Source organism: Mus musculus, chromosome X (assembly GCF_000001635.26).
Source record: "Mus musculus strain C57BL/6J chromosome X, GRCm38.p6 C57BL/6J".
Taxonomy (NCBI): domain Eukaryota; kingdom Metazoa; phylum Chordata; class Mammalia; order Rodentia; family Muridae; genus Mus; species Mus musculus.
In genome coordinates, this window is record NC_000086.7 from 35,843,349 (window position 1) to 36,101,986 (window position 258,638).

At 39.9% G+C, this 258,638-nt stretch overlaps 1 protein-coding gene and 1 long non-coding RNA gene across 5 annotated transcripts; one reads left to right on the plus strand and one right to left on the minus strand.

The window, feature by feature from the left end:
- Positions 1-43,922: 43,922 nt before the first annotated feature.
- On the plus strand, positions 43,923-233,222 carry Dock11 (dedicator of cytokinesis 11). 4 transcript variants are annotated; one of them, XM_006541408.4, is made up of 55 exons: positions 43,923-45,684; positions 101,063-101,179; positions 101,264-101,353; positions 102,368-102,450; positions 103,537-103,606; positions 103,959-104,054; positions 117,254-117,388; positions 119,891-120,068; positions 120,434-120,513; positions 121,698-121,781; positions 125,342-125,482; positions 126,689-126,901; positions 132,699-132,821; positions 134,139-134,221; positions 136,959-137,081; positions 137,267-137,343; positions 139,087-139,271; positions 139,359-139,424; positions 141,452-141,544; positions 144,145-144,268; positions 149,685-149,806; positions 150,250-150,336; positions 151,076-151,165; positions 156,740-156,858; positions 159,162-159,231; positions 159,318-159,443; positions 160,653-160,724; positions 163,252-163,398; positions 164,726-164,809; positions 165,991-166,102; positions 166,595-166,633; positions 168,284-168,462; positions 170,562-170,678; positions 172,866-172,941; positions 173,450-173,559; positions 176,644-176,755; positions 184,952-185,018; positions 186,633-186,680; positions 188,933-189,075; positions 190,955-191,070; positions 194,191-194,328; positions 197,764-197,946; positions 201,518-201,631; positions 203,706-203,921; positions 204,010-204,067; positions 209,133-209,239; positions 216,200-216,322; positions 217,846-217,959; positions 218,933-219,079; positions 223,522-223,732; positions 224,312-224,502; positions 224,982-225,082; positions 226,500-226,638; positions 232,569-232,586; positions 232,751-233,222. In XM_006541408.4, exons 1-54 carry the CDS (start codon positions 45,583-45,585, stop codon positions 232,572-232,574), a joined length of 6,147 nt encoding a protein of 2,048 aa, XP_006541471.1. In that variant the 5' UTR covers positions 43,923-45,582; the 3' UTR covers positions 232,575-232,586; positions 232,751-233,222. The 4 variants fall into 4 exon arrangements, with proteins under 4 accessions (XP_006541471.1, XP_006541469.1, XP_006541470.1 ...); XM_006541406.4 differs by lacking the exon at positions 232,569-232,586; XM_006541407.4 differs by lacking the exon at positions 232,569-232,586 and having other exon boundaries at positions 166,631-166,633.
- Positions 177,039-183,785, minus strand: Gm32904. The gene is made up of 2 exons (XR_391663.3): positions 182,308-183,785; positions 177,039-177,365 (listed from the first exon to the last, which is right to left on the minus strand). It is a non-coding gene; the product is annotated as a predicted gene, 32904 (long non-coding RNA).
- Positions 233,223-258,638: the final 25,416 nt, after the last annotated feature.

Below are 258,638 nucleotides of genomic sequence, written 5' to 3' on the forward strand. Positions count from 1 at the left end.
CAATGCTTAGCACACTGTTAAAATGATATTTTGACCAAATAAAGTCAATGTAAATAATCTTAATATAGCATAATAACATAATTAGAATGTGATGAGTGTTGCCTTTATATTTTGTTGCTATATAAAAATGTAATTATGGGAGCCAGCCAGATAACCCAGTGGGTAAAAGTACCTGCCACCAAGTTTGATCAAGTCTTGAGTACCACACCTTACATGGTAGAAGGAGAGAACCAACTCCTGGAAGCTGTCCACTGACCTCTTATGTGCAGATCATGGCACATGACGCACGCTTACATATGTGCACGCATACATACGCAAGCAACTAAATATAATAAAAATATATAATAATCATTAAATTTTCAACTATGGCTATTTTGCAGTTTTGAAGTGTCATCAGGCAGCAAGCACACCACTGAACACAGTCATTCTTCAAAGCTGCACAGTACTCTTGGCCTACCTATGGACCAATCATCCCACATGAGCAATCATGGAGAACATTTCTTCTGCCAGGCAAGAAGAGAAAAGTGTGGTAATGATGAAAGAAGAAATTGTTAAGGGGTATGTTAGGTCAGTAACTAACATGAAAGAATATCAGTGTGACATTGGCCCATCTAGCCAGCCACTTTAGTCTTGTTCTGAGGCCTGTCATGAGACCTGAGCTAAGAACATGGACCCCGTGTAGTTGGGACTGTGTGCATGCTTTGACCCTGCAGGCAAACTGGCCCCTGCATTTTATATGTGAATTTAAGCTATCACAGTGCACAGGCAACCTGTAGAAGATAGAGGAAGAAAGGGATTGCTCTGAATGGAGAGTCTTGGGCCTAACAACGGAGCTATAAACACAGCATGACTGGGAACAGGGTCTGGAATGTATATATTTAGCCTTTACAAGAAAATTTGATAAACACTGAAATCCAAGAATCCCAGCTAAGAACATTGAGTACATATTTCTCTGAGGAGGCATATATCTTTAGAAACAAATAGCTGTGAAGGAATCAGTTCCCAGCCCATTCTTCTATGGCCTCAGATCTCCCAAAATCTATCTGCTCAAGAAAGCAAAGAATATGCAGAATCTCACTGTCCCCTCCCCTTTTATGATTGACAAGAGAAAAGCATAGTCAGCAGCCATCCCCACAACTTAGTATGGCACATGTTATCATTTCTATGTAACTATTTCTATGTATATTTATTTCAAAGAAATAAATGCCATTGCTATAACAAGATTTCTATTTCCATCTACCTAAGTTTACAAATACAATCCTCCAGGTTTATGTCTATCAAAGAAAACTGGAATAAAACTGATGTTCAACTCTTTATTCTTCCAGTGAGAGATAGGGGTCCAGAGAAATGTGAACTAACTAAAAATGGCCCATGTCATTTAAAGCTAAATTTCCAATGAGAATTGATATCTGTTGCCAATAATTGTTAAATTATTCACATTCATTTCAAAGGTATAATATCACTTGTAAAACTAATTCAATTCAGGAGGAAAAATAGAGTATTATAGTCTCAGGGGATTATAAATTATTTCAAGTGTAACATACACTTCTTCAAAGAAACCTTACTGGATGGATGGTCAATAAGAACATTTTCAAAAATGAAAATAATTTGCATTAGGGTAAAGAGGAATGGGACTCTATGTTCAAAGTAAATGGATATCCATTTTTCAACTGTTGCAAAGGCACTTATCAGGGTTTTTTGAGAGGAATGGTGGTAGTGGTGAAATTGCTATACTATCTTGTATGAGAAATATGTCTTAATAAAGCTATTTAAGAAGTGAAAAAGCATTGTGCTGCTATTAAGATTCTACTAAAGATAACGCAATGTTTCTTCTATGATACTTACAAAATTCTGGATGACATGGGCCATTTTGGTATTTTCATTCATGCTATAAACATGTGGATGTTTATTTTTAAATTTATCAGAAAAGACTGAGAATATAGCTCAATGGTAGAGTATTTTCCTAGAAGATATAAAGACCTAGGTTCAGTACTAAAAAGTTCCTTTTTAAAAAAAATGGTGTTAAAAATTATTTTGAACAACATATCTTGAAGCAGAACTTTAAAAAGTAAGGAGGGCTGGGGAAGGATAAACGAGTTCTGAGTCACACACACACACTTCAAAATAATAAAAACAATCTTTTTATAAAGAAGTTTAAGAGGAAAAACTGAGAAAGCAGTTAGAACATTGCATTAATCTGGGCAAGAAATGGCAGTGGCCTGGACCAGGCATGTAACTGTTAGCTAGTGATTCCCTCACAGGATTAATTTGACGATGAAACAATGATCAGGAGAAGGACAGATTGTGGCACAGTGGAGACTACCCCTACTGTTGCTAAATACAGACCTCATAAAGAAATCTGATGTCTTCTACTGCCAATTCAAATTGTAAATCACCAAGGAAGACAAAGCATTTATATACCAACAGCTCGATACTATGTGTCTTGATTAGGGTTTTTCTGCTGTGAATTATTCACCATGACCAAGGCAACTCTAATAAGGACAAGATGTAATTGGGGCTGGCTTACAGGTTCAGAGGTTTAGTCCATTATCATCAAGGCAGGAGCATGGCAGTGTTCAGGCACTCATGGGGCTGGAGGAGCTGAGAGTTTTACATTTTCTTCTGCAGGTGGCCAGGTGAAGACTGGCTTCCAGGCAGCTAGGAGGAGGCTGGCTTCCAGGCAGCTAGGACAAGGGTCTTAAAGCACATGCCCAAAATGACACATTTCCTCCAAAAAGGCCACACATACTTCAATAAGGCCACTCTTCCTGATAGTGCCACTCCCTGGGCCAAGCATATTCAAACAACAGTTCACTCAATGACCCCTATAGGCTTGTTCAAACACAATCTGGGTGACTCTTTTACATTACCAAGTCAGCTACACTCAAGGTACAGCCTTGGCTGTCTCTGGAATACAGCTTCTTTGTGTTCTCAGAATAGCTCCAGCTAACCAGTGCCAATTGTCCCAGTAGTCCTTTCTATTTTTTACTCTAACACCAGAGCCACATGGCCAAAGTTGCAGCGTTCTGGTGCTTGCTGGGGCTGGACTCTGCACCCCCCCAAATACACACACACACACACACACACACACACACACACACACACACACACACACATTACCAGCTTTCTGTTTCCCAACTCCCGCACTGCCAAGGCTTGGCTGTCCTGGAACTTGCTCTGTAGATTGACCTTGATCTGCCTGGCACTGTCTCTTGGATTAAAGGCATGTATCACCACACCTAGATTAAAGCAAGTGGCTTCGATAAGATATTATCAAACAGAGTGGACTCTATGCAAGACATTATCAGAGCAGGCTCCCCTGAAAGACATTAACAAAAAAAAAAATGGCTCCATTGCTACATGTCATCAAAGGAGAGAGGGCCCATCTTTCAGAAGACAGCAAAGTTCAGTGTCTGGGTCTGCTGTAAGATATCATCAAACAGTGCAGCCCCTCTGCGAGATGTCTTCAGATGCCCATGGCAAGACTTCAAAGGATAGCCAGCCATGCAACAAATGTTCAACAAAGGAGACTGGCCCAACTGCAGACTTCATGTAAAGAGGACGGGAATCTGAAGTCATAAAAGCAAACAAACAAACAAACAAACAAACAAAACTAAGCAGAAAAATTTCAGGCATGTTTTTTTGAGACAAGGTCTGACCTGTAATTTATTGTGAAGCAGATGCTGACTTTGAACGTCTGATTCGTCTGTCTCCTCCTCCCACATGATTGGCTCAAGAGTGTCTTCAAAATGATGGTACTTATATGTGGCTCTACTATTAGCTTTCTTCATTGGGGCAAGTAGCTTCTCCCTTTACTGGGCTTCAGCAAAATGTGAAATTCAACATAGAAACATTTCAAGTTTTTCCATCTCTAATTAATGAGCTCCCTGTCTGATTCTCCTAATTCAGTGGTTCCCAACCTTCCTAATGCTGCAACCCTTTAACACAGTTGTGACCTCCCAACCACAAAATTATTTCCGTTATCTACTTCATAACTGTAATTTTGCTACTGCTTTAAATCCCAATGTAAATGTCTGTTTTCCAATGGTCTTTTGGGACTTGCAATCAACAGACTGAGGACCTAATTACAACTTTTCCCTGCTGTTAGGAGCCTATGCCTAATTTCTCTCACTTCCACTAGAGGGTGACCAGGGAAAGAAGATGAGGCTCAAACCAAATTGTTTTGTGTGTGTGGGGGGGGGGGGTTGTTTTGTTTTGTTTGTTTTATTTTGTATTTTTGTTTGTTTTGTTTGTTTTGTTTGTTTGTTTGTTTGTTTGCTTGAAGTCAGTCTTGGAAAGGATAAAAACAAGTAGGCCAAAGAAATTGATGTTACATGGAGGACAAAGTGAAGTTAAGATTTCTGATTGCTGTTGGTTTTGATTTGTATTATGCTGTGACCATGTATTAACCAAAGAAAATATGAGAGGTGTTTTACATAATTTCTTCTTAATAAAATATAAAAAGTGTACACACACATTTGGAGTATATTAAAACAATAAATTTATAAATCCAGTCTTTACTAAGCCTTGATATCCACGTGGATGTCCCATTTTCTTTATAAAAAATTGATAATTAAGAATTCCTGCCAGGCAGTGGTGGCGCACGCCTTTAATTTCAGCACTTGGGAGGCAGAGGCAGGTGGATTTCTGAGTTCGAGGCCAGCCTGGTCTACAAAATGAGGACAGCCAGGACTATACAGAGAAACCCTGTCTTGAAAAAAAAAAAGAATTCCTATGAAAGAAAGAGAGAGAGAGAGAGAGAGAGAGAGAGAGAGAGAAGAAGGAGGGAGGGAGGGAGGGGGGAGGAGGGAAGGAAGGAAGGAAGGGAGGAAGGAAGGAAGGAAGGGAGGAAGGAAGGAAGAGAAAGAAGAAAGAAACAAACTAACTAAGAGCTGGAGTCAAAAAAAAAGTATGGCTCCAGTGGTAATTAGCTGATTACAGTGCATGGTGAGGTAGGCATAGAGATAATATATTATAGGTTCAGAAATTACAAGATGCATAAAATAAGCAATGGTGGTATATTACAAAAACAGGGATCAGCTTATAAGGGTCATAGGCTAAAACATGGAACAAACAAAACCAAATGAGGTGCAGTAATACACTGGAAAGTAGATCCCATATAAATACAGTCCCATAGGGCTAGACAGATGGCTTAGTAGCTAAGAATACTTGCTGTTCTGGCAGACAACCTGGTTCAATTCCAAACACTCACAGGCTGCTCACAAACACCTGTAATCCCAGTTCTAGGGATCTGCTGCCCCCATCTAGCCTTCCCAGGAACCAAGCATGCACATGGTATCCTACAGCAAAATGGCAGGCAGAGACAAGCATCCCCAGAAGCCCGCAGACCAGCTAGTCTGGCACATACAACAGATTCTCACTCAAACAAATGGCAAGGACTGAAGTCCCAAGGGTGTCCTCTGACCCTGACATTTACTCTCATGCACACACACACACACACACACACACACACACACACACACAAACACACACTCACACACACACAAAGATATAAAAATTAAATTACGGGCTGGTGAGATGGCTCTCAGTGGGTAAAAGCACCCGACTGCTCTTCTGAAGGTCAGGAGTTCAAATCCCAGCAACCACATGGTGGCTCACAACCATCCATAACGAGATCTGACTCCCTCTTCTGGAGTGTCTGAGGACAGCTACAGTGTACTTACATATAATAAATAAATAAATTGAAAAAAATTAAATTACATTAAAATTTTAAGATTGCATAATAATCCTACTCTGTAAGAATCAATATTTATGCCGGGCGTGGTGGCACACGCCTTTAATCCCAGCACTCAAGAGGCAGAGGCAGGTGGATTTCTGAGTTCGAGACCAGCGTGGTCTACAAAGTGAGTTCCAGGACAGCCAGGGCTATACAGAGAAACCCTGTCTTGAAAAAAACAAAAACAAAACAAAACAAAAAAAAAGAGAGAGAGAAAAAGAAAAAGAAAAAAAGAAATAATATTTATTATTCTAATTACATAGTAAACAGTAAGTAGTGACAGTAAGGAATGAGCACAAATGTCATCTGACCAAATAATTTAAATAACCTCACCAATAAGGAACAGACAACTTGTCTTTCAGTTTGGAAACCTGAGACAGACCTAACATCATTTGTTTAATACATTAAGTAGCCACGTATGATGGTGCATGCCTGTAATCCCAACACCTGAGAAGTTGAGACAGGAGGATCACAAGTTTGAGTCTGTGTCTCAAGAAATCCCATAATATAAAATGCTGGAATGTAGCCAATGGCAGAGCACATGAATACTGTCAACTCACCTAAATCTAATTATCATGAGATGTTAAAAAAAAAAAGATCTGAAGCAAAGAACATTCTATTGGAAAAGAAGAGGGGGTGGGAAGTGTATTAATCAAAAATGTAAATGTCATAAAAGACAAAATCTGCAGAAATAAGTGCAGATTAAAGAAGATTAAAGCAACATAACAATTACAGGCCTCCCTCATCCTAGACTGGATCCTGTAAAGGATGAGTTAGGGAATGATATTAAAGACACTGATTGAGCAACTTGACAATTTGGGATATGGAGATTCGATTGGATTAAATCATTATATCAACGTTTAGTTGAAGTTGATCGTTACTGTGGTTTTGTATAAGAACATCCTTCTTGAAAAATATTCAGTAAGGCATTGAGGGCTCATAAATAATAGAAAATGAAGTGGTTCAGAAAAATATGGATATCTATAAAGGCTGAGAAAGAACACACAGGGATGGATGAGTTGTGATAACAACATGTGGGTCTTGTCAAAGGATGTATGGTGCATTCTGTAATATTCTTGAAGTTTCTGGGTTCATTTGACTTTGTGAGTGACAAGGTCTCACAAGTTAGCCCAGGTTGGCTCTGACCCCTTAGATTCTCGTTTTGTTTCTCTAAGAGTGCTACCTCCACCCCTCTGTCCTTAAGTCCAGTGTTTTGCAGTTCTATAAGGAATTCCCTGAAATAATTTTGTAGAGCAGGGGTCAATGTGGAAGTTAGGAAAAAATATTACAAAAGGGCCAAAGCTTGTTCGAGAGATTCTGAAAGGAGAACCTACAAGCCGGAGTTTAGGTCTAACTCTGTGATCACAGACTGTATCTGGAGAGCCTCGCTGCAAAGGAGCTTGATGCCAACACTCAACTTCTGCCATCACTAAGTCAAGTAGAAACATGTTGTCCAGTATTTCACAAAAACCCCAGGACACCAACCAAGTAGGCAAAAGCGAAAAATCATTATACAAGTTTTGACAGGGAAAAAGAAAGCATTGCTGCTCGTTTCCTTGGTTACACTGAATGAATCTTAGGTTGATAAATAAAATGGCCCCCATTCTCAGCCAGCCTCTCAGGGACAGGGGTTACAATGAAGAAGCTGATTGTTCCGATCCTGGAAGAAAATGAATGGCTGCTTATGAATTCCCACAGAAGTATCCTCAAAACAGATGTACAAGTACTGCTGCAAGCACAGTTTGATTTATTTATTTGGAGTTTCAGGCTTTATTTACAAAATCTATGCAATGTTTGCTTTCTGTTCCATAGTATAACCAGGTTTTGGTGGGATTTTGTTGGTTTGTATTTGTGATGCTGAAGATTAAACCCAGAGCATGACTTGTATTATAGACACGTATTCTATCATTGAGCTACACCCCCCAACTTCCAAGTTTATTATAAAAATACTATTTAAAATTAATTGCTGTCAAAAAACCCAAAATGACAAAAAAAAATTAATTGCTGTCTCTAATAAAACCAACAGTACTGAAGGATGTCTCTCCCTCCTATACTGTCCAGCCCTATGCTGGAGTCATTTATTTTAATTGGTAAAGCATGCTTTATTTAAAATCATGTTCATGATATCAACCAGATTAATGGATTTATATTTTATGGGTACACCGTATCTAAGAGGGATTCCCAAAAGAGAAACCACAAATGAATTGAAGGGCCCTTTAGCAAGTGGAAAGCAAACACTCATAGTCAATAAGAGTCTTGGAGTACTCCTTCTAAAAGTCTTTTCCTTCTATGTTTATTCATTTGTCTTATGCCACGGACCAAGTTCAGTCAGTCCCCCTCAATCCATGGGAATCAAGGTCTGGGACAGATGGGCATAGAATCGGTGAGAATTGACAGACAGACACAGACAGGAGAGAGTGTGTTGGATCTGAATGTAATTTCACAAAGCAAACACCAGTCTTATATAATACAGAAAACAAAGGGGTAGGATGTCACAGCAGGCAAAGCACATTGAAGTTACCTGACACAAAACAAAGGAATAACTTCAAAAGGACTTACAGGAACCAGGTAATGTTTACAGTAAAGATAGAACAGCCCTGCTTAGGGTCAGCTAATGACAGGTAAGGATTTCACACCCTAGTCTCAATTTGTGCTACTCCTTTGAACCTTGTGAAAGCTAGCACCAGGGGTTCTGCTCTAGCAGACCTTATGATGAATAATGCAATACCACAACCCCCCTATTTCCTAGATCTTGGTAAATTCTTGCATATGAAGGTAACTTGACTGTTCTTTTAAGTATCTGTAGGGAGTGGATGTAGCAGTCTTATATGGGGCACACGTGCTCTGCTATGCATGCAAAAGGCAGAGGGAGAACTTTTAGAAGTCAGTACTTTGCTTCCACTACCTGGGTCCTGAGGATTGGACTAGGGCTGTCATGCTTGGCAACAGGTGTCTTTACTGCTGAGCTGTATCACAAGCCAAAGACATTTGTTTATGAACGACACAGAAAGGAGAGAGGGTTTGCTATTGTGCTCCCTGCCCTAATTTGAGAAATCTCTAAAATCCTGTTGTGCTTCTGTAATCCCTATCCCTGGAGAAGTCACCAGGGTTTGCACAATGGAAAAGTCTGGTGGGGTATAAGTCATTCAATATGACTAGAGCAAAGGCTGCATGGGTTTTGTTGTTGTTGTTGTTGTTGTTGTTGTTGTTGTAGTGGTGGTGGGGTGTTTGCTTTAGGAGGCTATGAGAGCAATTCTTATTCACTAACAAACATATTGGGAGAAAAAAACAAGAAAGTATAAGCATTACCTATTTTTTCATATTTTCTTCCAGATTTTTCTCTGACTTCATCAACGAAATCATCACAACACACAGTTTTATCTCAGTCCTGTCACTTACCATTATAGCATATTTCCCTATGTCCTTAAAGAATCCTCTAAGGATTCTGATTAATAAGTACATTAGTATCCCAATATGTAAATGTGCCCAAATTTATTCAACATTCTGGTTCATGTCAGAGGTTTTAATTGCTGCTAATTGTTCAGTTTCCTAAATTAAAACTTAGGTGAACATCTTGCATGCAAAATATTGCCTATGTTATGAAGTATATATTGCCATGTGTCTTATCACAGGAATTCAAAGACTCACATATTTTAAGGAGTCGGAGTCAGGGCTCTTAGTCACAACTAACAAAGCTGATTGTGGAAGATTGAGCAGAGTAGTTTCTCAAAGGAGCTTGAGCTTTTTACAGATTTATGGGGAGGACTAAGCTACCAGAAAGGATACCCCAACCAACTGACAGAACGAACATCATGGAAAAGCTGTCAAAGCCTGCTGGGCCTGCTGGGCCTGCTGGCAAATACCTGTAATTCCAGCAGCACTCAGGAAACACTGGCAGGAGGATTGTCACGAGTTCATGGTCATCCTTGTGCATATAGCGAGTTCCAGGCCAGCCAGGGCTACAAGGCTACATAATGAAACCTTTCAGGTCAAAGTAAAGCAGGAGGGAGGGAGGGGGATCTATCAACATCTACATAAATGACATTCTGTAGACTTGTACTAACAGTGGTCTTAAACCTGGCTATAAAAGAGCCTTTCCCCGGCAGTGCTGCCAGTGCCCACTTTAGAGCAGCTAGATGAGCACAAATGGAAGTCCATGGTGAATCTGGTTTAACCATGTGTGCCACGCAAGGAAGACTCCTGAAAGTAAAACGAAATTCACATGCTTGTAGGCTAGCTGCAATGGACATTGAGAGTCTTAGAGGATGTCCACAAAGCTAGAAAGTAAGTTTGCCAGATAAGGCAGGCCAGTTATGATGGCACAGACCTTTAATTCCCGCACTCCGGAGGCAGAAACCAAACTCTGTGAATGCTAGGCTAGCCTAATCTATAGGTAGTTAGCTGCAGGCCAGTCAGAGCTACATATTGAGACCTTGTCTCAAAGAGAAAGAAAGAAAAAACATACAGGAAGCTTGGTTCATTGCACGCACGTGCACACGCACACGCACACGCACACGCGCACACGCACACACACACACACACACACACACACACACACAGACACCATTTTTGTTCTTTGCTCTTCTAGAGAATCCTGCCTAACACATTTACCACAAACAAGGCCCTGGTTTTGATTCTCAGCACTAAAAACAAAGAGGGTGCTTAGTTAGGTTTCAATTTTAGATAAAAATAAAGTCATTTTACATATAAGTAGACCGAAAATATTTGGAAGCAATTTTAATTGCATCTATCATTTATTTGTGAGTTTTGGTGTATTGGGGACGGGGCATACCTGTTAGATTTGAATTCAGAGAATCAGGATTTGTAGCAAGTGTCTTTTTGCTGGCCCATCATTTGTTTTGTTTGTTTGTTTGTTTGTTTGTTTGTTTGGGTTTCCTTGTGAGTCTCTCTCCCCCTCTCCCTTCTGTGTGTGTGTGTGTGTGTGTGTGTGTGTGTGTGTGTGTCTGTGTGTGTGTGTGTGTCTGTGTGTGTTTTGTTCTCCCCCCCCCATTTGTTTTTCGATACTTGTTTTTGTTTGGTTGGTTACAAATCTTTACCCAGAGGCTTTGTATGACCAAGTCTTTCATTCCTGCCCTATACATACAACAGATTTCTCCTGTCTAGAGATGATATTCACCCACATTTCCTTCTAGATTATTATGTTTGATTTTTTTTCTGCTTAATGTATGTGGAGAAGGATGATGAAGAAAAAGACTTTTTCCACCTAAACTGTTAACCAATTATCCTGATAGGATTAATTGAACAACCCAAAGGATTTCTTTTCTCAAATTATTTCTCCATGTGATTGCTTTCTCTCTTCTATTACCCAATAGCACAATAGCACAGAGTCCTTTCAATCCCTTCTTTGAGCATTTGTCTGTTTTACTTAAAACCAATATGTGCCAATAAGAACAGGAGTCTTATTCCATATCCTTGAATTTATAAGTCAATAAAGTAAAAAAAAAAAAAAAAAAAAAAAGATTCTTGCTAGGCGTGGTGGTGCACGCCTTTAATCCCAGCACTTGGGAGGCAGAGGCAGGCGAATTTCTGAGTTCAAGGCCAGCCTGGTCTACAGAGTGAGTTCCAGGACAGCCAGGGCTACACAGAGAAACCCTGTCTCGAAAAGCAAAACAAAAACAAAAAAATTTCTCTCTTCAGGGCATGGGTAAGCATGTAAGCATGCATGGCTGTTATCTTAACATTCGGAAACCTGAGACAGAATTGTTTCAAGTTTAAAAGTCACCCTGTGTTTGGGACTGATTAAATAAACAAAAAAGCAATAATAAAAACAAGCCTTCTCTGTACACCCAAAAGAATCATACCTGATATTTAAGTACCCCAAAGAATGATTAAGTTGTACTTTTGGTACCAAATGGCCTTCCTGATTGGTAGTCAGTATTTGAATGGAGTTTCCAGGCTCTTATTCAAGAATGAAAAGCCCACACAAATTGCAAACTAATGAGGAAACTAGTAACAATAAAGAAAGTTGAAGATTTAAAAGATTTTTAACAGGTGGGATATGCTGCAAGAGAGTAGCAGGAAAAACCAACACAGGAGAAAAGATACTCAAAGTTGTTTGTGGTTCCTTCTATGGAGTTCAGAGAGAGCAGTTTGGTTGCCAAAGGGTGTAGTGTGGGTGGTTCTCTATTTTGGTTAATAGATTTTGACTATGTAAGACTTTGTTCACTACACATGTCCCTCACCATCGAGCATCAAATTTTAATAATATGCATGCCTTATTATGCATGGGCATAAGATGGCAAATAGGGGATTCTCCCTAAAAGTTCACCCAGAGGACACAGTTTGCCTTATTGTGCATATAAGAAAAACTAGTTCAGGCCAGATTGACCCTCTGACACTTGCATGCCCTTATATGAGTAATAAATTTGCATAGAAAGTACAGTCCTCAGCTGTTAAATGGGTGGAGTAACTTGTTCCATTGTTTAAAGTAGGTTTACACAGTCTGATTGTCTTAGTTAGGGCTACTAGTGCTGTGTTAAAACATCATGACTTAAAAGAGAGGAAAGGATTTATTTAACTTACTGTTCATCATCAAAGGAAGCTGGGGCAGGAACTGAAACAGGGCAGGAATTTGGAGACAGGAGTTAATGCAGAAACCATGAAAGAATGCTGCTTATTAACTTGCTTATCATGGCTTGCTCACTCTGCTTTCTTATAGAACCCAGAACCACCTGTTCAGGGATTGCACCAACCACAATGGACTGCCTACCTTCACCCACATCAGAAAATTAAGAAAATATTCCATAGGCTTGTTTACAGGCCAATTAAATGGAGGCATTTTCTCAATTGAGATTCCTTCTTTCCAAATGACTTTAGCTTGTGTCAAGTTGACATACAACTAGACAGCACACTCCATATGGTAAATTCATAAATCCTATTTAAATATTTGTGAAAGGATAAAAATATTTTCTCACTGTGTGTGATGGCATATAATTATAATCTCATCACTGACAAAGCTGAGACAGGAAGAATTGAGGCTATCCTAGATCACATAGTTATAAGCCAGTCTAGGCTACATAGCTAAGCTTTGCCTCAAAGAAATATACATTACTTTCTCACCATGAGGTAATTTTTTAACCTACATTCTTCTGATAAAAGATTTAGGACCACTCCCCTGTCAACCTCTCATCTTAACAAACTACAAATCTTTAATTTGGGTCCTTGTCAACAAGGGGGTTATTTTATGATCGCTCCTTTCTTCTGCTACTAAAAATATTTTATTTCAGGAAAAAAAAACTGTTGATAATATTAATTATCAACACTCATGTCAGGCAAAGACTATTAACACAAGCCAATTAATCTGTTGTCACCTGGTATGTGAATTGATTACATAAGTGCCTGCCTTTGACCTATCAGTAGCTACCATAAAGAAGTCACTAAGGGCCACATGTTTCAGCGGGGAATTGTGGGAAGAAATGAGAAAAGTAGCCATAACTTCTGATGAGGTTTATATGTCTAATAAAAGGGGTTATAAATGTATTTTCTCTGTTATTTGACACTCTACAGCAGAACTTCTTAATTTTTTTTCTAGGTGCAACCAATTTCTGCCTTAGAAAATGTTTATGCAACCATAAATATTTGCTGATAATAAATTGTAAAGAAAACTTAATATAGAAGAATTGGATTCTAAGAAAGAAAATTAAAATTTATAAAACACATTTTAAGATAAAAATAAAAAATAAATTGTAAAGAAGTTTATCTTAAAACAATATTGGCACATGTAGAATTTGACCACTTATTAAAGCTAAAAGTGGATTTACATACTAAGATAAATGTAGTTATTTATTATTAGATAATAAACAATGAAGCTATTTTTAGATAAATGATTTGATTCTGTGGGAATGTTCCTCGGAATTCATTGATAGCTTGATTTTAGAATTGCCAATACTGAGGACAGTACTTCACCTGAATATTTAGTGTAAAATGGAAGAAGTATGTTTAGGGACCGTGGTGGTTTGATAGGAATGGCCCTCATAGACTCATGCTTTTTTAAAGTTTAGCCATAGGAAGTGGCACTATTAAGAGGTGTGACCTTGCTGGAGTAATTGTGGCCTTGTTGGAGTAAGTGTATCCCTGGGGGTGGATTTTGAGGTCTCATGTGCTCAAACTATGCCCAGTGTGGCACACAGTCTCCTGCTACCTTCTGATCAAAAATGTAGAACTCTATCTCCAGTATCATGCCTGCCAGCATGCTGCCATGCTTCCTGCCATGATGACAGCGGACTTAGACTTCCGAAAGTATCAGGCAACCCTGATTAAAAGTTTTTTCTTTATAAGAGTGGTTGCCATCATGGTCTTCACAACAACAGAAACCCTAACTAAGATGAGGATATTTAGAAATTATTGGAGATTCTGTCCTAAAACCAAGCCAAAATTAAGGATGATGGTTTTTTTTATGAGATTCAAGTCAGCAACTTAACCAGCAACATATAAAATTAAATATTCTAACACAATACAATACAAAGATGCACTGGTTTTACATTTACATAATAAGGAATGGTGGTAGGAAAATATTGGAAGTCTTTGTTTTGTATAATATTGAAAGTCTTTGTTTTGTATAATAAAACTATACTGGGCAGTTGTAGCACATACCTTTAATTCCAGCACTCAGGAAACAGAGGCAAGTGGATCTCTGAGTTTTAAGGCAGCCTAGTCTACAGAGCAAGTTCCAAGACAGCCAGGGCTATACGGAGAAACTCTGTCTTGAAAACAATAACAGAAACAAAACCCTAACTATGATATTAGTTTAAGAACAGGAAACTTTATGTGCACAGTAAAACATCATATGCTGTAGTCCACAGCATACTATATTCACACATCCAAACTGAGGGATTCTATGCTGGGTTCCCTGGTGTTTGTGTCTTGACAGCACATACAGTGCAAAACGCATGAACCTTGTGTTCAAAAACAAAAATGAAGTCACCAAGGGTGACATGGCTGAGTGCTGCCCAAACCACCTTGGATTCATTTCAAATTAATCATAGGCATTGCATCTCAGAAACCTTTTCTTATTGACATTTTTTCTTTGCAACACCCACATCCAGATGTGTGACTCCATATAGTTCACAACCCACAGTTCAAGAAGCTGTGGCGTTAGCTGGGCATGGTGGTGCACGCCTTTAATCCCAGCACTCCGGAGGCAGAAGCAGGTGGATTTCTGAGTTTGAGGCCAGCCTGGTCTACAAAGTGAGTTCCAGGATAGCCAGGGCTATACAGAGAAACCCTGTCTCGAAAAAAACAAACAAACAAACAAACAAAAAACAAACAAACAAAAAAAGAAGCTGTGCTGTTCAGGAAATCTATATAGAGGTGTGACTGTATGAACTTCATAGGCAGGAGTAAAGAAGTCCATCTGCTCTTGCCAATTTTAACGTTACATTGAATGTATTCATTGTACAATGAATTTTGATACAAGTATGTATTAAGCATATCTCCCCTCAACCTTCTGCCCCTTATTTTCTCCCTGCCAGCTCCTGTTAGTCTCCATTCATCCCCTAGAATCTAGGGCCTAGACAGTTTCAGTTCTACATATCCAGGCCATTTTAAAAGCCCCATGCCTGGGAGTTGTCCTCAGTTCTTCTTTCCTGGTCCTGACATTCATTCTTTTATTATTATTTTTTATTAGATATTTTCTTTATTTACATTTCAAATGTTATCCCCTTTCCTAGTTTTCCCTCTAAAAATCCCCTATCCCCTCCCAACTCCCCCTGCTCACCAACCCACACACTCCCACTTCCTGGCCCTTGCATTCCCCTATACTGGGGCATAAAACCTTCACAGGACCAAGGGCCTCTCCTCCCATTGATTACCCAACTAGGCCATCCTCTGCTGCATATGTAGCTAGACTGACATTCATTTTTTTTTAAAGATTTATTTATTATTATATGTAAGTACACTGTAGCTGTCTTCAGACACACCAGAAGAGGGAGTCAGATCTTGTTACGGATGGTTGTGAGCCACCATGTGGTTGCTGGGATTTGAACTCTGGACCTTCGGAAGAGCAGTCGGGTGCTCTTACCCACTGAGACATCTCACCAGCCCCCGACATTCATTCTTAAAGCAACAAGTGTTGGCTGCAGAGATGGCTCAGTGACTAAGAGCACTTGTTGCTCTTCAAGAGGACCTGGGTTCAAATCCAGAACCCATATGGTATCTCAAAACCATCTGTAACACCAGTTCCAAGGGATCATGTGTCCTCTTCTGACCTCCTTGGGATTCAGGCATGAACTTAGTGCATACATGTATGCATATGTATATGTGTGTATATGTAAAGTGTATGTATATGTGGATAGATTATAGATATAGATATTATATATGTACACACACACATCCCTATCCTGTGTAAATATTTTCATCTTTACAACTACCACTCTAGTCCATGTTTCCATATCTTTTATTTGGGCTATTGTAATTGCTACTTAACTAATTTTTCCACTTTTAATTTTTATAGATTTAGTGCATGTATGCACGTGTGCACGCAGGCGTGTGTGTGTGTGTGTGTGTGTGTGTGTGTGTGTGTGTGTGTGAGACACAGCATGGGTTTGGGAGTCAGAGGACAACTATCAGGAGTAATTTCTCTCCTTTCACCATGTGAGTTCCAGGGATCAAACTCAGGTTGTCCAGCTTAGCAGCAAGCACCTTTACTCACTGAGCCATCTCACTAACCTTGATCTTCCATTCCTGGCTTCCTTAAATTCATTCCTCACAAAGAAGTTATGGTAGTCATAGAATAACATGTGCATGTACAATATTAATATTTGCCTACGACTCTTCAATGACTAATTACTTTTCAAAAAATTAAATGAGTTAAACTAATATATATGTGTGTGTGTGTGTGTGTGTGTGTGTATGTGTAGTGTCTCCTCTGGATGAAAAGTGTGCTCTCTGTGAGAAAAAGCATAGCTATAGAAACAGGAAAGGCAAATGGGTTAGGGGAGGATAGTGAGTAAATGATTCCAGATGGAATGAAGTTTACAAATGATACAGATTATTTGAAAAAAAATTCTGGGCGGAACTTGAGACTGCGGTACATAGGGAAGCAGGCTACCCGGGCCTGATCTGGGGCACAAGTCCCTTCCGCTCAACTCGAGACTCGAACCCCGGGCTACCTTGCCAGCAGAGTCTTGCCCAACACCCGCAAGGGTCCACACGGGACTCCCCACGGGACCCTAAGACCTCTGGTGAGTGGACCACAGTGCCTGCCCCAATCCAATCGCGCGGAACTTGAGACTGCGGTACATAGGGAAGCAGGCTACCCGGGCCTGATCTGGGGCACAAGTCCCTTCCGCTCAACTCGAGACTCGAGCCCCGGGCTACCTTGCCAGCAGAGTCTTGCCCAACACCCGCAAGGGTCCACACGGGACTCCCCACGGGACCCTAAGACCTCTGGTGAGTGGACCACAGTGCCTGCCCCAATCCAATCGCGCGGAACTTGAGACTGCGGTACATAGGGAAGCAGGCTACCCGGGCCTGATCTGGGGCACAAGTCTCTTCCGCTCGACTCGAGACTCGAGCCCCGGGCTACCTTGCCAGCAGAGTCTTGCCCAACACCCGCAAGGGCCCACACGGGACTCCCCACGGGACCCTAAGACCTCTGGTGAGTGGACCACAGTGCCTGCCCCAATCCAATCGCGCGGAACTTGAGACTGCAGTACATAGGGAAGCAGGCTACCCGGGCCTGATCTGGGGCACAAGTCCCTTCCGCTCGACTCGAGACTCGAGCCCCGGGCTACCTTGCCAGCAGAGTCTTGCCCAACACCCGCAAGGGTCCACACGGGACTCCCCACAGGACCCTAAGACCTCTGGTGAGTGGATCACAGTGCCTGCCCCAATCCAATCGCGCGGAACTTGAGACTGCGGTACATAGGGAAGCAGGCTACCCGGGCCTGATCTGGGGCACAAGTCCCTTCCGCTCAACTCGAGACTCGAGCCCCGGGCTACCTTGCCAGCAGAGTCTTGCCCAACACCCGCAAGGGTCCACACGGGACTCCCCACGGGACCCTAAGACCTCTGGTGAGTGGACCACAGTGCCTGCCCCAATCCAATCGCGCGGAACTTGAGACTGCGGTACATAGGGAAGCAGGCTACCCGGGCCTGATCTGGGGCACAAGTCCCTTCCGCTCGACTCGAGACTCGAGCCCCGGGCTACCTTGCCAGCAGAGTCTTGCCCAACACCCGCAAGGGTCCACACGGGACTCCCCACAGGACCCTAAGACCTCTGGTGAGTGGATCACAGTGCCTGCCCCAATCCAATCGCGTGGAACTTGAGACTGCGGTACATAGGGAAGCAGGCTACCCGGGCCTGATCTGGGGCACAAGTCCCTTCCGCTCAACTCGAGACTCGAGCCCCGGGCTACCTTGCCAGCAGAGTCTTGCCCAACACCCGCAAGGGCCCACACAGGATTCCACACGTGATCCTAAGACCTCTAGTGAGTGGAACACAACTTCTGCCAGGAGTCTGGTTCGAACACCAGATATCTGGGTACCTGCCTTGCAAGAAGAGAGCTTGCCTGCAGAGAATACTCTGCCCACTGAAACTAAGGAGAGTGCTACCCTCCAGGTCTGCTCATAGAGGCTAACAGAGTCACCTGAAGAACAAGCTCTTAACAGTGACAACTAAAACAGCTAGCTTCAGAGATTACCAGATGGCGAAAGGCAAACGTAAGAATCCTACTAACAGAAATCAAGACCACTCACCATCATCAGAACGCAGCACTCCCACCCCACCTAGTCCTGGGCACCCCAACACAACCGAAAATCTAGACCCAGATTTAAAAACATTTCTCATGATGATGATAGAGGACATCAAGAAGGACTTTCATAAGTCACTTAAAGATTTACAGGAGAGCACTGCTAAAGAGTTACAGGCTCTTAAAGAAAAGCAGGAAAACACAGCCAAACAGGTGATGGAAATGAACAAAACCATACTAGAACTAAAAGGGGAAGTAGACACAATAAAGAAAACCCAAAGCGAGGCAACGCTGGAGATAGAAACCCTAGGAAAGAGATCTGGAACCATAGATGCGAGCATCAGCAACAGAATACAAGAAATGGAAGAGAGAATCTCAGGTGCAGAAGATTCCATAGAGAACATCGACACAACAGTCAAAGAAAATACAAAATGCAAAAGGATCCTAACTCAAAACATCCAGGTAATCCAGGACACAATGAGAAGACCAAACCTACGGATAATAGGAATTGATGAGAATGAAGATTTTCAACTTAAAGGGCCAGCTAATATCTTCAACAAAATAATAGAAGAAAACTTCCCAAACATAAAAAAAGAGATGCCCATGATCATACAAGAAGCATACAGAACTCCAAATAGACTGGACCAGAAAAGAAATTCCTCCCGACACATAATAATCAGAACAACAAATGCACTAAATAAAGATAGAATATTAAAAGCAGTAAGGGAGAAAGGTCAAGTAACATATAAAGGAAGGCCTATCAGAATTACACCAGACTTTTCACCAGAGACTATGAAAGCCAGAAGAGCCTGGACAGATGTTATACAGACACTAAGAGAACACAAATGCCAGCCCAGGCTACTATACCCGGCCAAACTCTCAATTACCATAGATGGAGAAACCAAAGTATTCCACGACAAAACCAAGTTCACACAATATCTTTCCACGAATCCAGCCCTTCAAAGGATAATAACAGAAAAGAAGCAATACAAGGACGGAAATCACGCCCTAGAACAACCAAGAAAGTAATCATTCAACAAACCAAAAAGAAGACAGCCACAAGAACAGAATGCCAACTCTAACAACAAAAATAAAAGGGAGCAACAATTACTTTTCCTTAATATCTCTTAATATCAATGGACTCAATTCCCCAATAAAAAGACATAGACTAACAGACTGGCTACACAAACAGGACCCAACATTCTGCTGCTTACAGGAAACCCATCTCAGGGAAAAAGACAGACACTACCTCAGAGTGAAAGGCTGGAAAACAATTTTCCAAGCAAATGGACTGAAGAAACAAGCTGGAGTAGCCATTTTAATATCGGATAAAATCGACTTCCAACCCAAAGTTATCAAAAAAGACAAGGAGGGACACTTCATACTCATCAAAGGTAAAATCCTCCAAGAGGAACTCTCAATTCTGAATATCTACGCACCAAATGCCAGGGCAGCCACATTCATTAGAGACACTTTAGTAAAGCTCAAAGCATACATTGCACCTCACACAATAATAGTGGGAGACTTCAACACACCACTTTCTTCAAAGGACAGATCGTGGAAACAGAAACTAAACAGGGACACAGTGAAACTAACAGAAGTTATGAAACAAATGGACCTGACAGATATCTACAGAACATTTTATCCTAAAACAAAAGGATATACCTTCTTCTCAGCACCTCACGGGACCTTCTCCAAAATTGACCATATAATTGGTCACAAAACAGGCCTCAATAGATACAAAAATATTGAAATTGTCCCATGTATCCTATCAGACCACCATGGCCTAAGACTGATCTTCAATAACAACATAAATAATGGAAAGCCAACATTCACGTGGAAACTGAATAACACTCTTCTCAATGATACCTTGGTCAAGGAAGGAATAAAGAAAGAAATTAAAGACTTTTTAGAGTTTAATGAAAATGAAGCCACAACGTACCCAAACCTATGGGACACAATGAAAGCATTTCTAAGAGGGAAACTCATAGCGCTGAGTGCCTCCAAGAAGAAACGGGAGACAGCACATACTAGCAGCTTGACAACACATCTAAAAGCCCTAGAAAAAAAGGAAGCAAATTCACCCAAGAGGAGTAGACGGCAGGAAATAATCAAACTCAGGGGTGAAATCAACCAAGTGGAAACAAGAAGAACTATTCAAAGAATTAACCAAACGAGGAGTTGGTTCTTTGAGAAAATCAACAAGATAGATAAACCCTTAGCTAGACTCACTAAAGGGCACAGGGACAAAATCCTAATTAACAAAATCAGAAATGAAAAGGGAGACATAACAACAGATCCTGAAGAAATCCAAAACACCATCAGATCCTTCTACAAAAGGCTATACTCAACAAAACTGGAAAACCTGGACGAAATGGACAAATTTCTGGACAGATACCAGGTACCAAAGTTGAATCAGGATCAAGTTGACCATCTAAACAGTCCCATATCACCTAAAGAAATAGAAGCAGTTATTAATAGTCTCCCAACCAAAAAAAGCCCAGGACCAGATGGGTTTAGTGCAGAGTTCTATCAGACCTTCAAAGAAGATCTAATTCCAATTCTGCACAAACTATTTCACAAAATAGAAGTAGAAGGTACTCTACCCAACTCATTTTATGAAGCCACTATTACTCTGATACCTAAACCACAGAAAGATCCAACAAAGATAGAGAACTTCAGACCAATTTCTCTTATGAATATCGATGCAAAAATCCTCAATAAAATTCTCGCTAACCGAATCCAAGAACACATTAAAGCAATCATCCATCCTGACCAAGTAGGTTTTATTCCAGGGATGCAGGGATGGTTTAATATACGAAAATCCATCAATGTAATCCATTATATAAACAAACTCAAAGACAAAAACCACATGATCATCTCGTTAGATGCAGAAAAAGCATTTGATAAGATCCAACACCCATTCATGATAAAAGTTTTGGAAAGATCAGGAATTCAAGGCCCATACCTAAACATGATAAAAGCAATCTACAGCAAACCAGTAGCCAACATCAAAGTAAATGGAGAGAAGCTGGAAGCAATCCCACTAAAATCAGGGACTAGACAAGGCTGCCCACTTTCTCCCTACCTTTTCAACATAGTACTTGAAGTATTAGCCAGAGCAATTCGACAACAAAAGGAGATCAAGGGGATACAAATTGGAAAAGAGGAAGTCAAAATATCACTTTTTGCAGATGATATGATAGTATATATAAGTGACCCTAAAAATTCTACCAGAGAACTCCTAAACCTGATAAACAGCTTCGGTGAAGTAGCTGGATATAAAATAAACTCAAACAAGTCAATGGCCTTTCTCTATACAAAGAATAAACAGGCTGAGAAAGAAATTAGGGAAACAACACCCTTCTCAATAGTCACAAATAATATAAAATATCTTGGCGTGACTCTAACTAAGGAGGTGAAAGATCTGTATGATAAAAACTTCAAATCTCTGAAGAAAGAAATTAAAGAAGATCTCAGAAGATGGAAAGATCTCCCATGCTCATGGATTGGCAGGATCAACATTGTAAAAATGGCTATCTTGCCAAAAGCAATCTACAGATTCAATGCAATCCCCATCAAAATTCCAACTCAATTCTTCAACGAATTGGAAGGAGCAATTTGCAAATTTGTCTGGAATAACAAAAAACCTAGGATAGCAAAAAGTCTTCTCAAGGATAAAAGAACTTCTGGCGGAATCACCATGCCAGACCTAAAGCTTTACTACAGAGCAATTGTAATAAAAACTGCATGGTACTGGTATAGAGACAGACAAGTAGACCAATGGAATAGAATTGAAGATCCAGAAATGAACCCACACACCTATGGTCACTTGATCTTCGACAAGGGAGCTAAAACCATCCAGTGGAAGAAAGACAGCATTTTCAACAATTGGTGCTGGCACAACTGGTTGTTATCGTGTAGAAGAATGCGAATCGATCCATACTTATCTCCTTGTACTAAGGTCAAATCTAAGTGGATCAAGGAACTTCACATAAAACCAGAGACACTGAAACTTATAGAGGAGAAAGTGGGGAAAAGCCTTGAAGATATGGGCACAGGGGAAAAATTCCTGAACAGAACAGCAATGGCTTGTGCTGTAAGATCGAGAATCGACAAATGGGACCTAATGAAACTCCAAAGTTTCTGCAAGGCAAAAGACACCGTCAATAAGACAAAAAGACCACCAACAGATTGGGAAAGGATCTTTACCTATCCTAAATCAGATAGGGGACTAATATCCAACATATATAAAGAACTCAAGAAGGTGGACTTCAGAAAATCAAATAACCCCATTAAGAAATGGGGCTCAGAACTGAACAAAGAATTCTCACCTGAGGAATACCGAATGGCAGAGAAGCACTTGAAAAAATGTTCAACATCCTTAATCATCAGGGAAATGCAAATCAAAACAACCCTGAGATTCCACCTCACACCAGTCAGAATGGCTAAGATCAAAAATTCAGGTGACAGCAGATGCTGGCGAGGATGTGGAGAAAGAGGAACACTCCTCCATTGTTGGTGGGAGTGCAGGCTTGTACAACCACTCTGGAAATCAGTCTGGCGGTTCCTCAGAAAACTGGACATAGTACTACCGGAGGATCCAGCAATACCTCTCCTGGGCATATATCCAGAAGATGCCCCAACAGGTAAGAAGGACACATGCTCCACTATGTTCATAGCAGCCTTATTTATAATAGCCAGAAGCTGGAAAGAACCTAGATGCCCCTCAACAGAGGAATGGATACAGAAAATGTGGTACATCTACACAATGGAGTACTACTCAGCTATTAAAAAGAATGAATTTATGAAATTCCTAGCCAAATGGATGGACCTGGAGGGCATCATCCTGAGTGAGGTAACACATTCACAAAGAAACTCACACAATATGTATTCACTGATAAGTGGATATTAGCCCCAAACCTAGGATACCCAAGATATAAGATATAATTTGCTAAACACATGAAACTCAAGGAGAATGAAGACTGAAGTGTGGACACTATGCCCCTCCTTAGATTTGGGAACAAAACACCCATGGAAGGAGTTACAGAGACGGAGTTTGGAGCTGAGATGAAAGGATGGACCATGTAGAGACTGCCATAGCCAGGGATCCACCCCATAATCAGCATCCAAACGCTGACACCATTGCATTCACTAGCAAGATTTTATTGAAAGGACGCAGATGTAGCTGTCTCTTGTGAGACTATGCCGGGGCCCAGCAAACACAGAAGTGGATGCTCACAGTCAGCTAATGGATGGATCATAGGGCTCCCAATGGAGGAGCTAGAGAAAGTAGCCAAGGAGCTAAAGGGATCTGCAACCCTATAGGTGGAACAACATTATGAGCTAACCAGTACCCCGGAGCTCTTGACTCTAGCTGCATATATATCAAAAGATGGCCTAGTCGGCCATCACTGGAAAGAGAGGCCCATTGGACTTGCAAACTTTATATGCCCCAGTACAGGGGAATACCAGGGCCAAAAAGGGGGAGTGGGTGGGCAGGGGAGTGGGGGTGGGTGGATATGGGGGACTTTTGGTATAGCATTGGAAATGTAAATGAGTTAAATACCTAATAAAAAATGGAAAAAAAAAAAAAAAAAAAAGAAAAAAAATTCTGAAATTTGGCTAAAGGTGTTTTGACTTTTTTTCTAGACAATGGAAAACTTATGAGTGTTTAGAAGCACAAAAATAGTCATGACGAAAATTAAACTGATGGCAATGTGTAGCCTGTTGGAATCAGCTAAAGTCAAGAAACAGATCTGTGAGAATAGGAATGGAAAAAATGAAGTAGACACAGCACATTGTACAGAAAGAACCAGATGACTCCAGAGTTTCAACAAGAGTTCAACTTCATAAAGTCATTTAAAGTAGTGGGGCAGAGTGGCACAAGCCACCTGAGTTCAGATACTCAAGAGGTTAAGAAAGGTTAATTACAACCTCAAAACTACCCTCTTTCAAAATAAAAAGTGAAAAAAATAGCTGGGGAAGTAGGGGCTCAGGGATAGAGCCCTTAAGTAGCAGGTGTGAAGAGTGAGATTCTGTTTGGTTCCAGGTAGTAGTAGTAGAGAAAGGGAAAACAAAATCATTTCATATGAATTACCAGTCAGTGAATAAGGAACAGAAATATGTAACCATATCAACACATCCAAGAAGATTATACCCAATAAAATTCATCATCCATTTATGGTAAACAAGCTTGAAATAATAAGGAGCACCGTCAAATCGACAAAGAGCACTTACCAAAACCCTATCCAAATGTAATGTTTAACGTTTACAATACTTTTTAATAGTTTTCTTACTCAGGACTTGTCCTTAAATTTTAGTGCTGTACTTGCTGATCTAGGCAGTGTAGTAAGAGATGAGCAAAAGAAATATAAGAATTGAAAGAAAGGAATAAAATCTACTTAGAAAAAATTCTACTTAGAAAACTCAAACTTTATATGCCCCAGTACAGGGGAACGCCAGGGCCAAAAAGGGGGAGTGGGTGGGTAGGGGAGTGGGGGTGGGTGGGTATGGGGGACTTTCGGTATAGCATTGGAAATGTAAATGAGCTAAATACCTAATAAAAAATGGAAAAAAAAACTCAATACACTCAGATAATATACAAACTATAAAGTACAAGAATTCAGCAAGATTGTTAGGCATATGGTAAATGTTAAATTGGTGGCAGAGGTAGATGGATCTCTGTGAGTTCAAGTCCAGCCCAGTCTACAAAGTGAGTTCCAGGACAGCCAGAGCTGCACAGAGAAACCCTATCTTACAAAGCCAAACAAACAAAAATTCAGCAGATGGAGAAGTTATATGACTTATTGAATAAAAGTGCCTGCCACAAAGCCAGAGAATCATAGTTCAATTCCAGAGACCCACATGGTAGCAGGAGAGAATCAATTCTGATAAAGTGTCCTCTAGTCCCACCCTACATACAAACTCACACACTCACACATACACATAGAGACATACACTTACACACACAAATAAATGCTTACTTAAAAAATGGAAGCCGGGCGTGGTGGCGCACGCCTTTAATCCCAGCACTCGGGAGGTAGAGGCAGGTGGATTTCTGAGTTCGAGGCCAGCCTGGTCTACAAAGTGAGCTCCAGGACAGCCAGGGCTATACAGAGAAACTCTGTCTCGAAAAAACAAACAAACAAAAAGACAAAAAAAAATGGAATAAGGAGTTATATATCTACAGTAAGTTAAAGCAATGAAAAAGTATATTCATAGTAGAACAGAAGTTATTAAATTATGAGCTTTTGATAAATCTAAGAAAAGATTTGTAAAACTTTTGTGGTGTGTTTTATTATAAAATAATACTTCTAAAAAAATCCCAAGTACTGTATGTTTAGTGATAAAAGAGCATAATAGAAAGATGATGTTACTTATAACTGATATATAAACTCTGATAACCCAACCAAAATATCTACAGTTCTTTTGTGAAATTTATTATATTAATCGTCTCATATATATATATATATATGTATATATATATATATATACACATATATATATGTAAGAGATAGGGTGCCAATAATGATACATTTTAAAGAACAATGAGGACATTTTCCTTATTATAAATGTATAGCAATAAAGACATGGAGCCACTGGCACAGGAGAACATCACAGAAGCAAGAATAGACCTACCCCAAGGCGGAAACTTGCTATATGATAGAAGTGACGTCAAAAATAAGAAAAGAAAAGAAGAGAAGAGAAGAGAAGAGAAGAGAAGAGAAGAGAAAAGAAAAGAAAAGAAAAGAAAAGAAAAGAAAAGAAAAGAAAAGAAAAGAAAAGAAAAGAAAAGAAAAGAAAAGAAAAGAAAAGACATGGACTGGGGAGATAGCTCACTAGTAAAGTTCTTACCTCACATGAGAACCTCAGTTCAAGAGTCTCATAACCCATGTGAGGAAAGGTCTGCTGTTGTGGCACACTTTGGTAACCCTGGTGGTGGAGAGGTGAAGAAAGGGAATCCCTGGGGCTCAATGGCCAATGTACCTACCCTAAAAGAGGGGAAGACATGCTGTTTCAAAAGGGGACAGGCAACACTTGAGGAATGACAACCAAGATTGTCCTCTGAATTTCCATATGTACCTGCACACTTGTGAACACACAAAGACAGACAGACAGACAGACAGACAGACAGACACACACACACACACACACACACACACAAATATGAAATGATAGACTGAAATGATGCCAGAACAATTGGTTTTCAGAGGAGATAGATATGTGATCATGAGCATGTGCTGTGCATACAAATATACCCAGGTAAATTAAACACTTGGATACTTTAAAAAGACTTGTTCTGGAAATTTGATGATAGCACTCAGGAGAATGAGGATAGAGAGAAATGGAAATGGAAAGTTTTAAAAATTATACAGTATACTGCCACATTGAAGAACAATTTGACAACAGATGAGAAATAAAAGGAAAGAAAATTAAAAAAAAAAAAAAAAAACAGACTCTGGATGGCCTTTCCTTCAGTCTTTACTCCACACTTTGTCTGCATATTTCCTCCAGTGAGTATTTTGTTCACCCTTCTAAGGAGGACTGAAGCATCCACACTCTGGTCTTCCTTCTTTTTGAGCTTCATGTGGTCTCCAGAGACTGCCCCACCTGGGATCCATCCCATATACAGTCATCAAACCCAGACACTATTGTGGATGGCAAGAAAGGCTTGCTGACAGGAGCCTGTTATAGCTGTCTCTTGAGAGGCTCTGCCAGAGCCTGACAAATACAGAGGTGGATGCTCACAGCCAACCATTGGACTGAGCATGGGAACCCAAAGGGAGGAGTTAGAGAAAGGACTGAAGGAACTGAAGAGGTTTGCAACCCCATAGGAAGAACAACAACATCAACCAACCAGACCACCCAGAGCTCCCAGGGACGAAACCACCAACCAAAGGGTACACATGGTGGGACCCATGGCTCCAGCTGCATATGTAGCAGAGGATGGCCTTGTTGGACATCAATGGGAGGAGAGGCCCTTGATCCTGTGACGTCTTGATGCCCCAGTGTAGGGGAATAGCAGGGCGGGTAGGTAGGAGTGGGTGGGTGGGTAAGATAACACCCTCACAGAAGCAGGGGGAGGGGATTGGGTGCTTCTGGTGGGCGGGCCAGGAAAGCAGATAACATTTGAAATGTAACTAAAGAAAATACCCAAGAAAAAAAAGTAATAAAAAAGTATTTCCAGGATTTTAATTGGCTATTTTTTAAAATACTCTAAATTTATTTTTTTAAATTGCACCTTGCAGAATGTCCTAAATCTGTATTTTTGCATTAGATTTTAAATAAATTAGATTTTTATTTATAACACATGTTTAGAAGAACTACATATTATATCCTCCAAGATGGAATTTCCACATGGAATCTTGGGAAATCTCCAAGAGAGTTTATCTGATATCACTCAAGCATTTAAAATTTATTTGTTTGAAACATATAGTTTCTGGATATTTGCTTCTATACTTTTGAATGTAAACCAGTATTTCCTTTTGTTCTAACTTGGAAGTTCCAAATTTTGACAATAAAAACTTCTTTTCTTTTGCTAAAAAGAATAACTCAGAATGTATAATCTTAAGATCATTGTTGGACTATTAAACAATAAATAATAAAAATATTTAATTACTCAAAACAAAACAAACCCAGAGAGACTCTCAGATATGTGCACAAGTAATGCAGAATTCCAGTAAGTATAGTGTATTTGTGGAATAATAAAAATGGCCTAGTTATCTTTGACTGTTGATTTGACACGGTCTTTAGTCATTGAGAGAGATTGCATAGATCAGATTGGCCTGTGGTCATGTTTGGCTGGGTAGGTCTTGATTGATAATTGCTGTAGGAGGGCCTGGTCCACTATGGTTAGCACCATTCTCTGTGCAGGTGGCCCTGGGCTATATAAATCTTACGCGCGTTCGCGACCGGCCAGGAAAGATGCAACAAGCCAGAATCTTCTGCGGCAAAGCTTTATTGCTCACTCGGGAGCAAGAGAGGAAGAGCGCGGCAGAGAGAGGCAGAGAGAGGCAGAGAGGAAGAGAGAGAGAGGCAGAGAGAGAGAGAGGCAGAGAGCAGAGGAAGAGAGCAGAGGAAAAGACGAAGAGAAAGAGACGAAGAGCCGAAGAGGGGGAGTGCCAGAACCCCGTCCCTTTTAAGGAGAATTATCCTCCGCCTAGGACGTGTCACTCCCTGATTGGCTGCAGCCCATCGGCCCAGTTGTCATCACGAGAAAGGCAGAGCACATGGCGGGAAAACTGCCCCTGCACATGTGCAGATTATTTACTACTTAGAACACAGCTGTCAGCGCCATCTTGTAATGGTAAATGTGAGTGCGGCTCCCCACATATAAGGAAGCTAGCAAGCATGATTTGGAATGAGCCAGCAAGTAGCATTCCACAATGGTTTCTATTGCAAGTTCCTGTTTGAGTTCCTGACCTGACTTCCCTCAGGGATGAACTGTGGCCAGTAAGCTCAAATAAACTCTTTCCTTTCCCTTAGTCACATTTGGCCATGTTCTCTTATCACAGCAGAAAAGTAACCAGAATGAAATGAAGTTCAAAATAACAAACTAGATTTAATGTATTAATTAACTGATTAAGGTATTTCTTCTGAAATAAAATATTTCCTTCTGCAAATGGAGGACTAGAGGCTCACAAGCCAGGAAGTGTATGAAACTTAGGAATCTTAGAAAGTTGTCTGACTCACAAGGCCATTCTCCAAGGTTATAAAAAGCAGTAAAGAGTCACTCCCAGACCAGAGGCTCTGGAGGGTTTGCCTGTAGGTTGTGAAGCTGCTTTTGAGTAATGAGCATAACCCGAATAAATAACCCCAATAAATTTACCTATTCACCAACCCAAACTTAGATAAACTGATTTCTTTGTTCTGTCCTTAGTGCCATATTTGTTACAAAAAGACATTTGTTTCTCTCTCCCCAGGTCAAGTCACACAACTTTATGTGAAACTTAAAATCCTTTTGTGAGACTAAAAATCCTAATGAAGAGTATGGAGATAGTTCAGTGGTAAAGTACCTGCACAGCAAGCACACGGTCATTCTTTGCACTGCCCAAACAAATTATTATGCTAAACCACAAGCACAGATTACAGAATGGTATTCCCAATAAGCTATGCAAAAAAGGAAATACACAGAGAGTGTCTGAAGAGGACAACTGTTGCATTTACAGAGGACTATTTCAGCTATTAAGAATGAGGACATCATGGATTTTGCAGGGTAATGGATGGAACTTGAAAATATTATTCTAGCCAGGCATGGTGGCACACACCTTCAATCCCAGCACTCAGGAGGCAGAGGCAGGTGGATTTCTGAGTTCGAGGCCAGCCTGGTCTACAGCGTGAGTTCCAGGACAGCCAGGGCCATACAGAGAAACCCTGTCGCGAAAAACCAAAAAGAAAAAGAAAATATCATTCTGAGTGAGGTAATCCAGACTCAAAAGCACATACATGGTATATACTCACTGATAAGTGTATATTAGCCAAAAATTACAGAATACCCATGATACACCACACAGGCCACAAGATGTTTAACAAAAAGGAAGGACTAAGTAAGGATGCTTCAATACCACTTAGAAGGGGGAACAAAAATAATCACAGGAGGCAGAGGGAGGGAAGGATCTGGGTGGGAGAGGGGAAGAGGTGGTCAGGATCAGGTATGGAGGGAGAAAGGAGAGAAGCCTAAAGGCCAAGAGAATGAATGGAAATATGAGGCTGCCAGGGGTGGGTGTGGGAGTGGGAGGAATCTCTAGAAAGCCCCAGAGACCTGGGATGTGAGAGGCTCCCAGGACTCAAAAATGGTGACCTTAGCCGAAATGCCCAACAGTGGGGAGATAGTACCTGAAGAGACTACCCCCAGTAGATAGACAGGGCCAGTAGATAGATAGGGCCCCCAGTGGAGGAATGGGATCAGCAACCCACCTTCAAAATTTTGACTCAGAATTGTTCCTGTCTAAAAGAAATGCAGGGACAAAATTGGAGCAGGGACTGAAGAAAAGGCTGTCAGGGTCAGGACACCAGCCCAACTTGGAATCCATCCCATGGGCAGGCATCAATCCCTGAAACCATTACTTGATGCCCCAGGGATGGGGTATATCTGGGGGCAACAAGGGAAGCACCCTCTCAGAGGAGAAGGGGAGGAGGATAGGGTGAAGAATACTGGGAGGAGGGACTAGGAGGGGGCAGCATTTGGGATATAAATAAACAAAGTAGTTAATTTTTTTAAAAAAGGAAATGCATGGTAAGGGTCTGGAGAGATGGCTTAATGATTAAGAGTATCTGTTGCTCTTGTAGTTGACCCAGGTTTGATTTCAGCCCCCACACTGTGGCTCATAACCATATGGTAACTCGAGCTCCAAGGAATCTGATACCTTCTTCTGACTTCTGTGGACACCAGGCATGGATGTGGTACACATACATACATGCAGGTGAAACACTCACACACATTAAATAAATCCTGAACCTTTTAAAATGTGAACTATGTATACTATATGGACAAATGCATATGTAGTAAATGTATAAAATCTTGCTCAAAAAATATATACACAGACGTTAGATAGTGGTATCTTCTGAGGTAAGGAAAATGGCATAAGCCTGTAATCCCAGCACTAGGAAGGTTGAAGTCAGAAAATCAAGTTTAGAACTAGCCTAGGCTGTGTTATGTCTCCTATAAATAAACAAACAAACAAACAAACAAACAAATAAATGGCAGAAGGAAGAGGGAGGGAGGAAGGGAGGAAAGGAAGAAGGGAAGCAGGGAAGGAAGAAAGGAAGTGGGGGAGGCAAGAAAGAAGGGAAAAGAGAAAGAGAAAAATAAAGGAAAGGAGAGAGAGAAAGAAGATAGAGATTCCTTCCAAGACAGTGGAGAAGTGAAGGGGACTCAAAGAAGGCAGAGCATAGACTTCACATGCATTGATAATAGTTGTTATCAAGCCTGAGTGGTAGCATAACTGGGATCTATTCTGTCCTCCATGTGTTTGAAATATTTCATCAATTCAAACCATTTTTTAAAAGAATCAACAAGGGGGATGGGATGATTAACAGACTGTGGGTGTGCTGTCAGGAAGGGAGTCAGGGATGAGTCAGGTTGTGTATGTGGTGCTGATGTCAGTGACACAGAGCAAAGATCAAAAGCCCGTTTTCTGAGGATGCTGGGTTGGAAGTCAGACATGATAAACTTCAAGGAATAATAGAGCAGAGATGCACAAATGTGTTGTGCTGGAGGTCAGAATAGGAAATGGGCTTGCAAAAGTGAGTGACAAATCAGGTCATTCCCTGTGAGCACTGATATCTCATGTGTCCAAAGGGCCAGGCCAGAAAAGCATTTAGCAGCAAAGAGACTCCAGAAGGAGAAGGGAGGACCAATGATTGAGCTCAGACAATGAGAACTGAGAGGAAAGGTTGCTGATTAACAGTTCTAACAAGCCAGGGGACAGAGAGCTCCAGGGCTGAGTGACACCATGGGGAAAGTGTTAATGACCATTCATTTTAGACCATGGGCAATGAAAAGGAGGGCAATGTTACATATTACTTACAGATATCTATGTATCTGGTAAAAGTGTAAAAACGATTATACTGAAGGGAAGTATAGACCATGTACAAGAAAACACATGTATGTAAATATGTGTAAATTGTATATATGCTTATATGTTCATATATGTGTAAATTGTGAAATATGTTTTCCTCACTCACAATACGAATTACTATGCCCTCCACAGTCTCTCACAGTGAACAAATAAATACATTTCCTTACATATGGGTGACTGTGAAATATACATAATGATATATGTTGCTGTAGATGTTTTGCATTTGGGATGATCTCAGGTCCTATGATTTCATGATACAGTCAGTCTTAGAAAGCTATTCATTAGGACTGTCCTCACTATTGAGAAGGAACAAGGTAAACATCAACTGTGAGACAGTCAGCCCTTTCAAAAGAAATATGAAACTGAAGTCAATAGCCATTAAGAATCAGATTCAAAGCAACACATCCTCCAATAGGGAAGACTTGAGAATTGCACCCTAACTACTAATGGAAAAGCAACATCTGAAGAGAGGTGGGTACCAAGAACATGTGGTTAAATGAAGTTCCCTGAGCTGGAGGGAGACAGACAACACAGGAAAGAAGTCAGGAGATGGAGAAGTGTTTTCACAGAATAACAGACTTAGCAACAATTCTCACAGGTATATGGCCAAGGGATACTCCTTCCCCTCCCCTCTTAAAATATTAATTTATTTAATTATATATATTATATATATTTTAATTATATATATATATATATTATATATATGTTTGTGACTGGATGTATATACACCAAGTATATATAGCCCTTGGATGTTAGAAGAGACATCAGATCCCCTGCTTGTAAGCCACCATATGGGTGCTGGGAACAAAACTGTAAAAGCAGTAAGCATTCTTAAATACAGAGCCAGATGTGCAGCCCATTCATCCCCCTTTGGCAGTGCTGGAGTGGAATCCAAACACTTTACCACTAAACCACTTCCCCAGCACCAAGGGGCACTCATTTATTTTATTAAAACATTCGCCACCTGTTTATTTCTTCGAAGTGTGGTTGAATGAATGGCACAGCATGCATGTGGACATCAGAGGACAACTTACAGGAGTCTCTTTTCTCCATTTGCAAGTCCAAGAGAATGAACTTGGATCATCAGCCTTTGCAGGCAAGCATACTTATCCAATGAGTCATCGTTTCAGACCTTGTCAGTCCACTTTTTTGATTTTCAGAAACAGGGTCTTACTCCCTACTAAAATCGGGTTTGCCCAGAACTTGGGATCCTCCTACTTCAGCCTCTGAAGTACTATGATTCCATACATGACTTTTTACAGCTGGCTAGGGGCAGCCTTGCAATTAATACATACAGCTAAAATAACCCCTCAAGACACAATGTTCACTTTAATTACAGTAGACTGGCAAGCAGCAAAAAATGGTTTATAGGCAAATGAATTATTCCTCAAAACTATTAGTTACTACTCTGTGTTATAAGTTTTCTGAGATGTCAAAACACCTAAGGTAACATATGTAAAAAAATTGAAGGATTTTTTTCTTTCTCATTTATTTTTCAAGGGAACGTCAAAACAATAATTATATACCCATAATTATAAATTTAAAATACATTATATAATGCAAATGCCTTCTAATATGTAAAGGTATATCTTAAGTTACAGTATTTAAAGTTTGAATACAGAGTAAACACTCCAAGATTAAATGACAAGCTTAAGTGTCTAATTCTGCAGCCTTTTATACCTGTCATATGCTGAGACTTCCCTAATGATAGATATTCATTTGTTTTTTTAGCTACTAACATGTCTTTCTCTGTAGGTTAGCCTCTATATTTTTTATTGGATATTTTCTTTATTTACATTTCAAATGCTATCCCCCTTCCTGGTTTTCCCTCTACAAACCTCCCATCCCCTCCCCTCCCCCTGCTTCTATGTGGGTGTTCCCACCCACCCACCCACTCCCACTTCCTGGCCCTGGCATTCCTCTACACTGGGGCATCAAGACTTCAGAGGACCAAGGGCCTCTCCTCTCACTGATGCCTGACAAGGCCATCTTCTGCTACATATGCAGCTGAGCCATGGGTCCCTCTATGTGTACCCTTTGGTTGGTGGTTTAGACCCTGGGAGCTCTGGGGTGGGGGGTCCTGCTTGGTTAATATTGTTGTTCTCCCTATGGGGTTGCAAACCCCTTTAGCTTCTTTATTTAAAATGTATTAACTTCAGCCATGTTGAGTTTTAGAGGATATGTATATGTATATAATTATAGACAAGAAGCAGGTTTACAAAGGCAAGCAGTGCCCTTGTGTTTTCTCAGTTCAAGTTTTCTGAACATTAGGGACAACTGTTATGAGTAGGAATTTTCAGTCACCCATATCATCCAACACATATTCATGGAGCACCTGCCGTGGGCCTAGCATTATGCTAAGCACAGTGCTAGGTGCTGGCGCTATCTAAATGAAACAGGAAAAAAAGGCTCTGCTCACCCAGAGCTTCTACTCAGCTGGGAAAAAGAAATCAGTCAGTAAAAAAATGTAAGTGGTATGTGCTGTGGGGAGCAAGCACCTTAGACCAGCAAGCCTCAGGGGGAAGGGGCGGGTTGCAATTTTAAAGAAGGTGAGAAGGGCAAGCCTGGCTGAGAAAGTGCATTTGGGTAAAGGAGAGGAGTCAAGGTAGCCTTGCAGCTATCTGAGGTGACTGCATTCCAGACAGAGGGAACAATCAGTGTAAAGGCCTGAGGCTAGAGCATGCATGACAGATTGAAGAGAGAGCAAGGAAGCTAGTAGGCCTGATGGAATTGTGCTAAGGAGAGACTCCTGGGGCAGGAGAGCACAGAGGTCACAGGAGGTGAGAGTATAGAGTCGTTCAAAGGACCCGGGGTTTTGCCTAGTGAAATGAGAAGCATGGCAGTTTCTGAGCTGACTTCTATGAGACAATGGGGCTTTGGTCCCTAGCATTAGTGGCAGTGTGAGAACTGGTGTTTTGGTTAAAAGGTAGAGCTGCCAGAGTGTTTGTTTGTTTGCTTGTTTGCTTGCTTGCTTGCTTGCTTGCTTGCTTGCTTGCTTGCTTGCTTGCTTGCTTTTATGGATTGAATGAAACCTGTGGAAGAAGAATTAAGAGTAGCATAAAAGGTTTAAGCCTAGTAGGTAGAAAAAGTTTCTGAGCATTAACTGATGTGAAGTAGGCATGGTGCCATCCACTTGCAATCCTAGCACTCAGTAGGCTGCAACAGGAAGATTCCTGTGGTTTCATGCCCTGCCTGGACTACATAGTGAGGTGCCCTGTCTTGTAAACAAAAATATGGACACCTCATTAGGAATTTATATACACATCACACTTGATTTGCATTGAGCTATCATTATAAACAAAGTTTGTTCTATATGTCCATGTACATATAACCAGCAGTCTACTATGTTTATATTTTATCAAATTATTTACATTCATCTTAACTATTCTATTTATTATTCAGATACAATTTGAGTACAACAAATTCTGGCATATATATATATATATATATATAATTTTTTTGCAGTCAACTATCCTGGAGAATGAGAATAAGGCAAGCCATTTAGAAAACACAGGACCATTTGCATATGGATTGACAGACTATGAATATCCATGAGGTTCCATTTACATGGCTGTAGTGTGACTGTCCTTCTCTTGTCCCCTGTGACAACTCTAGAAGCATACAATATAGTCCAGCATTCTGAAAAATGTACCTCCGAAACCGCAGTTGTTGGGGAGGGCAATCCGTTTCAGTACAAAGCTGAGCTGGGAAGGGGTTCCTGGTGAGCAGGTATCCATCCATGCCCCTGCTGATCTCTCATGGACTTCCAAGAGCTCTAGGGAGCAACACAGCATCTTGTGAGCCAGGTGACTACATAATAAGAACTATACAAATGTGGTCCCTTCTACCATGTTGCTTCAAACACTCTGGATTCCTTGGCAGTGTCGTGTCTTCATCCTCCAGCCCCCAAAAAGTTTGTCAGGACACACTGAAAAGGAATTTGTAAAAACAGACAAGAGCTGTCATATGGCTACAGTTTTACAAGCAATTTTTGTCTTTCTACCATGGAAATTTTTATACAATCTAAAAAGAGGAAAGGTAGTTGTGTTACTTCTCATGCACCCAGCTTCAACAGCATGTGGCTTCTAAAAATTTTATTATGTGTGTTTAAATGTTTTGTCTGCATGCATGGACCTGTGTCTGGTGCACACTGAGTTCAGTAGAGGACTCAGAACCCCTGGAGATGAACTGATAGGTGGTTTTGAGCTACCACGTGGCTACTAGGAATGAAACTTGGGTCCTCTGCAAGAGCAATACATGCTTTTAGCTGCTGAGGCAAATCTCTAGCTACCTCCTTTTGGCTTTTTAAATATAGTACTTTGAGAATTGCACACAAGTTCAGAATATAGTTTGATCATATACACACCCTACTCTAACTTCTTTCAGACCCACCTCCCAACATGTCCCCTTCCCAACATCTAGTGGTCTCCCTTAATTTTTAAAAATATTATTTACACAAGTGATTTGTCTGAATGTCTGTGTACCATGTGTGTGCCTGGTTTCTGTGGAGGCCAGAAGAGGGTGCCAGATCCTCAATTGTGGACCACTAAGTGGCTGCTGTTACACTGAAAACACATTGATTCCAGGCTCTCTAGAAGAGCGCCCAAATCTCTTAGACACTAATCCATCTCTCCAGGCAGTACTTTAAGAAAGAAAGAAAGAAAGAAAGAAAGAAAGAGAGAGAGAGAGAGAGAGAGAGAGAGAGAGAGAGAGAGAGGAAGGAAGGAAGGAAGGAAGGAAGGAAGAAAGAAAGAAAGAAAGAAAGAAAGAAAGGAAGGAAGGAAGGAAGGAAGGAAGGAAGGAAGGAAGGAAGGAAGAAAAGAAAAGATAAACTGCTGAGTCAAATTAGTGCTGCCTTCACATTCATGGATGTGAGTCCTTCCGCTGCCACATGGACAACCTACCAGTGACCACAATCACAAAGGTAAGTGAAACCCTCACAGCAGCCATCAACTGCCAGTATCTCCTCAAGTAGGGGTAAGGCCTTGGGAGCCCCTCCCCCACCCATGCTGGAATTTTGACTGCCTTGATCTTGGGCAGGTACTTTGACCACTTATGAGCCTCTGTATTAACTGCTGCCCACTGCAAAAAGAACCTTCCTGAGCAAGGTTGAGCGCAGCACTTAACTATAGGTATAAACATCAATGTTTAGAAGGAGGATTGGCAACATGACCACTTAGCAAAATGACAATGGCTGGTTCCTCTAGAGCCTATGATGTCCCTTGTAATGGGCTTTGACTGAGTTTGCAATGCCAGACATGAAATTCCTCCTGTTGAGTGGGCCTCACATATAATCAAGAGATCAACTGGTTGCCTCCACAAACAGGCTTAGCACTATTTGATATTGTAGCATGCAGCTGCAGCTTCTAGCTCTGTGTAAGGCCTTTGCTGTCTCTCCCCAGACCTGCATTCCACATAGCACCTTTCAGCACTATGGAAGCTAGCCAGCAGAGATGGGTTCCCAATCAGTTCCCAATTAATTTTTCTCTTCCTTGCAGCCCAAGTGTGTGTTGCCTTACCATCTGCTTACAGTGACCAAACAATCCTTAAGCCTAATAAAGTAATATGCAAAACAAAACTCCACAAAACATATACAAATAAAAGAAATGAAATAATATAAAATAAGCAGTAAACAAAAACACTTAATGAATTGATGGCCCAGCCATGCTGATTGAAAAATGAATTTTTCAACTCCCTCTGGCTCTAGCAGGCCGTGGTAGGTTGCTGTGTCCAGGAGAGGGGGGCTGGTTACTGTAGCATCACAGATCCCACTGGCAAGATGGTGATTGGAACTGGAATTGAACAGTTGCTGACGCTGCTGAGTTTGCATTGTCTTCACCTCACTTCACCAGGGATTACCACAAAGGTAGTTTATACTTCTGCATGGTAGACTCAGGGTGGCTAGCTAGGCTGCTTATATGGCAGACTGACAGCTCCAATAAAGAGCACATCACTCTTTCTGTCTGTATCAGAAGTTATGCCGTGTCAAGTCCAACTTAGTTACAAGTCCATCCAGACTCAAACAGGGACAGGAAGACTCTTCCATCTGGAAGCAGGACTGTTATGGGTATGCCACATGTGTAGTCCCATGGGGCTTCTTACTCATAAGGTCTCTGCACTTGGCTTTAATGCTCTTGAAATTTGTAATAAATTGTGAACATGAGCTCCTGCGTTTTCACTTTCCCTGATCCTGATTTTATAGCCAGTTTTGCCTTGAAAGGAGAAATGCCAGAGCCACACTGTGAGAAGGGCCCATGAGATGGGAGGTATTGTTCCAGGTGCCTTTGGGGAACACAACCTACCACAATTAATCCTTAACTATGTAGTGTGGACTAGGGCATTTTATCTCATTAGGTTTCCCTAATCTGTAAACCAAGTACTTACCCAGTAAGTACATTGTCACTCTGGCACCTACTCCTTACTCCAGCACTTACGACATTATCAACTACCTATTCATGTTGGCTAGCCACCTCAGTTGGTCCTAGACATTGGATCTTGTCCATTTTTGGTCTCTAGAGTGGCTAGACAACATAACTTATTGTACTGTGTGTTTCATAATAGAGGTTCAGTAAGCTTTCACCTCCTCCCTTTCCCTTGCTATAACCTTCCACTTCAGGGGTATGAGTAAAGGGTTTTTGTCTTCACTAATGAAGGCTATATAACTACTAAGCAGGTTTCCATCCTTGTCTCTTGGTTTGTAAGATGGCCCCACTTGCTAAGTAGTTTGTGTTCCCTTATCTAGAAGAAACTCAGCCTTGGCTTCTGTACAAAAACACTCACTTTGCCCTCCCAACTAGTCACAATAGAATGTCTAGGGACTGTTCCACGTTTTACATATTTACCTTTCTTGTCCTCTTCTTGTTATCATCCTAGAACAATGTGCCTCTTCCACACAGGCTCCTGAAAGTCCTTTGCTCTTTTCAACTCTGCCCCAGGATTAGTGTCTCGGTTTGTTTTCTGTTGCTGTGATAACCATCATGACTAAAAGCAATTTTGGAAGGAGAGGGTTCATTTTCCTTAGAGTTCCATGCCATAGTCCATCCTTGAGGGAAGCCAGGGCAGAAACTCAAGTAGGGCAGGAAGCTGGAGGGAGGAACTGGAGCAGAGGACATGGAGGAGTGCTGCTTACTGGTTTGCCCTCCATGGCTTGGACAGTCATTCAGGAGTTTGCATTTACACTGGAAAAAGCAATCTCTGATGCTTTCTGTAACATTTGAAATATTTAATAAGCACACATTGGCATTTTCATAGACCTACTAGTGCATTCCTAGAAGATAAGAAGTCATCTTTAAATCCAGAAAGTGCTGTGTATAGAGAGTATTTTTCCAGACATCCCTGCTGGTCTTAAACCTTCCTGCTGACTCGTGCCAATTCAACTGAGGCTGTTCTTGCTAGTTCTTGCCACTGCTACTGCTAACCCGGACATTACTGAACTGGACTGCTAATATATCTTTAAACTGTAAATTGTTTACGAGTGGATCAAGCTGCCGCTACTGACCTATAAACTGAACTACTGATTTCCTGACAACACAAATAAGATTTGCTCCAAAGAACCATTTCTAAACAGGTCTACTTCCCCCACATCATAATAACTTCTTTTCTACTACCTCTGGTGAGTGGTAGGCTAGAAGCCAAGCTAAAACATTTTAAAAACCATCATTAAAAATAGGTCTTTGGAAATTAAAACATTAGCGGTCATCTTCAAATCCCCAAAGTGCTATGTGTAGAGAACATTTTCCTTTTTTTTTTAATATTTTGTGTGTGTGTGTGTGTGTGTGTGTGTGTGTGTGTAGGAGCATGAGAATGCATACATGCATACATGTCAGTGTGCATGAAGCATTTTTCTCATAAAGAGTATTAGCCATTATTCTTTTAAGATGGGATTTTGCTTTGAAGCTGAGGGCAGTTCACCAGCCTCAGCCTCTGAGTGGTGAGATAAGTGTGCATCACCATGGTCCACTGAAGTGTATCCTTATAGTACTCTTTGAAGAAAGTGACTTTAGAAAATATCGAAATATTTGTGGCTTTGTCTAGGAAAACAAGAAATCTCCCATTATACCAAATGGTGCAAACATTCCAATAATAAATTCTCTCAAAAATGTTTCTATTATTTAAAATGTCTTACAATTGCAACAAGCCTTTCCATATATGCCTTCCTATACTGTACCTACTATTACATCCAATCTGACACTGTCAGTATAAATTAGTGGTAATGTGTTCACAATGTATAACGTATGATGGAATTTTTCTCCAGAACAATTGGGTTTCTGGACATTATATGGCATATAATATAATATATAATATAAAATGGGAAAAATGACCTTAAATCTGTCTATCTCTCAAACTTGTTCCAAGGACTGAAAGAGATATGGACATGGAGCAGGGAGATTGCTTAGTGGTTAAGGGGATTTGTTGCTCTTGAAAGAGGAGTGAGGTTCGATTCCCAGAATTCATATGGTGGCTCAAAATCATTCATCATTCAACTTCCATGGGATCCAATGCCCTCCTCTGACCTGTGTAGGCATCAGCCATGCATATAGTACACACACATACATGTGAACAGAGTGCACATATTCATTAAATAAACAAATACATAAATCTAAAGCGATGAAAAAGAAAGAGATATGGATATGAGTGTGTAGACACTATTCAGCTCCCTGCAATGACCATTCAAGCGTTATAAAGATGTCAACAATGCTCAAAAGGTGGGCACAGTATTACAATTGTTTATGCTGTTTTATTTTTATCAATTCTCATTGGAAAAGGCTCACATAATTTGTCCCAAATAGCTTTTAAGTGCTGAACCTTCTCCTAAGCCTACCCTGCATTTGACTGTTGTGCATGTGAAATGTGGCTCACATGATGGAGGAATGGCATTTATGTTTCTTAATTAACATATTTTTAAACATACAAACAAGCAGGGTTTAAGTGCACGCAGTTGCAGTTCCAGTTAGATAATAAAATGTAAAGACCCCCTGTTTCTATTTTCCACTCATGAGACACTTCCACACCCTCTTAATTTACAATAAGGATATAATTATAGGCATTGTTTTTCTTAAGTAATATAATTTTACAGCTTCTTCTCCTTCTACAACACCACCTCCATCTCCTCCTCTCGTTTCTTTGAGACTAGTTCTTTTTGACAGTCTGAGCTGGTCTCAAACTCTACATTCTTCAGGGTAGCTTCAATCTTTGAAGTCACAATCCTCCTGCCTCATTCTTCTGACTTTTGGGATTGCAGGCCTGCACCACCATGCCTGGCTAAGATGATGTTAATGTGACAGGTGAATTTATGAGAAACATCCAAGCTATTTTAACAAATGTAGATAAGAAATGACCTAATGAAATGTCCTTTTGGAGGCTGAAGAGGCTGCCACTACAATTTCTCTTTACCATGGGAGCACAGTATCTGCATCCCACTCATTCTTCAATATCCAGCTCTAATAGCCTCTCCTTCAGAAGTGCTCCATAGATGTGCTCTCTATCGCTTTTTTAAAACTTGGAATAAGCTCCTATCCCAGACTACCCTGAACCACAAACACATTCTCATTAAACTTCCACTTTTTTTCATTAAGGAAACAGACAATGCCATTAATTTATCACCTGCCCAGTAGAGAGGACCACTTTTGATGTGTAAGTAATTAAAGAGAAGTGCTAAAGCAGAAAATGTAAAACCTATGCTCTCATGAATGGGCATGGAGTCCACACAATGGCCAATGGCTGGATGGTGTTTGCACACCATCAACATGACATACACTTCCCATGGCTCACAAGCCTGAAGAAACTGCTACTTTCCTGGCTCCATCTCTTACCTTTCACTTCAATCCTTTAACCTCTGGGGGGTCGTTAAAAATTCTGATCTTTGAATACATTACCTCTGCCTCCATCTTCAGAATATTCCTTGCATTCTTGCTCTACCTGCAGCGCCCCCCCCAAGAGGCTTTTCTTTTTTCTTTTTTTTTAAAAGATTTTATTTATTTATTTTATATATATATGACGAGTACACTGTAGCTGTCTTCAGAGACACCAGAAGACGGCATCAGATCCCATTACAGATGGTTGTGAGCCACCATGTGGTTGCTGGGAATTGAACTCAGGACCTCTGGAAGAGCAGTCAATGCTCTTACCGCTGAGCCATCTCGTCAGCCCCAAAGAGGCTTTTCTTGACCACACTGTCCACATTAGGACCCCAGGTCCATTGACTCTATCGCATTACTTTAACTCTCTGTATGGAATTTATTTTGCTGAAATAAACATGCTCATTTGTTTACCATGGAATCCCAGCTCCATGGGAAGAGGGACTTCTGTCATGTTCAAAGCTGAGTACCTTCTGTGGCTCAGAAGAACCTTCTAAGGATGCTTTTGACTAAAGGAAACACAACACTTGACTACCTAAAAGTGACATAAAGGGTTAGAGATATAATTCAGTTAGTAGAGTACTTGTCTGGCATGCACAAAGTCCTTGGTGTGATTCCCAGCACTGCAGCTACCAGATGTGAGTTCAAGTCAAGCTTTAGTTACAATGGAGAGTGTCAAAGCAGCCTGGCAGAGTGAGACTGATTGACTCAAGTATTAAGTTTCTGTCCATGAAAGAAATCCAGAGCTAAGTAGTATAAAAGTAGATTTGATGGATCAACACTGCTGAATTCTGGTTTGGCTTCTTTGAAGTTGTTTACAATACAGCTACCCAGGGTTGATTCTTCACATACAAAAATACATCACTCTAGAGAAGAACGAAGAACACAGGTCTCTCTCTCTCTCTCCTCTCCTCTCCTCTCCTCTCCTCTCCTCTCCTCTCCTCTCCTCTCCTCTCCTCTCCTCTCCTCTCCTCTCCTCTCCTCTCCTCTCCTCTCTCTCTCCTCTCCCCCCTCTCTGTATTTACATATTATGTATTTCATGTGTGTTGTATAGGACTACCCTTCAAGCCAAACTGTAAGATGTAAAGGCCCCTTGCTTGTTTGTTTGTTTGTTCATTCTGTTTTGTTTGTTTGTTTGCTTGTTTTTTGAGACAGGGTTTCTCTGTGTAGCCCTGGCTGTCCTGGAACTCACTTTGTAGACCAGGCTGGCCTCGAACTCAGAAATCCACCTGCCTCTGCCTCCCAAGTGCTGGGATTAAAGGCTTGCACCACCACTGCCCTTGCTTCTTGCTTCTACTTTCCACTCATGAGACACCTCCCCACCCCCTTAATTCACATATAAGGACAACTGTATCCTAATTTTACATGGCCTTGGGAGCTCTCAGAAGAGGTATAGGATATAAGTAAGGAAGGGGATTCATCTACTTTGCTGCCTTGTGTTAAGCTATCATCCCTGAAGGGTGCAGACCTTTCAATGTTACTGCTTTCATGTCAGCCATTAACATCTCATGTATTGCTTTGTAAGTAAGTCTAATAAGGTCCTTGTTCCCCCAGGTGAATTTTGGAGGAACTGTACCTTTGAGGGTCATTGGGACTTTAGCAGGAGGGATAGATGTTGTTTACATCTTGCCCAAGGAAGGAATTTTAGCAATAGTGTGTAAATGTTTTGCCTGAATGTGTGTATGTGTACCACATGTGTGCCTTGCGCCTGAAGAGGTTAGAAACACTGGAGTGATCTCCCTGTAACTGTACTTTGGGGTCGTTGTGAGCCACAATACAGGTGCTGGGAACTGAACCCATGGCTTCTGCAAGAGCAATGAGTGCTCTTGACCTCTAAGCCATCTCTTTATTCTCAGAGGGGACTGGACTCTGCTCCATGATCTGAACATTGAACCTATAGACTGGGAAATAAACACCTTCTCTTTCTGTCAAGGTGGAGAACTTACCCAGGAGTCCTCTTGGTCTGCTGTCTTACACCTATTGCCCCAAACTGAGTAGGATTCTATGCCATCGTACAGTAGAGAGTTGAACATGGGTTAATATTCACCAATTATGATTCATCAGTACCTAGAGCACTACCTTTCTTTCCTAAGCCCTGTGCCTCTGCCTTGTACCTGAAGCAGTGAATCTGGAGTTAGCAAGGGAAAACATGCTAGAGTATTCTGGAGGTCAACAACTAGGAGCCAGACACACAAATATTCACCATTCATTGAACACATAGCATGAATTTGTGCTGATCCACCTGCAGGTAACAGTTTCCACCCCGACCCCCAACACACACACACACACACACACACACACACACACACACACACAGAGTGAGGTCAACATGCAGGATAATGCCTGTCCCTTAGAGCCCTTCCATGTCCCAGGTCCTGGAGGAACCCTCCATCTGTGCCTTATCAGGATCAATGAGAAGGTGGCCAAATGGGCTTGCTGCTAGGAGACTTGGTCTTTTCTGGGTTCCTGGAGTCCATTCCCATGCTCTTGTTTCCATAACAAAGTCCTTGTGTAGGTGTGTGACTGTGTGCTCTTTGAAGGCCTGAGAAGTGTGGAAAGTGCCATTTGGGCACCGGTAGAAATCCTCAAAAAGGATTAGACCCCTGGTGATGGGCCATTTCAAACTTAAAACAAAACAAAAAAAAATGAAGTGGGGCCTTTCATTTCAGAATTAAGGCCTTGTTTGTGTCTAAGCATGCATGCTTTACACCTAGTCAGATGTTCTGGGGAAATTAAGGAAAGGGTGAGATGGTTGCAGAGCACAGGTAAAAGCTAGAGGATTGATAGGTCCTCCAAAAGCCTTCCCAGTGAGCACTAGGGCCACTCCTTCTGGAATCACTGCAGAACCACACAATTCATCAAAGGCTCTGGGGTCTCTCACCACCCAGCTATCCCTGCCTGGGTAAGACTCACTTCTAGAAGCCTGTCCCCTGGTTGCCCTATGAAGTGGATGCCTGGGTGGGGAAATGAAGGGGGTTGGGTACAGACCCAGACAAGTCTTTCCTGCAGCAAACCCGCTCTTCCTTCCTTTGACATAGGGCAGACCCAACCAGGCTGAGTACACAATAGGAGCATGCTGCTTCCATGTTGTTTCCCAGCCTCTAGCCGCCTGGGACCCAGGGGCTTGCAGGTTGGGGGCAAGTGAGATTTTTCCCACCGCCTCACTGCTCCTGAAGTCTTAAGGGAGGCAGAGGTCTCTGGAGGCCCCAGCACACCCTAGTCTTGGAGACATTTCATCACCCACCTCTGACCCCCTCCCGCGCCATACACTCGGAAAAAGAAGCAGCCTCATCTCGCCTCCCGGATGCGGCTGCACCAGCAACATCAGCTGCGGGCGGAGCCCGGGTGCTTGCCACTTCCCCCTCTTCCCGCGTGACCCTCGCCCCCACCTCCAGCACTCCCTCCCCCTCCAGGAGACACACCCTCCTTCTTAGGCCACTCAGGTCGGGGCCCTTGGTGAGAGGGAGCAGCCGCCGCCGCCCGGCAGGACCCAGAGCCTGCAAAAGCTAGAGCAAAAAGGAGGGAAAGAGGGAGGAGCGGCGCGCGGGAGGAGGAGCCGCGGGAGCTGGGCGCGGGGCGGCGAGCTGAGATGTGGCCGGCCCGTCGGCGTGTAAACACAGGCAGCAGCAGCAGCAGCGGCCGCCCGGGCCCGGGGCACTGAGCGCTCCCGCCGAGACCTGCCCGCCACCTCTGCCATGGCCGAAGTGCGCAAATTCACCAAGCGGCTGAGCAAGCCAGGCACGGCAGCCGAGCTCCGCCAGAGCGTGTCGGAGGCCGTGCGGGGCTCCGTGGTGCTGGTGAGTGGTCGAGCGACGGGGAGTCCCGGGGGGGGGGGGGTTCGCTCACACCGGGAGCAGCGCGGTGGCTTCCCGCGCGCGCGCTGGAGACCACGGGCAGGATGGGCGCAGCTGCGGTCGAGCGCTAGGAGCTCTCTTTTTCCTCTGTTCTACTTAAGTTTTCGCTCTGGCAACCGGCTGCCTGGGGGTGGGAGTCTCAGGCGCCACGGGACAGCGCTCTGGCTACCCCACCAGCTTGCGCTGGGCTGGAAGCTGAATGGCACAGCGGGTTTCACAGAGCTGCGGCCGGAGAGTGGGTCTCCACCCCAGCGGGGGCGGCTGAAAGCTTCAGATCGCACCTCCCGCTCCCCCGGACCCCCGCACAAAGAGCTGGAGATTAGGGCACGAGGAGATCCGGATCCCTTTAAGAGGGCACCTGGGGCAGCCTAGGCGGAAGGATGCGATGAGCACAGATATACTTGAGTGCGGATACACATCGGGTACACGCGCGCACACACACACACTCACTTACACACACAAAAAACCCCACCCAAAAGCCCAGGGCGCCCAAGCTCTGGCGGGCGATGTGGACAGAGGAAGCATAGCGACTTCCTCCTGCTACTGGGGAGAGGGAGGGTGGTGATGGGTGTTGAGGGGTACTGCCAACTAAGACAGAGGGAGAGGATTGGAAACAACGGGGGTGGGTCTGCGCCTGAGTGGGTTTTGAGTCTGTATCCTCTGGGAGAGGATGGTTCTTAAGACTTGTGAGCGATTGGAGGCAAGAGGATGTGGGAAGGACTGGATGTTGCTGTGTAAGGATGAAGACCCTAGAACCAGACGCCTACGTAGACTATTGGGGATGTCTTGGCGGCGGGTAGAGCTGGGGGATGGGGATTGGAGAGTGTTCTGACACCCCCCTCGGGGAACCACCCCTCCCCCGCACGCCAGCGCACCCTCATCAGTCCTGTTCAGATGGTCTAAATCTGGAGGGAAGCCTTGGATGGTAAGGGGCACTTGCTCCTTTGCTTTTAAAGGCTCCCATTGCCAATTTTTTGGACTAGGGACCAAACCTTAAATAAGCAGTGGGACTAAATCATTAGCGTGCTTTTTTGTTACTTTGTTTTGCAGGAGATTTGCTGGCTTTTGTCTCTTTCCACTCCTATATTATTTCATGTCATTCGCTGTGTTTAAATCTCCGCACTTAAGAGAGAGCTTTTTGTTAGCACAACTTATCCTGGGAAGGGAACCTCGCAGCTTTTCCCTGTAATTTTTATGTTGATCTTGTAGAATCGGCAATAAAACCAACATTAAAGCAAGGCAAGGGGCCTGATCCTAACAGTGGGGAAAGTTGACATTAGTGGGAATTCTGGAAGAGGATCAAAGGTAAAATATGTACCTTTGAGATAAAAATCGGATTTCTAATAGCTGCAACTGTGCAGAGCCAAGGGACTTTAAAGAAATGTCTTTATCATGGCTGGACCCTTGAAGTTTAATCCTGCTGCTTGGTGAGGCTAAACCCAGACCTTTAATGTTGTCTTAATGGATTTGGCTTATTGTATATTTCACCCAGATTTGGAGCCAGAACCTGTTGAGGTCAGATCAGAACCTCACTTGTCATCAGGGCCATTTGAGAGAGGACCACAAGCTGTGTGCAAGGCATTTTATACCAGGTTGTCATCTTCAGTGGTTATTAGCAAGTGATCCAGACAGCCTAGCACAAGGATGGCTTTTCTAAAATCATAAAGCAAACCTTCTCTGAGGAGTGGCTGGCCACCTACCATAGCATGTGAAGAGAGAGGGAAGATGGACAGATGGTATCAAGAAAATATATGAGGCACAGACAACCTCTGCTGGGATTTGACCAGCATTTGACCTGCCTCCCTCAACAGTAAAAAGTTATTATTCTTTCTGAAGTTTTAGGCTTTGAAAAGATCAGTTTTGAGACATGGTCTCACTCTGTAGCCCAGGCTAGAACTTTGGTTTTGTACTTGGTGTTAGTCCTCCTGCTTCAGCTTACTGGATGCTAGGACTACAGACATGTGCCACCTATAATTTTTGTGCAGCACAGGTGCAGTGGCTTCTTTCTACCTCTTCATTCTTGGCAGTGCTGGAAAAAAAAAATCTATTAATAGAGAAAGACTCTTGGAGCTACAGCCCGTGGCCGGGGTTTCCTGGTTAGCTGACCTTACTTAGGTTCTTTTTTTTTTTTTTTTTTTTTTTTTTTTTTTAGCTTTTATGCAAGGGAATGTAGAGGAGTGAAATCTACTCATTTCTGTGGTATGTGATGTGTATTAAGACTTGAGGGGAGGGCGAGTTGAATGAGAAGTTTCTTGTGCTCTAAATCAATCCATTGAGCCCTTACACTGTGTAAGACATGATGTTAGGTGCTTTAGGACCTTTTATTCATTTATTTAGTTCCAATCTAAGGGGTGTGTGTGTGTGTGTGTGTGTGTGTGTGAGAGAGAGAGAGAGAGAGAGAGAGAGAAACTAATCGATATCAGGGTCTTCAATAATGCTATTTGTCAATTAAGAGATAAATAACTCTAAACAGTATATTCACTCTCATATATTACTTTCCCTCCTGTTTGTTGTTGTTGTTGTTTGGTTGGTTGGTTGTTGTTGTTTACTTCATAGGCCTGTTAACCAGAGGTAGGAAAGCAGGGGGTGACTGGAGAGCAAAACAACCACGCTGCAGCTGCTGTCAGCTTCTGGTTCAGTTCTGATGTAAGCCCCAAGTGTTTATTGAGGGACAGCTGAGGTGGGATTTACACTTGCTGCCATAAACCCAAGATAGTATTAGAGTTTCAGCATAAGTTGGAGTCATTAGCACAGCAGGGCACACTTTTCTTCCCATGTAATTCTTGACAGAACTTGGAAACCCTACCAAGCTGAACAAATATACACTATTTCCGGTTTAGTTTTTTTTTTCTTTTTTACAGTTACACCCTTATTGGCATGCCCATAACGTCATTCAGTTTTGCTCACTGTTCAAAAAAATGCACAAGGCTTGGGCCCTGGCTATATATAGCATGTCATTATTAGTATTTCCATGAATCTATTAACTATGTAATGAAACGAGCAGAGAAAGAGAGGCTGCTTCACGGCTGCATGTTCTAGTGAGTTCAGCATTTTTATGAAGATCAGTTTTAAACCAGGGAAAGGAATAATTATCAAATCGCCATTGACTAGGATACCTTAAGAGAGCCTTGGGAAGTGGCAAGATAAGCCACCAGTGAGCACAGAGGCTAATGGAAAATGTTCACATACATGCATTTTTAAAGTGCAGAGTTATGTGGTTTTTGTTATACTTCAGGTTATAGTTCTTGGTGCCTGGTGCGGATCAAAAACATGTGAGAAACCTGCTGTATCTCCTAGTAGGGGTTTAAGTAGTGCTTGCTACGTATGATCACCAAAAAGTTGTTAGATATTATTACTTGAGGCAAGGTAATTTGGATACGTCCTTTGGCTGGTGTCAAGGGATTTCAAATTAGAGTAGCTAGCTCTCTAGAATTGAGAAAGGCTGACAAGGGTCAGCAGCTGTTCACTTCCTCCATCCGCCATTCACAACTCCTTTGAGCAGAGTGGCTGTCTTGCTTGCCTTTAGGCGAGAGCTGGAAAACTCAGCAGCTAGCTTCTGTTCCTTCTTCCCAGGGGGGTTGTGGAAAGTACTTAATGTAGGACAAAATCTACAGCTTCATTTGGAAGGACGTGACATTTCCACTGTGGAATAAAGTGAGATTCAACTTGGACTTTCCCCTCTCTGATGTTGGGGACAGAACTCATGGCTCTGAAGTGTGCTAGATGTTAATCTACTACTTAGCCACACTCTTAGCAACTTGGCTGTGCTTGTTTACTTACTTGACTCATAATGTTCCTAACTCAGCCTCCTGAATGCTAGGGGCTTACAGGTATGTACCTCCATACCTGGCTTCAATTTTGGCTTCTTGAGCATGCCTTTCCAGTTCAAAGATTTAGTTGGGTTCTTATTGAGCTGAGAGTGAGATAGTTAGCCACAGCCTTGGCACCTGAACATAAGAATCCCTTATTATTCCTTTTGGTAGCTTCTCTTGTTAGAAGGCTTTGGGGTGACACACTCCTCTAAAGTTTGTCCAAAGGACCAACTCAGTTTTTTAGGAAACCAAAGACCATTTCACTGAGCCTTCACTGAAGCAGCAAATAGAATCTTTATACTCTCTTTTTGGTGCAAGTGTGTGTGTGTGTGTGTGTGTGTACACATGCAGAAATCAGAGAACACTGGTGTCCTGTTCTGTCACTTGACAACTAATTCCCTTGAATCAAGGCCTCTCAGTCACCAGAACTAGCCATTCTTTGGCTAGACTGATCTATCTTCTTGTCTCTGGACCCATTTCCACTATGCCCACAGCCACACCTAGCTTTTAAACGAGGTGTTGGGGACATAAATTTAAATACTCATACTGGAACAGCAAGTATTCTTATACACTTTTCTTTCTTCCCAGTCCTAGAATTTGTTTTCTAAGTTTAGCATGTTAAGGCCATCCTCCAGATTGAGACTTTCCATATTCTGATTACCAGTGATCTTTCTTTAAACATTTATTGCTTTGCCACTTAAAAATACTTATTCATTAAAGAAATCTTAGAAGAGAAAAAATGAAAGTGTCACTATGTCAGAAGGAACTCAATATTCTAATGTATGTATTTTGACTTTTATATATAAATATTTAAATGTTTTTATATTGTGGTCATGCAAAACCTCTAGCCAGCCCTTAAGTAACTTTTCTCTTATCTATATCTCATTTATATTTGCTCATAGTAGCCAACCTACTCTTGCATAAGCATATTTAATAGAATTGTCAACAATCTTATTAGGAGTTTTTATAGATAAAGCATCCTTCATTGGTTTATTCTTTATAGTTTTTAGATATATTTTGTGTGTGTGTGTGTGTGTGTGTGTGTGTGTGTGTGTGTGTGTGTGCATGCATGTATTGTTTGTGTGTATACGTGCCCATGTGTGCATCTAGGCATTTTCATCACAGTGCCTATGTGGAGGTCAGAGGACACTTTTCAGGAGTTGCTTCTCTGCTGCTTTGTTAAGGCGGGGCCTCTCTTGGTTTTGGTGAGCTGTATACTCCAGGCTAGTTGGCCCAGAAGCTCCTAGGCAATTCTCTTGTCTCAACCTCACATCTCTCAGCGGGAGGGGGCCTGGAAGGACAGGCCCCTACACCTGAAGGACAGGCCCCTACACCTGGCTTTTTATGTGTGTTCCAGGGACTAAACTCAGGTCATCAGGCTTGCTTTGCTAGCCCTTTTACCTGAGCTGTCTCCCTGGCCCAGTAGTTTCTAGTTTCATGCTGCTGTAAACAGGAGTTGTGTAGTGTCATGGATACGTAGATTTTCACTTTATTTTGTATATTGACATAGTGTCTTTCTCTGTAGCCAAAGCTGACTTTGAATTTGTAATCCTTGTGCCTCAGCCTCCTGGAATCTCAGGCATTCCTATTGTGCCTGACACTTTAAAGGAATTAAAATCACTTCCTAAATTGCCCTTGCCTTACTTCAGCTTCTTAGTAGCCATATGTGGTTGGTGACTAGCTTATTAGATGCTGCTGAAATACTCCATTCCACCATTGCAGTTCTGTTAACACTGAGTCAAACAGCTTTGAGAGGGTGTTTTCAGATTTGCTAGAGTTTGCCCGTAGAATAAATTTTTGGCTATGGAATTCCCTGTTCAAAGCCCATATGCATTTTTAGGATTGAAAATGTCTCTTAGGGGTAGAGATGTAACTCATTATGCCAGGCCTTGAGCTCCATCTTCAGCACCACAAACAATTCCCTATTAAAAATCCAAGCCAAACCAAACCAAACCAATTCTGTTAAATTGTTCTGCAGAAAGTTGTTCCAATGTACTCCACCAATAGAGCACGAGAGCATACATTTCTCCTCTCCTGTCCTGACACTGGTTAAGAGTCTTCATCTTTGTAATCTGGTAAATTATAAAGAGTACAACGATGTTGTAATGCATATTTCTTTGATTATTGTTGAAATTGAATAATGTTTCCTTTGTTGATGGCCCATACATATAACTTAAGGACTGGGATCCTTGACTCAGACTTGTTTCCTTGTTTTGGATTCTTGGAATACTCATCTCAACCCTTCACAATTCTGTTTGGCTAAGTCAAGGGTGGGGCCACACATCCATGTTCTTTAAAGTCACCCCCAGGCTGATCTGGGCCACTCATACTCCAGGCGAAAATATCCCCTAGATACATCTGAAAAAGGATTCGTTTAGATTCTCCTTAAAGCCCTCTTCAGGTTAGGAGGCTCTGTTGGGAAACTTGGGTTGAAATTTACTATGCTAAGTTCTGTGCTGATCTGCAACAAACCCTCCTGACTGGAACCACATGGAATGCTTGCTTCCTCTTTCATCTGACAACCCTTGAAACATGTGGAGATCACCACCAGGCCATTTAAATTTTCATTCTTCACCAGGTCAGAGAGCCTTTGTTTCATTCCTTCATTTTACACATGACTTGGTTTTAAGAGTCTCCACACCATGATCATTGTGTTTGACTTGTGTTCAGTTTCCTACGGAACAGAAGAGGCAGAGCCTGGGCCTGGAGTGAGCCCTGGTGTGAAGTCCAACTTCTGCTGCTACTTGCACTGTGAACAAAGGCAGGTAACCTTGTCTGTGGAATGGGGACAGACATAAGTAGCACCCTCGTGAGGAGTAAAGTATGAAGACTGGTGGACAGGTAGTTCGTATAGTATTAAAATGAAGGTCCAGAGAGAGACAGTTTTCCTGGTACTACATTGACCATGCTGCAGTGCAAGACCACAGATTCAAGAACATTTGGGCAACACGAAGTGGTCTTAATTGGTTTAAAATGCAAAAGACACAAAGTTGAGTGTGCTGGGAAGATTGTGGTGGACATGATCAGAACACCAAAATACGTTGTGAGAGAGAGAGAGAGAGAGAGAGAGAGAGAGAGAGAGAGAGAGAGAAAATTTGAAAAAAATCAGTAGAGTGTTAAACAACAGCAATGAAACAAAACACCTCAGTATTATTCCCTAGTCCTTGGAGGTATGAGCACATCATAGGGTGCCTGGAATGCAGTAGGTGCACAGTTTGCATTTTGTACATAGCTGTGGGATAGTCTTACGTCTTGGGAGAAGAGCCTAAAGGCAGGAATCTAGTGAAAATATATAGTCCAGGAGAATGATAACAGAGGCCTTAACTGAAAAAGTGAGAATGGAGATAAGAGCCAGTTCCGTGATTAAATCTAAAGCACGTGGTGAATGTTGAAGGGGTAGTGGGAACATGGGGAAGAGAAACAACAGGGAGGAAGAGGGAGGTGGAGTCAAGCTAATTTTGAGTTTTTACAGCTTAGGTGAATCGGAGGAAGGTGATAGAGAAAGGAGGAGAAAATGAGCATGCTCTATTTGAAAGAATTGTGAGGGTCAGGCCAGGTTTCAATGAGAACCTTCTAAAAGGAGGCCGGGCATGTAGGGTTGTATTTTGGCAGATGCCTGAGGTTCTTGAGGGCAGAGAGGAAAGTGTTCCAAGTGGAATCAGGAAAGGGAGGAAGGACCAGGAGAAGAGCAGGGCTGAGCTGAACTGACAAAGATAAGATTGTAGGGGGTGATTAGCTGATGGAGGAGGCTTGCACCTTTTGGGGGAAGATTAGGAAGGAGGAGTCAGGGTAGGGAAGAATAATCTAGAGGCTAGCCCTAGACTACCCATTAGAATGATAGTAGAAGTTATCACACAATAGACACACACACTCACATACTCATATACATACTCATGGGTGCGGGTGGGGAGCTCTTGCTCTGGCAGTTGGCTTTAGTAGATCTTGGGAATGAGAAGCTAGTGAGATTCCTTTGGGTGCCCAGAAAGAATAATATAATAGTTTCTACCCTTAAGGGACTCCTGATTCAGACATGAAGATGGGATGCACAGTAATAACTGATGTAGAGAAGATGGAAAATAGATATGAGGGTATAATTTTGTCTTCTGTCTTCAGTTGGTTAATCCTGTTACCCTTGTCCCAGATCCCTGACACTTTCTGAGGTTTTTTTATTTTATTTTATATTTGTTTAGACTTTAATCTCTTCTGGCCTTAACAAGACTGAATAGGCCTTCACTAAGGAACACTGGGAATCTGTGTGACTTTTCCTATGGAGTTCCCCTCCCCCATGTTTTATAGGAATGGTGAGAGCTAGCAGTGACATGGAATGGTGAGAAATTTGTAGTATATGTGTGTTGCTCACGTTGTCATTCCCTTTCTTGACCTCTGTGGACTCTAATCAGTGGTTGTTACCTTCCAAAATTCCACACACACACACACACACACACACACACACACACAAGTATGGCACAATGTGCTTGTGAAGGTCTCCTTTCACCATGTAGGTGTCTGGGATTGAACTCAGGTCAGGAAGCTTTGGTGATTTATCTTAACCTGGTGAGCCATCTTACTAGTCCCACCCTTGCTTTAAAAAAATCTGTGGTTTTTAAATGTTTTGAGAACTTCATACTTGAGCAGTGCATTACCATAACTCTTACCTCCTCTCACTTTCGAAGTCCTCCCTCCCATCTCCTCCAAAATTCTTGACCTCTTCTTTAATTATTACACACACACACACACACACACACACACACACACACACACACACTTGCACAGGCATGCACACACGGAGATGCTCAACCTACTGACTCCATTTAGTGTTACAACTCAGTTCAGAAGATTAATTCACCCAACTGACGTTTTTCTATTTTTCTCCTAAGATACAGTCATTGAGAAGATGTGTTGAAAACTGTATTTTTTTTTTTTTTTTTTTTTTACCACTGAACCGGAAGCCGCGGGAGGGAGTGGGAGCTCAAGCAGTTCCTCCTTTCTTATGGTTTTTGTTTGCTTCTGTTTTGTTTTACAATGTACAAACCAAACGAGGACTTTTAGAATACATTTCTTCTTGGGATTGTGATTTCCTGATTTCCTATAGATTTTTGCCAGCAAGGCGCAAGAATTCCTGGCTAACATTGGTCTGCCATTTGTATCAGTCTGGAGCCAGATGCCTTTTTGATTCTTTGCACAGCCCCACCCTAGAGGCTTCCTGAGCAGAAACTGGAGTGGGGCAAGGGGGCAGTCTCACCAAGCTGCTGTTGCCCCTAAGCTCATGCTTGCTAGAGCAATGGGTAAGAAAAGCCAACTGCTTTCGAGCAGGATGACACCAGGCCAGTACATCAAGAAACACATTAGAACATATGATCCACATGAGTGTTGTGCTAGGGGAGACAGATTGGTTGGTAAAACGCTTCGATGAAGACAAGTGTGGTCTTGAGCTCCAGAACACATGGGAGATATGCCAGGTGTGGTGGTACACCCTTGTAATCCCAGTTCAGAGGAGGTGGAGCCCAGTGGAGCCCTGGGCTCAATGCTCAGCCAGTCTAGCGTACTCTGTGAGAGATAGTTGGTTGGGGTGAGGAGAGAGAGAGAGAGAGAGAGAGAGAGAGAGAGAGAGAGAGAGAGAGAGACTATGAAACTGAAAATGAACCTGAGAAAGCACACAGCACACACTTGTTCTCTGGCCTCCATTTGCATGCGCACGCATACCTTCCTGAGTATACCTGTGCTCTCAAGTGCATGGTAACACACACTCACTCACACACACACACACACACACACACACACAAATACAAACAATGCCTTGTTGCTTCTCAGTATCATTCCAAGGCTTTATGTCCTTTCTTTGTGTTATTGGGATAAAACCCCAGGGCCTCACAGATGCTAACCATGCATGCTACTACTGAGCTACACCCATAGTCCCAGTGTCCTTTTGTATTCTGCCATTCAGGTTTTGTAATAACAAGCTAGATTCTGTTAAGGGTGGCGTATCCAGCTCCCCAGTCAAGTCTGTCGGGAAACACTGCTACACGTGGTTTCTCTATTGTTCATGCAAAACCTTGCACAATCACACCTAAATTTTGCTCTTAATGATTTCCTGTGATTCTTTGCCACTTTATTTTTATTGCCTACAGAGTTTATCATCCACAGGAAGGCTCTTCCTGCTTTCTTGACAGCTTGTGTTGGACTGCCTATATTTCAAGTTGCTGGGAAGCATTAGAAGGTGTTCAGAGTTTTTTAGTTCCCCCACCCCACCCCCACCCCATGGTGCTTTCTCTAATGACAGAGGTATTTTACCAAGTGAGATACAACTGGAGATACTTTGCCAGTGTGCTTTGATGTCCTTGAGACACAATATCTTTATTTGAAGCTTTTTGGTGCATTGTGATGGAAGGCCAGCTAGTTTATTTGTGTGGAATATTTTTCAGATGATGCCAAGTCCTTATATTTCCATAACCCCAATTTTTGTTTTTGGGATTTTCTTTATGTTACTATATGCATATAGATATTTCATTTGCATTCATATACATATCTCCTAGAATTGGAGTTACAGACAATTGTGAGCTGCTAGGTTGGTGCTGGGGAATAGAACCCAGGTCCTCTAAAGGAGTAGCCAGTTCTTTTAACTGCGGAACCATCTCTCCACTCCTGTTATAGCCAGGATTTGAAGGAGAGTTAAAAGGGCTGCTAGGTCTCTGATGTCATATGGCTGTGGGTCAGTGTTAAACATATATTACATTGCTATCACTCCTATGCTATAAATGGAGAAACAGAGGTGTGGGTTCTAGTGAGGCAGGCCATAGGTCATCCATCACTTTCAAATGATAGGACCGGTAATGAACTCCAGCTGTCTCTTCTCCTTCAGAGTAGACATGTGAAAAAACAACACTGGTGTGCCTCCCAGGATCCACAAGTAATCAGGGGAAGGAACTTCCTGTGTAGCTTGGTGATGTATATAGGAAGCCATGTCTACTTCTAAACAAGCTTGGTTTCTATAGTGGGAAAGTAGAAGTTACGGACAAGATTATTATTTTATGATTTGAGAACTGGTTACTGTCAGCTGGTCTTCCTTTCTTTACTATTTGAATAAATATACAGAAAAAGAACATTTCAGAACTTTAGCTCTGCAGAGGTACCTAGGATCATTTTCCTGGAACTTCTTTTAGGATTTTTATTTTTTCTTTTTCAAGTTGGTTAGTTCTCTCCAAAAACAACATTTATATTTCTTTCCATGCCTTTTATATTAGTAGTTAAGTTTTCTCAATTGAAATTTGGCTGACTTTCTGACTTATAGGGCCTCTTGTCACAGTGCTCATGAGTACATGGAACAGTGCTGTTGGCGCAGCCAGTTTATTTTCACAGGCTAACAAGTTCTGAGTGCTTCAGTGCACCATATGGCTTCAGAGAGACCTGAAGGAAGGAATATCACCATCCACGGTGTCTACTTACCACCAAGAAATGACTGATGTCCAAAGAGACTTGGCATCAACTCTTGCATAAACTAAACAGAATCATTATTTAGTGTGTGTGTGTGGGGGGGCTGTGGCTCTCATTTGTGTCCGTCGGAGTGTTTATGGCATGCTCTATTGCTCCGGAAGCAAAGAATGCTCTCCTTTCAAACATGTTCCACAGTGACTTGTTCCTTCACTTCTAGTGACTTCTAGTGAACCTGACTGCTCACAGAGAAAATTGGTGTCTATCTGTCCCTACCAAATAGTCTGTCAGAATTCAAGACGCCACTGTAAATTACATAATTGGTTCTGGAGAAATTAGGGTCTGGATGTATATTAGATGACAATATTGTAAAATTGTAACAATCATGATGTGTTTGTATAGAATGTTCCTGTCCTTCGGGACACACACTGAAGTAAAATGTAGTGATGTCTATGGCCAATTTTTAAATGGTTCAATTGAAAAAAAAATCAGTATATGTATATATGTACACGAATAGAATGCATGTGTGTGTATTTCTGTATCTATATACAGAGAGCATACCACTGATGAGTCTAGATGAAATGTAAATGGACATTTATTTTCCTATTTGTGAACATTTTATATAGATTTGAGTTTTCATATTAAAACATTAATAAAACAAAAAACAAAAACAAAAACAAAAAGAGCGCCAAAGTGATGCCAAAAAGAATTCGATAAGGCTCCTTGCTTCAATTTTCTAATAACTCACTAGCTTTCTCCTTGCCTCCCACCCTCTTTACTTTCTCTACTTAGAGTGCAGTCCTGCTCCAGTTTAGGAAGCATCAAGAGCTTCTTACATTCAGTGTATAAACTGTTGGTTGTACCCTGTATGCTTATATTTATTTACTTGCTTATATTTATTCATTCATTCATTCACTTACATCGAGATGCAGTCTTATACAGCCAGGCTGTCTTCAAACTTAACATATATAAAGATTTTATATTGTATATGATATATTTATACTTTAATATAAATTCTATATATTATGTCATAAATCACATATCATTTCATGTTATATGCTATATGTTATATTAAATATTTATGATGTATATTGTTGCCTGATGTGGTGGCACGTGCGTTTATTCCCAGTACTCATGAGGCTGAGATAGATAGATCTCTATAAGTTCAAGGCCAGCCTTGTCTATATAGTGAGTTCCAGGTCAGGTAGGACTGCACAATGTGACCTTGTCTGAAAAACAATACAAAAATATGTGTTTGTGTCTGTGTGTGTGTGTGTGTGTGTGTTAGATGGAACCAATAGACTCCCATACACTGAGCAGGTAATATACCATGTATTACATTTCCAGCTCCTATGTCCCTAATCTGATCTCTTGCCTATCCATATCTGAGCCCCTACTTGGTTTCCTGGCAGGATACCAGCTCCTCTGCAAGTGACTTCTTGTCATACTGTTAGTTCTCCTGAGCAGGGATGCTGTGCCTTTACCATGACTCTACAGCTGCTCAGCTTAGCCTCTATTCAGCTGAACAGTATACTGAGAGAGGGAGGGGCTGCTTAGCAAACTCATAGGAGACTGAGTGCCCAGGTAAGAAGGTCTAGCAGGTAGACAGCATGGAAAGTTGGACTAGCGAGACATATGGTGCATCAGTTTCCCACTCCTTACTTAACACAAACTTAGTGTCTTCAAAGGACACAGACTTTTATTTATTTACTTATTTTATTGAAAATGATTTTTTTCATGCAATATATTCTGATTATGGTTCCCTCCCCCAAATCCTTTCTTTTTCTCTTGCTCATTAGAAAACAAATAGGCATAAAGTAATAATAATAATAATAATAATAATCCCTAAAATAAAAGTAAACAAACCAGAATAATAAGACAATATAACTAGTAAGAAAAAATTGCCACAGAAAAAGCACCCATGAAACATAAAGATGCAGAGACACGTTCATTCACATACATAGAAATTCTATAAAAACAAACAACCCAAAATCCAGTAAGCAAAGGACCTGTAAGGTTAAACCAACAAACAACACCCAGACAAATTATTAGGAGACAAAAAATCCTCCAAAAATACTCTTGAGTTCATTTTGTATTGGGCATCTACTGTTTAGTATGGTACCTACCTGTATACTCCCTGTTTGGAAAAAACGGATTTTTTTCCTTTGCAAGTGATTGTCAATTAGAGATAACTTCTGGGTTGGGGATGCTGGCTTGTATCCACTCCCTGTCTCAGTGCTGACTTCCCATCTGGCTTACACCTGTGCAGGTCCTGTGCATGCTGCCACTGTCTCTGTGAGTTCACATGTTTGTCAGTCATGTGTTTAGAAGTAGAAAGCCTTGATTTCTTGGTGTCTTCCATCTCCTCTGGCTGAGCCTGAGGGGAGGGATTTGTTGGAGAGATCCAAGTTAGGATTGAGTGTCCCAGATCTTTCACTCTCCGTACATTGTCTGGCTCTAGGTCTCTAATTTTGTTCGAATCTACTGTAGGGGGAAGTGTCCTGATGGTTGCTGAGCAGGGCACTGATCTATGAGTATAGCAGAATGTCATTAGGAATCATTTTATTGCTGCATCCCTTTAGCATAGTGGTTCTCAACCTTCCTAATGGTGTGACCCTTTAATACAGTTCCTCATGTTGTGTTGACCTCAAACCATAAAATTATTTTCATTGCTATTTCATAATTGTAATTTTGTTACTGTTATGAATTATAATGTAAATATCTACTTTGTAGGATATCTGAAATGTGACCCCCATGGGGGTCACCAACCACAAGTTAAGAACTGCTGCTTTAACAGGACAATAGTATCTGCTTTTCCCCTGGATGGATAGCCTAGCCAGTCCCAGAAAGGACAAAGAAAGTTTTGGTTCTAGAGGTTATAAGTCTGACACAGGTTTCACTGGGATGAAACCAAGGTTTGGCAAACCTATACTCCCTTCAGGAGCTCTAGAGGAGAATCCTCTGTGTTGCCATCTTCTCCAGTTTCCAGAGGGTTCCTACATTCTTTGGTACCTCTATCTCCATCTTCAACCCAGCAGTGGCTGGCCATGTTCCACATCATAGCATACTGCCTCTGCTTCTGGCCTCAATACTCAATACTCAATACTCAATACTCAATACTCAATACTCAATACTGCCTCTGATTAGCCTGCCTCCTTCCATCTCTCAATTATAAGATCCCTTGTTTTGTTTTGTTTTGTTTTGTTTTGTTTTTGTGGTATTTGTGATTGAAATCATGGCCCTGCACATGTTGGACAACTGCTCCATCACTATGCTATGCTCCCAGCCACATATAAGAACTTTTGTGATGACTTTGGTCCCACCTGCATAATGCAGTGTGGTCTTCCCATCTCAAAAACAAAACAAAACAAAACAAAACAAAACAAAACAAAAGAACCAAAAACCTTTTTAAAAAAAAGCCTTAATTTAATCACATTTGTGATTTCCTGTAATGAGTAAAGTAAATTCTTAGGGACTGAGCTGAAGCCATGTTTGGGAAACCTTTTTTGTACGTAAAATCCATGAAGAGTGGCTAAAGGTCCATGAGTTGGTGGGCAGGTCCCGAGGTTAGATGGGTTCCTGACTTTATAATGAAATAGAAGAGGAACGGGATCTCCCAGCATTGTAGTAAAGAAGCATGGCCCCTTTTGAGGACTTCAGCTTCAAGAAAGCAACGCAGGCTTGTCATCTGTGATGTTCATTCGCTTGTTTTCTGAAATGCTTTATAATTAATTATTTTCCCCAACAGAGGACTCCGTTGGTCTGGATTTCTTATAGAGAGGGTGCTGCTTTCAGACTTAAGGTGTTTGAGGATACAAGTTGGCCAGACACATGCAGGCACCTAGCCAGTCCAGGCCTATGGAATTTTCCACTCTCAGCTAAGGAAAAGGGGAAAACAGTAAGTGTATGCAGGTGTATGTTGTGGGGCACTGTAGATAGATGTAGATAAAGGGAAAGGGATGATTTCACATTGCCGAAGAACTCTGGCTCACAAGTCCCAAGATGCCTCTCACATGTCCTTTGTAATAGATACTTCACCTAGGCTGAAGGTCAAGTTAGATGGGGCAGCGCCCTTCAGAACTTTCAAGGAAATTGCAGGACCCCTTGCCAGGTAAAGTGTCCAAAACACACGGTTGTAGAAGGCAGAGGAAAAGACAGGGAACTTTCTGAGTTCCTTTTTGACGTCATGATGATTTTAACTGAGAGATAAATCGAAACTTCCTCTCTCCGTAGAAGGCAGTCCCTGACATTTTAGAGAGCCACACCATCGACACTTTTCTTTCTGGCTGCTTTTGTTTCAACCTCCTCATGCTGACCAGTATAATACCCACGGTGGTCTGATGGCAAAGCTCCTTGCAACACTGAAGAAGCACTCTATCATAGTGGACTGTGTTTGCTATTTTTAAGCAGTTCCAATTGGCCGCAGCTACGCTTCTCCCTGGCTTAACCTATCCTTTTACAGGTCCTCGGGTAACTGATCTGGCTGTGCATTGAAAATCCTTATGAAAAGGTCCAGGAAAATCACAGATTTTGTTTCAAAATCTGGAGCTACAAAATGTCCAGCAACTCTCTTCACTTTCTTCTATTTCATGTTCTTTTCTTTTACTCTCCAATTGGGAAAATAATTTCCTTTCTTTTGCTAAGCTAACTTAAGATAAATCTTCTGATATTTTCAGTTGGGTTGTATTAAGTGTTCTGCTGTTATATACACTAATTTTTAATTATGCAAGTTTATTAACTATAGTCCTGTTCGAGATTTCTTTAGAGAGACTTCTAAGATGGCATTTATTTTCTCCAAGTTATGGGTTCTTTTCCTTCATACTGGCGGCCTTTAATTTTTAGTTTGTTTTCCCAATTTGCTGATCTCTGCTTTGGGGCCTCCTCCTTTCTGCTTGCCTTCCACTGAGCTCCATGACTTACTGGTAGTGTACACTACATTGATAAATTTCGGGACAGACATGATGCCTTAGATGCCTGGAATGTCTTGGCCTGTTGTAGATAGCAGAAGAAAGTAGAAAGTAATGTATTGTTGGAGAGGGTGCTAACTGGTGAGAAAGGTATGTTGTGATGTGGTTGATAGCTGCTTTGGCTGATGATCAATACAGATACTTTCATTCAGTTGATGCTAAAATCCCAAGGGACATGCTTTTAGAACTGTTGCTTGAACTGAGCAGAAGCAGAGGCTCATTTTCTGCTGATTTCCTTATAATGGATTAAGTCTATTTAGAGCAAACTTGTAAGCATAAGAGAAGGCAATAGGATATAATCTGAGAGAATTGAAGGGTGTGTGTGTGTGTGTGTGTGTGTGTGTGTGTGGTTACAATAGTCGAAAAGACCAGAGGTTAAAATACTAACAGTATTCAAAATCAGTGTGGGGGCAGGGAGGTTAGCAGCCTATATTTAGAGAACTAGAGAGGAAGAAATCAAAAGCTTTAAATCTTGTGCTAGGTAAGTAGAATGGCTTTGTGAGCAGACAAATGCCTGAAGACAGTGAAAGAGTCAAGACCCCAAATCAAGTAGCTGAGGAATTTCAAATGGAAAACCAACTGTCCAAATCCAATTGAGGTCCCCGTTTACTGACCACCTGACACCAACAGGTGTTTTGGGACCCCAGGGTAGAGGGGGGATTTGGGTACCAGACATGCCTACCCTGTTTTCCTTTCATCCTAGCTTTTCTTAGCCCTGAATAGCAATACCTCACACCTGTTCCAAACCTGTATTTCTTGAGGCAGCAAACCCGGCTGGACAGGAATGGCAGCAAATGAAGACTGCCTCCGAACCACTGTAACTCTGCAAGAGCAGCTCCCACCAGGTCTGGCTTCCTCTTACTATTTCCTTTCTTTTCTCAGCACTTTTTTTTCTTTTTCTCTTTTCTAACTTCTACTCAACACTAACTGATCTCTCCTCAGAGCTCCTCTTGCTCGGCAGGCACTCTACCACTGAGTTATACTCCCAGCCCTTTCTCTGCATGCATACTCCCCATGATTTCTGTTCCTAGTATTTATATCCCTGCACTGCCACATTTTAGGCAAATCCATGACCCTAGATCCTCCGTGCTCCACTTCATGGCCTCCCTACTTCACTTTCCACCATGCTAACTAACATCCCAGTGTGGACACATGCCTACTTTATTTCCTTTCTTCCTTCTCTCTCTGTCTCTCTGTCTCTGTCTCTGTCTGTCTCTCTCTGTGTCTCTCTGTGTCTCTCTCTCCATCTTCTCTCCTTTCCTAATGCTAGAATGGCAGGTGGGCACCATCACATCCAGTTCCCACTTCTCTCTGCTCATCTTTTCTCCCCGAGTCTTTTCTCCTATTTGACTACAAAGTGCTCACCATGGGGCAGAGACATTACTTTGTTTATTTTTTTAACCTTTTTTTAAAGCCAAGGGTGGAAAATTCCAAAGGCCTGAGTTAGTGATGGCTAGGTGCCTTTTCTGGAAACCTAGTAACTGGACTGCCAAGGGAATGTCATGGGACAGCACATCTGGAAAAGCCGTTCCCCAAAATGTCCTGGTTTTGAATTTAGGTCCATGTGAAAGAAGAGGAGGTTTTTAGCCTTGATGAAATCAATCATTACAACTGAACATCCGAGTTTACATCACTTTCTTTTTCTGTGCTGCTGGGCTTCATTGGGAAATCATAGCCTTTGGCTTTTTAGGACCTTCTAGAGTCCAACCTTTTGCATAAGAAACAAATACATCTCTCACAGCTCAGCTTAATTGATGATTTCACTTTGTTGGAGTCATTGTTTGGCAGAGGCCAGCTCCATTTCAGAGCAACTGGAGTGGGTCTCCTGGGGCAGGGGAGCATCCTCCCAGATGTTACTAGGTGGAGCTGAGTAGATGAACCCCACCCTCATGTGTCTTGCTTCGTCCCTGAAGAAATAACCTGGGCAGGGTTTTGCTTGCATATCCCTGAGGGCTGTAACAAATTAAAGGTGACTATCTTGACAATTCGCCAAAAAGCAATCTTCTTTTTTTTTTTTAAAATATTTATTTATTTATTTATTTATTATATGTAAGTACACTGTAGCTGTCCTGAGACACTCCAGAAGAGAGAGTCAGATCTCGTTATGGATGGTTGTGAGCCACCATGTGGTTGCTGGGATTTGAACTCCTGACCTTCGGAAGAGCAGTCGGGTGCTCTTACCCGCTGAGCCATCTCACCAGCCCAAAAGCAATCTTCTTGAAATGCATAGAAAGTAGTTCATCATTCTGCTGCTTCTCAGGAAGGTAAGGGGAAACAAAATCCCTAAGACCAGAAAAATGCCAACTCCATTTGCATTGGTTTCATAAGGAAGCACTTAGAATTTCTTCAAGTCACCCAGTATATAGGCTTACCTTTGTCCCATCTTCCCCCACCACAGCCTCACCTATAGATTGAACCCCAGCCTCTCTGAGCTATCACTGCTTCCAAAAAAGACACTATCTGTTCTCCCCTTCCAGCCTTTCTAAACCTCCCTCTTAAACTGAAATGACCCTCCACCCTTCTCTTATCAAAGGGAAACCTGTCCATCCTACAGGGCTCATACCAAATGGCCATCTTCAACACTACCACTTCACTGAGTAGCATATTTTTTGTTTTGTTTTGTTTTGTTTTTGTTTTGTTTTTGTTTTGTTTTGTTTTTTTCTCTCTGAAGGTATGTAGCATCCATCCAAAAACATGCTGTAGACTAAGTGGAATGAAACAATACATTTATTCCTTCATAGTTTTGGAGGTCAGAGGTCCAAAAATCAGAATGACAGGGCCACCTTCCATCAGAAGACTTCAGAAAGGTGTCTGTTGCTTTCCCTACCAGCTTTGTTAGCTCCCAGCTTCCTGGGTCCAAGGCTGGATGACTCTGGTCTTTGCCTCTGAAGGTCTGCTACACATTATCTTTGAATCAAGACAAATTACCTCTGCTCTTTTCTTATATTAAAGAACACTTGAAATAGCATTTAGAGCCTGGCCTTATAAACCACAGTGATCTCCTCATTTCAAAATCTTTAACTCAACCACATCTCTATGTGCCTTTTTGCCATAATGTCACATTAGAAGGTTCCAAGCTTTAGACAGGGGTACGTGTTTCAGAGGCCATTCTTCAGATCATCTTACTAGTGTTAGGTTTTAGAGTGTATTGATTTCATTCTGTCTCATCAGTGTAAACTGTTGATAACTTTTTCTTCCATTAGAATATTGATGCCTTAAGGGACTGCAGGAGAGTAGCAAAAGCTAATGTGCAGTAAGTAGTCCATGTGCCAGAGGACTCAGCATAGCACTTTTAGTTTGTATTAACACTGGGGACTTCCATGCAGTCATTTGTAAAAGGGAAAGAATAACATTGTCTTTGGGACTTGGCAGAACTGTTAAGACCAAAAGAAACACAAATTCAAGTGTTCAAAAATAAGGGGTAGGGACTTGAGAGATGGCTCGGTGGTTAATAATGAATGCTACACTTGCAAAGGATCCATGCAGGAAGACTTAAAACCACCTGAAACTCCAGCTCCTGGGGAATCCAGTGCCTCTGGTCTCTGCATATACACCCTCACGCGCGCACACACACACACACACACACACACACACACACGCTCAAATATAATAATGAACCTTTTAAAGTAAGGGGCTAGGCAAATTAACACCCATACACAAGAAAACAATGCAGGCATTGACATGACTTCTCACTATATGATTCACATTAAGGAAAAGTTTCACTTATTGAACTGCATATTAAGTATCATCCTATCTCTGTAGACTAATACACATCTGGTAGGTGTAAATTTAGCTATTTAACTACTCCCCAACTTTGTTTCCTCATTTGCAATATGGGTATAATGCTGGTGTAGACTACAACAGGAATGTTGTGACACTTAATTAAAACAGTAAAATTCTTATAACTGCATAGCACAGAAGAAGTACTGAATTAATATAGACATTGGATTTACTGATATTCTCAAAGAAAGTGTCTGTGGGACATTTGTGTGTTTGTAAGCAGCATCTCCCTTTCCCTCTGCACTTGTGTGCCATTTTCCTTACTAGCGTGCACATCTTTGAATGTGTTTCTTTCTTCTTGTCTTTGTCTAGCTTCTTTCCACTGCACTGCCCATCCCAGCCTTTTCAAGTAATACACTCATTATGTATAAGATGGACATGTAAAAATATATTTGTATTTATATTGAGTTTTGAATACTTCCCCATAACTTAAAAATAAAGAGGGATAAGGTAATAGTCAGAACATAGGATGTTTAGTCTAGAGACTAATGGTTGTTCTATAGTAGAGGTAGTACAGGTTTGTACTCATAGAATATTTAATATGAAGAGTAATCTCTAATATACACTGTAGACTTTGGTTGTCACATCAGTTTGGCTTTATTTCTTTCTTGTTGTTCTTTTGTTTTGTATTTTCAGACAGAGTTCAACTAGGTAGTCTAACTCTTACTCCTTACTATGTAGACCAGGCAGGTGTTCACTTTGTGGTGATCCTCCTGGCTCTGCCTTCTGAGAGCTAAGATAACAGGCATGAACCAACACTCATGGCATGCTTTCTGTTTTTAAAACCTTTATTTTTTTACATTAATCACAGTAATTTTTAAAAGCAGAAAAGTAGATTTCAGGACAAGAACTGTACCTTTGAATGATTATGTTTATATGACAGACACTTATATAGCACTATCTGTAATTTACTATATGTTTAATATTTTTAGACAGGGTTTTCCTATGTACCTCTCTACCTAACCTGGTACTGGCTATGTAACCTGATCTGGCCTAGAACTCCTGGCAATTCTCCTGTACCAGGCTTCCACATGCAGGAATTATAGGCATACTCTACCATCTCCAATTTACTATTTATTTAGTTGTACATACATGTGTGTTTGTGTGTGGTGTGTGTCTATGTGTGTGAATGTCTGCCATGTTTGTACATGAGAGTGTTCATGGAGGCTGTAAAGAGGGTGTTCGATCCTCTGGAGCCTACGTTACAGGCAGTTGTAAGTTGCTGGGCATCGGAGCCAGGAAACTGAACTCAGGGCCTTTAGAAGACCAGTAAGTTCTCTAAATCACTGAGCCATTTCCAGTCCCATTTATTATTATTATTATTATTATTATTATTATTATTATTATTTTCTTATGTAGCTCTGTCTGTTCTAGAACACTATATATAGACCAGCTGTCCTCAACTCACAGACATTCACCTAGCTCTTGAGTGCTGGGATTAAAGGCATGTGATATCACATCCAGCTTCAAGTATTATTATTAAGACAATTTCTTCTACAGACCTTCAGACCCTTGCCCAGTGATTTGTACATCTCAAGTTCTCTGTTCAATGAAGACAATTTTCCGTGGTCTGGAAGTTACAGACTTTGGTTCCTATTCCCTTTCAGTCCTGCTTGCTCAGTTTTTTCAAGCTTTCATCATAATATGCTTTACTTCCTTTGCCTCCTTCTTCCCATTCTGTGTCTCAAAAGCAGAGTGTCTCAACTTTCCTAGTGCTGCGACCCTTTAATACAGTTCTTCATATTGTGGTGGTCTCCAGCCATAACGTTATTTTCACAAATACTTCGTAACTGTAATTTTGCTACTGTCATGAATTGTAATGTAAATATCTGTGTTTTCTGACGGTCTTAGGCGACCCCTGTGAAAGACTTGGTCAACCCCCAAAGGGGTCTTGACCCACAGGTTAAGAACTAGAGTCTGCCTTTCTTGGCAAATCTCACTATGTAGTTCAGGCTGGCCTTGGACTTGTGACCCTCCAGTCTCAGTCTTACATTTGCAGAGATTACAGGTTGTGTCAGCACATCTCATTTTATAATGTGGGTTTGTTGTTGTTTTTTTTTTTTTTTTTTTTTTTTCAGAGAGAGACAGGATTTTATTCTGTAGCACAGGTTAGCCAGGCACTCATATAGACCAGGCTGGCCTTTAATTTGAAATCTTCCTGTCTCTTCCTTTCAGGCACTCATATCTGTGAGCCACCATATATGGTGGGGGCTTAAAATTCAAATAAAATTCATTAGTAGTTTACAGGCATTATGGTTAGAAGGACTTAAGGCAGAGATTTTTCTTTTCTTTTCTTTTCTTTTTTTTAACTAGGCTTGTGTCTTGGTTCTTTTATTTAAAAACTTTTTTTTTTTGATCTTTTGACATAGGATTGTCCTGTGTTAGAAATTACATGTGACTTTGCAAAGCATGTCAATAGAGTTTATTTAAAACAAAAAGAATAAGTGTATGCTTAAATGATATAATTTCCCTCAAATTTAACTTCACTACAGTCTGCATTGTGCAAACACAGCTGTACCAAAGCTGGAACAGTGATTGGCAGCTATCTATGTGCTATGACTCTGGGCTGTTCACAAACCCATTTTATGGACACACTACCACCCAGGTCACACAGGGAAGAGTATAAGTTATAATTTCTAATACATAATCCCTCACATTAATAATAAAATTGCTTGGCTTTTACCTATTAGCTTTCATTCAAAACCTTCAAAGTGTTCAATCCACATTTGCTTCCCTAAAATTCTACCAAATGAGTCAGCAAGAGAACTAGGAAAGCAACCTTCCAAACTATCAGCAACAGAAGAAACTAGTTCTCTGCTATGTCCTCTGACAACAGGAAATACAGCAGAAATTCATAACAGTTGGTTTATCTTCAGAGAGATAAATATAATATTTTATGTATATTTTAGGAACTATTTTTAGAGTAAGTGTAAAGTCTGAGGCAAAGCAGAACAGCAAGCATGGAGTTCACTTCTCATGCACTACACAGCCTCTGTTCATTAGCACCCTGCACCAAAGTGGTGTGTTACAACAAGAACAACAAAACCTACATTGAGTGGTGAAGTGTGCTGACACAGGCCTGCTGTAATCCCACACTTGGTAGGTTGAGATCTGAGGATAGTGAATTTGAGGGCAATCTGGGCTATACATTGAGAGAGCTTGTCTTAAAAATAGATATCTATAGCAGACTAGAGAGTTGGCTCAGTGGTTAAAGGACTGCTGTGTAAACATGAGGGTCTGAGTTCAGATCCTCCACACTAAGTGAAAGCCAGGCATGTTTATGCACTGGCCTGTAACCTCAACTCGTGGGGGCAGAGACAAGCAGATCTTTAGTTCCTGTACTAGGCACAGTGAGAGGTTTGTCTCAAAATCAAGGTGGAAATGGATAGAGGAAGACAGCCAAAGTCAACCTTTAGTCTCTACACATGTACACACAATTGAGTGCACCCACAAAAATACATGAGTACACATACAGGCACCACACACACACACACACACTCACAAAAACACAAAGTTTTATGCTTACTAAATGGACTCAGATGTCAGATTTATATATTTATGCATATATATGTATATTAAAAGAAGCCATCAATTTGAGAGGGAATGGGAGGAGAAGAGAGGTTGGAAGGAGGAAAAGAAAGATGATGTGCTGTAATATTAAAAGACTTTAATTTTAAAAATGGCTAGGTATAATCCCAGCATTTGGGAGACTTTGGCAGAAAGATGACTAGTTCAAGGCCATGCTATGCTACAAATGAATGTTAACTCCAAAAAGAACAAGAAAGAAATAAAGCCAAACTGATGTGACAACCAAAGTCTACAGTGTATATTAGAGATTACTCTTCATATTAAATATTCTATGAGTACAAACCTGTACTACCTTTACTATAGAACAACCATTAGTCTCTAGACTAAACATCCTATGATCTGACTATTACCTTATCCCTCTTTATTTTTAAGATATGGGGAAGTATTCAAAACTCAATATAAATACAAATATATTTTTATATATCCATCTTATATCATAATGGGTGTATTGCTTGAAAAGGCTGGGATGGGCAGTGCAGTGTAAAGAAGCTAGACAAAGACAAGAAGAAAGAAACACATTCAAAGATGTGCACGCTAGTAAGGAAAATGGCACACAAAAGCAGAGGGAAAAGGAGATGCTGCTTACAGAGGCAAGCGCCACCATGATCCAAGTGTCCTAAATGTCAGAGACAAGCCTTTCCAAAGCTCCCACTTCAGCAGTCCACCTTTCCATTCCTGTTGTGTTGCGATTGTTTTTGAGGTTCTCACTACATAACCATGCCAGGAAGAGAATTCACTGTGTAGACTATACTGGCTTCAAACTCACAGACATCCTCCTGTACCTCCTTCCTGAATGCTGGGATTAAAGGCTCCCATACATTCACTTTTCAGTTCTTGAGAATTATAAGAATTTTTCTTCTTTCTTTTATTTTTGAGACTATAATATAATTACACCACTACCCCATTCTTTTCCTCCCTCTAAGTCCTCCCATAAGCCCCCTTGTTCTCTTTCACATCAATGGCCTCTTTTTCATTAACTATTGTTATATACATATATGTATGTGTATACACAGACACACATGTATGCTATACGTTTTATTGTTATTAAATAACTGATTGGTGTGCTCTTCCCCGGGGAAGGCTATTCCTCCCACTCTTGGAATTCATTAGTTGTCTGTGGTTCTTTGTGTAGGGTTGAGGCCTTGTTGGCATTTCCCTGTCCATTTTATCATGTCTATTGTTGTTTTTCTAGTTCAGTTCATGTCTAGGCAGTCATGTTGCTAAAACTTTATGGGTGTAGCTTCTGACATTCCTAGGAGTCATAATCTCACAGCAAACTCCCCAGTTCTTTGTCTCTTACACTCGTTCCACCCCATCTCCCAAAATGTCCTTTGAGCTTTAGGTGTAGGAATTGTTTTGTGGGTATTATCAGTTGTACAATACTGCACAATTCTGCATTTTGATTGGTTGTAGGGTTTGTAGTTATCTCTGCCTCTTGCAACACAAAGGTTCCTTGATGAGGAGTAAGGACTACACTTACCCGTTGGTACTAGTACACATGTTTAGAGGGTAGGTAGGGATTATGCTGATTTAGGTAAGATGTGTTTCTAGGTTCTCCTAAAATGAGATTTGGTGTTAAGGAAATATAATCAATTGTCATTTGTGGTTTCTTCTGAGAATTAAGTAATGTAGCCCCTCCTTTTTTTCTTTTATTTCTTTCATTGAAAATAAATTCTCCTCTCGTTCAATATATCCGTGCCAGAGTTTCCCCGCCCTCCACTCCTCCCAGGTCCTTCCACCTCTCCTCTATACAAGGTTGGCATTGAATCCTTATCCTCCTGCCTTCAACCTCCCAAGTGGTGAAATTACAAGGTATGCACCACCATACCTGACTCCTAACTGCCTGCCAGTCCTACGAGCACATGATTTATTCCTTCATTGAAACCTGAAAGAAATCCAGGGACAAGAAGACACCATAGAAAGGATTTACATTTTGCTTCTAAATATAAATGCTGGAAGTCTTAAATAGTAGGAAGCTCATGTGATATGGGTAAAAACTAAGTGGTTGGAGCCACTATATTAATGATGTGGCTGAAAAGAGCTAGGGGTGTACTGGCAGCCATTTGCAGATTGTTCCTTTGGGGGATTCTTTCTGGCAGCCTCATGGATCTTGAGCCCTAGTGAGATTGTGTACTGGGCCCTGCTTTCCTCTTTTGTGTATGGAGCCCAACCTATCCTGGACCGCATGCATTTTGGAGTGTCCTTGTGTTTCCATGCCCCCATAGTGAGATTCTGCTAGCTTTGTGTCTGCATAATTGTTTTCTCTCTCAAGAAGTCTTTTGATGCAACTTTTGTGTGTGACTAGTGTAAAGGAAGTAGGAGTATCAGTGTGTCTTGCATTAGGGCCTGAAGTGTTATTAGACACGTTCTCACGACCGGCCAGGAAAGACGCAACAAACCAGAATCTTCTGCGGCAAAGCTTTATTGCTTACATCTTCAGGAGCCAGAGTGCAAGAGAGCAAGCCAACAAATGGCGAAACCCCATCCCTTTTTAAGGAGAATTATCCTCCACCTAGGACGTATTACTCCCTGATTAGCTGCAGCCCATCGGCCCAGTTGTCATCACGGGAAAGGCAGAACACATGGTGGGAAAACTGCCCCTGCATGTGTGCAGACTATGTTTACCACTTAGAACACAGCTGTCAGTGCCATCTTATAATGGCAAATGTGAGGGCGGCTCCTCACAGATCCCCCTTTTCTTTTAATAAGAGCAATAGGCCACCCATATTAATGAGAGTGGAGATAGAGGTCAAATCCCCAGTGTGCAGGTAAAGGAGCCGTACACATAACCTCCTCCCAGGCTCATCACCCAGAGGGGTCCTGGTCTGGTCCCGTGTTGTTTTTCCTGGGGGAAGGACACTTGAACACTCAACCTTCTTGAAAGATGACATGTCTCCCTAGAATAGGCTCATATGTGCCGCAGAGCCTTTCTACTGCAGTGCTTAGCCTTGCAACTCTCTCGGGCTGCTGAAGCACACTCACTCTATCCCGTGCAATGAGACTAGCCTCATGGGAATATAAGAGCTGAGTGGCCAGCGACCTATTGCCTAAGCATAGATATATCAGGGGGAGCACCATGTTCTAGAGCTGCAAGCGCCTGGGCAATAACCACCTTGTCTCTCCTAGTTTGGGCCTTAAGCTTACAGACCAACCAAAGAAGCAACACTAATCCACAGCAAAGTGTATCTCCACATAATCCCACCCCCATCCATTCTTTAAAGAAGGAAAATGCTGAGGAGATCCAATTGGGTAATCCTTTGATCAGGGACAGGTCCAAGCGCTTGGAGTTGACCTGAATGATGGCAAGTCTCAATTCCCGAAGGGTCTATTCAAATTCAGCCATCCAATTCTGTAACATATACTGAAAAAGACTTTTTGACAAATTAGCTGCCCTAGTAAATTTAACATACTGAATGGAAATAACACACAATCCCGGAAACTTTTGTTCACATCCCTGCTGAGTTATTTGTCATAATACATCTAGTTGTATCTGGACAAGATCTATGAGTTGATTAACCAGCATGAGACCTCTCTGTACTGGGCCAAATAAGTTCATTTGCTCATTAATGGCTCTGAGGTCATGGAGCAGTCTCCACTTTCCTGACTTTTTCTTAATTACAAAAATTGGAGTATTCCAAGGTGAGGTAGAGGGTTCAATATGGCCTAATTTTAATTGTTCCTCTACCAGTTGAATCACAGCTTCTAGTTTTTCAGAGGATAGGTGCCATTGAGGAACCCACACTGGGTCCCCTGTTTTCCATGGTATGGGTCGTGCTGCCCCAATGGCCACTAAGGAAAAACCCAGACCCTGTCTGTCTTGGTTTCCATTAGGTAAGATAGGCTCTATCCTTCCCTGTTCTTGATGTCCTAACCCTTTTCCTTCTTTATAACCCATCTTTGCCATGATATTTTTTGCTTTAGTTGAATACCCTCCTGATGGGGCGTTTTCATTGGACAAAATAAGGCCCAAATGCTGCATAATATCCCTTCCCCAGAGGTTAACCGGGAGTGGGAGCACATAAGGTATGAATTTCCCTTGCTGTCCTTCAGAGGATTCCCACGTCAAGGCAACGGAGCTTATAGTGGGACATGATTGATAACCTAGGCCCTGTAATGAATGAGATGACTCTGTGGTGGGCCATGCTTTGGGCCACCAATGTGTAGAAATTATACTTTTATCTGCTCCGGTATCAAGGATGCCTTCAAACTCTTTTCCGTTGATCTTAAGGCGGAGCTTAGGTCTATCATTTAAAGATACAACCAAATAGGCAGAATCATTTCCTGAGGAGCCCATTTTCTTTATCTCAGGTCCTGCAGATTTCTCCCTGGTATTATCAGGGAGGAGCAGCAGCTGAGCTATCCTATCTCCTTTACTAATAGAAAAAACGCCTTTGGGGCTTGAGCACAGGACCTGTATTTCAGGGGAATGTTGACAATCCATAACTCCAGGGTGGACTACTAAGCCCTGCAAGGTGAGTGAACCCCGGCCGAGAATAAGGCCCATGGTTCCCGGGGGCAAGGATGGTATAGGCTCCACTGGCACCGGCTGAATACTCATTTGAGGCATTAATAGGAAATCGGAGGCGGCACGCAGGTCCACCCTTGTGGGTCTTCCTGGGTCGCCTCTCTGACTGCTTCCTGGGTCCTGACAAACCGGTTCCCATATCTTTGAGGGCCCTGGGACCGAGGGCCCGATGACCCGTTTTTTGGCACATAAGCTGATTGACTATCAGGTGGGGGAAGGACTCTGCCCTTTATATCCCTCACAGAGCGACACTGGTCAGCTCTATGATAACCCTTGCCACACTTAGAGCAAAGAGTGAGGGTCCCCCCCTGTTTACCTGGAGCTCTGCAATCTTTCTTAAGATGCCCAGGCTTCCTGCAGTTAAAACATGTCCTCCGATTATTTCTGCCCATGGAGCGGTTTTGGGATTGAAGGATGGCAGCCGCTAAACCTGCATTGCTGAGAGGTCCCCCAAGCTCTCGACAGACCCTGAGCCAGTCTTGTAAGCCTTTGTTCTTTCTTGGGGCTATGGCCGCTCGGCACTCCTTTGTGGCTTGCTCATAGATTAGCTGTTTTATCAGAGGCGCAGCTTGCTCTGACTCTCCAAAAATACGCTCTGCTGCCTCTGTCATTCTGGCCACAAAATCTGAGAAGGATTCCTGAGGTCCCTGGACAACTTTTGTTAATTGACCAGTGGTTTCACCTGCTCGGGAGAGCGCCTTCCAGGCCCTAATAGCCGTGGAAGAAATCTGGGCATAAGCTCCCCAATGGTAGTTTGTCTGATCAGCAGAATAAGCTCCCTGACCCGTTAACAAGTCAAAAGTCCAATCTCTCTGCTCTGGAGTCAAAGCAGCTGCGTTTGCTCGGGCCTGCGCTTGTGCAGTTTCGTGCCAAAGCGCTCTCCATTCCATATATTTGCCCATACTAGGGAGAGCGGCTTTTACAACCGTTTGCCAATCACCAGGAGTCATAGCGTGATTCGCAAGCCTTTCCACTTGTGCTATAGTGAAATTAGCACTGACTCCATAGTTACGGACCGACTCGGCAAGCTCTTTAATCTGTATATACGCTACCGGAGCGTGGACACGCCCACCCTCGGCTCCTTCAAAGACCGGAAATGCCTGTTGTATTTTCCTTTGTTCCTCCTTTGGAATGAACGAGTCTGTGCATTGCCTCTCTGTCCATTGCCTCTCTGCGCAGGGCTGATGCACTACGCAGGGCGGGGGCTCAGCATAGGGTGGAGGTGCACTATGACCTTGAAGCCGACTGCCAAGAGGCCAAGCAGCAAGCTGGCCTTTGCCAGCCGCTTTTGGCTTTTTCCTTAACTGATTAGCTAGCACTTTACCTGGCTGGTACCCTTTTTTCTCATAATGAGCTGCTTCTTCCTCCCAGTCTGTTTCTTCAGAGGAGAATTCTTCATCTGCTTCAGAACTACTAAGAGCTGGCTCCCCGAGCCCATCCAGCGATGAGCACAGGCTCCTTTTCCTAGAGACCTCCGCTAATTGATCTTTCTTCTTTTCCCTTTTTCCTCTTTTTCTTCTAATCTCTCTCCAGGTATTCCTACCTAACCTTAACTTTTCCTCGGGTTCAAGACCCGTGGAAAGGCCTGTACGCTTATTTTGTGCACCATGTTTCCTCTTTGCTCCTACTCTCTCTCCCCGCTTTACTTCTGATAGATTGTCCTGAATTTCCTCTAGAATCCGCCCTGCCTTAACCACTTGATAACATGTGAAAAGGAACAAAAGGGCTTTTAACACTAGAAAAAATTCAAGGCCAAACATTTTCCACTTTACTTCTGATAGACTGTCTTGAATTTCCTTAGAAAGTTCAAGGCCAGGCTTACCTCGTAAAGCTATACTCACTGGTACTCTCGTTCCCCAGCTGAAAAGTTCTGAATTCATACAGTTGAATCCTTCTCAACAGTCTGTTTTACGGGAACCTTCATTACCGTGACCCGCAGTTCTGGTTCTGGAATGAGGGATCTTCCTTGCGCCAGTCCCGAGTTTTTTCTCGTCCCGGAATTCGGCACCAATTGTTATTAGACGCGTTCTCACGACCGGCCAGGAAAGACGCAACAAACCAGAATCTTCTGCGGCAAAGCTTTATTGCTTACATCTTCAGGAGCCAGAGTGCAAGAAGCAAGAGAGCAAATGGCGAAACCCCATCCCTTTTTAAGGAGAATTATCCTCCACCTAGGACGTATTACTCCCTGATTAGCTGCAGCCCATCGGCCCAGTTGTCATCACGGGAAAGGCAGAACACATGGTGGGAAAACTGCCCCTGCATGTGTGCAGACTATGTTTACCACTTAGAACACAGCTGTCAGTGCCATCTTATAATGGCAAATGTGAGGGCGGCTCCTCACACTGAAGAAAGATGCTGTACCTCTAACACACATGTTTTTGACAGTCGAGGATAGGACTGTTGAAGGTAAGCTTCTCCAAGACTGGGTCAGACTGTCTTTCCTTGACCTCACTGAATGCTACTTAATGGAAAAATATGATAAGGGTTCACCCTATGGAATCGTTGCTTAATATTGCAGATGACTCATTGGAATTAGTGAGTTAGAAAATCATTTCCAGATGTGTAGCAGAAACTTTTCCAAAAGGAACAAATCAACTCTGGAAACTGGGTTAGTTTTCTTTCTTTAAATGATCTTAGAGCCAGAGTTAGTCAGTTCTTCTCACTTGTGGTTAGTCAACATTTATTTGGGGTTCTCCATGGTAAGATCCTATTCATCTACTTTTAGAATGACAAGCACAAAATAGGTCCTGTCCCCAGGCTATCCCGTTATCCGATGTTGCCTTCTCCACTCTTCAAGAGTCCTGATGTATTCATAATGATGAATGACCTTGAGTGACCCCTACTCCCTTGGGCACTGGCCTTGTTCTTTATCAGTGTGCATTCCTGTGGGAAGGCTTCTTTCTAGGTACTTTGAAGGATGGCAGAAAACCTTAGTGGCAGAGTAGGAGCAGAATGTGTAACCCAGAAGTGACTGAGAACGGCTGCTCTGGAGTCTGGGTTGGGAAACTACTTTCTATCTATAGCATATGAGAAAGTTAACTTTAGCATCCCTGTTTCTTTATTTCTACAACAGGAGCAATAGTAATAATATTCTGAATGAGGTCATCCCTTGGAAACTCTCCACATAGTCCTTCTCTGAGTTGCCTCTGTGTAGTTTGGTGTGAAGGAGGAAAGGGAGATCTTACTTGCAGATGGAGGCTCTCCAGGAAGCCATCACAGTGTTAGAGTTTTGCAATTCCACCTTTACCATACTTAACTCCAGTAGGGAATCCACAGGCTTCTCACATTCAGTCAATTTTTAGTTGAGCTCTGTGAAAAGAAATACTGTGTTGTCATCTGCTTGCAAGCAACAGACAGATTTTGTACCTCGTCCAATAGTCAGAAGGAAAGTATTCGCCAGTAGCACAGCCTGGAGCTCTAGCAAAAGCCAAGTCCGTTCTAATAAGGTGTTTTTGGTAAATATAAACTTATGTTTTCTGTCTTGCTCAGTTTTCATGACATATCTAGTCTTACATATATCTGGACAGTTTCCACTTAATGTGTATTCTCTCAGGACATCTCAAAGACAGCAGCAGCAAGTGTACTTATGTGCTAGGGTATGGGCCCCCAAATTTGTGAACTTGGAAAACATCATAAAAGGAAAAGATGATAAACATTACTGTTCCATGGATTTATGGATTTTTTTTTTTCTCATTGCTTCTCTCTCTATTTCTACCTCTATTCTCCTACCCCCTGCAGCTCAGGATGGAACCCAGGACCTCACAACTGCTAGGCAAATGGTGTATCATTGAGTTTTATACACCTTCTCTACTGGTTTTAAAGCTTTGAAATGTTTAGAAATTTGTAAAAGTGCTACAAAAGTTTGTGTAGTGGTTAAGAGTTCAACACCATGGTTAAGCAGCCCTGGCTTTTTTCTTTTTAATTCTATTTATTCACTTTACATCCTAATCACCGCCTCCAAGCCTGGTCACCCCCTCCCACAATTTCTTCCCCCTCCCCTTCTACTCTGAGAGGGTGGAAGTCCCTCCCTTCTGGGTATCCTCCCCACCCTGAAACATCAAGTCTCTGCAGGGCAGAAAAGGCAGCTCAGCTAGAAGAACATATCCCACAGACAGCAACAGCTTTAGGGATAATAACCCCTGCTCCAGTTGCTGGGGGATGCACAATAAGACCAAGCTCCACGTCTGCCACATATGTGTCTGACAGCCCTGGCTTTGAATCCCTAACAAATTACTTTCTATTACTGTATGGCACCTTACCATAAGCCCAGAAGCTTAAAATAATGCACATTTACTAGTTCCTGTTTCTCTGGAGCAGTACCATGGGCAGGGCACTAGGGGAGGTGCTTTTCTGAGTCCACAGATGTTGGCAGCACTGTGTGGGTGGGGGTCCTCATCTGGAGGCTCGGAGACATTTTCCAAGCTAGTTCAGGGTGGGCATAATCTGGTTCTTTGTTGTTAGTTGTAGGAACTGGTTCCATTTGCTGCCTGCTGGTTGTCAGCCTCCATCAACTCTCAAAGAACAGTGTCAGTCCCAGCCTGCCATATTACATGGCAGTCTATTGATCCAAACTCAACAGGTGACTCTTTCTTTTCAAGATGAGCCCTTCCCATCTTTGAGGGATCATCTGATATGGTCAGGTCTCCTTTGGATGAATTTGAGGTCAATTGTTTGGTAACCTACTTGGGAGAGCAATATTTCCTAATAGTCACAGTTCCCATTTACATGTAATTGAGGCAGACAGACCATAGAACAGTACTAGAGGGTATCATAGATCTCCACTTGCTCTACCAACTCCACCAATCACTTGGACAATTTGCCTAAGCTCTCTTCTTTTGTTTTCCCAGTGCTAAAATATGAGTCATGGTAGCATTCTCCACCGTATGAGGTTGTTGCTGAATTGCATGAGATGACACACGCAATACATCTCAGCTTAGCCTTGGTGCTAACAGAGCTTTCCATAGACACCAGAGTCATAGCACAGAAGTGGTTCCTTCTTTCCCACCTTGTCTTTACTTACTTCTACCCATGATGAAATGGTTTTGAGGGCGAAGCTCATGATAACATGCTTGAAAAATTCAGAATTTTCCCCTAGTGTTCTGGTTTGTGTTACTTCAAAGAGAGATGATACACATTTATAATCCCAGTACTGGGGAGGCTCAAGAGAGTGATTATGAGTTCCCAGGAAGTTTAAGCTATAGAGTGGGACCCTGTGTCAAAACAAAAAGTAGATAAGGTGAAACATTTCCCAGATGTTACTCTGCTTTTGAAAACTAGCTTGGAGCCAGGTGTGGTGCAAACATAACAGCACACACTTTTAATCCCAGCACCCAAGAGGCAAAGGCAGCTATATCTGTGTGAGTCTGAGGCCAGTGAGTTTTAGAACAGCCAGAACTCTACATACTGAGACCCTGTCTCAAACAAAACAAAACAACACCCCCCAAACCAAACCCAAACCCAATCAACACAAAGAAAACCAGTTTGGTAGGTTACTCATCTGTAATTGACAGTACTGTTTTGTGGTATGTGCTCCAGCAGTGTGTGTGTGTGTGTGCTCCAGCAGTGTGTGTGTGTGTGTGTGTGTGTGTGTGTGTGTGTGTGTGTTTAAATATGTGTGAGTACACATATTTGCAGGTCTATGAAAATATGCACATAAGGTTGATGTTAAGTATCTTTCCTGATCATGCTTAGCTTAGCTGTGTTTATTGAGGCAGGGTTTCTTGATCAATCCAGAGTTGGCCAATTCTAACTAGTACAGCTAGCCAGCTTGTCTCAGGAATCCCCTGTGTCTGGTTCCCTGGCTTTTACTAATGTGCTGACTCCTCATGCTTATGGGATGCTGAAAATAAGGCTCCATACTTGTTGTGTGATCCTGAAGACTAGATTTCAGAACCTAGCACCCATGTGACAACCCAAGCATCCTCTAAACACTTGTAACTCCAGCTCTGACTCTCTTTGGCCTCTGTGCATGTAGGTACCCATACACACATAAATCTTTTTTTTTTTAAGATAGAAAATTTCAAAACCTGATGTGTGTTTCTCACCTATAGATTAAGGACTTTGAAGTTCTAGAAATCTGCACTCAGTTTATTGTGTAAAAATTGTAAAGATCCCATCTTCTAAAATGAAAAAGACTGGGGTTTAGTGGCACACATTTGTAATCGTAGCTCTTAGGAGGTGGAAACATTTGGATCACTATCTGTGTAAAGCTAGTTTGGACTAACTAGCTGGGGCTACCCAGCAAAACGCTGTTTCAAAACAAAACTCAGCACTTGGTTTGTTCACATTAGAGATCAAGCCACAAAATGGTTGGAAATATTTGAAAAATATGTGTATGAAGAAGGATTAATATCCAGAATATGTGAAGAACTCCCCTAACTAAAAAATGGTGGAAAACCTTGTTTTTAGATTACAACGGGAATTAAATAGATATTTCTCTTAGGAATATTAAACAAATGGCCAGCAAACACCTGAAAAGATGCTCAAAAATTATGGCAATATGAAGCAAAATTATGATCACACATATTTGGGTGATTGGTGACACTCAAAAATCTGATATGGTGCAAATGGAAGCTTGTTTAGTACTGGCGAGAGTTTAAAAATGGTGTTTGTTACTTCTGTGGAAAATAACCTAGTAGTCCTCAGAAATTTAAATATAGAATTGCCTCTATATAGAGTTAGGAACTTCTCACCAAAGAGCTGAAACAGAGACTCCAAAAGATATCTGTATATTAAGGTTTAGACCTGCATTACTCATAGTCACCAAAAGTTAGAAACATCCCAGATGCCCATGGGCAGGTGGAACAAACCCAAAATGTATGTATGTGTAAGTATGTATGTGTATATACATACATATATACCACAATAATATATATGTATATGTATTCATATATATATATATATATATATATATACACATACATATGTGTGTGTGTATAAAGAGAGAGAGAAAGTAATATTAATCACAATGTGAAACTCTAACGTACATGACAGAATGGGTGAATCTTGAAAGCATCATTCAAGTGATACAAAACCAGACAGAAACAGACCAATTTTGTTCAGTTCCAATTATATGAGATATGTTGACAAGGCAAATACATAGCAACAGAAAATAGAGATCATCAGAGGTTAGGAGGAACAGAGAGAGCAGAGAGGTGGTGTCTAATGAATATGGAGTTTCTGTTCGATACCATTTACCGTTTGGAAATGAGTAGTGCTGACTGCAGAACAAAGACTGTACTCTATTTTCAAAATTTGGTTTTTGAGATAAGGTGTCACCATGTAGCCCAGGGAGGCTTCAACCTCATAAATCCCCTGCCTCATATTCCTGAGTGCTGATGTTAGAGATGTGCGTCAATGCATATGGCATTGGGACTGTACTTACTGCCACTGAAATGTACCCATAAAAGAGTGAAAATGGAAGCTAAACAGTATGTAGACATTCCCCACAATAATAACCTGTCCTCCAATCCAGTCCTTGTATGTCTTTGGACTATGCCAGAAATACATAGTATTAGAAGTCTCTGAGGGAAAAACCAGACACTGAAAGGGAAACACACACACACACACACACACACACACACACACACACATCACATCACATCCACAACTCTAAGGAAAGCTGTTATTTTAATTTCTCCATATTTTACTTAACCACTTAGCCTTTGTCGGTTAACAGTCATTTTCTACCACTTCCTGTGCAAGTGGCATGCTGACATCTACTTAGTGAGCCTTCCCAGTCTTCATCCCCTATTAGAAGAAAAATAGAAAAGGCCTCTGAGCTAGGGCAAACACAGCTCCACAGCAGGCATTCTGTCACTAAAGCTGTCCTCAGCAGCAGTGGTTCTTGGGCTCCAGCCACACCATGGGAGCAGCTGCAAGGAAGAGCTGAGAACCTGGGGTCAGCAAGGCTGGCTCCAGCTAGAATAGCATGAGCAGTATATAGCAGGGTCAGGGAATCTCTGACTATTGTCAGAATATACACAGGGCCCTGCAGCTGAGGCATACATCTTTGAAGACTCTTAATAATCCTTTCAGCTCTGAGTGGTTCTGCTGTGCCCTCCTGTGTTTCTCTCTGGGCCTTCTAGTGGACAGTTTGGCAATGGGTCTCTGAGCCAGGGAAAATTGTTGCTGGAGCTTTAGAAGTCTCCTTAGAAGGAGGCTAATTGCCTGTGGCTGATTGAAAGTGCTCACTGTTCAGGTCTTGGAATTCACCAGAAAGCAGGGTAAGTCCCTGAACTGGCTGGGACCTGTGGTGCCTACACTGGGTGATGCTGGGTTTCCCAGAGCTTTAGAATTCTTTCTGACAGAGTTCTGGATTCTTCTTTAGAGAAACTGCTGGTGTCTAAGGAAGGAAGACTAACAGTTTAGCAGGGGAATGGGCTGAATATTTTTGAAAGGTATCCAGCACTTTCATGAGCACTGCCTGACTTTTGGAAAGGACTGTCTTTGCCAGTCCTCTTGATAGGGTATCGAGTTCGAGGCTAGCCTGGTCTACAAAGTGAGTTCCGGGGAGCCAGGGCTATACAGAGAAACCCTGTTTCGAAAAACCAAAAGAAAAAAAAAGGAAAGAAATAGGGTATTATTGGGTTGTCAGTGTGGCTTGTTGATCGACTTACCCAATAAGCGCACGGTCCTGCATTTCCTCCTACAAACTGGAGGGGAAGGTGATGTGGGGGCGGGGGGAGAAAAGAGAGCAAATCTCAACTTTGACATAAATGGCAATAAATCTCTCACTTACTCCAAGAAAATCAATAATCCTCTTTTGCCAGAATTATATTGATTGTGAAATATGTTGGTGAACTAACTGTACCAAATAGATATCCCTAAAAGACACCCACACAGGAGGCCATACACTTACTCCCTAATATTACTGATGGAAATAAGGGGAAATATATACTCACAAAATATACTGTATGTTTTATCATGAGTGCATTTCTGGAGTAAGGGGAAATGTATCATTTTAAAACTTGACTTCTATGGACCATTGAGATGGCATGGCAAGGAAAGTTGCTGGCTGACAGCCTCAATGACCTGAGTTTGATCCCTGGGACTGAGAATGTGGAAAGAGAGAATTAACTTGTACAAGGTGTCCTCTGATCTCCACACATGGGCCACACACATACACAAATAACTTGTCTCTAAAATATAGGAGCATTGGGTGGATGAGATGCTTAGGTAGCCTGACATCCTGTCACCAAGCCTGACATCCCTGAGAACCAGATGTTCAAAGGAAAGAACCAGTCTCTAACCACAAGAGATGGAATCGTTCTCTTTCAATAGAATCAATCAATAAATAATAAATAAAATGAATGTTTAATTTTTTTAAACAAAACTGACTTAGTCTAATTGCTTCTCTCCAAGTCTGTAATTGGATTATTGCTACCATCTGTCTCTGTTTTTTCCCCCAGTTGATGCAAGTCCAGACAGTTTAAGTGAAAATATTCTATTTGATAGGCTGGGGATTCACATAGCCTACTGAAATCCTAAAAAGTTTATTTGAGACAGGGATCCTTAAGTGTCCCTGACACCCCTTGAACTTGTGTTGCTACTGGTTCCACCTTCCAACGGCTGAAATCACAGGGGAGCACTTACATGCCCACCATAATGCCTTGAATTTTTAAATGTATACCCTTTACTTGCCTAACATATGGCATTCACATAGTAAGTGTGTTCGTGGATATATCTTGGAACTTAGAGGGAGGGTTTTTTTTTTTTTGAACATTCATCCCTAATTCCTTTTATGCTAAAAGTTTCTATTTGAAACATTGTGGCTACCTGAAAGCAACTTCACATGCAATTGGAATCCAACTTGAAATCCAATAGAAATAAAATGGAGAAACAGCAAACTGGCAGCAGTGTGCCCACAGAGGTGGAGAGTTTCTAAGTGAGTGAGTGACTTCTATTTTCTTTTTTCCTTTTTTTCTTTTCTTTTCTTTTCTTTTCTTTCTTTCTTTTTTTTTTTTTTTTGGTTTTTTGAGACAGGGTTTCTCTGTGAAGCCCTGGCTATCCTGGAACTCACTTTGTAGACCAGGGTGACCTCGAACTCAGAAATCTGCCTACCTATGCCTCCCAAGTGCTAGGATTAAAGGCATGTCCCGGCTGACTTCTATTTTCTAAGTTGTAGTTTTGGATTAAAAACTCTTCAGTGAACCAGGCAGTGGTGAGCCATGCATTTAATCCCAATGTTCAGGAGGCAGAAGTAGGCAGATCTCTGTGAGTTTGAGACCAGGCTGGTCTACAGAGTGAGTTCCAGGACACCCAGGGCTACGCAATGAAACCCTGTCTCAAAAAAACCAAACCAAACCAAACCAAACAAACCAAACAAAAAGTCCAAACAAAAAATTCTTCAGTGAACGTGTATCACTTTTACAATTATGGAAAATCAGAAATTCACACATAATATAATGCAGCTTGTTTATAAGAAAGTTAGCATAGTAGGGGTTAACCTTTCTTGGGTCTCACATTCTTTTGAAATTGCTGAAAGTTCCAGACCCTTCTTGAAGAGTGTTATACACATGGTGTTGTCAGTGAATTCTCTCCATTCACAAAACCTCAAGTTTCCTATTCTTCTAGACAACTGGGCTGTCATAGCTGGATCCCCTAGCTCTTTCTTTCCTGTTCTTTTTTTAGGTTGGTGTCACAGGTGCCTAGAGTATAGGGGACTTTGAAGGAATTAAAGCTTGGGCTAAGCTTAGAACTGGGATCACTGAGGAAGCCTGTGAACACCAAGTTGAGATATCCCCCTAGGAATAGGGCACAGCAGAGAAGACAGCAGGAAGGCTGATCTTGGTCTTAGAGCAGTGTCTACAGTAGCTACAGTTTAAAAATGACAACAGCTAAATGAGAGCACTGTCAGCCTTTAGGCTCCAGTTCAACTGATAATAAAAGCAGGACCCTAATGCACATGGAAAGCATGACAATTATGTCCTCTAGCTAAAGGATATGTAAGAGAGAAGGTGCAGAGCATTCTCAAGGACAGTGTCTTGTCATTGAGATAGCATTTCAGTCAATGCTATAGGCAGAGGCCTCTAGACATCCCCAGTCCTCATTGTAGAATTTGCCAGGGGTGGGGTGGGCACTGCAAAGGGGGAATGCTTAGGTAAGGGCATGATGGAGTGTTTGTTGTAGCAAAATCCTTCTTTGCTTTCTGAATAAATATGACTGTCCTTTAGAGTGCTTTTAGCCGGAGGAAATCAGCGAATGTTCTTGTGGGCATGTTCAGCACACAGACTAAATGTGAACTCAACATGGGGGAGAGAGAGCAGGAGGCAGAAACATAGAAAATGACTGACTTACTGATTGATTGTTTGCTTGATTGTTCAGGTGGAAGAAAGGCACTACAACTGGGACTTTTGCTCAAATCATAGTCTCCCTCTCCGTTTTAGTTCAAACAGACAACATCATTTGGAACTGCCCAGCATGGGGTTTCTTTGTGTAGGTATGCCTTGTCCTCTGAGAACTTCATATATAGTACTATGTATGTATCCTGAGAGTAATGGGTGAATCATGTTCATGCTATTCAGATGGGTGGGGCAGGCACTAATGAATGTCTTTCAGTGAGTGCTCATCTTGAGAAGACTGCAAGAGAAGGACGGTTGTACTGCTGAGGGTTAGAAAGATGTTGGCAGTGAGTCTGCAGTTTGCTTATTCTCCCATTCAGGATATAATGTGGGGGAATTTGGAACCCAGCAGTGACCAAGGCCAACAACCTAACAATCGCAAAGCTTTCTCTTGGTGGGGAGTGAAAGGGAGAAAATTGATGAGTACTAACTGCATCTTAACCTTTGAATGGTGGGCTAGGATGGGAAAGGAAGTAAAGTACTTGTTCTATGCTTTAGGAGGTGTCATTGGATCCAGTGAGTGTCATTGGTATTAGAGGCTGGTCACATGTACCTGGATACATCAGTTATCTTTACCAGGTTTCCCAGGGTAGTGGGGGAGAAAATTGAACAGAGGAATCAGGATTAGCCAAAATGAGATCCTGTGAGCTACTAAGAGTTTTGTCCACTGTAGTTAGAGGGCTTATGCTAGAGAATGGGGCTAGAGGCCAGATCATGAAGTGTCTTAGCACACTTCTTGGCAGTCTGGGTCTTGTTCTGTAGGTTCTGGGAAGGAGTGTAAAGAAAGGAATCTGTGAACCAACCTTCATCTCGGGAAAAGTTTAACAGATTTGAATCAAATTAGCCAACAAAGAGGTGCTGGGAACAAATTAAGTCACAGATTGGTAGTTGAACTTTTCAAAATAAAATGTTTGGGTTAATTTAGTCTGTCACAGGGGAGATAGGTGCAAGCACTCTCTTGGTGTCCTTTAAAAGAAAGAATTTTCATGCAAAGTTCCTACTTGCTTTCCCTCTAGAGTTGTGTACGCAGCTCTAATAAACAGTCTTCCATGATTCAGTGTATTGCTCCTGAAAAATAGAGACAGTAGGGCACATGTTTAGGCTATGTTGTCATTTTATGGATTAATTTCCATTACTGTGAACTTTCTGGTTTTCCGTGCCATAAATATGAGCAAAACATCTGTCCGTGTCATTCTCTTGATAAAAACAACAGCAGCAGCAGCAGCAAAACAAACAAACAAAAATTAAAAAAAAAAACAACCAATCAAATAGAAAACTGTTTGCCGACTCCCCACTTCTACATGAGGAACTAGTCCCAGATTATGTTCTTGATGAATGTGGCTCTCCATAAGCAGACCTCTCTAGCTCATCTCATCCATCTTCCCCTTTGCCGAACATTAGCAGACTCACAAACACAGCACTCTAAGCTCTCTGTACTCAATGTCATTCTGTTTACTGCTTTCCCCATGCTACCTGTATTCACCTTGCCTGCTCTGGGATGATGATCTCCCATCATCCAGGGATCAGCTCAACTGCTTCTTTTCTCCCTCACCAGCAGAATGAATCTCTCCCTTACTACTCTCTGTATATCTCGATCTGTTGAGGAGCCCTACCTTCCAATCATAACATGGCCCTTGCTGTATTAAAATCTGAACAGCTGGGATTACTGCCATGACACTGTCAGGAGCTAATGTTCCCTTGCTGAGCGGAAGGAGGGCTCCTGTGGCTGTACAGGAGAGGCTCCCAAGGCCCTGCTTTCTGTCTCCAGGGTATATATAACTAGTTAAACATTGCCAGGAACTGGGCTTTTTCACCCACCTTCCTGTAGGTAACTCAAACTGATTTCATTTGATTCACCAAGCTTGAATTTAGTGGTATCCGTTTTCTGTTCTGTTATTGGTGTCCTACTTGAAATAAATACATATTTATCTCCACCCAGGAAACGTTAACATGCTACCATCACAGCCCTTGCCATGCTCTCTGTGTGAAAGCATGGCTGTCTGCCCCTCTAGTTCATGAGGTCACTAAGAGCCCCGGATCTGCGTCTTGTCCATCTTTCAGCACTTTGTAGCTCACTGCCTGGCCCATGGCTGATGCTCGGTTAGTACATGTGACCGTTTTGTTTTATCAGTGCCCTAGAAGAATTCTCAGGGGATGACTGACCAGGGAGCCTCACTTTTGTAACAGGTTGGTCAACAAAATTTTAAATGAGGTGTAGGATCTCCTCAGACATTAAAATCTAACTGTGCTAATGAGCAACTGGGTTTCTGTACAGGGAACCTATCTCTTAGGAGACCCTGGGTTTTTCCCTTTCTGTATGTACAAGGAAGTGAAACTGGGTACGTGATTTTTTTTTTTTTTTTTTTACTTTTCTTTTTTAAGTTTTGTTAATCTTGGCATACATAGTAATTGGGCTTCATCACCCCACAGTATACTTTAGGTATTTAAAAAATGATTCATAGGTCCTGACTCATAATATTCCAAGTCTCCTTTCTCTGTGTGTTGGTTTAGCTTTGCTATCTCGACACAAGCAAGAGTCATCCGAGAAGAGGGGCCCTCAGTTGAGAACTGTTCCTATCAAGATGGCTTGTAAGAAAGCCTGTGGAGCATTTTCTTGATTAATAATTGATCTAGAAGGGCTTGGCCCATTGTGGGTGGGGCCACCCCAGGGGAAGTGGCCTTGGGGTGTATGAGAAAGCAAGCTGAATGGGCCATGTGGGAAGCAAGTCACTAAGCAGCGTTCCTCCATGGTCCTGCTTCAGTTTCTGTCTTGACTTCTCCATGATGGGCTATAAGCTGTAAGATGAATCAAACCAAACATATTAGTAGGGAAGTACTTAATTTAGGCTAAAACAGTGTGGGTATGATAATAAATCTGCCCAGGGTGTGTACAGGTCAATAAGTTATCGAAATGCAGGGCCAAACGGAGGCAGGTGTGCATTTTGAGTTATAGTAGGAGAGATAGGATTAACATCGACTGGGTCACTGTGTCCTGTAATAGTAAGAAATAGAGAAGTTCCCAAATTTTTACAGATGTAAACTTTGCCTTTATTTCTCTAAGAAGCTTTTACTGTGTACTATCCCATCTAGTGGTACAGACTTCTAGTAGTGGGAGGGGTTCACAAAAAGGAAGAAGGAGGAAAATAAGATCCAAGATGACCAATTATGGGAAAGACTAAAAGATTTGCTACAAGATGCCGTTTTCTCCTTTTCAAGATTCATTTTCAAACTGGGACCTTTCAGCTTTCTTTACTCGTTGTCAGGGCCAAATTAATGAAGTGGACAGATCTCTGGTGCAATCTCATGTAGGAAATGACATGTGGCTGCATGCTCTAAAGGGTTCAGATGATGTTCAGGTGTTCACTATTTCACTGACAGTAAATCTATGGAACATTTGTACATTTGGATTTTTTTTTTCTACTGAAGAATGCAATGTATGCCATGACTCTCTTTAAAAGTAAGGGGAAGGTCAGGGGGAATTCTATTTTATTGTTTTGGGGTTTGCTTTGTTTTTTCAGACAGGGTTTCTCTGTGTAGCCCCAGCTGTTCTGGAACTCTGTATGCCACACTGGACTCCAAATCACAGAGGTCCACCTGTCTCTGTCTCCCAAGTGCTAGGATCAAGGGTGTGTACCACCAGCACATGGCTAGTGAGAACATTTTTTTAAGGTCAAAACTATCCTTGAACTCCAGGGCTTACATAGTTCTGTCTCAGTTTCCCAACTAGTCAGGACTGTTAGAGATGGCTCCCTGCTCCTAGTAACTCCGTGGTGATCACAGACATCCAGGCAGGTTAAAATTAGTTGATAAGCACTGAATAGGTTGTTTGTCACAGTTGGGTATGCCTTGAGAGCTTGTATTTTGATTTTTCCGGAAAGTTGTTATGTCTTGCCAAGGTGCATTTTTCTCCTATCAACAATGGTGTTAAATCAAAATAGTATTATTCATATTGACATCCTCTCCGTTCCCTCAGACCCTTCTGTTCATTTCCCCGTGTTCCTGTCTTGCTTTTGAGTCATTTAAAAGTTATTAGCACAAAGTGAATACCAAGTCAGGAAGAATTGAATCCAAATCAGTTCTTGCCTGAGAGCCAGTGGGTTGAGTTAAGGTATAATTACTGGCTACAGTGAAGTTTTGGGGTAGAGAGTTCATTGGCATTCTGCTTACTCCTGTGGAGAGAATATGGGCTATTTGCATAATATCTGAGTTGGCAGTAAAGAAAGCATTTGTAAAGCAAGCTAAGCCTCTCATAGAGCATGTTGTCTCATTAGAATAAAATCTTTTTTACTTTTTCAGACTAGTTCTCAAAACAAATAGCAAGTAGACTTGGAAAGAGGAAATACTCTTGCATTAAAAATTTCCCGTGTTAAAGTTCTAAAATTGGGGGAAAATAGGGAGGGATAGGTAAGCCTATTTTTCACCAGTTGTCTTTATGTTCAGTTTTAAGTACCTTCAAAGTCTCATTTTGTGGATTTTTAGAGTTGTAAGTAGTTCCTTAAAGCTGGAAACTGAAAATCAGTTCTGAAGACTGTTGGCTCTCCTGTCCTCTTGGGTGGCCCCTCTGGCTTGGAAAGCTTGTACCAAAGACCAGCCTCTTTGTGTTGTGCAGCTGTCTATCCCCAGGAACCACAAAAGCCTCTGGCTTTGGAGTTCTCACCACTCCCTGCTGGGTTCCTGCTAGGTTCCTTGGAGGATATTGAGATGAATTAGATTCAGAGATTCAGGTCCCTTGACAATATCTTACTTTTTTTTTTTTTTTTTTTTGTAATTTGATTCTTCCCCACTTGAATCTACCAGCTCCTTTCCTCAAAGTAAAAGATCCAAGGTGTTAATCCCTACTCATTGAAGACAAATGCTAAATTGGAAGCAACAGCCTAGAAATGCAAAACTCCTTATCCAATTCCAATTCAAGCTCTCCCAGTCAGCCATGCTCAGCATCATCTGGGTCAGAAGGGAAGATCTCATGGTGGCACATGCCTTTAATCCCAGCACTCTGGAGCCAGACACACACACAGGTCTTTGTAACTTTGAGAGAAGCCTGGTCTACAGAGCAAGTTCCAGGATTGCTAAGGCTACACAGATATACCCTGTCTCAAAACAAACAAACAAACAAACATAAAATGAAAACAATCCCCCAAATCCCATGCTTCCAAGTTTTAGAAAATTATAAAATGCAAAGTTCATTGAGCGAAACAAAGCGTGGTAGGTAAGATCAAGAATGAAGAAATACTAAGTATCTGTTGAGTTTAGAGCACACAGGCTTATGGGTACATATTATGGTTAAGATCAATATTGTACTAAACCTCACTTTCCTCATATGTAAAATGTACATAAAAAAGAAGAAAAGCTCCTGGGATTTTTTTCAGGGAGTTAAAAGAAGAGACATATAGTGCTTAACAGTTTGCATAATGGTGCCGAGTCTATGAAGCAAAGTGCAAGGCATCATCTCTGCTGAGAAGATTCTGCTGAGCAAACTAAACAGCAAAGTAGTTGAGTGCCAAAGTAAAGCTGTGTCTAAGTGCATTCCACAATCAATGGGAAGAGTACTGTGGGTTAGAGAAGACGCAGGCTAGGCTCGCTCAAAAATAGTAAGGCCTAGGGAGATGGCTCAGTAGGTAAAGCACTTGCCACACAGCCATGAGGATTTGAGTTGGAATCCCCAGCACCCATATATAAGCTAGGCAGTCTAGTGACCTGTCTGTTACCCCAGGCCTTTCAGTAGGTCAAGACCTGGGATTCCCAAGGGGCTAGCTGTTCAGACTAGCTGAATTGGTTCAATAAATAAAGTGGAGAATAATCAAGAAAGACACCTGATGTCAACATGGGACCTCTACATGCATGTGCACCTGTACCACCACACACAAGTGTGTCCACACATGTGAACAAGCATACACAAATGAATACACATGCATAAGAGTAACAAATTGATAAAATCTGATTTTCTGTTGTTAGGTATTTTTTTCCTTGTGTATGTGTGTGTGTGTATGTGTGTGTGTGTGTGTGTGTGTGTGTGTGTGTGTGTGTGTGTGTGCACGCACGCACGCACGCATTGATAAGGACTTCCTGCCCGGCCTCAAATGCATCCATCTTCTTGCCTCAGCCTCCTGAGTGTTAAGGCGCCAGGGGTGCCATTACACCTGGCTTTCTCCTCGAGTTTATGAACAAAAGTAGAAATGCAAAAACTGATCATATACTACATACTCTCACGCAATGAAGGCTTTTGATTGAAATAAGTGGTAATAGATGGATTCCCATGTTTCTGTGTGTAATGTGGTTTGTGGCAGCACTTTGATAGAAGCTACACTAGACATTGGAAGGTATGCAGAAACCAAGTGTGGCTTTAAGACAGCTTCCAGGATCAAGTCAGATGTCTAGGTTTATCTGCCTTGCACCGTGAGTTAAGAGGATTCTCAAGGGTAAGGTCCAATTCTTTCTGTGTCCACATCACCAGCAGCTAGCACAGGGTCTGGCCCTTAGTAGGGACCCATTAATATGTCACATACTTGAACGTGCTTTGTTTTCTCTCCTGCTGGAAGGAAATTGCCTTCCCCCAGTGGCCATTTTGAGTACAGAGGGTTATTTTAAGATATTCTCAAGAGAGAACACTAGAAACTGCTGTTGAGTGCCTAAAAGGAAGGAAGAGCAGAATGACAAAGGGGAGTGTAGAAAGTTCCAAGTGAAGGGGATGGAGGGAGAATGGGATGGAGTGGCTTATCTCCTTTTGAATATGGTGCTTCTTCCTTTTCACTGTCATCATCCATAAGAGAATGTGATTCCAGCACTTGGGAGTAGTGTCATGAATTTGGGGCTGGCCTGGGATACCTAGTAGGTTTCAGGCCAACCTGGACTACAGAGGAAGACCCTTTTCTTTAAAACAAAAGAACAAAACCTTTCAACTCAGATGCCACTGTCTCAAAATCACACACACAAAAAAAGAAATTTTGGACAAAATCACTGTCTTAAGCCAGTTGTTGCCGTGGTCTTTATTAAACTGAAACCTAGTGTGGAACGTGGCTTGTTGGTGGTGAAGGTTTGAAATTGGCCCCATTCCACCCTCATTTCTAAGCTTTCTGCTTTCCCTCCCAGTGTTTGATAAAGAAGGGAATCTCTGCAGCCAGTGCTCACTTTAGACTTGCCGAAGACACATTCTCTGAATTCTTCAAGACAACTGGTTTCTAAAATAGAAGATTTACTGGTAAACTCATGACCTTTAGTATAATACCTAAGCAGAAGTTAAATCTGGCTGATTTTGTGATGCATCCAGAGAAACATGACATTATTTGTTTTTTTAAATTTTATTCTTGTCTATTGTGAGTGCATGTGTGTGTGTGGCCGGTTGTTCATATGTGCTATGGTGTGCATGCGCAGGTCAGAGAACAAACAGCTCCATAGAGTAGGTTTTAGTTGTTTCCTTCTGCCTTGAATGGGTTCCCAGATCTGAGGTGGTCAAGCTTGAGTGTCAAGTGCTTCACTTGCTGAGCCATTTCTGAGGCCACTTTATTGTATGTTAAATGAATGGATCTGTGCTTCTGTTTCTTTTTTTTGGGGGGGGGTGGTCATGACAGGGTTTCTCTGTATAGCCCTGGCTGTCCTGGAACTCACTTTGTAGACCAGGCAGGCCTCGAACTCAGAAATCAGCCTGCCTCTGCCTCCCGAGTGCTGGGATTAAAGGCGTGTGCCACCACGCCCAGCTTGTGCTTCTGTTTCTAATGGTAAATTATATAGACTTAACTAGTCATGTGTATTTTGGGCAACATTCAGTGAGTGAGTTGTCAATATCAGGAGTCACAGTGTCTACTATAATGCTAACGTGTGTATTTACTCATTTGGGGATTACAGACTTGGTATTTTGCACATGTATAGTTAAAACGATGAAAGAACAGCACATTGGATGTGTTAGAGCTGCCACAAAGAAGAATGTCCAAGTTGTGATGCTGTAGAGAGACCCTCGGTTGGGGTCCATTCTTTCCAGTCTTTTTACCAAGACTGCGGCTGAATCTACACTGATGACTTCCCTGTTTCCCCCATACTAACAATGATAAGATGGTCTCAATTTGTAGAATTGTGCATTTCTTCCTAGTTTTAGGATTTACACACTGAAGGCCATCAAGAGTTCCACTTAGGCAGCTTAAATATGCATGTAACCCATGAACTACATACATCTCAAGTCATGGTTCCAAAATGATTATTGAAAGTTTTTTTTTAAATACTAGAATTAGGTAAACAATTTATTGTCTTTCACAGAAGTGTCAGAAGGCTTTTTAGTAAATAAATGCATCTCAATGGAGATGTTCTTAGAGTGGAAGTTGAGCCCAGGGTCTCACATAATACCGTATGATATCTGTATATCTGTATCACAGAGCTACAGTTCCTGTCTCAATGAACATATTTGATTTGAGGATTGTATACAAATACATCCAGTTTGTGCAACACTGACAAGAAAAGGAAAACAGGATCAGGAGTTAGAAGGTATGGTTTGGGGCTGCAGTGTAGCTCAGTCCTAGAGCACTTCCCCGCCACAAACAAGGTCCCATTTCCAGCCTGACAAGAAGAAGGAGTGTGAGCTTGACTGGTTATAATGACGATTCTGCTGATGAATGATGAGCCTCTGAGCCACTCCCGTCACATATAAAGTTAAAATGATAGTAATTTATGTATGTACATGATGGACATTCTGTCAGGTCAGTGGGGTGCAGATTCAAGTGCTTTCTTAATGATGCAAAGTGATCTTCAAATGAGCAGAAGGAAAACCAAACCAAACCAAACCAAACAAAACAAAACAAGACTACTACCACCAAGTTATTTCAAGGGAACTTATGGCTCAGTGAATAAGGGTTTTGACAGACAGTTCGCTTTATTTTTCTCCGGTGAAAACTGAGTAGGTTCCAGATTTAGGCTGCAGTTTTTCTTGTCACTCCTCAGGAAGGCAAGCCTGAAACATGTGCTCACTTCACTCCAGATTGTATAAATAAATGCCTTTGCCTTTTGTTTAACACTATTACAGAACTGTAGAGGAGCATGCAGTGGGGCCTTGCTGCTATTTGAAGGATTGGTGAAGTTTTGTTCATTATAATGCAGGTTTCTGGGGTTATAAAAAAAGTCTTTGTAGGCTAATTATTATACAAACTAAACTAAAAGGAAAAATCACAAACATGAAAGAAAAGTACATTTTCTTTTCTTCCTTCTTTTGTTTCTTTTTTCTTTCCTCCTTCTCCTTCTCCTTCTCCTTTTTTTTTTTTTTTGTTGTTGTTGTTGTTTTTTTTTTTTTTTTTTGAAGACAGGAGCCCTGGCTGGCCTGGAACTCATCATGGACCAGGCTGGCCTTAAACTCAGAGATCCATTTGCCTCTCCCTTCCAAATGCTGGGATTAAGGGCCTACCCAGCTTTCATTTTTTTAAATATTTAACTTAAAATATTTTATGAATATTCATATATACATACAATGTGTTTTGATCAAACCCACCCCCATGAAAACTCTGTAAGTGTAGTTAGACGTTTTTCTTTGATAACCATAGAAATCTAATGATAGAATGATTGAAAAAAATTGAAAAGCAAACTTAATAAAGGTTATGATGGCTGGGGAGAACTACTACTCAACCCACAAATCCAACCTTTTCCTTCTCTCTGATGACTGAATCCCCCTGGAAAGGGAAATAGAGGGTTTCAGTTGCCTCTCCTTTTTTTAAAGGCCCAGGTCTTCGTTAGAGCACTGGTTCTGAACCTTCCTAACACTGCAGCCCTTTAATACAGTTCCTCAAATTTACGGTGACACTCAACCGTAAAATTATCTTTCTTGCTACTTCATAACTGAAATTTTGCTACTTTTCTGAATTGTAATGTAAATATCTGGTATGCAGGATATGTAAAACGACCCCCCAAAGGGGATGCAACCCCCAAATTGAGAACCATTGTGTTGGAGTAAGCATTGTGGTACTCAGAATAGTTACTCTAATTTTCCTAATATCCTGAATCTCGTGACAGAGGAAATAGAAATGGCAACTCAGAAACTTAGGTTGAATCAGTTTGAAATGAAAAGTAAAACCTTTTTTTAAAAGTGTCCTTTAAAATGTGGGGAAACTGTTGCTTTCATTTCTACAAGGCATATAGTTTACATCTAAACACATGATTCCTTTTTGTCATAGGGTTTTTATATTAACATGACATGAAAAAGCCAAAAATAATTTCTTTTTTTTTGTCATTTTGCTAAGTTGCTTGAAGCAGGTGTGTGTGAAATTCCTATACAGAGAAGTTAATAGATGTTAATTCAACAAGTTACACATTGAATTTGGACTGGTTTTAATATATTTTATTTTAATTAACTTTGTAGTAGTAAGGATTGAATCGAGGGCCATCTACATACTAGGTAAATGCTCTGTCATTGACATAATGAAGGTTGATATCGCAACCTTCCTTTTCAGTTTTTTTTTTTCAGGGTCTTAGTATATAGCCTGGGGTGACCTGGAATTCACTCTGAAGATCAGGCTGGCCTTGAACTCAGAATTCTGCCTGATTTTGCCTTCTGAGTTCTGGGATTAAGGGCATGCACCATCACACCCAGCTCACACACAAAACCATGGAAATTATTGTACATACTAATGGGTACATGTAATATTTTGAAATGTATATATTATATGTGTTTCAGCCATGTTAATCATATTTATTTCTTCAAATGTCACTTCTTTGTGGTGACGATTTAATATATCTTTAATATTTTTAGATTTGTTTTATTATTTTTTTTATATAAGTGCTTTGCATCACATGCAAGTCTGGTGCCTGAAGAACTGGTGAGCATCTATGGAGGTGCTGGGTCCTTTGCAAGACAAATACTGTCAACCACTGAGCCAACTATCTAGCCTTAGTTTACTACATCTTAAATCTGTATTCAGTTTCTATTAATACAAGTTAAATAATTTCATTTAAATAAAACATCCTTAGTAGAAATTATTGACAAATATTGTTTAAACAACTAATGTGTAATTACTTAGAATGCATGTCAGGACATGGTTCTAAGTGGGTCTGAATATCTCAAAGCTCATTATATAATGAATGCTTGGATGTCTACCATGCGCAGTGAACAAATTACAGCTTTTCCTTGGTTCTGGTGCTAGCACTTCACAACTGAATCTTGCTGGAAGGGAAAGGTAGTCCTTTTCCCTTTACTAATCATAGAGATGAAATTTGATTCACAGGTTTAGGTCTTCTATTGTAGGAGGCTCCCTGTCTTTGAATAGTCAGAGAAGTAAAAATAGATCATGGTATATTCAGTGAAAGAAAATGATAGGCAGGTACATAGTGGAATAATCTAAGTTCAAGTCGTTCAAGTCCTTGCATATTAATATCCTTTTGTATTTTTGAGTGGGGGAAGAGACTGCATGAGAGAAAAAGAATGAGTCTTTTACAGGCACAGACCTAGGGTTGACTTTCGACTCTGAAGATTTATTTAACCTTAGTTAAGTCCTCTTTCTCAACTCTAATATGGGAGAATTGATTATGCCTATTTCATAGGTTGTTAGAGCATTGCATTGGAACATATACAGAAAGTACTTAGCAAAGTTGATGGCTGCTGAGCAAGGAAGAGTTGTTTTTTTTTTTTTCAGAGACATAAGCCCTGAGAAGCCATTTCATGCTTTTAGAAGATGGTCCCACACCCATGCACATATTAGGCAGTACTAAGTGGACCCAGTGAAATTTTAAACAAGAAGTTAAGAGATGAAGTGGGGGAGATGGGAGAAGAATTGGAAAGGAGAGAATGGGAGTGGACTTCATCAAAACACCTTATATGCATGAATAAGTAGTAAATATAGTACTTTAAAAGAACACGTTTGATGCTATCATTATTAGTAGTATTACTCCTCTTCCTATACCATCTTTTGATTTCTCATCTTCATTGGCTCTGTTCCTCATAAAATGACCCTTAGGCTGGGGCCCTTCTATCAATGATCAGCTCACTTAACTGTCCAACAGGAGGCCACAGAGTTTACCTCCTGAAACCTCACCCTTTAATGCCATGTCGGCAGAATTCAGCATCTCCAGGACTCTTGCTTGTCATAGCAAAGCTGGAATGTCATAGGCTTTGGATTGTATATTTGGCACAGGGAGGACACATGAATGTTCATATTTTCTCCACTTTAGTTACCCAGCAAATAGAGCACATTCACTAAATCTCTCATAGGTTTTTAAATATACTGTTTTTGTTTGACTTAAAATTCAGGGTATTTTTTTTTTGGAAGATATAAACAACATGGTACTCTTTCTTTAGAATTCTTTTTTTATGTTTTTATTTTTTTAATTTATTTTAATTTTTTAATTTAATTTTATTTCTTAATTTTTTATTGGGTATTTTCCTCATTTACATTTCCAATGCTATCCCAAAAGTCCCCCATACCCCCCCCCCCTACTCCCCTATCCACCCACTCCCACTGTTTGGTCTTGGCGTTCCCCTGTACTGAGGCATATAAAGTTTGCATAAACAATGGGCCTCTCTTTCCACTGATGGCCAGCTAGGCCATCTTCTGATACATATGCAGCTAGAGACACGAGCTCTAGAGGGTACTGGTTAGTTCATATTGTTGTTCCACCTATAGGGTTGCAGATCCCTTTAGCTCTTTGGATACTTTCCCTAGCTCTTCCATTCGGGGCCCTGTGATCCATCCAATAGCTGACTGTGAGCATCCAGTTCTGTGTTTGCTAGGCCCCGGCATAGTCTCACAAGGGACACCTATATCAGAGTCCTTTCAGCAAAATCTTGCTAGTGTATGCAATGGTGTTTGCATTTGGCGGATGATTATGGGATGGATCCCTGGAAATGATAGTCTCTAGATGGTCCATCCTTTTGTCTCAGCTCCAAACTTTGTCTCTGTAACTCCTTCCATGGGTGTTTTGTTCCCAATTCTAAGAAGGGGCAAAGTATCCACACTTTGTTCTTCATTCTTCTTGAGTTTCATGTGCTTTGCATCTTGTATCTTGGGTATTCTAAGTTTCTGGACTAATATCCACTTATCAGTGAGTACATATTGTGTGAGTTCCTTTGTGATTGGGTTAGATCACTCAGTATGATGCCCTCCAGGTCAATCCATTTGCCTAGGAATTTCATAAATTCATTCTTTTTAATACCTGAGTAGTACTCCATTGTGTAAATGTACCACATTTTCTGTATCCATTCCTCTGTTGAGGGGCATCTGGGTTCTTTCCAGTTTCTGGCTATTATAAGTAAGGCTGTTATGAACATAGTGGAGCATGTGTCCTTCTTACCGGTTGGGACATCTTCTGGATATATACCCAGGAGAGGTATTGCTGGATCCTCCGGTAGTACTATGTCCAATTTTCTGAGGAACCGCCAGACTGATTTCCAGAGTGGTTGTACAAGCTCGCAATCCCACCAGCAATGGAGGAGTGTTCCTCTTTCTCCACATCCTCGCCAGCAACTGCTGTCACCTGAATTTTTGATCTTAGCCATTCTGACTGGTGTGAGGTGGAATCTCAGGGCTCTTTTGATTTGCATTTCCCTGATAATTAAGGATGCTGAACAGTTTTTCAGGTGCTTCTCAGCCATTCGGTATTCCTCAGGTGAGAATTCCTTGTTTAGCTCTGAGCCCCATTTTTAATGGGGTTATTTGATTTTCTGGAGTCCACCTTCTTCAGTTCTTTATATATATTAGATATTAGTCCCCTATCTGATTTAGGATAGGTAAAGATACTTTCCCAGTCTATTGGTGGCCTTTTTGTCTTATTGACGGTGTCCTTTGCCTTACAGAAGCTTTGCAATTTTATGAGGTCCCATTTGTCAATTCTCAATCTTACAGCACAAGCCATTGCTGTTCTATTCAGGATTTTTTCCCCTTTGCCCATATCTTCGAGGCTTTTCCCTACTTTCTCCTCTATAAATTTCAATATCTCTGGTTTTATGTAGAGTTCCTTGATCCACTTAGATTTGACCTTAGTACAAGGAGATAGGAATGGATCAATTCTCATTCTTCTACATGTTAACCGCCAGTTGTGCCAGCACCATTTGTTCAAAATATTGTCTTTTTTCCACTGGATGGTTTTAGCTCCCTTGTCAAAGATCAAGTGACCATAGGTGTGTGGGTTCATTTCTGGGTCTTCAATTCTATTCCATTGGTCTACTTGTCTGTCACTATACCAGTACCATGCAGTTTTTATCACAATTGCTCTGTAGTACAGCTTTAGGTCAGGCATGGTGATTCCACCAGAGGTTCTTTTATCCTTGAGAAGAGTTTTTGCTATCCTAGGTTTTTTGTTACTCCAGATGAATTTGCAGATTGCTCTTTCTAATTCGTTGAAGAAATTGAGTTGGAATTTTGATGGGGATTGCATTGAATCTGTAGATTGCTTTTGGCAAGATAGCCATTTTTACTATATTGATCCTGCTAATCCATGAGCATGGGAGATCTTTCCATCTTCTGAGATCTTCTTTAATTTCTTTCTTCAGAGACTTGAAGTTCTTTTCATACAGATCTTTCACTTCCTTAGTTAGAGTCACACCAAGGTATTTTATATTATTTGTGACTATTGAAAAGGGTGTTGTATCCCTAATTTTTTTCTCAGCCTGTTTATTCTTTGTGTAGAGAAAGGCCATTGACTCGTTTGAGTTAATATTATATCCAGCCACTTCACCGAAGCTGTTTATCAGTTTTAGGAGTTCTCTGGTGGAATTTTTATGGTCACTTATATATACTATCATATCATCTGCAAAAAGTGATATTTTGACTTCTTCCTTTCCAATTTGTATCCACTTGATCTCCTTTTGTTGTCTAATTGCTCTGGCTAGGACTTCAAGTACAATGTTGAAAAGGTAGGGAGAAAGTGGGCAGCCTTGTCTAGTCCCTGATTTTAGTGGGATTGCTTCCAGCTTCTCACCATTTACTTTGATGTTGGCTACTGGTTTGCTGTAGATTGCTTTTATCATGTTTCAGTATGAGCCTTGAATTCCTGATCTTTCCAAGACTTTTATGAATGGGTGTTGTATTTTGTCAAATGCTTTCTCCGCATCTAAGGAGATGATCATGTGGTTTTTGTCTTTGAGTTTGTTTATATACTGGATTACTTTGATGGATTTCCATATATTGAACCATCCTGGGTGAGGTGGGAGTGCTGTGTTCTGATGATGGTGAGTGGTCTTGGCTTCTGTTAGTAAGATTCTTATGTGTGCCTTTCACCATCTGGTAATATCTGGAGTCAGTTGTTATAGTTGTCTCTGGTTAGAGCTTGTTCCTCTTGTGATTCTGTTAGTCTCTATCTGCAGACCTGGGAGTCTAGCTCTCTCTTGAGTTTCAGTGGTCAGAGCACTCTCTGCAGGCAAGCTCTCCTCTTTCAGGGAAGTTGCCAAGATATCTGGCGTTTGAACCTGCTTCCTGGAAGAAGTTGTGTTCCACTCACCAGAGATCCTAAGATCCGGTGGAGATTGCTCTGGCGACCTTGGGGGTGTCCACCGACTCACTTTAGAATTCTTATCTACAGCAAGGATGGGTTTGTCAGGTTCAAGTGCTTGGTGTTCACATGTGTTTGATATATGTCTGGATCCATACATATGTATGGAAAAGTTTTCTCTTATTAAAGCAGCTGTATGTTCTTATTAGTTCAACACCCCCGTTTTTGGTTGTGTGCTTGTTTGTTTGTTTTTGAGACAGGGTTTCTCTGTGCAGCCCTGGCTGTCTTGGAACTCACTCTGTAGACCAGGCTGACCTCTAACTCACAGAGATCTGTCTGCCTCTGCCTCTGGAGTGCAGTGATTAAAGACATGAGCCACTACTGCTGGAACAATTCCCATTTTGTGAAATAGTGAACCTTCACTACACAGAATGGAATTTTCTTCTTCTGGGAGTCTGACAGTAACATTTTTTTTTGTCTCTTACAAAGGAAAAGGCCAAGTTAGTTGAACCCCTGGACTATGAAAATGTTATCACTCAACGGAAAACCCAGATCTACAGTGATCCCCTCAGAGATCTGCTTATGTTCCCCATGGAAGACATATCTGTGAGTGCACGTGTGCTTTTAAAAGGAATAAGCACTTTATTTTCCAAGCAAGTTCTTAGAATAAGAGTATGATTTGATTTCTAGATCTCAGTGATTGGTCGTCAGCGCAGAACAGTGCAGTCTACTGTACCAGAGGATGCTGAAAAGAGGGCCCAGAGTTTATTTGTCAAAGAGGTAAGGGGCTCAACAGCCAGCCAAAGAGCCTTTTTTTCTATTTGTTTTATTATTATTTTTTTATTAGTGTGTGTGTGTGTGTGTGTGTGTGTGTGTGTGTGTGTGTTTGAGTTTATGTGCACCATGTGTGTGCAGATGCCCACACTGGCCTTTTTTGGGTTCCCTGAAACTAAAGTTAAAGACAGTTGTAAACCACCTGATATTGGTTCTAAGACATAAACCTAGATCAAATGCAATAGCAGTACATGCTCCTAACTGCCAAGTCATCTCTCCAGCCACCTGCCAGATGATTTTGGTATATATATCATATATCATCTATGAAGTTTAAATTCAAATTTAGTTTTTAAATGGGAAATAAAATTACTAAACTTAACCTGTGTAACAAAACTGTACGATGTAAGGCAGAAGCTTAAACATTTATAATTAGTATATGGGGTTTTGTTGTTGTTGTTGTTTGTTGTATTTTTTTTTTTAAGATTTGAGTACTTTGTCATGTATTTGAAGAAATAGTTTTTAGAAGGACATGTGAATTAGGGTCTGGCCTTGTCAGTTGGGCTAGATCACTTGTTCTCAACCTTCCTAATGCTGTGACCTTTTAATACAATTCCTCATGTTGTGGTGATCTCCAATGGCAAAATTATTTTTGTTGCTACTCCACAACTATAATGTTGCTACCATTATGAATTATAATGTAAACATCTGTGTTTTCTGATGGTTTTAGGTGACCCTTGTGAGAGGGCCATTTGACACCATCATACTTGATCCCCAAGTCAAGATGCCTATACCAACATTTCTCAATTAATTAAAAAATGCTGTGGGTATTTCACCAGACCTTGGCTTATGTGTTTGAGACTTGGACTTGAGGTTGCCCTTAAATTCACGCTCTTTCTCAGCTCTCTAAATGCTGGGGGTTACAGGTGTGTGCCACCCTGGTCAGCTCTACCGGACATTTAAAAATATATTTCTTTGTTTTCTTTTTCTATGCTTGAAATGGATTTTCCTACTTTCTTCCAGTGTATTAAGACCTACAGCACAGATTGGCATGTGGTGAACTATAAGTATGAGGATTTCTCTGGGGACTTTCGGATGTTGCCATGGTAAGTTTAGAAGGGAAATAGGAGAATTCTATTATTATTGTCATCACCATCATCATTATTATGGTTATCACTTAGCTTTTTAGAAAACTCTTTTGAAACTCCTGTTATAATTTATGAGTCAGACCTCAAACAGCAGCATATTTGGCTCATGTAGTGTTTTGACCAGTTGAGTATGTTTTGAGTGTGCTCATTGACACTCTTCCCAGTAAGTGTGAGCTCACTTAGTTGGACACATCCATATTGACTACAGAATAATCTTTAGTTTATTCTGGAAACTATAGGGACAGTTTTCCCAGTGGTGTTGGTGAAGAACTTGGAAGCTGTTTAAATCAGTTTGATACCTGCTGATATCCCTTGGATGAGATTTGGGGATAATCTCAGTGAAGTTGAAGAACTGTCATGAGGACTACTGACCCAGTAGTCATGGTCCAAGTTGTCTTTCTGCTCTTTCCTAGCTGGCTAGGTTTGAACCATCCAGTCAACCTGTTTGAGCTCTCCTGTCAATCCCATTTCTCTACTGCATGACTGCTGGTCTCCCAGCATCTCATCTAGGAAATATGGGGGTGGGGTGGCGGGAGACATTTGTGAAGTCCTCTGTAGCTTTCAAAAACATTTTCCTAGGAAAGAAGCTACTAACATTAGCAGTCTGGGCTCCCAAAGCAAACAAAACAGAAAGCCAAAATGACACAGTGTTGCTTTCTGACCCGTGGAAAGGTAAAGTTCTGCCACTCCTGACAGCCCTGGCAGAGGCTCCTTAGCAACTTCTGCTCTGCTTGACTCCTATCTGCTCTCTGTTTTATCTTTGCAGCTGGCTGCATATGTGGGAGTCCTTCTATACAAATAAGGCAGTGTTGAGGAGATAGCTTAGTCAGGAGTTTTTGCTTAGCAGAAATCAAACAAGCAGACAGAAGAAGCTTGGGTGTTTATTCAGGAATAAGGCCTATGTTTGAAAAAAAAAGTGTACTTTTCCATCTCTTGCCTTGCATTTTCTTGCTTTTCAGAGAATGAGGTTGACTTCAGGTTTTGTTTGTTGGTGATGCTTATAGGCTATGTTCAGAGTCTAAATTAATTTTCTTGCACTTTCAGCAAGTCTTTGAGACCTGAAAAGATTCCTAATCATGTGTTTGAGATTGATGAAGATTGCGAGAAAGATGAGGTAAGGATGGGGCTAGCTGTCTGCCATTCTTAAGCTGAAAGGGAATTCCTTAAAGGGAAGATGAGTGATGCTGAAACAAGTGGTTATGAGTACCTGTGGCCACCTTTCTAACCAATGAATGTTTTTTACTTAAAAAATGCGATTACACTTCAATAACTATTGAGTGCCTACTGTGTTTATACCATTGGGCCTTTCATTCTATATACGGTCAATATTTTAAATATTTATGAAAAGTGATAACTTCGTGTTTAATTAGGAAATGGGAACAGGTCTAGTTCTTTGTCTGCTAAATGTTAACTAAATAAATGATTGGATGATTGCTATTCTACTGATGGTTTTTATTCTATTTCAGGATTCATCTTCTTTATGTTCTCAGAAGGGTGGTGTGATAAAACAAGGTTGGTTGCATAAAGCAAATGTAAATAGCACCATCACAGTAACCATGAAGGTAGGAAATAGTTATATCCATCTATCATTTGAAGTATATTGACATATATAATGAATCTGGAGAAATGTTTGTTTTCTAATGAATCCTCAAAAAAATCTTTTTTTAAGTTAGAATGTAGAATAATCGGTTTCATTATGGATTATTTAAACACATATATCATAATACTTTGTTCTCATTTGTTCCCCTACCAAAAAGTTTTTAAATGAAAGAATCTTAACAGATGCATGGAATTTTAAAGCTTCAACCTCAGATCAAATTTAGAAATGTTACCTTTTAAAGACAGATAATGAAGCTCTTAATGTCTGACAGAAGCTGCCAGGTTAATGAAGGAAATAGCTTTGCAAAACCAGCCACCAGAGGTTCCTATGTGGAAATGGATTTAATGAATGAATTTGGCGCTTATTAATACTAGTGACTGTGGGGAAATATACTGACATCTGGGATGGGGAAGTCCGTTGTGTCCAGTAGCTTCATAATTATGTTAGAAACATACCACATTAAGTCCTACATAAAATAGTGCCTTAGGGTGGCCAAGCCTATTTGGAAAATGAAGCAGTTTGACTAGATACTGAATTTATGTACGGGACTGTGGGAGATAGAACCAAGAACACTGAAAGGCTTTTGTTTGGGAGGCAGCGAAGAGCCATTAAAATCTAGAGGAAGAATAAATGAGCTCCTTGAAGATTCACTGCAGAGAAATTATTCCTTGATACCAAATATAACTGTTCTTTCAGATATTCACTATAAGATCATGTGGCTTCCTGAGTATGATTCACAGTACCATTAAGTATTGAAGGTCATTCTAGCTTTCACATAGCCTGAAAGCAGAAACCATGGATGTCTACCAAAGGAAGACTCAAATTCTATCTTAATTTAATACTTTGCCTGCTGCTTTTCCTTCAGTGGCCATATCCTGTTCTCACTTTCATTTTCCAGCCCCTAAGATAATGAATCCAAGTTGTAGGATGTTTCCTATGTATCTGTTATATCAAAGCATGAGATTTTTACATGTGTGAGATAATAAGAGAATTGTTTCAAATCCATTTGTTAGGGTATCAATGTATTCTAAGCACCATACCAAGTTTATTTTACATCTCATATTTATATTCTGCATTTAGTCTGAATGGCAGTTCCATGAAGTGAGCACTGTTATTATTATTCCTAGTTTCCAGATATGGTAAAATAGGCATAGAGAAATCTGATGGCTAAACAGAATTCCAGGACGGGGGATATGGCTTAGAGAGTAAGGTGCTTGCTATGCAAGCATGGGGGCCTGAGTTTAGATCCCCAATAGCCACATAAACAAAACCACTGGGTAACATTACCTTCATCTGTAGTCACAGCACTTGGTATGCTGAGATGGGTGGATCAAAGGGGCTGGCAGGCCAGCAAGGTAAATGAAAAGGGAGTTCCATCTTTACCAAGAGGCCTTGTTATGGAAAGTAAGGTTGAAAATGATCACTGAAGACAATGCCATCCTCTACCTTGTGCATGTGAATGCTCAGGTGAATACACCAGAACACACATTTTCACATGCATGTGTGTATACACCACACGCACTTATATATAAAAACTAAATAAACAGAGCTCTAAGTTTTTCAGGAGTAGGATTTGATCCTATGCAATCTATTCTCTTGGCCAGTACATTGTCATCCTTAGTCGCTGAATGCCACATTGCATGTCCTGTCTTCAGGTTCAGAAACACATGTGTGGAGGTTATAGCTCTATACAGATGGACAGAAAATGAGTCTGGGTTTTTACACTTTTTAAAAGATGCATAATGTACATATTTATATGTTACAATGTAAGCTCTCAATACATATATAAAGCATAATAAACAATGAATATATTCATGTAATTAGCATGTTCATCAACCTAAATATGTATCACCATTTCATGAATGCATGTGTATGTTCATGCATGAGTGTGCTCCTGCATGTGCTTGTGGGGGGAGGGGGGAAACATTTGAAATAATCTTTACTAGATCTTTGGAAATAATATGATTATGCTTGCCATCTGTACTATACTAAGCTGTAGAAATTATTCTCACCATCTGACTATATACCCTTGTGTGCTATAGATTAAACTCCATTCCTTTCCCCTAACATTCTCAAAATATTAAGCTGTTTTACCTGTACCTTAGGTTTAACACAGAGCTAAGTAAATATGCTGTAATGGCAAACTGGATTCATAAGATATTAGTAAGAAATTAATATTTACTAAGCAATTCAGAAGACTTTTAAATTATTTCTCAAATAACACTGAATTGCCATTGGCTTTACTAACAACTTTTCAATTTCTTAAGAAGACATAATTTTAGGTTAAAAATCTCCAGTTGCCTGTAAAACAGTTCACGGTTTATATCTTCTTTCATAATTTTTAAAATACACACTGATGTGGTAGCAAGACTAATGAATCCCCAAAGATGCCCATGTCCTAATCCCTAGAACCTGTAAATGTTTGCTTACATGACAAAAGGGAATTCAAGTTGCTAATAAGCCAATAGGGAGACGATTTGGAATTACCCAGGCAGGCCCAGAATAAGCACAAAGTTCCTGATACGTGGAAGGCAGAGGGAGGCAGGAAAGGAGAGTCAGAGGAAAAGATATGAACAGAAGCAGGGTCGCAGAGAGATGCTTTGTGGCTAATTTTGGAGATGGAGAAAGGAGTCACAAGCCCAAAGATGATGGGAATCCTCTTGAAGCTAAAAGAAAGCAAGGGAGTAGATTAAACCTGTATTTTAATCTAGTAAGACCAGTCACACTTCTAACCTACTGAACTATAATGTAGTAAATCTGTGTTGTTTTAAGCCACCAAGTTTGGAGTAATTTATTATAGCACTAGAAAACTAATACGGTCAGCCAAAGATTGATTGTTCCGCTTGGCTGTAACCTATCTCTGAGGTTGAAAACTCCCACACTTACAGGGACAAGGGAGGAGCCATAAATTCATGGCGTAGAAGTGTAAGTCTGAGGTAACCTGGGGACCACATGGGTGAGGTGAAGAGGCCAGCTGCTACTTTTTGTCAGCTAACCATGACCTTGTCCCGTTGAGCTAGGTTCTTTGCTTTGTCTCTTTCTATTTCCATCTACTTGCTATGTAGCTGAGGATGAATGTGAACTTCTGGTCCTCCTGCCTCTATCTCCATGGATGGAACCCAGGACTTCATGCATGCCAGTTATGTACTCTCCCCAATGAGTTGCACCCCCAAATAGGTTCTTTCTTCTTAAAGCCACCAGCCAGGGGACATTGCCCTCACAACCATAGGTGTCCTGTCACAGGGTGGGAAGAAGCTCTTCTGAAGTCTACATTGCTTCCAGCTCAGGAGGGCAGCCAGCCCAGCTCTTGCAGTCAGGAGGGGCAGAGGTATAACTAAAGCCAGAGGCTCATAGGATTAGAGGTGTGCTGGGAGGAAAGCTTCTGTTTGCTTCTAGTATGTGACTCTTCCAAATAAAGACTACTCAGTAATCAATCTCAGTAAGCAAATGGGAAGATTATTCCAGTGTACGGTTAACTGAGTACATTTCCCAGTACTGGAGGCAGGTTTATCCTGGGTGCAGCCGGAGTTTCCTGCATGCTGGGGGCCTCTTTCTGTACTGATGCAATGGAAGGTTTAGCAACCAATACCACAGAACTGACCCCCAGAGAATCTTCTTTTATCAGAAAATCCATGTTTTGAGAGTCCTTGCTCAGTCCCAGCAAGCCAGGAAACTGCTGCAGAAGGGCCTAGGTATTCATCATCACTCATGACAAATAACAGCCCACGGAAGCCACGCTTCTGTCTTTGTGTTCTATCTGAGTCTCCGTGATGGGCTGGGGCCTCACACCAGCCTGCGTAGCCCCTTGAGGCTGGCGATTGTGCTTCTTCTGGAAAGTTATGTATTCAAAAGTTTTCAAATTCATTTTAAACCATACAAACAAAAAATTCTGAATCTTAAAAAATATTCTGCTTGAATAGCTGGGCCTGGTGGCACAGGCCTATAATCCCAGCACTTGTAAGATGGCTGCAGGTGGACAGATCTCGAGGCCAGACTGGAATATAAAGGGAAATGATGTTTCATACAATCAAATCAGGAGCAGTGCTATGTAGAATCAGTTCTTTAGGATGTTTGTAATTATACACAACAACTTCTGCTTTTTTCCTGAGACAGGATTTCTCAGTGTAGTCCTGTAACTCACACTGTATGTCCGGCTGGCTTCAAACTCAGAGATCCACTTGTCTCTTTGTCCCAAGCCCTAGGATAAAAGATCTTCTAAGACCTTTGAGCTGTCACAAATAAGAGAATCATGAATGAAGGTATAAGAGGAAAATGCGAAAAGGTCAGAAGATACCCAGCATAGTTCAGTTGATTTACAAAAGGAATCAGAAAACTAGTTATTTTTGTGATCATTTGAGAAAGCAACCATGCAGCCTTATGCAATATCAACAACGCAGCCAATGCAAATTATGCCTGGACTACTTTCAAAAATTAAACCTCCTGTTGTAACTGCCAGAACTCTGTCACATCGTTTAAGTTGATTGTGATGGACCCTACAGAAAAGAAGGGCTGGCACATAGACTTTGCTGAGTTCTTAATGCTGGAATAAAAATTATTTTTTCCCCAGTGTATTGTTCCCCCGCACCAGCCCAGAACAGTTAAGTTTAGTCAATACCATTCACTGCAATTGTCATTATCTTCCCCAAAGTGCTTTCTGGGTAACCTCATTATCTGCCAACAAAGTATCACGGAGACATACAGGCAGTGAAAGAGCTGCTAATGATGTATCTAGCTTCACAGTGAGACACAGTCACTCTACAGAGTCACAGTGCCCAAGCATTTCCTCTCCTTAAGGAGGATGCTGGCCTCACACAGCTCTTGCAAAGGCAAAGGCGCTGATTGTTGTCTGGAGACAGTGAATTTTTTTTTAAATTTCCAGCACTTGTAAATTGCCTTGTTGTGAGCAGTCATGTTAAGACAGGACACGCTTTATTACAGTGAGCAATTTCCTCAGTTTGTGCTTTCTAGCTAGTGAGAAACCACCCCATTTCAATTCCTGGAAAAGAACTGGAGAGAAGCTGAAGATAATCATAGAGAATCTATGATCACTTAGGCAGAAACTGCAGTCCCAAGAGAAGCCTATTTGGTTGGATTATCTTTCTTAAGTAGCTGCTAGAGACATCTGCTTTATTCAACTTGTTCCCTATCACTGAGTAAAATTAATGTGGACTAGATAGCTGCGCTATCGGGCATGGCCTTCCCCTGGTATTTAGAACTATTTTTCCTAAGAAGCATAATGATATATGGAATAAGGAAAAAATTTGATCTTGAGGGTGGTTTTTAGTTTAAAAGAGTTGCATATTCTTGGCTAAGCCTTGGGACACCCACCTTTGTGCATTTTCTTGGCTCAGTTTTGATCACATTCCTTAGGCTTTCTACTCCCCATTCTCAGCAATTAAATGTTGAAGTGCCTTGCTGTGTTATCGGGGTTGCAAGTTCAACTGTCTGATGTATGACTCACTTCGGGTGCCCTTCCTTTTTTTTTTTTTTTTCCCTACAAAAGAGAGCCATTTGTTATACATCCAGAGCCCAGAAGTCTTTATTACTCTTTGACTGCTGAAGGATAATTCTCTTCTTGCTAGGGAGAAAGCAGCAAATCAAAAGAGGATTTCATCCAAGAAAGCACATCCAATATGAAAGTAATTGCTAGGAGTTCAAGGTCACTGTGTGTATTGGAACAAAAGAGGGATAAGATCTATTACTTTGATTTGCTACTCCATTTGAATGCTCCAATTTACTAGACTGCACCTTACAGTAAACAAAATGGATTAATACTTGTTTATCATAGGCAGGGGGTTTCTGACTAATTTGCTTTTCTGTTTAATTTCTACTCATTTGCTGACTACTGCTCAAATTCCACTTATTTGATGCTTCCTGTATGCCAGACACTCTTAGGAATCATCAAATTCATCACCATATATACAAGGACTACTTTATTATACATCCTGGAAGATAGAAGCATCACATGTGACCCTTAAGGCTAAGGACCTCGTTGGAGATGTGAGACACAGCATAAAAATAGTTTTTTAATGGGTGCCCCAATACCAACTCCATGAGCATGGGGTCTGATAAAACCAAGCCTTGAAGGAAGGGAGTCCCTAAGGAGAGTAAGTGTGGGTATGGTATATAAAAATCATGTGCTAGATGAGCACTGGTAGCCATGCTAGGTTAAGTTGATTGATTCCTGAGTATCCTCCTATGCGCCAGTTTCTCTTTTGCTGATGTGGAGATAAAGATAGTGATGAGCACATAGCACTGTGTGAGTGGACATGAGCAGATCACTCAGAGACACTAAGGCAGGAAAGCATGCCAGTCATTGTTATTTTATAGTACGAGGATTATAAGAGGCCAGGATCTGACATGTGAGCCTGATCATGCCAGAAACATGGCACCATCAAAAAAAAAAAAAAGTTGGGTTTGTAGGCTCTTGCCTGTAGGCCAGTACTTGGGAACCTTAGAGCAGGAATATCACCGTGAGATTGAGGCTAGTCTAGGCTGTAGAGGGAGAGTCTGTCTCCAAGGAAGAAAAGGAAGGAAGGAAGGAAGGAAGGAAAGAAGGAAGGGAGGGAGGGAGGGAGGGAGGGAGGGAGGGAGGGAGGGAGGGAGGGAGGGAGGAAAGGAGAAGGAGGAAGAAACAGGAGGCGAGGATAGCAAGAAGTTGAGCAAGACCACCATTGAAATAAGTATGAGAAAATAATGTGTCCACAATGACAAGGGAGGATTGTAGCTGCCTTCTTTCATGGTTTGCTTCAGATTCATCTTAAAAATCTCCAGTGCTCAGCTATGATAGAATTATTCAGGAAAAGAGAAAAAATTACTTTATTTTGAACCCAGTTTCCCATAGCGTAGAATTATGAAATCTATTAAAATGGGACAGGAGTGTATGATGATACGGAAAGAGATGAGTTATAGGGTGCCAGCTTTCTGGAAGGGGGTCTCCAGAAAGACAATGCTTTTGCCATCCTAGTTTAACTAAGTGTCAGTTAGTTTTCTCATAATGTTTTGGGGTTTTCTTCTTTACTGTTCCTTCTATCTTTGCATCCTTACACCATTATACTTGTGAGACTTACCGTGACTCATGCTCCCCCCTTTTCCTTGGAGACAAGAGTTGCACAATGCAACCCCAGACTGGTCCTTAACTTGTAATCCTTTCACTTGTGTCTCACCAGTACTAGGGTCCTGCTTTCTCCTTTTCCATGCTATCCTGCCATTCTGTTTAGTTTAACACAGCCATTAAATAGAAGCCCCTGCCTCATTTCTACATTGCTGCTGGCCCTCCTACTCTGTCTCTTATTTTTCAGATCATTCCTTCTTAGGACTTCTGCTTGATATAATGTAGAGGAAGTACCCACACTCTAGGTAACACATATAGGTGAGCACCCTTGCAGTTTATTATATAAGATGGTAAAAAGGTTTTCCTAATTGGAAAGCAGGGTAGTAGGCATGGGCAGTCCACCTTTCCTGCTCATCTTCCATCTTTGATGCAACTGAGTGACAACCTTTGTTCCTGGTCCAGAAGAGGTCTAAAATGTTACCTTCCCAACATTTCAGGGGCTTGAAAAGACTTCGTATGACATGATCCCTGAGATAGGCTAGTCTTGAGGATGCATGCTTCTCATTAGCTAAGATGGGGAATTGTAATCTGTGTTTACTATCTAAGAAAAATAATAAAGCCAAGGAGATGAGAAGGATGTGAGCATTACAGAGAAGTAGCATTCTATTTCATGAAAGTGTTGATAATATGCTAGAGGATGAATTACCATGTTTTTTTCTTTTTGAAAAACATGTATGCGCTATAAGCATTATTGTGGATTCTAAACAAAAGTTGACCTTAACAGTGTGGAAAGAAACAGTAAAATTTAAGAGATAGATAAATGGAGGTATATTTGGATAGGGTTCACACTGCAAAAGAGTGCTACATTGTTTACAGGTACTTATAGAAAAACCAGTCAAGTACGGTCCTGAAAGAAAGTGGAAAGGAGATTCTGTGACTATTCAGGCAAGAGAATTCCAGGCTAAGGGCAAGAAGAGAAATGATTTAAAGGAGTCCCTTTGGGGTTCTTGACTAATGACACATAAAGCAGTGTAGCTGGAGTAGTGTGATTAGATGCACAGGCACAGGCTCAGGAGATGGCTTAGTTGGTAAACTGCTTGCCCTCCAAGCATGAGGAGCTTCATCTGGTCCCCCAGAAGTAATATATAAAAACCAAGTGCTGGCCTGCTTGTAATCCCCATGCCAGGAAGGCAGAGATAGAAGGATCATGGTGCTTGCTGGTCAGCTAGTCTACCCAGCTCTGAGGTCCACTGAGAGACCCTGCTTCAAAAAGGATGGAGAAGGCTGGAGAGATGGCTCAGCGATTAAGAACACTGACTGCTCTTCCAGAGGTCCTGAGTTCAATTCCCAGCACCCACATGGTGGCTCACAACCAACTGCAATGGGTTCTGATGCCCTCTTCTGGTGTGTGTGAAGACAGTGACCGTGTACTCACATTTATAAAATAAATAAATTGTTTAAAAATAAAGATGGAGAGCAATCGAACACACACATATACACACAGACACAGACACACAGTGACCTGCGGACATATGTACCATGTTCTAAGCTATGGTAAAGATGTTATTTATTTAAAATCTGTTATTATTGTTGTTGTTTTTGTTGTTGTTTTGCTGGGTCTTTTTGAGTCAGGGTCTCAAGGAGCCAGGATTGGTATCAAGCTCTTGATCCTCCAGCCTCCACATCCCAAGTGCTAGAATTACAGTTATGTGGCAAAATATCTAGCAATTTTATCTATTTCGTACAAACATGTTACATGTTAATGAGGTAACATGAGTTTTGGAAACAGATATACATTTTATCATGTTTAAATTTGATTGAGCACATATTCTCATTATTGTGAAGACTTTCAGTCCTTACTTTTTTGAAGTGTGCAGGACATTTCATAATCACATGATTATGTAATAGCACCCCAGAGCTGCTTCTTCCTCTCTGGCTGTCACTGATGACCCCTCCCCCACTGCCTTTCCTCTGCACCTTCCACAGCTTGGATTTTGCTCTAACATTAGTGGGAAGCCATTGCAAAGTTTGAGAAACACTCTTTGTGGATGTCACAGGATTCTGACTTCAATTTAAGTAGTAACCACTGTGAACTTAAATATGTTCTTAGTCCCTCTGTTAGGCAAGGTGGGTGGATATATATATATCCTGTAAAATAATTATCTATTGCTATCCAAGGACTAGAGGCCTTTGAATGAAAGCTGTGATGTAGAATTATTATTTTAACATCTATCTTCTTTCTGAAATGTACAAAAGTATTTACCTGTAAACTAAATATTTACATCTTGGAAAATTTTAAGATATTGTGCTTCTGATTTCTTCTTGTTTCTGTAGGTTAGAGTTAGGATGTTCCTTTCTTCTTCGAAAAAAATGGAATTCCAAACTTTATAGAAGTTAAAACCCTAACATATAGCAGTTCTAGAGAGATGCCTCAGGGGTTAAGAGCACTTGCTAATCTTGCAGAGGACTCAGGTTTCATTCTCGGCATCCACGTGGCAGCTTATAACCATCGGCAACTATGGTTGCAGGGGAGCTGATGCCCTCTTTGGCCTCCATTGGCAGTGGTCATGCAAGTGCTGCACGTACATACATACATACATGGAGGCAAAACACCCACACACATAAAATGATTTAAATAATTATTTTTCAAAAACAGGTACATCATTTGAATTTGAATTTTAGAATGAGAAGAGATCAGAGCCATCTCCCAATCTGTTGTTCACTCACAAACTGTTGTCTACACAAGGATGGCTTAAAAACAATCCTAATCCACATCTGTGTAGTCATTGCTACTCTGGTATCCGAGACAAGAGGATCAGTTGACCCAGGAGTAAAAGGTTATCCTGAGCAATGCAGTGAGACCTCCATTTCAAAAAAAGCAAACTAAATAATTCCTTGCTGTGCAAATATTGTGCTTCTAACGTGTGGGCTCACGAGTGTTTGTGTGTATTGGCGGTGTATCTGTCAGCCCAGGAAAGTTAATATGTAACTTGTTCAGTGAACTTTTTTTAATGCTGTGGAGCATCTCACCTGCTAGTGTATGTTTGTGTTAGGGGGACATAACTGTCACTAGGAAAGCTAATGTGTAACTTATTCACGTTCAGTGAAATGATTGTGGAGTCTGACAAAATGATTTTCAAAATCATCTGATCTGGTCCAACCATGTTACAAGCCAGGAGACTAAAAGAAAAACATTGTCATGGGAGGCCCTGAATGATGGGCAAGATCCTAAGACTCTGACAGATCTGTTTCTTCCAACTGCTCTTTTAGGCAGATGCTCTCTCTGACTTGGGAACTACCTCCAGCATTACTGTGAGGGGTAATTGCTAAGTTGCAGGGAGTCATTTCCTACAATTTCATATCCTGTTGCTAATCTTGGAAGGTGGTGGCTGCTGCAGAATGTCTTTGCTTGGTGACACAGCTGTATGTGAAAGCATTTGTGCAGACTGTAATTTGACTCTAGGCTACACATAGTTTGCTCTTTGTTCTTCCTTCTCTGGCCTCTCTATGGGCCCTGCAAGCAGATTTGGCCAGCTGCATCTCTAAATCTATAAACTTTGAGTTTTACATTTGGTAACATTTAAAATTTTAATTAGGTTGCAAGTTTTTTTAATCATATTAATTTTGCCCAGAAATATTCTGATTTTTTTTTGTCATGAGATCAATGTCATAACTTTTTTTAAAAAGTCATATTTGCACCAGATCTCACTGCTTAGTAAATTATTCACTACAAACAAGCTCGGTATATAATTTTAGGGTTTTCTGGTTCTATCATTTTATTAAGAAATGTGAACCGGCCCATTGGACTTGCAAACTTTATATGCCCCAGTACAGGGGAATACCAGGGCCAAAAAGGGGGAGTGGGTGGGCAGGGGAGTGGGGGTGGGTGGATATGGGGGACTTTTGGTATAGCATTGGAAATGTAAATGAGTTAAATACCTAATAAAAAATGGAAAAAAAAAGAAATGTGAACCATTGTCAGAAAAATCCATAAATGGAAAGAATATCATCACCAGTTTTGTTGTTTTTGAGACAGGATATCATATTGCCCAGACTGGCTTTGAACTCACCGTGTAGCCAAGGAAGGCCTTAAACTCCTGATCCTTCAGCTTCCTGAGAGTTTATGGGCATGTGCCAATCTGCCCAGCTATAGTAGCCATTTTTGTTTAGTTTAACAATTTTCATATATATATATATACACACTATGTGTGTGTGTGTGTATAATGTTACATGTATAATGGTATAATCATTACTTGTTAAATATGCATTCATATATAATGAAATACTTGAGTACCTCCCATCTAAAAAATCCCATATTCACTGATTTCAGATTTTTGGATTAAGGATGTATTCTTTTAAAATGCTTCTCTGGCCCCAAGCACTTTAGTTAAAGGCTATTCGACTTGTATATAAGCGTATGAAAAACATAAGTGCACATACAAGCATATTTTCTGTATTTCTGAGTCTCAATAAAGTAACATTTATTTGAAGCACTAAAAAACAAGCTGGTGTTTTCTGCTTTGTCTCCCTTCTGTTGATAAAATATATTCCATATGGCTACTACCTGAAATAGAAGCTGCCACATTTATCCATCTAATTTGGTAAGGGGTTCTTAATACTGGTTTATTTATGTATTCATTCACAAGTAGATGGCACTTAAGTCCAAAATGTCTTTAAGCATTATTATTATCCTACTGCTTTTTATTTCTAAAATGAAACAGCCCATAACAAATCTGTATAATTTTACTGGTTCATGCTATAGAGAAATAAATAGTTGGTGTTTTGAAATTCTTTGCCAAAAGCTTACGTAGTTGGCAGGAATTATCCGGCCAAATGATGTTCTTTTCATAATTAAAGTCCTTTAAATACCAGACCACAGATCATAGTGGATCATCCGCAAATGGCAAGCTTAAGTCTTAAGGCCAGCTTTTGTGAGTAAGACATTACACATAGGCATGTATTTCCTCTGTGATTACTTGGAGTCTGTTTTTTTCTGTCTCTGTTACCATTCTCGTTCTGCAGTGGTTTTAGACACACTATCCTGGGAAATTATGACTGGAGTAAGTTTTCCTTTCACTATGATAAATGCTTGACACAGCCTGTTGTTTTTGACCTATTGAGAGAAAAAACAAAAAACAAAAAAAAACAAAAAAAACAACAACATACAAATCTCAAAGTGTTCCTAAATGCCCTTTGCTCTCCCCTTTCATTGTGTTCTATGGGAGTGTTTTGAGGGAGAAAGAAAGGGACAGCATGAAGGAATTCAGGCAGTCTTCCTCTTTTTCCTCATTCCTGTGGGCTTTGCTGTGAGTTGTAGCAAAAGACTACTCCCACCTCTGATCTCATAGCACAGTCCTCTTTGGCATATTGATTTAGACTTCAGCATGCAGGCATCCAGCAACTGGTCTGACAGCTCGTGGTTCTCTCTGCTTCCCTGGGAGGAATCTGTATGTAGGGTTTTGGAGAGCAAGAGCCCTGATCCACTATAAGTGTCATATGAGGTAAAGGTGATGTAAATGTATATTCCTTTATATGCTTGGATTGATGGAGATAAAACAAAGTTGGAAATGATCCAATTGTAGCTTGTAATTAGATTAAAAGGGATGCTGGGTAAAGAGGCCAGTGATTCATATGTAAAAGTACTTCATACATATTAAGGTGTTAGATACTCACCATTTCTTATATGTTTCCTTATCTGAGGGTAAATTACATACTACCTTTAAAGAAACAAGAAACAAAAATAAAAATTAAACTTATTTATTTATTTGGAGGGTGTGTGTGCATAAATGTGCTTGGGTGTATGTATGAGTACAGGCTTGCAACAGCATATGTGTGGATGTCAGAGGACTATGTACAGGAGTTGGTTCTCTCCTTCCACCACTTGAGTCCTGGGTATCAAAATCTGTTCAACAAGCTTGGTGTCAAGTCCCTTAACCTGAGCCTTCTCACCAGCTCAGAAACCTGATTCTTAAACATTTCTGGAGATTGTCTGACTGTTGTTCAGATATGGTAGCTGGCAAGACGTTTAAAATTTTTAGTTCAAATAAACATCCCTACTGTTAATAGTTTATGTTACAAGTGGATCTTTGCTGCATTTCTCATTATAGGTGTTCAAGAGACGGTATTTTTATTTGACTCAACTTCCTGATGGTTCATATATTCTCAATTCTTATAAAGATGAGAAAAATTCCAAAGAGTCTAAAGGTTGCATCTACTTGGATGCCTGCATTGATGTTGTTCAGGTAAGGCTATTGCAGTAATCATTCTTTCTCTTTCGCTAAGCAGGTTGTTGATGAACAATTAAAAATCTAAGCATTCTTTCCTTCTTGGTTGATGCTATCCCCATGCCCAAACACCTATATTAAAAATTTCCAAATCTTCTAAGTACACCACTTTCATTCAGTGCCAATATTTAAAGGTCTATCAAACCCATTTGAGTCTGACTCCAAAGTACTTCTTGATGCATATTATCTTTTAATTCTGGGCTTTTTCTCTGAGTATCCCTTGTATTGCCTGTCCTAGAGTTCTGCCTTCTTTTTTGTTTTGAGATTCCTATTATTATCATTATTTTTATTATGAGTACTTGTTGTGAATGTGGGTATGTGCACATGAGTGCAGGTACCCGTGGAAGCAAGAAGAGGGCATTGGATTCCCCTGAAGCTGGAGTTACAGGCACTTATACCCCGCTTAAGGTAGGTACTGAGAACTGGACTCAGGCCCTATGAATGAACTACTAAACACTGAGCCATCTCTCTACCCCTAAGTCTTGCCTTCCCACCTTCCAATTTGCTGTTTTATGTGAGTCCATCTTCCTTCCTGAGACATACAGTGGATCATTCAGTTGTATTTTCAAAACCTTTGGATCTTGATTTCCTGTCCCACAATGAAAGATTTAAAGAATTCAAGGCCCATGGGGGTTTTCCTTTAGCCTATAGTCTAATTTCATCCCTTTTCATTCCTATATAAATCCATGTTCTGATCACAACACACAGTATATTCCGTAGAGTTAAGGCATGTATATGGCTTCCTTATTTATTATTTATTTTTGTGATGATTAGAATTGAATTTAGTTTTGTGCATGCTAAGCAATATTTGTAGCCAATGTTTACTGTTGACACAAAACCTTGCTAAATTGCCCTTATCTTTTAAAACTTGGTTTACATTCCATTTCAACCTTAAAGTGCTTTCTGTTTCCTTCCTCGCTTTCATATCCACAGGTCAAATCCAGTTCCATGTCCCCTGGGCTATCATTTGGCTCTTACCTTTATCAAAAACCATACTTTAAATTGTGTTTTGTTCTCTTTTGGAGTTGTGTTGCAAAACCCGTCTCACTCATTCCTGTATCTCCTACAATAATTAATAAGGCTGTGCACACCCTAGGGAGTAGCAAATGTTTATTGATTTGGATTACTGGAGCTATAGACAAAGGTCAGGTGGGAAAGAGATGTGCAGAGGAAATATTTGAATGTAAGTCAATTGACAGAGGGAAGGAGCCTTGAGCTGCTGAAGAGGGAGTGCTGATTAGTTCAATAACTTTAGTTTATCTGAATCCTTATTTTCAAAACTGTAGTGTTAGATTAATGAGCTCCACGTACTCTATCCAATACTATTCCATGAGGTGCAAATGCAAAGAAATTAAACCGTGAGCATCTGTGTAAATTCAACATGTTTTTTATCTAGTTTTGTTTAGTGTGCATGGTGCCAAGGCTGGAACTTCAGGTCTTAAGTAAACTTAGCATCAGCCCCAGTCCAAAGGTGCTTTTTAAATACAAAATAATCACACCTTTGAATTTTACTCAAAAGAAAAGACAGGCACACATGATTTCTAGATTTTCTCAATTAGCCCTGATCTAGTTCCCTTTCTTTGTATTGTTCCCACAGACATCCATTTATGATTCCCTCTTCCTAGTATTTTCCAATGCATAAACCTTTACAACTTGCTACGCTGGCTTAATTTCATCCTTTCCTATGCCTTGAAGACAGAAAAGGAGGACCTTCCTTGGTTTCTTCTTGAATAATGACCATGCAGTAGAGAATTATTGATCTATGGGCCTATGAGTCTTGACATGATTGCTGAGGCTCTGGAGGGGATACTATGCCACTTCGTTTGTCATGACAGAGAAGGTGGTAAAAGAAAAAAATGTGTTATTGGGTTTGAAAACAGGATGGGTTTTTTTCCCTTCTATTCTAATATGTAGTGTAGACCACTCCACATATTTTAATTAGAGTCACAGTTTAATGTGAAACCGTTATGCCCTTCTTTTACCCTAGTGATGTATTTGATACTGTTCATTTTGAAATAAATTGCATATGTGTAATAATGAGAAAATATAAAGGAAGCATTGTATTTGTTTCAGGTCATATTTTCACTTGCTTCTATCACCGAGTTTTGAAAATCTATAAGGAAAGCACGAAAAAAATTTTGAGTGAAGATAGCAAAATGCATTCTTGTTTGAATGGTGGTGGTTTGCTTTTCTAAATGTGAAAGATCCCAAAGACCCTAAATGATTGATGCCAACTTCACCCTTACTCCATTTTGTTCCAAACTGGGAGGAGCATCAAAGATAGGTTTAACGTGGTCTGGGAGTTTGTATACCTTATTGAAAGAAGCAATGATTTTGTGAAAGAATTGGTATACATATAGGCTGAGCTGAGGTAAAAGTAACGTGCAAATGAATGCATTTAATATTAAAGAGGGCAGCTTATCTAATTGACCAAGTGTTTCCCTTTCTCCCTTTCTCTAGTGCCCCAAAATGCGCCGTCATGCTTTTGAACTCAAGATGTTAGATAAGTATAGCCATTATCTGGCAGCTGAAACGGAGCAGGAAATGGAGGAATGGTTGATAATGTTGAAAAAGATTATTCAGATCAATACTGACAGTTTAGTGCAAGAGAAAAAGGACACAGTCGAGGCAATACAAGGTAAGGATTTTGAAATGATTTGCGCTTGAGGTAAAGCCCTCATTTTCAATCCATAGAAACATCCTTTGTGTTAGGTGAAGATAGAACCTTAATATTGAAGGCTAACCTGCTTCTTTATGAAGAGTGGCTTCAGAAGAGGCTTTTCAAAGAGTTGGTACTGCACAGGACCTGCCATTTAAAACACACTCGGAAGAAATTTGCACCAGATTTTCAAAAGTCCATTGAAGCTTTTCCTGTGCTTTCATAATCCCAATTCTTTGTCATAAATCTAGTAGGAAAGGATGGAGTGGGAGCAAGGAGAGTCCTCTTAGGTTATTAGTAACGCTCTGTATGGTTTGGAACATCTGCTTTTAATGAATTTGCAGAGGAGGAAACTAGCAGCCAAGGAAAAGCCGAGAACATCATGGCCAGTTTGGAAAGGAGCATGCATCCGGAACTGATGAAGGTATATCTTTCTTATGGCAGCTTGCCTTCCCCTGACACAAGGCAGGGCAAGATAGTAAGGTTTTAGTGCTAGATTTCATTTGGAAATGTCACTTTCAAGTTCAAAACCCCACCAAACTTGTTAAACAGGTAGAGAGAAAAGATACAGTCTAAATGATGCACTGAAAGTGTCCACTCTCAGTGTGGAAAATCTTTTTTTCTCCTTTCTTTCTTTCTTTCTTTCTTTCTTTCTTTCTTTCTTTCTTTCTTTCTTTCTTTCTCTCTCTCTCTCTCTCTCTCTCTTTTTATAGACACAAGAGAAAAGAAGAAAAAAACATTCTAAGCTTTTGTAACACCTATTTTGTCTATTTTTATTCAATTTGATTTGATATATAATTAAATAAATATTCTTCTTTCAATGGGCTAATGATGCAGTTCATGCAAATGATATTCAGCCCAAAGACACATGGTAATTTCTTTTGTAAATTATGCAAATAACTTATTCAGATAAAGACTTCGGTGAGCAGCTATTGTTTGTATTGTTTTACCCTTCTTTGTGGAGTTTGAAATGAACAAATTTTGAAAGTAGACAGTTATTACCATGTGTATCTTACTCTGTGTTCTATATTATAATTAATTGAAAGTGACAAAACTACTTATTTGTTTCAATCGTTGCTGAGTCTACGTACATTTTTACTTTATTCATTTCCCTGGCCTGGTGATACAAACTTATTTCTGTTTTTTCTCTTTTCAATTTAGCTCTCTCTTTAAAAATTTAAAACGTCTTTAAATTACTGCACTGTACTCATGACCTCATTGCTGTCTATGATTTAGTGGATTTTAGTCGAATCCTTTTTATATTTTTCAGTCATAATAGACTGTGCAGTTCCTTATCTTCCCTAAGACTATAGACTCAGCACTGTATATGATAACAGGTGAAAAGCACTATGGAGATGTCAGACATGGTATTGGTCTCTTTTATTTCTTGTTTGCATCCAAAGTCTTTTAGACTTACATTTTTACACTGAGTACTACATGTAGAATATTTTAGATCTTATGGAAATATATAAAGATCAGATTTGTTTCTTATTATGAGTCTCAATAATGTGATACAGCGGTGATGAAGTTGTATAAATGACATGGCTAACTGGTATTTAGCATTGTTTTGAAGGAAATGTAGCAACATTATGGCTTTTTACATTTTAGTATGGCAGAGAAACAGAACAACTGAACAAACTCAGTAGAGGAGACGGAAGACAGAATCTCTTTTCTTTCGACTCAGAGGTTCAGGTATTGATCTATTTCTAATTCAAACTTGATCGAGATTGTTTTAGATTTGTCTTATTCACGTTGAACATGTGTGTTAACTGAATCTTCATTTCATAAGACTGTTAATAGCATGGGGCTGAGTGTATATATCTTTTCCTCAGTCCTTTCATCTTGCTGTTCACCATGGATAAATTAGATAATACCTAGCAATAATTTCAGTATTCTCTGGATCCATTAAGTACACCTGTGATCTAGTGCTAGTGAATATTCACAATATAAAGAGTGCTGAATGTAATGAACTAAGGCTTTTCTCCATTTGATATTGGTATCAAGAACAGGAAAAATGTGTAGTGTATGGCTCTCAGAATTTCCCTCATAAAGAATATTTCACAAAATTATTTGGAGGAGTGAATTCTTTGTTTTCTTTCCCCCTTTTCTATATGAAACCCTGTTGAACAGTTTATTATTGTTGCTGTTGTTATTGCGCGCGCGCCTGTGTGTGTGTGTGTGTGTGTGTGTGTGTGTGTATGTGTGTTATTTGTATCCCGTGGCACACATGTGGACGTCAGAAGACAACTTGGTGGATTTGGTCCTTTACCCCTTAATGAGCCCTGGGGATTGAACTTAGAATTTCTACCATGTACGGTAGTGCCTTTAGCTGCTGAGTCATCTTGATTTTGTTTTAAATATAAAAAATATATTATATGAGCACAGCAGGATTTAGCTCAGTAAAAGCATATTAAGAGAATATAAAATAATTTGAGAAAAAGATGATTTTGTTATTTCTTTTTATGCTTCATAGAGTACTCTAATTGAGTATGTATAATGCATACTTTGATAAAATTACCATGTAAAGTTGATATCATGTGTGGTTCTTGCATGTGTATTTGGGGAGGGTATGTGCATACCTTTCTGTGCACCTGTGAAGTCCAGAACTTGACTTGAAATATTGTTTCCTATCACTCTCCTTATACCTTAAAATGGATTTCTCACTGAGCCTGGAGCCCACTGTTTTAGCTAGACTTGTCAGCAAACCCCTGAGATCCATCTGTCTCTTGTCATGTTCTCCAGCTCTGGGCTTACAGGGGTACCGTGTTATGCCAGGATTTCCTGTGGATATGGAGGCTCCCAATGAGGTCTTCATACTTGCACAGTAAGCACTTCAGCCAGTGACCTTAATGCCAGCGAATTATTTTTTTTAAAAAACAACTTCTATTTTGCCATAGCAATTCTATATATTGTTTTAATGTCAATTATGTGATACATACATATAGATGTTGGTGAGATGGTCTAGTTAGTAAAGATGCCAATGACTTAAATTCCTAGAACCCCCTTTAAAGGTGGAAGGAGATGATTCTAGAAAATTGTCGTCTGACCCTTGTGCATGTGCTATTGTATACATACCAACACACACACATACACACACACACACACACACTAACGGACCCGCACACACACTAAGTAAGTAAATGTAATAAAACATAGATCAGTGAGTTTCAGAGATGGTAGCTCTGAGATACTCATTCAGAAAACTACTTGTTGCAAGCATGACTTAGCCTTTGATTGCCCTCAGTGAATGGGCTGTAATTGGACATGTCAGGCTCTTTGACGGAGTACAAAGGAGGCAATTGATGGTGGTTGAAACTAAATCTAGTATCTTTAAAAACTTATGATGTAGTGTTTTTGTGGTCATGAAACTGAACTGATTTTTTTATCAGTGAGCTCCAGTGAGAGAAAACCCACAAATGAATGAATGAATCTTTAAGGACCATCTTTAAGAATGTAGTGTTGATTGTGGAAGGTCATCTCACCACGGAGTAATGTTGTGTTAAGAAGAAAAGGTGAAATGCTATCCCCTAATTTCAACTTCCTTTTCTGGTCACATTTCAATGTAGAGAGAGAAGATTTTTGCCTGTGACCTTAAGGGAATAATGAAATGCTATTTTGACTGAAGGGATGTGGATCAAACTTTAAACTGTGGGGAAGGCCATATAGCTCAACGTTTATACTTGGGGCCCATAGAAAGAGAAGGATTTGGGGGAAGAGGTGCTTTGGGCCAATTACTCTTCACATTCCAATGTCCACATTCTGAAGACAGAAAATAGAGCAGATAAATGGGCAGAAATTAGAATTGATCTCCATGGCAATGGCTTGCCTCTGCTGGCCCCATAGATAAGTGTTTAAAAGGGCTCTGCCTAGTCCCACACTTGAATTATTTTTGTAGATAGAGTCAGAGTGAGGAAACCATACATTCAGATACAAATTTTACACATTAGACTCTTTACATAGGGCTTTTATTATCGACACAGGCTGGGTCAAAACAGCTATAATTATTTAGATTCTTCAGGTATAATACTTGTTTTGATGAAGTAACTGAGGAAAAAAATCTTATAGTTCTTGGCTTGATTGTTCCTTCTTGTGAACAGTCTTTGGTCAAATTCATTTTGAGTCATTTCTCCCCTACCATGCTATGGCATTAATGAAAGTGTAAGTTGTTCCATAGTCTACACTTGGCTTTCTGTTTGCAACTAGAATGGACAAAGGTACTTAGACTATGTGAGCCTTGGGAACTGGAAGCTTTCTCTGAGGAAACACAGATTCCTACCCTACTCAGAACTGATTCCCAGTATCTTTTGTTTAAAAATTGTATTTATCTTGAAATGCAAGTACTTTTTTTTTAAAGAACTGTATCCTTTATGGTAATTAAGGCACATTCCTCAGTTCTATTATAAGCTGAGCTCAAGTTTATCTATCTTCTAGGCAGAAACCTCTCTCTCTCCCTTTCCTTCTCCCCCTCCCCCTCCCCTGGCTCCCCCCCTCCATCATTTAAATGTAGGTGGTTACCCTGGGTTTCAGCCTTGGCTGCCTCTCACCCTAGATACCAATGACTTTCCAATCCTTACCAACAACCCAGACCTCTCAGTTTTCCAGCCATGTAATTACCTCAAACTCAAAACATCCCTAACTGAATTGCTCATTTCTATTCACCTTTACCCCCAAATCTATCATTCATTTGTATGACACAATGAAGTTTTTGACTTCAGTGTCTCTGAGATCTCCTGGGTCTGACACCACTTTGTTGTTCTTGTTGCCTTTTAAACCTATTCTTGTTAGTCTGACCTCCTAAAGAGCTTGTGAAGGAAACAAATCTTACTGGCTTTGAGGATATATTTTATGAATAAGAAGAGGAGGAGGAGGAGGCAGGAGGTAGAGGAGCAGGAGGAGCAGGAGAAGAAGAACCAATTAAATAATACTAAAAAATAATGTTAGATAAATCTAAGAAAGGACATATAGACTGTCCGGATGTATGCATTTTTTTTTTACAGGGAGTTGGGGATGTGTTCATTGCTTTAGGTCAGGTTCTCATCATCTCCTTCCAAGAGTTCTCTGTCAGCTCTCAAAAGTTGCTATAAAGTCTTCTGACAAATCTTGTTGAATGAAGGCATTAAAGGGGGTGGGGTTCAAATGGACAGAGCTATTGGATTCTGCTGCCAATTCTAATATGCTGATCTGAATCTGTATCTATCAGTGTTATTATGAATACTGTCTTCTTAAACAACTCATACTATCTGTTTTTGCAGAGATTAGACTTTTCAGGAATTGAGCCTGATGTAAAGCCATTTGAAGAAAAGTGCAACAAGCGTTTCATGGTGAATTGCCATGATTTAACTTTCAATATCTTGGGTCACATTGGAGACAATGCAAAAGGACCACCCACAAATGTATGTATGACCCTTTCTTCTACTGTGCTGGACCCAGCATATTAAAGAAATACCTTTCTTTTTTATAAGTAAGAACTAATTGGCAGGATGAAAATTCCAGTGTTAAATATTATGATAAATTTGGCATGAAGAATTTCATCTTTTTCTTTTGGCCAAAATACAAAGGTGTTCTCATCTTGAGAGAATTCCTGCAAATCTTACCTCCTCAGAGTAGCACATAGAGAATGTGCTCTCTTCAGGACAGGCATGTCCCTAGAAGCTGGAAAAAAATCTGCCCTCACACTGGATTTGACTAAGGAATAGGATTTCTTTTAGAAAATTGGTTCATAGAAATTAATTAGTTTCCCCAAGCCTTAGTGAGACATAGATGCTGTTTAGTCTGCTAGGCTCACTCATTATCCTATAGAATGAAATTCATTCTTGGTCTGTGTAAATATTAGGTATCATGAGTTGACGTGGTCTGAAATACTTGCCACTGTAAATTTCAAATATTCAGAGAGACTATATAATGTTCATCTTTATTTTGGGTTTCTAGTTTCAAAAATATCAAGTAAAGATATTCTTTCACAAAGTACCTAAAACACATCAGAGCACTTTCCTGCCTGCAAAGGGTTAATCTTTATGCCATCTGGCATGAAATTTCTCTTTGTGAGCAGCTTTCAAATGCCATCTGTAAGGAGGAATCATGTCTTCCAAATTTGCTGATGGGGCAGAGCATTTTTTGAGTAGTTCACTGTTGACTGATGCTGGCTTTTATGAATTGTATAGTCTAGTACATTGCAGTATACCAGAAAGTAATTGTTTTCTAATCTATAAGTTAGCAATTTTTGGAGTCATATCAGTAAATGTATAGAGATATAAGTTTTATTTGTAGATCAATTTTTCTTTAGGTGAAACTTTTGAATCCTGTTCATCTTTTTAAAACTATAACTTGTTAATTTTTGTGAATTCATACCTTGGAAATTTATACCTGACAAAATTAACTTTTTATCTTAATTTAAAAATTAAAATTAAAATTAAAAGTCTTATTTCTGAATGCCTCTCCTGTTATTCGATGCATAACAAGCATAATGCACTTTTAATTAACTAAATACTAAACTCAGAAGATAACACAATAAACTCAAACTTGAAGGGAAAAAAAACCCGCATTATGCAACTTTTCTCCAAAAGTCTTAGTTTTAAAATGCCAACTGTCTTCATTCCTAGGTTGAGCCCTTTTTCATCAACCTCGCCTTATTTGATGTAAAGAACAATTGTAAAATTTCAGCAGACTTTCATGTAGATTTGAACCCACCCTCTGTCCGTGAAATGCTGTGGGGTACCTCGACCCAACTGTCCAATGATGGGAATGCAAAGGGCTTTTCACCTGAGTCTCTCATCCATGGAATTGCTGAGTCTCAGTTATGCTACATAAAGCAGGTGAGTGTTGATCAGTTTGCAGCAACTTCAGAACAAGAGAGAGAAGCGCCTTTCCTTATTTTCTCGTTTCAGGCAATTGTCTTATAGCATTCCACCTTTTAGAAGGTCTGTCTACAAATGGTCTTTTGCTGACTGAGGTTGGCAATGGGAAATGAAAAGCGATGAACATGTTAGTCACATTTTGGCAGAGTGACATTTTTAGGTAGAACCATGGTAGGAAATCCAATGGGAATATTTTGGGAAGTCCAATGCAAATGTAGCGCCAGATATACACATGTGAATACATGTACACATGTACACACACACATACCTCCTCTGCATAAGTGCCAAAACATTGGGAATTTTAGGGTCAGATATTATGTTCATTGCTATAGGTTTTTTAAGGACTCTGGGTCTGTGATAGCTTTTCCATAGATTAAAATCCATGTAGCCTCTTTGCTTGTTCTTTAGATAATAGTTGCCAGATACAGGAACATTCACCAACAATGGGAAAAGCTCACAAAAGAGAAGTTGACAAAGTACAGCATTCTTAATTAGTATATGAGAACCCGATATTGAATTCTATGTTTCTAGTTTCCAACATAATGTCGAATAAGTATTCTTAAGTCTGTTTATTGTATTATTTCAAAATATTGGATGTTGAGATAGGAACTTCAGTGGATCAGGTGATTGATCGGGTGGCATTCAGTAATCTACATCAAGAAGAAAGTTATCATTGTTGTTATTTTGGTATTGAGATGAAGTTGTATTGATCCAGGCTGGTCTGGAATGCCTGGACTAAAGATATTCTCCTGCCTTAGCCTTCTGAGTAGCTGGACCTACAGGTTTAGGCCACCATACCTAATCTCAACACTTAAAAAAAATGTCCTTTCTGTGCTAACATTTCCACTGGGGTCTTGCATAATCAAAATAGTTTTGTGGCATGACATAAGTGTTATTCCTTCACAGGCAAGCAAATTGACGATTGGGGGTTGGGTAAGCTGTCCATCATGACATAGCTAAGAGTGCTAAAGATAGGATTTGAACCTATATCTGAAAGATCTCAAGCAACAGTATTAGAAAGAATGCCATGTAACTAAGTTGTATGACATGTACCATCACCACAAGCACTGCTGGATCCTGGGAATTGTATTAGGAGTGGAGTGAGGATGTTGATATATTCTTTAGAAGAAGGTGGCAGTGAAATGGCTAGGAGTCACCCCGGTGAAAAAGAATTAAACCAGAGCCTTTGGCACAGAGGACCAAAGTCTCAGCCAACAACGGGCTTTCTTTAGTAACTTTCTACATCAAGGGACAGGGAGATGCTAGACAGTTATGGGGTCACATGCAGAACCCCAAAGGGTGTGCCCTACCCCTGCATTGTAGCCCTTGTCAGTAAAAACAAAATGGACTTCTAGGAGCTGGGGAGATGGCTCACCGTGTAAGTACCTGCTGCTCAAGTGTGAGGACCAGAACAGATCTCTAAATATGCATATAAGCCAGGAAGGCTTAGTGGTCTTTCTATAATCCCAGCACACAGACAAAGGATCTCAGAGACAGAGATAGGATATTCTGGAGCAAGATGACTATCCAGGCTAGTCAACATGGTAAGCTCTAGGTTCACTTAGAGACCCTTCCTCAGTGTTTAAAATGGAAAGCCACTGAGGAAGGCAACTGGTGTCAACCTTGGGTTCCCACATGCACACACATAACACATGTGTATCGTACATTCTAAGGAACACATACATCTTCACACACCACATACATACATATAGATAATAAATGAACCTCTGTGTGCCTCACTACCCTCTCCTCTAAAGTGAGAGCAGTGACACTCCTACTTCCCATGGCCATAATGGGGGTTAGACAAGATGTACTATCCCTAGAAAGCACTCTGCAACAGGCACACCCACCTTGTTCCATGCAACACCTTTTCTCAACTCAGTGTGCCTGTTATGGGTATCTAAGTGAGCTTAGATAAAGGAGGGAAAACATGTGCTTTTATCAATTGCCAAGAATTATTAAAATATAACATTCATTGCTGGCTTTAGTGTGGATAAATTCCAAGGTGGCTGGAATGGGAAATAATAGGTACTCAGAGAAAGGTAGCAATACCAATGGTCAGTTTGACTATTCTAACCTGTCCACATCATGTGACATACTGGTGCATGGACCATTTGGAAGCCGAGGATGCAATCTTCTTCACTGTCCCCTTACTATATAAGTATCTCTGAGCCTCTGTTTCTGAATCCTTTAAATGTGTACATAACTAGTGGCTTCACTACTACTCAGTAGGGAGAAGAAAATAATCTATGAGAAGTAGAGGGAGAGAGGGATTTGGGAGGGAGAGAGGAGGGAGAGGGAAAGAGTAGCTAGTTCAGATATGGGAGAAAATGGGGGAGGAAGTACAGAGGGTCAGGAATTTGAAAATAGGTGTGTAGCAGTGGGGGAGGGGGAACTGGGGGGTAGCCACTAGAAAGTCCCAGATGCAAGGGACCCAAGAGGTTCTCAGGACCCAACAGGGAGGACTTTAGCCTAAATACCCAACAAAGGGGAGATAGAACCTGTAGAGATCATATCTAGTGGATAGGTACAGCCCCCAGTTGAGGGATGGAGCCACCCACCCAACTCAAAAATATTAATCCAGAATTCCTGCTGTCAAAAGAAAATGCAGGGACAAAGAGTGGAGCGGAGACTGAAGGAAAGGCCATCCAGAAACTGCTCCACCTAGGGATCCATCCCATCTGCAGATACCAAATGGGGAACCCCTTGGTCCTGTGGAGGCTTGATGACCCAGAATAAGGGAACTCTAGGCCTCTGAGGCAGGAGTGGTTGGGTGGGTGAGAGAGCACCCTCGTAGAGGCAGGGGGAGGGAGGGGGCTTGTGGATGGGAAACTGAGAAGGGAGATAACATTTGAAATGTAAATAAATAAAATAACCAATTAAAACATGTTGAAAATGAAAGTGCAGTAAGATAAAGCATACAGTTAGGCATAGTTATGCATAAATTATTTGACATGAATTAGACTTAATTGGGCATGATAGTATATACCAGCTGCTTGAGCCTGGGAACTCCAGGCCAGCTTAGCCAACATAGCAAGATGGGTATGTGGCGAGAAGAGAGGGAGGAAGGAAGAATTGGAAGGAGGGAGGGAGGGAGGGAGGAAGGGAGGGAGGGAGGAAGGGAGGAAAGAATTGGTCAAGTCAGGTAAGAAGAAAGAGATGGTAAGGAAGAGAAATGGAGAAGGGAAGGGAAGGAGAAAAATTGGAAGGAGAGGAAATGTTAAAAATGGGAAGGGAAGAAAAACTGAAAATGAAGCATTTAGGAAATCCAAGAAATTAAACTGGACAAATAAATTCAAATGGGAAGCCACTATAAACGCCTAAGACTTGAATGTTGCAGGTGTAGCTTTTTGGAATGTATTAACAGACTACTATTTCCATCAGCCAGAAGGCTAAGGAATGTCATCAGATAGCACCTGAAGCCTCTACAGAGCTTTCTTTCAAGTAATCTACCTAGCTGATGACTTTACGGATGGATTTGAAAAGTGCCTTGATTTATAAATTCCTTTGTTCTATATCTGTAAAAATTTCTCAACACAGTTACCACATTGGAACATGGGATTTTGGGTAACGTGAATCTGTGTTAGCAGGCCATGATTGCCCATGTTTGGCTCCAGAATCAACTGTCTCTTATGCCCCTAAAATAAAAACAATAATCAAAATAGAAAGGACTGAATGCAAGTTTCAGTTCTGAGCACACACCTTCTGCAGTTGCAGCATGTCAATCTATTAGCCCAGCTAAAGAGCAAATGTCTTTCCAGCAATACCAGAAACCAGGTTCTGTGACTATGGTATAGTTTGATAGGCCACCCTAGTGATAATCAGACACCTAATATGTGTTATTGCATCACCCCATGTAAGAAACTTCTGATAACAATATTATTCTCAGTCCCATCACTTCATAGGACCTGAGATGTAGAAACCCGAGATGTAGGAATGGCCAAGCCAGAAATGAACCCAAGCAGTCTAACTCCTCAACCATATTTTTACCTTGTTCCATGTTTGTTTGTGCTTGTTGCTTGGTAATCCATCATCCAGACTTGCCATAAATTCTTTGAATTGGCTGGGGAGGAGACACTGCTAACCCCTCACACTGTTTTATGCTGTGCTTTGTCAAATTTTGAAGCTTCAGTTTAGAACTCATGAGGTAATATGTCTGCAATGCTTTGAAAACTAGAAAGCAATATTAACAAAGTTGGTAATACACCAAGTAGGAAAAGAAAACTTGGTAAAGACCCACTGATGGGTTATTTTATACAAATTCATTTGATGTTCCTTCAAGTATGCGACAAAAACCACTGACACAATATTTAGAGAATTTCTCTCTCTCTCTCTCTCTCTCTCTCTCTCTCTCTCTCTCTCTTTCTCTTTTTGGAAAGACAAAAGATGGTATGGTTATTCTACACACATTCAAATAAAATGATGTCACTTTGGCTGTATCCACATGGGTGCCCTTAAAGAGAGGATGGAGACACTAGGCAAGTTCTAGAGCCTCTGCTGCTTCTTTTTACTTTGACAGCACCAAAGCTTTTAAACTGCAGAGTTTTCCATAAGATGGTTTGTGTGTGTGTGTGTGTGTGTGTGTGTGTGTGTGTGTGTATTGCCTGTATGGGTCCATGTGAGTATATGTATATAAATGTGCATGCAGGTGTGGAGGGCAGAGTTCAACAATAGTATCTTCCTCAGTCACTCTTTACCTTCTTTTTTCTTTTTTTTTTTTTTGAAGAAATTTAATTTTTCATTTATTTATTTACTTGGCTTTAATCATGTGTATGTCAAAGTATGCATATATGGACAAATGTGTGTGAATGTCTACAGAGGCCAGAAGACTGTTAGGCTCCTAGACCTGGAGATACAGGTGTTTGTTAGCCCCACCCCCAACATGGGGGCTGGGAACTGAGAACTGAACTCTTGGCCTTTGCAAAAGGCAACTTTCTAGTTTCCTCCACTTTTTAAATTTTATTTATTTTATTTATTTTTGAGCCAGCATCTCTCGGTGAATCTGGATCTCTTGCATCCAGCTGGACTGGTTGACCAGTAAACTCCAGGGATTTACCCGTTTTCTCCCTAGCACTGGGATTACAGGCCGACTGCTGGCTTTCTGTGACTGCCAAACTCAGGTGCTCACGCTTGTGTGTCAAATGCTTGATCACCCCGCCAATTTTCTCAGCCCCAGATGGTGAGTTTTTGTGTTAGGGAAGCAGTGGAAGTGTGTTCTTCCTTCTTCACTGTATTCAGTATGAATTGTGAGCGAATTGCTTGGTAGATCTAGCTACTTGGGAGACACGGTATCTTTAGTATATACCAATTAAACCAAACGATGTCTATTGTGTTCATTAGGTCTAAGAACTCACCTTGCAAAACAGCCACGGAGAAGGAGCTTGGATGCATAGGGTGACACTAATGACGAAATAGGAACTGCATTTGGAAGCTTTGGAATCTGTAGCAAAAGCAGCCAGCACTACCCTGTGGATAGGGTGGGGCGCACCGAGGGTACCAGTGCTTCAGCATTCAGGTGGCAGGGGCAGGACGGTTGCTTCAACTTCTAACCTAGCATGGGCTATGTATAGCTAGACTGTCTCAAAAGCAGAAAGCACCCCAAACAACAAAAATGTTCTACCTCTTCCTGGAATCCTGGACATGATCCTATGTTGAATATCAACATTCTGTACTCTCCACACTACAAGATATCAGTTGCCAAACAGCCATATGTATGTTACATAAAAATATCTAACAGAAGTCATTTTCCCCCTAGGGAATCTTCTCAGTGACGAACCCACATCCTGAAATTTTCCTAGTTGTGAGAATTGAAAAGGTGCTGCAGGGAAACATCACACACTGTGCAGAACCCTACATCAAAAACTCAGATCCGATAAAGGTAATTGAAAATTGGTACATATTCCTGCTCAATAGAGAACTCACCCTTTTCTGGTATTTTAAAATAGCATTGTCAGAGACCTTTGTGATGAAAAATGATCTTCTCTGAGGACTTTTTACATTGTCTACTATGGAAAACTGTACCTATATCCACTCCAAGGAGTTTATTATCAATGTATTGACTTCAAAGGGCTGCTGTTCACTGTGGTCCATCTCACTCTTTATACTATTTCAGTGTGATTTCTTTCATGATGTGTTCACATAGTACATGGTAGGGATTTTCCATTTTCTTTTTCCTGAATGTTCTTAAATGGCAAAATTAAAAGTTTGCCATTTTTATCATTATCAAAATCCTTAAATCATGACATCTGACTGGTTAGAAACTGAATCCTGTCCTCTCGTGTAATAAATGAGAAATCTGAGACCTAGGGAAGGGAAGGATTTGTGGAGCAATTAATTCATACAACCATAGTTATTGTGCAATTTAAGAGTCATCAATCTATTGAATGTTAGATTTTACTGTGCTCACGTAATATTTATTAAGAGGAAGATGCTGAGGAGGCATGACTAATAGGTGGGGGACTTTATTTGCAGTGTACACAAAAGCCTTTAGCATTTTGTATCCCCAGGGATAAGCATCCAGCCAGTGCTTCGACGCCTATTTAGGCCTTATAGGCAGCTTATCCTCTTTGTCATCTCTCATTGCCTGTTCAAACAGCAGCTGCTGCCCACATGAGACTAATTGCATTGACTCTTGTCACTTGTGCCTTATCTTGGGAGTAGAAGGTCAACTGTATCTAGAACAAACTTCCCCTGTGAATAATGAGTATCTGCCAGCAGCGTGGAAGGAAATACACGTTAACACTACTCAAAGTGTTCCTAGCAGAAGTCTGTGGTACAAAGGAGTCCAATATCTCATTAGTCTGTCTTCTGAAATGAAGAAAAGAGTTGTTAGGGAGAAAACAACATACCTTTAAGAATTACTTTTTTGGCTAGGGATATGGCTCAGTGGTAGAGTATAAGGCTGTTGCTTTGATCTCCAGCATAAAATACATACGCGCACACACACACACACACACACAGAGACAGAGACAGACAGAGAGACTGAGAGACAGAGACAGACAGAGAGATAGAATCTAAAAAGAAATGCTTTAGTTTTAGCCTTGAAAATGGGTAGCAAAGATATATTTTAATATTTATTTATAGCTGTTTCCTTCCAGGATTTTTGGTGTGTTATAATGATGAATTGGGGGGAGGTTTAAAGATGAATCCATGGCATATCGAACAAATCTAAACTCATCTTTTTTTCTGACCATAGACAGCCCAGAAGGTACACAGGACAGCTAAACAAGTGTGTAGTCGCCTTGGACAATACAGAATGCCATTTGCTTGGGCAGCCAGGTTCGTGTAAATGCAATCCTGACCCTTCTATTTTTAGTTCTCTTAAATTGGGGACCAATGTCCTTACCAGCAATTCAGTGGTCCATTTCTGGCAGGCTATTAGTTGTGTCTTGGGACACTTGGGATGGAAAGCTTCTTCAGACTTTGCTATGCATCTAAGACCTACTTCCAAAACTCTGCCTGTGTGATGGGAAATTTCTTTTGGTTTGGGTTAATCTGATGGACACTATTTAATCTTTTATTTTAACACAGCTCATTGCTAAAGTGATAGAATTTTCCCTAAAGAACTAGATTATACAACAAATTATGTACAATATGTCCAGTTTTTCAGAGTTGGCTGAATTTATGGCTTTAAAACCTATCGGCTGGGCAGTGGTGGCACACGCCTTTAATCCCATCACTTGGGAGGCAGAGGCAGGCAGATTTCTGAGTTCAAGGATAGCCTGGTCTACAGAGTAAGTTCCAGGATAGTCTGGGCTATACAGAGAAACCCTGTCTTGAAAATCAAACCAAAACAAAAATATATCAGAATCATTCTGGGAAAAATGTACTAAAAATTTTGATGGCAAAGAATACAGTCATGAAGTGCAAACTTATAATTAATAGATTTTCTGGTGAATCCTGTGGGAATCATGCTTTTGGAAACATACATTTTCTATGATTCTTATGTTATAGTAGCTTATGACAGTGTTTTATCCAAATCTTGCAAATCTACAGGCAATGAGGATTTGAAGCCTGTTTCTTGTTTATCCCCACTTTGAAGTGTAAATTCATCAGCTGGTTTGTGGTACAGCCTGTACAACTGACTGGAAGTTCTTGGGAAAGGGCATCATGTTCTGAATAATTCAATCAACTATGTTCTCTGGGTGCTAGGGAATAGCACAGGGTAGGAGAGTTGAAGTGAATCAACCCTTCTGTCACTATAGCCATTTCATTTGGGGTAAGGATCTCAAAATATATCATGTGCTAATAAATGACAAGGCACTATTTTCCTTGTTTCTCATACTAGTAAAACAAATGATTGCCTAGGATAGGTGACTGGCAAAAACTAATGCAGGCTGGTATTCTAGAAGGGAAATTGTGGCTTATAAAATATACACATATACTTAATTGTATCTACCTTAAAAGTCCATTTCTGCTGCTACTACTCTTTATTATTAATAATAATAAAGTTTAACTCTGTCCAGAACACTCACTTATCTAAGTACTTAATGCATATTTTGTTTACATATTTTTTAATACATTTTTTTGCCTTGTAACTCCACTTACTCTAGAGCTCACTATTATGTCGACCAGGCTGTCTTTGAACTTGCAGCAATTTCATGCCCTTGTCTTGAGAATGCTGTTATCACAGCCATTCACTCCTATGCTGGGCCTAATATATAAATATATATTTAAGAGATGGGTACCACTGCCCCATCTTTGAGATGAGGAAATGGAGACACAGACGGAAAGGATAAAGAAAATGAAACCCACATCTAAACTTTAGACCATGTAGCAGAGTGGATATCAGCATATGGGCTATCCCACATTAGCACTGATTCTAGACCACTGTGGCAGTCTCCTGCTCTTAGGCAGTTACAGACACTGCCTGTTGCTCTTTTGCCAGGTGAGTTAATTCATTCTGAAAACTTCAGAGAGAAACTCTGATCCCCCCAGTTCTAGTGAGGCATTATGCTGCTTTCTCCTGCCTGGATTTTTTTTCCCATCAGCTGCAGTATCGGGATTTACTAAGTCTTGTCCAGGACATTTAAAAAGCGTATGATAAGCCCCTGTTACTAGAAATAAATATTTTAAAGCAGGAGCAATGGGCTTTGCTGAGGAGTGTCGGGTTTCTGGCTATTGCTACTTCCAGTGCATTAGGGGCTCCTATATTACTTTCCATTTTAGCAGCAAAATAGCTGCTTAAAATGGTAGAAGAGGCTGGGTGTGGTGGTGCACACATCTTTAATACCAGCACTTAGGAAGTAGAGGGAGGAGGCAGACAGATCTTTAAGTTCAAGGCCAGCCTGTTTCAGACCAGCCAAGGCTACCAAGTGAAACCCTGTCTCAAAAAAAAAAAAAAAAAAAAAAAAGAGTTGGGGAAAGCCTCTCAAAATCATATGATTATATATGTAGTAAACTTTATATAAAATTATGTTTAGGAGCCAATGTAATTTTTAATTTTTATCAGTTTTATGGAGATAAAATGAATTATATATATATCCACATTAATAAATTTTCACAAATACAACGACCACTTTAACAATGACTGGTACAATATAGACAGAAAGGTTCCTCATGGCCCTGTCTAGGCACCCAGGCAACCATCCATCTGATTATCATTGGATAAAATTTTGTCTCTCCTGAACTCATCATTAAAGTGGAATCCTGCAGCATATGTTCCTGGGATTGGTTATGTGTACTCAGTATGCTTTTGAGATTCGTTCCTGTTGTGTAGAATTCCTTTTGGGTGGCATTCCACTGCATAATATGCCAGTTTGTTCATTCATTTACTGGATCAACTTCTGATGTATTACCAGTTTGGAGTAAATTTTCTGTGAGCATCCAGGTAGCATGTGGAACCATGCCCAGAACTACAATGGCATTGCTGTAGGGTAGGTGGTGTGTGCTTCACTTTGTGAGACCCCACCAGAGCACTGTCATGCATGTTTACAGTTTCGCATTCACACAGGTACAAGTTGAGTTTATTGGTACTTCAAATTTTGTCTTAAAAGCCTTTCTGTTGCTGTTCTAGACCCATTTTCAAAGATGTTCAGGGCTCTCTGGATCTGGATGGGAGATTTTCCCCTTTGTATAAACAAGACAGTAGCAAGCTTTCAAATGAAGATATTCTCAAGTTGCTCTCAGAATACAAAAAGTAAGTGTGTGACATTGTTATACTAAATGAAAGGAATGGATAAATTAATGAATTTCTAAAGTACTAAATATGAGTTATATATGGGCAAAATTGAATACTTAAAAATTTGAGATTGGAATTCAGGTAACCAATGCATGTAACAGTCATCATACTTTACCTCTAAACTATTATTGATTTCTACCTAGGCCAGAGAAGACAAAATTGCAGATTATCCCTGGACAGCTGAGTATCACAGTGGAATGTGTTCCTGTAGATTTACCAAGTAAGGATGTATTACATACAATACAATTGACAATTGTAATCAGAACTTGAGTATCTATCAACAGTTTACTGCAGGTTTGCACAGAGTTTTAATTTCCTAGGGCTTTGCGGACCAGCAAGGGAAGGAGCTAGCTAGCAAAGGATGTTTGGGGTCATATGTTGCAGACTGAGGACATCCTATATATTGTAAAAACCTTGAGATAGAAGCATTCTTAATTTGTATGAATAGAGAGGAAGTTGGTGTGGCTCCGTGGTAGGATGTGGTGGGAACAATGGAACAGGAAATGGTAGTAGAAAAAGAATATACAGAATTATATAGAGTGGTAACCCCTTAGATCTGTATTTTATTTTAAGTACACTGAGAAATCACTAAAGGATTGCACCCAGGGAACAATACCCAATGTGCATTTAAAAATATATAAGAGTGAAATAGATATTTTTTCCATAAAAAGAATCATTGAAGGGAATAGAGAAATGGCCCAGTAGTTACTGCTCTTCCAGAGGACCCAAATTTAGGTCCCGCCACCTATATTTGGCTGCTCACAACCACTTGTAACTCCAGCTTTAGGAAATCTGACAACCTAGCCTCTGCAGGCACCTAAACACATGAATACGTGCACGCGCACGCACACACACACACACACACACAGTCAAGGAAATCTTTAATAAGATAATTGAAATATAGGCAGGAGTTGATGCATATGCACACAGATTTTTTTTTTACAATGTTCTTTAACTTAGAGGGAACTTGGAAGCTAACAGAATCAAGACTGTCAGTGTGCTTCGAGGACTTATTGCACAGCATTACCATAAAACTGGATGCAATGATTGAAATTGGTGTTTATAATTTGTTCAATGAGATATCAGATAAACTATCAAGATTGAGTTGTGTACACACCCTGAGACTTTAACTTTGCTGTGTAAAAATGTGCATAGAGAGGAGACTAGAAGACAACACAGGCAAATATCCATGCTAGTTATCTGTGGTAGTACAATGCAATGACTGATTGCCATTGTAAATCTTTAATTTGTGCCTCCAGAGGTTCTATTATTAGCATGCATTGTTTTAGTAATCAGAAAAAAAAACCCAACTATAACAAAAATGCTGTGTCCTTAGGCTCAGTTTAGCCTGGGTCTTCCTTCCACCCACATGACTGGACAATAAAGAAAGGGTCGTATGGCTCTTGACCTCTCCTACAATGGCAGCTTCAGAAACACATATGGTTCAATTGCTCAGACATTTTGTGTGTTTTATTTTATTATGGTAACACATCATAAGGTCTATAATTTCAAAAGAAACTTCCATTATTTTGTAGTGAAAATTTGCACCTGCACCAAGTTACCTTTTTAAAAGTGATTCGCCATGAGCTAATTGGAAGCATAAATTTTCTCTCATTGCTTTCCCGGATACCAATAAAAACTTGCAGCGAAAGCTAAAATTGCAGCCACAGGAGGGAAAATGCAGTGGGTTTCTTCGCAGAGTTTGAATTTGTCCAAATTATGATGTGTTATATTTGGCAAATCATTCAGTGTTGAGAATGAAATCACAACCCATGTCTGGTGTAAAGGGTAAAATCAGCACTCACTATGTCCTTTTAGGGTTCTTAAAGTTGTTTAACTTTTTGTCACCAACTAAGAATTCTGTTTTGAAATCATTCTTTGCAAACACAGCCCGTGTATTTCTAGAAATGCAGGAACGTGTTAATGACTGTTAAGTTACATGCTTATTTGTGTCCTACCATAGATTGTATTACCTCTTCATATGTGCCCCTGAAGCCTTTTGAAAAGAATTGTCAGAATATTACTGTGGAGGTTGAAGAGTTTGTTCCAGAAATGACAAAATATTGTTATCCATTCACTATTTACAAAAATCATCTGTATGTATATCCCTTGCAATTAAAATATGACAGCCAGAAATCGTTTGCCAAGGTAAGAAAAGTATACATTCTTGGAGCGTGCCATATTATTGATCATCTGCTCACTGCGTGACTCACTTTGGCTGATTAATGATTTTAGGCTAGGAACATTGCTGTCTGTGTGGAATTCCGGGATTCGGATGAAAGTGACGCGTCTGCGCTAAAGGTTTGTTTATGGTGGTGATCTGTGTGTCTTTTTGGAAAAGATTGTGGAGATGAAAATTTAGTACTTGATGGTGTCATGCTGTAAGCTTAATGTCTTTGTATTTCAACAAGAAAATATGCTGGAGTGGCAAAGATAATATTTCATTTCCTACTATTACATGTGAACTAAAGGGTTTGTTTAAATGATCTATAGTCAAAGGTAGTGTAGATATGAGCTGAGAAGATGGGCAAATGTGGGCTGGGGATGTTTATCTATATGATGGTCCTGCTCTGTAGTATTTGCCTAGCATGTACAAGGCCCTGGGTTCCATCTTGAACATGAGAAAGTGGATGAGGTTCCCTTATTCCCTTTTGACATTTATTCCACTTGAATTTGCATTGCTTAGAGGTCCAATCACAAGGTCATTTTTTTAAATGACTAAATAGTTTATAATGTTTCCTTCAGGAGGCCTTATAGTGTTACTATTAGGAGACCTTCAACTCCTTTCTCTTTGAAACCTGAACAGGCTTGTTGAGCTACAGGAGCACAGCATGATGGCTTTGATCTGAGCTAGGACTTTTGCTCCACAACTGGCCAAACAGTGCCTCCAAACTTGGCACTGTGATCTCTCCAAGGCAGAGTCTCAGTAGCATGCAGTGCAGCCATGAATACCCATTATGATGCAGTGCCTTTATGGTTTTACTATAAACTTCTTCTTCTTCTTGAGCCCAGTGATCAGAAACCTGAGACAGAAGCCCCAAACAATGCAGCCATCACAAAGTGTGTATATGGTTCCGTGCTTCTAGCTTGAATCTAAAGCAGTCATACTGTAACCCACTAGAGAAAGATACCCCAGCACTCCCAACTAAATGGTCGAATATTGTACTGCCCCTGTGTTTGAAAGGCGCTCCCTCTCTCCCAAAGAGAACATTAAATTCAATTAAGGATTAGCTGGCTCAAATGCAGTGGAATTTTTCCTCCCTCTGCTTGTCTCTTCAGTAGGGATGAGAACAACCAGTTCCCTTTCCTCCTTAAAATATCCTTTGAGTATCATGTAGAAACCCTTAGGTTACTTCTCAGCAGTTCTTGGAAAAAAAAAAAAAAAGAGCCTTGACAACTGTATTTCCGGAGAATTGGCTGTGGACTTGTGGAGTCTCAATTTCCTTTCTTAGCCTCCTGGAGGCTCACTCCACAGTAAGAGTGGAGCAGTTAGTAACTTGGCATGCTGGCTCTGTATTCATCCCTGAGCTTATTGGGCCAATGGACGTAAAAGTAAATCAGAGTGGTCGTGAAATGGGAGCATTCCAAGGAACCATAGAAAGCCTTACATGTGATGCCACAAAACAAGTGATTTTAAAAAAAAATGTGCCTTATAAAGTGGTAGGTTAAAAAAGGTAAGAGAAGCTGGGCACACCTGTAATGTCAGCACCTGAAAGACAGAGGCAGGTATGCTTGCAGATTTCTGAATTCGTGATGAGCCTGGTTTTCATAGTGAGTTCCAGGCCAGCCAGGGCTACATAGTGAAACTCTGTCTCAAGAAGCAAACAAACAAGCAAAGCTTTATGATGTAAGAGAACAGTAAGCTTATCTGTCTGTAGCTTAATAGCCATTTGATTTTTTTAATTTTTAGGTTGTTTGTTTTTTTAAAAAACACACCTTAAAAAAAAAAAAAAGCACTCAACCAGGAACATCCAAAACGAAAACTTGCAAAGGTCCAGCTATCTGTCCTGAAGAGCTAGAAGATTTTAGAGAGCATCTCTCTCCTAAAGGGGAAAATATCTGCAGCATCCCACTGTCAGCTAGTTTGGAGAGCATCCTTTTGGTGGCCAGATGTTGGAAAGTGTTCTGTAGCCAGCTGAGTTAGGAACTCTCTGGAGTGCTGTCTGCAGACACTGCTTTTAAGTGCGCGGGCACTTTCAGGCTTATGATAGCAGCTGAGTGGACTCACCCACACCCCTACTCTCACTGCTTCCAAATGTATGTGGGTCGGTAACATCGTGTTAAAAGACCTGGGTTAGGAATGGTGACTCTGTTCCTATCTTTTACAGTGCATTTACGGAAAACCAGCAGGGTCTGTTTTTACCACAAATGCTTATGCTGTGGTCTCGCATCACAACCAAAATCCGGAGTTCTATGATGAGGTAAAACCCTGACATTTCAGTATTTACAAAATTCAGTGCTTGCTAATTCCTTTCTTTCTTTCTTTCTTTTTTTTTTTTTTTTAAATTTCAAGCCATTCATTTGCCCATGCAATCCCTGAATGTTTTGTCCCATGAAAATTGAAAATGTCACATTGAAAGGAAGGGCTCATGCCCTCATGATAGCCTATGATGACAGGGTGAGATTTACTTACAATATGAAAGACTTCTCTGGTTATGATGATAATACACAAATCTCAAACAGGACCTGCAACTCTGGCCCTCAACATTTTTCTCAGACTGGCTCTGTTTCAATGAGGAAGTCACCGTTGCTTTTGGGGGTCACCATTTCTTCAGCATTCAAACAAATCCAGAGCCAGGCCTGGTGCAGTTGGCCTGGAATCTTGGCTGTTCTGGAGTATTATACGTTCAAGGCTTGTCTGTGCAACTTAATTGGGGGTATCTCAAAATGAGCATTAAAAGGGAAATATAAGCCAATCGTGGTTATTCACCTGTAATCCCAACATTTGAAATGATGAAACAGGAGGGTCCAAAGTTCAGGGTCATTCTCAGTGGCATAGCAAGCTTGAGGCTGGCCTGCGCTTTATGAAAATGTGTCCCAATACTTATTGAAAACAGATCTGGGGATGTAGTTCTCAGGTAATGAATTTCTCTAGTATACACAAGGCCCTAAGATCAAGTCCCAGGACCAGAAATTAAATAATTAACTACATAAATGTGGGTGTAGCCAATGAAATGAGAAAAGAGACTACCAGGAAAGAGGAAAGGGGTGTTGAGGAGGAGGGAAGGGGGATGGGCAATAGTGAATACCTGTGAATGAAGTCAAAATGAGGCTAAGGGGATAGGGGTGATGGGAGAAAGATAGAAGGCAGGCAGCAGGGACATAGTGGTGGACATGGGGAGCTATACAAAAATTGTCTTTGAAAGTGCCATAGTAAAACTTAATACTTCAAAGTGCTGCTAATTTTAAAACAGAAACAAAATTCACTACATCCAGACTAGCTTTCCTGAAGGCACAGCCAGCTCTTTCCTCCTATGGTTTTAACTGGTAAGGGCCAGCTTGTTTATAAGTGAAGCACTGGAGGGAGAAAACTGTACAGCTGGGTGTCAAAGTCCCACTTGCTGCCCTGTCCACCTTGTTGGATGGGATATAAAGAAAAGTGCTGTGGCCTGGTGTTCCCTTCTACTCTCTCTGGTTTATTCTTTTCTCTTTGTATTGCCCAGTGTGGCTAGTCACAACCTCATCTAGCCTCTGTGTATTTGCTTATCCAACTCCACAGGCTGCTTTTGATTCCTAGTATTTGCATGAGGCCTGAATGAGCATCCTGAACCAGATGCTCTGCTCTGCCTAGGCCCTGAAGTCTCCATTCTTGGCTTGGTCTGAAACCATCCCTCCTGCTGTCAGGATTTCTCTTGATCCACCTGCTTTTGTAAAGACCCTCCTGCCCCAGCTCTGGGCCCCACACATTCTTTTTTCAATGTACTTCCCCTGGTTTCTTGGGGAGTGGAGAAGGAATTAATAATGTCTTACATTTTTGCTACCCGGGGGTGGGGGGAGAGTATGCCCATGTTTATGTGCAGTAGAGCATTTGATGCCCAGATGGTCTGGATGCTGTGAACAGGCATATTCGATAATGAATATACCTATAACAGACCTTGGTGATAATACTCCCAACCATGGCCTTGTATGCACGATAATTGGACCAAATGTCCATCGACATACTGTTGCCTCTCTATAGCTAATACCAACCAGTGCAGTGATCTGAACATAATAAATGTGACATGATTATTTTCAGAGTGTCTGAAATAATAGATTTTTTTCTATTCATTCACTGTATATTGACTAGGAAAGACAGAGAACAGTTATTTTCATATGTATCTGTATGGATATGGGCTTATGTATCAAATTTAAATTTTTGGTTTTTACTTGCTAATAGGAGACATAAGCATACAATTGGTTTCTAATTAGGAAATTACTTGAGAATGAGTCTTATAAGCATCTTTTGAACCTAATTTTTGGAGTCATATGTGACATCTTTTTGTCTGTTCAAGAACAAAGTTCCATTTTTTTTTCTAGAGAAAATTTTATGACTTTGATTTTGAGGGTACTGAATGCAATGGTGGATATTTGCATATTATTTGTAAGATTTTAATTTTTCCATGCACAGAGGAATAACAACTTAGGTAATATAACTTTTCATATTCAATGTTCATTTTAAATAGATTGCACTGAGTTATGTCATCTCTGGCCATGAGGATGTGGTTTTTAATCTACTGTTTTATAAAATTCTGCTTTAAAGTGGAAGGTGGGAGATTCCATTGAACCATACAGAAAGAAGTATTAAATCAACAAAAGTTTTAAATCCCTACAACTTAGGAGGATAGTACTGTCAAACTGAAACTGACCAGAAAAAATATCTGAAGTAGATTGAAATGATTCCTGCTATTTGGCCACTTGGCTTATCCTTCAGGGGGTAGTTCTGGAACAGTATAGTGAAACTGAGCCGCATGTCTGACAGCCCAACCTAAAAGCTAAAACAAAGCAAAACAAAATGTTGTATGTGCTGTCTCTGCCATTGCAGATCAAAATTGAGCTTCCCATTCACCTGCACCAGAAGCATCACCTGCTTTTTACTTTTTATCATGTGAGTTGTGAAATCAACACAAAAGGAACAACCAAAAAGCAAGACACAGTGGAAACTCCAGGTATGTGTGCTGCTTCTGTGTGTGTGTGTGTGTGTGTGTATGTGTGTGTGTGTGTGGTACTGGGGATCAGACCCAGGGTCATATAATCTTTCTCTAGTTGTCATTTCACCAAGTTGTCAACTGCTTCACTCTTTGACCAAAAATTATATTTCTGAGTTCTATAGTTCATTGCTAAGCCAAACACATTGGTGTATACCTGTAGTCACAACTACTTATGAGGCTAAAAGTAAAGTATTGCTGGAACCCAGGAGTTGAAGAGCAGCCTGCGCAGCAAAACACGTTTCATCTGAAAGCAGTTCATTGACAAAAGACAAACTATACATTGATTTTTATTATCATGCATATCAAATATCTTTGTCCAGACAAAGTTCTTTAAGCAACATCAAGTAACAGTGCTGTTCTTGGGGAGAAACACATATTACAATACAGTATTGTTATTTCTTTTATGGAGAATTGCCCAGCAACTAGAATTTTCCAGTTCTGCTTATTGAGGAAGAGAAAAGTAAGCCCAGAGCCAGGGACATCTGTGAGCTGGAGGGAGACTGGGGACTGCCTGTTGCTAATGAGAACAGATTTAATGAAGTTGAATAAGCTTTAGCAGTGAGGCACCAGTTCTGATTCCATGTCATGAAAGCTTTAAATAAACCAGTAGAAGACAGCTTTAGGAGACCATCCAAGGACTGTGAGCATAGCTTGTGTCATTTCCACTTTACGAATGTCATCTGCCTCAGGATGCATTCATTCAGCAGATATTTATGCATATTTTTGTGAACTATATCAGTAGATACTACAGAGAATGTAGTAAAAAATGCAATTATCGAGCTTGTCTTAGAGTTAATATTGATATGATAAAATAACATGATCACAAAAGCAACTTGAAGAGGAAACGGTTTATTTCGTTTTGTAGCTTGTAGTCCTTCATGAAGGGAAGACAGGGCAGGAACTGAGAGTAGGAACCTGGAGGCAGGAACTGAGGCAAAGACCACAGAGGGGTACTGGGGGCAGAAACTGACTCGAAGGCCACAAAAGGGGACTGCTTAGTGGCTTGTTCCTCATGGCTTGCTCAGCCTGCTTTCTTATAGGACTCAGGACCACCAGCCTAGGGATGGCACCACCAACAGTGACCTGAACCCTCACCCCATCAATCATTAATCAAAAAAAAAAGTTTGATAGACATGCCTATAGGTCAGTCTTATGGAGGCAATCTTAAAATTGACAGTGAGTCCTTCCCAAATGTCTCTATGTCAAGTTGACAGAAAAACCAACCAGGTCAGAGGTCATCATCATTGAGCATATAACCTAGTCAAATTCATGGATCCTATGTAGACAAGTCTATCTAATATAAGATAGATAATAGTGAGCACTGGAAAGGTTGTGACACGTGAACACAGATGAGTGAGTGATTCAGCTAGTGGAGGGACAAGTGGTTGTGACTCAGGCAGGCTCTCAGGATGGCATTGAATGAAGTCTTAAAGGAAGGGATTGAGCTTAGAGTGCTATGATGGTAGGACGGTGGAGTATTCTGAGTTGAAGGAACAGCTTGTACAGAGTCAGAATATTAAGGGGATATGGACAGAAATCTATATGTACTTAACAAACATAAGACCCCAGGATGCTGGGCAGGGAACCACAGGATGTGGTTGAAAAGCATTGTGGCAAACTCTTGAATGCCAGGCTGCGGATCTAACTTGGTTTTATTACCAGTGTGGGACTATTGAAAGGTTACTAACACCAGTGTGAGCTCTTTGGGAGAAAAATGGGCCAGGAAGCAAAGTAAAGGGCAGTGTGAGGTAGAGCAGGAAGAAGGAAGGAAGGACAGAAGGATACAGGTTGGAGACCTATTTAAAAGGTTATATAAAGGAAGAGGGTAAACTATGACCATATCAGGAAGGAAGAATACAGAAAAGGAACGACAAGTTTGAAGGCTTGTATCTGTAACAGAACCAGACAGAACTGTAAGGACCCAGGAGTCTGTGGCAGGAGGATTGCCGTGAGATTAATGCTAGGCTATGCTATAGTATGAACTTGTCTTTAAAAAAAAAAAAAGGCAAAGAAAAAATTTTAAGGTTTATGTCCTCTCAGTAAAAACCTGTGTGGGTTCCTTATGAATATATTCAACCATAAGTGGATGAGAATATTATTTTGTATGTGTGTATATATTCGCTGTGTATGAACACCTACATGCATCAAGCCACAAGGCAGTCTCCAGTGTCGTCCTTAGGTGCTGCCCAGTCTTATTGAGACAGGGTCTCTCAGTGCCCTGGAACTTGGTAAGTAGGCTGGGCTAGCTGCTGAGCAAACCCTTGCGATTCATCTGTCTCCACAAGCGCCCTGAGCTGGTAATTGCATATCACACCACAGTTGGCTTTTTAAAAGATTTGTGCTGAAGTTTGAATGCATGACCTCATGCTTGCATAGCAAGCACTTTACCAACTGAGCTCTCTCCCCAGCCCCTGTAAATGTTATTCTTAAAAATTGCGTCTGAAGCTGAGTGTGGTGGCATATGTTTTTAATCCCAATATTTGGGAGACAGAGGCAGGTGGATCTCTTGTGAGTTTGAGGCCAGCTTGAGCTACTGGCTAATTCCAGGATAGCCAGGACTCTGGAGACAGACAAATAAAAGTAAATAAATAAAATTAAATAAATAAATAAATAAATAAAATATAAAAATGAAAAAATGCATCTTTACTAAGTGCATATATGCTCTCCCCTCTTGTTAACTAATTAGTGAAATAAAACATTTACATAGCATTTACATTCCAGCAGATATATACAGGAGGATGTATGTAGGGTACATGTTGTCAATACTATGCCATTTTTATAGGTAAACTAAACATACACAAGTTTTAGTGTCTCTGAGATGAATTCCCAGGGATGACAGTATATTGTACCTGGCAAATAGCTGACTAATTGCTAGATGATTGAGAGGAACCATTGATGTTTCAAAATCAGGTGATCACAAAGAAGATACAGCAGTCTGTGGCAGGCTCAGGACTGGTGTGTTTGAGGAGCTAGTGAGATCTCTCTCGGCGGGATACCATCAGGCAGCCGGGCTCATTAAAACTCCACTTAGAGTAGGAGCCTGGGGAAATGAGATGAAAGCAGACAGAACTGTAAGAATCCATGCAAGTACTTTCCACCTGAGTGATAAATTGCAGTTTTCTCATCCAAATCCTAGCTAGAAATGGGCAAGGTGTTCAGTGAAGCATGAGGTGGTGATTCTTCATGTCACTCATCAATTCGAACTGTCCTCCCTTTAAGTGGCTTCCCACCTTTGAGCCAGATGGCATGCTAGAGAGCATACCTTTTCAGCTTCCAAGTGCTGCCTCTGAGTTTCAACTAAGGGAAACACTTGGCCATGCTCTGATAATTCACAGTGCAAAAGTGTCACCTAAGCAGAATCAGGCAGACAGAAACTGGATTGATGGTTTCTTGGGGTAGGAAGAAAAAGACAGTTGGAGTGACGTGTTAGAGTTTCTTTTTTGGAGCAATGAAAAAATTCCATAATTCCTTTTAAATGGAGCAACTGCAAATACATGGAAAAGCTTACATAGAGTATACCTCATAAAAACTCCATGAGGAGAAGTGTTGTCTAAGAACAAGAAATAGGGTTTTCTCATTTCTAGTTTGGGAGTTCGTGACACCCCACCCCCATTGCTCAAATTTTCACTTTTACAGCATCAACAGCATCATCTCTTTGTTTTTCATCTTTTAAATTTTCTTTTATTTTTGAGATGATAATTACTCCCTCACTCTATCTTTCATATTCATGGCCTCTTTTTTTATTAATTGTTGTTACATGCATATATGTATATACATTCCTAAATAATATAACCTGCTCAGTCCAATGTTACTTATGTGTTTGTATACTTGCCATTTACATATATATATATATATATATATATATATATATATATATATAAACCTGCTCAGTCCAATGTTACTTTTGTGTGTGTATACTTGTCATATTCATATATATATATATATATATATACATACATACATACATTCACACACACAATTGTGTGTGTATGTGTGTGTGCATATCTTAAGGGCTGACCATTTGGTATTTAATAACCACTTGTTGTGCTATGTTCCCTGGGGAAGACTATTTCTTCCTCCCTCAGCATTCCTTAGCTGCTATAGTCCTTTGTGTAGGACTGGGGCCTCCTGGGCTTCCTGACATTGTCATTGTTAGTGGTGCTTCTGCACACATCACTTTCCTGCTTTTTCTGAGAGCAGAGGTCTGGGGAAAGCATTTTTGAAGTGGCACCGAGAAGATGCTCTTCAGACATGATACAGTGTCTGTTAAAGCCATTCACTCTACTGAGAGAAGGCCATGTTGGTTATGGTTGTCTTCTAAGAGCAAAAAGCATTTGCCAAATTAGACATGTACATGAAAGCACTGTAACCAGATTTGTGTTGACTTCTGAGTTCACAGTATAAACACACACATGCACATACGTGCATAGGCATTCATGCAAAGGATTTTAAAGACTTAGAAAGCAGTGGATTTCCAAAGTGCTCTTCAGCCAACACCCCGTTTCATTTGCCAGAAGTCCATCAAGAGCAAGGTTGGGTTTTTTTTAATTCTTTTATATTTTATAGCTAAATAATAAACACTCAAAGCCCAGAGTAATCTGTATAATGGAAAGACTGACACGACATGACAGAACTTGAGCAACACAGATGGCTCTGGTTAGTATAGCAAAACATAATGAGTTTTCTAATAGAAAGCCAAGATCCCCCTTTGGGGGTAGAAGTGTTAAGAAATGTAGAGATGGCAGGAAATCTCTCAGTGGACTGAAGTCATAAACACTGTTGCCTGGCTGTGTTCTCATTCTACTCCTTGACCTCCAGGCAGGAAACCTCTGCCTATCTAAATGATTGACTCTTTTACTACCTTGGATCAAATGTAGACTGTAACCTTGATTTATGAACTTAATTTTTCCATACTCCAATACCCCAGGGTTCCCATAAGAAGTTTTAGAAGACATGATTGCTGTCGGTGGTGGTGTCAACTCTAAATAGAAGGATAGATAAGGGGGATTTGAACCTTCTAAAACATGAGTCTACCCAAGCAGCCCCCAACAGTGACATTGAGGCATATTTGAGACAGTTAAAGATTTTCATCAATTATCTAAGGCCGGTCCCTCAATTCTAACTGAAAGGGCTATGTTGCTCCCGTGTTTATTGCCAAAGATAAGAAGCTAATAACTTTTTAGTGGGTAGGCTGGGTTAGGAAATGATCCAAATGCATTGTTCCTTCCCTGCACCACAGTTGCCTGACACCTGGGTTCCCACATACAGATCCCTGGAAACATCACCATCCTGCCTGCTTCCCCAGCTTGCAGACATTTGTGTAGCTAATTGTATTTGCAATTTCATTTCTTACGGTTGATTATTTTTTTGGCAGTGGGATTTGCCTGGGTACCTTTGCTGAAGGATGGGAGGGTCATCACATTGGAGCAGCAGCTGCCAGTCTCAGCCAATCTTCCTCCAGGCTACTTGAATGTGAATGATGCTGAATCAAGAAGGGTAGGGGAATATCTGCATTTGGGAATTAGTCCTGTTTTATATATTTAAAAGTAGAATGCTGTTGTTATAGGATGGGAAAGGAATACTCAAAGTATGGTCTGAAGGCTGGTCCTCCTTCACAATTAAGTTAAGCGGGAAAGGCTGTTCTGTATTTACAGTTGATGATTTCAGTATCTTTTAAAACTGGATTTGGGGTATGACTTTAAAAAACCTCATATATTTAACTAATTCATTTTATGATAATTATGTAAATCTGGAGAGGATTGGAAATCCACAATTCTTTAGGACATGTTTATTCTAAAGGGCACTTATTTTCTCCAGTATTTCCTTTGGATGAACCTAATACATTCCTTTTTGAAATCTCTTAAAATGCATGGGTGATATTGTAGGTTGTCATGTATCTCTCTCTGTCATATATATGCTCATGGCTGTATTTTCTCCAGCAATCAAATGCGGATATCAAGTGGGTAGATGGTGCAAAGCCTTTGCTGAAGATTAAGACCCACTTAGAATCAACCATTTATACTCAGGTACGTTACAGCACCGAAATTTCTCATCTGAGTACTGGACTATATTTCCTCATTAAACTGGACTACTTTTAATCTCCCACTGCCTTGGAGAAATTGTACTTTAAAATGAGGGCATGTAAAAGCTATCATCATCATTTTAAACATGAAAAAAAATTAAACCTAAGTTAGGAGAAATAGCTTCCCTGAGACACAAAATAATAATAATGAGTGCTAGTTCAAAATACATATTGTGCTTTTCCACGTCCTGATGTGACCCATATTGTACAGACTTCATGAGACAATTGAATTTCCCAGCAGAGTGTCATGGTAAAACTGGGTACTGAATACCAGAAATGACTGGCCAGAGAAATTCCTGGTGCTACATTTTCTTCACCTGTCATTTCAGAGCTCTGTTCCTGGTCATTTCATTGATATACAGAAGCAAGTCAATTGGATAGAATACATTATTTCTGTTTTGTTTTGTTTTTGTTTTGAAGCCTTAAATAAGTGCTTACCTGGTTGGGCATGTTTGGCAATTTCCTGTGTGTTCAGGTACACCCCATGTTCACCTGGCTGTGGTGCTTTATATGAAGGTCAAGAGGACGTCAAGGGCATAAGTTGGCATAGATGGCTCGGGGGTCCAGGTGGTAGAATACCTAGCTAGATAGGCCTTCAGGATGCTGGATCGGGGAGAGCTGGGGAGCCTGTGCTTGACAATAATGAATCAAATTTCACAAGGCTGTTTCCATCTGTGTTCCAGGATCTGCATGTGCACAAATTCTTCCATCATTGCCAGCTGATTCAGTCGGGCTCAAAAGAAGTTCCAGGGGAACTCATTAAATATTTAAAGGTAAACGAACAGGTTCTGCAAAAGGTTTTTTTTTTTTTGTGCCTTTCTGCTGCTACAGTTTTGACGTGGGATACAAGTACCAGGCAAACACCTGAAAACACTTTGGGCCTTAGGAGGGCACTTTCTCCTTTTACTTTTCCATCAACTGGCTGTTCAGAAGCAGGCAGGCAGCACGGCTGCATTCAGGAGAAAATGTTCGAGCCAAAATTTGACATCATGGTTTAGAAACCTCTGATTTTATTGCAGAACTGGCTTTAGCGGGAGGGGGTATCTCGGCTCTTCCTGCTAACTACCACTAAAAGAAGAGCATGTTGTAGTGGGGGAAGGGGCAGAAAGAATAAAAAGAGGTTTCCTTATAATAAAATGTGAAATGGCCCTGTGTCTATTAGTGGGAGAATAGACTGTCATAAGGGCCCACTAAAACTAAAGCTAGAAACATTGTCTGCACGCATGTAGCGCAGGGGAGGGACTCTTAAGGGTACCATACTGTAGCAGCCAGAGAACCTAATGTTAGGCTTATTTCCTCTGTGTGGGGATTGTGGGGTGCATCCTAGGACCTGCCTGGCCGCAGTTGTTTCTTTCCATGACTTTGTTAGTGAGCTTGGCCGTGGAGAATATGAGGCACTTTTATTTGAAGACTACAGGATCTCCCTTTACCCATTGGCTGCTGCCTAACAGTAATCTAAGGAACCCTGCCTTGCCGAGAGCCAGTGTGCTGTGACATAGAGCCGATGGGTCTGAAATCATAATCGGATTTTGCGCTGCAGCTCTGTCATTCACTAGGCCTGTAATTAACCTTTACCAAGTCACGGCACTTCTCTCAGCCGGCACATGGGGATAAGAGTAATTAATGCCCACTGCTTGTGAGGCTTGACGAAGACACCTCATCTTCTGGGTCCGGATTGTTCATGACACACTAACTTCGGAGTGCTTCCTGGGAAGCCCACATCAGGGATCTAAGCAAAGAAAACAGAATCTTACTAAAGACCTTCATGTGTTGTGGAGGGAATGAACACAGAAACGAGCAAGTAAAGATGCCACCTCAGATGATTATAGATGCTATATAGAGAGCAGTTCTTAACCTGTGAGCTGCGACCCCTTGGGGGGGGGGGTGTTCCACATCAGATACCCTGCATATCAGATATTAACATTACGATTCATAACAGTAGCAAAATTACAGTTAATGAAGTAGCAACAAAAACAATTTTCAGGCTGCGGATCACCACAGCATGAGGAACTGTATTAAAGGGTCACAGCATTAGGAAGGTTGAGAGCCGCTGCTATAGGGAGACAGGAATGTGGTAGATTTTCTGTCTTACTAGAGAGGATGCCTCTGGCAAAGTGATATTTGACCAGCTACTTAAAGGACGAGGGCAGCCGAGTGTCTGGCTGGGGAAGAGCTGGGAACAGTTAGTACAGAGACCCCGAGGAGCTTGGTTTGATGTATTGTGGAGGAGGAAGGACTGTGATATGGCTGCTGGTATGAGGTTGGGAAGGCATGCCCTCAGGGTATCTGGGGAGCCTCTGAGGCTAGTGAGGAGAGGTTTGTTGTTGTTGTTGTTGTTGTTGTTGTTGTTGCAAGTCAAATAGCAAGTCTTGCAGGAGTTGGACAGAGAGAGGCATAATGTGCCTTTGATTCTTGTGCTGTTTTGAGGGGTATTAAACCCAGGACCTCATGCTTGCCAGGTACTTAAACACCCTACCATGCAGCTACGGCCTCCCTTTCTGGCATTTTGTATATGTGTACGTTCGTGTGTGGGGGTACCTGTGTGTGTAAGCATGAGTGTGCAACATGTATGTACATGGATGTGAAGGCCAGAGGTCCATCTTAGGTTCTGTTTCTCCGGAGCTGTCTACCTTGGTTTTGAAGACAGACTCTCTCACTGGCCTTGAGCCCACCAAGGAGACTAGTGCAGGCCAGCAAGCCCCAGGGATCTGCCTGTGGCTGCATCTTCTCTACCCGTGGAATCACAAGCCGGCAACACCATACTCAGATTTTTAATGCTCGTGCTAGAGATCAAAATCAGGTCTTCATGCTTGACTGGCAAGCACCTTACCCGCTGAGCTATCTCCTCGGACCTGTATTTTATTTTTCTAAAGATATTTTTGTTAAGTTGCCCAGGTTGGTCTTTAACTCACTATATAGCCCAGGTAGGCTGTGAACTGCCAGTAGTCCTGCTTTACCCTCCCAAACTGCACTGAACCAGACTGGACTGCGGCTATAAATCAGAGCTACTAGGTCAGGCTTGACTTTAGTTTTTATAGTACTATTTTATAGTACTATTCTGCCTACCGCATTAAAAAAATGTTTAATTTTCATTCAAGAGAGACAGTCAATCAGTAGTGACTCTGGGCCTTAGCATTAAGGACTATAATAGTAATGTAACTTTCCTTTTTTTTCTAATTTTTTATTGTCATGTAAGTTTCAAATCCAGTTCGTAGTACTATCTAGGAATACTGCAGCTATATGGATGGACAGTTTATCTGTTAAACTCATTGATCATCCTTTGGAGGGATCTCTGTGAGAATTTTCACAGAGTGGTGTTAGATACATCATTTTCAAATACTGGTATTCTTCAAATGGAACAAAATGTATTTGTTTTTGAGGGTGTGGAATGACAAGAGTTATACAATGCACATACGCCCTCTGGTGGCCATAAGTGAAATAGCATGCAATTGCAGAAATAGTGCAGAAAAGGGTTATACAGAAGTATCTTTTTGAGGATGAGAAGTCTTAAGTAAAGGTGATTTGTCCACAGAGGTCCAGCTACTTGTTAGCTGAGCCGAGCCTGTGACACATCTCTTGATGCCTAGTCCTATGAGCATCCCAGTCAACTTTTTTATCTGTTATCCCTGTAAATGGCAGTTGAGCTTTGTTATGTATGTAGTTCCTATAGAGCTTGCATAGAGGATGACTTAGAGACATTGTCAGCATGGATATTACAGCCTAAGCAATGACAGTGCAGAAAGTAAGTTAGCTAGCAACTTCTTCATAATGCAGAGAACTGTTGGAAGACAGATGTGATTAAATGTTACATGTTTGATACAGAGTTGCAGGTATTAAAGATTCAGATCATTGAGAAGCCCATGTAGAGCAAGGACTCCTATTTTTGCCTTGCCGTCTGTTGCCTTAATCATTTATTCAGCTATTCACCAAAGATTTATTAAGCATCTTATATGGGCAAGGTATTGTTCTGGATGCTGGGAATGTCACTGGGGGAAATGTGGACCGAACTAGTTTTGTGTGGGTAGGAAGATTATAAACTTTAGGGGAAAAAATGAGTGCTGTGAAAAAAAAAAGAACAGGTTAATGAGAACATTCTAGGAGAGGCTTGTCTGTGGAAATGCCAATTTCAGGTTAAAGAGTAACCGAAGGAAGGCTGACAGCCATAGGTGAGACGAGATTGTTACAGTGAGTGTGTGTGCCCTAAACCTGCGTGTTTGCAGGGAGGCAAAAGATAGCATAGCTGGAACACAGGGAGTTGGGGAGGGGGGCCCCGAGGCTGCTTGGAACTCAGCCTGACAATTGTATGGGTCGTGGAGGCCCATGATGTCCTTTGTAGTGATTTTGTTTGATTTGTGTTTAACAAGGGCAAGATGGCATTAACTAATTTGCATGTCAAAAGGACACTCTGGCTACTGTTGAGAATAAATTATAGAAGATAATAGCTATCTAGTGGTAGCAGGGAGCTCCATCCTGCATGGGATGCACATCTGCCTTGTCTGCCTGGTATTTCCCTTCTGCTTAGCTCACATTTGCTTGTGGCTCTATTGCCACTTCTTTTGTACATGTGGTGCACATACCTGTCCTACTATTTGCTATTTGTACTGCAGTGATTTAGTTCCATGGTTTTGCCCTTTCAACAGTGAACTCTCTAATGGTAGGAGCTGTGTACACATTGTTTGGTTTGCTCTCTGTTGTTTGGCTATTAGAAATAAATCCAGTACGGCTCCATTGGATGAGAAGGAGAAATGGGTTCACTGACATGCGGATTTGAATTGGCCCTGGATGAGTAATTGGGAATTGGCTAAAACCTGTGAACAAAACAAAATGAAGGAAAGCATATGGTATATTTAAAGAGCAATGGTGATGCTAGTTTGGCTTTCTAAAGAACAATAGTCAATTTAAAGATTCAAAAATGCAGGCTAGGTCTTCAGTATGTTCAACTTAATTCCATAGCTCAGGATTCCTCAAGTTCAGCACTAGTGACATTTAGGAGAAGATAGTTCTTTGTTGTAGAATGTTTAGCAAAACTCTAGGCCTCTACCTAGTAGAAATTGGTAGCACATGCATGCATGCACAAGCTGTGAGAGCCAAAAATAGCCCCAAACATCGCTAATCTCTCACAGAGACCATGTGACCCCTGGATGAGGACCACTATTCACAGTAACAGGAAGACATCGTATTCTAGATGGCTGAGGATGTAGATCAATAGGAAAGTGCTTTCTTAGCATGTGGGAATCTGTCACATCTTCAGCACTAATAGAAAAAAGAAGATGAAAACCATTTTGGTAGAAAGTAGTCTAATGTAATCCGCATCCATGGTGGGTGGGCATCAATTTGGAAATATGTACTGGTTACATTGAGAATGGGGAGAAACTATAGATGTTCTAGAAAAATGTCAAGGGGATATCCTGAAAGGGGCAGCAGAAAAGATGACTGTGTAGAGATGTAAAAAATTTCTCAGCAAAGTTAGATTTTTCTTTTTGCTTGGCTCATGGAGTGATGGAACGAGTGAACTATGGAAAGAAGAAAGGAATGTAGCAAGAAGGACTGTAACATTTCTATGTATACATGAATATATAATATATATCAGCACTACATTTAGATGTTTGTAATACCATTATTAGAGTCAGAGTGTAAGCATGTGGAATAAATATATTCAAAGAATGTTGAGGACTGGCCAGATGACCCAATGGGTAAAGGTGACAAGCCTGACCATCTGAGTTTGATTTCTAGGACCCATGTAATAGAAGAGAGAACTAATTCTTGCAAGTTGTCATCTGATCACACACATGCACATAGGCTTCCACATGCATGTATATGTATGGTCACACAGACACACACACACACAAAGTAAGTAAAACATAAAAGCTTTAAAAGAATGTTAAAATATAAAACTATCTCAGTTTGATAGATGCTGTGGGATAAGGCAAATTATGTACAGACATGTTCTTTACTGAAGCTCACTTAACTTACCATCAGGCTGGCTGGAGGCTAAGACTGTCTTAGAAAACATATAGAATGCATGACCTGAAGGCAGATCTTCCAGCCCCCAGCCCACAATGAGTATAGATTTACCAAAGGCCAGTTGTCTTCGTACCAAGCCCATAAATAAATTGTACTTGATATCTTGAGTTAGGCATTCATGTCTAATTAACTTGCAGAATCCAAATAGCAAAAGAATGGGGTGGATTGAGTCCTTAGCCAGTCTCTTGTCTTGAAAGTGCACATTTCAACAAGCATATAGTCAAGCCAGTATATCGCTCATTACTTAATTTTCTTATTGTTTCACATTTGCAAATTAGATCATATTTCTGTTTGTTTCCATAACTAATAATGACTTATTTTAGTGTTTGCATGCCATGGAGATCCAAGTCATGATACAGTTTCTACCTGTAATTCTTATGCAACTCTTCCGAGTTCTCACAAACATGACCCATGAAGATGACGTTCCCATCAACTGCACCATGTGAGTTTCGGTGTTATAATGAAAGAAGCTATTTGCTTCCGGTTTTTCTTTCTTAATTTTTTTGTCATGGCTATAAACTTCGCTCTTAAATCTGTGTTTGTTCTATTCCATTGGTTTGGTCATATTGTCTCATCATTACTTGTCTGAAAGAATTTTTTTTAACTTTTGATTTCTTTCTTTCTTCTAAAGAATTTTAGATTATATTATTTTTTAAAAAATCAACTTGCAACTAAAATTAACAACACACACCTAAATGAACCAAATCTAAAGTTTGTGCATCTCAGCGAACTTCTAGGCAGTCAGAATGCCATACAGAATGGAAGCTATGGAACGTCCCTGTTTATCATATTTCTATGCACTTAACCATCACCAAAACCAACAACTCCATGGCAGAATTAGAACTAGAAAAAGTTAGCTGTCTAGCCTCTTTGATGATGTGCTTCATTCCCCTTGTTTGGTCCTTTCTAATCCTCAAACAGTCAGCCTTTCTTGTTCTTTCATACATGGTATACTGAGCCCACAGGCAGATTCCTTTACATACATACACATGATGTTGGCTAGGTTCAACATGTGCTAGAGACCATGGCTATTCTCTTTCTGAGATTATGTGACCTTACTGAATAGGATACATTCTGAATCCATTCATTTTCCTGTAACTTTATTTCTGTCTATCTTTTTGCTTTCTTTCTGACCGCTTGTTTAGAAGCATGGCATTTCCTTTCCACTGTTGTTTTCGTTTTCTACCGTTCTTCTCTTACTGATTTGTAACTTCTCCATACTGTGGTTGAAAACTCTATCTAGAATGATTGCAGTCTTCTTAAATCTTATTAATACTTTTTAAAATAACCTAATGTATGTTCAATCCTGCAGAGTATTTCTGTGCACACAAGCAGAATGTGTCTTCTTTTACTGTTGAATGTGTTCTGTATACGAATATAGTTTGTTAAAGTATAGTTCAAGTCAAATATTTGCTTCCTGATTTTGTCTGGTTGATCCATCCATTGTTGAAAATTATATATTGAAATCCTACACTATTCTTGTGCTGTTTACTATTCTGTGCTATTTATAAGACAAACATAAATTTCAATTGCCCTTTCTCCAGTCATGTTCTATTTGTGTTGTACAATACGGTAGCTACTTAGCACATTTCGCAAGTGTGGCTAGTTCTTCCAAGGAATGAATATTGAATTGCAGTTCATTTTAGTTTTAACCAATATAGTCACTCACCTATAACCCATGTTTCTCATACTGAGCAGAATGTGTCATTAAAACCGTGAGTTTTGATTTGAAAGAATAAGCTATGTCTGTATGAAAACAAAGGTACATTATAAGGTAGTGGGTAAAACACACTCGCATTTCAAAATGAAAATAGTTAACTTGAAAAACTGCTGTGCTCAGTGCTGGTTGTCTTTGGCTCTGCTGCCCTTACTGCCTTTTCCCATAGACCCCAGTCTACAAACACTTTCTTGCCCTGTGCCCATATCTGGTGTCAGGGTGAGTCCTGTTTAAAGTTTAAGGAGCATTATTCTAATATAATGGTTCTCAACGTGCATGTCCCAGAAGCACTGTGCCTAGCAAGTTTATCAAAATGTTAATCATTGAACTTTGACCTCAGCCCTACAAAGTCAGAAACACTAAGGGAGGAGCCAAGCAACCTGTTAACACGCCTTCCAGATGATGCCGTTGCTTACTGAAGTTTGCGACACGGCTAGTCTCTTAAGTTTACCTCCACCTTTCAACCTATTTTCCTTGCTCTGTCCCTCCTTTCCCCTTGACACAGTTTCCATGATGTCTTTTGTTTGTTTGCTTTGGTTGAGACAGTCTCAATCTGTAGCCCAGACAGGACTAGACTCACGGTGATCTTCCTGCCTTAGCCTCCCACGTGCTGGGATTACAGGTACACACCACCTTTCCCAGCCACTTTATTGTGTTGTTGTTATTCTTTTTATCTTCACTGGAAGGTATTTGAGTATTTACTTTCCTTGAGCTCTTTTACATCATAGGGCTATGACCCTACTTTTAAGTGAATACACAGATTTAGAAAGGAGACAAAACATCTGGGTTGCCAAAGTAAAGTATCCTTTTGAACCAGGAAGTACATTTTTCAAGGCGCCAAGTATGTTAGGCAGTGGACTCTTGTAGACCTAGACCACTGTCACCTCTCCTCTCACCCCTCTTATTGTTGTTCAGGCAGTTTGTTTGCTTTGTTTTGTTTTCTGGGATAAGACTTGCTCATATGTGCCAGTCACACTAAGGTCATGAGTTGAAGCATGGCCCACTGACTTTCATTAATGTTGTTTCAGGGTTCTCTTACACATTGTGTCTAAGTGTCATGAAGAAGGCTTGGAGAGCTACTTAAGATCCTTCATAAAGGTTTGTGGAGTAAGGCTTTCTTGCTGGATGATTTTCCTGCTTCCCAGGACAGTTGTGTCTAATGGTTTACTTGGTTCTGTTTGCAGTATAGCTTCAGACCTGAAAAACCAAGCACTCTTCAGGCCCAGTTGATACATGAAACCCTGGCTACGACTATGATAGCAATATTGAAACAGTCTGCAGATTTCCTAGCCATAAATAAACTTCTAAAGGTAAGGATGGAGGACACAGCTGGACACAAAACCAGTCTCTCCATACTTGGTTGTGATCTTTCATTTTATCCTTTTTTTTTTTAATATCCTTTTTTGTATTGGACAATTTTTTATTGGTTATTTTATTTATTTACTTTTCAAATGTTATCCCCCTTTATCCTTTTTGTCCCAGACCTTCCCTCCTTCTCTTATATTACACGTGTATCTTTCAGAGCCTTCTCCCTGCTCCATATACACCCCCTGCTCTGAATTAAATATGTAAAAGATAAAGTTTGGATGAGGCAGAATCTTGTGTTTATTACATACAGTGTATACTTTGTGGACCTGGGGCTGCCTAGTTACCAGCTCCGGGCCAGTGTTACCTTATGCCTAACTTAACAGGTAGTAGGTACTCAATAAACAGTTAACTATTATGGAATTCTTTTTTTTTTTTTACTATTTCTTTATTGGTGATAGAATTATTACAGGCCTTTTGAGATGAGTTAGCTAGAGACTTGATGCTAGCTTTCAAATTATATGACATGGCCAGAGACTTGATGCTAGCTTTCAAATTATATGACATGGCCAGAGACTTGATGCTAGCTTTCAAATTATATGATATGGCCAACCATATAGGTCATATAGGCGTTGCCAGTATTGTACCACAGCCCAAGTTGATTATCCTTTATTTGTGAAAGAGGGACAAGAGAGGCCACTGGGGTGAATATGATCAAAATATACTATATATGTGTGGAAATGCCATCATTAAACCCATTTAATATATAATTAATGTATGTTAATAAAGACATTTAAGTGTTCTTTGTAGAGAATTTAGAAGTAATAAAAATAACTAAAAGTTGGCTTGCTCTCATCACTAACCATGGGCATCCCCAAACAATATCACTGATAAAAAATTCCTGCCATGAAGCAACCCTCCTATTCTCCCAGTGTGCATGCTTATAGAAACATTGAGCATATTTTGTGTTGGCTAACTATTCCTGGGAATGGGGTTTGCTCTGGATTATGGTTGATAATCCATAATCCAGTGTCACTTCTTTCTTTTCTTTGTCTAAAATACTTGGGAAGTATTTTATAAGAATTTAATAGTGAATTGGGGTCACCTGAAATTGTTATCAAACTTTGGAAACAAGATGTCTGTTAACTTATCCTATGTTTCAGAGCCTCAAATATTTGGGTATATTAAGGCATGTGTGGGTTTTTTTTTTCCAGTACTCATGGTTTTTCTTTGAAATAATTGCAAAGTCGATGGCCACATACTTATTGGAAGAGAATAAAATTAAGGTAAGTAGGCTCAATAATCATTTAATTAATTAACTAATGAATTAGTTGTGTTTGAAACAGCCTGTTGTCCAGGCTGGTCTCAAACCCATGTTCAACCTCCCAAGTGCTTGGATTATAGACTTGAGCCATCACACTAGGCTCTTTTTAATTGATAAATGGTAATTGCACATATTTATGAGAATAACCTGTAACATATATAAAGAAAGCTAAACTTTACACATAGCAATAATATGCAAATCTTTTTTCTAATGATTCTTGCCCTTTTCAAGTCTTGCTTATAGAAACAATGAGTGTTTGCCCAAATCTAAGCTCCCACAGTTCATGTGTTCTTACAGTTTAATGTGCAGCATCTCCTAAATAGTTAGAAATAATTATGGTAGGACATAGGTAATATCCTACAGTTATTTACTATACGGAATGCATGACTATGATGGTTTGCATTTCTTTTTAACAATGTCAATGTTGAATTGCTGGAGAGATGGCTTAGTGCTTAGTGTTTCTTGCTCTTGCAGAGGACCCAAGTGTGGTTCAAAGCACCTATGTCAGGCAGCTCCTAATTACCTGTTACCCCAGCTTCTGAGAATGTTACTCTCCTTTGAACTCTACAGGTACCCCCACTCTCCCTCCATATACACATAAATAAAATATACTTTTTCAAATAAAACTTTGTTGAAAAGATTCAGTGAGGAAAAAAGTAGCAAATCAGATCTGTTCTGTCTATTAGAAAGGATTAAGGTATATAATAGAAAGGGTGAAAAGGGCTCTTAAGCAACCAGCCTAGGCTACTCCATGAGTTCTGGGCCACAGAGAGCATTATGTGATAATGACTGTCAAACAAGACCTCAGGTGGATTTCTGATTTCCATTATGCACACATCTGAACCTAGGCACATGCGAATACACACACGAGCATTCTGTTCTAATTCATTCTATTATTCACAACAATCTTACCTTTCCTAACAGTTACACACATTTTTAGAAAAATAAAAAAAAACCCACAACATTAATACTTTTTTGAAATGTATCACTTTTTTTTTGTTTATATGAATGTGGTATCTTGAAAACATCTGTTTCTGCCTATGTGCTATTTCATGTCTAGTGTGTACTAAGGCTAAATAAATATTTGATATTAAAAAAGAAAGGGTGAAAAGACCGTTAGACAATATTAATATCATGTGTATATTTCTGCATGTATAATATTTCTGCATTGTGTAATAATATGAAATATATTTCTAAAATTTGGTATGTACATTTACTTGCTTTTTCTATTTTAATATTATTTGTCATTATTATTATTGTTGTTGTTGTTATATATATGTAATGTATGGAGGGGACCCCGTGTGAGCTACAGAGAATTTTTGAGACTTTGTGGAGTTAGTTCTCTCCTTCACTACATGTGGGTTCTCTGTATCCAACTCAGATCATCAGGTACTGGACAGCAAACAGTTTTTTCCACTGCGCAGTCTCACAGGCCGCTTATTTGGTTTTGAATTCTGTTTTAAAGATACATGTTGAGAATTCTGGAGCTGAAATGCCTAGAACCAGAAGGGTTTCAGATTTTTGACATTTTCAGGTTTCAGAATATTTGCATATACACATTGAGATAGGTATCTTGGGAACAGGATGCATGTTTAAACATGAGACTCATTCATGTGTCATGGATACTTTATACACATAGCCTGAAGACAATTTTATGCTTTACATTTGCACCTGTGTTTTGACTTCAATCAGTAACACACCATCAGGTATGGAATTTTCCATGTGTAGAGTCAGGTCTCAGACAGCTTCAGGTTTTTGAGCATTTAAGATTTGAGGCATTTCAACGAGAAACAACCTGTACAAAGAAGTTTTCTTGGTTACAGAAATCATAGTGGTGAGGCATGTGAAATGAAAATTCATCTCATAGGAATTTCATAGAATAAGTTGACTGAAATTGGGATACATGCTCATGTTCTGTACCAGAAAAAATAAAAGTAAAAGTAAAATAATAAATAAAATAAAATAAAATAAAGAAGTGTGCCTGCATCGCAGGAGCTTGGATTCCAGAGCTGGATTATATTGATCCATGCTATGCCTAATAATAATTTCAGACACATATTATTAGAGAATCAGATCATTCCTTTAAGTTCAGGGTCTAGAATAATGGTTCTCAGTATGTGGGTCCCACCCAGATGGGGATCTAATGACCCTTTCACATCACATATCAGATATCCTGCATATTAGATATTTACATTATGATTCATAACAGTAGCAAAATTACAGTTATGAAGTAGCAACAAAAGTAATTTTATGGTTGGGGTCACCACAACATGGGGTACTGTATTAGAGGGTCACAGCATTAGGAAGGGTGAGAACCACTGCTCTAGAATAAAGTTTACTTTGAACAAATACTGAAGTCATTTTTAGTTGAAAGAAAAAAAATGTACTTTTTAATGGCATTTCCATGATGGAACATGTTTGAAAGTAAAATGACAGTTGATCTACTTAGACTTTTTTAACCTCTGACTCTTTTTCTATTTGTATTTAAGCTCCCCAGGGGCCAAAGGTTTCCTGAGGCGTATCACCACGTCTTACATTCTCTGCTCCTTGCAATAATTCCCCATGTGACCATTCGCTATGCAGAGATTCCTGATGAGTCCCGAAATGGGAATTATAGCTTAGCCAGCTTTCTGAAGGTGAGTTAAAGGAAGCCAACACATGTTCAGGAGCTTTCTTCACTGACAGGGTCTGAAAAGACCAAGGAATAACAGTTCTCTTTTCTCCTGGAAAGGCTGGGTATTTGGCTTATTTTTTTTCCCATTGTTGATGATTAAACCATGTCTTCTGCATGCTGGGCAAGTGCTGCACTCCTTAGCTATATCCCTTGGCTCTAGCTAGGTCTTTTCAAGGCTGTTGAAATAACTCTTGGGACTGATGGATCAGTTTATCCAGGTTTACTCTCCCTCCCACTGATGCAAGTAGTTAAATAAAAGGCTCTGTCTGAGCCAGAAGACTGGCCATGCTTGTTTCACAAAACAGTTTAAATACATTTCAATTGGAATGCTGTTAGGTGGAGCAATTGTTGGCTCAGCCAGTCCTCATCAGTCTTTATCATACTCTGACATCTTTATGCAATTAAATCATTTTTCTGGTCTGTTGGCTTTTTGGTCTGTCTTCTCTCTCTTTCTCTCTCTGTGTGTGTATGTGTGTGTGTGTGTGTGTGTGTGTGTGTGTGTGTGTGTGAGAGAGAGAGAGAGAGAGAGAGAGAGAGAGAGAGAGAGAGTTGTGAGTGTGTGAGTGTATGTGCGTGTAGATGTACCCATTGCATACACCCTGAGAACTGGAGCAGCATACCTGTCATTTATTGCCATATTCTTTTGCAACAGTGCCTGTCACTGAACCTAGAGCTAGGCTAGCAGCCCTAAAGCCCTGGAAATCTTCCTGCCTCTCACAATCCGCATGGCACTGGGCACTAGAGGTACAGGATTACATATGGCCATGCCCAGCTCTTTGTTACATAGCTGTTTGGATTCTAACTAAAGTCTTCTTATTTGTGTAGCAAGGGCTCTTACCCCCTGAACCATTTCTCATGCCCCAAATTTTGAATGTTTGAACTAAAGGTACCTACCTATTTGCTGTTGTCAGCAGAGGGTACATGTGCTAATGCATATACATAGGAATTATTTGTTTTGCTCAGTGAGGTTCTTTGAGAGGTGACAAAAATCCCTATACTCACAAAAGATGTCAGTTTTTTACTTTTTGTTTTATTGTAATGTATGTAGGTATGTATTTATGTGTGTGTCTTGTTTTGGAAATTACACAGTTGAGGCCCGTAAGTCTTGATTCTATAGATAATTTACTTTTCTCTTTTTCTTTAAGGTCACCCAGAAGTCTTGACAGCTATTCTCATATTATCCATAAAAATGATATCCCCTTTGTATAGAACAGATTTTCAAATTCTTTAACATCTTGATAAGAAACACTTAAAATTATATAACTAATCTTCCTTCTTTGCTTTATTAGCGCTGCTTGACCCTGATGGACAGAGGATTTGTTTTCAATTTGATAAATGACTATATATCAGGATTTAGCCCTAAGGATCCTAAGGTAAGTTCTAAGGACATAGTTGTAGTAGCGTATTGGACACTTAAGCATGAAGTCAAAGGTGATAGTTATATTCTCTTTTAGAGGATTCAGAACTGCTCTTTTCATTTGTGTACTTTAAGTATTGTTAAAAGCAAGGATTGTTGAGTAGTGTTTGGAGAGCTGCCAAGACCACCCACAGATTCAGCAATTTACTAACAGAATTCAACATATAGTTTTAATTCTGCCTAACATCGATTAGAGTGATAGGATATGGATACCCAGCAGGATCAAGAAAGAAAACGATAGCAAGTGAAGGCTGTGGTGATCTCCATGGACACATCTCATACTTTTCCCCTCTTAAGAAGACATACTTTCCCACTAGGGGTGAGAAGACAGTAAAAGACTGCAGTATTTCTCTTTAGAGTTTAGGGTTCTTTGGGATTGACCAAACTGTGGAGGTCAGGAATGAAGAAACATACAGAAAAACCTGGGGTTGGCTGAGCCATGATGGAGACATACCAAAAGCCTAGAAACACAGTATGTTTATTATCTACAGCTGAATGGGGATGCAAGCTTCTTATATACAACTGATGGAAGAGGTAGGGGGTTCACTTTAGGGGACCACTTTCAGGATGTAGTCATGCAGGTTGCACACACTGTCAACCTCTGCAAATCAAAATTCCAGACTAGTGATTTATGTTGAACACCTACTCTACTTTCTGATGGTCTAGAATTTTTGATCTGCTTTAACACAAAGCCAGTTCTACTCTAAGAACTATATAAAGTGAGTATACCCCTGTATACATGTGCATTCCTGACATGAGCACAGCCATGTCAAGGACCCCAGGTGACCCTGATCCATAGGAATAGCAAGGCCTTCCCCTGGCCCAAGTACAGAGGTTGACATGTTCCCTCTGTGATAAGGACCTAGTAGACTGGTAGAAAGAAAAACAACCTTATCACAGAGGGAACATGTCAAAATCCTCTTTTACAAATGACACCCAATCAGTGTTGCAGCAGGCCTTTTTAAATCTACCACTCTAGGGCCGGCTATGTTAACTCTTTCCTGTATAGATTGCACCTGCAAGTATACTTTGGAAGATAAACACTCCACTTCTGTTAGGAAACTTAAGGTCATATTTTTCAATCATCAACAAATAAATGCCTACAAAATGAGACCTGATATATAATTTATCATTTAGGTTCTTGCTGAATACAAGTTTGAATTTCTCCAAACAATCTGCAATCATGAACATTACATTCCTCTGAACTTGCCAATGGCATTTGCAAAGCCTAAATTACAGAGAGTTCAAGGTATGTATTTGTATTTTCCATTGTTTGGGATTGTTATTCCTTTTGTGATAGTACTAGTGTAGGATAATGTTTTCTAATGAAACCAGTTAACTTTGCGGTAACTTGAGAATTGTTACTATCTGAAGATAGGCTCATTAATGGCATTCTGCATGTCCTTCATTCTATCAGTGGCAATAGTCTTAGTATGAAAAATTTGGACATGCTACATATATTGTTGCTAAACACAGATGTCAGACACTAGTAAAATTTCTTTCTATAATAACAGTGTATTGAATTTTATTTAAGAGGAAATGAGAAAGTATGTGAATGCCTCTCTGCTGAAAGCATCAAAAATAAATATAAAAAGTAAAATGATAATTTTTGTGCAGTAAATTTATGAAATGCCTCAGTTTTAATCTCCATTGCTAGTTTTATTGAATGCTTTGTTGTATAGCACTATTCTTATGTTATTATGTTTTTTATTTGTCCCTTTTCTTTTCATATATTAATTAGATTTTTTTTCATTTGCGGTGGACCGTTTGACTTCAGTAGGTAGGTTTAACTCGGTTCACTCTAAAGTAGTATGTTGTGTTTAAACACAATTGATTTGATGAATGGCCAAGATGAATGGGGGCTTAATTTGCTTTTCCAATCCTCCCTAGTCAAAGTGAGCCTTCAGTTTCTGGCACCCATAAGTCGTAAAGGCAAGCGCTTATTTACCCTAAAAAATGAGCTGCAGTGCTATCTGAAGAATCAGCTTTCAAATGTCTGTCCTTAGGAAGAAGTTCCTCTGCTGCAAATCAGCTTGGGGCTGGGGGCGGGGGGGGGGGGCTGAATGTCTGTTTTAAGTGTTTGTCACCTCCCTTAGGCGTGCTGCTTTCTCTATCACCCTGTTGAATGGCTACTTGGCCAGTCTTGAAGGTGTACTTCACCAAACTGAATTTATTCAAGTCACTGAAGCAAAAAAAAAAAAAAAAAAAAAATCACTTGCCAGTTACAAAATCTATCCATATAAGTCCACCTTGGTTATTCAACACTGTCCTTGGATTTCGAAAATGATTGGAATTCACAAAAAGTATGACAATGCAGGAGAGTCACATGCCTTGGTCTTTAAGGAAGTCTCTACTCAGGGTTAGTGGGTATAGAAGTGGTGAAATGACAGCCAGTGAAAATGAGAAAATATTTTAAGACCATAGTACTACTATCTAACTACCCGTTACTAAGTTAAGAGCATGTGCGGCTCACATACTTGCCCCTGTCTTTTTGATGATGATGAAACAGTAGGAAAAAGGAGTGGGTAGGGCATTGGGATTTAGGAATAAGTTGGAGAATTTGCAACATTTAAAAGTCCTAACTGAATACACTGTACTGCATTACATTCTGAATCAGACAAAAGAAAAACAAGAAATGAAAGTCATTTTATCTAAAATAAATGGAAATAGAGAGTCTACTACAGAAATTACTAAATTGGATCCCAACCCCCCTCTGATTTATTGTAAGTCCCACAGTGTTAATGTGGAGGATTTAATGGAGATCAAAAAGTCTAAAAAGGTGTGAAAGATGCAGTTTGCAGTGGTGATTTTATGAAATGAAAGGTCTGTATCTATGTGATGGTGAATTGATGTGAGATGTGCTGAACTGATGATGCTGAACTGATGTGTGATCTGGTGGCTTTTTGTATTAGCATTGTATCTACTATGAATCATCAGGCCAGTATGTAATGATTAGTACAATAATCAATACTTAATACTGTTGGCATAATCCAGTTTTCTTCTTTTCCCACTTTATAAATCTAAATGGATAAGGAAATCAAGCATTAATCTATGAAGTTGAGCTTATAGTTAAGATGAAATCTCTTCAGATAATAAAGAAATATGTTAAAAGATACCCAAATACCGAATTATTTCATTCTAGAATCTATTGTAATTGTACTGAGACTTGAAATAATTATGGGGGAAAGTATCTTTGCTGACTGAAATAATAATTAAAATAAATCATCTATCCCTAATTAAGAGTGTTCTTAATTAGGAAAAAATTTGCATGCTCATTCTGTATTACAGAGGAATTGTTTACATTGATTAATAATATAATCTTATAGTTCTTGCTAGCATGGCCACAGATGATCAAATAATAATTATAGTATTTTAGTTGTCTAATAATTTTTATTTTGTATTAAAAACTACAAATTTTATTGTACTGCAGATTCCAATCTTGAATACAGTTTATCAGATGAGTATTGCAAGCATCACTTCTTGGTTGGCCTACTTCTGCGGGAAACCTCCATTGCTCTTCAAGACAACTATGAGATCAGATACACAGCTATCTCAGTCATAAAGAATCTTTTGATAAAACATGCATTTGATACTAGATACCAGCACAAGGTAAAGCTGTCTGTACAGTAGCACACTAGTCAATTTCTACTAAGATGTTTCAATCAAGATGATTACAGTGAGGAGCATAGTATGAGTTATCGATGAAGAGGTAATTTTACAAACCAATTTTTTCCCATTTCAGGCCGGTAAGTTTTCTTTTTTTTAAATGCCATACAAATTAACTTGAAGGAAAACATTTTCTCAGACCATTTTTTATTAGATATTTTCTTTATTTACATTTCAAATGTTATCCCATTTCCTAGTTTCCCCTCCGAAAATCCCCTATCCCCTCCCCCTTTCCTTGTTCCCCAACCCATCCACTCCCATTCTTGGTCCTGGCATTCCCTTATACTGGAGCATAGAATCTTCACAGGACCAAGGGCCTCTCCTCCCATTGATGTCCAACACGGCCATCCTCTGCTATATATACACCTAGAGTCACAAGTTACACCGTGTGTTTTCTTTGATTGTTGGTATAGTTCCAAGGAGCTCTGGGGGTACTGGTCAGTTCATATTGATATTCCTCCTATGGGACTTCAGACCCCTTCGGCTCCCTAGGTATTTCTCTGGCTCCTTCATTGAGGACCCTGTGCTCCATCCAATGGATGACTGTGAGCATCCACTTCTGTAGTTGCCAGGCACTGGCAGAGCCTCCTAGGAGACAGCTATATCAGGCTGCTGTCAGCAGGCTCTTGTTGGCATCTGCCTAGTGTCTGGGCTTGTTGGTTTCAAACCATCTTTTAATAATTTGATGCTGGGGAAGAAACAAGCCATGGTCCTGCACATAGCGACCACATATTCTACCACTGAGCTCTGTATCCCCAGCTTCTCAAATCATATTTTTAAATTAATATATATAAAGATCTGTATTTACATGGCAATGAAAATGAGATTAGGTTGCTTTATGTATTTTTTTATATTTAATATACATATTTGGGCCACTCAAACTCTTTCATTATTTATTCCATAAACTAGGATTTTTGAAAAGTCTTACAGGGATTAGAAAAATGGATGAATCAGGAGTTAAGAGTGCTTGCTGCTCTTGCAAAGGACTGCAGTTTGGTTCCCAGTACCTGCATCTGACAGCTTATAGCTACCTGTAACTTCAGTTCCAGGGAGATCCCATAGTTCTGGCCTCCTAAGGCACCTTCATTCACATGGACACACACACATACACGCACACAAACATCATATAGAGTTTTACCATGCATATGCGGTCAAATGTAATGTTTTAAATATATACACATATCCCTAAATAAATATGATATTGATTCTTCTTTAATAAGACATATAAAGTATATCATATATAAAATATGTAATATGAATTTTTCTTTATACTAGAAAGTTATGATAATATTTAATTGTCAAACCATGGAGGTGGCTGTAAATCTTATATACTTTTAACATTATTTATGTGTGGCCCTATATTGCTCTAGTTGATGTCTGCTACTACTTAAATATGTATTTAAAAGTCATTAACATTGCATTTTAAGAGCGCAGAAAATTAAACTACAAGCTGAATGAATTTGGAATAACCCTAAATTACTTCCTAATAATGAGAATCTTAAGGAAACATAGTATTTCCTGTTTGATAATATATCCAAAAGTTTTAATATTCAAATATAAACAAACTTATGATATAATTTGTTATTGTGACTAATTTGAAAAACTGATTAACAGGTGGATTTTTTTTCCTATCATTTTATCATGTTGTATTTTTCATTTACCAAGATTTTTTTTATCTACAAATCTTGCCAATTTTTTCATGATTCTGTCTGGAGGTAAATTGATCTTTCATTTTAAGATATAAGTTATATTATGTAGTTTGTGATAATATTTTTTGCCAAATTATAAATAACACATATACTGATCTTGCAAACAACCTTTTCCTTTATGTGGTTATGTTTGAAAGCTGTCACTGGACTCTGTATTTTGAGTAAGTCCAAACAGCAACACAGTTCTTAGATAATTTTTGTAACTATTAGCTCATACCTCAAATTTTGGAGCTATCAGCTCACTTTTAGTCTTTTAATCTGATATATGAGGTCAACCCCATTCATTTATAGCATATACATATTATTAATCAATAAAGCTTTGATATTTTTCAGAACCAGCAAGCCAAAATAGCGCAGTTGTACCTCCCATTTGTCGGACTGCTCTTGGAAAATATCCAGCGACTGGCAGGCCGAGATACTCTGTATTCCTGTGCAGCCATGCCTAGTTCTGTAAGTGTGTTAATGTATTTGTGTCTCAAGTTGTATCTTGATTTATCTGATGCATGTGGAATTGACGTCATCTGCTATATGATCTCAATCCTATGAATTTACTTTTTAGTCCAATTTACATTGCTACTGTTTTTCCTAGAGCAATGTGTCTCAAACTATAATGTGGAGAATGCCTTAGAACACAAATCTTAATTCAGTAAGCCCTAGTGCCAAGTACAGTCATTGTGTCTAATAATCTTTAGCTGCCTCTGTCTACAGAGGCAAAGACTACATTTAAGAAGTTCCAAAATAATGGCTTTTTACTATTGTTTTGTTCTTTTTTTTTTAAGTTCTACAGTTATCATATTTAAAAAATATTAGATATTTTCTTTATTTATATTCCAAATGTTATCCCCGTTCCTATTTTCCCCTCCGAAAATCCCTGGTGTTAATACATTTCAGTGTATTTATTCCTCTTGAGAGAAAAATGACTCTTCACTTCCAGAGTATCAGACACTGGGGATAAAGATTCCTTTGTTTTTCTCTATCCTTGATAGTCATTGTTTAATATTTCTTGGTATGTTCCTTTTAGTTTATCACAGTTGGGTAAGTTTTCTCTCTATTCCCCTTGGTGCCTTAAGACTTAGAAGGCAATTAAAGGGTAACAATGCTTCTATTTGTCAAGCAATCTTGCTCTTGTAATATTAAAATATTCCCCCCGCAACCTTAGACCTAAAAGGGTTTCTGTCAACTGCTCCTAGTTTTGGCCTATAGAGATGTGTAAAATATTTATTTCCACCTCCATAATTTGTCCCTTCCACATATACCTTCTAAATTTGTCTCCAGGCCATATATCATCATTTTGACATTTGCCATTCCAAATCACTTATTTTCATGGTGAATGCTTCATGATACTCTCCAATTTGCCAGTGGCCCCACTAAAACAATGGTGTCAGGCTAGGTGCTACCACTTGAAAGGCTGGAACTTGAAGATGCAAATTCAAGGCAAACTTGGACATAAAATGCTACCTTAAAAAATGTCTATATTTTTTACTTGTTAGCCCAGTGGAACTGGTAGCTCCTATTCCTCTTCATATTCTAAATGGTCCTTAATCGTGTGTGTGTGTGTGTGTGTGTGTGTGTGTGTGTGCACGCACATGTGCGTGTATGCATATACACACACACACACACACCTATATGTATATATATATATATATATATATATACATACATATATATATATATATACATACATATACACACTTTACAGAGTCATTTCATATTGTTGGGTGGCAAGTTGAATTGTGCTTTTCAATATAATCTACATTTTTTTCCCTGTAAAATGCCCTCGCTAATTTTGAAAGCTACTCTTAAGTTCTCAAGAAACAACTTTTTAAAGATCAGTCACAGGAAGAATTTTATTTTTAAATTATGTGTATATGCATGTGTCAAAGTGTGTGTTTGTACATGAATACATGTGTCTGTGGAAACCAGAAGAGAGTGGCATATGCCTTGGAGCTGGAGTTACGGGTAGTCCACATGGGTTCTGGGAACTGAACTCTGACCAAGAGTAATTAGGCACCTAAAATTGTGGATCCATCTCTCCAGCCCTAGTAGTTTACTGAAGACAGGGTCTCACTATGACTACAGTCTAGGCTGGCTTGGAACTTGGAACAATTCTCCTGACCAAATGTCCTGAGTGCTAGGGTTACTGGCATACACCACCATCACCAGCTGAAAATGCCACTTTTAAGCTTTCCTGGTAGCTTTCTTGCTTGTGGCAGTGGATTGTGTTAATGAGTGGAATGGAAATGTAACCTCACTGGGTGTCACATTGGCCTTCACACATAATAGTTCATGCTGATGTTCATTACATACACATTTGACATTCATGTTGGAAATGTGCACTATCTCTTCTTTTGCAGCTCACATTCACTTAAGAATATTTTTGTTACACTTCAACTTCAAGTATTTTCACTGGCTCCAAGGAAGAGAAGTGATAAATATGTGTGTGTGTAGTCAGAGATTATGATTATTACTATAACAAGCTAGCAGCCAATTTTTTGAGGTGTGCCACTTAACTACTAATAGTACTTGATGTAACTTTCATAGTAAGCTTTGTTGAAAATCAGGGTAAAATCTAATTCAGATTTTTTGGTGCTAGTTTTAAAAATGGTTAAATGACTCGGGCATCATATTCTGTTGCAGGCATCTAGGGATGAGTTTCCATGTGGCTTTGTTTCACCTACAAACAGAGGGAGCCTGGCCAGTGACAAAGACACAGGTAATTAATCACTTTAAAGTTTATGTATCACACAAATGTTTAGCAATGAACCTCTATTCTTTTTAAAATATTCTGTGTTAAATCTATACATCTATACAAATCCTGATCTCTTCTGATGTTTAAATAAAATATGACTCACATGCAGTCATGTTTTCTAATTTATTTAAACATAAACAAGATGGCTAGGTATAGTAGGAAAACTAGAAGATAAGGAAAAACAAAAGACACTGGTTCCCTTTCCTCTTTTCTTTCACTAATATTGGGTAGCCACTTTCCTAAGCTTGTGTTTCCTTATCTATAATGTAAATAAGCTGTTTTGTGAATTACATAGCTTTATTACATGAACTTCCAAGGAACTGTAATACATAGCAAATTGTTTTGAGAGGGGAAAATCACTTAACATTTACTTGTTTTCTTGTAGCATTTTGATATATGGATTTAACATTTTGTAGAAGACCAGGATCTATTCCCTGTAACATATATGTATATGACTTGGACTTTTTTCCAGCCTATGGGTCATTTCAAAATGGTCATGGAATTAAGAGGGAAGATTCAAGAGGTTCCCTTATTCCTGAAGGAGCAACAGGATTTCCAGACCCTGGGAGCACTAGTGAAAACGTAAGAACCTAAACATATAGAATAACCTGGTGACATAATAGGCTACCACAGTTGTAAAAAATAAACATGCAGCTGTCTGCTCTTGTAGTCTTTTCTGGGTCTATAAAATGCACCCCACAATTCCTGAATATTTTAGTCGTACTTTCCTCTCCTTGCAGCTGCTACTTGGATGTCTTTTTCTCCCTTAAGCATAGTTAGTGTGAAATTTTTAGTGGAAGTTTGAGACAGGGTTTTTTCAACAACGTTCAAGCATGCCTCAAGCTCATGATGTCTCCCAGACAATCCTTGAACTCACAATCTCCTGTTGCTTCCTCCTCCAATTTACTGCTCAGGCTGATCTCAAACTTCTGGCTTTTAGCAGTCTTCCTGTCTCATTCTCCTGAGTAATTGCAATGACAGGAAAATACCATGATGCCCAGTTTACCTCGTTGTCTTAAAGCTGTTTATAGTCAATTATCCTCACATAGTCTAACTCTTACCTTCTTTTGCTATAGTTCACTGTAATCTAGAGGGGGTGGTTCCAGTTTAAAATTTCTAATCCACCTTGCACTTTAATTAAAACATATCAGAGCAAGGCTAATTCATTCTTTCTTTTTAAAAAATAGCATCAATTTGAGAGAAACTTTAGGTCATCCAGTTGATATTCTCAGAGTTCCAGCATTACTTAGGGTCTTAGAGTATGCCAACTCTTCCATTAAATTGTTTCAAGCCTAACATTAAAATATAAAATGTGTCTGCCTTGAGTTTCAAACCACATCATAGACAGTAAAGTTGTCACACTAGGTAAAGTCATAGAATCATATTACTTAGATAGGTCTGTAATTTTTTTTAAAAATACTAAACCCCCACTCATGATTTTTAAGTAAAACTGGAATTTTGACTTTGGCCAGCCATACCTGAATGCATGTTTATAAATAAGATTTTTCCTATTTTGTGGCACACTTGATGTGCATCAGTCACCTAGAGGGCTTAAAATGGCCGTACCTCCCCCTCAGAGGGTCAGTAGGTCTGAAACAGGGCCTGCTAATTTGTGTTTCTAAGTCCTCGATGATGCTGATTCTGCTGTTAGGAAGCACCCCTTAAGAACCACTGGAATAGACATATTTGAGCCTTTGGGTAAATAGTAATTTATTCACAAAGGTTCCTATTTCACACTATTTTGAATTGTGATGACACCATCATAGATAAGGTCAGAGCAACTAAATAACTTACTAGTAATTACATGTCTGACAAGCAATCAGAACAAAGGTTTGTTTCAATCTATTTCAAAGTCCTTAGTAAATCCTTAGTTTTATGTACCCTGTTAGCTCAGCTCTATTGTTTTATTAGCAATGGTAAAACTTTGTATTATTGTTACTCTATTCATATAAATTCTCAAATAAATGAGATCTTGCCATTATTTGGGATTTAAACAGGCCTCATTAAACAATAGGATCAACATTACTTGGATCTAATTTGGGAATAGTACCTGGTCCTCCTTATTTTAATTATTGTATCAGCACATTTTTTTAATTTTAATTTTTACTAATTCACTTTACATCCCACCCACTGCCCCCATCCTAGTCACCCCCTCCCACAGTCTTCCCCCCTTCCCCTTCTCCTCTGAGTGGATGGGGACCCTATCCCCTCCCCAACCCTGGCATTTCAATTTTCTGTGAGGCCAGACAAGGCAGCCCAGCTAGAAGAACATATCCCACATACAGACAACAGCTTTTGGGATAGCCCCTGCTTTTTCAGGACCCACATGAAGGCCAAGCTGTTCCTCTACTACATATGAGTGGTGGTTCAGTCTCTGAGGGCCCCAAGCATCCAGGTTAGTTGACTGTTGGTCTTCCTGTGGAGTTCCTATCCACTTTGGGGCCCACAATCCTTCCTCCTATTCTTCCATAAGAGTCTCCAAGCTCCACGCACTGTTTGGCTGTGGGTGTCTGTATCTGTCTGAGTCAGCTCCTGAGTGGAGCCTCTCAAGAGGACAACATGCTCCTGTTTGCAAGCATAACCGAGGACCACTAATAGTGCCAGGGATTAGTGATTGCACATGGGATGGGTCACAAGTTGGGCCAGTTATTGGTTGGTCATTCCCTCAGTCTCTGCTCCCTTCCCCATGCCTGCATTACTTGTAGACAGGATACATTTTGGGTTAAAAGTTTTGTGGGTGAGTTGGTATGTCTATCACTCCACTGGGGTTCTTGTCTGGATACTGGAGGTGGCCTTTTCAGGTTCCATATCCCCAAAGTATTGAGTCACAGCTTAAGTCACCCCCATTGACTCTTGGGTACCTCCCTTATCCCAGGGTCTGTTTCTTCCTGGAGATGCCCTCCATGTCCTCACCCGAGTCAGCTACAGATTTCCATTAATTCTCATGGCCATGTAGCCATCTCTCCTGTCCTTCCCCATACCTGATCCAGAATCCCCCATTCCCCTCCCTCCCAGTTCCCTCCCTCCATCTGCCTTTCCCCTACCCCCACCCCCTTCCTTCCCATTCCCTCCCCCTTTGAAGTGAAATTCAAGCTTCCTTGCTTGGGCCTTCCTTCTTGTTAAGCTTCTTTAGGTCTGTGGAATATAACATAGTACCTGTATTTTATGTCAACCCATTTTTAAATAGATTAATTGATGATTGGGGGTTGAATATTAATTAATTCTAGGAAGAGATTCAAATCTAAAAGTATAACTTTTTGGAGTGATGGGGAATTACACCCATAACTTGCATATGAGAGAAAAATGGTCTACTTCTCAACTTTGTCTCCAACCCTAAAAAGTTTTGTTATATTTTCACATACCTCACATAATAGCTATTCTTTCAGAAATTTTTTATTATTTTAGATTTTTATTATTAAACACAAAGCATATTGGAGTAGAGCATAGATATATCATTAATGGCTCTATCTTTATTAAGACCCTGAAGTAATTTCTAGTGATATCACTAGATACTGTAGCAATGAAGACTCAGCCCATTTACCTGTAAGATATACTATAAAATTTATAGTTTTCCACAATAGGACTAGTGGTTACAAAATAATTTAGTTTAAGGCTGTGTAAAATTACCATATTATTTCCTAAAGTCTCCTCTCTTTTATCTTACAGACACGACAGAGTTCTTCAAGGAGTAGTGTATCCCAGTATAATCGTCTGGATCAGTATGAAATCAGAAACCTCTTGATGTGCTACTTATACATAGTAAAGATGATTTCTGAAGGTGAGAGACTAGCATATTCAGCAAGAACTGTAGTAATACCCCCCTCATAGGTTCAGGCCTGTAAATTGAGAACATACATATTAGAAATAGTTCTTTAAAGATTTAAGTCATAAAATATCCCTTAAGATGAACATTAAAATTAGTTTCTAGGATCTGAATGTCTGAAAGAATTTAAAACTATTAATTTACAAAAATTATGCAACAATGTTTAAGGGGTTTTAAGCAAATCATAAAATATGTTAAGTAGTTAATATCACAGGAAGGAAATAATCACAATACAAAATTAACATTTTAGCATTTATTTGAACCAGGATTTGAAAAACATAAAAATAGAAGCAAAAAAACCAGGGCTTTCTGAAGGTAGGGGTTGCTACCATTGCCTTTTTTAGTACCAATGTTGTTGTCTGGAGTCAGTCATTGTCTCTATAGCATCACTGGTATTGTCTGGAGTCAGTCGTCATCTCTGCAGCACCACTGGCATTGTCTGGAATCAGTTATTGTCTCTGCAGCATCCCTGATGTTGTCTGGAGTCAGGCTGTCAACCTGCTTCTCTTCTTGGAGAAGAATGGTATTATCTGCTTGCATTACAAGTTTCTCTTTATATGACTATCTATAAACAAGGGATTAAATTCATGTCCACAGGAGTTAAAATAAAATTAACCTTTTCCTCAAATGCCACATTTATTTACAAAATTTCCACCCTCTTCTTCCATTTCTCTATATTTGCTCAAAAAGTATGCAGGTCTAAAGAACATAAAATCTACCTAAGTAGGCATTATACAGTGTACACATATAATATTATATTTTTCCTCATGAATATAGACAATTAACAAAGTAAATGTAAACGAAGGGGAGTGTTCAATAGTAAAACACGTGGCTGGCATATGTTAAGACTCTGGGTTCAATTCCTAGTACACATACAAAACAGAAAGCAAAAGTAGTTATCAGCACTGTAAAAATCAGTAGGTAAATTTAAAATAAATTCAAAAAAGCACCTGAGTTCTAATCATCATTCTCATAAAACTATCTTGTGCAAATGTTCTATTACTTACATTTTGTTTTTTAGATTTACTATTTTTTATTTCTCTTTTTGTTTTTTGTTTTTTTTTAATCAGAATTTCATTATACAACCTTAAATGGCCTGGTAATAGCTGTGTAGACCAGGCTATCCTCTTTTGCTCAAGTGCTGGGATTAAGGCATGCACCATCATGCCTGCTTGTTTTACTTTTTTATGTATATATGTACCACATATATTCCTGCTGCCTGCAGAGGTCACAAAAGAGCATGAGATCCTCTGGACCTGGAGTTTGAGATGGTTATGAGCCACGGAGTGGGTGCTGGGAACTGAACGCAGGCCCTTTGCAAGAGCAACAAGTACTCTTAACTGCTGAGTCATCTCTCCAGCCCCAATTTCTGTAAGTTTTGGAGACAAGGTCATACTATATATAAGGATGGCTCAATCTCTTGATCCTCTTGCTTCAGCCTCTTTAGTGCTAGAATTACAAGGGTACATGCCACATTTGGCTATTTCATTTTTTCCTATCACACTTGGCTGTTTCATTTTTTTCCTATCACACTTGGCTGTTTCATTTTTTTTCCCATCACACTTGGCTCTTTCATTTTTTTTCCCATCACACTTGGCTGTTTCATTTTTCCCCATCACACTTGGCAGTTTCACACACACACACACACACACACACACACACACACACACACACACACATACCCTGGTGTCAGATGACAAACCTAGGGCTTCGGCTTTGCACATGCTTAGGCAAGTGCTTCACTGTCAAGCTAATACCTAGGTCATATTTTAACACTTATTTTGGGGGGTACTAGAAACATGAACCCAGGGCCTAGCACATGAGATATACACTCCCAGCCTATTTTATACATTTTTCTTAATTATTACATACTAGAAAAAGGGATAACATTTGAAATGTAAATAAAGAAAATACCTAATTAAAAAAAAAAAGAAAAATGCCCTAAATTAAAAAAAAACTATTACTTTATTTTTGTGACCAAGAAACATTATAACAGATAGGAATAGCAAATTCTTGAGTATAACAATACAACAGTCTTTTTTTTTTTCATAGTCAATGATAGTCTTAAAGTCACAATCTTCTTGCCAATCTTCCAAATGCTGGGACTAGAGGTAGCTGCTAGCATGCCCAACTATTTCTCATTTAAATTTTTTTCTGGTGCTACACATCCAGGATTATCTTTAACAATTTATAGCAAACATTACTTGTTTTTCTTTGATAATACAAAATAATATAAATACAGATTATTAGATAATAGCCAGTTAGCTACAGAAAGATTAAAGCCCTTAGCCACATATGAATAAGAAACTCTTAAATAAATTAATACAACTCAAAAATAGTATTTCTTTCTTTTTAAGATGGATCTTTTTAGCCTAGCTTGTTCTAGAACAATCAGGCTAACCTTGAATTCAAAATTTTTCTTCCTTGGACCCCTAAAGGCTAGAATTCTACCATCTCATGTTGAAAAATAATACAAATAACTCTGCAATCCATTGGTCTCCTGAATATACAACTTAGGAGTAAACTTTCAAAATTATATTGAAGTGAAAGATTGAAGCTCTATGATGGGCCTCCATGTTTTGGAAAAGAAGTAAAATGAGTTTTAAAATCAGAGGTTCATTTCAGGAAATAATAGATTACCTAATAACAACCACAACACAATGCTTTTTGCCTTCCCACAAAGATAAAAAATGAGAGAAGATGGAAACTAATTGTGATACTAATGGGATTTCTGTGATGTTTATGGGATTTCCTTACTGGAACCATGAATATTCTAAAACATTTCATAACAATTTTAATAGTTTTGTGATGTTGAAAAAAATACTGTATTGTTGGTTTTTAAATAAAAATTTATAGTATGAGAATACTCTTGTTAAATTCATTCTTTTTTGTATGAATTTAACAAGCGTAATCCTATACCATTAATTTACCTATCCCAAGAGCCAACAATAAAAAAGATATTCAAGAGATACGTGGGGGAAATGTAAAAATGGGTATCTCTGAGCACAAAGAAAGTAGAAGGACAGAAAAAAGAGGGAGAGAAAAGATACATGTCTGGCTACTTCTCTCCTTCCAATCCAATGTACACACATGTACAGTCACCACATACTTTGCTAGCCAGACAAGTCTGGATACATGTTTTGATGTTGTAGATAAAGCTATGGCTTTTATTTCTTATGAACTAAATAGTTTCTCTTGCAAATAGAGGTTTTGCTTAGTCTGCCAAATATTTTTCCCTTTTTAACTAGGTAGTTCTATTCTTTGTAGTTTCAGAGAGGACAGTTTCAGCAACTCATATGTTGTCTGCATCAAATCTCTAAAGCCACACTGCATCCCATAAAGTCATATTCATTTTTTTCTAAAAAATGTTTATTTCTAGATACTTTTTAATGTGTTAGTTCAAGTGACTTTGTCTAATAGTATTTTCATTATTCTATGTACATTTGAATGTTGAACTCTCATGAGTTTATATCCTTCAGGAACTCATATTTTTTTAAAATTTTGTTATAAAATTAGTAACTTTAATGTCAAATTTTGCTCCATGTATATACAATCATTCTAGGGACGGGGAATTTTGAAGTTTCCTTCTCTGTCTATATATTTACTATCAGAAATTCACTGTTTTAGGGTCTTAAATAGCAGGTATCAGAGTTTTAAGTCCTATTGCTTTATTAGTTGCATAGTCTGAATTTACAGGAACACTATCTTATTAAACACATACACGTTTTCCTTAGAAGAAAACCCGGAGGAAAACTGCAATTTTTCCTATTTGCTTTTTCTTTTCAACCCAATATCTGAAAAAAATCTCTCAGAATCACTTTTGGACCTCTTTACAAAACGTCTTATATTTTCAGATTCACAAGTGCTTTTCAGAGTAGTTTCTCCCCTGGAAAGCAAAGGAGCATGACCAGATGTCACTGCAATGTCAGTACTGTGGTTGCTACCAGAGTGTGTTGATCTCCTTTTTGGAATATATTTTGAAATGAAGTCCACAGGAAACACCTGTGTACTACTTTGCCCTCTTTTCTTTTCCAAAGATACCAGTGCAGAACTAGGATTACAAGGCATACTTTCCTCTGAAGTTTCAGATACTATTATTACAGGTTCTCCAGAGGAACTGCTGGAAAAGCTACAAGTGAAGGTATTCTTTCCATGTTTTTCTGTGGAAGTAGTCTTTTTTCCTTCAGGGGGTTTTGGTAAAGTATCTGATTCATCTTTCTTTGAGGGATCCAATGCAGGGTTTACAGAACATGTACATGACAGTAATATATTGGTCTCTTTGGTACCATTTTCCTCAACACCGGGAGAGTCCACAAAAGAAGTCTCCGAGACCACCTGGATTTCCTGACTGTTTTGTGGAATTGGTTTATCTGGTGGTGGAGGTGCTTCTATGACCTTTGACATAGATAGAGATTTTTTTTGTTCCTCATGTGGTTTTGTAATATGCCTAGGATATGACAGCATTTGTACCGCTTGGGGAGGCTCCTTTACTGTATACACATGTTTAATTTTCATCTGAGTACTTTCAACGAAATCCTCATAATCACTATCTGAAAAATTCAACTGAACACGTGGAGGAGTTGGTTTTAGCCTCTCCAAAAGCATTCTGTTCTCCTCTTTTAATTTGATATTTTCTACAGTGAGCTCAGCAATCTGCACTAGATTTTTTTGTTGCATGTTACTAAATTCTTGCTGTAGCACATTCCTATACATTTCGTTCACCAGACAGCGCTCACACGCTTTTGAACTGGAGGCTTTGGGTGCCTGTGTCGGTGCCTGTGTCAGTGCCTGTGTTAGTGCCTGTGTCAGTGCCTCTGTCGGTGCCTGTGTCAGTGCCTGTGTCAGTGCCTGTGTCAGTGCCTCTGTCGGTGCCTGTGATAGTGTTTTAGTACCCTTTGGTACCGGGCCACCAAACCGCCTTCCCTCTGTCAACCGCGCCTTTCTCATATTGCTTAATTTCACCTGTAAGCGGTGAAGCTCTTTATCATGGACCGCTTTCAGGGACAGCCACACCTTTTTAAAGTCATCAGACCCCAAATCACTTACGCTAAACTTTATGTTCTCCGACCGCGTGGATTTTTTACCGTCTTCCCTGTCTTCGCTCCCACTACTGCTGATCTCTATCCTGTTTGACATCCTAGAAACCTAGACAGGCAAGTCCCACCTTGGCAGGGCCACTGACAAAATGGCCAGAGAGCGTCTGCTGAGTACTTGTCACTGGCTAGTGACCAGCAGGACCACCGGTGGCTTTTTAACTATGGAGCTGTGGCCAGCTACTTGCCATGCCAGTGACAAAAAAAGAAAAGGGGGGGGCGGGGGGGGGAAACAAGGAAATCGGAGAGGAGCCTCTAACAGGAAGGACACTAGCCCCCGCGGCCCTGTCTCCCTGAGCCCTGAGCCCCCGCAGCTCTGGCAGCCCTGCCTGTAGGCAACAGGCGCGGGGCTGCGGCCTCGCAGGCCTCGCCCGCTGCCGCCCGCTGCCCACCGCCCGCTGCCCCGTCACAGACCTGCGGAGAAGCTGCCTTAAGGCACAGTCCAGCAGAGCGGGTGCTGAGGACCCACGGAAAGGCCTGGTTTCTTTTGCCCTAGAAAGAAACCAAAGGCTTTTGGCCGAAAGAAAACGAAACCAAAAAGTGCTGGAGCGTGAGGGCAACCGCAACCCACCACCGCTGCCTAAGATGGCGCGGAAGCTCTCTGAGGCCAGGCGGGAATGCCCTCAGACTATCAAGGGGGCACGCATGCGCACCCCCGCCAGCCCCGCCCACCCACCACGGGAGATGCCAAGGGGGCCGGGGGAGGAGAGAAATTGCCCTTGCCTTAATCTTTTAGAACAAATGATATTTTAGAACAACTCATATCAAAAACATTTTGATTATGAATGATTAATAACTTAGAATCATTAAAAACTGTTGATATTCATGGCTTGATTTAACAACAACAACAACAACAAAGAAAAACACTTTGGCGTAAAGGTGAGGACACTGACCCATGCCGTAATCCCAGCTGGATCCAAGGTGAGAAGGATCATGAGTTCCAGGCCAACATTTTACAACCTCCTGAGATTCTAGACCCCTGACTTAAAAATAAAATTCAGAAAATGCTTTGTGAGAGGCAAAGGTAAAGGAATGGAAAGTTTAAATACAATCTGGGCTACATTTTCTACCTAGAACCCATCTTCAACCCGGGCCACGGAGATAGCATTTGCCGAGTAACCTGAATTCAGTCCCGGAGGCTCATATGTGTAAATGGAACACTTGAGTTGTCCTCCAACTTCTAAACATGCGCCCAACATGCACAATAAATGTAATAATAAATATGATAATGGAAATTGTTTTTTTAAGAACTGGTGATATGCTGTGTGATAGAGCACTTTCCAAGCACATATAGAGTATTAGGTTTGATGCCAGTATCAGAAAAAAAATGTATTTAAAAAATGGGAGAAGCAACATCAGAACCCCTTAATCCTTCCTCACTCAATCTTAAGGTTGGCATTGTCTCCTCAATCTTTGTCCACCTAAGGCTGTTGCTTAGGTGAAAGAAAAGACAGTAGTTTTCCTACTTTTTATGACAAAAGATTTTGTCATTTACAATAGTGTAGTCAATACTGTTAGGTATATAAGAGGAGTATAAAAACAAAGCTATATTCTGACAAAAAATAATATTTTTTCTTTTTTGATTTTTTTTAGCCAGAGCTGGCCAGAGTGGTACATTCCCTTTATCTCAGCACTTGGAAAGTAGAGGCAAGAGGATCAGGAATTCAAGGTCAACCTTGACTCTGAGACCCCTGTCTAAAACAAATAAAATAACCCCCTGTAGGTAGATAGGTAATAAAAGGTCTATTTGGAAAAATGAAAGAAATGTATTAAAGGAACTTACGTGGATAGGTTTAAGACATTCTTCCGTCTGAAATAGTTGGACACATAGATACACCATCAGCATTATTATCCAAAGAAGAAAATGGAAGGTGATAATCTCTTTCTCTAAATTCTTAAAATATTTTGGTTAACATAGCCCTTCAAGTAGCAGATAAAAGCATCCGACTCTCTCTCTAGAAAACTGCCCATAAACTTACCACTATAAAATTTTAGAGTTGGCTAAGCCTTGGGTATAAAAAAATAAACAAAAATTTCCTTATTTTGTCTTCAGCTATGATAGGAAGATTAGAACTAACCATCGAAAAGAACATCTATAAAGTAAATAAAAAGATTAGGACCTGAAATAAAGATTACATTATTCATTTGAAATCAATTAAAAAAAATATGCATGTGTATTCTTTTGAGTGCAGTGTGATGAGACACGAGACATGTTTGGAATGCTAGCACTCAGGAGGTAAGGCAGGAAGTAGAAAGTCTGAACACATGTTTAAGACCAGCCTGGGCCTCTATAAAATCCTGCCTAAAGAAAGGAGTAGACAGCCGGGTGGTGGTATCGCAAAGCCTTTAATCCCAGCACTTGGGAGGCAGAGGCAGGTGGATTTCTGAGTTCAAGGCCAGCCAGGTCTACAGAGTGAGTTCCAGGACAGCCAGGGCTACACAGAGAAACCCTGTCTCAAAAAACAAAACAAACAAACATACGTACATATATATATATATATATATATATATATATATATATATATATATATATATATATATGGAGAGAGAGAGAGAGAGAGAGAGAGAGAGAGAGAAAGGAGTAGACTTGGGGCTGGAGAAGAGCAGTGACTGCTCTTCCAAAGGTCTTGAATTCAATTCCCAGCAACCACATGGTGGCTCACAACCATCTGTAATGGGATCTGATGCCCTCTTCTGGTGTGTCTGAGACAGCTACAATGTACTCTTTTTAAGTGAAAGAAAGAAAGAAAGAAAGAAAGAAAGAAAGAAAGAAAGAAAGAAAGAAAGAAAGAAAGAAAGGAAGAAAGGAAGAAAGGAAGAAAGGAAGAAAGGAAGGAAGGAAGGAGAAGACCCCCCCTTGGTAGTGCAAGCCTATCTTCCCAGAACTGTGAGGCAGGCAAGAGGATAAGGAATCATACACAGTAGCATAGTGGATTTGATGTCAACCTTTAAAAAGATAGAATGTGTGCCTATGGGCAGTGGGAAGACAAATAGGGATAAAGTATGTAGTGATGGCTCTTTGTTCTCAGATCTAACACTTTCTTTCTCCTATTTTCAGATACTCTCTTGACTTACTGGAATAAAGTGTCTCCTCAGGAGCTCATAAACATTCTTGTACTTCTAGAGTAAGTTACGCTATTTTCCTAAACAATCAATCCACTTACTTGAAAAAAGGTTGGTTGAAAGAAATTAGATGTTACTGTTTTTCTGTTTTCGACAGTTAATTTGCTATTATTGTAGAAAATTAATTATTTTTAATAATCTAGAGTCTAGCATTCTTCACCCAGTGATAAAAGGAAAGTGGCAGAATATTTGTGATCCCATAGAAAACCTCTTGCCTAGTAATAGACTGTCTTCAAGGTGAGTGAGAATCTTACTATGACCTTGAAAACTAGGAAACTATAATGGCATCAGTTAGCTTGTGTCACTTTTTTGAACCAGCTGCTGATTAATGCACAGCTAAAATTTAGATGTTGAGCTCTTAGAGTTGAGTAACTCTAAATACTCACTTTAGGAACAGACAGATGTAGCTGTATGGATTTATATAGAAATATACATCTACCTGTATTTTAAAACACTTGGGGAAACCAACTATGGTGAATGAAAGGCGTTATATGATAAGCTACTATGTTATCATTATCAAAAACTAAAAGGAAAATTATAAACAGATTGAAATGTAGGAATTTTTTACATAAATAGTACATGCGCATTATAGATACAGTTGATATGCTCATATAAAATACAAAGAGGATAATCAATATATAACCAGTTGATGCAACTTTAAAAAAAATCATAGAAAATATCTGCTAATTAGCAGTTAAGATTTCAAGGGGGGTCTTTTAAATATATATTTCTTAGACTTCTAGATTACAAAATAATGGGATTTTCATTATAGCATTTTCTTACAAATCATTTCTATTGATCTTATCTTGCTGCATCCTTTCAGCTCTCCCCACTCTGCTGACCCCATTTCTCCATTAGCTCCGTTTTCCCTTTCACATAGCCTGTTTTCGATTGCATTTTGTTCCTATTTTTCCCTTTCATTTACTCTCCCGGAAGTCCTCTTTTTTTTTTCATGGACCCCTTTTTAATTTGATGCCCCCCCCCAGCTGTAGTAAACAGTGTAAAGATGCTGGGAAATATTTACCAATGACAACAACTGATGGTGAGAATTTGCTTGAAAAGAGGCTGGAGGAAGATTAGTTTGCTTTTCCTGGAACTTAAACAAGCCTGTTCTTGACAGCTAGTGAAGCTGGGAAACAATGAACATGTGGGGGTTTGGATGTTATTTTTCCTATATTCATGTGGTTATGATTATTATATAAAACATTTTACTATATAAAACATATTATAAAAACATTTTAATACCTCTGTATAAAATATAGCATTTGCCTCTACTTCTATAATTAAGGAACATGGTTTGGTCTTAATGAGCACTAGAGACCTTTGCTATGGTATGGTACAGTGCACAAAAGTTGATTTCCATGGGCAAGTTCTTTTCTACCCTGTAGTACATTAGTATGTAAAGACATGGGACTTTTAATGCTAGTATAACTATAGCAAATATAAATGAAAAGGTAGGGTATGGCTAGCCCATAAGTAGCTATCTGTAGAAATGAATGCTATTGTAGTATCATTTGAGTAAATTGATTTTGGGAACATATGACCCTCTACTCATTACTTGTCAAATTGCACCAGGTAGCCGTATATTACTAATGTGCTGTTGTTCTCTTTTCTAGAGTATGTTTGTTTCACTTCCGATATATGGGGAAAAGAAACATAGCAAGGTAATTCCTGTGGTACTACAACATTCTATTTCTTCATTCTTTTCCAACAAAGAGCAATCCCATCGGTGGCATGTAAAACCTAAGATAATGGCTTTAGGTTAATGTAAAGGCAGCTGTGACTTATTCAGTGTATCCCAATTCCAAGTTAAAACTAATGTAAATGAATACTGTTTTCAAAGGGGTAGTGACTAGAGTAATAGAGAAGGCTTCTACCTTCTGAGATCTCCCTAAACCTTGAACAAATATTTGTGTTTCCTGGAGGACTTAAGTAAGGGCTAAATATAACAGTAGGCAGAAATCAAAAGGCAGAGGTGGCTATAAAATGTGTCACTTTTGCCTGCAGTCTGTTAACATCCCAAGTACTAAGGTGAATAAAAACCCTCAACAGTAATTAGGACATACATTATATATTATCTATTTATTCTTTTGCCTCTTATATCTTTATGAAGAAATGTTTGAGGGGTTCTAGGGCATAACTCAGTGATAGAACATTTGTTTAGCAAATGCACAAGGCCCTGGATTCAATTCCTAAGACCACACACACACACTAAAAAAAAAAGAAAAAGAAAAAAAGAAAAAAAAGGAAAATACATTTGTTCTTGGAATATGGCTCAGCAGCTGAGTACTTTTGTAGCATATGTTGAAGCCCTGGGTTCAATCCCCTACACTGAAAAAATACAGCCAGGAATTTCTGAAGGCAAATGGTTGAAGGCAAAGAAAGTCTTGCTTAGTTCAATTATGAGTGTATCTGTGTGTATATGAATGAGAACTACTAGTTAAAGGAATCCAAATATAGTCATTAAAAAAACTTATGTGTATGCTTGGACATGCCCATGCCATGCAAATGTGTTAAGGTCAGAGAACAGCTTGTGGACCTAGTCCTCTCCTTCTACTATGTCCCAGGGATCCAGGTCAGGCTTGTTTGACATGGTGGCAAGGACCTTTAACCACTGAGCCATGTTTCCAGGACCAAATAGTTTATTCTCCAAATTTATTTATTCTCCAAATTTAAAGCCCATAGCAGTTTCTTTCTTTGTTTTGTTTGGGTTTGGGTTTGGGCTGCAGGATCTCATGGAGCCCCAGTTTGCCTTGAACTTGCTTGCTCTGTCTCCAAGGAGGACCTTGAACTTTTGATCCTCTTGCCTCGGCTTCTCAAAGGCTGGGATTATAGGAAATGTAAGCACACCATGCCAAGCTTAGTACCACAGACTGAAGCCTTTGCCTTCGGTTTATTGCTGCGTCTCTGGAACAGCCTAGTAATAAATCTCAAGTGATATGTGTTCCAGTGGCTACCATCGTTCCCTGTGACTGTGAGCTGCTCTGATCTTTAGCACCATAGACCTTAGCATCGCAGATTTTGTTACTCTGACCTCATGGTTAGAAGAGGACAAACTTCTCCTTCCTGAGTTTACACATGACACAGCTGTAAGTGATCCAGAAAGAAACTGGATTGATATTCATTCTTGAATATCTGATGCCTGATGCCAGCCCCTTCCCATTTCAGTGTCTGTCTTCTTGCTTCTCCTTCCTCACTTCCTGAAAAGAAAAAAACCTGAATATTATTAGAGTGTTGTTATCTACTTAGCCCCAGTGTTTTGGAGAAGGATAGAAGGCTCTTTCTAAATACCTTAGCTAATAGTATATGTTTTTTGTTTTTTTAGAGACAGGATTTCTCTGTGTAGCCCTGGCTGTCCTGGAACTCACTCTGTAGACCAGGCTGGCCTTAAACTCAGACATCTGCCTGCCTCTGCCTCTGCCTCCCAAGTGCTGGGATTAAAGGCCTGGTGGCACACGTGTGCGCCACCATGCCCGGCTGGTATATGCTCTTTTTTTTAGATCCATTAAAACTTATAATTTAGGGGCTAGAGAGATGGCTCATCATTTCTAATATATCTCATTTAATCCAAGCAATAGTTGATAGAATCTTCGAGCAGCATATTATATTTATCTGGAAACACATCAACAAAAATCACATTTTAGTTTAAAAGAATCAAACAATGATGTATATTATTGGAACACTTCAGTTTTTGTTGTTACTGTATTTTTGTTTGTTTGTTTTTTGTTTTATTGGTGGGGGTTTGAAACAAGGTCTCACTATGTAGCCCTGGCTGTCCTGGAACTTACAATGAAAAACAAACTGGCCTTGAACTCACAGAGATCCACCTGCCTTTGCCTCCCAACTGCCAGGGTTAAAAGAATATACCATCACTGCCTGGCTTTACTTCAGTTATTGATTTAAAATTTTATTTTAGGGTACATGATGCCTGGCTATCCAAACACTTTGGAATAGATAGAAAATCACAAACTATGCCAGCTCTTCGAAACAGATCAGGGGTGATGCAAGCTCGGCTTCAACATCTCAGCAGCTTAGAAAGCTCATTCACACTTAATCACAGTAAGTAATCTTGGGTCAAGGGCATATCAAATAGCATGGTAATGCTATTTAATCTTTTTTTAAGAAAAATTCAATGTGTATATATGTGTGATATGTATACAGATATGAGCATTGTGTGGGTGCAAGTTTATGTGTATAGTGTGTCCGTCAAATTTTATTTTTAATTGTTTAAGATTTGTTTATTTTATTTAATATGTATTAATGTTTAGCCTGAATCTATGTATGTGTGCCATGTTTGCCTGGTACCTGTGAAGGCCAGAAGAGGGCACTTGATCCCCCAAAACTGGAGTTACAGATGAGTGCGAGTCATAATGTGGGTGCTGGGACTTAAATGCAGGTCCTCTGGAAGAGCAAAAAGTGCTCTTATTAGTGAGCCATCTCTTTAGCTCCACTAAATTTTAATACAATGTATTAACGTCATAATAAAATAGCATATAAAAATATTCAGTTAGAGTTATTATTGTTCATTTAGTGACTACTAACATATATGTTCTGTGCTAATTACGGAAATGAATCGACTCTAGCTGGACTTAGTAGTTCAGGCCTGTGATTCCAGCTACCAAGGGGGGTGAGGCAGAAAGTTCACAAGATCAAGGCCATCCTGAGCAAATTTGATCTTGTCTAATACAATAAAAAGCTTGTGTGTGTGTGTGTGTGTGTGTGTGTGTGTGTGTGTGTGTGTATACATACATACATACATACATACATACATACATACATACATACTGGGGACCTAGCCCACTACTAGAGCTTGCCTCTTGCCTAGTATGCATGAGACCTTATATTCAATCCCCAGTAGCATGAAATAGTAATAATGAGCTCTAAATACTAGTTGTTGGAGGTATATTTAAATGTGCTAAAGCATTGAGAAGGCACCTAGGATAAGAAGAAAAATCTTGCCTAACTGGGGCCGTTTGGGGACTAGATAAAGGGGAAGTACCCTCTGATAGCACATATTAATAATAATAAAAAAAAACTCAGAGGAAGAACACTTTCATTTTCATTCAGGAATCCAAAGGTCACAGGAAAAGAGGCCAAGAAAACTGGCTTTGTGAAGCCTAATTATAATAATAAATGTCCTGCATAGATAGGCCCTGAGCTAAAAGCCTGTAGATGCAATTTCTTTTTTATTGTTCCTTAATCTTTTTTTTACAGTCTAGTCGTTAACCCCCCTCCCTGTCTGCCCTCTGGTCATTCCTCCTCCATACTTCCTTTTCCTACCACCTGTCTCCAAGAGGATGTCTCTGCCACCCCACCTCCACCCCTCCAGACCTCCCCACTCCCTGGGGCCTCAAGTCTCTGAAGGGTTAGGTGTACCTTCTCTCACTAAGGCCAGACCAGGCAGCTTTCTGTTGTGTGTATGTCTGGGGCCTCATATCAGCTGGTGTATGCTGCCTGGTTGGTGGCTCAGTGAGGATGCAATTTTTTCAAGTTTCTGCTTGCTGTAAAAGTGCAACAAACCTGCTTCCATAGGCCCATAAGTAGCCTGGAATCCTGTCACTGGCAGAACTGAAGACATCTGACTGGAGGATGCTGAATTTGCATGGCTTTGTCAGGTTTTTTACCCATGCTGGCAACACAGCTGAAGATGCCTCCTACATGACTTCCTACTTCCATCGCCATAGCTCATTACTGAGATCACATCACCAAAGAAGGGTGCAGCTAAATACATGCTGCAGGGGGAAAAAAAGTGACCGGAAGGGATTAAGACAGACCGTGACTCTCGTAAGGTATCTTTGCAGTGAAGCTCATTAGGTCTGATGGTGTGAGATCCTTCTAAGAAGGCAAGACTGTCTCACTGTGGCTTTGGGAGGAAGTTATTTGGTGCTGATAACGTAAGTCTGGTTGGGCATGGTTTAATATGCTTCTCTGACCTTAGGTTCTGCAACAACGGAAGCAGACATTTTCCACCAGGCGCTTCTGGAAGGCAATACTGCTACTGAAGTATCTCTGACAGTACTAGACACGATCTCCTTTTTTACCCAGTGCTTCAAGGTAAAGATGACTTTGAAATCAATCGGTGACAATTGCAAGAAAGGAAAAAAAAAACTATAATAGCTAGCTAGTTTGAGGAACAATAGTTCGGTTTGAAATAACCTGGCAGGGGTGGTGAGAAAACACTGGTGACAAGTCAAGTTTGACTAGCTAACCTTGGGAAATCACTGAAACTCAGTCATCCATACAGTGAACTGTTCCTACTAAAATGTCCTTAATCCCCCTATGCCTCTTAAATTCTATTGTTTTACATTTGTCTTTAGATTCAGTTTTCTGCCAGGCATAGTGACATGTGCCTATAATGTCAGGACTTGGGCAACAGAAGCAGGAGGGGTGCCAAATTTGAGGGCACCTCATCTGTATAACAAATTCCCTGTCAGGGAAAGCTCTGTAGAAAAAGATAAGAGGTGGGGGGAGAAAGAAGTTGGGGAAGGAAAGAAGGGAGGGGGTGTTTTCTTTCATGTTTTTATTAAAATAACTACTACTTTTTACCTGAAATCATGAGAGAATCAGTTAGCCAAAATACCCATTATAACAAGGCATCTTGTAAGGACCATGTCCAGATTTTTCTCAGATTTTTTTTTCTCTCAACTCAAATCATCATTCCTTTGATTTGTAAAAGAAAGTCAGTTAGTGTGCATGCTTGGTGGAAGGGTAAAAGAAAACAGTAGATGTGAGAGTGCTTTGAAAGTGAAAACTATATGAGCATAATGTAAGGTATCATAAGTATTAGAACCCGAAAGTAGAAAACATGCCTCCTGTTTCTCTTCAATTACATATCATTTGGCATTCTTTGCGTTTCTGTTTGTTTGCTTGCTTGTTTGTTTTGCCTTTTCTCCTGTCTTATGTAATATAGTCAATAGCTGTAGGCTTCCAGATAGACTATGGAAACGTGCCCCATGCTTCTCAAAAACATTATATAAAGGAGAATCAAATAATATACTAATCAATTGTAGTAGGTGATCTTACAAAATATTAGGTCTGTTTTAATTAAAATAATACACACACACACACACACTCATCTATTTTTCATCATGTCAGTAGACAGGACATCTGAGTCTCATGACTAAACTTCCATTCCTCCCTTGCTTTTCTGATACTTTTTATTTAATAGATATTTGTGTATTTCTTGGTAAAACTCGAGTACTCTCTTAAGCATTTTATGAATATTATCTTACTATTTTTCGTGCTGGGGATTGAACCATGACCTCATGCATGCAAAGCACATATTGTGGTGCTGTGTTACCCTCCACTTTTCTTTGGAAGGATGGGGTAATAAAGGGAGGTAATGGCATAAGAGGACATGTGATCTTTATGAAGTTATGAAACCGCTCTGAAGTTGAATTGTGGTTATTCAGTACTGGTGCCAAACTAGTAACAGTAACTGAATTGGACTCTTAAAATTGATGACATTTTGGAAACACAAATTATATACCCATAAACTAAATACAAATAATGAATTAACTTTTAATACTCATAATAGCCTTAGTATCATTCTCATAAAAATAAGGGCCCACAGGGAGGTTCATATTGCACAGCTAGTCGGTGGTGGGATCAAAATTCATAGGTACACCAATCATAATGGAAGTCCATGGTTCTAGGTACTGGCCACCAATGGGCCTGTCACCAATTTGTATAGTTCTGTATGGTGGGCAGAATTGATATAACCTGCTTAGTTTCTTGAAAGTCAAAAAGGCAGAACTGGAGAAGTTAACCAATGTTTTGATTTTATATAGTTTGGTATGTGTATGTGTCTCTCTGTGTGTACGTGTACATATGTATGCTGTATATGAATATGTGCATTCATGTGTTTGAATGCAGATCCAGGTGTGGAGGTCAAGGATATCATTGGGTGTCAGTACAGGGTCTCTGTTGTTTTTTCACTGTGTACTCCAGGCTGGCTGGCACATGAGCGTCCAGAAATTCTGTATCTGCCTCCTGCCTCTCATAGGAACACTAGGACTCTAGCTGCTACTGCTTTTGTGTACTGATTTTAAATGGTTTGTGGGAATTTGAACTAAATTCGTTCATGTCAATCACTTTTACCCACAGAGCCATCTCTCCAGCCCTGGTGCTTTTATTTTGTTTTTGTTTTTATTTTTGTTTTTTTGTCCACTCTTTTTTTTTTTTTTTTTTTTTTTTTTTGCACTGTTGGGTATTGAACTCAGGACCTCCCAGGGAGGCCTTCTCATAGCAGACAGACATTTTCCCACTGTAGCCTCTTGGTAATTTATTTTAAAGCAAATTTCATGAACCAACTGATATCTCTGTACAACTGCACTGTTTACTGTTTTTATTAATGTCCATTTACAAGAGGCATTTAAACAGTCAGTTGTGGTATCTGTTTTCATGGTATCATGAGATATTATGGAGGGTTCAGTTTGTCACCAGTGCATAACCAGTGCATAAATATATCTTATACAAAATATATTTCCAAAAGTTAGTAACATAATCGATTTTTAAAAGAATTGGTATTTCTGCTAATTATTGCTCTCCCAGAGAAATATAAAGGCCAGGTGCTGTGTATTTGTTTTTAGATTTCTGAATGTGTAAGTTAATTAAAAAATTTTTCCTAGCCAGTCATGACTGGATATACGCATAGTTCCAGCAAATGAATTGTGACTATGAACTAGACTGGCTTTTGAATGTAGCAAGTTCTACATCCCACTGAGCTGCAAAGAGAACTTTAAGAAGAAAATAAAAAGGAAAGGAAAGGAAAGGAAAGGAAAGGAAAGGAAAGGAAAGGAAAGGAAAGGAAAGGAAAGGAAAGGAAAGGAAAGGAAAGGAAAGAGAAAAGAAAAGACAGAAAGAGAGGAAGTATTGAAGGAGAAATATTCTTCCCATATTCATTTTGAAGTTTGATGTTCTCTATTGAAAGAGTAATTTTTTAGCTCTTTTAAATGCTAGAGTTTCAATAGTCTAGATCTAGTTTGTATGGTATTTTGAGATATCCCATTCAAGTTGAAGATCACAGGAATATTCTCAAGTAAAATCCTGAAAATATTGAAATTTTATAGGCAGATATTGATGATGCAGTAAAATCAGTTCGTTTATATGTCGGGGAGAGGGGACAAACTGAAGGCGTCTATAAACTGTTTTTTTTTTTTTCATGTTTTATAGAACCAACTTTTAAATAATGATGGTCACAACCCACTAATGAAAAAAGTATTTGATATTCACCTTGCTTTTCTTAAAAATGGACAATCTGAAGTGTCACTGAAGCATGTCTTTGCCTCACTGAGATCTTTCATCAGTAAGGTAAGAACAACTTGAAAGTGCTAGGAGCTCAAGGGAAGATGGAGGACTGGGGATCATTGTGCTGACATCTACAAACAGCCAATAACTACCACAGCCTTTGTACGGATGAGCACAGCATAGCAAAATCAATGTAGAGAACCAGGCAATAATCATTTAAAATCACAACAGGCTTTCCTTTTACCATCATACCTTCACATTTTCAGTAGGCCCTTTTCAAGGGTCTCCCTCTCTGCCTTAGTTAGGGTTTCTATTGCTGCAATAAAACACCATGATCAAAAAGCATGTTGGGAAGGAAGGATATATTCAGCTTACACTTCCACATTGCTGTTCATTGTTGAGGGAATCAAGTAGGGCAGGATCCTGGAGGCAGGAGGTGATGCAGAGGCATGGAGTGGTGCTGCTTACTGGATTGCTCCTCATTGCTTGCTCAGCCTGATTTATAATAGAGCCTGGGACCACCAGCCCAGGGATGGCTCCACTCACAATGGGCTGGGCTCTACCTCATCAACAGCTAGACATAATTTGCTTTATTTTATTCATATCCCAACTGCAGTTTTCCTCCTCCTCTCCTCCAAGTTCCTCCCCCTCTGCCTCCCCTCTCCACCCCACTCCCCATCTACTTCTTCTGTCTCTTCATAAAAGGGGAGGCCTCTCATGAATATCAACGAGCCATGGCATATCAAGTTGCAGTAAGACTAGGCACCTCCCCTCCTATTAACGCTATAAGAGGCAGCCCACTAGTGTGAAAGGGTTTCAAAGGCAGGCAACAGAGTCAGAGACATTCCTATCCCCACTGTTGGGAATCCTACAAAAAGATCAAGCTACACAATTGATATATATGTGCAGAGGGCCTAGGTCACTCTCAGGCAGGGCCCCTGGTTGACAGTTCAGTCTCAGCGAGCCCCTGTGGACTCAGGTTAGTTGATTCTGTGGGTTTTCTTGTGGTGTCCTTGACCCCTCTGTACAGCCAAATCTTATGAAGGCATTTTCTCATCTAGGGTTCCCTCTTTCAGATAATTCTAGGTTGTGTGTCAGGTTGGCATAAGACTCTCCCTCTGCATCTTCTTTTCTCTCTCTCAAGATTCAACCCAGGGCACCGCATTCCTAGCTCCAATGTCATTTTAAAGTCATCAACCAATTTTTCTTTATCTTATTTATCATATGATAAGACTAACATACCCCTACTGTGCTAATGAGGCACAAGTCTTGCTTATTTAAAAAATTGTGTGTAGGCCCTTTGAAAGCAGAAACTAACTTTTAGAACTCCAGGGTCTTATAGAATATCTTGCAAATGAACCATAAGCAGCCAGTATATGACCAAATAAGCAAGCCTTACCTTTCATTGTATGTAAAACAGAAATTGTGTAAATGCAAAGCTTTAAAAGTTTTCTATTCTTTAATATATTTTAATAATAAAGGAATCAATAGTGAAGTGAGTTCTGTATGAGCGTGATAGGATAAATAGATAGAAATACATTTAGAAAAAAAATCATTTAACAGTTACTTGCTAGGTAGTTACTGCTTATAATCCTGAGGGCTTACTGTGCAATATATGAAAACATACACAGAATGATAAATATATGATGTACCTTATCAAAGTTTCCCTTCAGTAGTAGTTGGACTTAGAAGATGCAACTGAAAGTATAAATGTCACCGGTGTCTTCACTGTAAGAGCTAGACTTCATCTTTTAGGAAACAGGCAGGCATGGAAATATTTTGAGCAGGGAAGTAAAACAATGTATATTAAAAGAGAATCAGTATGACCAAGGGAAAGTAAACCTCTCTAAAATGAGACATTGGCTGAGAAGCAGAGACAGGCAGAAGTTTGTGAATTCAAGACCAGCCTGGTCTGTGTAGCAAGTTCCAGGCCAGCCAGAGCTTCAAAGATACATGGTAACACAAAGGGGTTAATAGAAGAAAGGAAAGGGGAAGGGGAAGGGGAAGGGGAAGGGGAAGGGAAAGGGAAAGGGAAAGGGAAAGGGAAGGAGAGATTGTGAGTAGTTCAAAACACACAGTTAAAAAAAAATAGATGAGGACCTGGAAAGGGGCGCTGGTGTGCGGCTATGGAGATAGAATACCTGGTAACAAGAGTTTTTTTACTTTATCACCAGTTCACCAACAAAGACATCAGCATCAAAGGGATACTGGAACTCGCCAGACTGACTGGACTTCCCCTGGGAAGGATATGGAGGGAAAACAGAGATCAGGATCAGAACATTAGAGAAACTAACATAGAAAGGGTTGAAAGAGAAAACTGTAAAGGAGACGAGAGAAAAAAGTGACAGAGGTAGCAATAAATAAACAAACAAACAAACAAATGGACAAGAATTGACAGTGTCACAGAAACCAAGGGGCAACAGAGTATGGGCATCCTCATGAGGTACAGAGTGCCAAGTGAGATGAAAGGAGCACATTAGAACTTGCATTGAGGAAGTTGCTCATGACTTTGGCCATTGTTCATATCTCAAGTAATGTAAGACGACTTACTGTAAGGATTAACTGCACATTGCCATGTCTGCCCTCAAATGTTTTTATACTAGAGTATCTTGTCCAGCAAGAGTCGATCTACTCTTGCGAAACTTTATGAGATTTCCCAACTTGCCAATCAGAAAGCATTTGTTACACACCCTTTGCTTGCCTAACACTGAACCTGCTAAAAAAGGTAAAATGATGCAGATTGATTCCTGAAATGCAGATTAAAATTCAAGGTTTTCAAGAAGCCATTTTGAGTAGCTGACACTCAAGCTTTAGAAGTCCTAAAAAATGGCCATTGTGCACTTGAAAGCAGCTTGCTTGTCCCACCTTTCAAGGATAGGAGGTGCTAATAAACCCACACTAGATATATAGTTTATCTTTCACAAAGCAGCAGGCTGAATACATTCTCAAAGCACCAGGCCACTTGGTTGTTTTGAAAAATCAGTGACCACTTGGGCACTCTTTCTCTATGACAAAATGTTTTAACTGACTGTTTGTGGAGTAGAAAATGGGCAGGTATATATGAACACTTCACATAAACTCCATTTTATTTAATAAAAAATAAGGATCAATTTCACTACTACTGATTTTCTCAGCAGGTGGAACCTTAGAACAGGAGCCATCATTCATCATTTCAGTCATTCATTTATTCAGTATGTCATCAAATATGTTCCTGTTATGTTTTGGACTATCTTAGACTCTTCTCAGATTGACAGCATTTTATGCCAAGTACCTCCACATTATTGCAGTACCTTCTATACTGACTTGACTTGTTCTATCATTGGCATATGCTTGCCTATATGGTAACAAGTTCAAACCATCTTCAGAACAGAGATCTGCCCTTGTATTGATTTGTTATCCTCGAAAGCTCTGAGTTTTAGGAGAGGATATAGTCAGCAGTTGATTATTTGGTGGATTTCATTAGATTTTCAGATATTCATTTCTATTTTCCTTGTTTAGTTTCCCTCAGCCTTTTTCAAAGGAAGAGTAAACATGTGTGCTGCATTTTGCTATGAGGTTTTAAAGTGCTGTACTTCAAAGATTAGCTCAACCAGGAATGAGGCATCTGCACTTTTGTATCTTTTGATGAGAAACAACTTTGAATATACCAAGAGGAAAACCTTTCTGAGGACACACTTGCAGGTGAGTACCAATCAAAACTCTTCTTTATTTTTCTCTTCAATCATTGGCCTCCATCAAAATCAACATCTATAGCTAGAAAGATAGCTAGCTCGGTTGGTAAACTGCATGTTCTGCAAGCATGAGTAGCTGAATTTGATCCAAAAGGCTGTGTATGGGGCTGGAGGAATGGCTCCGTGGTTATGAGAACTGGCTGTTTTTCCAGAGGACCTATGTTTTATTCATAGCACCTACAGTGTGACTCACAACCACCTGTAACTCCAACCCAGTACATCTGATGTCCTATTTTGGCCTCCTGTGTACGAGGCATGTACATGATGCTCATAGGCATAGATATAGATGCAGGTAAAATAACTATACACATAGAGAGAAATCATTTTTGTTTTAAAGCCAAGCATGGTGGGATGCACTTGTCAACCGAGAACTGAGGGAATGGGGACAGACCAACCTGAGGCTCACTAGCCAGCCAGCCTAACCTTATTTGGCAAGTTCTAAGCCAGTGAGAGACCTTGCCACTGCCCCCAAATTAAGATAGACAGCAACTCCTTCCATGAGTATTTTGTTCCCTATTCTAAGGAGGGATGAAGTATCCACACGTTGGTTTTCCTTCTTCATTTTCTTGTGTTTTGCAAATTGTATCTTGGGTATTCTAAGTTTCTGGGCTAATATCCATTTATCAGTGAGTGCATATCAAGTGACTTCTTTTGTGACTGGGTTACCTCACTCAGGATGATATCCTCCAGATACATCCATTTGCCTAAGAATTTTATAAATTCATTGTTTTTAATAGCTGAGTAGTACTCCATTGTGTAAATGTACCACATTTTCTGTATCCATTCCTCTGTTGAGGGACATCTGGGTTCTTTCCAGCTTCTGGCTATTATAAATAAGGCCGCTATGAACATAGTAGAGCATGTGTCCTTATTACCAGTGGGAACATCTTCTGGGTATATGCCCAGGAGAGGTATTGCTGTATCCTCTGGTAGTACTATGTCCAATTTTCTGAGGAACCACCAGACTGATTTCCAGAGTGGTTGTACAAGCTTGCAATCCCACCAGCAATGGAGGAGTGTTCCTCTTTCTCCACATCCTCACCAGCATCTGCTGTCACCTGAATTTTTGATCTTAGCCATTCTGACTGGTGTGACTGGTGAGCTAAGATGAAAGGATGTAGCATCCAGAGACTACCCCACCCGGGGATCCATTCCATAGTTAGCCACCAAACGCAGACACTATTGCACATGCCAGCAAGATTTTGCTGAAAGGACCCTGATATAGCTGTCTCATGTGAGGCTATGCCAGTGCCTGGCAAATACAGAAGTGAATGCTCACAGTCATCTATTTGATGGAACACAGGGCCCCTAATGGAGGAGCTAAAGAAAGTATCCAAGGAGCTGAAGGGTTCTGCAACCCTATAGGTGGAATAACAATATGAACTAACCAGTACCCCCAGAGCTCGTGTCTCTAGCTGCATATGTAGCAGAAGATGGCTTAGTCGGCCATCAGTGGGAAGAGAGGTCCCTTGGTATTGCAAGCTTTATATGCCCCAGTACAGGGGAACGCCAGGGCCAAGAAATGGGAGTGGGTGGGTAGGGTAGCAGGGTGTGGGAGAGGGTATAGGGGACTTTCAGGATAACATTTGAAATGTAAATGAAGAAAATATCTAATAAAAATTGAAAAAGAAAGGTAGACAGCAACTGAAGAATGGGCTAACCTCCACACATAGGCATACATGTGTACCTGCAAACGTGTGTGCACCCACCTCTCACTCTTTCCCCACAAAGAGCAACATTTATAGCTCCATCGAAAACTAAGGTAAGTGGATATCATCTTCAAGTCTTACTTTGTCTATAGCGTGAAGTCAGTGCCAGCCAGGGCAACCTGAAAGACACTATCTCAAAACAAAAAGTACAAAGAGGCCTGAGTTTATAGCTCAGTGGTAGAATGCTTGCCTAGCATGCAGAAGGCTCCGGGTTCTAGTCTCAGCACTGCAAAAGAAATCAATATCTGGATTTTCCTTTCTGTGCCATAGCTCAGACCATGTGGCTCTCTGCCACTTGAAATGGGACTGACCCAAACTGAGATGTGTCAAAAATATAAAGACTAAGTACATTAAAAAATAGAGCATCTAAGGTGTCTTATATTGTTTATATGTTGAAATGATTTGTCAAATTTGGGGATTAATTAAAATATATCAAAATAAATTTGGGGCCATTAAGATGACTCAGTGGGTAAAGTGCTTGCTACCAAGCCTGATGACCTGCTTTTAAGCACCAACAACCAAACTCCTGACAGTTGTCCTCTGATATTCACATGCATGTATAGGTGCAGCACATGTGGAACACACACACACACACACACACACAAAGTAAATAGGAAAACTAAAATAAGTTTCACTTCCATTTCTTTTTCATTGTAGCTACTTACATATGTGACTCACATTCTCTTTCTCTTGGACAAGACTACTCTAGAGTGTAAGTCTTAAGGATGCGTGTTCTCGTTCAGATTCCATGACAGTCTGGACATGGAGCAGCTGACTTCTTTAGCCTCTGTACCTCAGTTTCCTCAAATATAAAATAGGAGAAACTCTACTTCAGAATTTTTGTGAGCCTAAAGTAAGATGATTAGATAGTAAGATTAGTAGATAGTAAATGGCAGGTGATTCTGGTTGTTTTGCATGCATCTGTAAAACCTTTATTTAACAACAAAAGATTGCCAAGCATGATAGCACATGCCTAAAATCCAAACACGTGCAAGATTAGGGTAAAAGGATTACGTGTTTGAGCCAGCCTAATCTACAGGACAAGAAGAACCTGTCTCAAAAAAAAAAGCAGGAATTAAAGAAGAATTGACCTGGGAGTGCTAGCCTGCACCTGTATACTCTCATATACTTGAGATGCCAAGGCAAGAGGATCACTTAAGCCCACAAGTCCAAGATCAGTCTGGATAGCACACCAAGACCCTGTCTCAAAGACGTGCAATTAATCTCAAGATTTTGTGGAAATTACAGAACTTAGAGAGATAGCTATCTGCTTGTGCTAGACTCATAGATCAACTACATACATGGTGTGTGACCCTAGGCAAGTTACTTAATCTAGCTGAACCAGATTGCTCATCTGTAAAATGAGGCCAAGTATTTGCCATCTTATATTGTTATGAGTATGAGGGTGAAAATGAAAAGCATATAGCAGCTGGCACCACTCCAGCACAGAGAACACACTGGGTGATAATTATTCTCCATCTTCATATCATTATGATTAATTGATGAAACAACTCAAAATCTAAACACAGTGGGGACTTTTTGGCTCAGTAGTCTACTATGTAATATAGGCAATCTCTAGTTATGTATCTCCACTGCCTTGGTCGTTCCCATTAGAGCCCTTTACTAGGGAAAGGGTTATTGATAAGGAAACAACCATTAGCCTGCAGTCTGAGCTATTGAAGAGACTGAAGCAGGAAGACAGAAGCAAGTTAGATGTTAGCCTGGACACAGTACAGTGATACCCCTCCCCACCCCTCCAAGCACTTTTTTTTTAACCCTTTTGAAAAAAGTAACCTTTATTTCTTCCCACAGATAATCATTGCTGTGAGTCAGCTAATAGCTGATGTAGCACTAAGTGGAGGATCGAGATTTCAAGAGTCTTTATTCATTATCAATAACTTTGCAAATAGCGACAGACCTATGAAGGTAAGGAATAAACTCAAACCACTTTGGCTGGAATTCTGAGTCAGTGGTGCTCACCATGAACAGTGCACTGAGTTTAATCTCCAACACCAAAATAACGAATAAAAACCACTTTAACTAAAAAAAAGAGTTTATATTCTTAAACCGTGGTGGAATTCTCAGTGACTGTCAGTATGGAACATAGAGAATGTGTGCTTTAAGAGTTGTTGGCTTTTACTTACCACTGGATCTCTAACAATTATATTCAGCAGTAACTAAATAAATCTTTAAACTCTGTGTCTGTTAGTAATAAAATCTGTGTTGTTTTTTCTGCTTGATTTCTAAATTTGCTCGGAAAAGAAATATTTATTTTCTTTCTTAAAAATTGTTACCATTTATAATACCAGCTAATTAAAAACTGAGTTGGAAATTTGAGAGAAATTTCACTTCTTAGGATGGCTATCAGATCCATTGCCAAAAGATAAGAAATGGAACAGAAGGGTTTCATTATTTGTTGGTTTTGTGACTTCCAAACGTTAGGCCAACCGAATGTTGCTTGCTATAACAGTCCAAAATTGTCCATCTTCAGCACCAGTCCATCAGGATCAAACCTAGGATTCTGAGCACTACATGCTTAAAAACTAGGGCATTGTTTAAAAAAAAAAAAACAAAAAAAACAAAACAAAACAAAACCCTGCTTCGCCTACTGTGTTGCCTGGAAACAGGTTCTGAGATGCTTCCAGGGCGATGAACTGTCCACATTCTCGGGAAAAGTCATATTCTCGTATATTTGACAATAGTGCATGAAATCTTTTTAAAAAATCAAAAGCTCACAGTCACAACGTGCTTGATGTTTGGGACGTGTAGAATCTATGTACCAGAAAACCATTCCCATAGGAGTGCTGCTTACAGGGAGCAAAACACTGAGTAGTGCCAGCTGCTCACAGGCTGGGAAAGTTTGCCTTCAAGCAGCTTTGTGGGTTCCCCAGGGGATCAGTATACAGTTCAGCTAATCCCAGGAGCACAGAAGCAACGTGTACTATTTCAGCTATTTTACTCATGCTCCAAGAATTTATGTTTCTAGTTGTTACCATGCTCAAAGCCATCTTATACAGGTAGATTAGCATGATGTTTTCCAAGTGAATAGGGTTGATGTTAGCTCTCCTCAAGAAGAGCCCCTTTGCCTTCCCTTTACTCGTTTGTGAATGACTTAGTTTTATCTGCTAAGGTCACCTGTATCCCTGTTACAATAAGGTTAGCCTTTCCCTCAGGAAGTAGAATTTCTGTGAATGAACACAAGGGGGTTAGATGCATCTAATAATGATTTTTAAAGCAGACAAAAAGGCAGAACGGTATATTATATTCATATTAAGTTCCCTAACTGTGTACTTGCCCCATCCCCATCTTGGAGTCAGAAACACTTTGAGAGGTTAATGTTCTCTTTAATGTCTCTGGAGTGTGATGTGACTCACAACCTTTCCTTTGTGGAAATGGAAAGTTGGCAGCAGGGTTTTCACTAAGGTGTGTGTTATAGTCAGTGGGCAAGATAGGCACGCTTCTCACTATGGGATGTTGCCTGCAGAGCACTAGCTCTGGAGCCAGATTGCCTGATAAGAGGTCCTGTCTCCATGACTTGCCAACCAAGAGATGGTGGCTGAGCTTCTCAACTGCTCTGGGACTCAGTTTTCCCACTGGTGGAAATGCATAAAAAGAGAACTTAATTAAAACATATAAAGCACCCAGATCAGTACCCAGTACCTATGTGCTGTCAATAACTTTCAGTTACTGTTACAAATAAACCAAACATGTAGCATTAACAATGAAAGCCAGATAGTGTGACCTCAAAGATCATGTTTTTATGGGCTTTGAGTATTGCCATCAGGTTCAAAAGCCTTTAAAGCCTGGCTAGTTGCATAATTTTAATAAAATAACTAATTAAAAACCCTTTAGATTTGCCATATGAAATATAGTACTACCAACTGTTAATAAGGAATAAAAACCATATTATAGTCCCCACATTTGGATGCTCATGCTTCAATCCTATTGACAATACTGCTAAATATGTGGGTTTTTTTGTTTTCTTTTGTTTTGAAATTAGGCAACTGCTTTTCCCACAGAAGTCAAAGATTTGACCAAGAGGATCCGCACCGTTCTTATGGCCACTGCCCAAATGAAGGAACATGAGAAAGACCCTGAAATGCTAATTGATCTCCAGTATAGCTTAGCTAAATCTTATGCCAGCACACCAGAGCTGAGGAAAACTTGGCTTGACAGCATGGCCAAAATTCATATAAAAAATGGAGATTTTTCTGAGGTGAATACTTAAAATTTTGCTCCCACTGGAACTCTTCAAACTCCTTTGAACCTATTCTGACACTTCTTTCTTTGTCATCCACTTCTAGGCTGCAATGTGTTATGTCCATGTAGCGGCTCTAGTTGCAGAATTTCTTCACCGAAAGAGTAAGACCTTTCTGTTCTGAGATGGGAGGACTCTCGGCTGGACTCTCTATCTTTGCAGTGTGCAATTGTGAATGGGATAGAATTGAGCTCTTAAAAATATGTTTACCTTCAGCCTCATTCAGTGCTAAACAGACATTGTTATAAAAGAAGACTAGACTGCTCATTTTGGCTTTGGCTTCTGTGGGAGGTTATAAGAATAAGTTAAATAGTACACGGCTGGGCTTGCTGCCCAGTATTTATTTCCCAAGTCTATCTCCCTGGATGACTGCCACAAATTCAGTTCTTCTTAGGGCTCAAGAGAAGCTCTGCATAATTCTTTCAGATTTATGATTGCTTCTTTCCCTTCCTCATCCTTAACTTCACCAACCACTGTCATTGGACTAGGTATCTAGAGCTATTTTTATGCAGTGATACCTGAGTGTTAAAGGGAATCAGGCCCTTGAAGGACATCAACACTTCTGTATTTCTAATTCAAGATTCCTAATTCAGGGATCAGGCTGAAAGCTTCCCCATCCCTAAATAATATTGCTGAATTTTATAAATATTCAAATAGCAAAACAATTGAGCAAGGTTTAAAAGTTAATTGGTAGTGGCGATTGCAATCAAGACATCTGCTATCTATCACAATGAGGGCAAAATGAAAGCAACTTAAAGGAGTCATATTGCTCCTTTTTTTCCTATGTTTTTCTTATTTTATTATCTCTGGAATGTCTGTATTTTTCATTTCACATGTAAAATAATGGCCACTGTGGAGATTCTTCCCAAATATGACTAGAATGATTAAACTATGCATTCATGTCATTTAGGTTTGGGAGAAGGGGTAAGATTTCATATAGTCCAAGCAAACCTCAGACTTGCTATATAGCCAAGAGTGACCTTGAACTTCTGCTATTCCTGCCTCTACCCCCCGCCCCGCCGGGACTATGGGCATGCGGTGTTGGAGATCAAGCCCAGAACTTTGTGAATGCTAATCAAGCAAGCATACCTGAGCAACATTTTCAGCATTTTACTTATATTTTAAACTGACAGTGAAATGCTTCTGAATAATCAAGTTTACAGATTGTTATACTCAGCTAGGGGTTGTGGGGTCTATAATCCCAGCACATCAAGGCTAAGGCAGGAGGACTGCACAAATCCAAGAGAGCCTGGGCTACATGATGAATTCCAAGTTAGGGTGGACTACAAAGTATGAACCAGAAATAGTCCCAGACTCATTAAGAATTATTAGGAATTAACTCTCTAGATTTTGACAATACATAATTATATTAGAGATTCTTCCTGAGAATCTTGTTTTGCTCACAAGTACAAAGACTTGATATTAAACAAAAATTAAGAATGATTTATCAAAAAGAAAGCAAATCTATATATTGTTTTCATTCTCTCCTTAGTCGGGGCAAGGGGGTCTGGGGATTGATAAAATGGCTACAGGCACAATAAGCATGTGCTTTTGGACCAAGCTGTCCAGGCAGTCCCTACAAGTAGTTCTAATGGAGAAAGAATTGATCAAAATAAGACCCAATTCATCTTTATAAATTAGAACACTGATATGTTTGTCAAGTTGCCCTAAAAATACAAATCAAAGTTGCACACAGGCCATTCCATATCCATTGACACACATGAGGTTCTTAAACACCATTCTTTGGTTTTAAATGCTTTCCGGAGAAACTGGCTTCCTGTTACACCAGCTTTCTAATTAGTGGGCACTTGAAATATGAGTTCCAGGCCTATTGAAAATAAAGCCTTTCCATTTTGAAAACAGGTAATTCTGTTAGAAATTCTTCCCAAGAATCGTGTTTTATTCACGGGTATAAAGACCTTCAGAGCAAGATTGATTTCTCCCCACTAGCCTGGCCTTAAGTTTAGAAAAAGTGTATCTTGCTCTAGTTATTTCAGCATTAGGCAGATACCTTAATCGGCAATCTGACCTGTCTTAACAAGTGGATGTAGCCCAAGCTTGTCATTGATGTAGTTCATGATATTCCTAAGGTTCTTTCAAGTTTATCTCTCATCAACCTCAAAGAGCTAAGGGGCAAAATGATGTTTTGCATTTTAAACAAAGAAATGTTAAATTTGAGAGCTGTTTATATTTTTATTTATGGCTGCTGTCTATTTTTGAACCTGTAGAAATCAACGATCTTAAACTAGAAAACCTTATTCTAAAAGGGCAGCAGGAGTAGAAATCCTCGGGGGTTTTTCCACCTTAGTTTTAATGATTGAAAGAAAAAAGGAATCCAAAACAGCTTTTTTAAATTATCTGCTTAAACTATGAGAATAGTATCAAGATACTTAACTAAGCTAAATCAGTTAAGCATACTATAAAAATATTCTTAATGAAAATGGAATAAGATGCTGCCTAGCTGACACATTGTAAGCAAATGTTCTATCGTGTAGACTTTTTAAAATAAAAACAAAGTTTCTTCTATCTGGTGGTTTCCTGGCGCCCAGGGATAGCCACTATCTAATGTGAGAACTCTGCAACCCAGCAGTATTTAAAAAATCCAAAAAAGACTTGACTCTTCAAGCAAAATATGCTTTAAATTACATTTAGCAATGATCATCAAGACACACTAGAACTTATTGTTTTCAATTAATTGTCCATTAGTACCGAAGACAAAAAAAAAAAAAGAGTATTTACATTGTAAATCCCTGACTGGTATGTAGCACCAAAAATTTGTTTTCTGACATCTCAAAGAACTGTACTTTCAGCTCATTTCACCCAACCCTTCTCTCCCTCGCTCTGGGATGGAACTCAGGGTGATGTACATAGTACACAAGTCCTCCATTATTTTGAGTTATACCCTCAGCTGGCCCCGCAGCCATTTCTCTTGAAATGCACTATAAAAATATTCTTAATCATGATGTAATAGAATGCTAATTAGCTGACATATTGGAACCAAATGTTCTATCATTTAGACTTTCTTTTAATAAAAATAAAGTTTGTTCTGCCAGGTAGTTTCCTGGTCCCTAGGGGTGTCACCTTAAGTGAAGGACCACTGTTGTAATCTTGAACCCCTTGTTTTGGGCACTGAAGTGCCAGGAAAAGGGAAAAGAGGAAGCCAGGAATGGTGACTCATGCCTGTATTCAGGAGTGGGAGGGTTAGAATTCTGAGGCCAGCCTGTACCACATAGTGAGTCCCAGCTATGGTGTGATATCTGATCCCATTCCTGCCCCTCCCCATAGAAAAAAGAAGAAAGAAAAGAAAATGAAAGTGGAAGGGCATCTGCAATTGACCCCACCCCACCTTCCAACAGGTCCCTGATCTTTGTACCAGAGATAGCTTATAGATAGATTCTCAGGCTCTTCCCTTTGCCCAAGTCAGTGGAAGCAGTGATAATGGGGAATTTGTTATGTTACTCTTTCTTGTCCTCAAATATAAGATACAACACAAGTCAGAATTTCTTTTCATTTTGTCTGAGAGCCTTGCCATGTTCTGGATCTCACTCTCTAGAGACTTTGGCATTCTTCTCTTTTCCTGAGAGAGGGCACAACACTTTTCCCCTGGGAAAACAAGAGTCAAGTTTTCTGCATTTTTGTACCACCACATAACATCCTCGTTCAGCAAAACTTTGGAGCTTCAGATTCTCCCATAAGCCCAAAATATGTGATTTCCCTTCTCTATAGCGTCTCTTTTTCTCATTCCTTATAGGGTAATGCTGTTTTCATTCCCAAGTCTTCGTATCCAGTGTCATATAGCTAAAATTTCACAAAGTACTTCATTCCCTTGTTTGTTCCTAGTTCCAGCTTCCCCTTTAATGCTCACCCCCCAAGATCTTACCTCTTACTCTTCTTCTGACTGCCAGTCATTTTTCTAATTAAGTATTGGCACTGCAATCCCATCCTCCAAAATCCTACTCACTCTTTTCACAGGGTCACTTGGACTCAAACTGTTTGTACCTTCCTGGACTGCTGCCATTTTTATTTCTCTAGAATGGCATGTGGGAATGTAGAAGCAATAACTATGAAGCATTAAGATCAAGATTCCGTGTCAAAGCTAGGTGGAGTATACCTCACCCACATTCTCAGCACTTGGGAGGCAGAGACAGGAGGATGGTTATAAGTTTGATGCCAGCCATATATGAAATGTGCCTGTTTGTTCCCCTCTAAATCACAAGATCCTAGAAAACACAGACTGTTGGGACACCATGTGACTTTCTCCACCTAGATTCTCACTCCACAATAACAATTTTGGTCACAGTTGTAAAAGTTCTTTTCAGCTACAGTTTACTGGTAACTTCCCAGGACTCCAGCTGGCAGCAGTTCTTTTATTTTATCTTGAGAAAGTTACTTTAAAATATTGACAGGCTTACTTAGCAATAATAATTCATTTAGTCCTTCTTTTACACTAAGCTCTATTCCAAGCAAGTGTTCATGCAATTCTCACAAACTTCTATTATTATTCTTGCTATAATGGTAGTGGTGGTAGTAATGATGATGAAAAACTATAAATACTAGAGAAACAAACATCCAAATTCATACAGTGACACAGGCTCATCTAACTTTTAAATCTATGACACACTCAGTTTCTCCAAGGGTGTTTTATCTCTGCCATCTGTTTCACTTCCTGTCTGTCATAAATCCTGGGCTAGGCTCTTCCAATAACTAACTGACTTCCCTTTCCAAGTCTCAGCGAAATTTAAACACTAGAGATGATTACCAAAGGTCTTTCGGTGGTTAAACAAAAATTGTCCACCCTCTTGTCTAGATGATATGGACAGAGCAAATATAGAAAAGATGTGCATTTTAATATAATTTTTATACTAGGAAATCATCTACACCAGCCACTGCAGATCGTGCACCAAAACCATAACTTACTTATTATAATGAATTTGGGCTCACTTTGTACAGGAGGAAGAACCATAGAATATAGTAGATCTGAGGAATATATGAAATTACTTTTACAGCTGAAACATGTACTTATGACTTTGACCCAAAGTCATAAGTTATTAAAATATGACTTTGACCCAAAGTCATAAGTTATTAAAAATAGCATATCCTTTTAAGGGTATCTGTTATTTACCAAATTTTTTTGTAATAAATATGGTCCGTTTCTGGTTTTCCACACAGAATTATTCCCTAGTGGGTGTTCAGCGTTCAAGAAAATTACTCCCAATATAGATGAAGAAGGAGCCATGAAAGAAGATGCCGGGATGATGGATGTTCATTACAGTGAAGTAAGAGCCCAGGGCATGCATCATCATTTATAGAAATTTCCCATTTTGAATTGTATTTATATTATGTTACTAGATCTGGCTTAAATTGAAAAATGACTAAGGGTTGGTAAGCTTTAAGTAATAAAACTGTTTAGGCAAAGGAATTCCTGTTGGCAGGATAGAATCTTGTCTCAGTAACTCTTCCCATTATCTTGTTTTAAAATACAACATTTAGATGGCTAGAAAAATGGTTTAGTGGTTAAGAGCATTTGTTCTTTCCGAGGAGCCAGATTTGATTCCCAGCACTTACATGGTGGTTCATAACCATCTCTTACTCTAGTTTCAGGAGACCTGATTCCCTCGTCTGGCCTTCATGGACACCATACACTCCAGTGGTATATATACATACATGTAGGCAAAATACTCATACAAATAAAATGAATAAAACTTATTTTTAACCTCCATTATTGACCATCTTTATACGATGATCTCTGTGACTAGATCCCACCTAGCATGTGAAAAGGGACTCTAGAAAACTAGAGTTAAAATTGTCTTTTACTTAAAATAGGCACGATATTTGTAACAAAGTAGTGTGAATGGAAGCGCCCTGCTTCCTACTGCAGATGGTTAGAAAACAGCTTTGCTTGTCCATCAGTAAAGATCTGTTAAGCACCAACATAAGATCAAGCCTATTGACTTGAGATAAAAGGACTGTAAAATGATGAACTATGCTCTCCAAGTTCTGCTCGGGAGATAGTCATTGAAAGAATGTAGGTATGTGATATGCAAAATCAGAGGTATAAGGTAAGGAGATTAACATGGCTGTGATATGAGAGCTGGATTACAGGTGACTAGACATAATCTGGAGACAGAGTCTGGGGAAGGTCAATCTTATTGTCCAGATGTGTGGCAATTATGTCATAAGCCAGAATAGTAAAAGGCCCAGGGTAAGCATGTAGCTCACTTGGCAGAGTACTTGTCTTGCATGCATAACCCCTGAGTTTGATATTCAGCTATGCATAAACTGGTTAAGTTTATCCATGCCTATACTTCAGTACTTCGGAGGTAATGATGGGAGGATTAGAAGTTTTAATTTCAAGCCCTCCTTTGGTACGTAGAGAGTAAGAGGCTAGCCTGAGCTACAGGAAACCCTGCCTCAAAAAGCAAACTACTACAAAAGCCTATACTCAACAAAGCTGGAAAATCTGGATGAATGGACAAATTTCTAGACAGATACCAGGTACCAAAGTTAAATCAGGATCAGATAAACCATCTAAACAGTCCCATAACCCCTAAAGAAATAGAAGCAGTCATTAAAAGTCTCCCAACCAAAAAAACACAGGACCAGATGGGTTTAGTGCAGAGTTCTATCAGACCTTCAAAGAAGACCTAATTCCAATTCTCTTCAATCTATTCCACAAAATAGAAATAGAAAGAACACTGCTCAATTCATTTTATGAAGCCACAATTACACTTAAACCTAAACCACGCAAAGACCCAACAAAGAAAGAGAACTTCAGATGAATTTCCCCTGTGAATATTGATGCAAAATACTCAATAAAATTCTCACAAACTGAATCCAAGAACACATCAAAATAATCATTCATCATGACCAAGTAGGTTTCATCCCAGGGATGCAGGGATGCTTCAATATACCGAAATCCATCAACTTAATCCAGTATATAAACAAACTCAAAGATAAAAATCGCATGATCATCTCATTAGATGCTGAGAAAGCATTTGACAAAATTCAACATCCCTTCATGGTAAAAGTCTTGGAAAGATCAGGAATTCAAGGCCCATACATAAATCTAGTAAAAGCTATATACAGCAAACCAGTAGCCAGCATCAAAAATGGACAGAAACTTGAAGCATTCCCCCTAAAATCAGGGACTCGACAAGGCTGCCCACTCCCTCCCTACCTATTGAATATAGTACTTGAAGTCCTAGCCAGAGCAATTCGACAACAAAAGGAGAACAAAGGGAAACAAATTGGAAAGGAAGAAGTCAAAATATCACTATTTGCAGATGATATGATAGTATACTTAAGTGACCCCAAAAATTCCACCAGAGAATTCCTAAATTTGATAAACAACTTCAGCAAAGTGGCTGGATATAAAATTAACTGAAACAAACCAGTAGCCTTCCTCTACTCAAAGCATATCCAGACTGAGAAAGAAATTATGGACACCCTTCACAATGGTCACAAATAATATAAAATATGTTGGTGTGACTCTAACCAAGCAAGAACTTCAAGTCTCTAAAGAAAGAAATAGAAGATCTTAGAAGATGGAAAGATCTCCCATGCTCATGGATTAGCAGGATTAATATAATAAAAATGGTCATCCTGTAGAAAGCAATCTACAGATTCAATGCAACCCCCATCAAAATTCCAACTCAATTCTTCTTAGAATTAGAAAGAGCAATTTGTAAATTCATCTGGAATAACAAAAACCCCAAGATAGTGAAAAATATTCACAGCAATAAAAGAACTTCTGGGGGAATCACCATCCCTGAGTTCAAGCTATACTACAGAGCAATAGTGATAACAAACTGTGTGGTATTGGTACAGAGACTTGTAGATCAGTGGAACAGAATTGAAGACCCAGAAATGAACCCACACACCTATGGTTACTTAATCTTTGACAAGGGAGCTAAAACCGTCCAGTGGGGAAAAAGACAGCATTTTCAATGAATGGTGCTGGTTCAACTGGCAGTCAGCATGTACAAGAATGCGAATTGATCCATTCTTATCTCCTTGTAGAAAGCTCAAGTCCAACTGGATCAAGGACCTCCACATAAAACCAGATACACTGAAACTAATAGAAGAGAAGTAGGAAAGAGCCTCAAGCACATGTTCCCCACCCACCCTCAAGACTCCCTCATAGAAGCAGGAGGGGGGAATGGGATAGGGGGCTTCGGGGGGAAATCGGGAAAGAGGATAACATTTGAAATGTAAATAAATAAAATGTCCAATTTTTAAAAAGGAAAACAAACCCAAAATACATAGGAAATAACATTAGGAAGGAGAGAAGAATGAACTGCTGCTTAGGAAAGGCAATGATCTGTAGGTACCTTGGAGATGTTTGGGAATTGGGAAATGATAGCTGCTATTTACAGGGAGAGTGATAAGTAAGTACAATTTCTTGAAGTTTTTTTTAAGAGCTTTAATTATATATTTTAGTGAAAGATACATGCAGAAAAATCAATGAGTGAATATCATCATATTCATATACCAGCAAATATCTTTAAAAGAGTTATATAATTTAACTATCAAAAGTTTTCTATTTACATGATAGAGAATAAGAAAAGAGGGGAGTACCTGATAGGGATGCATAGTAATGCCACAAAGAAACCTGTTGACTTCATAGAAGACAATAATGAAACAGTAATAAAAATATTTTAAAATGAAATATATCACCTCTAAAATAAAATTCTAGATGCAAAGTTTTATAAAAAGGCAAATGTGACATTCACGGAGATTGAAGTGGTGTATCATCCCACAAAATTACATTTTTTATTTTTAAAATATGTATTTATTTGTTTGTTTATTATTTGTTTGTTTTGCTTTTGGAGACAGAGTTTCTCTGTGTAGTCCTGGCTGTCCTAGGACTAGCTCTGTAGCAGAGGCTGGTCTTGAACTCACAGAGATCTGCCTGCTTCTACCTCATGAATGCTTGGATTAAAGGCGTGTATCACCACTGTCTGGCAAAATTCTTTTTTTCTAACAGTTGCCGCTGACACAGGTATGGCAACAAATGCCTGTAATCTCCATCTTGGAAGGCAGAAGCACAAAGGATCTCAAGTTCCAAGCCAATCTGAGCCACATAAGGAGACTCTACCTCCAAAGAAGAATTGTACTAGGAATATATTATGCCAGGCATCTGATAACCCAAGTTATCAGAGGACGGAGGCAAGAGTATTGCCATGAAATTTGTCTAGTGTACCTAGTTCCTGAACCAGCCTGGCTACAGAACAAGACCCTGTCTCAAGTGGAGAAAGGGGAAAAGGAGAAGAAAAGAAACAAATCTTTTCACTTTCCATAATCTGAGACTTAGATATAATTTAGAATTCTGTTGGTTTTAGTATGTGGCCCCAGTCTCACACAGTACTTCACAGGACATATATCTTTGAGCTTCTCCTTGTCTTCCAAACAGCAGCTGTATGTTATCTCTAGAGATAGCCTTGTTAACATAGTGGGATTTTGTGCTCTATAGCAATAATTATACATACTTTTATTTATTTAATTTTATAAATTGATCACAGTGTTCAACCAAGTACCAGTTTGGTCTCATGTAGAAGGGTTTCCTCATGCTTTCATATCTGAAACAGGTGACACTGATTTAGCAGTTATATTAAAATGAGTCATATTCAGCAGTACACATTATCTATTATCCTAGCAGTCTACAGGAAGAGGAAAGAAGATTGTTGTGAGTTCTGCCTCTCTGCCTCTCTGCCTCTCTGCCTCTCTGCCTCTCTGCCTCTCTGCCTCTCTGCCTCTGCCTCTCTGCCTCTCTGCCTCTCTGCCTCTCTGCCTCTCTGCCTCTCTGCCTCTGCCTCTCTGCCTCTCTGCCCCTCTGGCCCTCTGCCCCTCTGCCTTTACCTCCGCCTCTGCCTCTCTCCCCCTCTGCCCCTCTGCCTCTCTGCCTCTCTGCCTCTTTGCCTCTTTGCCCCTCTGCCTCTGCCTCTCTGCCCCTCTGCCCTTCTGCCTCTGCCTGAGTGCTAAAGAGGTGTGTACCGCCATGTGCCTGCTAAACTTCTTAACATAGATATTGAATGTTAATATGTTGACTCTTTATTCAAGTAGTCACATTGATTGAGCAACTGCTATATAAGAGGAGTATATGAGTTACGGAAGAAAACTAGATAAATAATTGTGTTCCCATTTTTAAAGAATCATGGTTTATTAAGAATGTCAGCAATTGAGACATTGTGCAAATTTTGTAGAACTATAAATATTTACCCAATTGATTAGTAAAATGGGAACCAAGTTATTTGTACTTGCCTTCTTTATCTGGACCAGGAAAAACATCTAGGAGGTCAGTACCTACATTATTCTAAGAAGAATGGAATAGAAGGTAGAAGCCTTCCTTGCCTTCTGATGATAGCTGTTGATCCTCAGCATTCCTTAGCTTGCAGCTATATGGATTCTGTTTCTGTCTCTGCAGTCACATGTTATTTTCCTGAATACCTGCAGTGTCTTATGCTATCTATATTGGCTTGAGGGTTCACCCTTTATCAGTATATTCATCGTTTTTATTAGTTAATTTTATTTATTCAGTATATTCATCTTAATCAATTATATCTATAACACTTTTTCTGGATCAGGTTACATTCTGAGGCAGGTAAGAACTTCAGCTTACAGTTTAGAGCAGTGTTTCATAACCTTCATAATGCTGCAGCCCTCTAATACAGCTCCTCATGTTGTAGTGACTCCCAGTCATAACATTATTTTGTTTCTAATTAATAACTATAATTTTGCTATTGTTACAAATTATAATATGAATATCTGATATACAACCCCTGTGAAAGCTCATTTACCACCCCGCCCCCAAGGGGTAGCACCTGACAAGGTGAGAAGCACTGATTTTGGGAAATACAATTCAGTTCATAACGGGATAAAGTAAAAACTTCACCTCATTTTCTAGCTAGGAATCTATAGAATATTGCCACCTGCTATATCGCAATGAGATCTACAGGATGCATTCAGTTATCTAAGAAACAAACAAGGATCATTTTGGCAATTCGTTCTGTAGATCTAGTGACTCAGCCAGAAGCATAGCAGTTGGCCTACTCTTTTTTTATTGTTGAGAACATGAGATGATACTTCACAAAATTGTGGCAAGCAGCTGTTATGATTCTCACAGGCAAAAGAGCTCTCTATCATAGGACATTAACCCATCCCTGATGTTCAAATCATATGAAGGAAGAATTTGCTCTCTGGATTATTTCAGTCTAATGAAGACCTAAATCACTAATGCAATAGCTTGAAAAGCTGTCACATTGTCTTTAATGTTCTATGCATTATTTCAATATGAAAGAAAATAATGGAGGTGTACAAGCTTAGTGGAATTCACCTTGTTAAGCATTTTTTGCATTGTCTAGTTACTTACTTTTGTTAAAGCATATGTGTGCATGTTGATATTTCTGTACATTATTGCTATTTCTATACATGCATACAACATTTGTTGATGATATCCAACCATACTTCTACCCTTACCACCTGCCCTGCACACCCTGGCATGATTTCCATCCTGTAGTAAATCACCCTTCAACTTTCAGATCAACTGAGCCCATAATTTGAATCAAAGGATTCAATTCAGCATGATACTATCTGCAAGTAAAGTCTCTATTATCACTTAAACAGAACACATGTAGTTTACTGTTGACGTTAATGTCATATTTTAGAAATATTTCTAATTTCCTGGTGCTTGTAACATTTGATTTTGAAAATACAGTTCTGAGACTGTATTTTCAACTGTAGTGCTGGCACATACTTCTAATCCCAGCAATCACAACCCTAAGGCAGGAAGCTCACCAGTGGGACTACAGGAATCCTGAGCTCTATAGCTTACTGATTCAGAAGGAAGAAGTGAACAGGGGGAAGATGTGGTCATACTAATAGACTTCTGTGCATTTGCTTGAACTTAGCCCATTTGGTATGTTCTTTTGTCTCTAGCTGCATATGTAGCAGAGGATGGCCTAGTTGGCCATTACTGGGAAGAGAGGCCTCTTGGTCTTGCAAAGATCATATGCCCCAGTACAGGGAAACGCCAGAACCAGGAAGCGGGAGTGGATGGGTAGGGAAGCAGGGCGAGGGGAGGGTATAGGGGACTTTCGGGATAGCATTTGAAATGTAAATGAAGAAAATGTCTAATAAAAAATTTTTTAAAAGAAAAAAGACAAATAAGTTAAAATGGTTAGCAATTGTTTTGTCTAAAGCTGCTTTTAATGCCTCATTGAATATTTCTCTTAATGCAGGAGGTTTTGCTGGAATTGCTAGAACAGTGTGTGGATGGTTTGTGGAAGGCAGAGCGATATGAAGTAATTTCTGAGATTTCCAAGTTGATTATTCCAATTTATGAGAAACGCCGTGAATTTGAGGTAGGGAATGGACACATTGCCATCATTGCCTTCTATACTTTGTTTTGGTCTTGTTAAAACACTAATATCATGTTGTCCCTATCATTTTACTCTGATGTCTTCTAATGAAAATACTGGAATTGTATCACAGAATAAGTATTCTTATTTTGCCCTTTTTGTTTGTGCCAGGGTGCATAGGATCTTGAGCATGATAGACACATGCTCTGTCTCCAAGACTCAGTCCAGATTGTAGCATTCCTCCCTGGACTGTCAAAACCACCAAACCTCCATATCACCAAGAATGACCTAAAAACATGATTCTTTTCTTTGAACTTGAGTGCAGAGACTACAAAGTACTGGCTGACCATGATGAAGAAACAGTATGATGGCATTAATAAGCCAGCTGTGAGTGTCTACCAATGTGCCCTGCCAAGAAAACTGTTGATAAATTCTAGTGAAGAACTGCTGCCATGTGCACAAGGCAGAATTTTTAATATTCAAGTCTTTGGGCCCATATCATAATTTCCACTGCATCTGTACAAAAAGGGGAAGGAAATTGGCTTGGGATTCAAGCTATTTTGAGAGTAGATGTGGGATGAGCTGAGTGTGGTGACATACAAAAACAAAAACCTGTTTTAAACTCAAAGGTTTTGGGAAGTTGCTGAAGCTGACCAGAGGTGCTAAGTCCCTCCCTCTCCAATATAAATGGTAAGGACTGCTAGAAGACACTCTCAGACCATCTGAGCTGCCCAGAAGAGTCTCAGATCAACTGAGATCTCTGAAACAGACACTCTTTAACCAGTTCAGCTACCTGCAAGTGTGCTCCAGGGTTTTAGTTCTCTTGGGCTTTCATGAGTCACGCCACGGTAGACTTTTGATGATACAGCTGTCTTTGAGTCATTTTTGCCCATATAAGGGCTTATCTCACCCATACCTCTATTAGCAAACCACATAAAGCTCATTAATTCAACAGAAAAAAAATGTTTGAAGATATCGACAAATAGAACTAGAGAAACAGCTCAGCGGTTAAGAGCACCTGTGGCTTTTGCTGAGGACCTGGGTCCAATTTCCAGCACCCCCATGGTGGCTGAGAATCGTCTGTAAATCCCATTCCAGGGGATCTGATACTGTCTTCCGACCTCTGTAGTATACAGGCATACATGCACGCAAAATATCACACGCAGAAAAATTCATTTTAAAAAGGAAAGTTAATAAGTATACATACATAGGTAAAATTCACATGTTCATAAAATTTAAAATATTTTGTACTTCTGGGCATTGAACCCTGGCTAGGCAAGTTTTCTACCACTCAGCTGCAACCCGATCCCCTTTATTGCAACTTTTGAGGTGAAGTCTTGCTAATAGCCCAGGATGGCCTGGTACTGTAGTGGGTAAAGTAATACCCTGTCTCAAAAATAAATAAGGAACAAGAACAAAATAATAACAAAAACTAAACATTGATAGTTTTTTCTCTCTTGCGTGTTGATCTTGATGATACTTAATGACTGCCAAAATCACAAAGTTCTCTATTCTAATTTTTTCAGAAACTGACTCAAGTTTATAGAACTCTCCATGGCGCTTACACAAAAATTTTGGAGGTTATGCACACCAAAAAACGACTTTTAGGTACTTTCTTTAGAGTTGCCTTTTATGGCCAGGTAAGTGTACTTTAGCAAAGTATATCAAGTTGTTTGACTTTTAAAATATTTTCCTTTGACTTACTAGATGGCCTTTGTGTAGTTTCTTGTAGAAGTCTTTCTTGCTGTGTACACAGCACGGGACTCATTTTGTAATGTTCCAGTTCACTTTGCTTCACTTGTCTACTTAGGTCAGGGATGCAAAGTATGAACTTCTCATTACTAACATTCATGAAAAAAATACATTTTAGTTTCCTCCTTCTACCAAGAATATGTTTATATACTTATGAATTTGAGTACACACAGGAAAATATTACATGGGAATAATTAATACAATAAATAAAAAATAAAAGTATTTTCATATAACATCACCCCCTTCCAGACAATAATGTTTGTATGCTTGTGCCTTTGACAATTCTCAACTTATTCAAAGTTAGAAAGTTGACTATATGCATGTGGTATTTAATATATTATTAATATACTAAAATTAAAATATTAATATGGTCTTAGAATTTCTATTTTTATGTTAAAACACAATTATTAAAAGCAACTTTTAGAAGAAGAGTCTATGTCAGCTTGTAACTCTCAAGTCATACTCCATTACTGAAGGAAGTCAGAGCAGGAACTCAAGCAGGGCAGGAACCTAGAGGCAGGAGCTGGTGCAGAGGCCACGAAGGGGTGCTGCTTTCCTGTAGAACCCAGGGCAACCTGCCCAAGGGGTGATCCCACCCACTGTGGGCTTGGTCCTCCTATATCAATCATCTATCAAAACATGCCCTACAGCCTTATCTGATAAGGTATTTTCTCAGTTGAGGTTCCAACTTCCCAAATTACTCTAGGTTATATCAAGATGTCATAAACTAGGCAACATAAATATATTAAAACTGATATTAATAAGTATTATTTTAAGTATATTCAAATATGTTGTCACTAGTCATGCGGATTCTCCTTGAATGTTTGTTCACACAGTATCATTTGTTTACCTTTACAATAGTCTTTTTTTGAAGAAGAAGATGGAAAGGAGTATATCTATAAGGAACCCAAGCTCACTGGCCTTTCAGAGATTTCCTTGAGACTTGTGAAACTTTACGGGGAGAAATTTGGTACTGAAAATGTCAAAATAATTCAGGATTCAGACAAGGTAACTTGTGCCATGCATTTGAAAGCACTGTTCATTTCTCACAGGCCTAGTACATTGCTCCTGATTTGTGAGAGGGAAGCTGTCCCTAACTCCCTGGGACTAAGATTACAGATGTGCACTGCCCAAAGGGTCACATTCGAGGCCCTTCTGCCTACACTGGCAAGGCATTACTGAAGCGCCTGATCCCCCAATGTTTTTTTTTGGGGGGGGGGCTGGTCTCAAATTCACAATAGTTCCCCCTGCAATTTTTCCTGGTTTTGTGATTACAGTATGGACTGGATCTGAGTTTCTAATGAAGTCAGTTTACAGAGAGATAGTTTGGGTCTCACCCTAAATATTATCTATCCTGTTAGACCCTATCATAACAAGGTGTAAAAGATCTAACAAGAGAGACTGTTTTGTGGGAAATGCACTAATCCTTCTAGATAGCCATTGGGAAATAACAGCCAGAATGTTTGAGTCCTCACAGTACCCAGAATGAGAGCTCACTTCCTAGGTAGAAAGGACTTCCGCAGTGCAGAGTTTGTGCCTACATTTATCCAGTAACTTTCAACAAAGCACCAAAAGTCAACTCGACAACAGTTGACAAAGAAAAATCTCACCTCTTTATTTCCTAGAAACGCCTGTATCTCTTGTGAGTTTTATAATCTTTAACGTAGGCTTAAGAGCTTTCAAAGTAGATGTCATGATTAGTTCCAGATCAGTATTTGGCAATACCTCTCTATAAGTTTCACCGGTTTTGTTTTGATTCATTGAATTAAGACAGTAGAAAATTCCCTGTCCTTGCAACCAGAATCTCAGCTCATTTCCATGCTGTTGACTGCTGTAGAAATGAATAGGTGATGGTTAGTGAGACTCTCTGGACAACATGTGTCTTTCTCCTTCATTCTGCTTTGAAAACCTAGCTCCAAATGCTGCTGAAAAACCACTGTGAGGCAACCAGACTTCTGATGTTATTCTATACTTCTCATAGGTGACATACAAGAAGCTATTTCTATCCATATAAAATACAATCGTCCCCCCTCATAACTGTGGCTTCTACAGCCACAGAGTCAGCCAACCATGGATCCAAATTATTCAGAAAACACTGCATCTGTACCCAAGAGTTTCAGACTTTTTGTTGTTATTTTGTTTTCCTTGGTTTTGAGACAAGCTCTTATTTTGTTGCCCAGACTACTCTAGAATTCCCTATGTCACCCAGTGTTGTGTGTCAGTATTCCCAGGAAGACATGAGCAAGCCTCTACTCATTCCAGATAGAAAACCAATGGCAGATCAAAGTAAGGGTGCCACAAAGTGCAATTTATTGAACCGTAAGGTTTTTTCAGGTTTTTTTTAATGGGAACAAGATAAGAAGTTATTTAGTAAAATAGAAATGACTCAAAGACGGCTGTATCAACCAAAAGCCCAACCTCTGTATCAACCAAAAGCCCAACCTAGCATAAAGGACAGCTCACAAAAAGCAGACAGCTTCCACAGATTAGAAAGTATCTTTTCCAGGCAACTAATATGGGCTGAGCTTCTTCCTGACAACTCAGCTCGACTGTGAACGTATCTCAGTAGTCCTTATTTATGCTTAGAAAAGGAGAGATAGAGTGAATGTGGTCAGTTTCAGGGACCCCATGAGGCTACTGAGTATTTTACTTCTTTAACTGACCTTCCCTGCAAGATGGAATATTTTATATCTAAGAACATTGTGTCTCTTGAGGAGTTTCCTTGAAGAATGCAGTGTTTCACCTCCCTTTAGAATATCCTGTATCTTGGAGACCAAGATGGAGGGCTTTGTTTAACCTTGTAGGAAATTGTTACACAACACTCACCCTAGCCAAATTTTTTTTCCCCCTGAAACATTTTTTTAACAGGATCTGACTTAGGCAGGACTGAAATGCAGGACCTGCCTCTGCCTTCAGAGTGCTGAAATTATAGGCATACATTACCATACCTGCAAGATGTTTTCTTTGTAACTGTTCCCTAAGTAAGAGAGTATAGCAAGCAATTGCGTAACGTTTATGTTGTAGTATGATCACAAGTCATCCCGAGATGGTTTTAAAGCTGCAGAAGCATAATTTTTAGGTTCTCTGCAGCAATCTTGCCACTCTTTATAGGGAAGTTGATTTTTAATATGTAACAGTAGAATTAAAGGCATTCGTGTATGTGCTTGTGAGGTGGGAGGGGGGTCGGGGGGGGGGGAATCTGGGGACCTGAGCTAATATGCCAAGCAAACCAAAACCAAAACCAAAAGAAACCACTCTTTGTTTGCCAAAGAACAAAATCTGCTTAAAGTCACAGGCAATTTGAATAGAAGTTTAGTGGTGTCTTCCAGGATCTTAAATGTATGTGTCCTTTGGCCCAACATTTAAATCAATACAAACTTATCTCCATATATAAATGGGGCTAGAATCTTCACTGAAGGAGTCTTTCCTGCTATTTATATATAAACGGTGTACTATTTAATATGTGCATGTATAAATATTTTAGGATTTGACATCCCACTTGAACTTTTTATTTTCTATTTATGTTTTCATCTTAGCCAAATAATTGCTTTGACTGAGGTCTTTTTCTAAAACTCCAGCTTTTAAACGTGAGAGAATTATTTCTGGGACTTTTGGCTAAAATAAGTATAATCAGAAAGAAAGGTTAATGTTTCCAGAGCAACCTAAGTAAATAGGAGGAATTTAAAGAGGTTAACAGTGTTAAGAAATTTACTGTCCCCTGTCTTTATGCCTACATATATGGAGGATAAAATCATACAGAGACTGTTTAGGGGGGTGGATTTTTGTTGGCTTTCTTTCTTTCCTTCCTTCTTTCCTTCCTTCCTTCCTTCCTTCCTTCCTTCCTTCCTTCCTTCCTTTCTTCCTTCTTTCCTTCCTTTTCTTTCACTAGATAGACCGATGTGACTGATAAATAACCAAGCTAGTAAACAAGTCACCCAGAAAACTAGGCAGATTTTGTTGAGAAGACACTGAAAGCAAATCCCGAATTTTCTCTGGAGTTAAGGAGAAATGCTAGAGAGTTCGAGAATCCACAAGTGAACCTTCAGCAAGGACATCAGCAGCAATTCTTGGCATGAAAGTTTGATGACTCATAAAATGACCAGCAACCATCACTAGACTTTTGGGTTATCTTGCTGCTGCTGCTGCTGCTGCCTTTGTCACTGGGAATTGAACTAAGTACCTTGCACATGCTAGACCAGCACTCCACCTTATATGTCTTCAACATAGAATCACTGTTTTTTCTTTTGATCCCTTTCCTCTGCTGGCTAGGATTAAACTGATGTAGGTAAGAACAACTACTCTTGAAGGCTGAAGAGATGACTCCATGGTTAGGGCACTTGCTTCTCTTGTGGAGGATCTAGGCTCAGTTCCCAGCACACACATACTGGTTCACTGTCACATTTAACTTCAGATCCAGTGATTTTGTTGTTCACTTCTGGCCTTGGCAAGAACTACAAGCATTTGTTATTTTACAAGTTTATACAAACATGTCCTTGTGAACATACCCACATGTAGACAAACTCTAATACACATAAAATACAATATAAAAATAATAAAATCTTTCAAAAATATCCACTCGTATCAGACACTACTTGTGGATAGCCAAATTGATATACTACTTTATTGCATAATTAGGTGGTATATTAAAATACTTAAAGCTATATAAATCTTTGAACTAAATAATTATTTTCTAAAAATGTATCCTAAGGCAAACAATCAGAACAACAAAAATCCCTACACCATTTAAATTCAAAGATGTTCACCAAAAAATGATTTTCCATAGCAAAATGTAAAAAAAAAATGACCAATATAATTCATGTGTATTCATTCAGCCATTAATGTCATATTAAGCCACTTGTGGTTCACACCTCTAATCCTAACACTGAAGTGGCCAAACCAGGAAGACAACTGCAAGTTTAACATTATTGATGGTTACCTAGAGAATTCCAAGGTCGCCTGAGATAAGTGTGGAACCCCGTCTCAAATAATATAAATAAATAGTGTTAACACTATTGTCAATACTCCAGTAGAAACTATAGTAGTTTCAGCATGTTTTTATTGAGGTAGACTTCACATATTGTACAACTATTTTAATAAATATTTAAAGAATAAGATTATAAAACTGTTCAATGTGAATCTCAATTTTGAGAACATATATGCATACAAACAATTGGAAAGAAATATGTGAAATGTAGAAAACGCTAATTGCTGAGGACTAAGATTGCAGTGGTGTTCTCTGTTCCTCCTATATTTCTGTAGTCTCTATAGGTTTCTGTACCTTCCTTATAATAAAAGATAAATTATCTGTAAAACACAACTATAATCTCTCCCAGTAAGTGTACAATAGATCAGGAGCATAGTTGTAATGCCATGTTTCTTGTGTGGCCTCAAAGCGGTAAGCTATACTATCATTTTCTTTTCATTGATTAAAAAAAAAAATCTCCTTATAGGTAAATGCCAAAGAGCTTGATCCAAAATTCGCTCATATACAAGTCACTTATGTGAAGCCGTATTTTGATGACAAAGAACTCACAGAAAGAAAGACGGAGTTTGAAAGAAATCATAATATCAACAGATTTGTTTTTGAGGCCCCATATACATTATCAGGCAAGAAACAAGGTTGCATTGAAGAACAGTGCAAGCGTCGTACTATCTTGACCAGTGAGTAGGAATCAATATGTTACTTTCATATCTGTCTTGGTCCCTTCTCATATACACAAGTACCAGCTGGCCAGCAGGACCATGTGTCTGAAATGTGAATCATTTGTTATTTTACAAGTTTATACAAACATGTCCTTGTAATAAACCATCGTTTTCCCATATGTTACTCCTAATTGCTTAGAGGTGTCTCATAAAGATAATTTTATCCTTTCATCCTGAAGCAGGAGGAACTAGTTGGCACCCTTAGGATTTTTTCTAAGAAAAGCATGGGAAGGCATAAAACAAGTTGATTCTGGGTTTTCCTAGAATTCTACTGAATAAATTATTTTCTAAAATTGGTTTTGTGCTGCCTCATCCAACCTTGGTATGACGAGGTCCTGGTCTAATTGTAGCTCATTGGGCCTTGTCTGGTCCGGGAAGTCTGCTCTTTTCTGAAGAGAAACGGAGGGGGAGGAGCAGTGAATTTGGGGGAGAAGGGAGGTGGTTGAGAGGAGTGAATGGAGGGAAGTATATGAGAGAAGATAAATACAAAGAATTCTACTCATTGCTACGTTAAAAAATGGTCTTTGTATTTCATAGCTTCAAACTCATTTCCATATGTAAAAAAGAGGATACCTATAAACTGTGAACAGCAGGTGAATTTAAAACCAATTGATGTTGCTACTGATGAAATCAAAGATAAAACTGCAGAGCTACACAAGCTCTGCTCCTCTGTTGACGTGGACATGATTCAGCTTCAGCTAAAGTTGCAGGGCTGTGTCTCTGTGCAGGTATGTTGGTTGGTTGCGCAACAAGCTCAAAAGGCTGTTGATGTTTCTTTTGCTTTTATGAGGGCGCAGAGCAAGCATTAACTACTATTGTATGTTATATTCTTATTGAGAGCAAAAAAAATCAATATTCTTTTTTAACATAAGAAATAAATCACATTTAATTTATACGAATTTTGTATTATATCAGAAGACATTACAATAAACTTCTAAGGCTGGCCATGACCTGTATTATTACATCAGAAATCATTAACTATTTTATTGGAGTATCATTTTGCCAGATTAATCCCCTTAGTTAATGTTTTTCACACAAACTTCTCATGAGAAAAAAAATAGATCTCTAGGCTGCGGGTTTCTTAGGTATTTTATTGTGTATCTGCTATCCTCTCAGCCCTTGGGGGTTTTAATGAAAAGGGAAATGCAAACGCTCCTTTTGATTACATGCTTGCCACACTATCATTTCTTTCTCATGTGTAATTTAGGTCAATGCTGGTCCATTAGCATATGCGAGGGCTTTCTTAAATGAAAGTCAAGCTAACAAGTATCCACCTAAAAAAGTGAATGAGTTGAAGGACATGTTTAGGTAAGTGTTCGTCTTCAGATCATACCTCTATTCTTTTCTTCTATTTTCTGTTAAAAAAAAAAAAGAGAGAAATCAAAATATTCACTAAGTAAGGGTATTGTCTGCATTTGCAGTGATTATTTGATCTCCAAATTGCTCTTTAAGTAAGTAGTCAGGAACCATATGATCGGTTTCATACTCTGAGGCACTAACACTGCTCCTGTGACCCAAGGGATTAAATATACCAGCTTACTCTATTGCTTTGGATATTTTAAATGACACAAACACAAGGCTATATTCATTACACGATTTCCTTCATTGCCCGGTTGACCTTGCAGTCTAGCATTTCAGACCATGTAGGAAGGGGTGCAGTGGGGCTACAAAGGTTGTACAGGCTTTCTTCTAGTCCTTGTGTTGTTATTTCCACTTGGACTCTGCAGCTCTGGAGAATGCCTTTCCTTGTCTGCAGTGAGTAGCTCTGTAAGCTAAGGCATCACTGAATGGTCAGGAAAAAGAAAAGTCTGACTCATACATAAATAGAAATCAATTACAAGGCATGACTAATAGAATAAAATAGACTAAGGAGATAGATAGTGACCTATAAGCTCGTTTGCTCCTGACTTTAATCATTTACTTTTTCTGTCTGCGAGTCATCATCTAGTCCAGGTTGCAGAGTAACCTGTACACATTCATTTACCAATATTTATTAATAGTGTCTGCCTGGCAGGTACAAAGAACTCTACTAGTTGCTATGATGGGAATACAAAATATGTAGGCAATGAGGTACTTTGCCACTGTGTGTATCCACTCTTCATTGTGGGCATTAAACGCACAAAAAATAAGTGAAGAAAATTAACTTAAACATATGAAATAATGGGAGAAAAGACTTTTATGGCAGTTCCTCTACTTTGTCCCTAGTCCTACCAGGCCAAATACTTTACACACAATGCTAATAGCCAAATAGTAAGCCCCCAAATAAATTGTGTTTGAATGAGTGACATTAAATGACTCCATTAAGTTTCCTAGGGGGCATATGATTTGAGCTAGGTATTAAATTATTTTTGTTTTGTATTGAGACAGGATCTCACTATATAATCTTGACTAGCCCAGAACAGGCTATGCAGACCAGGTTGTCCTCAAATTCACAGAGACCCACCTGTTTCTACCTCCTGAGTGTTGGTATTAAAGGCAGGCACCAGGCACTGAGCCAGGTTTTAAAACAGACCAGAAACCAGAAGAGAAAGATAAAAAAAGAAAGGTTATTTGAATGTATTTCAAACTAAGGAAGTGACCATAACCAATAGTAGGGGAAAAAAAAAACAGAAAATTCCAATCTTTCTTTAAGAAAGTCATTGTCAAAGTAAATTGTCAAACTTATGGATGGTGCTACTTTGTAAGTAACTTTTCTTCTTCTTTGTATCTTCATGTTCTTCCACAGAAAATTCATACAAGCATGCAGCATTGCACTTGAACTAAATGAGCGGCTAATTAAAGAGGATCAAATTGAGTACCATGAAGGGCTAAAGTCAAATTTCAGAGACATGGTAAAAGAACTGTCTGACATTATCCATGAGCAGGCAAGTGTTAACATCCTTAAAAGTAAGGACCGACTGCGGTCCCTAAAGTACTACTTAACAAAATATATTGGTTTGAAATGTATTGCTCTAAAATCATTTCGTTTATATTTAATTTTCATTAGATTGTAATTTATTTTCTTTGTATGAATGGATACATGTGTGGGTGAGTAGGTGGCTATGTGTTGTATATGTGCTACAGTGGGCATGTGACACGACACCTATACTGTCCTGTGTGTATGAGTAGAGATAAAAAGAAAACATGCAGAAGTCAGTTTTTCCTTCCATTGTGTGGGTTCCTGGAATTGAACTCAGGTTGTTAGGCTTGACTGCAAACATTTTTACCTGCTGAGTCATTTCACTGGCCCATTAGCTTATATTTTAAATTGTGTTCATCTGATATCTTCAACCATTTAAGTTATGTACTATGAATGAAACTTGAGGCAGTTACCTAAAACTGCTGCTGAAGCAATGATCTAGAAGAGACTAATTTATTCTTTATGCTATGACATCAAAGACAACTAGCTAAGCAAGTCTAATTTGATCTAATGATTAACAAGAGTCTCTCGGGGAGAATCCCAAAGAGGTGAAAAGATTAACTTAGTAGCTACGTTCCTAGATAATGTTAAGAAGCTAGATACTGACAGTAGGGTGTGTGGTGGATGCCTTTAGTCCCAGCACTCAGGAAGCAGAGGTAGGAGGATCTTTGTGAGTTTCAGGCCAGCCTGGGCTACACAAGTCCAGGACATCCAGGCTGGTTATAGTGGGAAACCCTATCTTGAAAAAACAAAATAAATAAACAAACAAAGAATATTAAAAAAAAAAAAGAAGTTAGATACTGGCACTAGGAAAATGGCTCAGTGAGCAATGTGCCTGTTGCACAAACATGAGGAGGATCTGAATTCAGATACACAGCCCCTACCTGTAACCCCAGTGCTTGGAGTGGAATGGAGACTGGAGGATTCCTGGAGCTCATTAGTCAGCCAGCCTAGCCAAATCCACGAGTTCAATAAGACTGTCTCCAGAAACAAAGTAGAGCCCAATAGAAGACACCCATTGTCATCCTTCTGGTATGCACCCACATGAACCCATGCACACACCCATATAAACAAATACATATATTACATATAAGCAAATACCATTACAGCTTTTTTAACAAGGCAGTGTGATATAGGTGACAGGCTGAATCACTGAGTGTTAGTATCAACTACAGCTACCTTAGGAAAACAGCCTGAAAAAAAAAATAAATGTCAACACCTGATCCTAGCTTATAGGCAAATTCTGTGACCATTAAGTAATTACCACTTTTACATAGCCACTGATCCTTATAGAAATCCTGATCATGTTCCTAGACTATCTCTTGAGGCCCTAGAATTTGTGTTTACATATACTTTGCATATGGATTGCCCTGTTAACCATTTAAATCTTTTTATCATGTTTGTAAAAGTTGTGGCATAATGATCTGCTGTCTCACTGGGGGTATTTGAGCTTATCATAACACCTTCTTCCTTTCCCTGTGAATGAAAACATGGAATAAATAATACTTTTTCTCTCTGAACAAGGTTACATGTAGCCCAGACTGGCCTTAAACTAAAGCTAGTTTTGAATTCCTAATCTTCGTGCCTGCCTCTACCTTCCAAGTGCTGGAATTATAGGCATGATCCACCATGCTAAGCTCCAGAGAACAGAATTGGAAAGCTCATTCTTACAGTCTAGCATGGTGTTACATCTGTAATTCCAGTGCTTAGTACACTGAAGTATGAGGTTAGTGAGTTCAAGGCCAACGTGGATTACATATGGACTACATGCTATATAGCTTGGGCTATATAAGCAAGACACCATCCCAGGGAAGGAAAAAACTCACAAACTATTCCCAGAAAAGGAGTTCATTTGTCTTAGAATCTGGGTTTTAGTGATTGAAGGCAGTTGTTCCATGTGGGAGACTCTCACACAGAAGTTTATCTTACAGTGTGGCCCAGTGAACGGTAGAAAGACTTGTCAGACAACAAAAGCTAGCTAGCTTTCGGTTAACCCTCCTAGGTCTTTGCATTTCTTTGGTATGCTTTACCTTAAAGAGCTATGGGAGATTTCATCACTGGGTGTGACTTTGGGTTCACTTTTCTAATCATTGTCATCTGCTCACTATGGAGAACCAGGGTGGACCAGAATTAAGTGGTTAGTGAGGTCAAGTCCAGTCTCTTACATACCCATTCTTTTTGTTTGTTTGTTTGTTGTTTCTTATAAAGGGAAAATATTTCATTGGGGCTGGCTTACAACTTCAAAGGTTTGGTTCATTGTTGTCATCATGTTTGTGTGATACTGTCTTAGTGGGACAGAGCTTTTGCTTGTGTGTCAGAATCTACACATACATGGGGTCACGAATTGTTCATCCAAAGTCCTGACTTTTTGCAAAGCCTTCCCAAGAAATAGACAAAGGATTTGTGCTACAGGGTATCTAATTTGAACCCGAAGCTCCCCAATTCAGCAAGACTAGCTGGCCAGTGAGGCCTAGGGATCCTCCTATCCCTAACTCCTCAATGCTAGGGTACCACCATGCCGAGCTTTTTCTGTGAGTACTGGGGATCTGAACTTAGGTCCTCATGCTTGAGCAAATCCTTCCAGTCCTCAGAACTCATGCTATTAAGACAACCTTTGATATAGAAAGAGGATGGGAAACCAAAGGTATTCAGCAGACGTTCAGGGCAAAAATTTCCTTTATCAAGTTCTGTAGCTGGAACCTTGAAGACTTGAGGGGCTTTCAGTGTTCTTTGTCTTCTTTTTGCCACCTTTACTAGCCTATTAGGTCTGAATGTAAATAGCAAGACATTTGTTGATGCTAGGCAGGGACTTTTCTGCTTCCATCACTGCATCTCGACCTCACCCCTTAGCACAACAGCAAAAGCACCATCACTCTCCTGAGGCATGTCCTATTAGTAAATGGTGTACATAGCTTGTTTCTTTGAAGCCGTCTGCTTGATGAATCTCATTTCTCATAATACATGGGGGAAAACAGTAACAATGACTCTTTCACAGAAGATAAAAAACAATTGCACATGCTGTTTTGAGCCCGTGTATACTGTCTGACAGTTACTTCATTTGCATGCAGCTGCATTGCCTAGTCTTGAATTCTAAAGTATTCAAATTCAAGGCAAATTATTCAGTTTATTACCACTATATGATCAAGATATTTAGAATGGTCATTTTGTCAGGTTTTTCCACTAAAAGCATGAATTTTTCAAATCAGGTGGCTACTTCCCACCTGCTTATATCAATTACTTTGTTAAACTATTGGTATTTTTCTTAGCTGAAGACCAATATTTTAGGCCCTTGATATGAGCTAACATTAGCTAACCAAGAAAACTTTTTGTTTCTATGTGTTGCATGTTTATGTAAACCATTAACTTTATAGTGAATTTTATAAATGAATTAATATATTCCATAAGATATTAGAGTAAAAGAACATAAAAACAGCCATATCTGTTGAAATTGATCATGCTACCACAAAATAGACAAAGTGTATTTGAGTATATACTGAAATAAGAACTGTTCTATTGAGCCCAGTACTTGATTTCTTCAAAAAAGAAATTGCCTTAATATTTCTTGGCAGTTTTCAATATATTTTTTATAGTACACCAAAGTGTAAAATAAGTTTTTATACCTATTATTTGGTAAAAGTTAAAGTAAGTATACTTTAACTTTTGTTTTCCTTAATTTTGTGACCATAAAACTTTTTTAAAGAATAATTTAAGATTATTAATTGTAGATTTCTTATTTAGGTGGAGTTGGTGGTAGCCACTGTAGGATCTGGTAGGTTTTTCAACACAGCCTCAATGGACACCCCATTTGTTTGTCACATCTGACAGACATGAATAATTGATTCGTCATCAGTTAAATCTGTAGCATGCTTTTAGATTAGTGTCATGAGTTAAGATTTTTGTAAGATCAAATTCCTCTAAGATCTTTTTAAGCCTATTATTTATAACAACACAAATGATAGGACACAGTACTGTCATTTGTAGGCCAAGGCTTAATACTAAACCTTCAAAGCCAACTTGAAAACCTAATGTCCTAGTTTGCATACTGTTACTATGTCTGACTAAAAGCAACACGGGGCACAAAGGGATTATTTGGCCCACACATACCTCTCACAGTCCATTATGTAGGGAATTCAGGAGAGGAATCATGAGCTGCTTACTGATGCGTTCCCCATGGCTTGCTCAGCCTACTTTAATATATACTAGGTTCACTTGCACAGGCTGGTACTGTCCACAGTGGGCTGGATCCTCCTTCTACATCAATCATTAAAGGCCAGTCTGATGAGGACATTTTCTCAGTTGAGTTTCCCTCTTCTTAGATGACTGTAGCTTGTATTCAGTTAAAAAGAACAAAAGAACACACATGATATGCACTCACTGATAAGTAGATATTAGCCCAGAAGCTCAGAATCCTTCTTAGAAGGGGGAACAAAATACCCATGGAAGGAGTTATAGAGACAAAGTTTGGAGCTAAGACAGAAGGAAAGACCATCCAGAGACTGCCCCACCGGGGGATCTATCCCATAAACAACCACCAAACCCAGACACTATTGCAGATGCCAACAAGATTTTGCTGACAGGACCCTGTTATTGCTGTCGCCTGTGAAGCTATGCCAGTGCCTGGCAAATACAGAAGTGGATGCTCACAGTCATCTATTGGATGGAACACAGGGTCCCCAATGGAGGAGCTAGAGAAAGGACCCAAGGAGCTGAAGGGGTCTGCAACCCTATAGGAGAAACAACAATATGAACTAAGCAGTACCCCCCAGAGCTCATGTCTCTAGCTGCATATGTAGCAGAGGATGGCCTAGTTCACCATCAATGGGAGGAGAGGCCCTTGGTCTTGTGAAGATTCTATGCCCCAGTATAGGGGAATGCCAGGGCCAGGAAGTGGGAGTGGATGGGTTGTGGAGCAGGGGGAAAGGGGAGGGTATAGGGGATTTTCAGAGAGGAAACTAGGAAAGGGGATAGCATTTGAAATGTAAATGAAGAAAGCATCTATTAAAAAATAAAAAAATTAAATGTATTTTATACATCAAACATAAAAAAAATGAACAAAAAAGAAACAGCCCACCCAATATATTTTAGATTTGTTTCCATTTGTGTGTATATGTATGCATGTATCTGTTATGTGGTGGAGGGAGGGATGTGTGTGTGTGTGTGTGTGTGTGTGTGTGTCTGCCTCATGTATACAGTGTGGAGGCAAGGAAAAAAGGGTGTCAGATCCTGTGGAACTGGAGTTAGAAGCAATGTGAGCCTCCCAATGAGAGTACTGGTCAGGTCCTTTGAAAAAGCAGGAAGTGCTCTTAACCACTGAGCATCTTTCCAGCTTTGAAAACTCAATATTAGAAAGCCAAATCAAACCCAAAAAAAAAAAAGGCTTAAGACCTGAACTAAGACTCAAAGAGAGGGAATATAATATGTATACTATTCTTTTCCTTTGTCTATTTCATTTAAGCGTAAAACCTTTGTTGCTTTGGCTTTTGACCACCTTAACTGGCTAATTTTTAAAATATGCATACCAACATGAATGTATACCTTCATATACATGTTGAAATATAATATTCACATTTTGTATTTCATTTGTTTATATAGATTAGTTTGTATAATCATATTTCAAATAGGCACTTTTGATTCCTACCTTCATTTAGTATTATTCCAAGTCTGCAGGGAAGGAGCACTGGAAAAGTGCCTGAGTGATTCTGAGAATAACTCTGTTAGAAGGTACATGGATGATCCATTACTCTTATCAAAGCTTTTGTGGTGACAAGTTAAAAGAGAATTCAAAGATCAGATCCTGTCTCTTTTAATTGAATTTTGCATTTCCTGACCTTTTGTTTTTCCTAATGAGTAACCAGATCTTTTCTGCTTTTTTGATACGCTGCCTTTGTAACTCAGCTGTGAAGACTAAAGCCGGTAATGTTATTCTTTGCTCTTTCTGCTTTTCGTCATTTTAAATAGCCCAGTGTCAGTGATAAATTCAAATATGCCTGTAATTTTATATACACAGTCCCCTTTTTGGCACTAATAGTTTCAGTTGGTGATAATTGTGTGGGTTTTGCTTTTGTTCTTTGTTTCAGATACTACAAGAAGACACAATGCATTCTCCCTGGATGAACAACACATTACATGTATTTTGTGCAATTAGTGGTACATCAAGTAACAGAGGTTATGGTTCCCCAAGATACGCGGAAGTATGAAGAGATTTGGAAGGAAATGGCAATGAGACTGACCTTTCTCAGGAATATTTGGAGCTGTGCAACTGTTAGCATTTAGAGATTTGATATGTGTGGAGTGTTGCCTCCTGACACCAAAATCGTCATGCTTTCATACAGGGTGCTTGTATCTGTAAATATTTAAGCAACTCGAAAGTGCCTGAAAAATTGCAGCACTGTGCTTGCTTTGTACTTTTTTTAGGTAAATCTATATGCTGAAAAGTAGAGCTCAAAACCATTCGTTCAATTTGCTTAGTTACCACTTACTAATAATGAGAATATGTAAAATTGTATAATGGAACCCAATAAAAGGTAACAAACTTATTTGTAATTCGAAGTGAAGGAAATAATTCTTTGAATTTAGGGTTATCATTGATAAGAATTTGAATTCATTATCATATAAATCCTTGGGCAAGAAAACATTTTTAAAAACCCACAGGACATGGATGATTGGGGAGTGAATTTGAATTGCTGCCTGTTAGGAGTTAAAGCCAGGGTGAAAAACAAAACAAAACAAAACAAAACACAGAACCATGCTTTAACAGAATACCTGGGAAAGAAAAGGATTGCCTAGAAACACCACCAGCCTTACTGCTTGCCATTTGATCTGAAGGCACTCGGCATCAGGGCTGATCTCTCTCCTGTATACAGCAGGAGGGATTTGTTGCCTGAGCTTGCTCTTTGAGGATGTCCATGAAGCTGAACAAACAGCCTTGGAGAATCTGTAGTCTCTATATCCTATGTAGCTTCAAAGGTGTCCAGGAAGCCCAAGGGGTGACTGTAGTGGTGATTTTTTTTCTCCAGTTGCAAAATTAGCAAGCACTGTGAGAGAACTTGGTAGTTACTTGAACACGTCTTGGATTAGTGTAGAAACAGATTTAACAATGGCAAGCATGAACTATATTTGTATCTACAAAGGAATCTAAGATGTCTTCAGTAATCCGGGATAACCCAGGGTATAAAGAGCTTTTTACCAGTAGAAAAAGCATAGATAAAATAGCTCATTTCATGCAAAATTTCGTAGTAGCACACCACAGATGGCACCATGCCTATATATGGAATTGTTATTGTTACATTATTTATATGGTTTGGCTCCCTCGACAAGTAGCATAAACATTTTTTTTAAATGAAATAGAAAGTAGTGTTAGCAACAGCCTTTGAACCGTGACCAACATGCCATAGAACTCAGGATGACTCACTAGCTGATAAACTACACAAGCCATCATAATAAGAACTTGGGACTTTTAGTATAAATACTGGTTTACCTGAGATGAAGGATCAAGTAATAGATTTAATATCTCTCCCTCCCTGCCTACCCTCTCCTCCCCTATCTTCTGTGTGTGTATGTGAGTGTGTGTGTGAGAGGGGGGGAGGAAGGGAGAGAGAGAGAGAGAGAGAGAGAGAGAGAGAGAGAGAGAGAGAGAGAGAGAGAGAGAGAGAGAGAGAGAATGAATGTACATCCTGAACCTTGGGCTTTGGTCTGTTGAGTATAAAATATATCACTGAGCATTAACCCAGTCCACCTTGTTCTAACAACATAATACTTCAACTATGGAAGGACCATGAAAAGAACAACAGGTGGGAGTAAGTTTGTGCTCAGACTATGCTCCTGCCCTGGGAGTGGGTCAGTAAGAGTATACTTTATCTAGTCGACTTTCCTAATCCCTAAACACATAAAGGTCACTCCGAGTAATATTATACCTGTTTATCTAAATCCTAATGGAAACTGAAGCTAAATTCTTCAAGGACTTTGCCTGTATGTGCCATTTGACAACGTCTCCAGTCACTTTCTGAGTGCTTCTTTTCATCAAGATACAATTCACATACCATACACATTCATTTGTTTGAAGGACACAGTTCACTTGATGTTTTAGTACATTCACAGGGTTGCACAAGCATTATCACAAATTTAGAACAGTTTCTCTCACCCACGAGGCCCATATGCATTAGCAGTTCCTCCACTACCCCCACCATTCAACTCCCCAGCACCAAGAAATCATTGTTAATCTGTTCTCCAAATCTATAGATTTGCCTCTTGGAAACGTAACGTATCTTTTTGTGCCTGGATTACTTTCCATAGCACAAGGTGTCCATGTCCATAGCACATTCATATAACATATATCCGTAATTAATCCATTCCCTTCCATGCCTCTTTCAGATAAGTATGCTGCCTTTTATCTAGTCTTGGACATTTGGGTTATTTACATTACAGAGCTCTTAAGAACACTGTTAATCTGAACAAGAGTTTCCAGGTGCTTGTGTAGGTGTATTTTCAGTCCTCTTAGGCATAGATGTGCAAATGGAATTACTGGATCACATGGTAAGCCTAACCTTTAAAGGACTATCCAAACTTTCCCACAGCAGCAACAGCACTTTGTGTTCCCCTCGGCAATGCACTGGGTTCCAGGTTCTCCTAACTTCTCCAGCAGTATTATCTTTGATTGTCATCCCAGTAGGATTAGTGTGGTGTCTATTTGTGGTTTGTATTTGAATTCGCCTGATAGATGACAAAGTTGAGGATTTTTTCACATGGATATTGACCAGTTTTTTAGTAGGGTAAAATCAGGTCATTTATCTGTTACTCGTTGAGTTGCAAGGTTGCTTTTCTTTAAGTATATTTTTGGTAGAACATTCTATCTCACGTATATTATTTTAATATCTGTCTCCTGTTGCTTTTCTTTAAAGCAACAGGGTCTTGCTAGTCCTCTTGGGCTGGTTCTAAATGCCTAGGTTTAAGCAATATTCTTGTCTCAGCTTGTCGGTGGCAATTCGGGAGACAGCTGAATCCTGACAGCTACAGAACACTCCACTTAGGTGTGGCCCACATCTTGATTTGCATCACAGTGCAGAATTTCAGAATGAGTCAGTATGAAGCAAAGTTGGGGTTTATTTTTTGTAAAAAAGACCCTCTCCCCTCACCTCTGTGTATGTGTGTGTGTCCCTGTGTGTCCCCACACACATGGATGCACACTCTTAATTCCTTTCTCTATGTTGTAAGTTTTGAAAGTGGAAAGTATGAGCTCTTTAACTTTGTTCAGTTTCGAGATTTCAAAAGCTATTCTGTTCCTTCTCCATGGATATTAGGATAAACTTATTGAGTTTTGTAAAAAGAGAAAAGGCAGTGGGAGTTTGTGTAGAAGTTATTGTAACTCTATAACTATAAGATTAGGGTCATCTTAAAATATTAAGGGTACAGGAACACTTGATATTTAAAATGTTGTTCCATTTATCTTAATTTTAATTCTTTCAACAGTGTTATATCACATTTAAAGGTTAGATTTATTTTCTATGCATGAGTGCTTTGCCCATGTGTATGTCTATGTACCATGTGCCTCCTGGTACCCTGGAGGTCAAGAAAGAAGCACTTGATCCACTGGAACTAAGGTGGTTGGGAGCTACCATGGAGGCGGTAAGAACTGAGCCCAGGCCCTCTGCAAGAGCAACAATGCCTTCTTAATTCTTATGGAGTTTTTAAGTCTATGTTTTGCATTTATGTTTTTATTTCATTCTTTAATTCCTTGGGCTTTTTAGTTTTTATGCTGTTGAATAGGAAATTATCTTCTTATTTCATTTTTACATTGCTCATTTCTAGCTTATAGAGACAATTCTATGACCTTTAATTAGATTCAGTGGGTAATTTGGATTTCCTCCAACTTAATATCCTATAATCCTCCTTTCTTTTCTTTTCTTTTTTTTTTTTTTTTTTTTTTTTGAGACAGGGTTTCTCTGTGTCGCTCTGGCTGTCCTGAAACTCTATAGATAAGCTGGCTTCAAACTCAAGAGATCTGCCTGCCTCTACCTCCTAAGTGCTAGTACTAAAAGTGTGCACCCACAACCCAGGCTCCTTCTTTCTAATCTTGCTGCCTTTTGTTTTATATTCATACCTCCCTAGAACTCCCTAACAATGTGAAATGACAGTAGTCAGAGCAGACATTTTACTCCTTATCTCTGGGAAAAGTGTGTCAGTCCTTTTCAGTATGGTGCCAGTTGTACAGCTTTAGTAGGTCTCTTAAAATGTAGTGCAGGAAGTTTCCTCTAAATGATTTGCATCTGTATCCTCACAGATTCAGTTCTTCCTATGTTTCATATCAGGCTCAATTATCCATAGAATCCCTATATGTTATATGGAAATTAACACACAAATGATCAAGAAGTACTAGACTCCAGTTTACATAAAGTCAGATATGATGCCAAGGTATCCTGCTTCTATATTTTCAGCTATTCTATACTCCTTCCTATGATGTCTTACATTAATATTCTGTGACTTTACAAGAAAACCCAAAATATGCTCATCTTCTAATTTTTTACTGGTATGAAATTTGTGCCTAAAAGTTTCATGTATTTCCTCAGAACCTTGCACAGAATAAGCACTTGAATAGTCTCAAGGGAAGAAGTCTATGTTATAGAAACTGATTTAACTCCCTTGGAGCCCTTTTATAATGAGCAAAATGATATAGACAGAGAACCTAGCCCTCAGCGAGGTTGTTCTTGAAAGAGATAGAAAATATTATTTCTGTAAAACATAACATATTGCAGTCCCAAGAAATAGTAGACGGTAGTGGTGGCACACGCCAGTAGTATTTGCTGAAGGAGGCAGAGGCAGGAGGATCACGAATTCGAGGCCAGCCTGGGCTACACATTTAAAGAGGCAGTGGTGGTGCACGCCTTTGATCCCAGCACTTGGGAGGCAGAGGCAGGCGGATTTCTGAGTTCGAAGCTAGCCTGGTCTACAGAGTGAGTTCCAGGACAGCCGGGGATATACAGAGAAACCCTGTCTTGAAAAAAAAAAATAATAGTAAATAACTACCGTAAACGTGCTGAGTAAACCCTAGGGGCATGCATACACACACATGCATATATATATATCACACACACACACACACACACACACATATATATATATCATAACATTCTCTATGGAGTTTTAGCTTTGGAAATACAGTATTTGGGAGAAAAAAAATTTTTTCAACTCTCCCAGTAGGTTAAACTTTCTTGTCATTTGTCTCATTTCTAATTAGAACTGTCGATCACCACAGTAGCCTCTGGATAGATTTCATTAAAGCCCTGTGATTGTAGATGGCACAGTTTGATTGATGTGGAGCACTTAAGGAAACTCATCCCCAAACCTCTGCTGCCCAGGGCTTTGGCTGGCCTCTTTCATTTGAAGATTGTGGCAATTTTCAGTGTAGGGTAGCTGTGTCAGAATTCCCGACTCTCCACTGAATATAGTATTCAATCCTTCTATGCCTACATTTTCTTGCCTGTAAAATGGAGGTGTTAATTTTACTTATACCCTTAAAGGCTCAATAAGTTATCATGTATAATTATGCAGAAAATAATGTCTATGGGCAATGATTTAGGCACTAAAGTCCTTGTGCCTTGCAAGCACAACAACCTGAGTTTAGAACCCCAGGAGCCATATAAAAAGCCAAGCATGGTAGTGTGTGCTTATAATTCCAAAAATACTGAGATGGGAGTGCTAGAGTCAGATCTCCAAAGCTCACAGGTTAGCCACACTATGCCTGGAGAAGTTAAAAGCTATTGAGAGACCCTGTCTCAAAAGGTGGAAGGTGTTTTCAAGGAACTGACATCATCTAAGATTGTATTCTGACCTTCACAGTAGCTTATGTAATAGTTGTACCCACCCACATAGGAACACTGCTTATACACATACACAAAAATGTGGTGCTTGCTACATCTACCTAATTGGTACATTATATGTGAGCTATGACTGATCTTGTCCCTAAAGCTTAAGAGAATTTTGACAGCCATCATACCCTCACTGTCTGGTTTTAACCAATGCATTTTAAATGGAATGGTCCATGATTAGGTGAAGATCAGGCCGTTTTGACTTTTGATATTACAGTCCCTTACTCTCACCAGATTGTGGAGTTCTTTGCCCCCATTTAGGCATGTAATTGTGTGTGTGTGTGTGTGTGTGTGTGTGCCAGCAAACACATAAAAATGTTGGCTGTTACCAACCAGCACCACACATCCTAGCTGAACAGAAGCCAGGTATCTTTCTTTTGCTTGCACAGGCTTCTACCTGCCTCACTGCTTACTGGAACCTACCTTGGCTTCCTTCCACTGGGAGAAAGATACAGCAGCTTTTTGGGAGAGAAAACTCTCGTGAATAGTTGTCTTAAATTGAATGTAGGCCTCTTGTTCATATTACCCTGACAATTCCCACATAACTATCCTGTGGCTCTCTTGATTTGAACCAGGGAAGGTTTTCAACTTCCCCTTCCTCACTATCTTTTTTTTTTTTTAGGAAGTGGGCCTTGCTGTGTAGCTAATGCTGGCCTCAATTCACAGCAGTCTTCCTTCCAAAATACGGAGGTTACAAGCATGAGCTACCACAGCCAGTTCATTTTTCTGTATAACAAACATTTTAGAAGCAACTCAGCCCCAACAAGTTTGCAGATGTGTAATAGCAACCTTGGATCGTGTGCATTTGGTTGGGGTACATCTTCTCCTTCCCTTTCTGGTGAAGCACTTAACCTGTCTTCCCTGAACATTGCTGAGCCACACGGTTCCCATCCCCTAGTTCTTTCCCTTCTCCAGGAATACACCCACATTCCCATGCTGTGTGTTCTACTCAGCTTCCACTGTCCAGCAGAACGTAGCCCCACAACTATGCCCCCATAACTCCAAGCCAATTACACCTAATGGCATTTGAACAAGTCAAGGCGTCTGTGACTGGGACAAATTAACAGTATTTGAACAGTCCCCTCCACTAGGTCTTGAAGTAGTTCTGACTACAGTGTCCCCTTTCACAATGACCTACAATTTCTTCATGAGTAATGCCTCTAGACCTTAGCCCCACCCCCTTGCCTGCCCCAAGCTCTGCAGGAGATATTTCTTTCACAAGACTATGAGAAAACCAGGCCCCTAGTCAGTTTCTTTCTCCTCCAGCTGTGATCATGACACATCCCTGGGACACCAGTTAGGCCACCACCCACCAGGCTACCAGGATGTGGCTGAGGTGGGGGTGGGGTGCCTTGCACTTCCCCTTTCCAGGAAGCCAACTAACTCTAAATTGCTCCATCCTTCCCACTGATGCTCTCCTAGTTGATCCTGAGTGCTCACTTCCATGATTTTCTCAGGAGTGATTGCTACTTTAGGTCAGTGGTCCGTAACATGTGGGTTGTGATATCTTTGGGGGAGGGGGTGTCAAACAACACTTTCACAGGGGTGGCCTAAGACCAGATATTTACATTACAATTCATAATAGTAGAAAATGTACAATTATGAAGTAGCAATGGGAATAATTTTATGGTTGGGGGTCAGCACAAAGTGTCCCAGCATTAGAAAGGTTGAAGACCACAACTTTAGATTTTGGAGCCGTGGTTCTTAACTAGAGGTGGCCACTAGACATTTGGCAATGCCCAGAGACACGTTCTGTTGCCATAACTGAGTGGAGGAGTTGCTACCAACATCTAACAGGCAATGTCTAAGAATACTATTAAACATCATCCTACTGTACACAGGCAGTCCCTCTCAGCACCCAAAACATTGACTTGGGCATAGAGAGACGGTACAGTAGTTTACTGGCTGCTCTTTCAGGGGATGTGAGTACAGTTCTCAGAACCCACAACAGGTTGCTCACAATTGGGTAACTCCACCTCCGACACTTCTGGCCTCTACAAGCACTTGCGCTCATTGGGAACATACCCACACATGCATACACACATCTACGTATAATTTAAAATAATAAAAATAAATCCTTAAAGTAAATGATAGTGCAAAGAGCACAAAAGATGAGATACACTGCCTTGGAAGGACTGTTTGCCTTGCTGAACTTCTGCATGCCTGGATTTTTTTTCTACTGTCAGTTCCCACTATCTATCCCATTCTGCATCACAAGCAGTGAGGATCCATGTGACCTTTGTTCCTAACTCAGCACTTCACTTTCAGGTTAGCCAGACTTGGCGACCAGAAGCTACTGAAGATTAGCTCCATAATCTCTGGCTGGCTGTCCCTCCCACTGTCCAGGAAAGTGAAGCCTTTCTCATTACTAGCAACCATCATTGCACTGACTAGGGCAGGCAATGCCAAGTCTAGGCAAGTTGCCACCTGAGAAGCAATTCTCTTCTTTATTAAAATGAAATGAAGTAAAAATGAAATGAAACAAGGCCTCTAAAAGTATTAATCTTAAACCAGGTGTGGTGGTGTGCATCTTTAATCCCAGCACTCAGGAGGCAGAGGCAGAGGCAGAGGCAGAGGCAGAGGCAGAGGCAGAGGCAGAGGCAGAGGCAGAGGCAGAGGCAGAGGCAGAGGCAGGTGCATCCCTGTGAGTTCCAAGCCAGCCTGGTGTACAGAGTGTGTTCCAGGACAGCCAGGGCTACACAGAGAGATCCTGTCTTGAAAAAGACAGAAGGAAAAAAATGCCAAGATTATTAATCCTGAAGAAAAAGCAATAGGTAGGGGCAGGAGAGCTATTTATTGAAAGATTTAAAAACAACTACAAAGTCTAGAATCAAGGGATATGTGAACCCTTTTTATGTTGCTCATAAAGATAAAATTTCTTTCCTAAATTCTATCATTTTAAGATCATCCCAATAAGAATGCCAAAATAAAAATTTTAAACTTGACAAAGTGAGTCTAATTTTATTAGGAAAAAAAATAAAATGTAAAAGTGATTACAGATATGATGGTGCGGACATTTGTTCCACTCAAAGGACTGAGGCAAAAGGGTGCCAAGTTCTGGGCCAGCTGTGCTTCATAGCAAGACCCTGTTCAAAAACAAGCCTTATTTTAATATTACTTTGGAAATGCTGAGTAAATGATATCAGAGCAACTGACTATGCACTTGCACAAAATTTGAGAGTTTAATTGATCACAGATTTTTAACATGAAAAAGCCTAAAACTTTAGATGACCTATAGCAAGAGTCCTTACAAATCAATAAGATGACATTTCTCAGTAAAAAATGGGTAAAGTATAGATGGATATACAGTTCCAGAGTATGTACAGTATAGTAGCATATGTGAGGCCCTGGATTCAATCCACAATAAAGAAAGCAAGTGGGGCTGGGGATGTAGCTCAGCTGATAGGCGGTAGTTTGAATAAAATGTTCCCCATAGGTCCATAGGGAGTAGTACTACTAGGAGGTGTGACTTTGTTGGAGTAGGTGTGGTCTTGTTGGAGGAAGAGCATCAGATCATTTCCTACTGCCTGTGGATCAAGATGTAGAACTCTCAGGTCCTTCTCCAGCACCATGTCTGCCTGTATGCCACCATGTTTCCTACTTGGTTTTAGGAAAGGAAAGAATCTCCAATAATTTTTGAATGTCCCTGTTTTAGGGTTTCTAGTGCTATAAAGAGACACCATGATCACAGGATTCTTATAAAGGAGAACATTTCATTGGAGCTAGCTTACAGTTTCAGAGGTTTAGTCCATTATCCTCAAGGCCCTGAGTTGCATCTCCACTAACATAAAGCCAGATGCAGTGGTACACACCTGTAATCTCAGTCAGCACTTGGGAATTAGAGGTAGTAGGATCCAAAATGCAAGGTCATCCTCAGCTACATAGTTAAGTTTGCAGCTATGTAAGACCCAGTCTCAAAAAAGAAAGGAAAAGAATATGAATAGGCAATTTGCAAGACAGTACAAATGGCCACTAAACATATAAACAGATGTTCAACTTTATTATTAAAGAAACACAAGGCTACAGAGAGACAGAACTCAGCCATTAAACACTAAGGCACACAGCCAAAACTTCAAGAAATGCAATTAAAACAATAGTGAACAGAGGATGAGGCATCTTTAATACACTCTAAGAAAAACCAAAATGGGAGTAAATATTGAGCCCCCTAGACAAGAAAAGGAAAGAAAAGAAAAGAAAAGAAAAGAAAGAAAAGAAAAGAAAAGAAAAGAAAAGAAAAGAAAAGAAAAGAAAAGAAAAGAAAAGAAGAGAAAAGAAAAGAGATGGCTACAACTTGTGGCACCTTCACTTGGTTTCTTGCTTATTTTTTCCTTGTTTCTTACCACCCATAACTACTACTCCTCAGAGAAGGCTCCTCCTAGATTTCTTACCATCTTGATAAAGATGGAGTAGTCAGAGTTTTGATAGACATGCCAAGAAAGGTTTTCACTTCCATTACAAATTCGTTCGTTTTTGTTCTTTTTATTATTGTCATTTCTTTAAAAAAATTTTTTTTTGGTTGGTTAGTTAGTGGTTTTTCTTTTCTGGTTTGAAGGACAGACCTTTTACCAAGCTGACCAATGCCAAGAATGAATTTACCCAGGTGAGAACTCAGCCCTGAGTCACAAAGGTACCACATTTCTGTTGGCCCATACAGAATATTATCTAAACAAAACCTAAGCACAGCAATTATAAGGCAGGACTCAAGCTGAGACAGCAATACACATGGGATTGCAGCAGATGGGTAAGTAAGGAGGGAAGAAGAAGAGGGTGTGTAAAGAAATCATAGCACGTAGTCCCTGGCCCTATTCTAAGTTTGAATAAAGTTATCTGATTCAGTGTTCAATATAATGTTGTAAAGTCATTTATTAATCTTTTCCTTTTTATTAATGGGGAACCTAAGAGACGCTGAAGCTAGCTGACTTGTTTGAGATTAATTAATAATTGGCAGAGCTGGGATTTGAATCGAGACCTACTGACGAGGCAATTTTCACTCACATTCCTTCTGAGAGGAATAAAAGGGAAAAGAGAGATTAAGAGAACAGAGGGAAGGTGAAAAAGAGGCTCAAGTTCTCAAACATTGGGAAGCAGTTGTCAGAGGGTGCCCAGACTCCTTCGCAGTTCTAACACAAGCTCTTGCAATGCCAGTCCTTGGTTGCTGTTACCAAAGCTTCCTGAGATGATCTAGTTAGAGGGGTTCCATCTAGGGAAATAGGATTTATGCACAGAAATAAACACTCTTTTCATGACATAAAAACAAACAAACAAACAAAAAAAACCGTTGTTTTCAAAAGGAATCCACTTCAGTTCAGTAACATAAAAGTACTGGCTTTGGGTCCCTTTAACTCCTGTTTCCCTAGGCATAACCTAGACAGCAACCAATTGAAAGCTCCCCTTTGCCCTTCTCCCAGCATTTCACAAACATTTAAGCAGGAAAGGGTGAACTTTCAGCTTTGTTATTTGGTTGGCTCTTTGAGACAGAATCGCTCTGTGTAGCTCAGGATGGCCAGAATTCTCTGTGTAATCCAGACTGATCATGGACTTGCAGCAATCATCTTATCTCTACCTTCTGAGTGCTGGGATTACATGGAGCAACCCACATGGCTGAACTGCCGATTTTGAATTGGAACAAACCATTCCATCTTAGCAAACTTAGATGGTTTCAATTTTTTAAATCCATTCTGTTTATTTATCCCCATGGTGCTGACAAGGGAACTCAGGCATTAGACATGCTAGGCAAGTGCTCTATCTACCCCAGCACTACACAAAAGTTTTCTATACCAATAGTGTTATTATCTATAATGCCTGTTCTACTTTTCTTTCTGTAATTGTGACAAAACACTGGGAGGGGAAAGGGCTTATTTGACTATACTTACAGAACATAGTCCATCATTGAGAGACTTCAGCGCTAGAACTCCAGCAGGAACTTGAAGCAGAAATCGTGGAGAAACGATGTTTGCTTGGTTATGCACAGGCTAATGCTTGTCTAGGTTTTTTTTATATATACAGCCGAGAACCATCTACCCAGGAATGGTGCTGCCTACAATGGGCTGGACTTTCTACATCAATTAACAATGAAGAACCCCCACCACATGCCCATAAATAAGGTCAATCTTATGTATACAATTTTCAGTTGAGATTCTTTCTCCTTTCTAGTAATTATGGGATGTGATCTGTCAAGTTAACATTTAACACTTACTAAATATATATATATATATATATATTTCATTTCCATGTGACAAAAGATATATATTCTTTGAAATTCAATGTAATATTTTGATATTTATATATTGTAGCAATAAAAATAAGTAAATTAGCATACTTATCATCCCATATACTTATTTCCTTATGTAAGACTGTCTAATACCCGCACTTCCAGTCATTTTGAAATATATAATGCATTAATCTATAGTCATGGTCAGGAGGATTAACAGACTCTATTCTTCCTCTCTAGCTGCAACTTTGTGCCATTTAACCAACACTTCCCCTCTACCAACAGGATTTACGTAACTTATAAAAGCCAATTTTGGTTCATTCCAGAGTCTATTACACCCCTCCTTTCCATTTTCCAGCCCCTGAAATAAATTCTCAAGAGCCCCCCCCCCCAGTCTTCATCCACATTGTTTCTCAATTTTAGAATAAGATTATGATTAGTTCCTTTTCTCATTGCTAGGACCAAATAACCTGCCAAGAAGCAGCTTAAGGGAAGATGAGTTTATTTTTGGCTATCAGGTGGACACTGGAGCTCTCTGCCATGGCAACAAGAGGGTGAAACAGCAGAAGCAGAGTGAAGCAAGTGCCAGTGCTCAGTTCACTTTTTCCTTTTTCCCTTATTATTCAGTCTAAGACTCCAGCCAATGCGAAGGTGCCACCCACCATTAGGGTGAGTCCTCTGTCCTCACTTAAACCTCTCTGGAAACCACCACCCAGGCAATCACAGCGCTGTCTCCTAAGTGATTCCAAATCCAGTTAGACTGACAGCCAATATTAATCATTGTGCCATTCTGTAGACAGTAAACCTTTATGACTAAATCAAACATCGAAACATAAGATATAAATGGGATTCTAGACCCTTCAAGTCGGTAGAAAGATAAGTCTGGATGTTTATAAACCTATTTCTGGAAAAGGGGAAGAATGTCAAGATCCAGTTCCTCAGACTTCAGCTAGGGCCTCCTTCATGAGTTCCTAAGCCACATAGCCAAGTGTTTGCTGAGTTGTTTTCTTCAGGTGGCCCCTGCACATGTGCCAACCACATGCCTTCGCAAGCTTCCGCCTCTTCTCTTTTACAAGATTATATTGTTATTTATTCTTTGAAATTCTTACACTTATAGACTATTTTAATCATATCCACCATTCCCATCCTCCAGTTCTCCTCAGTGTCCCCCTCAAAATGTTCTTACAAAATTTATGACTCCCACATTTTTGTTGTTATTGCTAACCTCCAAGTCAAATGAGTACTGCCTATATGTGCATGGGTAAAGAGCCATCCATTGAAGTATGAGCAGTCTATTAGCAGTCATGTCCCCACAGGGGAGTAATTCAACAGCATCTCTGCCACAAGTGAGACATTGCTCTCCCACTCCTGTTTGAACTCTCACTGGCTTTATATGTGCTGTGAGTTGGGGTATGCAAAAGCCATATCCAGTCCAGAAATCAGCATTCCACACCTTTCCCCACTTATCTGCCAGTTCTTACATTCTTTCTGCCCACTCTTCTAAGATGTTCCCTGAGCCTTCGATAGGGGGAGGGTAATTCACAGCTTAGAACTCAAAGATCTTCACTTCGAACAATTACTAGCCTCTGCATTAATTGTTACCCATTTCAAAAAGAAGCTTCCCAGTCAAAAAGATTAGAAGCAACATAAATCTATAGATATAAACATGAATATTTAGAAAGCAGTTTGACAGAATGACCATTTAGCAAAACAGCAGTAGGTTCCTCCTAGGACCCATGATCTCCCAAGTCATGAGCTTTTGACCAAGTTTACATTGCCAGGCAGGAAATCTCTCCTGTGGAGCAGGCCTCATATTCAATCAGAAAAGCACTATTGCACAGGTAGGTGCATCTTACCAGACAGGTCAAGATGGTAGCATTCGGCATCCAGTGCTAGTTGAGATCATTGCTGTCTTTTCTCCTTTAGCAATGTAAATTACACCTTCTGACATTATGTAAGCTAGCCAGTGTGGCATTTCCTAGTCAAAAGAGGTTAGTTTCTCTATGTCTTGTATTCAAAATGACTAGAATAAATGCCTATTCCAAAATAATAACTGTCTTTGAATAATAATAATAATCCCTTTCTTAGCATGTCTAGTGAGAATCTGACTGACTCGCAAGAAACCAAGAAAATGTGACATAAGTAGTACTTACTCATCTTGTATTAAATTAGGTGGCTCAGTGTTTCGCTACCTTTTGCAATACTTATTTATTAAATTATATTAATCATTAATAATAATTGTTAAGAATCATTACTTATAATTTATTTATTAGAGTTTTGTGGAAGGTGTACAACCAAGGCAATGGCAGTAGCTTGTATTGTTTTAGGTGACTCTGGAGCCTCCTGACCAATAACTTGTAACAACGTATACTATGCCTGGCACTGAGTTTTTCATTTACTGACCAATGTCTTCTAGCAGGATTTTTGACTGTCCATGCAGGGTATTTCCAATGAAACTCACTTTTTATGTGTATTAGTGTTTTGTCTGCATGTATGTCTGTGTATCACCTGGTGCCTACAGACACCTGAAGAAGGTAGTGGATTCCCTAGAGCTGGAGATACATACTATTGTTAGCAACCATGTAAGTGCTAGAAACTAAACCCCAGGTCTTCTCTAAAAACAAGTGCTCTTAAACACGGAATAATGGCTTCAGCTCCATATATATTTAAATCATCTCTATATAATGAAAAGTTATGCAAATTGTTGCTTTACTGCTTTATTTGGGGAATAATGAGGAAAAAACTGTGTTCATTCTCAGTAGAGGTACAATAGTTTTAAACTTGTAGCCCAGGCTAGTTATAGATCTCTGTGACCCAGACAGGCTTCAAACTCTAACAGTCCTCCTGCCCCAGTGTCCTGAGCACTGGAATTACAGATATGAGCCAGCATGCATGGCTGCAATTATTTTTTAATATCTCCAGCCAGCCATTGGCTCCACATATTCATAACCCATGGAAATGGATAGCAAGTTGTAGCTGAGGCTCTGTAGTCCATACAGTCTTTGTTACAAGTATTCAGCTCTGCTGTAGCAGGATAAGAGCTGGCATCGACAATATGTAACAAATGGGTGGGGTTGTGCTCCAATTAAAGGCAATGAAAGATGGGTGTTATGACGTATTCCTGTCATAACAGTATGTTATGTACAGCCAAGTACTGTCAGAACAGTTCTTAAATTATAGAAGCAAGATGAGGAGGAGTTGAAAGTCATGCTTGGCTACTTTTTGGATCTGGAGCCAGCTTGGGCTACTTTCTCCAATAAACAGAGATAAACCAGATTTGGCACATGAACTACTCCCCCCCACCTCCAGGATACTTATCCACTTTCCTTCCTTACATCTAATCATGCAAACCCCATGTAGCTCACTTCCTAAGTCGTTGTTAAATGTATCCCCCACTTCACCCACATTTATACCATTTTAGTTCATGCCTTTGTCCATTGCACTTTCTGACTGGGACGAGTTAAGCAAAGATGAAGGCTGCGCGGAAAGATTCTTTACGAACACAGTCCATGTCCTTCCCAGGTTTCATTTCACTTCTGTTTTTGTTTGAGTTGTGAGATAAAAATCTGGCAATGGAGCCCCAGGCTATGGCTTAGGAAGGTAAGCAGTGTTGTATCATCCTTGTTGACTTGGCACAATACTGCACGAAAGCTGTCTAAAGAAGGAAGACTTTACACTGGTTCGAAATGTGAAGCTACTGTCTCTTCTAGTGGGAAAACATCAAAGGAACTGACAGCAGGAGTATCAGGAAGTTTGTCGCATTCTGCCCATAGTCAGGAAGTAGACAATCTCTGGAACTTTTTCTGTTTGACAAGTATTTTATTTTTGAGACAAGGTTTTACTAAGTTGCCCAGGGTAGCCTTACAGTGACTCTCTGGCCCATATGCTCCTCAATTTTTGATCCTCCTATTTCTTTCTGCCTTCCAAGTAGCTAGATTTACAGGCCTGTGCTGCAAAGCCTAGCGATACCTTCAGTTTCTGTCTCCTCAGCAGATTCTTTTCCAAGAGTCCCCCATCTCAGCTAAGTGGCGTCAACACTCAAACATGTCCTTAGAGCAGAAATGTCAAAACGTTGTACCTGTGACTTTCTCCTTTATTTCCCACCTTCTGATCCTTCAGTAAAATATTTTTGACTCCACCTATAAAATCTTTACACCTAACCTGCCCCTTTTCATACTACTACACCAGTCCAAACAGTCCTCATCTCACGCCTGCCAAACTGCAGTGGCCTTGAGCTTCCCTCCCTGCCTCCACCCTTCACCACCTGGAGTCAATTCAATAGTCAAATAATCTATTTTAATTTTAATTCTTTGTACATGTGCATGTGTCTGTGTGCGTTGTTCATATGCAAATGTATATGGGCATGCATGTGGAGGCCACAAGTAAACCTTAGGCATTGTTCCTCGGAAGCTGTCCACTCTATTTCCCACCTTAGCTTAGTTTATTTACCTTTAGTGCTTGCTGCATGCTCAGGGAAATCCGAAGAAAGCCTCTGGGACTGGAGTTGTGAGCGCCATGTAACCCCACTGAGCCTCTCACTTATTTTTTGGACAAAAATCTCTCACTGAGATCAGAGGCTCATTGATTAGGTTAGGCTAGCTGGAAGAGCACCATAGTGGGAGAACAGCTAACTGGACCATGAAGATGAAATCTGGAGCTACAGCAGCTATCTTAGACCAGGACAATACCTACAGAGAAAGGAATAATAAAATGGAAGAAGAAAGCCAAGTGCCCGAGATCGCTGGGAGCTCAAATACTTTATATCGGCCTCACACTGCCTTTTTTTTTTTTCTGAACTGTTATGAAAAGATTGTGTGTCTTGTTTATAGAACTATTATTTTGGAGCATTGTTACTTTCAGATGAAGCAAATACTAAACAGTACAACACACATATGGAGAGAGGAGTTAAGGCTTTGAAACCAAGAATATTACAGAAAAGCCTGAATTTAAAAGTGCATTCTATCTTCTCGAGACTCTTCTCCACTTTCTTTTCTATTAGATTCAGTGTATCTGGTTTTATGTGGAGGTCCTTGATCCACTCGGACTTGAGCTTTGTACAAGGATATAAGAATGGATTTATTTGCATTCTTCTACATGATGACTGCCAGTTGAACCAACACAATTTGTTGATAATGCTGTCTTTTTCCACTAGATGATTTTAGCTCCTTTGTCAAAGATCAAGTGACCATAGGTGTGTGGGTTCATTTCTGGGTCTTCAATTCTATTCCATTGATCTACCTGCCTGTCACTGTATCAATACCATGCAGTTTTTTTTTTAATCACAATTGCTCTGTAGTACAGCTTGAGGTCAGAGATGGTGATTCCCCCAGAAGTTCCTGAACACCAAGATCAAGAATTGACAAATGGGACCTCATAAAATTGGAAAGCTTCTGTAAGGCAAAGGACACTGTCAATAGGACAAAACAGCAACCAACAAATTGGGAAAAGATCTTTACCAACCCTACATCCAACAGAGGGCTAATAACTAATATATACAAAGAGCTCAAGGAATTAGACTCCAGAGAACCAAATAACCCTATTAAAAAATGAGAAACAGAGCTAAACAAAGAATTCTCAACTGAGGAATACTGAATGGCTGAGAAACACCTGAAAAAATGTTCAACACTCTTAATTATCAGGGAAATGCAAATCAAAACAATCCTGAGATTCCACCTCACACCAGTCAGAATGTCTAAAATCAAAAACTTAGGTGACAGCAGATGCTATAGAGGATGTGGAGAAAGAGAAACACTCCTCCATTGCTGGTGGGATTTCAAGCTGGTACAACCACTCTGGAAATCAGTTTGGCAGTCCCTTAGGAAATTGGACATAGTATTAACGGAGTATCCAGCAATACTACTTCTGGGCATATACCCAGAATATGCTCCAACATTTAATAAGGACACATGCTCTACTATGTTCATAGCAGCCATACTTATAATAGCCAGAAGCTGGAAAGAACCCAGATGTCCCTCAGCACAGGAATGGATACAGAAAATGTAGTACATTTACACTCAGCTCTTAAAAACAATGATTTCATGAAATTCTTATGCAAATGCATGGAACTAGAAAATATCATCCTGAGTGAGGTAACCCAATCACAAAAGAACACACATGGCATGCACTCACTGATAAGTGGATATTAGCCCAGAAGTTCAGAATACCCCAGATACAATTCACAGACCATATGAAGCTCAAGAAGAAGGAAGTCCAAAATGTGGATACTTTGGTCTTTCTTAGAAGGGGGATCAAAATACCCATGGAAGGAGATACAAAGTATGGAGCAGAAACTGAAGGAAAGGCCATCCAGTGACTGTCCCACCTGGAGATCCATCCCATTTACAGTATTAAACCCAGACACTATTGCAGATGCCAAGAAGTGCTTGCTGACAGGAGCCTGATATAACTGTCCCCCGAGAGGCTCTAACAATGTCTGACAAATACAGAGGTGGATGCTTGCAACCAACCATTGGACTGAGCACAGGGTCCCCAATGGAAGAGCTAGAGAAAGGACCCAAGGAGCTGAAGGGGTTCGCAGCCCCATAGGAGGAACAACAATATGAACCAACCAGACCCCCAGAGCTCCCAGGGACTAAACCACTAACCAAAGAGTACACATGGAGGGATTCATGGATCCAGCCGCATATTTAGCAGAGCATGGCCTTGTGGGGCATCAATGAGAGGAGAGGCCCTTGGTCCTGTAAAGGATTGATGCTCCTGTGTAGGGGAATGCCAGGACAGGGAAGTGGAAGTGGGTGGGTTAGTGAGCAGGGGGAGGGAGGATGGGATGTGGGGGGGGGATTCGGAGGGGAAATGATGAAAAGGGATGATATTTGAAATGTAAATAAATAAAATATCTAATAAAATCAAATAAAAAGTGCATTCTATCTATCATCTATCTATTTATTTGTGTGTGTGTGTGTATGTCAACAATAAGCCCTTTGTGTTCTACAATTAATTTTTTTAAATAAAATTCCATTTAGCCTGGCAAGGTGGGCCATATCTGTGATCCTAGAATTTGGGAGGTAGAGGCAGGATGAGGAGTTCAAGGTCATCTCCAACTAGATTGAGAGGATGATGCCAACCTGGGTTATATGAGATGCTTTTTCGAAATATAAAGAAGAAGAGGACAAGAAAAGCAAAGAAAATGTCCATTTTTTCTTTCTTTCTTTCTTTCTTTCTTTCTTTCTTTCTTTCTTTCTTTCTTTCTTTCTTTCTTCCTCTCTCTCTCTCTCTCTCTCTCTCTCTCTCTCTCTCTCTCCCTCCCTCCCTCTCTCTCTCTCTTTCTTTCTTTCTTTTTTTGAGGCAGCATCTCTCTATGTAGTCTTGGCTGTCTTAGAACTCTCTGTGTAGACTAGGCTGGCCTCAGACTCAGAGATTCTGTTGTCTTTGCCTCTCAAGAGCTAGGATTAAAGGCAAGCACCACCACACTCACCTGAAAAATAGTATTTTCCATACCTTAAAAATATTTTGCCGGGCAGTCGTGGCGCATACCTTTAATCCCAGCACTTGGAAGGCAGAGGCAGGCAGATTTCTGAGTTCGAGGCCAAACTGGTCTACAAAGTGATTTCCAGGACAGCCAGGGCTATACAGAGAAACCCTGTCTTGAAAAAACAAACAAACAAACAAATCCAAAGCCGGGCATAGTGGTGCACACCTTTAATACCATCACTTGGGGGACAGAGGCAGGCAGATTTCTGAGTTCGAGGCCAGTCTGGTCTACAAAGTGAGTTCCAGGACAGCCAGGACTACACAGAGAAACCCTGTCTCAATAAATAAATAAATAAATAAATAAATAAATAAATAAATAAATAAATAAAATTCCATGAACTAGTAATAGTGCCCAGTTCCTGAATGACACCTTAACATATGTGCTACAACCAAAAAAGACTCACAGCTTTAGCACCTTTAAAATATATGTTTGAGGTTTTATAGTGGACTGGAAATCAATATTTGTCAAAGAAATTGCCCACAGTTTTCTGCAAAGAACAGTAGCTAATAGTTTTATTGATCATTTGCTAGGCTCTGGGCCCTGTTCTGAGCACTTCCCATGTTTGAACACGGTCAATCCAATAACATCCAAAGGGAGGGCCACAGTCATCATAATTCTCTAAAGGAAGAAGCAGAAGCACTGAGAATTCAAGGAACTTGCATTTAGCCACACTAACAGTAAGTGCTGGAGCTGGGATTCCACACCAGACATTCTGGCTACAGAGCCTTTGCCCTTAACTATAACAAAATCTTATTTTCAGTATCAGTACTTTTGCAGCAATGGTATTTTGAGTTGTTGCTGTGCATCAAGTAGGACTGTTTCCATGGATTAATAGACAAAGGCAGCTAGAAACTATTTTTAGTAGGTCATTAATACAACTTTAGTAGAACTGTCTGCTCGTGGCTTTTTAGTACTACTAATCTTCCACACAAAAGCATGAAAAGGTTACTTTCTGAGACAAATCAGGGAAGACAGTCCTCAAGGGAGTCTTGTCTATCTTCTTGTCAATAGCAGCTTTCAGGGGTGGGATAGAGGCAAAGGGTGAAGCTGAATTTCATAGAGCTCAGGCTACCTTCTAAACTGACTATGTAGCAGAGACACAGCCCCTGAGCACTGGCATGACAACCACTGAATCACCATGTCCAGTGACAGCAGATTTATTTTAGTATGATTTACTCATTCATAATGAATTCAGACCTGGAGATATAGCTTAGTGGTAGAGCAGTTGCCTAGCATGCCTGATGCCCTGGATTCTAGCCTCAGATCCAACCCTATCAAAGATAGCTCTAGCAAGTTCAAGGGAGCTCAGTATGTTCTTGTGCTCACTGGGAGTCACTTTACACCATTTCACACATCTTTAGTCACTATTAAATTACTCTCTGTTTATTAGTTTTTCTAAATCTCTGTGTAATGAAATAGCATAAAATATAGTCTTTTTGAATAGCTTCTTTCACTTAACATGATGTTTTCATGGTAGGAAAATAAAAAATGATTACTCAACCCTTTTTATGGGACTAGGGGATGGAAATTGAGTCCTTGGGCATGTTAGGTAATTCTTCAACTCCTGAGCTACAACCAAAGTTATCTGTAATCTAGCTAATTTACAGAATTCAGATATTTGGCGCTGTAGAAATAGCTCAGCAGTTAAAAACATTGGCTGCTCTTCCAGTGGACCTAGGTTCACTTCCCAACATTCTAGATGGTGGCTTTAGGAGACATGATACACTTTTCTGCCCTCCACCAGCATGAGTGGTAAAACACACAAGTGGTACTCAGTTATACTTGTAGGCCAACACCCATATGCATAGAGAAATTTTTAGAAAGCAATTCTAATATATTTATCCTTTTAAGTCTTTTATTTATTTATTTATTTATTTATTCATTTATTCATTTATTTATTTATTTTTTGCTTGTTTAATACAAGAGTTTCACTATGTAACCCTGGCTGACCTGGAATTCACTATGTAGACCAGGCTAGCTTCAAAATTACACAGATCTATCTGCCTCTGCCTCCTTCATAGTACTGGGATTATAAACCTTCACCACTAAAACCAGCTTTAAAAAAACACATGGATTAGGAACAGAACTCAAGCATTTTATTGACAGAACTATTTCTCCAGTTCCTAAAAAACATGTTTAAGACGGGCTCTCAGTGAGCCCAGGCTGTCATCCAATTATAGGTACCTGAAAATTGTTTTGAACTTCTGTTCTTCCTACCTCCACTTCCCAAATGCTGGGATTAGAGTACACCATCGTGCCAAGTTTAATCCTGAGGGATTCAACCCAGGGCCTTGTACATACTAGGCAAGCCCTCTACCAACTGAGCAACCCCTAAATGTTTATGGTAATAAAGATAAATAAAACAAAATTTACCATGTTATCATTTTTATTTTATTTAGAAGAGGTCTTATTATGTATCATAGTGGCTTCAAAGTCCCTCCATGTTGTAGCACAAGTCGGGATGGTGTTTTATTCTACATATAAACCTTTTTTTTTTTTTTATTCATCCACTACTGAATCTTTGGGTTATTCCTATTATTGAGCTATTGTGAATAGTGCTGCTGAGAACATGGATGCAAATGCCTTTTGATTGCCTGCTTTTAATACTTTGGGGTACATACCTGGGGGTATACTTGTTAGATAACAGGACAGTAGCACATCTAGTTTATTTTCAGTGATGGGAATTGAACCCAACACCTTATACATGTTAAGCAGGTGCAGTACAATTAAATAGCATCTCCAGCACTGCCTATATTTTGAGTAATCTCCATACTGTTTCCATAGAATTTATACCATTTACATCCTCATCATAATGAATAAAGAGATACCATACCTCCTTGTCTTTGCAGACACTTTTTACTTTCTTTTTTTTTTCTTTTGTTTTCTTTTTGCAGGAGGAGCATGTCTGGGGAGACCTTTTAGACAAAGTCTCACTATGTAGCTCTGAGTGTCCTAAAACTTGTTATATGCAAAAGGCTCTCTGCTCCTAAGTGCTGGAATTACATGTGTGTACTATCGAGTCCAGTTAACATTTATTATTTCTGGTTTGTTGTTGCTGAGACAGAGCCTCATGACTTGCTTTCAATTTACTGTTTAAATAGTAGGTATGCTAACAGTTGAGAAGTAGTATCTTTAATTATAGTTTTATTTGCACTGCCCCAAGGTTTATTCCTTATAGTTTGTCTTTTTTCTTGCTTTAGATAATCTATAAACACCTTGCAAGAGCAAAAGACAAAAAAGAATGAAACACTCTGTTTATGAAAGAAAGAATTCCCACATATATACAAATTTCTAAACTTGGCTTGTTTAAAATCAAGTGCACCTGTGTCTGAAAAAAACAATTGCTTCAAAAATTTAAACATCACCATAGCAGACAATGCCAAATACTTGTCACAGGTTAGGTTAACCAGAAGTCAACTCCCTGTAAAGATGTTAAGGAGTGACAAGAGGATGAAGTCCTATGAGAGGGAAGAAAAGAAAGCAGTATTCAGGTGCTCAACATTGTGTGTGTGTGTGTGTGTGTGTGTGTGTGTGTGTGTGTGTGTGTGTGTGGTGGCATATTGCATTTATGAGTAGGTAAGTATACACCCTTGTATATTACATATGGAGAGTCAAAATGAGGAAATTCAGTGTCCTCCTCTATCACTTGTCTCCCTATTCCCTTGAGACAGGGTCTCTCACTGAGCCAGAAGCTATATTGGTCAGCCAGTGAGCTTCCCTGATCTTCCTGTTTCCACCTGCCAACACTGAAGTGACAGGCACAAGCAGACATGGCTAGCATTATGTATGTGTACTAGCAGTTCACACTTGGGTCCTTACGCTTACACAGCAAGCATTTTTATCCTCTGAGCCATCTTCCTAGCCCTCAATATTTTTTAGGCATTTAAAGAGCCCTTTGATCAGAACACTTAAGAACCACCATTAGAGCATACTAGAAGATGCAAAATTCTGAGTCACTTCAAATCAAATATTTATCTAGATATTTAGACTAAAAGACCCACTCTCTCATGTCTCATCTCCCCTTTTTGTTTCTGTTTCTCTCTTTTCTGTAGAGGAATTTTAATCCAACAACATGGCAGGTCTCACAGGAGATCATATCAAAAGACTTTCTAGGTCCATGTGATCTGGCTGGAATGCAAACATGTCCTTAGTACACACCTTTAATCCTTACCAATGAAGGTAAGGTTAGTTTGTAGAAGGAAGCAGCCATGTTTGAAAGTGACCTCTAACTGAGGAGCAGACAAAGTGATGAATCAGAGAAAGATTTGACAGAGGGAGTCAGAGATAAGATAAGCTCAGCTCATGTGAGAACAGCACAGGAAGGAAAGGCTACTTAAGAGCAGCACAGGGAGAGAGAGTGGTGCGGCAGGTTTAGTTGGACAGCTTTACAGAGACAGGTTACAGGGAGAACAAGCTAGACACAAGTGAAGTCAGAATAAGCCAGAAAAATGAGAAGGAGCCAGAAGATGAAAACAATATTGCCAGAGTTAGTACGAGGCCAAGTATGAGAGAAATTCAGTGAGAAGCAGAGAGAAGTTGGATTGAATTAGTCAGATTGGAATAAATTGTACAGAGGTTATATGCTTCCAGGTTTAGGCCTAGAGATAAGTCAAACAGAGAAAGAAATGCTCTGTTTAGCTCAAACTGAGTATTCACACAGCTTAGGTGTGGCTCACTTTTAATCCCTTCCTTAGAGGAAATAAAAGAGACATTTATACTTTTCTCCATTTTCCCCCAAATTCTTTCCCTTCCCATATTTTTTTCTGTACCACTTCTAGGATATGAATATTTCATACTCCATCCTTGGATCTTTTCTGTAAATTGTTCCTGGATTTGCCATAAATATACAGATAATATTTTGAAGATAATTAGGAGAGTTTAGATTCAGTTTGGCTTCTAGAACTTCTAAGCCTTCAGGCATTGTGTGGTCAACGGTGCTGACAATCAGCCACATAGTCCATTTGTCTACACCATTAGGTAAAATTTCAATTTTATAATTAAGAATGTTCCAAAAATACTAACATCATTATTCAAAATGTATCCTGAAGAATAAAGTAATTGCCATAAGAATGTTAGATTGTCCAATCTGAGTAAAACATACTGTAAATATGGAAGTGCCTCTATTTATTTCAGTCTGATTGTGGAAACCACCAGAGAACAGAAAAGCACCCAAAACTCCACCATAGCACCAGTGTTTCTGCAGGGGCACAGTAGGTCTTAGAGGAATGTCCTGCCACAGGAACACAGGAAAAGCCAAGATCTGAAGCAATTGGAGTAAGTAGTCTCTACATCAGTTAAATGTCAAAAGAGGATGAGACTATTTTTCAGTTTGGGAGCTTTTTGCTTTTTGGTAAAGGAAGTTCACTGCTTTCGTTAATTGACATGAACACACACACATGCATTCACACATGCATACATACACACATTCATATTTATGTCACTTGCTATGCTTAGTTGTAGCTTTGTTACAAAAGTGATGATGAAATTTTCCTCTGACCACAATGTGTTTGAGTACAAATGGTTCCTCTTTCCAGGCCCAGGTCTGAACATAAATAAATTAGTAGTAGGGTGACACCCATTCTCCCACAGCAGGACTTCTTAGGAGTGGAGAGTAAGGATGGAGTAGTTCTTCATTAAGTAGGGAATTGAACTGCATCCTTGTTGGGAAGCTCTAGTGCCTTTATATCTCTCCACAGAAACGGATATCCCCTGCTAAGCTAGCTTTACCATGGCCAACCCAGAGGATCCTCCATAATTGGATGTGTGCTGGCCAGTATCTTTGCTACCCTTTTCATTTAGAATTGAAAACCAGTGGGTTAGAGCCTGCCTAGTCCTGTGATTCTTCACAGGGACCCTTTTCCTCAGCTTGTATACATAACTGGTCTGGGGATAGAAGGGTAAGAAGAAACAGGAAACTTTGTGGCAGCAAAGGAGAAATGAAAGAAAAAGGACCGAGAACAAATAAGATAATGCCAGCAGAAAGGAGAACAACAGATGCGGAACCATAAGCAATGAGGGAACTATAAAGCAAAATATGAAGAGTGCTAGAAATTCTAATAATAGTTCCCATTTTAGTGTGTTTTATGTACTAGGTACTGGATAAACGTTTATTTGAGTTTTTATCTTTCAAAAATTATTTAATACAATAAACCTTCTAGAAAGCACTACTAGTATGCCTATTTTAATGTGATGAAAAATATCTTGAGGAAAAATTAATAAACCCCCTCACAACATGGAAAAGAGTCAAGAAAGGAAAAGATGAAAATGAAAAGGAGTATAAAATGAGCCAACTAGCATAAAATCAAACGACAGAAATAAATATTAGAATAATTGTGAATAAACGAAATTCTATAGTTAAATGGCAATGCTTTCATGCTGGAAAGAGAAAGAAAATTTGCACT

Excerpts from the sequence above, each read along its gene's own strand:
- Dock11 (XM_006541406.4), top strand. The coding sequence starts at position 45,583 with ATGGCCGAAGTGCGCAAATTCACCAAGCGGCTGAGCAAGCCAGGCACG. Across the intron at positions 216,323-217,845 it reads AGAAACGCCGTGAATTTGAG|AAACTGACTCAAGTTTATAG; the intron begins GTAGGGAATGGA and ends TAATTTTTTCAG. Across the intron at positions 224,503-224,981 it reads AGGGCTGTGTCTCTGTGCAG|GTCAATGCTGGTCCATTAGC; the intron begins GTATGTTGGTTG and ends TGTGTAATTTAG.